The 288,358-nt window shown below is 43.5% G+C and overlaps 7 protein-coding genes and 2 long non-coding RNA genes across 21 annotated transcripts; 4 read left to right on the forward strand and 5 right to left on the reverse strand.

The window, feature by feature from the left end:
• The first annotated feature begins 7,548 nt into the window (after nt 1-7,548).
• LOC310767172 (transmembrane protein 14C-like) lies at nt 7,549-14,700 on the forward strand. The gene is made up of 6 exons (XM_083624133.1): nt 7,549-7,658; nt 10,040-10,153; nt 10,889-10,965; nt 11,972-12,073; nt 13,770-13,857; nt 14,057-14,700. Exons 3-6 carry the CDS (start codon nt 10,890-10,892, stop codon nt 14,112-14,114), a joined length of 324 nt encoding a protein of 107 aa, XP_083480259.1. The 5' UTR covers nt 7,549-7,658; nt 10,040-10,153; nt 10,889; the 3' UTR covers nt 14,115-14,700.
• Nucleotides 14,701-16,295: 1,595 nt separating this feature from the next.
• Nucleotides 16,296-45,739, reverse strand: MAK (male germ cell associated kinase). 10 transcript variants are annotated; one of them, XM_083623870.1, is made up of 16 exons: nt 45,239-45,504; nt 40,087-40,395; nt 39,063-39,117; nt 38,855-38,976; nt 37,139-37,218; nt 35,316-35,448; nt 34,970-35,141; nt 34,186-34,353; nt 32,942-33,274; nt 32,316-32,506; nt 31,031-31,158; nt 30,633-30,761; nt 28,185-28,259; nt 23,494-23,616; nt 22,057-22,149; nt 16,296-18,808 (listed from the first exon to the last, which is right to left on the reverse strand). In XM_083623870.1, exons 2-15 carry the CDS (start codon nt 40,185-40,187, stop codon nt 22,058-22,060), a joined length of 1,902 nt encoding a protein of 633 aa, XP_083479996.1. In that variant the 5' UTR covers nt 40,188-40,395; nt 45,239-45,504; the 3' UTR covers nt 16,296-18,808; nt 22,057. The 10 variants fall into 10 exon arrangements, with proteins under 10 accessions (XP_083479996.1, XP_083480002.1, XP_083479998.1 ...); XM_083623876.1 differs by lacking the exon at nt 22,057-22,149 and adding an exon at nt 37,734-37,898 and having other exon boundaries at nt 45,239-45,500; XM_083623872.1 differs by lacking the exon at nt 28,185-28,259 and having other exon boundaries at nt 45,239-45,714.
• Nucleotides 45,740-53,514: 7,775 nt separating this feature from the next.
• On the reverse strand, nt 53,515-59,570 carry GCM2 (glial cells missing transcription factor 2; the record flags this gene model as incomplete). The annotated part of the gene is made up of 5 exons (XM_083624218.1): nt 53,515-54,396; nt 55,073-55,198; nt 56,370-56,482; nt 58,331-58,583; nt 59,484-59,570. The coding sequence occupies 5 exons, from the start codon at nt 59,568-59,570 to the stop codon at nt 53,515-53,517; spliced, it is 1,461 nt and encodes a 486-aa protein (XP_083480344.1).
• A 6,035-nt stretch (nt 59,571-65,605) lies between these two features.
• SYCP2L (synaptonemal complex protein 2 like) lies at nt 65,606-95,811 on the forward strand (the record flags this gene model as incomplete). Its single annotated transcript, XM_083624219.1, has 36 exons — nt 65,606-65,635; nt 66,021-66,155; nt 66,343-66,466; nt 66,954-67,111; nt 68,693-68,717; nt 69,938-70,023; nt 70,130-70,218; nt 70,965-70,999; nt 72,045-72,187; nt 72,556-72,608; nt 75,129-75,174; nt 76,002-76,094; nt 76,193-76,253; nt 76,726-76,878; nt 77,209-77,265; nt 79,392-79,575; nt 80,273-80,291; nt 81,459-81,534; nt 81,799-81,907; nt 82,593-82,698; nt 83,118-83,185; nt 84,770-84,821; nt 85,201-85,250; nt 86,615-86,663; nt 87,258-87,417; nt 87,914-87,963; nt 88,555-88,669; nt 90,328-90,401; nt 91,154-91,223; nt 91,847-91,981; nt 92,561-92,685; nt 92,822-92,916; nt 93,428-93,527; nt 93,605-93,675; nt 94,891-94,960; nt 95,574-95,811. 36 exons carry the CDS (start codon nt 65,606-65,608, stop codon nt 95,631-95,633), a joined length of 3,126 nt encoding a protein of 1,041 aa, XP_083480345.1. The 3' UTR covers nt 95,634-95,811.
• Nucleotides 95,812-97,877: 2,066 nt separating this feature from the next.
• On the reverse strand, nt 97,878-147,791 carry ELOVL2 (ELOVL fatty acid elongase 2). Its single transcript, XM_083624066.1, has 8 exons — nt 147,522-147,791; nt 124,967-125,030; nt 120,708-120,895; nt 112,038-112,115; nt 107,841-108,012; nt 105,911-106,035; nt 104,295-104,429; nt 97,878-101,097 (listed from the first exon to the last, which is right to left on the reverse strand). The coding sequence occupies exons 1-8, from the start codon at nt 147,522-147,524 to the stop codon at nt 100,972-100,974; spliced, it is 891 nt and encodes a 296-aa protein (XP_083480192.1). The 5' UTR covers nt 147,525-147,791; the 3' UTR covers nt 97,878-100,971.
• A 12,567-nt stretch (nt 147,792-160,358) lies between these two features.
• SMIM13 (small integral membrane protein 13) lies at nt 160,359-171,512 on the forward strand. The gene is made up of 2 exons (XM_083624137.1): nt 160,359-161,038; nt 166,615-171,512. Exons 1-2 carry the CDS (start codon nt 160,963-160,965, stop codon nt 166,797-166,799), a joined length of 261 nt encoding a protein of 86 aa, XP_083480263.1. The 5' UTR covers nt 160,359-160,962; the 3' UTR covers nt 166,800-171,512.
• Nucleotides 171,513-189,127: 17,615 nt separating this feature from the next.
• Nucleotides 189,128-258,804, reverse strand: NEDD9 (neural precursor cell expressed, developmentally down-regulated 9). Of its 3 annotated transcripts, none has more exons than XM_083623772.1 (7): nt 258,627-258,804; nt 224,579-225,025; nt 198,733-198,834; nt 194,841-194,942; nt 192,237-193,451; nt 190,529-190,618; nt 189,128-190,105 (listed from the first exon to the last, which is right to left on the reverse strand). In XM_083623772.1, exons 2-7 carry the CDS (start codon nt 225,017-225,019, stop codon nt 189,596-189,598), a joined length of 2,460 nt encoding a protein of 819 aa, XP_083479898.1. In that variant the 5' UTR covers nt 225,020-225,025; nt 258,627-258,804; the 3' UTR covers nt 189,128-189,595. The 3 variants fall into 3 exon arrangements, with proteins under 3 accessions (XP_083479898.1, XP_083479897.1, XP_083479899.1); XM_083623771.1 differs by lacking the exon at nt 258,627-258,804 and adding an exon at nt 248,256-248,481; XM_083623773.1 differs by lacking the exon at nt 258,627-258,804 and adding an exon at nt 247,651-248,451.
• Nucleotides 258,805-259,404: 600 nt separating this feature from the next.
• Nucleotides 259,405-269,375, forward strand: LOC310767186. Of its 2 annotated transcripts, none has more exons than XR_014550679.1 (3): nt 259,405-259,858; nt 259,944-260,196; nt 269,190-269,375. It is a non-coding gene; the product is annotated as an uncharacterized lncRNA (long non-coding RNA). The 2 variants fall into 2 exon arrangements; XR_014550680.1 differs by having other exon boundaries at nt 259,408-259,858; nt 259,944-260,164.
• Nucleotides 269,376-277,177: 7,802 nt separating this feature from the next.
• On the reverse strand, nt 277,178-280,890 carry LOC310767273. Its single transcript, XR_014550827.1, has 3 exons — nt 280,540-280,890; nt 279,195-279,359; nt 277,178-277,351 (listed from the first exon to the last, which is right to left on the reverse strand). It is a non-coding gene; the product is annotated as an uncharacterized lncRNA (long non-coding RNA).
• Between the last annotated feature and the right edge of the window lie 7,468 nt (nt 280,891-288,358).

The raw sequence follows: 288,358 nt of genomic DNA on the forward strand, positions 1-288,358 counted from the left end.
TGGGTGATTGAGTTGTGTCTGCTGACTTACGAAGAATTAACCCATTAACTGCATTACAAGGGACGCTAAGCAGTGTGCTAAGCTATAGAATGAAGGCTGAAATGCACATCATACAAATGAGATACTCCCAGGTGTTCCTGTCATCCTTTTAAATAAATAAAATGTACAGAGAAACATATGAACTAGAACTGACCTTTGACCAACCCCGCCCCCATTCTTGAGGATGTGCGCATTGCAGCTACTTTTGACCTTTCTCAAGGTCAGAAATGTAGAGGCGAATCTTTTCATAGCATGCTTAAAATAAAATTAAAAGTAGTGGAAACAGATTCTGCTGCCTAATTTGTGTGCATCAAGCTGTTGTTAAAAGGCACAGCAGACCCATTAAAAATCAAAGCTGCAACTGGAAGTCAAGCAGTTGTTCACCATAAAAAAAAAAAGGATTATCAACTGCGTATTTTCCACACTGGCTTGTTTACTCCTATAAGTTCTGTCTAGGCAAAAACGATATCTGATAACAAGGAAGTGTAAAATAGAGACACCGATATTGTTTTGCATCATTTGCCTTTTGAAGAGCGAAAAGTTCATGAGTTTCCATCAACAGTTTCAAAACTGAGGGCCTGTCTTATCATTGGCCTTTCTAAGCTGCTCTATGAGCCTTTTGGGTGAGCGAGCAGGAAATTAAATGAAAAAATAACAATGCACGGCTAAATCATAAAACCTGTTTAGTTAGAATTACAAACCCTCTCAGTTCAGCAAAGCTTTCTTCCTAGTGAGCAAGGTTAGGATTGCAGCTTGAATCTGTGCAGGTTACTCAAGAGCCAGCCACACTTTGCTCAATGGAAATTACTTCAAAGTTGGTGTGTTCAGGATTGCAGCTTTGGAGTCCCGTTGACTTCTGCAAGGCTGATCTTCTATCTGCAAAGGCTACAGGTGCCTTTCCTTAGGATCACAACCTAAACAGGCAATGAGAATTCATGGGGTGGGGGAATTACATGGTCAGTTCAGAACTGTTAAAACGACCTCTTTCCTCACACATATCGCTATAATCGGTACAAATACATACAGGCAGAGTGGGTAGGCATCATTCTCCAACCAATCTTTCCCCTGTTTTGTATACTTCATTCTAGGGACCTGTGTGTGTGTGTGTGTGCGCAATGGAAATTAATAAAACAAGTTATTCAGATGCATTCCATGATAACGGATTACTAGAAGAAACATGAACTTCCTTCCCCGCACTCTTTTAAATCCATTAATTACATGTTTGTTCAGTTGCATTTATTGTATTTTAATGTTCTGCTGGAAGCCGCCCAGAGTGGTTGAGGAAACCAAGCCAGATGGGCGGGATATAAATAATAAATTATTGTTGTTGTCATTTATGTTTATAGAGTTGCATTTATATAGTTATATATTTCCCTGACCTTTTCCTGACACAGTTCTGATCTTTGTGAAGAGTTCATATGTAATAATAATATTAACAACAGCTTCATACAACACCATCCCTTTAAAATAATACACTGATCAAATCAGCTCCGTACATTTAAAATACAAGGCTATCTAGAAAGAATCCAGGGACCTGTAGTTTACCCCTCACAGAGCTACCATCCCTAGCACCCTTAACAAACTACATTTCCCAGGATTCTTTGGGGAAAACATTGTGTTTTCAATGCATGGTCTAGATGTGACCAGGGTTAATTTCATGCCACCACTTAAGTAGCTGTTGGAAAGCCACTTCAGATTATTGTGTGCCCTGTTGTCCCAGAGTGTGCTGGTGAGTAAAATCACACCATTCAATGTTGGACTAAACTCTTTATTAACAAAAACATGATCTCCACAGACTTGGCTGAAGGTAAGGTATAATGAGCACAGCAGTTCATTCCCTGTGGATCTTACTCCATGAAATCAGTTGCTGAGACTAAGGTCCCTGCCTCCCCACAGCTGTCTATGTTACCTCCTCTCCAGGGTGTTTTCCAAACAAACGGAGACTGTGCCTGCGTGCCGCCAATCTCTTCATCCTTTTCATGCCTCTCCTGATTCTGGGAGATGGGCAGGAGGAGCTTGTCACAGCAGGAGTCAGGAAGCGGAGACACCTGTGACTCTCCACCAGCCTGACTCATCTCTGTCTCTTGACCTTCCTCATCCCAGTTGCCAGCTTCAGCTTCTGATTCTTGACTTTCTGCCACAGAGTCTCCCAGCTCACCAAGCCCTTCTGCTTCCGACACCTACTCTTTCCAGTCTTCTCCCTCTGACCACTCATCGTTGTCTCACCCCACTCCCCAAACTCTAAGCCTTCTTCCCTTGGTTGGTTTCCCAACCTGGTTCCTCCCACCATGCCTTTGCATCCAACCAGCCCGTGACAGTTGTCCACACGTAGTATACACAACACACATTTTCACACATATGTGATTAGGGCGTGCCACAGTGTGGTTCACAGTAGGGCTGCTACTAATTCTACCTCAGTAGCTGTGCCTAACTAGCTCCATCTGGTACGCAGGCTGAGACCCTATCTGCCCGCGGACTGTCTCGCCAGAGTGGTGCATGCTCTGGTTATCTCCCGCTTGGACTACTGCAATGCACTCTACGTGGGGCTACCTTTGAAGGTGACCTGGAAACTACAACTAATCCAAAATGCAGCACCTAGACTGGTGACTGGGAGCGGCTGCCGAGACCACATAACATCGATCTTCAAAGACCTACATTGGCTCCCAGTACGTTTCCAAGCACAATTCAAAGTGCTGACCTTTAAAGCCCTAAACAACCTTGGTCCAGTAGACCTGAAGGAGCGTCTCCACCCCCATTGTTCTGCCCGGACACTGAGGTCCGAGGGCCTTCTGGCGGTTCCCTCGCTGCGAGAAGCCAAGTTACAGGGAACCAGGCAGAGGGCCTTCTCGGTAGTGGCACCCGCCTTGTGGAACGCCCTCCCACCAGTTGTCAAAGAGAACAACAACTACCAGACTTTTAGAAGACATCTGAAGGCAGCCCTCTTTAGGGAAGCTTTTAAGGTCTAACAGACCACTGTATTTTTTTTATTTATTTTTTTAGACCACTGCATTTTAATACTTTGTTGGAAGCCGCCCAGAGTGGCTGGGGAAACCCAGCCAGATGGGTGGGGTATAAATAATAAATTCTATTCTAACAACAGCTTGAGCTACAGAAATAAGCAAAGGAGGCATTTCATCTCTCATGACAATGTGGTAGTGAAAGGATTGGTTGGGGAGATCCCCACTGAGCCACAAACTGGACTGACTCAAGACATTTTGCTGACTGAGACAGAGCAAGACAGGGTACTCTCTCCGCCCCCCCATGCTATGGTCCACAGTACTTAAGACTAGTCAAGTTACTTTGGAACTTGAAGGCAGAAAATCACACAAATGCCTCTTTCCAGCAGCAAAAGTAGTCATAAATCAAAACTATCCATTTGCTGCCTTTCTACTCTTTCTCCTGCCTCACTCTGCCTAGTGGTAGGTCTATCCCTATCCACAAAGGCTTACTGGACAACCTCGAGGCAGTCACTGTTCCTCAACCTAATCCACCTCACAGTGTTGTTGTGAATATAAAGGTGATGTATCCCTTTACAGCAGCCTGGAGTCTTGGAGGAAGTATGGGGACACAGAGCTGACAGGCGGGGTATGACATTTATCTTGTGAAATCTGATAAGTGCTGCAAAACAACCCACTGTGACGAAAGCCAGTTGAAAAGGTGCTGAGCATCGTAACCTCCACCGACCTTAATGGTATTTCATGCAGCTTGCACCCAATTTTTTCTGCAAAGAGGCACAACAAGTAAAGTAGATGCTGACTGCAAGCAAAACGCCCGTGCACTATTACAAGCTGCAGGTCGTATGGCTACGATACTTTGCTTGAAAAGCTAGGGTTGCCCTTTTTCAAAAAGCAAAAACCTTTGTGAAACTTTCCTGTGAGCAAAGTTTCAAACTATGCTGGCAGAGCTGCCGTATCTTTTCAACACCTGCAGAATACGTTGCCCCTTTGTTTATTCTCCATCTAACACTATGAAGCCCCAAAGGATTCCTCAGAGCACAAAAGATCCACTTTGCTTTGGAGTCCTGGGTGTGTTTCTGTGATAGCTGCCACCGATAATGCCTTCTGCCAGGTTGCTGCCACCAGCACCCTGAGCCTCTGAGGATGGAGGAACTACCAAGAGGGCCTCCTCTGCCTGTCTCAGCATCCTAGAGGGATGCTGTAGAGAAGGAGGCAGTCTTCCATATATTTGAGGCCCGATTCATTTAGGGCTTTAAACACCAACTTAAGCACCTTGAACTGGGCCCAGGAACAAACCAACAACCGATGCAGCTGCTTTAAAACAGTGGTGATATGAGATCTAAATGGAACCCTAGCTGTTAATTTGGCTGCTGCATTTCTGAACCAACTGATGTCTCCAAGTCGTCTTCAAGGGCAGTCCCCTTTACAGCGTGTTGTAGTAATAATCCAACCTGGAAGTAACTGGAGCATGGAGTACAGTGGCCAGATCATCTCCGTCCAAAAGGGATCTGCATCTAATCCATCACTGCCTCCATGCATGGATCTAACACCTCAACCACCTCTCCTGATTCAGATGGAACAGAGAAAGAGCAGGGTGCCATCAGCTCCTGGAGGCTTTGTATAGATCAGTGGTTCCCAGTTAGGGGTCCACAGCCCCAGCCCTTGCCTCCCCCCCATTTTTTTGTCATTTTTGCATGGCAATATCAAAATTTTATGGTCTTTTTGTTCGTTTTCAGCATACTTAAAATCCTTTGCTTATTAGGGGCTACCCCACATTTTGTTTAAAAAATTGCTTTGTAGAGGTAATTGCCATAGAGTTATCAAAATTTTCAAAAGTAAGGGGTCCGTGGTTTGGCTTTTGAAAAATAGGGGGTCCTCAGTAATTAGCTAATTGGGAACCACTGATATAGATGAGAAATGGCACAGGGGGATAAGATTGAACCCTGTGAGACACCCCAAGACAACTCCCATGTTGCCTTCCATGATGACTACATTCCGGAATTGAGATACTTTCCCAAGCAAGTATGTGTGCACATTGAACTGTTTTTTTCCCTTTGACTTGTAAGTGTCATAGCTACAAGTTTTAGGCATTGTTTCTGTAACCGTGGGTGTGCCTTTATTTTGATTGTGTTGTAGAACACACATGAGTAATAAGTGCCCTGTATAATATTTCACAAGATAATAAATAACTCATGCTCAAGCTACACCCACCTGAAGGCAAATATGTCAGTTAAGGTTCCATGGAATGTCTTTAGACATTGTACACTTAGGTAAAAAGGTAAAAGGAAAAGAACCCCTGGATGGTTAAGTCCAGTCAAAGGTGACTATAGGGTTGCAGGACTCATCTCACTTTCAGGTTGAGGAAGCGGGCATTTGTCCACATACAGCTTTCTGGGTCATGTGGCCAGCATGACTAAACTGCTTCTGGCGCAACGGAACACCATGATGGACACCAGAGTGCACGGAAACGCTGTTTACCTTCCCGCCGCAGCGGTACCTATTTATCTACTTGCACTGATGTGCTTTCGAACTGCTAGGTTGGCAGGAGCTGAGACAAAGCAACGGTAGCTCACCCCGTCACAGGGATTCGAACCACCAACCTTCCAATTGGCAAGCCCAAGAGGCTTGGTGGTTTAGACCACAGCACCACCTGTGTCCCTGGGATTGTACATTCAATGATGTGCCATAACTTCAATCCCTCGTTGACATCTGCTTCCACCTACATCGATTTTGCAGAAAGCAACAAAACCAGAGTTTTTTTTCTTTTTAAAATCTGTCCCCCGCCCCCCAGGCCTTCAGATCTTTAAGCTAAACCATGGCTTACTACTGCATAGCAGGGCAACAGAAGGATCTCTGGAGGAGTGCTGTGATCTCTCTGGGAGTGCACACATTTGCTGGTTCATGCCAACTCATGGTTTGGCTAAGTGTTATGTGCCAACCAGGTCTTAGGTGGCAATTCTATACAGTTACTTAGGCCCAAGTCCCATGGAACACATTGGGGGCTTACTTCTAAAAAGGTAAGTTTAGGACTGTGCTCTCAAAAACCCCAAATATTTTAGCTCGCTCTACTCAAATAATTATTTGATATTAAGGAGTTAAAGGCAGAGGAGCTTATTCTGGCACTGAAAAGCAATTTCCTCTTATCCTTTTATAATCTGCAAACAAAGGATTGTTTTTTCATGGCTCCGAGTTTATGAGGAGAGTTTGAGATTCCCACGCATGCATATCTAGTTGCATTTAGTTAAAGGTCCTCAGTTTGCAGTTGTAATTTGTTTTGTGGAAACAAGATAAGTGGGGCGAGGCTGAAATTGCTTTTGAATTGAGAAGCTTCATCCCTTGGCCTTCCAATGCCAGTAAAACCCAATAAGAATAACGCCAGTTCATTAGAGGTGGCTGTGGTGAAAAGCGTGCTCTCTGCATATGCTCTGAAACATTCTTAACATTCCACTGAAATTTATAGAGAACTGAACCCTGGTATTCAAAGCAGTCTCTGCAGATGGTGTGTGCAAAGGTAAAGAAAGTATGAAACCCAGCTTCAAAAGCCCTTCCTATTGGCCGATGAGTTGCAAATGACTGTGCGCGGTGGGGGTGTTCGCTAAAATGTTTTCAAACTTCACCATAAAGTATCCTGGACCTGCAATCCCAGTTCTCTCTCCATCTCAGAGAATTAGACAAACACATTTTGATGGCCTGAACAAACCCCCAAACAACTGCTGTCATATATTATTAGTGGTTGTTTCACAAGATCAGCCCTCAGATATAACATTTCCCCTGGTAATAGGAATTGTAATTGATTGCATGTTTGCTTCCTATATTCTAAATTATATATATATATATATATATATATATATATATATATATATATATGAGAACCACCACCTCCCATCCGCAAGCACATCTGCTTGGACATAGTTGAATAGGACTAGGTATAGGGCTGCATAACTGTGATTTGGCCATCGCAAACAGTGTCTGGGCAGAAATCACTTTAAAAACAAACAAACAAACAAACAAACAAACAGAAAAGTCTGGGGAAATCTGGAAGCATTGCAAACCATGTCGGAAGTGTAGATTTTGCAGAATTTATTTAAGAATAGCTTAAAAACTTCAATTTTATTTTATTTTTGGAGATTTTGCAAAACAAAAAAACACCCAAAAAGTTCAATAACTTTGGGCAAAACTAAAAAAAAAATCTCAATAACTTTGCCACCCCCCCCAAAAAAAATACCTGGAGAGCCATTGCCGCTCAGTGTAGACAATACTGAACTAGGTGGCCTGATTCATAGAACTGTAGAGCTGGAAGGGAGCCCGAGGGTCATCTAGTCCAACCCCCTGCAATGCAGGAATCAAATCTGAACCAGGATTCAGTATAAAACAGCTTCTTATGCTCATGGGGTTACGCACGTGCATCTCCAAACAACAACAACAAGGGACGGCGGCTAAGCAAGAGAATCACCGCACTGACAGCGCTTGGCTCGTGAACTCCGGGCAAAGTGCCGCTCGTCCCTCGCTCTCGAGCACGGAAACTTCGGGCGTGCTGCTGGTTGTCCACGCTTGCGCGCTCCCGCAGCGGAGGGAACTCTGGGAGACCGAGTAGCTCGGCGTCAGTGGGGGAGGGGGAGCGTCCCGGGCAATCCTCACGCTGTGCGCCCTTGGAGGAAGAAGGTCAGTCTGGGGCGCTGCGCTGGGCGCTCCGTTGCAGCAGGGGGGAATCTTTTGCCTTTGCTGCATCTTCCCAATGAGTTACAATTTGGCGTTGGAGGAGTAGGAACTATGGATTCCGCCCACATTCCGCCCCATTGCAATGGTCTATGGCTGCCTGGTTGGTGCAAATGTGGGGCGATCAAGCCAAAGTGGTGGATTTGCTTCCTATATGGGGGAAAGAGATACCCTACTTTTCAGGTGCATCGGGGCACCTTGCTGCATTGGGCACGCTGCCCTCGCTTGCAGGAAGCACCCGATCATCGCGGAGGTTGTCCCGCCGGCTAGACTCAGCCGGTCTCCGCCCATTGCCCGGCCTGTTTATTATTAGCCCATCTAAAGGCCGCGAGTTACAGTTCTGCCGCCGCCGCCGCGATACAGTTGCTCTCTGTTTCCTTACTGGGTGCTACATTGTTTTAGACTCCAGATCAGGCATAGGCAAACTCGGCCCTCCAGATGTTTTGAGACTACAATTCCCATCATCTCTGACCACTGGTCCCGTTAGCTAGGGATGATGGGAGTTTTAGTCCTAAAACATCTGGAGGGCCGAGTTTGCCTATGCCTGTTCTAGATGCTGGTGGAGGCTCAGAGCCCCTGAACAGCAGCACGGCAGGTGGATGGTCAACAGGCGCAGCAGGGTGTGGAAGGGGTTAGCTTCCCCCCTGCCACACAACTTGTTTCAAGGCGCTTTCTGGTGGTTCACCTAATGCCAGCTGTTTTGCTGAGGTCCTTGCACCTGTTTGCTGGTTCTGACCCAGAAAAGTGCTTAGAATCATAGAATTGTAGCGTTGGAAGGGACCCCAAGGGTCATCTAGTCCAACCCCCGGCAATGCAGGATTCTCAGCTAAAGCATCCATGACAAGATGACCAACAAACCTCTGCTTTAAAACCTCCAAGGAAGGAGAGTTCACAACCTCCCGAGGGTGTCCCTTCCACTGTCAAACAGCTCTTGTTATCAGAAAGTTTTTCCTGATGTTTAGTCGGAATCTCCTTTCTTGTAAACTTGAAGCCACTGGTTCTTTTTGCATCCTGAAGCAAGAGTGCCTTTTTCTGGATTACTTAACACAGAATAGTCATGCTTGTCACCTTCGTATATTTTAAATGTGACTGCAGGGATTCTAGACTGCAACAGGAAGAATGGTCAACCCACCCAGAATGAATTAAGGAGATAGCTCAGTCTGTAGAGCATGAAATCTCAAGGATCGTGGGTTTGAGTCCCACATTGGGCAAAAGGTTCATGTATTGCAGGGGGTTAGATTAGATGACCCTCGGGGTCTCTTCCAACTCTGATTATTAGCTCCTCTCTCGCTGTGTGGTGGTCCCCTCTGGTGCCTTTCCCCTGACATAAAATTTTAATTTAAAATACAGTGGTACCTCGGGTTAAGTACTTAATTCGTTCCGGAGGTCTGTTCTTAACCTGAAACTGTTCTTAACCTGAAGCACCACTTTAGCTAATGGGGACTCCCGCTGCTGCTGCACTGCTGGAGCACGATTTCTGTTCTCATCCGGAAGCAAAGTTCTTAACCTGAAGCACTATTTCTGGGTTAGCGGAGTCTGTAACCTGAAGCGTATGTAACCTGAAGCGTATGTAACCCAAGGTACCACTGTAGATGGATGTGTGCTTTTTTAGACTCAGATTTCCCCTGCAGATTTATGAACTGTAGTCAGGGGTAGATAAGCTACTGTTGTTTCATGACCTTCACTTCCCCTGTGGTGGGACTCATTCATTGGTACCGTTTCATTCCCACCCACTTTCTTCCAAGGACATCGAAGCAGAGCTCTCGCCTCAACAAATCTGCGTTCTGCTGTGTCAAAGTGTTGTGTTGGGAAGGTCACTTTCCCTAACATGGTAAGATCTGTCTTACAATGGAACTGACTGCAAAGAGGTAATGGTGGAGTCTCCCTTCCTGGAGGTCTTGAAGCAGAGGCTAGGAAGCCCTCTGAATTGAACTAAGCAGGCCACCAGGCACCCTCCAATTCTCTGATTTAGGCATCATCACCAGTAGGGGATGGCATGGTAGGGATGCTACCATGGTAGGACACTCACCTGACCTCTCTCTGGCTGCATCACGGCTGCATACCTGGACAGAAAGGGGGAGAGGAGAGGAGCAGCGATGGTGGCGAGATCAGTGCAGTGCAAATGCACCGGTGGAGCCAAGCCAATACTCCTGCTGCCATGTTTGCACTGCACTGGCCTTGTTGACATGCCTTGTTGACATGTCATGGTGATACTTGGTAGTTCTTAAATTTGCAAGTGAAATCCAAGTGTAAAACAGGTATATGCAAACATTTCAGGGCATGGAATGTGTACCTTTTTATCCTGTTGCCCTTGCCTCCCCCTTCAGCCTCCTCTGCACATCACCTCCAATAGAGGAGAAGCATTAAGATAAGGACGTATTGCTGTAAAAGAACCACGAGACCTTGGGAAGTGGAACTGCGTGCCCCTAGTAAACAAACAGGTGAGATGAAAGCCAGAGGAAGGAGAGAGGTAATTTTTGTTCTGAGTTACCTTCTGCTGCCCCTTGCAAGAAGACGGGTCTGTAGCCCCTAAGCTTGCCTCTTGTGCGACTGTGCATATAATACCCCAATGCATGCTAAATAAGGGTATGTTTACAGTGCATTTAGACCTGGGAAATCTTGCGTTGGTTTTCCTGATTATAAGGCTAGCACTTCTGTCCCATTTGCTAATATATCATTAATGGTACCTGTCGCATTCTGGAACTGTGGCTTTTGGATCAACATACTGGCAGGTCACATTAAATTTCATTCGCAAATAGGCGTGGCATGACACAACAACAAACGTCATTGGACAGCGTAATTACTCCCCCACTCTTTCCGCACATACATGTTTCTGTTCTGCTATGGTTCCCCCATGAAAACAGTGGGGGAGAAATGCATGCTGGTATTCTGCCCCACATTTCATCACTTTATGCCTGAGATTTTCTGGGCTAATGGGGGTTGCAAACATCTTTTTTTCCTGGAAGCAATTAACACAGAAATGGGTGCTAACATTCCATTATGTTCCACTCCAAAAGCGTTTTTTTACTTTGTGCGAAAGCTCAGATATAATGTCTTTAATAAGTTTTGATGAATGAATTAGGCATTGCAGCCTCCATTTTTAATAGCCATGAAATCCTTCACCATCAACTCAGCTGAAAATATTTGAACATTGCATTTTCATCTTTATGTTCCAGAATGAGTACGGACTGGCTTGGCTACGGTTACGCAGCACTGGTTGCTTCAGGAGGAGTAATTGGCTATGCAAAAGCAGGTATAGTATTAAGAAGTCAGACCCTTTTTCTGTTTTCTCCATCCTTCATTCAGTATTATGACATGGATATTTGTGCTTCGTAGCCTTTGCTGGTACAATAATTTTTAGTACGCACTTAGTATATGGCAATAAAGGCATGTGGTCCTCATTGTGCCAAACATTCAGGGATAGCTATCAGCAATATAGCAATGCCTGCATTTTGGAATATAACATGCTGCAGTTTGCTTTCTTCCATGATTCGTAGTCCACATTGATTTGTTGCGGGAGCAAATAAATAAATCACAAAACTCAGAACTCACTTCATCCCCATTATCACCAAATGTTGAGAGATTCAGGGCAGACAAAATCATTTATTCACACAGCACATTAAAATCATTATTTCAATTATTATTTTAAAAGCAGCATGAGCATGTCATGTGTTTTTTAATTGTACTTTAAAAAATTAAGCATGTGTTTTCTTCCCTGGGACCATCTGGTTAACGGTTCGTTAGAGTTTTTCCAAATAAGGTTAACTATGGACTCGGCACCCACAAGATGTAATGTCCTTTCATTGTCTTTTCTCAAAAAGAAATACTGGTTTGTAGATTTAATAATGGAACTCGCTTCCCAGAGGACCTCATTAGGCCGCCTCTGTTCTTCCTTGTCGACAAATTATTTTTCTGTTCCAGGAGCCTTTCAGGGGCTAGATGAGTTTTAATTGCTGTTGGCTAGCTTGTCTGGAAAAGGGGCCTGTTGCTACTTGAGCCACTTTAAATTAATTTATTATGTGCTGTTTTTATTCTCTTTTAGGATTCCAGTTTTAACAGTACTATTATTTTGTCTGTTGTGACATGCAGTGAAGTAAAAAATTCAAACAGAAACTGAAGGGCCAGCCCCTGTTCATTTGCATTTGTGTCCTCCCTCACTTTAGCAAGCCTTTCAATGCTAAAGAAATGCAAGGGAGTTTTGCTGCTAAGGCCGATACTACTCATTGGCCTTCCACAACCCTCTTGTACTTTTACTCTAGGTAGCGTTCCTTCTCTCGCTGCTGGTCTCTTGTTTGGTGGTTTAGCAGGCGTGGGTGCTTACCAGCAGTCTCAGGATCCAAAGAATGTTTGGCTTTCTCTGAGTAAGTATTTTATTTAGATTTATTTGACCAAAACAATAACCAAAGCCCACCCAATGTGATTCCTTCTTCTGCAATCTCTTCCTTCCCAAATCACAAACTCACGGTCAGCCATTGTTGCTTGCCAAGTTCCCATTTGCTGCAAAGGAAATGGGATATGGCATGGCCAGCCAGCCTCCCCCCGTACCACTGCTGCTTGATGTCCTTTTCCCATTTTTATAATAGTGGCAGCCTACATTCAAATTCTAAGGGACACGGGTGGCGCTGTGGGTTAAACCTAGGACTTGCCAATCAGGTGGTCAGTGGTTCGAATCCCCGCCACAGGGTGAGCTCCCGTTGCTCGGTCCCTGCTCCTGCCAACCTAGCAGTTCGAAAGCACGAAGTGCAAGTAGATAAATAGGTACCGCTCTGGCGGGAAGGTAAACGGCATTTCCGTGTGCTGCTCTGGTTTGCCAGAAGTGGCTTAGTCATGCTGGCCACATGACCCAGAAGCTGTACACTGGCTCCCTCGGCCATAAAGCGAGATGAGCGCCGCAACCCCAGTGTCGGCCACAACTGGACCTAATGGTCAGGGGTCCCTTTACCTTTACATTCAAATTCTAGCAATGAAACACAACGTGGCACCAGAAATTGCAGAATTTGGGGGTTTGATGTAAGGAATTATGCAGGCTCGGGCTGTGGTCTAAACGTGACCTCATGTCTTATGGTATGGGTAGGCAAACTAAGGCCCAGCGGCCAAATCCGGTCCAATCGCCTTCTAAATCCGGCCTGCGGACGGTCCGGTAATCAGAGTGTTTTTACATGAGTAGAATGTGTGCTTTTATTTTAAATGCATCTTTAGGTTATTTGTGGGACATAGGAATTCGTTCTTTAAAAAAAAAATAGTTCAGCACTCCACAAGGTCTGAGGGACAGTGGACTGGCCCCCTGCTGAAAAAGTTTGCTGACCCATCTTATGGTATCAGGTGATTCCTAAGTTGGCAGTCCCAACCTCTTTTAAAGTGTCCTGCAGAGGACTGGATACCGCTGGATCCAGGCAGAAGTCCAAGGGGTGGACAGTGGAAAGGGGATTTGTCAGGTTCTGTGTCACCCATGAAGCAGAGTTGGGAGAAGAGGAGGAGTCCAGGTGGTCAGAGAGAGAAGGAAAGCAGGCAGAGAAAGAGTTGTGCTATCTCCAAGGACAAGGAGGGGCTTAAAGTGGCAACAGCAGCTGGAGCTGCCGTGCAGAAGTCACCAGTTGCTTATGTGCACTACATCAGATGAGGGGGATTAACTAAGCTGGAAGGGGCGTCGTTGTGCTGTTGCTCCAACGGTCCAGGTTGCAGCACAAGTCTGAAGGGGGAGGTGCCCAGCTAGCTATTTAGCAGGAGCAGTGCATATAATTACTGCACTTTAGGAGCTGATGTAATAGTTGCCAATAAAGAACTAAACTTCCCAACGCTTGTCTTCACTGGAGCTGGGTGTGCTCAGAGGACACCCCTTGTCTTAAGGCACAGGACGTAACAATTTGGCAGAGGCTAGAAAGGTCTAGGTCTGCATGGGGGAAGCACCTGGGAACCTTATGCATCCAACCTTCAGCTCTACTGAACAAAATGCAGGATGTAAATGTAACACTCGAATGAAGCTTTGGCTTGCATTAAGCTTTACATGTAATGTGGACTAATGTACCCTCCTCAATTCTTGTGATTTCCCCCCATTAGTTGCTTCTGGAACCTTAACCGGTGTGATGGGAATGAGGTTCTATAACTCCAGGAAATTCATGCCTGCAGGGTTAATTGCTGGTGCCAGGTACAAAATTCCATTTTCCTTCTCTATCTTTCCTGCCATGAACTATTATTTCATTTATTTAATGGAATGTGGGTACCTGTAAGATATAGTTACCACAGTCATAACATGGACTCGTCATTATCGTAAACTACAGTGAAACATTTAGATTATGGTACTGTGCTGTTTACTGAAATGTTGGTTTGTGTTTGAATTTAAACAGTCTGTTGATGGTGGGAAAACTTGGACTACAGCTGATGGAAAAACCCCTCCAGCCATAAGCGTGCAACAGATAAAAAGCAAATAAAGTACCTGAAGACAGCTTTCAAGCCACATAAAAACAGCTGAAGTTTTTGACTTTTAAAAATATTGCTAGCATCTGGAGAAGATACTTAACTACAGAAGCAGACCAGCATATTATCTCTATTGGCTCCTTTTGCACAATTCTAAAGTGTCATAGCTACAAAATTACAGCTTCCACATCACACTTTTTTAATTAAAAAATGTACACATTTCTTCCCATAGCTCTGTGCACTTGAAGATTGTGAATGGGGGGAAAAGTGGCAGTGATAACCACTGCTGCTGCTGTGTTATCTATCATAAATATTTCCTTAACTTGTATCATATTTCACTTCTCTGTCTTGAAAAACTGAAATTTTCGATGCTGCATAGAGGGACTTCTTAGTATAAATTTGTATCTGTACTTACAGGGCTACTATCAAGGTGACTAATTTTGTTTAAGTGTCTACAAATAATATATATATTAAAAATCAGGTGAAAGTTTGCTAAATCTGTTGTTTTGTTTTTTTTAAAGATAGTAGTAAATAAACCATTTATCCAATAATAAAAAACAATTAGTTCCAAGTACCTTTCAGGCTGGAAGGCAGATTTTGTTTTTTGCGTCTCTGTGTGTATGGGTGTGTTTTACTTGCTGGCTGCCCTTGGTCAGCAGTACCTGAAAATATACTATTCAGGTAAAGATACTAAATGCTTACACAGATATTTGTTGATGGTTAATTGCCTTTAAAGAGATTCTGGTACTGATCCAGTGATTACCGTATTTTTCGTCCCATAGGATGCTCCGTTCCATAGGACGCACCTAGTTTTTTGGGGGGGAAATAAAGGGAAAAAAATTTCCCTTTATTTCCCCCCCAAAACCAGGTCAGGGAACAGCGGTATGGCGGCGCTCTGCCTCCCTGCTGTCTCTCGAGCTTGTGGGGCTGGCCGATGTCTGCCCGGCGCGCTGGGCACTCTGCTTCAGGGCGTCCTGCGCACCGGGCGGCAGGCTACTATCCGCAGCGTGGGAAGCCCTGCGGGAACTCGCGCAGAGCTCCCCACGCTGCGGATGTCTGCCCGGCGCAAGGGGCGCTCTGCTTCAGGGCGCCCCGCGCACCGGGCGGCAAGCTGCTATCCGCAGCGTGGGGAGCCCTGCGGGAGTTCCTGCGGGCTCCCCAGGCTTGCGGATAGCTTCCTGAAGCCTGGAGAGCGAGAGGGGTTGGTGCGCACCGACCCCTCTCGCTCTCCAAGCTTCAGCGAAAGCCTGTATTCGCCCCATAGGACGCACACAGATTCATTTTCCCCTTCATTTTTGGAGGGGAAAAAGTGCGTCCTATAGGGCGAAAAAAAACCCGGTATGTGGGTGCTGTGATATATCCATAGCAGTTGAATGGAATGAATACATTCCCCCAATATTGCATGAGGATAGCACTGCATTGCAGCCACTGAAGCAGAGCCGGGCAGGGCATTGTTTTTATAATGGTCCAGAAAGACACTAAAAGCAGATAAAGTACAGTCCTAAATGGCTTCATGAATACATAACCCCTTGCTGCTGAAGTAGCAAGAGAGCTGCTTCTTCCTTTGTCTGATTCAGGCAATTTTAATCACACCATAAACACAAGCAGTCCAGACATTACGTTATCACAATGACACTTTCTAGGTTTTCAAAATTTCCTGCCACAACGAACATCTCAACTTTGAAGTCATGCACCCCTGTTAGCATAGGAGCAAACTCCTAGGGGCTGTGGGGGCTTTGGCCCCCAGAAAAAAATATTTGAGGGGGACATTCCCCAAAGCTGATGGGCTTTGCCATTCACATGGTGTGTGTGCATTGTGTCATGTGATCAATTATGTGGGGCTTACCTGGGCCCCCACAATATTTTATTCAAGTTGACACCCCTGCTGTACCATTTCCCAGAAACTAAGCATGAAATCACACGTTCTAAAGGACACTGCCACAATGCCCCCTCTCTCCATAACATCATTTACACTGTGGGTTGAGGTCAATTTCATGTTTCCATCCTAGCCCTACCTAGGGGGAAAACATACATAAGAATTATGTCTAGGTACAAAACAGAACAGTTCATTACAGGGATGGAACAGGTTCTCTGTAAATGTATAGCTTAGGCCTAAAGTTAAGACTCTCGTGTGTGTGTGTTCTAATGGAAGACTATTATAGTCTTGTGTATCTGAGAAGTTAACTTTATTATAAAAGAAAATGATTTTCATCTGAAAACACCCCAGTCAGAAAGGCAAGTTCCTTGCTTTTTACTAACATACAAACCTGTAGATGGATACCTACAATATAGCATTTCAGTGAAACTGCGTAAACCTGGAGAGACTGAAACCCCACTTAACACGAGGGAACTAGTACAGTATTAGTCTGATGTTCCTGCAACTCTGCATAGGAACATAATATTGCCTGCATAGCAGCAGCTTAGGTAAACTACTGAATTAATATAATCACTTGCCCCTTTTTGCTACTAGTTAATTCAAGGTTTTCATGTTAAAACACACTTAACACATCAGTAAACTATTCAAATTATGAAAATGTGTTCAAGTGAGTTATAGCTTAAATCCTAATTCAAGCCTCAAATCAACCAATAAATACTCTACAACAGAACTGTACATTAAAAAACACATAAAAATACATGTAAGCCTGCAAATAACTCTTAACATTTTACAAGTTAAAAATATACAATACAATACATGCTACTTTTTAAACTTTGGATTGTCAGGTTTAATACAACATTACATGTCATAACATTTAGCAGTTAAAGCAGCAGACCTTATATATCTCTCCACGGTTTGGATCTCTGTTGTCTAGTATATTAGCAAATCTACTAAAAACAGAAATATACTGAAATAGCACATAGGTTTGGGGCCACTGTGTACTTTATGGCATCCAAAGGGGGAAAAGGAGGTCATAAATGTGTCCCTGGCCAGATAATGCAGCTAACTCTATGCTATAAGTATGAGAGTTCAACAATAAATACACTTCAGGAACCGGTAGGAAATTCTATAGTTGTTCAGCTTTGGTTACCAGGCGAAGGCACTACAGTAAGTAGGACTAACTAAAATTTCTGATTCAACAAAATTAGTGAAGAGTAAAAAAAAAAAACCCCACAAAAACCCACAGTGGCCTAGACTTCCTGCAGACATTTTGTGACAAAATACCAGAACTCTCGTCCATAAAGGTGGGGATAAAAGTTGCTTGCAGAGCACAAAGATTAAAGGTCTTCAGTCAGTAATTACAATTAAAATACCCATCTATCTCCTGGCTTGGCAATTATGCTAAACCTACTGGGTAGGAAGCCAGGCTTCCTCAACACCATTCACAGGGTGTATTTCTCAATCACAGGATTAAACCTGCAAATGATCTCCAAGAAAAATGTTCACCTCAATCCAGGGGCTCCTTAGGGTTCCAGTGCTCCTGTTCACACATCCTTTGTGCAATGAAAGGCTTCTTTCATTGCAGTGTAATGCAAAGGTAACAACCACCACATACTTGTATCCAGTACACATTTGCACATAACTGTCTGGGGCTTAGGGCAAAAATGCTGTACAGATGAATCTCTTCCCTACTCACTTGTAAGTCAGACCCAGAGACAAGCTGTATACATTGGTCACTAGTTAAATAGTTTAGAAGGTTTACAGCCTTCACAATACTTCTGCAGGATCCACATGCAAGGAGGGGTCCCATGCCTGCGTAATACAACATGAAATGGGCTCTTGGGGATGTGTCACCTTTGTAAAACACTTATTTTAGTGGGCTCGCTGACTACGGATGGCCGAGGTGGGAAATCTGTGGCCCTCTAGATGTTGTTGGCCAGGATGATGGAAGTTGCAAGTCCAGCAACATCTCAAAGGCTGCAGCTTCCTCACCCCTGACGTATGGATTCACTCTCTGCAAACAAAAAGGTAGTTAAGGACATAGAGCAACCCAAAACAAAGTCAAATGGTTCTGGACCCTTTGATGCTAGCTAGACAATGCAATAGAAGATTCTTCTCCAGCAACCATTATGACTTTCATTGTTCAAATCTGATTTTATCTGTAAAAGTTCTGGAAGCAACATCTGTTTGAAAGTCACCCTTTACCCTACATTTTGCCCATCTGCTGTTCTCCACATAGAAATGACTCACAGTTGCTCAATAGCAAGCATGTGCATTTGCTATTTTATGTCATTTAAAAACATTTTTAAAAGGAAACATCAAAGGGATCCAATAAAAACTTACCTAGAAAGAGTTGAAATACTCATTAGTTTTGGCAATATACTTTATAGAATACTTTGTAATGTAAACAAAATTAAACAACAACAACAACCCTACCTTAGAGACACTATTTTGAAGAACGCTTTCTAAGTAAAATGTATTTATTATTATTTTTCCCCCCTAGAGGTAATAAAATACAGGCTCTCGGTTCTTTCCAGAATTGATATTCTATTAGTAGAAACGTGCTTTAAAGCGTCCCGGAAGTAAATGAAGGGAAGTGTATAACAGTCACAGTAAAGCATACATAGTGGGAGCAAGCCCTCCTATCGATGCCCGCCATATTTGGCCACCCAGTCGGTCCTTCCATGGATGGGTTGCACTGGAGGTGGGCGAGTTAAAATGTTCATGCCTTTCGCTGCTGGGTTGTATGTCGGCCCTGGTAACTGAGAACGAGCAGCTTTCGTTTTCCAAGCATATTCTGCATATTCTGAATAAAAAAACACAAAAGTCAATATAAGCCAGAATCTAGTGGGTAAAACTTTACTTCTCTCTCTGTTAAACAGAGTAATTGGTTTTTTATTTTAATAAGTTTATAGTACACGATACTGAATATTACTATTCACACAAAAGGGGGGAAATATACTCTAGCTGTAATAGCACACATTGGTAACGAGCAGAGAAGGGAAAGAAAGGTGTTTATTTTCACTTTTTGCTGATGTAATGGCATATATGTCGCTACCAAAGCCACACAACTAATCACCTATGCCAAAACCACAAAGTTCTACAGCAGTACAAGGACAGACAACAAAGCAGCCTCAAGGTAAGCTATTTCATCCTTGGATAGTTTGGCTGTCTGTATCAGTGTTAGAAACTCAGATATATATAAGCTAGGTGCCAAATGGCTCCTTAAACCAGGGTTACAGTTGCCAAAACAGAATGCCTAGTTGCCCTTTTGGAGGCAGACAGCTTGAAAGTCACATTTTTCAATACAACTTTTTGGTTCCTGAAATTCATTTTGATTGTGCAGATAAAATATAATGGATAGAATTCTATAGGATGTGTTGCTAGTGTGTGAAAACAGTCAAGATCCAAGGATCCCCAGGCATGTACCTCCAGATGGCGGAGACATAAGGCACCATCCTGGTGCCCAGGCATCTTCACTTGGTTGCAAGTGGCCAATAGCCAGGTGCAAAATGCACCTGGCACCTGGCAAATTTCAAACACTGGCCTGTATCGTAACTGCTACCAATGGGAATGTCTCTGGACCTTGTCATCCAGCAATACCTTAAATTATAGAACATATTTACTTTTTGCTATCACTCACAAGCGCCTAAATACCTATGAACCTACAAAACACATCTCTATAAAGAGCATGAATAAACATACACAACTCATTCAAATGCTATGGAAAGAAATCTTTAATAGCATCAACTTACTAAATATTGCCATATACAAGTTTTTAAACTGTCATATTACCCCACCCGCCTTATTAAACGAGCATATACCTGTCCACACAACCAAAACATATAAATGCAGATATAGGATTCATTTCTAAGCTAACTTTAAATCATGCTTCAAACATACCAACTGGACTAACAAAAGCACTTCTCAAAATCTTAATGAGTGTTTTCTTCACTGTGGCTATTAAACTTGTTTTCCTTAGCTTCTCCATTCTTTACTCTTTCCAAGAAGTTTGATCTATTCAAGTCCAACTGCATTCAATTGAGATTACTTCCCAGTAAGTGTGTATGGGAATGATGCCTAACCTTTCCCGCCTAAAGAAGTTCAGCACTGCATGAAATAAAATAAAAACTAGATGCACAGCCCTAGGCAACCCTCATTTATATCAGGCAGGAGAGGTGATATTGCTGAGAATGGCACCCAACCATGGACCAAGGTAAACAATCTCTGGACCTCCCTAAACCAAAGCCTCCCAGAAGATAGAGAACTCCAGATGAATTCACTTGCACTGCAGAGAACTGCCACCCTGTTTTCTGAATATCACCCACACAGACCAGCATAATAATGATAATAATAATTTATTATTTATACCCCGCCCATCTGGCTGGGTTTCCCCAGCTACTCTGGGCAGCTTCCAACAAAATATTAAAATACAATGGTCCTTAGATATTAAAAGCTTCTCTAAACAGGGCTGCCTTCAGATGTCTTTCAGCTTGAGGTAGGTAAGCATTGCTTTGTTTGCTTATTCATTAAGAAGTGCAAACATTGGCACTCAACTCCAAAAGATTAGAAAAGTCTCAGTTTCTCATTCTCTGACATTTCCAGTCCATCATCCCACATACTATTGGCAGGGACTCCAGGGATAGGAGAGAAAAGCGATGTTGCCAGATTCAGCAAGTGCATTTGAGGTTTTATTATAATCAGTGCTTCCCCCCCAGGGGGGAACTCGCAGTACCGGCACCTCTTTTTGTTGTTGTTAAAAAGTGTGGCACTTACTGTAACAACTTCATGGTGCGGACCGACACCTATCTTTCTAGAAAAAAGCACTGATTATAATCAAGTGGTATACAAATCTTGTGAAAGAATAAAGTAAGTTCTGTGGCAATTTGCACTCATCACTTGTGGCACTGAAAGACAACTGCACATAGGAGCCATGAGGGGATGTCCCTTTGCCCCCCCTAAAATATTTGCGGGGCCAGGCCCCCCCAAGTTGATGGGCATTGCCATTCAAATGGTGTGTGTTGAATCTTTTGTCTTTTGTCAATTATGCAGGGAGGGGCTTACCCAGGCCCTTCAATATCATTTTCAAGTTGGCACCCGTGCAACTGCATATAATGAAGGTGATCCACTCTGCACATTTCAGCCAGCATTTGCCTAGATGTGCTTTCCATGAGCCAGGAGATTCAAACCCATAAACTTTTATCAATAGGGTATGCTGGATACACTGCTTTATTCATGCTCCTCATTACATCACCATCAGTTCAAAACAATTTATTTATCACACAGCTTCCTAATTTTACCTTTCTTTGTGTCACAGATAGTAGGAAGCTCTGACAGGCAAAATAAATGAAGTGAGAAAAAGGTGAGAACATGACAAGAAAAATAAACATGTTTGCTGTACAAAGTGGGAGGAGAAAGCTAGAATACAATAGAATAGTTAAGTCTTTCCCTCTGGGTGTTACAGAAAAAGATCTCCAGCTTTTTCCTGACAGAGTTTCTGTTCAATTAATAGCTGCACGATGGGCAGAAATTCAGGGCGCCATGTTTTCCATACCATGATGATTTAATGGGGAAACTGTAGCTGTTGGTATTTCTGAACACCAGGGAGCCATTATAGAACTGATCTCTCTTTCAGGAAAAAAAAAGCTGGTGGGCAGGAGGGAAACCAGCAACCCTAGTTATGGGGCAAGGATTCCCACTGGTAACTGCATTCCTAAAGGTTGCGGAGTCAAGGAATAGTTTTCTTCAACAAGCAACCAACAACTTCTAGTCCATGTATGTAAATGACTAGAGACAAATCCATTATGTGGAGACAGTTAAAAGGTGACTAGATATGGCACTAGCCAGACAGCACGTTTTGTGGAATAAGGGCTACAGAAATCGATGTGCCTCACACACTAGATCTGTAGTGAGTTGGGATACCCATCTCTCACTCTACCTTTGATGTTTGTGGTTTTAAATGGTATTTTTTTTCCTTGTTGCAACTATCAAGGCCCAAACAGAATAAGGAAGTGGGACCTTTTCACCCACTATGGCAGTACCTAAGTTTCCTACCTCAAGACTGCTCTGCCCACACCCTGGGTCCGCTCTCTCTCTCTAAAAAGCCACTTCCACAGCCCTTATATCCAGGTGGAGATAACGAGCCACCTGCAAATAGCGAGTCAGTAAAACACACACAGTTCTAGATCACCTTCCGAAACATGGGAGCGCCAAGTATTCCCAGCTTACTCCTTTGTAAACTTAAGCCCTTGTCAAAATAAAAATACACCGGCATCATGAATGTAATTCTGAAGAGTATAACATAAAATGTGTGTCCGGTATCTATAGAATATTCATTACTTTAAAAAGGTATAGTGGCCAAGCGGTCCAGGAAGGTGAAGTAACAGGTTGCCAACTGTTCAATTCACCTCTATAAGTTGTGATTTGATCAACGGCAATTGGCAAAGGATGCATTTTATCTCCACACCATGAAAAGTTTCACCTGCCAATTCCCTGCATTTCACCCTGCTTTTAAAAATCAACAGCTACAGGGTCCGGCTGAAGACTTGGCAACCCCAGGGTGAAGTTTCATTTAGTCTTAAAGTGCTATAGTCTGCACATCTATTACTGGGCACTTAATCAAGGAACTTCGTGAACTTCTGATTCTTGCTTTTATGGTGCTTTAAAAAAATACTCTCCAATTAATCAATGGTTCTTTGGCAAAGGGGTTTCAGGTGTGTATGACTTACCACAGACCATAAAGTAATACATTATTAGCCACATTTTAATATGGAGCCAAATCTTTAACTGCTGTACAAAAAAAAAACACCCTATAACATTTTTAAACAGAAAGCCAATGTTAATGCTCAGTGGCAGTTGCGGAATTTACTGTTAACAAGATAAATTTGTGGTGCAATACCTTATAACCTTGTAATAACAACTAGAAAGCTTTTTTTTGCCAGCTCCTACATAATGAGATAGATGTGAACTTTAAATAATTGCCAATAGGAATCAAAATTAAATATGCCAAGCTGAAGTGAAGTTTTAATATGAAAATGGGCAAACGTACGCTTGAGAACAGTTTTATCTCTGTAGTTCAGTTCAGTTAGTTATGGGTGGTGTTTACGCTACTCAGTAACAAAGTTATATTTGTGTCTTACAACAAAGAAAACAATTTAGATACAAAATAAGATATAAAATTATAAAATCAAGACAACTAAAAAACAAAAACACACCACATCACACACTCAAAATTAAAACCTTTGCAAGACCAGTCTCATGTTTCAGACATGATACATTATGGGTGGTATTTAATTGTTACTCAGAATAGACCTACTGAAATTAATGGAGCATAGTCATGTTCATTAATTTCAGTGGGTCTAGTCTTGAGAAAAACCTTAAGCATAGCCATAGTGATCTGGCCCAGATCCTTACAGACAGCCCAAGAGATAGAGACTTCAGAAACACGTGATGGTTTGTTTCACTATAGATAAGACAATAATGCAATCTTACCAGTCGCTGATGGACCAAGAGGTGCTAGTTGTATCCTTTGACCAGCTGAACCAACCTCCTTTTTGTGAAAGGAAGGAATATATCCAGTGGTATTGTAAGCAGCTCCTACAAAGCCAGGATTTCCTGTGGAAGGAACAAAGATCTGAAGGATCATTTTAGGACTGTACTAGTCATTTAGAGGTATTCAAAGATGTGTTCACTGTTCGTAATTTTATACAAGTTAGTATATTCTTCTTGCCTAGAAACTTGGATGCAAGGGATAAGGTTCCTGTGTGTCATAAGCATCCCCAGATAGACTGGTACATACAAAACTGGTACAAAGAATTATCAGCGGAATTAGATGCAAGCATTACGTCTTACATAAAGTGCAGGCAAACCACAAGACAGTAGAAATGCTGTGACAGAAAGTTGTTCAACACAAAAACCCCAATGATCAGTGAGTGCACCAAGTCCAGCTTTCTTCTCTCCAGGTCTTACTGGTTCATTCTTCAGTGTCAGTGTGCGTACAACTAAAAATGCAATCATACTGACAAGAAATAGTAATATCTATAGTTTTGAGGCAAGCGGCACTGCATCGGACGATCAGCTTCCGAAAAACGTTCCAAAACTGGAACACTTATGGTACTTCCGGGTTTTTGGCATTTGGGAGCCGATTTGTTCGTGAACTAAGCCGTTTGAGAACTAAGGTTCCACTGTACAGTCTTGGCTCTAAGAAATTCAGTCTCCAATGAAGCCCACTGGATTCCTAATGCCAGCATCACACTTCTAGTGGTGCATCTTGCCCAAACACTGTACTCTTGATCAGAGACGTTTTCAGGGAGATTAATGCACACGGTTGGTTTTACTGTCATTCTCTAGCCCCATGTATGCATCCAAGACCTCTCTGAAACAATAGTATCTGCACCAGAGGAACCGACTTATCTATGCTGTCTCAGAATGAATTATCATTAACCCTCCACTGATAGAAAAGTTGAATTTTCCAATCCAGTATTAGGGGTCAAATGTACCTGAAGAAAGCCAGAGAAATAAAATACTGGGTGGAAGTCGTTAAGCACAACACTATTGGCTAATATCATGGAAATGTAGCTTGTCCTAGGTAGGACTTTAGTTATCTTAAATAAACAGGCAAGAACAATGATAACCAGCAAGGCGTCCATTTATTTATTTAATTCTGCTACAGCAGGTCTTTACCCCAGGTCAAAACCCAAAGGCACAGCCCAAACAAAGAAATTGTCAAGCATTTTATACATTTAAAAAAAAAATCCAAATGATTTTTATTGGTTTTCATGTAAATACAAGAACCACATATAAATACAGTAACTTATACAGAGGCACATTCTTATTCAGTTTCATATGCAGTACACAGCGCACAAGCAATACGTTTACTTGGGCACTGTCAATTCAAGTATCCTCTCCACAGAGATTCTTGTCTTGTGGGTGGAATAAAAGTATATTTTGTCTCATTTATAAAGGAAAAGAATGGAAGCCAAGTCTCACCAAAAGCGTCTATCTTTGAAGTGCCTTTAATTACCCTTCTATGGCGAGTAAGGTGTCCCGTTAGAGCTACGTTCCAAATATTATTTACCCAGATTTCTATGGGTTGTTTCCAGTATTGGGCATTTTTTTGTAACTAGAAAATGATGCACAAATATTGCCAAAATGTATCAAAACAATGAAAATATGGGTGTTCATCGGCTTTATCTAAATTTGTATCAATATTCTTTATTGCTGCTTATATCTGTCAGATGGCCAACCAACCACTGCTTAAAAACCTCAAAGGAAGGAGAGTCCACCACCTTGTGGGGGTCTGTTCCACTGTCAAACAGCTCTGTCTGAAAGTTCTTCCTGATGTTTAGTTGGAATCTCCTTTCTTGTAACTTGAAGCCACTGGTTCAGGTCCTCCCCTCCAGAGCAGAAGAAAACAAGCTCTGCTCTGTGTATTCCTGGCTGAGTTGGGGTGAGGGAGTTATAGTCAAAGGCATAAGTTTTCAACAGAACATTGAATGCATGCAGATTTGCATTCTTAAACATATGCGCTTCATTAGGTATAATTGAAAGTGGGGACATGTGGACAGCCTGCAGGGTTACCCTGCAGATCTAAGTGTTGGGAAGGGGGGAAAGAGAAGAGGATGGCTAATTAACCAAAACCCAAGAAAAATTGTTTTACCAGTTTTATTTAGGAAACTTTTTTTTTAAGGTAACCTCAATTGTGTTCCCCATCACAATTGGCTCCTTTGAATCCTTACTGCAGAAGGCAAAGCAGAGAGTTCAAAAGAAAGCAGCTGAACCTTTTGCAAGCCATGCATGAAACATGGAATACCTCCATCTCTGGAATCTAGTTAGAAATACAAAAGAGAAAAAGACTGTCAGTGAAGGTAAGAGGAAAAGCTGCAACAAGAAGAAGAAAATTAGAAAATATTAAATCCAAGCCTACAAATACGAAAAGATTAGGAAAGGGGAATCCTTACCTCTTCCAAGCACTGTCATTCACAGGTGGCTGTGTTCATCCTCATGCTTATATGGCCTCCTAGGCCTACAGATGGTTTGGAAGTGGATACAGAGGGAACTGTGTACTCTCTGCAATGGTATCATCCAGAGTGGGATGCAAGCCGTACTACTGTAAATTACGCAATATTCTGAGAATCATAGAATTGTAGAGTTGGAAGGAACCTTGTCATGCTGGCCACATGACCTGGAAGCTGTATGCCGGCTCCCTCGGCCAATAAAGCGAGATGAGCGCCGCAACCCCAGAGTCGGCCATGACTGGACCTAATGGTCAGGGGTCCCTTTACATTTAAGGGACCCTGAGGGTCATCTCAGCCAAAGCATCCATTACAGATGGCCATCCAGCCTCTGCTTAAAATCCTCCCTCATGCAAAAAAGAGCAATCATCATTTGAAGCAGCAGTTGGAACCATTCAGATGTTTGAAAAGATACACAGAATGCCAGAGAAACCCACCAGCTGATTACACACTAAAGTGATGGAACTGGAAACCTGATGGGAACCAGAATCGGGTATGCTACACTTTGTAATTATTACGTTTGTATGCACATACAAATCTCTCTACTCAAAGTAAGTGCTTCAGTACCTCAGCCCCAACCTGCCACTGTAAGCATGATTCAGGCAGCTCTGCCACATTACAGTGGCACCTTAGGTTACAGATGCTTCAGGTTACATATGCTTCAGGTTACAGACTCCGCTAACCCAGAAATAGTATCTCGGGTTAAGAACTTTGCTTCAGGATGAGAACAGAAATCGTGCTCCGTTGGCGTGAGGTCCCATTAGCTAAAGTGGTACCCCAGGTTAAGAACAGTTTCAGGTTAAGAACAGACCTCCAAAATGAATTAAGTTTTTAACCCGAGGTACCACTGTATTAAAATGAATGGCATAAAGTTACGCACCCATTTGTGCCTAGCAAATTTAAACAAACCAACAGGAAATTAGAGGACTCCTTAGAGCCTCTCATACTTAAGTGAGTCTGTTTACACAATCAGGAAACATTTGCATATTTCCCATGCATTTGTAATGGATTGCGCCCTTTGCAAATTCAACAGAAGAATCACCATCTCAGTCACAAATATTCACTGGAGTGCAGCCCTAGTCAAAGGAAATTATTGGCATTTTCTTTTGCATATTTTCATCTTGTTTATACAACAAAACACAATAGGATACAGAAAGAAACACAATAAAAAGAGACATAAACAATATCAACATCATTATTCCTAGTTTTCAAAACACCAAGTCCATTGTAAATAACAAACAAACAAGGAGAAAGCAAGTAGAAGTAAATTAAAACTTTTTCAAATAACTCCAGAGACCCTTGCTCAAATGTGTTGGAGAGTCACACAGGATATGTACGGTTTCTTAGGTCTTTAAAAACCTAATCCCAACAGTTATAGTTTGTACTTGATCTATAACGCTTGATGCAAAGTAAAAGGGGACAAAGTTCACTTTGGAACATATTGTTTATGCTCCATGACTACCATCTCTAATTCTATACACATTTACCAGGGGTAAGCTACATTTACTTCTAAATATACATGTATATGATTTCACTGCAAGGCAGCAATTCTGTGTGTATGTACCTGAGTGTATGCCCTATTGCTCCGTAAATATTTTTCTAAGTATAACTCCCTTTTCAGCTGAGGGAAAAGACACACCCTTCATGACAGTGAACAAATCCTAATTCTACTCAGTGCTCAAAAGGTCCTACTTCTGTCTTCCATATCCTTGGAATAATCTAAATATGTGCAAGTACCTCCTATTGCTGCCCAACAAGTCTGGCTTAGATTGCTTCCCTGAATTATCTGGACCTAGTTAGCCTTGAAGCATCTTCTCTGTGCCTGGTCCACACAGTGATCCAGAGACTGGATGGATTGATGGCGGTTGATTCATTTTTTGGCAAACATGTTTGACCAGATGGCCCTGTGGAATCTTCCAAATCCAAGAGCCTCTTACGATCTCTTTGATCATAAAAGTGAACAAGGAAGCTTCTGCACACACAAGATTCTCTGTGCACATTGGAGATGCTGAGATAAAGCCATAACATATGTCAAACTAAAATACTACGGCTCAAATGATACAATTAATGCCTTTTCAAAAGCAAATAAATAAATGTGATTTGAATATGAAAAAAAACCCAAAACCTGCAAAAGATTAAGCACTGCCAAACGTAATTGCCAGGAATTACCTTTTGGGTCCTCTAATTTTTCATTCACTCTTTCTTTGCATGACAGTTTTTCAATTGGTTTAATTAAGTTTTCTTCTTCAGAGGAGGCAGTAAAACAGATGGAGGAAAAGAAAAGGATGAAAATAAATACCTTAGGCAAACAGAATGAATGGATGAAACTAATGGAAGACACACAAAAAAATAAATAAAAAAGCAATCTGGAATACAGCATGTGTGAGTGAGCCTCTAGGATGCTGTATCAGTTCTGTAAATGTTGAAAGATTCATCTCTAAAACAGGAGCTAGACCAGTGAGTACTTATTACCAAGAATCAAACAAGCAAAGCAAAAGGTAATTGAGAGTGGTTATGATCACAAGCATAATGAAGGAATAGGATACTGAAATACCAAATTACCTTTATTAGTCCTAGAAAGAGAATATTACAGAATTTGTATTTAAATGCATAGTGTATTTTTCTTGTACGAAAAGGTTACAGGACAATCCTATGCATGTCTCCTCAGAATTAAGCCCCGTAGACCAATTCTCACATAAGTGTGCATAGGACTGCAGCCTTCGTATGTGTAGTCAGCTAACAATCATCAAATTAATTATTATTATTTGCTAACGGAAGAGTACTTCAAATAGGTTAAAGAAGACACTGAGTAAAGCTGATTTACCTGCCTCTAAAGCCCAGACAGGATATTTATAATATTTTCATATATATTTTTGTCTGCCCTGTATGATCATGCAAAGGTTTAATACAAACCCAGAAAAATAAAGCAAATCTAGCCCCACGTAGGGTCATAGCAACACGACCTTTATTCCATGTGCTGCAAACGGATAAAGTGAGTGGTCTGAAGAACAGAACAGAACATTACTTACCAGAAAACCCGGACCCTCCAATTTCACAATATGCACAATGTCATTGTAACACAAAAGAAGCAGTCTTATTTATTTGAGATTTCTGATTATCTTGATATTTAGGGTATTATGCAAGGGTTTGAAATAAACTGCCATGGAACTGTAATCATAGCTGTTAAAAAAAAAAGCTCAACCTGAAAAACGTTGTCTACATAGAAATAGACTAGAACTTAGGTTATGCTGCTTTCAATAACTTAAAATGTTTTGAGATTAGTCAGATCTACAGTTTTAATTTTGAAGTAATTTGCTTTCTTTTGATAAGCTCTTTAATATTGTTTGAAACCAACAGAGGAATGATGGAGGTCATTTTACTTGTAAATTAACACAGGATAAATATGAAAACTTCCCAGGCTGTGTTTCAGCATTATACTTAGCATATACTTGCCCCATACATGTCCCAATTCCCTTCCTCGACTGAGAACCCCTCATACACAGACATGCATCTGGACGCTTATGAATACCACAAAACACATTCCGACAAGAGGCATTTGACACAGCCATGTTCAACACTATGTAGTGCAACGCTGATACAAATGGACAATGACCGTCTCAGGCTGCATACTTGCTGCTCTGCACATTGATAGCAGAATTACAAATAGAACACTGAAAACACACGCTGCTTGAAAACCATCACAAAAATAACATAGTAAATAAATTTTACAAAATCTATCAAATATATGAGACAGGGGGGTACACAGATGTCAGAGCTACCCTAGGTCCCAGCTCACAAAGGACCAACGCTGCTTCGTTGTTAAGTACAAAAGTCTTTATTGAAGTTCAGTTTCACTTCCAGAGCCGCAGCGCGCAGCTCTACGTCTCAACTGTCAGACCGCTGATGCTCCGTCTGAGTCTCCTCCCCCTTGACACCAATTTAAGATTCTAGCCTTGCTCCACCTTTTCCGCTGCTCTTTCCTCCTCTGGGTCCACCTGCCCGCCGGGGTCTCGCCCCTTCTAGCCTCCTCTGAGGCTGATTCCCCTGAGCTGTCTCCCTCCCTCCGGCGGGCTTTAGGAGCTGGTTCCCCATCCGGGTCTCCTGCTGTCCCGCGCGCCTGCACATTTGAACTTGGCGCGCGCGCCCAGCCAGCAGCTTTCCTCCTGACCGTTTCACTGCTGCTGTCACTGCTTCCCCCTTCGGGGGGGCTAGCTGCAACTGACCTCCCTTCCGTTCCTCCACTCTCCGATGGAGGCGTGGTCAGCCCTGACTCCCTCTCTGGAGGAGACGCTGGCCCTGACACATGTGACTCTTCCCCCCCACTACGCTCTGGTGGGGAAACTGGTCCCGATCCTCCACTGCAGTTTTGGGGTTCCCCTCTGGCTCCTTGTTTCTGGTGCGTCCCCCCTGGGACCCCCCTTGCCCTGACCATCGGCGCCCCCTTCTGGGAATCTTCTGATTCGCTGGAGAAGCTCATGGAATCTCTCGGGCCACTGTCATACTCCCCTACGCTGCCCTCGGATTCTTCCCCTTCGCTCTCCCATTCCTCTCTCCCCAGTGCTCCTGCTCCTGATTCCCTGACAACAGAGATTTTTAACTATCCATTACATTAATTACCTGCACTGACTCTGCTGAAAGACAGTCCTCCAATTGGTGCCATCGGTTTTGAAAACAAGGAATTATTCCAGTTACCGTGGGATCCTTCTTTACCGGCTGCTCCTGAGGAGACATTCTTAGGGTTTACACCTTAGAAAAATAATAATGATAACAGTTAATATATGGTTGCCAATTCAGGGCATAGCCTATCAAGAGCGCTGAAGTCACAATGTGCTTTGCAACACCTTTCACTGAAAACTGTGCCTCTTGAAATAAAGTTTGTTCTAGCTCCTGGATTCCCCCCTCTTTTTGCCCACTTATTCCTCTGACCTATGTATACTAACAGAAGAAAAGGCACAAAACCCCCCCCCCACCACCCAACCAATGTAATCAAAAGCATTAAAGAACTGCCTCCTTACCAGGTAGGTATCTTGACTGTTTTAAGTAGTACTGTTTTGCTGAAGTCGTTGATATTCCAGAGTCATTTCTCTTCAGAACTTTGTTTTCTCCTGATTGGCCAGATCTGGGGGACATACACCCAGGAACACTGAAAGTGAAGATAACCCATGACACAAATTAACTCTTGATCCAAAACAACAGTGTTTTCCAGCATCTTAGGGATGCTGCATTTTCACATTCAGTGCAGAGTTGAAGCAGACCTAGAATGCAGATTCCATGCAGAGCCTATACAGTGGTACCTCAGGTTACATATACTTCAGGTTACAGACTCCACTAACCCAGAAATAGTACCTCGGGTTAAGAACTTTGCTTCAGGATGAGAACAGAAATTGTGCCGCAGTGGTGCGGCAGCAGCAGGAGGCCCCATTAGCGAAAGTGGTGTTTCAGGTTAAGAACAGTTTCAGGTTAAGAACAGACCTCCGGAACGAATTAAGTACGTAACCAGAGGTACCACTGCACTGAAAAAGTTTAGGCAAGAATGTCAGGAAGCTGTGTGGGAACAGTTAAAAAATGAAGCACTTCTGGGGGAAAACAACCCTCATTGTGATGCAAAGAGATACACTGACCATAATTCCACACTAACCCCACAGGCAATGATTGCAATGTGTGTGGATAGGTCCAGCCTGCCTTTGTGTATTTTGCTGCTTTTGTATAGGAGACTCTCCAGACTTGGGTAAAGCTCTGGGGGGTGGGGGGTGGTCTCAAGTTAGCCCAATGGGACATATTCCCCAAGCTACAACCACCTGTCCACCAGCTGGGTGACGTCAGCTAAGGGGTAGAGGGTTCAAGCATGCTGGGTGCTGCCTCACCCACCCTGTGGGTCAACATTGAAAAGTGGATGGGACTGCCCACCTATGAGTTACCTGATGTCAACATGACATCAGATGATTAACAAGTTAAGTGGCCCTGCCCATCTGTCAATGTTCGCCTGTGGGGGTGGGTGGGGAATAAGTATCAGGCCCACTGGGCCAAAAGCTCTAGAGGAGCGGTTCTAAACCTGTGGGTCCCCAGATGTTGTTGGACTACAACTCCCATCATTCCTGAGCTCTGGCCTTGCTAGCTAGGGGTGATGGGAGTTGTAGTTCAAGAACATCTGGGGACCCACAGGTTGAGAAAGGCTGCTCTAGAGAAACAACTCATCCTGTTTTTGGTCTTCAGACGGCAAGTATTGCAGATTGCTTCCCTGCTCCCACACATACCAATTATAAACTAGGAGGGAAAACAGGACAAAATATAATGCCTTACCTAAAAAGAGATTCCTTTGTTTTCTTTTCACTTAACATGGTGATGCTAGGCTTCTTAGAATACGAAATCCCAAATTCAGAGTCATCCAAATTGTCCCAGCTATCCATCGCCTGTAACATAGTCTGCCCCCATCGGCGCCGACAGTTTTTTAGGCCTACTGCGCCATTTGACGGTCCTATGGCTATCTGCTTCTGTTTCAATTACACAAACACAAAAGGCTATATTATTTCTGAAACATCTTGCTACCTGTACATTACTATCCTAAACTGGAAAGTGGTATTTCTTGGTTTGTAGGAGTTCTGACTGCAAAACTAGAATAAATCTGGTGTGCAGAGAGTGTACGTGTTACAGGGTAAGGAAAGAAGTAAGCACCACGGAGAGAAAAACAAGAGATATCAGAGAAATCTATAGTAGTTTGCTTGAGGGAAAGGAGTGGCATGCGTACAAGTGGAAAGTGGCTTTGTAAAGAATGGATTTCAGAATAAAGCACCAAGGCAAAATTTACACATAATGCTGCAGATTATGTAACCCTATTGAATTAATACGAATGTAAAACAGGACTTCAGAGTAATTACTTAGTACTTTTGACTTGTTCATAGGTAAATAGCCACTTGACAGCAACTTACTGGTGTTGAATTTTTATTGATGGCTGGAAGGAATGATTGCTGCTGCTGCTTTGATGGTTGATGATTGGCTGCATTCTGTGGCAACTGAATTGCCTGGAGGGGCTGCTGGCTATTCTTTGATACACACTGCAGCTGAAACTTATCAAGGGCATCTGGTGAAGACTGAGATTCTGGCTTAGATACTGGTTCTAATTTTGATACAGGGTCCAGCTTGGATAGAGACGGCTTTGGATCTGCTGCTGGAATTGATTTGGGATGAGACTGTTTCTGATCCAAATATTGTGGAGGTGGTCCTAAAACTTGGCCCACTTGAAAATAAGGATACTTCAATGCCTGAAGAAAGAGAGAATGCTGATAACTAGAATGCAGATAAAATGCCTACAATCATTCTAGCGTACGGCTGATAAAACAGTTCTCCTTAACCAAAATCTTATAGAAGCAAGTTTTGTGGCATGGACAATATCATGCACAGGACAGAACAGCCAAGGAGGAATTTTAACTGCATGTAAAACGGAGAAACTGGTGTAGCAGTCAGAGGTCCAAGGCAGGACATTCCCAATTCAAATGTCATATTAACCTTAAGTTCAACAGGCCCTGGGAAAGGAACAATTTCTCAATTCCTTTACAACATGTGAATAGCATTACTGGTATACTTCACAGGGGTGGTATTATTAAGGTAACATATGAGATGTGTTTTGTACGCTTGAAAGAACCTTTTATGGATTTTATCAACTTTGCTTTATTCCCACCCTTTACTGTTCACAATGCCATAAAAATAGGAAGCAAAACCAACCCAATACTGAATAAAACACCAAAGCCAGGTATAGCACTGAGCAACCACCTGAGGTCAATTGCTCCCCCTCTTTCCTTTTGATCTACAGGTTAAATCTTACATGGGCACTTGAAGGGCAGCAAGGAAGGATATGAAGATGCCTCTTGGAGGGCATCAGTCCAGAAAGATGGAGCCACCACTAAAAATGACCTGCTCCTTACTGGTGACTATCTGATTTCCATAGAAGGAAAGAGTTTGTAACATGACTTTCAAAAATGAATTTAGAAGCCCCAAACTTTCTGTTGGAGTGCTACTTTCTTTAAACTTTAAACTGCGATAGGGAATTAGATGTTGCTGACTTTATTTCCCACAGTCCCTAACTACTGGCCATGCCAGCTGGTGCTGATAGGAGCAGTGGTCCAATTACTCATGATAATTAAAAAAAAAAACACCTATTTTGCAAATGACATACCTGACTTGCTGTAGGTCGTTTCTTTGGATCCCAGTTCAGCATATCACACATAAGCTGTATTGCCTCATTACTGGCATTTGGAATGAGAGTCTTTAAGTTTAGGGAGACACATTGAGGGAAGCGAAAATTCATTGCAGTGGCAAGTTGGTATCCTTCTGGCCAATCATTCTGAGAAAAAGGCATACAACAGCAGTCATGAAACATCAGATAAGAAGAGGCTTCATTTTTAAAAAAAGCTGGGGGGGGGAATGAACTCTTCTAGACCAGGAGTGGGCAGATTTCAGGCTTGCGGAATCTACTTTCTTTTTTATTAGAAATCTGAGATCCACCAATGGGAGCCTAGTGTAAAAGACATACAGGCAACTCCCCATTTATGCAGGGTGGGTGTTCCGAGGCACAGTTTGTGTCCCCTTGTGGTGCCAAAAACAGCACATATGTCAGTGGTCACATGCGTGCTGATCACACACAAATGGGGAGTTGCCTGCACATTTAAAATTAGAGAATTATGAACCCAGAAATTTGTTTTCAGTACAAAATTAAATGGAGTTCACATTCCATCTACACAAAAACACTCCTGGTTACCCGGCTTTCTGCCTTTCAGCAGTGTACCACTGTTAAACCATAGGAATAATAAATCATCGCCCCTATTTCACATTGCTCAGGAGCCTCCTCATAACCCACTGCAGAGGTGTGGGGGCAGAGAAGAGATGACAAACTTTCCATTTGTGAACTTGCTTAATTTAACTTAGCATCCAAGCCATTACATATTCTCAAAGTAGGTTACCTTCTTTGGAGTGCCTAACACCTGGCAAATTTTGAAGATTTCATCAACTTCACTTGTTCCTGGAAAAAGTGGTCTTAGTGTGTATAGTTCAGCCATTATGCTGCCAACAGCCCATATGTCAATAGGAGAACTATAAACAGAGGATCGCAGTAAAACCTCAGGTGCACGGTACCTGTGATGGTGAAGAGAAATAATTGAATACATTCATGCAGAGATGCAAAAGGTAAGTGAAGGTCATGCTGAATAACAACACAGTCCTAAGCATGTCTATTCAGAAGCAAGTTATGCTGAATTCAGTGGGGTTTACTCCCAGATAAAGTGGGGTTACAAATGCAGCCATACTTACCATCTGGTAGAAACATAATCAGTATATGGAGGCTGAGATCTAAGTTCTCTAGCCAGTCCAAAGTCAGCTATTTTAACAAGTTCAGGACCCATACAGAGAAGGTTTTCAGGTTTCATATCCCGGTGGAAAAATCCTGTAAATGTGAATACGGACAAAGAAATAATAAACAAACAAACAAACAAACCGCAGTATCAACAACTACCTGAAATATGGAACTTAGGCATGGAATTCAAGTGGAAAATAAAAGTAACCTCTCTTGAATTAATTCTAAACTAGTTTACCTTTAAAAAAAAAATCTGTTCATCAAATTAAATACAGAGAACATTCTGACCTGTAGCAGCTGGCATTCAGTAATTATGGCAACTAATTAAAGAATTTTAATTAAAGAATGATGAACCATCTGCTTTTAAACTAGGGCAAAATCCTGCCGTCCCAAAAATGGTGGTGGTGGGGTGTTAAAAGGTCTGCCTCTGGCACCTGCATTTTAACTGCCAGAGCAAATCTATCTGTGATACTTGCACTTTAGTGCTTCCTACTATTTTAAGGTACTGAATCATATTTTTACCTACTCATATGTACTACTTAGTGTTAACACTGTCCTGGATCATACATTGGTATAAAGTTTTTAATGGTTCGGATTGCTTCAACGCAGGGATGGGAAACCTGTTGCCTGTCAGATGTTGCTAGACTACAACACCCATCATCCCTGACCAATGTCCATGGGTAGCTGAAGCTGATAGAGTTCAGCAGCATCCTAAGGACCACAGATTTCCCAGCCCTGCTTTTTATATACATGCACTTTGCTACTGGGTCAAGCTTATCCAAAGACCATGCAGAACCCAAATATAAAGTCAACTTGAATTATGTGCTTAGGAGAATGTGCTTTGGGGGCATGGTCAGAGCACCTCAATAACCAGGGTCATCGTTTGGAGCATGGTCAGGCCAGCTGAGAAGTGGCTGCATCTGGACCATCTCTCAACCATCACAGTTTGAATGACTATGCCAATTTACCTCCCACTGCTCCCCAAGTGGTGCTGCCAATGAACACATCAGCCCATAATAAAATTACCACTATCCATGATTTCATTTTGGATGAAGGGGTTAACTTGCAATGTATTAAGAAAACCTGGGTGGATCTACCTTGAACCAGCTCTGTCCACCTGGGCGTTTTGTACAGAACCAGCACAGGCTGGTGGGTTGGAAGGGGGCATCAGCCAAAAAAATTGCAATCTTTCTTTCAGGGAAGCCAGTGCACCTGGGCACCTGATTTGATACTTTCTTCCCTGTGACAGAACAGGGATCTTATTAGTGTACCATCGATCCCACTACTAAACAGCTTCAGTGTGGCCATGAAGTCCTGGGGCTGGCTTGGAGCTTCATAGTCACCATGCCAACCATGTGTCCGTCTCAGTACATCACTGGCCTAACACATGGAGCAAGCCTAGATATTTATTTTTATTGCTACAGGGCCTTCTGCTTGAGGTCCAATGGTTGGATGGATTCAACTTGAGGTAAAATTAATATTGCCTTGAAAACTGAAGATAGAGCAAAGGATTTAAACATAACACTCTTTGGGTGGGTGGGTGGGGAATTGCCAGCTATTGTGTAGTGACAAATACACAGCTGTAGCTTTGTTTCAGAGGACCGGCTGAATTATGTATCAATCACAAGGTTCCTTCTCCATTTGATCCACTGACACTGCATAACAGTAATAATATACACCAATCTTTAACAAATCATGAAGCATTTCCCCCCAAGTTACAAATGCTTATCACTGTACATTTACTTTACTCAGAAAAAGCACGAATAGTGAAGTGTCTTACCGTGTTTATGGATGAAAGCTAACCCTTGTAATATCTGGTACATAATGTTCCTGATGACAGACTCAGGGAACAACTTATTTCTGAAAGGAAACAAATTGACAATGTCAGCAGATTTTTGCAACATTAAAGTTTTTTGTGTTTATGAAGCAGAAAATCTCATTTTAAAATGTGGCAGTCTTATATAAATGCAGTAAATCAACCCATACAGCCTTGATTTAACCATCCAGAATGGTATTTAGTTTTCATTTACTTCTTCCAGTGAATTCACACCGCAACTTTTCTAAGGATGCCCAACAATATAAATATAAAATCACAATGATTGATGTTCACAATTATTCTAAACTTTTCTGCAACTCTTCCTACATGTAAACAATTCTGAACTCTAGCAATCTTCTCACTGATCTTCTCTAGGGGCGATATGAGAGCAAGCTTACATCCCCCCCTCCCAGGTATGTTCAGGTATACCAGTTCTGCCAGACATCCACAAATATGCACTAACATCTGAATAGAGCATATGTGCATAAAAAGCAGTAGGTGTAGGCTTGAACAGTGCAGTCAATATCCATGAACAATTTGGAAATCATGCAATTTGTACCTATGCGCACTGTGTTTTATGCACTCTTCAAACACATGGATGGATGTCTGGCAGTATTGGAGACTGGCAGATGGGTCTGATGAGCAGGGCAGAAAGCTGCAACCTTGCCGCTCTGCTGGTCCTCCCAAGTGATCCTATGGCTTTGATGACCACTTCATTTGAAAGCTGCTGGGTTAAAAATTCAATTTCATTTAATTTAATATTGACTACAGAGCACAACTGAATACAAATAAATAAATATTAAATAGTATAACAGAATCTATATTACACCAGCTAAAGCAATAAAAAAAGCGAAATGATTAATCTGTACTTCTTGATGGCAATTATGACATGCAACTCAACAAAAGCAACACAAGGTTTAGATAATCCCCAACATGTTGCTGACTAACAACAGGATACAATTAAATATGTGCACTAGTGCATGGATTAGTGCTATGGGACTTCCCCCCTCCCCATGCATACCCCCCTCTGTTCCAAAATCTTCTCTGGAGGGTTCAGGAACTCCCAGAACAGATTTAGGGGGCGCACAAGAGGAGGAGAGGGGCAGAACATTCCATTGTTCAAGGAGAAATCCTTGGGCTGAAAAAATGTTCTCTTACTGCAATGTTGAGTACAACTCTTAAATAACAGTCTGACACTTTCTGGCTAACAAAGTAAATCTTCTGAAGAGTTCATTAGTTTTCTTTGTCCATCAGAAATTGCAAGAGAAACTTGTTTCAGACTGACATACAGATAGGATGCCAAGGATGTCAAAAAAGTGATATACAAGGTTCTCAGTTTCAGTTGTGCCACATAAACAAGGCTCCCTTCCAAGACAAATCAAAAAGCATCCAATTAAAATTGAGTAACAAAAACGCTCTTCTCAGAGGAAAATAATTGGCCTGCTTAAGATACCTGAGCTTGCAATAATATTCACATGTTCAATAGATCTGCTGTAAACCAACTAGGTCAGGTTCTTAGATATGTGAAACATGAACATTTTCCCTTTGATATTGTAATAATCACCTTTCTGTGCTGTACTGAGAATTGTGAACAGAGTTCTAGGGAAAAAAGCAAACAGGATGTTGTACCCACTGACCAGTGGGTACCAGATCTAAGCAAAGTTTTAAAAGTGAACATACCTGTCTTTCATTAGCTGATAGAGATTTTCCTTCATATATTCAAACACGAAATAAAGATGGTCATTTTCTCGAATAACTTCTTTCAGCTTTATCACATTGGCATGATTAAGTTTTTTCAGAGACTGCAATACATCAGAGAGATTAATTATGATCATGTCATTGGTTCCAACACAGGCCTAAACAGTTATTTAGTAAATATGAGCATTACCTTGACTTCTCTAAGATTCATACACTCATCCCAAGAGTAGAACTTTCTTTTCATTCTGAAACAAAAGTCACAAGGAACCCATGCTCATTAGGTAAAAAGTGAAACACGCAAAGAAGATAGAAAGTAGATTATACAGAGGACTGAAATATTATTTCCTGATTCAGAAGTTACAACCTGCTCTACTTAATATCAGAACAAATTAAAAAGTCTTGGAAGCAATTTCAATGCAAGCTACTGAACAGAATTTGAAAAAGGTAAGAAATGAATGGGCAGGGTACATTCCATTAACGGCTTATTCCAATCAGCATAACTTAAAATAAAGCAGCGCAGAAAGGGTCCCAATGCTGCAGTTCAGCTAGCCAGAAGCAGCAGCCCAGCAAAAGGTAAAAGGCCATCTCAGAAGGCAAAATGGGAGAAAAATGAGGTGGCTCACAGAGCACAAGCCAACGGGGGGTGGGGGTGGGATTACATGTGATTTCTACTACTGCTTAAAGAGCATCCGGAATGAGGATTCAATCATTTACATATTTGTTGTTATTTATATTTTCTTAAGGGACGCGGGTGGCGCTGTGGGTTAAACCACAGAGCCTAGGACTTGCCGATCTGAAGGTCGGCGGTTCAAATCCCCGTGATGGGGTGAGCTCCCATTGCTCGGTCCCTGCTCCTGCCAATCTAGCATAAATAGGTACCGCTCTGGCGGGAAGGTAAACAGCATTTCCGTGCACTGCTCTGGTTTGCCAGAAGCGGCTTAGTCATGCTGGCCACATGACCTGGAAGCTGTACGCCGGCTCCCTCAGCCAGTAAAGCGAGATGAGCACCGCAACCCCAGAGTCGGCCACAACCGGACCTAATGGTCAGGGGTCCCTTTACCTTATATTTTGTTAATGTTTCACTAACAGCAACCAACATCATATGCCGACTCCTTCCTACTTGTAACTAATTCCCACTGACCTCAATGGGGCCTACTTCTGAGTAGACATGTGTAACATTGCACTGTCATGCATGAAGATTTAATGGCACGTACCTTTTGATGGCCACAAGCTCCCCTGATTCATTGCTCTTCCCCATCAGTACACTGCCGTATGTTCCATCCCCAAGTTGCTTCATGGTTGTGTAGCGATTCATTTTGTAAAAACAGGTTAGCCAAATCCTTTAAAATGCTAAAGCTGCTTCTTTTTCAAGCAGGGACTTTTGAGAATGTTGCTGTTACATGGGCGAGTAATCTGTCATAGTACTTGCTTAAGTCATCAGTCTTCTTTTCCAGTATTATAACCACACTATCCGGAAATAATGTCGTAGTGAAGGGAATAATGCTGCCATTCTTACAAGAGTCCTTAATAGAAACAGATATTTTGTTTAAGTATTCTGTGGAAAAAGCATGTTACTATCATGCAACAAGCAAACTAAAACATTTTATATTTAAAAAGTAAACATGCAAAGTAGATTTGAGCTAAATCCAAGCAGAATGCCAAACTAGCTTTCCTGCAAAGTGGGAAAATTCCCTCTAGGATAAAAAAAGAGAGCAAGAAAGGCTAATAGTACAGTAGAATCAAGTGAAATGACACTGCAGGTTCTGACTATTAATAATCATGATGGCTAATTAATTATACAACATATTATTTCAAGCCAACATATAGGTTGAGATATTAGAAGTGTAATCCTATTCATGTTTACTCACAACTAAGTCCTCTAAGTCCTACTGAGTTTAATGGAACTTACTCCCAGGTAAATGTGTAGAGGATTGCTGCTTTAGACCATACCTAAACCCACTTACGGTACTAGAAAGTAAACACTACTTAATTTTGTGGGACTTACTATCATCATTTACTTAATTAGTGGGACTTAATTATGCCATAGGATTGTGCAGGATATCACCAAAGTGATCAAAGTTTTCATTTCTAGACTGCCACAACACCAGCTACAATTCTAATACTCTACAGTTTAATTATTAAATACAGGTTTCTAGCTCTCATGGAGGTAAAGAAAGCTCCATAACATGATTCTATTAGGCATGTCAGAGTAGTTCCCAAACTGAGATGCTATAGCAGCACATATGCTACAGTGAATGCTTTTACAGGACATGCTCCAAACAATGCAGTGAAGAAAAATTCCTAAATCATACAAGAGGATCTTCAGTGACCAGGCTACTGCTTGTATGAAAAGAGAGTCTCTGGTGCTGCTGAAACAGATGAAGCAAATATAGAACCCCCCAAAAGGATACTTTATGTGTTGTCTGATAATAATAATATAGTGAAAAACCGGAAGCCTGTGAAGCTGTCATCTAGCTATATTTGAAGGCTACAAATGAGACAATTATGTCAAAATGGAATTAAAATGGAATTAACTGGGTAGCCAAGTTTTAGAGGATGGAACTGAAGGACAAAAATATGTATGAAGTAAATTAAATGGTTTTGCAGCATTTCACAGCTGTTGATATGATTTAATTGCATAACAGCTTTCAGAGGAAGTATGTAAGGAGAGAATAGGATGGTGGTGCAGGAATAAGCAAATGAAGTCCTTCTGTTTATTGCACATTCCACCCACCTCTTAATATGACTTTTAAAATAATTATTCTTAAGGACAATTCGAACAGGCACACAGAGCATTATATGCAGGCCCCACAGCGTACTTCTGACTCTTACGCAGAACTTGGAGACAAGTGTATATCACATTCCCCTGGGAGTTTCCCAAGGGAGATGAAGAAAAAATGCTATTGTAAACAACAGATTGTTCCTCATTGTTCAAGACATGCTGCCAATAATCTCCTCAAGGAGGATCAAGGGAGGATTAAAGCAGAGGACAGATAAAGGTCAAGTTGCCATAATGCAAATGCACCTAGCAGGATCAGAAAAATTGCAGAGAGCGATAGCTAGCCATGTATGAATCAAAGTAACACTGAACTGAATAATTGCCATCCTTTCAAGACAAATTTCAGTAAAAAGATAATTACCAGAAATATCATCTTTATGTTAAGGCATAACCTTATAGAGAAAGCATCACAACTGAAAGAGAGCCTGCAGAAACTCTGATGCACATACTTTTGTTTCCTAGAGATGGATAACTATAAACTTTTCAAAAACAGAAGCCATACTTAGTGGGCAAAAAGCACATCAAAGTTGATGACACTGCCTGTAAAAATGCTATTCTAAAAATAAAATAGTACAACTGGCAGAACTAAAGCCTAAGTAATCAGTGTTGACTAACCACAGTCACTGCCAGTAAAACACACACATTCTAAAAAACCATCTGTGGAAATGTGCCATCCTTCAGGTAATTAAAGTCATTAGCAGCAACAACAGAAGATGCCTATATCACCTTTCCAGTTACTTGCTGAAGTGATTATTCTGAACCAAGAGAACTACTATGGGACATTGGTTTGTCAGTCTGCTACTGCAATCCTATACTTGTCTACGTAAGAAATAAACCCCACTAAGTTCAATGCGGCTCACCCTCAGGTCAGGGAATATAGGACTATGTAACATACTAGCTCACAACAAAATGCCATTATTTTCAATAACATTCACTGTTTAAAATCAGGGCACGACAGCCAGATCCAAAAGCCCATTGTCATTTTAGGGCTTTGTGAAGACATCATATATAGGAAAGCTTAGAAAAGAACAGAAGCATTGGCAAAATGGGAGAATGAGAGAGGATGTGAATTTTGCCCAAATATTTGGAACTTCAGGATCTTTAGACTTCATTTGCTTGACTGAGCAAATGAAGAGGCACTAATTGGGACAATAACAGCGTACTCTCCATCAACACTTGCAGAGGGCATGAACTGGTTCCTTGCAGAAGGCCCATGAAATTAGGTTGAGGGTCACAAGTTGCCTACCCCAGGAGCCAAGCATGGCAAAGCCATTCAACTCTACCATACTTTTAATGAAAACCACAGGTGTGCTACTGTGCGGGATTACACAAACAACCTTAGATCTTGTGCTGTGGGAAGGAAAATCCCTTCTGTGCTCAAAGCAAGCATGTTGCACTGAACAGCAGCGTCACAAAGGGGCTAGGGGAAAGCAGAAGCATAGTAGTGATGATAGCTAACAGTTGCACCATTGGGTCCCTGCACTGGAAATAAAGAAACAAGAAAATATCAGTTGATATTGATGTCTTGTTCAGAATATGCTTGGCATTTTTTTATCGAAAAGCAGGTCACACTGATCACCTTCCAGAAAATTTCTCACAGATAAAGATAAAAGATAAACCTCATGAATGCTAAGCAATAAAAGCCCAGATCAGCCTCACCTTGCAAACAATTTTGTCACTGGCTTCATGAGAACTAGCAATGACTGTACAGTTCATTATTATTTTGTTTAAAAATGCAATAACAAAAATTGACAGAAAATTCTGAAAACGTTCAGAAAGGTAGCTACTACAGGCAAAACTCTTGCTCCTTTGGCAATAGGAAACAGATGGTGTTTAAATGCATGGCAGGGGGAATTAATGCATACTCATATATTTGAAGAGGTTTCATTTTGCTTTAGTTTCCTTTCCGTGTTTACTTTTACAGGACAAACTGCTGCTGTTGCTAAACAGTGACAAGTGGTAGTCAAGGTAGTAAACAAGGTAGTTTCACATATTTTTATTCAAGTGGAAACTGCACCCTTCATTCTGTGAATAAAGAACACTATTTGAACTCTTCTTGGCATTTGTACATCTGTCATCATCCCCATAGTTAAGAGAAGATGCTGTCCCTACCCTTCTACATTTCGTTCAGCACACCTAGAAAAAATATGCATTCAATAATTTCACCCACTTTATTATAATCTGCTCTTAATTGTATTTACTTGAAAATGTTTATAAGTGATTTCAGTGGAGGGAACATTAAAAAATACAGTACTATCAAGTGCAGCATTAAGCCTACCTATTGGAATCAATGTAGAATTTCTCTGCTTCAGATTGAGATCAACATATATTTAGGGTTGCAGCCATTGTTCTAAATTATCTTAGGCTAACTGAAAATTTTAGATTTCTGAATCTCCAGCTCATAGTAATTTTAAAATATTTCTTTTCCCATATGAAAAAGCTTATAAATGATGTTTGGCAGATTGTGGTTTATCTTTGTTTTGATCAGCTTCTTGAAGGCAAAACCAGTCCTCCCGCCATGGAATCTGTCAATTTCAGCCCATAGCCTCCCACCAATAGTTCTATCTAACTCTGCAACAATCCTGTTATCACAAGTGAACAGAAAATATCTCATTTTGTATGAGGAAGGTGACAGCTGTGATTGGTCAAGCAAAACCTACACAGGTGCTCCTTTTTTTTGGAGGGGGGGATTTGATGACATACTGTAGATCAGTGTTTCCCTACCATGGTCCCCTTGTGGCCCTCCAGTCTTACCAGTAGATAGGGTAGCCAGATATTTTAAAGAAATACATAGTTGAGTTGGGATAGCTCAGTCAGTAGAGCATGAGACTCTTAATTTCAGGGCTGTGGGTTCAAGCCCCATGTTGAGTGAAAGATTCCTGCATTGCAGGGGGTTGCTCATGCTCTCTTCCAACTCTACAATACAATTCTACATCTTACAACTCCCCATTACATCCATCAGATCTCCTTCTGGGTAGTACACGTTTCCGACTGTCATTCTTGGAAATATCAACCCACGTCTCATTAAGTACCCAAATTAAGTACTGTTAAGAGCCACTGTAACACAGTGGAAGAAAGTAATATTAGATCCTGGAAGGAGGCCCAGATTCATACCCGCATACAGCTATGAAACTCAGTGGGTTGCCCACCTCCTTTCAGGCTTACCCACCCCTCCCTGCGTGGATAAAATAAGTGACGCGAGCCCCTCGGAGGAAAAAGTGAGATACATAAACGAAAAGAGCAATGTCGCTCCTATGCTTGAGATCCCATTTGAAGCTGCTTCCCACTGAAATCGTCGCGATTCTAAAGGCCCTTATAGCTTTGGCTAGATCGCGCCTGAACTCTGAAGTCCCGCCCAAAGTTAACGGGAGCCTGAGAAGTAAAATCCCAAGTCACAAGAATCATGGAATCGTAGAGTTGGAAGGGGGTCCCCGGGGTCATCTAGACCAACCCCCCTGTAATGCTTCAAACGGGGCTGCTCCAGAATAAGAGCGTGGGGGGTGTTTAAGGCTTTTTTATTTGCCTGCCCGCCTCGTCACTCTCCTTAATCCGCCCTCCCTGCCGCCACCGCCTTTCGCCTCACTCACCGCTGAGCTGCTGGCCGCCTGCGGAGGCTCCGGGGCCGCCCCCTCCGGGTCCTCCTCCTTCCTCCCTTGGCCGCCTCATCCCAACCTCCGAACCACCAGCAGCTCCCTCGACTCTAAACCCGGCCAGGGGTCTAGAGTCGACGGCGGCAGCGTCAAGCAGCAAGCGGCGGCGACCCGTTTCCTAGGCAACACGAATCGCCGGCGCCAGCTCTCGAGGCACGCAGGCGGAGCGGGCGGGCCTAAGAGCAGTTGAGGAGGAGGAGGGCCGTAGGAACGGTAGGCGGGTGGCGGGGTGGCGCTCGAGCCTCGCGTCGTTGATCCTGATTGGCTGGGCGCTGACATGAGTGACGGTTCGAGAACGGCCGGCCCAGCAACTCGGGAGGGCGGGGCGGGGCGGACGCAAGCTGCGCGCGCGCGTGGCGATGGCGGCGGCGGCGGTGACGTTTCCCTCTTAAGCCTCCGAGCCGTAGAAAGGCTAGAAGAAGGTCGCGCGCGCGTTCGGAGCGTGCGATTTGTTGATTATGCGCGCACGCGCCGGCGATTTTTTTTTTTTAAAGTGGCCTCTTCCAGAAGCGAGAAAGTGCGCGCGCACCTTTTTTGTAGAATCGAGGCGGCGGTCCTTTGCGCGCTTGCTTAGGAGCGTCGTGTTGAATATTTCAGCTTTGAAACTCCAAAAAATGAGGGGTGTTAAAAAGTTGTAATATGAACTTGGGAATTCAGAATACGTTTGGACTAAGTTAATACGATCTAGTTTTGCTTGCTAAGTAAAATGTGTGTAACATTGCATAGAAATGATTGCCAAGTACTTGTAGTTTTATTATATATTGATTTTATTGTTATTTTTTATTATTAGTTAGCATTACCTGACATTTTCAGAAAATGAAATTAAAATTCTTTGGTTTTCCAAGAGCAGTTTATGTGCTTTTTTAAAAAAATCTAACGTAGATTTACCAAGCAAAATGTTGTCCCGTTGCTAAAGTAATATCGTAGCAGATTTGAATTCCTCACACCCAGAAACCCCTCGCTCAAGAAACGTGCAAAAAATAAGTTTCACCCCTAAAATGACACCCCCTACGCCCTACACTGTTCAGTGTCCCCCTCCGATAGCCACGGTGGCTGTTCTCTGGACCCTCACCCTGGGAGGCAGCAATGCTTCTGAATGCCAGTTGTTGGAAAAGCATACCCTCCAACATTTTTCTGATGAAAATAGGGACATCCTATTCCATAATACAGTCAAACCTCGGTTCCCAAACGCCTCCATTTTGGCATGTTTTAGCTCCTGAATGCTGAAAACATGGAAGTAACTGCTCGGGTTTTCAAACGATTTTGGGAAGCCGAACGTGCTATGCAGCTTCTGTATTGAGGCTTCCGCTTTCAGTTTTCGGTTGTCGAACGTTTTGGAAGTCAGTCTTCCAGAACAGATTACGTTCGACAACCAAGGTTTGACTGTAATAATAAGAATAATAATACCCCGTCCATTTGACTAGATTGCCCCTGCCACTCTGGATAGCTTCCAACATATATAAAAACATAAAACAAAAAACTTTTTTTTAAAAAAGACTTCCTTATACAGTACAGAGCTGCCTTCAGATGGCTTGAGGGGTCGGTTAACTCATTTCTCCAGTGAAAATAAGGATGTCCTACCATGACCTGCAACAATTCTCCGATGAAAATAGGGACATCTTAAGGAAAAGCAGGACATTCTGAGATCAAATCAGAAACCTGGGCAGCTTCTGTGAAATATGCTCAGAGTCGCAAAGTGATTTCATGCTCTTTATTCAGCTCATAGTGGTGAGGAGGAATGAATGGAAGTCCCCTCAAAGTATCTGCTTTATATACATTATTTACACAATGGGCTGCACATGATTGGCTAATTCCGGAATTCTACTGTAAGCCAATCAGGTTGTGGATTCACTTCTATCTGGAGCATGATTGGGTGGTTCCTGCCAACCAATCATACTGCTGCATTGTTCTAGGACCAATCAGACTGCTGCATTCTGAATCCTATTGTTCTAGGACCAATCAGACTGCTGCCTTTTGGATCCTATTGTTCTAGGACCAATCAGACTCCTGCAGATTGGATCCTATTCAACTCAGTACATAACATTCTGTAAATCCGGGTCTGCCCCTGGAAAATAGGGACACTTGGAGGGTCTGGAAACCACAGGTGGGGAGGACGCTCTTACAGTGCACATGTGCTGTTTGTGGTTTCCCCACAGGGATCTGGTTGGTCACTGAAGACAGGATGATGGATTAGGTTGGCTGTTGGCCTGATCCGGCAGGACTCAACTTTCATTCCAAAAGGATGTGTCTACTACCACTCTGTGTATTTATATGGATGACGTGTGAGGCTGTGTACACATTACCCTTTTGCTTTGGCTCACGTGTACTCCAGCTCTTGGGTAAAAAGATAAAGGGTAAAGGGACCCCTGACCATTAGGTCCAGTTGTGGCCAACTCTGGGATTGCAGCACTCATCTCGCTTTATTGGCCGAGGGAGCCGGCGTACAGCTTCCGGGTCATGTGGCTAGCATGACTAAGCCGCTTCTGGCAAACCAGAGCAGCACACAGAAAAGCCGTTTGCCTTCCTTCTGGAGCTGTACCTATTTATCTACTTGCATTTTGATGTGCTTTCAAACTGCTAGGTTGGCAGGAGCAGGGACCGAGCAACGGGAGCTCACCCCGTCACGGGGATTTGAACCGCCGACCTTCTGATCGGCAAGTCCTAGGCTCTGTGGTTTAACCCACAGTGCCACCCACAGCTTTTGGGTACCTGAAGCCAAGTGCACACAGCACTCGCCACAAACCATAGCATCCTTCTGTTTATTGGTGCATTTCCCCTCAAACTAGCTTCCATCTGATTTAAAAACGCAAGCTGTTGGTTGTGCTTATGCAGATGGCAGCTTTCCTGTACAGTTTAGGAGGTCTGGGGGGCTGCAGGAATGGGAAAACAAAGCAGGTAACATGTATTGGCTGAAGCGAAGCCACCCCTGCGTCCTCTCTGTACAGCAGATTAGAAGTGAAAAATCACTTGACTTACTTTTATTTTTGCACCCAACTGTAAACCTGATCGGCTTCTTTGCTGCAGATATAGGCTTATGTTGACAGACAAATTGATTCTACAGCAAGTCAACTGGAAAGTCAGGGTTACAGAGTCAGTTTTCTGGAATCCAGAGGATAAACTATTGAAAACAATAGATCTTGTCGTTGAAAAGATGTTCAAAAGAAGTCTTAAAACTAGTGCCATAAACCAAATTAGGCATGGAGCCCTACTGCTATTGTTTACATAAAATGTGGTAACACTTAATTCCTGGTTTAATGAGCAATTTAAGCAAGGAGGAAAAGTTAAAAACATTAGCTATTTGGAGTTCAAATGCCTAAAAACACATTGCCGGTTAAATAGTACTAACAAAATACAGTATCTTCCATACACGGAGATTTCAATCAGAAATCAGACTGCTTTTATATCTCTGGATAAAAACAGCAAGCTTTACTGCTCTGTACATCAACAAGATAAGAATTCCTAGGAAACAAGCATTTTCGAAGTCTTATGCTGCAGCCACTGATTATTAGATAGGCTCAGTCATTTGATACCAAGAGCGGGCTCAGTATTTATGCTTCAATACCTTCTCAAGGTAACTGTATTGTGCTACAGATTCAGTACTGCTAGTGTTGTTTCACCTTATATTTTGCTTTATTACATTTATAACTATGCATTATTGCATTTATGCCTCACCTTTGCAGGAAGAAGAAAAGGCTAAGGAATAAACAAATCCTGAGTAGAGTCCCTAAGACAGTTGGATGTCACCTTGTACGCCTCCTTCCAGTAACTGCCATGGCCAAACTGGTGCCAAAAGTATTGCTCTGCTTTCCTTTGGACGATATATCAGTGAGGCCAAAAGAAGGGGAGTCTTGTCGTCTGGGCAGCCTGGGACCTTCATACACACTGCCCAGGCTTGTGCCCCATGGAGGTCACTAACACAGCAATTTGACATCACCCCTGGAGGTGCACTCCATTGCCTCTTGAGCTCAAGGTGGCATCCATATTTTTCCACCCTTCCCCATTTTATTACCACAACAACCCCATGAGGTAGGTTAGGCTGTGAGTGTGTGACTGACCCAAGGTCACCTTGTGAGCTTCATGGCTGAGTAGGGATTTGAATCTGGGTTTCCTTGGATTAAAGTGTATGCAGAATGTAGATGCATATCCTGTCCTGATAGAAGAAATTATATTTGTTTTGTTAATCCAAATATGAATGGATATGGAATGGAATCCCTGTCTATTGAAATTGGGATTTCCCATAAAGTAACCTTTTTATGGCACAATCCTAATATATGGCTACTCAAGACAAGAACCATTATTTTCAATGGGTGTAGAATTTCAGCTTTAAAGGTCTTTCCTTTCCTTCCACCACCATCCTCTCTCTCTCCCCGCCCCCCCCCCACACATACCACATTTTAACTAATACCTCTTTTTTGTCAGAGCTTTACTAACATCTCTATAGGCAGTCTCATTGTAGATTAAAATTAAATTCATATTTCTCATGTTTCTATTGCATTCTTTTCCTTTTTTTTGCATTTTGTTGTGCCACATCACATGTCACATTTTTCATATTTGAAAGCATTTCTGAATAGGAAAAACTGAAACGTAGGACATCTGATGATACAGGGAAGCACTGGCCAGTCACAGCTTGCAAGTGACAACAGTGAAATAATTATAAATAATTATAATTACAGCAGTAATTATAAATACATTTCTATCAACCATGTGCCTTAGTTTCAAAGATACTAAATGCGCTTAACGATATCATGTATTCCACCATCATATCTATAGTAGTCAGTCTCTGACAAGAAGAATTACTATTGATGCTTAATCTTTAAGTAGCAAAGGCATTGGGCAGTAGTTCTTTAGCAAGCTTAGCATTGAGAATAAACAAACATGATGTTGGTGTATTTGAGCTTGTGTGATCATGTTTACTGCACATGCCTGTGTTGCTCTTCATGGGTTATCTATCACACAGTTGCTTTTTGATGTTGTTCTTTGATAGCAGTTCTTAGGTTTCATAGATAATAGGTCAGTTTGACCTTAGAAGAACAACCTGCCAGTGTTTCCCAAAGCAATGGGATGAACAACATGTGCCGATCAGTTAGCACGTCATTTTGCCCCACAGACATAACAGCAGCAGCGTGCCTTGCTCTTGCTGTGAACCAGGAAATGAAATGAAAGATAATAGGCAAGAGCTAAAAGATCCATGAAGGGCAACACAGTTTGCATTTTTACAAAAGAAGCTGGAAACGACAATGTACAAACGCACCTGCTCCCTGACTCATTTTACACTTCACCATGTTCACATTATGGGGCACCCAAGTTGGGTCCTATTTTAACCGAATAAAACTTTTTGAAATGAACTTCAGGCATATTCCCCAACCAAGTTAATAAATAAAATACGTTGTTTAGTTTGAATTTATTCCATATCCTACATTTCCTCTAAGGATCTCCAGAGCTGTGTGTGGTTCTGCCCCCTTCCCTTCAGCCTCATGACAAATTGGCTAGACTGTGTGACTAGCCCAAGGTCGCCTAGTGAACTTTGATGTCCGAGGGAGAATTTGAACCTGGGTGTCTCCTAGTCTAGCACTCTTATCTCAAGGGTAAGGGAAGGGGCCTTCTTTAGGCTGAGGGCCACATCCCCTTCGGGGTAACCTTCTGAGGGCCACATGCAAGTGGTGGGGAGGACTAGCAATGTCATGGTCAGTACAGGCCAAGTTCTTTACTGTCTTCACGATTGCTTCTAGCTGAGAAATAACGGTTGCAATAGCAGTGCAGATTCCACAAAGCAAGGAACATTAGGCCACATTCCATAGCACTAAACTGTGTCCTTTAAAAACGGTTTCAAACTGATTTGGGCTACCACATAAAAATGAGACACAATTGAAGATGTTTAATTTTATTTTAGGAGCCTCTTAACTACATAGCAGCTGCTACTGAATAATTCTGATAACGCAATTAGCTGTATTGATTAGAAGGGGAAATAAACAGCAAAGAAAACAAGCTCTCAGTGAATACATGAAGGACAAAGGCTGCTCTGAGAATCTGTCTGTTGTGAATGTGGTGTGGATGAGATCAATATACTGTATTATTTTTCTCAATTTCTATTCCAACCTTTCCTGCAATGACCTCAGGGTGGCACATGCATGAGTGCAATCCCATGTTATCCTTACAATTACCCCTGTGATATAGGCTCAGGGATGGTGTAATAGGCCCAATGAGCTTTATGGCAAGTGGGGATTTGAGCCCCAGTCTCTCCAGTCCAAGTCTGACTTACTGCCGAGATGCTAACCACTCTGGATCAGTAGATCTTGTAAAAGGTATTTGTTGTAGGGAAATGACAACCCATAGAGGATGAACAGGTAAATATTTTCAAGCGCTCTGCAAAGAAAGACTCTGTCTGTGCCATACTTCATGATGCATGAAAATGAGCCCAAATTCATTTTACTGTTTTGATCTCACCTGCTAAACTGGCTTCCCATTCATGAGTACTGTATGGATCAAGAAGAATGGTTTTCCTGCAGCCAAGCTTCCTTATGAGAAATAGGGTCATGCGAGCTAACCTTACACAACCTGGAGATCTAGATGGTACTTGTATATTTGTTAAAATACTTCCACTATCACTGTTTCTGTTTTATTGATTCATGAAAAGGCGATTTTAAAAAGTGCTGGGGAACCTATGACTCTCTGCATGTTGTTGGACTATAACTCCTGTAATCCCAGATCACTGGCCATATTGGCTGGGGCTGACGGGAGAGTACAGCAACATCTGGAGGACCACAGGCTATTGAAATGGATATTACAAGCCTTGCAAGCTTCCTTTCTCCATTCTGCTTAATTATCTAATCATAGAATTGTAAAGTTTGAAGGGACCCTGAGTCCATCCCTGTGCAATGCAGGAACACGCAGCTGTCCTATAAGGGATTAAACCTGCAACCATGGCATTATAAGCGCCACACTACCCAACTGAGCTTTCCGGCCCGTGCAGTGAATGAGGGCTGTTCTTTATGTCTGTTCTTTATGTTAGTTTCATTTCGCAGCTTTCATTGATGAAACTGATTGGAATATTTGTTATTGCAGTGAAATATAGTTCTCCAGCATTGTTGTTGCTGCAGTGAAATTTAGCCCTCCAGGAACACAAATTCTGTTCCATGAAAATTATAGTGATGTGCGCTTAGAATCAGAGAATTGTAGGGTTGGAAGTGATAAAAAAACCTTAAATGAAACTGATTCAAGTTCATAAAATATCATCATGTATTGGGATGAAGGGCTGTATAAAAATGCAATAACTAAATAAAATAAATAAAATTGTTTGATTTCCACCTTATGTCTTCAAATTAATGTTTGACGTAATAGCTTCATAAATTGATTTTTGAAGGTGATTTTGTTTATTACTTGTTGGTTGATGGTTTTTCAGCCTTTAAAGAGTCACATTTTGATAGCATTTTATGCTGCCATAAAGACTGAATAGGTGCTTTCAACAGGGATGTGGAGCATGTGGTCCTCCAGATTTTGTTGGACTTTGTCTCCCATAAAGACAGACCATTGTCCCTGCTGGTTGGGGATGATGGAATTTAAAGTCCAGCAACATCTGAAGAGGTTCCCCATCCTTACTATAGGTTCCCCATCCTTACTTCAAAACCTAACCATAGCCACACAAGGAGCTAATGTAAAATAATATCACTACAAAGGGCACGCACATACTGATAATTTATCATGTGCATGACAGATTAAAAAGAATAGCGGTTCACTGTTCGCTCATGCAGTATCCATGTGTTTCCATTGAGCATGCACAGCTGATGTTCTCAGTGATCTGCACTCACAATACTTAAAGCTGGAGTGATTTTGAGTAAAATACCAAAGTTTACAACAGCATTTTGAGCCTATATAATTCTGGTACTGTATGTATTGTATACGCCAACAGCTTAAATTCTTGCAAATCTTTAGATGATATCCAATGAAGTCATGGTATGACTGACATTGCATCACCCTTTAACCTAGCCATGACTTAACTGCTGTGTGGTTTCTACATTGTGACTTTAATGTTATGTTTAGAATGAATAACATGAGCCACAGTGTTGATCAAATCTCCCAAAGCCAACAGATTTCCCACAAAATATTTTATAATCTATTGGTTAAAAAAAAACAACCCCTTATCTTCTCTCTCTCTCTCTCTCTCTCTCTCTGTGTGTGTGTGTGTGTGTGTACACAAATCTTGCCACACCTGAGGCTTAGTATTCAGTATTCTCAAATTGGAATGTTTGTCCTTCATATCCAGTATAAACTTTTCCTGCATCAGTACTATCCTGGCATGTATTCACTGATGCTATATGCTCCTCCTTATCAATTGTCAGAATATGCTCACCAATCTCATTTGGTTTGCGCATTCCCCAGTGGTCTTGAAGGCTTATCTCTTGACAGACATTCCCTGAAATGCTTTCTGCCAAGGAACAACTCATAAGATCTTTTGGGTCATATAAGCTGTCATCATACTTCACAGGAGGCTTGTAGGCTTCAAGGGACATCTTGGTAGTTGTGGTTATAACAGTTTGCAAAGGCGGGCCTTCCAAAGAGGAATGACTGCTATATCTGCAAGCATATTCTTCACAGTAATGGGGATGATTAACATTGACTTGACTCAATCCATCGCCAATCCTTTCTCCGTAGTTAGTTTCAGCTAAGGCCTGTTTTAGCCCATGATGTTTATGCGTGCCATCAAAGTTCTTTTCATGGACATTTAGTGAATTTACATGGTACTGAAGTCCATTCAACACAACATGGTCAGCATCCCCTGGAATATCCATTGGATCTTTGTGAAATGCATACAGACTGGAACTGATGTAACCAGGAAGTGAGCATTCATAGCCACAAGTTGGTTTAGATGTATAGATTTTGGGGCTTGGACGCTTCTGAAGTGGTGATAACACATCCTCTTGAAAGCTGGTTGCATCGTAGGTAATGTTGTAAGGTTCTGTATTTTGAAATAAATGGTGAGGCTGAGCTAGGAGTGGCAAGCCGGTATCTGTAATTATGTTGATATTTTCTGATCCTTCTTCACATCCCAGATGATGAATATAATGAAAGTGACTGCTGTTCTCAAAACACATTCCTGTCTGATGAGAAGATAAATAAAAAGACTTCAGGAGAAATGGCTGCATGCACCAATGAAATATGGCGAATGGCTATTTCAGTTGTTGCCAGTTGTGGTTCAAATTAATTTTGCTCAGGTTTTTCAAATGAAGCATCAGAGATGCTATTTGACATCAGAAACACCTGGATCTAGTGCTGATGTTCTGTACACATCTTGGAATCACCATAAACATTTGTTGGATAATTTTAATTTTATGGGTTTATTTATTGGTTTATTTCAAGCCTAGGGCATTTCCAGATAGGTCTTTTGCTGTGGGTGTATGCAGCAGCAACCCACTGATGGGATTAAAGTGAAATTGTACTGATTTTGAAGTGGGCTATCTGCACCTCCTACTTCATAAATTATTATGTGATGTTCCAGCATCACTGCCTCCACACTAGCGTTGCTCCTCACCCCCCGCAAATTAGACAACTCTCCAGGCCCTACAACAGATATTGCTGCTCTTGCTAGCACTGGACACACACACACACCACTTCCCTGCTTTGCCAAAGGTGAGGAGTGAAGCAGATGGACATAGTGGCTAGGTAGCTGCCTGTCTATCCCCACGCACTGCAACTCACAAACGCTTATACCTGGATAAATTTGTTAGTCTTTAAGGTGCCACAAAGCTCTCTGTGGTTCTGCAACCTTATAGATACCTGAAAATCCAGAAGCCTTTTTTTCTGAGATGAATGAGAAGGTGGTGTTTGCTTTTTAAGGGCACTTCTTCTGATCTCTGTTTCTGATTTACTCTCTGGTCTAGGGTGGTCATGTATTCCCTTGGCCTGGAGAAATACGGACACGTGAACAATTTTCTTAGTTACAGGAAACATACGAGCATAGAGACATTTCAACCCATCCATAAACCAGTTAATTTGGAGTGATCTTATAACCAGTTTAATATGGTATGAAGGTCATTTTCTTCTGTCGAAAGCCATGGTCAGGAACATTTATAAGTCTGACCTTGTAACAAGAAATTGCTTTTTTAATCTATCTGGAGTTTTGTTAACGTCTGTGGGTTGAAGTTTGCATCATTTATAAAAAATGAAGACAACTATTGTTGTGCAAGCCTCATTGAAATGAACCAGAGAAACTGATGAAAGTGAGTGTTGGTAGTCTCCCCTGGCTCAGATGGACAGCTTATTTTCACCAGGACTTGTGCTTTCAGGCCTGACTCTGTAGTTCCAAGCTGAGATCAGACACCCCCCAGTTGAGCCGCAGGCACTTGAGGAAGACCCTTGCATGCCAGAAGGCATTTTAGGTAAATTGTATCAGGCTGATGTGGCTTCTATTAATTTAAACACCATATTGTTTGATTAGTGCATTGTTCTATTGATTGATTTGTAAACTGCTTTGAGACCATTCATGGTAAAAAGTGGTCTATAAATATTGAGAATGAATAAATAAATGAAATAAGTAGTGAATGCTGGATCAAACATAGGAAAGGATCCAGAGAGCTGCTTTGGACATGCCAAAGGGTTGAGGCATACCCATCGTGCCATATGATGACAAACTCCTTGAAATGTCCTTCCATTTCAAAAAAGTTTGCCATGAAACCTTGGGGCGACAATTTAGCTTCAAAGTCCTTGGGGCATAAATTGTTCATATAATTAATTGGATTCCAGCCACCATGTTTTTGGACCTTGAAATCCATGGCTTGGAATTATGTCAATATTCAATATATCAAAGAACCAAAAGTTACATGGCCTGCCATCTTATCAATGCCAGACTATTGCTGCAGACCCTCAGTGAGTGCAACATAATTAATTTCATTCAAAAGCACTAAAAAAATGAAAAGGGTGAGTACAGGTGATTATCACAAGCAATTCCAATACAAATTCTTTCTATGTGGTGCAGAAATACAATCATCGATTATCCATCCACAAATTCCAAATCACTGAAGAGTAAAAAAAAACACAAGCTGCTCAAAATCCAAAAGCACTATTTATATTTTACCTGGAAAAATATTGCCTTGCCTTCATGTCTCCAGAAGTTAGTTACTGGGTAGCCGCTGTGCCCCCGGCAAGGAATTAATTCAAGAGCTGAATTGCAGTTTGGACAAAGTTTTTCTGTGAGACAGAGGGATAATAGGTTAAAGTGATGAACAGGAGGGAAGTCAGATTCAGTCATTCTGTAGTAAAATCTCCAGGCAGAATTATTTTTGAAGTAGATTTGATAAATGGTGGAATTATTAACTTAGAACCTCTAAAGTACAAACCTCTTCAGAACTGATGTTGCTTGTAACTTAAAATGATTTATGAATCTGATAGCCTTCCACATTTTATGTACTCTCCAAAACTGAACCCACCACCAACTCCTTCCCTCTGTAGCATTCCAGGAGCTTTCCATTGGTTTGTGTGTCAACACTTGCCACTCCAGCAATTTTGCCTACTTTCCCCCAACAACCCAGAAGGGGAAGTCCTACAGGCAGGGTGGAATGACAAGATCGTAAATTTACTTTGCACAGAAATATATTAGTAGGATGGTGTATAATAACAACGGGGACTTTGGTTTAAAGATGTTTGAAACCCTATTAATTGCAAGTGCTCACAGTTGCCAGAATGAAAGGTAGGACTCCTAGAGCTGGCTCAGATATCTTTGGCATTTGCAGGATGTTTACAACATGATTTTTTTTTTGAATGAATTTTTATTAAGTTTTCCAATTTTATATAAACACAAAAAGAAAAAGAAAAAAAATATTAAAAAACAATTCAGTTTCAATAACAGTTTTTCAGTCACATATTTCTTTGACTTCCTCATACCTCCCCTTCTTGTTCTCTAGTTCAGTTTGTTAATTCAGCAAATCCTAATCTCTTAACATTCCTTTTAAAATATCACCTTATTTTCCACTCAACTTTTTTTTTAAATTTAATAACAAAAACAATTATAATCCCCATTATCTTTATCATAACAGCTAGAGACCACCAAAGTTCAAATCAACATCTTTTCAAAGTTTTTTTGACATCCATGAGACAAAAGTGATCCTATAAGTACAATGCAGAAAGAAAAGTTACACCTGGAACAGTTATGCCTGCAGTTTTTCTAGGGATGGTATTGAAAGCAGATATTTGATTCCTGTTGGTTGTTACTCACAGATTCAAGATTACTGTTGGGTCTTCCTTGGATTCCTCAGATACATTCCTTGGAAAGTGATGGAAATTCCAGGGTAATTTTTAAATAGAAAAATGGTTTGCAGTTACAGGATCACTTCAAAACATCATCCAATGAGTGCCAAAAAAATATTCTCTAAGAGGACTCTACAGTTGTATCTTGGATCTCCAATGGCTTAGTTGCCAAATGTTTTGGCTCTGGAATGATCGAAAACCAGAAGTGAATGTTCTGGTTTTTGAACTTTTTTGGGAAGCTGGACATCTGATGGGGCTTCCGATTGGTTGCAGGAGCTTCCTGCAGCCAATCAGAAGCCGTGCTTTGGCTTCTGAATGTTTTGGAAGTAGAACGGACTTCCAGAATGGATTCCGTTTGACTCCCAAGGTATGACTGTACTTTTAAAAACACTGAGAAAATATTTAACGGAGCTGTATTGAGGCTTGAAATCTCCTGGACAGATTTTCCTTGACTTTTTACATAAACCACCTTTCATCCCAAAACAGATTCCAAAGCGATACACAAAGAAATTTAAAATGGCAGAAATGTTATAACAAAAACCAGCACAATAAAATTAAGAGGAATGAAGCCATCCAACCAGCTAAAAATGCCACCATCTAAAATGCCTCTGCAAATAAGAAGACTTCAACCTGGCATCGATAATGTTATAGCATGGATGCCAGGCATACCTCCCTGAGGATGCCATTCGACTGAACTCTCTGCTGTAAACTCCACAAAGGTCCCCTATGGCTCCCAAATCAGAGCAAGATGCAACAGCCGTTGGGTGGATTCCCCCATCACAATTCTCTCACTTTGCTGCTTCTGGCGAGCCTTGTCGCATATGGCAGGTCGGAGCTGCAGCTTGGCCCCATCCAATAAGGTGCAGTCCCCGGCACATGCCACCACACCGAGGCAGGACTTCTTGAGGATCTGGCAGTTGTGGTTGTTGGTGTTGCGCATGGCCCACCCGCTGAGGTGGCGCTGTGCGTTTTTATCCTCGTTGGAGTAGATGAGCCGCAAATAGCCGTCAGGCCACTCCTGGAAGGAATCAAAGTGCTTGGGCTCCTGCATCAGCGGCAAAGGGATAAGAGAAAGAGGAATGGATGGAGGCTATATTAGCAAAGCATCTCATTAAGGTGAAAACCAGTCTGGGCCTTTATCATTTTTACACACACACACACACACACACACACACCACGCACACACAATGCATTAACAAAATAATGCAAGCAGCGGCTCAAATGCACATGTGAAGATCCACCATGACAGCAACTTCCCAAAACCGTGTCCAGTTCAGCTCCACACGTAGATCCCAGATTAATGCTGCAAGTCTGCACATTCCATTGAAATCAGATTTATAATTGTGGGCTTGTAATTGTGCAAATGTCACAGGCTCAAGCAGCTAATGCAGTTTCCTTGTGACTTTATTGGTGATGAACAATGCAATTCTCCTCTATGGGCTTTATTATTCAAGCTATGTATTTTTTTCCAAAAAAAAAGAGCTTCGGTGGAGAATATTTTTAAATAGAAATGAGCAGTTAATATAACTCCACTGGCACAAGCACACACATATACAATATCATTTTGTAGTCCTCTCCTTTTTTTAATTTTCAGTGGTGCTTTGCTCCCATTCTCTTCTTCTGGAGCACATATCCAGCTGGATCTACAAAGTAAGAGGGAGAACAAGAATAGAAACACCTCTGCACCACTCCTAGCAATTGCCTATAGATCAGTCATCATACCATTATTGCTTGTTTCCTGTTACAGGAGCATCCTACAAAGATACAGTGTAGTTTGGGGTGTGCTTTGTTGGGGTGTACAGGGCCATCCTATACACACCAACTCAAGAAAAAGCCCCAATGAGCTCAGTAAGGCTGACTTTCAAGTGTGTTTTACAGCCTTAGAAAACTAGCCCACAAATTCATTTGAGTAGGTTTCTTCCAAACTCCCCTCCTTGAACTGTACCTGTGGTAACTTGGGATCATTGATATCCCAGATTAACTTCATCCCATAGGAGCAGGTGTAGTCTGAGTCCTTTGACATGTTAACCATGGATCTAGGTAAATAATGTAACAAAAAAGATACAGAAAAAGGTAAAGATTAATCTGGAGATAAAGGTTAACCTTAAGCTGTAAATAAGGCCAGAATTACCTTATATTTACTTTATTTTTTATTTACCAGAATTTATATATTTCTTAATCATCAAAACCTCTAAGCTGTTTACCTAACATATAAAATGTGCATTAAAGGCAGATGTTAAAATTAGCCTTCTTTTTTCAAAATAAAATCAGCAGTTTAAAAAACCACTACAAACTAAAACATCCTATTAAAATACACATCATATTTAGACATCTGGGTAGGCTTGCTTAAATGAAGAAGTATTTAGCAGTGGTAGAGAAGGTGCTTGTCTAATGATAATGGGCAAGGGGGTGCAAGTGAGGAATGAACGTTATGCAGCACTTGAAAAATGTCCCACATATCCAAGTGGTTGAACAGGCATCTATGGAGTAAGGTGATCCTCATTACCCCAGCTAAGAGGGGAGGGGAATATAAGAGAATCATGCAATTCCTAAGGCCAGACAGCAAGTTCATGGTTGATGCAGGAGTTGATATAGATGATTTCTGCTCCCAGTTCACCATTTTCACCCATGGCCCAACAGTCCTCAGCAGCTGCTGTGGAGTGGCGGTTAAAGGGCTGCAGTCTCCAAATCCCTACTCAGCCACAAAGCTACTTAAATGCCCCTGGGCCAGTTTCTATTTATCAGACTGGCCTACCTCACAGGACTGCTATTTGCAGCGGGTGGGAGAAATCATGTGAGCAGCCCTGGGCTCCTTGGAGGAGAGGCAGACATAAATAAATACCCCAGCACTTCCCTTTGTAAGGTGCCCATGTCTCTATGCAGCGGTTCTCAACCTGTGGGTCCCCAGATGTTGTTGGACTACAACTTCCATGATCCCTGAGCTCTGACCTTGCTAGCTAGGGGTGATGGGAGTTGTAGTCCAACAACATATGGGGACCCACAGGTTGAGAAAGGCTGCTCTACAGTGATGGCAAAAGAGAACAAACTGAAAGGGATGAAGGTGAGGATGAGAGACAGGACAGGACAGGAGAGGGAATCAAAGGTGTTGCACAACCTGCCTTAAACAGCGGCGTCCTCGCCTTTCCTTTGCGTTTGGCCGCTGTCCGTCTCTTGTGGTGCTGAAATGGAACCCGCTGTTGCCCTTACCCTCTCTGGCTCCGCTTCTGATCTGCTGCTCACTCCGCGAAGGGGATCTTTTTTGTCCCCGACCTTCACCCTCCCACACAGCTGTCCTCCGAGGTGTTAAAAGCACGTGGGGGGAGGGAGGGCGACTCCTCCTCCTCCTTCAGCCCCGGAGCTGAAGGCGCAGGAATCCAGTATTCTCCGCCCCTTCACACACAAAAATTAATTAAACAAAAAAAACAACAACAAAAACCCAAGCCCCTCAATAGGGTGCCGATCCCCAAGCCAGCAAAGGTGTCATCTGAATGGGAGGCTGCAATGCGAAATCCGCTTACTCAGAAGTCCGTTCGCCTGACTGCAGTTCAGTAACCACTACTACAATAACTTATAATTTTTTATTATTATCATTATGCATTTCGGCAGTTTAGCACTCTCTTCGGCCAAAAACAGCTTCCAAATTGCGCCCCACAAAACCGCGTTGGGCTTCAGCGTCGGCTCAGAACTTCTGAATGGATTTCCAGCGCTGAGTGGATGTTAACCCAGCTGCGCGCTCAACTCGAAGAGGGTGTATAGTTATCTAAGTAGTGCTTAGGCTTGCCAACCTGGCGCCCTCCAGATGTTTTGGACTAGAACGCCAGATGTTTTGGATGCTGATAGGAGTTGCGGTCCAAAACATCTGAAGGGCACCAGGTTGAGCAAAAGCTGAACTACAGGAAATATTAATTGGAGGCTTTTAAACCGAGGTTGGCTGTCTGGGATTCTTTAGCTGAGATTCCTGCATTGCAGATGAGGTCGCTTCCAACTCTACAATTCTATTATTCACTGTCCCTGAAATGATTAGATACAAAGGAGCTTAACAACTACAACGAAGGCAGCTGGAGTTGCAAGTGACCAAGTATAATCCGAACCATGTCTGCGTAGAAGTAAGTCCTACTGAATTCAATGGGACTTACTCCCAGTCAGGTAAGTGGAGAAAGGACTGCAGCCTGAATTAGACCATACACCATGTTGGTTCTCTCATATCGAGTGGTGCAAAACCAGAAGGCTTTGCAAAGTTGTTGTTTGATATCCTTTGCAACGACTCGAGGCAAGCTCTCTTTAATCTTTCTAATGTTAATTCTGCAATGTGACAAAATTCCATCACACCGATGGCGGCAGGCAGGGAGAGAGAGAGGGGGGAGCCATTTCCGCACGCTGACAACGAAAAGTATTGTTTCGTAACGATTTTGCATTTTTCCTATGATGTTAGTTAGTTCACAGTTTTTAAACCGATAGGCAGGCCATCTTTGAGTTAATTAAACAAATCTCTGCTCTGTTCTAAGATACCAAAGACTAGACTCCTGAACACACTGAATACTTTCCTGCCTTCTCTTTTTTTACTTTCGATTTTGGGTTTTATTCGCCGATACCATCCTGAAGACATTTAAGCCAGCTCTCTGGCACGTAAAACGACGATCCAATACACAATTACCTGGGAGTAAATCTCATAGAACTCAGTGGTTCTTACCTTTGAGGAGACACGTTAAATAAAGTCAGCGTTTGGTGCTCAGCATTGTGCAGGGCACTGGCTGCGATCGTATCCGATGCACACTTACGTGGCAGGTAACGTAGGCGTTATTAATTTCAGCCCTCCAGATTTGCTAAAATACCCTAAAAACTTTACAAGCTTCTGGGGTATTTTAGCAAACCTGCAGGGCTGAAATTAATAACGCATTTATTCCGCAGCAGTCTCGATCCCTAAACACACTTGCTAGGGAGTGAGTCCCAATGAAGAAAATGGGATCTACTTCCGAGGGGGGGAAACGCGCGCAGTATTCCGCTACCGCGCATTCTCAAAAGCAGACGACGCGGCTGCGTACAATCAGCGGACTTGGTTCTGCCTAGCACAAACCTCTTGGAAAAGGATCACTCTGTTAATAAAATATATCACGGGGTATATTCTGCCACACACACACACACACACGTGTGTGTGTGTGTGTATTTGATTTTTGTCCCCGAAACAAGCATTCTAAATAAACTCAGCGTAATAGTTGCGACAGTTTGTTCTAAAATTATGCACTGCTAGGATCTATTTTGTTGTGGCCGATAATAAAAGAAATCGCCTCCCCTCGACCGTTTGTCAAATACAGGACGCGAAACTTTATAGATTTTTGTTCTCCAATAAAAAATAATAAAATGCCAGTTATTTTATTTGCGGATTACTGGAACGAGAATCATATTGACAATGTTCTTCCTTTGTCTTTACTTCCCTCGCTTTGCGTTACATTCTTTCAATTTTTTGTGACTAGGATTTATCATAATGCTAGATCCGATTTATGAATGTATGTTTTTATTTTATTGTTTTTATTTCATTGGCCGCTTTTCCATCTGTCTGTCTGTCTGTTTAAAGCATGAATAAAATAAAGGCGGGGCCTCCCTCCAATGACCCTGGAAGCGTGTTTTCTGAAATATGTTCCTAAATATCTTTTAAGGCATAGATTCTTGTTTGTTTAATGTTAACCTTCATAGTTATTGTGAAGCAAAACTAAGTAAGTGGCACCTGTTGAACTGGTCATGACGCACCCACAACACCGTTTTACATGCGCCGGTTGGTATTCAACTAAGTTTTACTCAAGAGTAAGAGTAGACTCGTTAATGAATATGCATAAAACTTAGTTGAATACCATCCATTATAGCTACCCTGTAAAAGAGCAGTCCTATACTTCAGTGTAGTTTGCTCCAAGGTAAACGGGTATAGGATTGCTAAACCTAAAGCTCACAAGATGGCTATAATGGGCGAAAAATCCGGTTGCGGGAGGCTTATTTTTTGGCAGGATCCTAAGGTCTCCAACACAATGGAACTTCCTTTTGAGCAGACAAGTCTAGACTTGCCCTATAAACTGCGTTCTTGGTAGTGGTGCCCTCAAGGGAGCATGAAATTCCAATTTTCCTTTGTGATTGGAGATTTTAATCTGCCTTGGATACAGAAAATATTAACCTTTGGGCTTCAATCAGGTATAGGCACGCCTTCACTTAGGAGCGTCATTAAATCCAGTAGGTCCGCGTAACCGTACTGCAAAATCTCTTCTGCGTTTGCAACACCTCCACCGAAGTGACCCTTTAAATCCACTCGATAGTCAAGCTCTGTAGGCTCGTCTTCCAGGCAGAATGAAAAGCGCACAACTCTTTCGGGACTCAGCGATCCCGCTTCCTTCCTCTCCCTTTTAAGTCGGGGACAGAAGTAAGACTTCCTACTCGGCAAGGTTTATAAGGCACACCGGATTGCAACCGTGGCGCGGAACTCCATCTCTTCTCGTTCAGCCTACTTACAAAATACTGTCCCTATCCTAAACGCATAATTGATAAACCAATCCTAGGGACATATGCGCAGCAGCAGGGAATAAAACCCCCCTGCACCCCCGGATTCAATGCCTACTAGGAAGGGATGCATAGCTTTCCTTTCAGGAAATCGCCTCTTAAAGTAACCCCTCCGACGCAGTGGGGGGGGGGGGGAGAGTGGATCGGGCTCCGAGCGCTCCCAGCCACCATCAATTCACGCCCTTGGGCGCAGGTGGCAGCATCAGCTGCGCGTGGAACGCGCGTCAGACGCTGCCCGAACGCTTATTAAGGCCGCGCTTGGCGCGCGCGCCACTCTTTCCTGGAGGATTTGGAGCCGGCCATGCAGGATCAGGTCGGTGGGCCGCTTGCAGGCCCGCGGGAGGGGCTCTGTTGACTGGTGTAAAGACTGGGTCTCCAGCATAGTGCTCATGACCGTTGGGGTGGCAAGCCTGTTGTGGGCTTTTTTTGGAGAGCCCTCCCCGTGGGGGATCCTTCTCAAGAACACATGCGTCTGATTAGGCGTGACCTGAGATTAACCCCTTGGAGATGCATAGGGTCACCTTGCAAAACGCTCAAGGTGGGGGTTACTCAATGAGCCTCAAAGGTCTTTTTTCTGGGATTTTGGCTGACTTTTTCTTGGCTGCAAATGGGTGGTGATATATATTTTTTTGCTGGGGACACATTGAAAATCTATGCCCCATCTTTTAATCAAATACTACCAGGAGTGGCTTATAGCAGGTGAAATATCCTGCAGGAGGAGGAGCTGCTTCTGAACACCTGCTGCTGGAAATCACAGGAGGGAAGAGAGCTCCTGTGCTCTGCTCCTGTTTCTGGGCTTTCTTTTCTTAGGTAAAGGGACCCCTGACCATTAGGTCCAGTCGTGGCCGACTCTGGGGTTGCAGCGCTCATCTTGCTTTATTAGCCGAGGGAGCCGGCATACAGCTTCCGGGTCACATGGCCAGCATGACTAAGCCACTTCTGGCAAACCAGAGCAGCGCACGGAAACGCCGTTTACCTTCCCGCCGGAGCGGTACCTATTTATCTACTTGCACTTTGACGTGCTTTTGAACTGCTAGGTTGGCAGGAGCTGGGACTGAACAATGGGAGCTCACCCCGTTGTGGGGATTCGAACCGGCGACCTTTTAATCAGCAAGCCCTAGGCTCTGTGGTTTAACCCACAGCTCCACCCGTGTCCCAATCTTTCTTTTCTTATATTCACTTTAAAACAATTCTGGCGCAAGTTCACTAATGCTCTTTGAGAACATCTCCATTCTTTTTTGCAGTGATCGACATAAGTACTGGAATTACCGAGGTGGGTGGGAAGGCACTGCGGAGAGGGCCATCGCCTCTACCTTTCCTAATGGTCTTGGGGTGGGGGCCTAGTGGGCAAAATTGGTGAGTATGAGCAGCAGGGCAAGTGAGTTTCCATTAAGGGCCCCCCTGCCATTTCTGCCCACAATTTGAGCTCTGGGTAGATATTTCTAATCAAAATGTGTATGTTTGAAATGATTGTGTGTGTGTCCCCCTCACGTATAGGAAGAAGAGAGTAGAGAAAATGATGGTGACATGCCGGACAGATCTGAATACTATGTAAATATCACCATGTGCACAACATTATTCAGTCAGCTTAAAATCAGATGTCTTTGTTTTAGAGACACTCATCTTTTCAGCATACTGAGGGCCAAATGAGCCCCACTAGCAGAAGCTCACACAAGACTTCCATGATTGTCCTCCCCTCACACTCTTCCAAATTGGCTTGTGTGTGTTTCAGGAGAAGAGTGTGGGGAGAGAAGAGTGGGGAGCAAGCTAAAATGCTTGTGCTGATGGAGCCATTTCCATAGCGCTATGCTGAATTTCTCACTCTGTTTTCAAAGTTGGTATGGACCAGGAAGTGGCTAGACCAGTGGTGGGAAAGCTAATCTGTCCATAACTGAGAGGCTACAAATTTTTCAAAAAGTTGTTTCTGCATGTTTTATTCTAGCTAGAGTCATTACTGAGTGATGCCTTCAAGGGAAAAGGATTTCAGAAAATAAAAGAAATAATCCAAGGGAATGAGATTTATCCTCAGAAGTACAGCAAGCAACTATTAAACCAACTGGACAAAGTTCTAAAAAAGGCAAGTAGGAAAAAGCTCCATTGTTTCAGTTGCAATTCTGTAGCTTCTTTCTGAAGAGTAGGCCCCACTGAACTCAACGAGGCTCACTTCCGAGTAGACATTTATAGGACTGCACTGTTAATCTCTTAAAATTCAGTCCATTGAATTGCTTGTTTATGCAGTAATGCGGGATTTCCCTCCATCCTAGGAACTGGACAAAAATGAGTTCACAAATGTATCCCTTTTGTTGAAGTGCATTCAGCAGTATTGTAGAAGTGATCCTCGAGATGGTGTAAATTTGCTTCTTCAGGAGGGATTGATAGCAAAGATAAGTAACCCTATGCGTGAATGGCTGTTTAAGTGCTCTGCTGTGTATAAACCATACTAATGCTCCATGAAACAGAAATTTCCTTGTTCTGAGAACTGGTGTTCCTAGCCAAAAGCTGACCAAACCACACTTCTAAATGGCCCTCCTTTCCATTGCGGATTGATTATCTCTCCCCCCCCCCCGGCAAAAAAACCCCAAACTATTTAATTTTTTTGCAGTCAGTCTGTTTGACCTCATTTTGTTACTTGTGGACAAGGATGACAATCTTCCTTTTTTGTTTTATGCAGCTAGGCATGGTTCTGTGAAGATTTGTGTTATTTCATTGAAATAAGAAATTGGCTTCATAAATTGGGAATAACCTCCATAAGATGGGCAGGCAATATCCATGGGCAGCTTTTATCTTGCTCTTCATCCCTCCCTGTATAATAAAAACACTTGTGGGTCCCCATACCCGTGTAATTGTCTTCTTTCTCCTAGCTGCATTTCTGTAGGTGGAAAACTAGCTTTGAGACATTCCTTTGACTTTGCATCTTGTTTGTTTTACATGGTCATTTGGTTTGAAAGAACCAGAGAATTTCTGAGCCTGATAGAACCAAGTGAAAGTACATTCTTGGTCCACCTTGTTGAAGACTTCTTCGACACTGCCTTGGTAAGTGCACAGAGACAAATGTGCTGTGTTACAGCCTTTTGGCAACCATATTTGTGCGCCATGAAGCGGCTGGTTATGAACCCCACGAATCTCCCTTTTCCCTGTAGACATGCCTATTTGTGACCTTTATTTTGAAAAAGTGCTTTTTGGACTTGACCTTTTCCCACGTGGACGTAGGGATGGGGGAGCCTGTGGCCTGCCGGAATTTGTCGGACTCCAACTCCCATGAGTCCCAAACAGCATGGCCAAAGGTCAGGGATGGTGGGAGCTGTAGTCCAACAACATCTGGAGGAACAAGTTCCCCAGCTAGTGGTAAGCTAATGCTTTCCTTGTATGTTTATAATGGACTGTATGGATGCAGCTTTGTGCAATACTAGGACATCATAGTAATGTGGAAAGCTATCCTGTGAGCCTGTTAATATGCAAAGATGCATGTGGATGTTGTGCAGACCCTCCAAGTGTTACTGTTTTCTAGGGACAGTCCTGGATTTACAGAAGCCGTAGCAGTTTCTGATTTAGTCCCAGATTGTCCCACTTTTCCTTAAGATGTCCTTATTTTAATCGGAGAAATGTTGGAGGGTATGGAGTTTTGTCACACACACCCCGAGCCAAAGAGATAACTATACAACCTTTAGAAGGCATCTGTATGTATAGGGACTTTATAAAAAATGTTTAATTATGTTTCTATATACGTTGGAAGTTGCCCAGAGTGGCTGGGGTAACCCCGTCGGATGTGTGGGGTATAAATATTATTATTATTATTATTGAATACAATTTATTGGAGAAATGTTGGAGGGTGTGGTTGTGCAAGCTAAGGCTGATTTTGATAAATGCTCCCAGTGACAAACTGGACATTGGAAGTTGCTTCTGGGCTTCCATGTGCTTGCAGGAACATTATGTTCACTTCCCATATGGTTCATCTGCATTGTAGCAAGTACCCATGCCAGTGCCACAGGGTGGCAATGCTAGTGAGGCCAGCATCCATGACATCTGTGGGATCCATGACATCTGTGGGACAGATGTGGGATGCTGCTTCAGATTTTCCTGTGAAGACCCAACCATGCAATTTTTGCTGGAAGCTATGTTGTTCACCTGGCGTGAAGACAGGAGTGCCTGGCGTGCTCTGGTCCATGGGGTCACGAAGAGTCGGACACGACTAAACAACTAAACAACAACAACAACATGTTGTTCAAAGTACATAGCAGTTGGCCCTAACTTGTCATCGTACTATGTAGTATTTTTACAAAACCTGCATGGAAAAATGGGAAAGTAGAAAATGCATGTGAAAATCTGTACATGGTTGAAATGCACTGCATGAATGACAATGATAATAATTCAGGACGAGTCTAAATTTGAAATAAAACTCAGTGTTGAGGAGCGGAAACTTGTTCTGTTTGAACCTGGCCGGTATTATGGTTAAGCACACTTTACAATGCTGTGATATATTAGTGCTGGTGTGTAAGTTTTATAAACTGGGCAGTATTTTGAATGTGCTACATTTTGATGCATGCCAATAAGGTATTAACTCTGAGTTATATCCATTCTGTTTCTCTTCCTATCCCCACAACATCTTGCTTTCAGATTATCGGCAAAAGCAACGCTGAAGGTCAGTCGCTAAATACCTTTACGTTTCTGATGATGATTTATTATCAGAGCAGTCCCCAAGGCAACATGACAAAAGACAAATACAAAAATTACATTTTTAAAAAAGAAATGGCGGTTTGAAGTAGAGAGAATTTATGGCTTTTAAATGCATATGATTTGTGACTACAATACTATGCATACCTCTCCAGGAGTAAATCCAGTGGAACACATTGAGATTTACTACTGTATAAATGTGCAATGTTTTTGTTGAGCTTTCTTTCTAAATTGTTTTGAGTCCTTGTGGAGAATAGGAATAAACAAAAGAAGTGAGGCTGCCAGGTTTATTTAGACTGAAATAGACAACCAATTAATACTTTGGATCAGTGGTTCCCAATTAGCTAAGTACTGAGGAGCCCCTGTTTTTCAAAAGCCATGAACCCCTAATTTGGAAAATTTTGATATCTCTGTGGTAGTTTTTGTTATGTGAATGGTGCCACAGACCCCCAGTGCCTGCGGACCCCCAATTGGGAACCACTGTTTAGCTCATTCTAGTGGGTCCCCTCTAGTTAATCAGACTGAGAGATTAGGATACTGTTGTCTGTTTCTGATGTTTTGTTTCTGATGCTTTGCTGTAGTAAGGAATTGGAATGGGGGACACACTATAAATGGATTTTCCTTCTGTTGTCTTCCATATTGCGAAAGTCACACACACTTCAGTAATGTACAAATATATTTAATTGACTAAAAAGCAAATTATTGATCAGCTAAAAATGATCTAATCTGTGTTCAGCTCTAGTAAAAATGCAGTAGGTATTTAAACTTCTACAATGAGGGAGCGAAAAGCAAACCTCTTGTACAGTGGTACTTCGGGTTAAGTACTTAATTTGTTCCGGAGGTCCGTTCTTAACCTGAAACTGTTCTTAACCTGAAGCACCACTTTAGCTAATGGGGCCTTCCGCTGCTGCCGCGCCGTCAGAGCACGATTTCTGTTCTCATCCTGAAGCAAAGTTCTTAACCCAAGGTACTATTTCTGGGTTAGCAGAGTCTGTAACCTGAAGCGTATGTAACCTGAAATGTATGCAACCCGAGGTACCACTGTACAATATTACAAAAAGCAGGTGACACTGATTTGGGAAGATTGCTATTCCAATAAGAGAGACTGTGGCACTGCTTTGAAACTTAGAGGTCTTGCTGCCTAACTGGTAACAAATGTGTGTTTCTCTCCCAACTTTTCTGTTATAGGGAAAAAGCAGTTGCTGGAGTCTTTCACACCATATTTAGGACATCTAGCTGCTGATTCTCATGTGAGCTGTTTCCTTCGACAGGAGGTCAGTTTCAAACAAGGAATATGTGAAATGATTTCTAGGAAGTAAATCAAAGTCATTAGTTACTTAATCTTGTCTTCCTACATTTCTTACACTTCCTGCATCAAAGGCTTTGAGAACCTTAAACACTCTGCTAGATAACACTGGAAAAGAGGAGAAAAAGAAGTTTGCCGGGTCTGAAGAGATCTGTCTGCTTATGTAAGCATCTTTGTCACATGTGGACTTGATCCTTGTGTGTCTTCTGTGCTCTGTTAGGTGCTAGGAAGGAATCTTTCCCCTCATTTCTTATTATATCTACTTAACAGAAAGTTTGAATTTTTGCTGAAGTAAATGAGACATTTGCATCCAATAATGTCTTGCATTTGTGCAGTGCGGCTAGCCTATGTGGTCCTGCAGCTGTTTTTGGACTACAACTCCCATTATCCCTGACTCAACTAGACCAAACGCACCACTGGCTACCTAAGAACATAAGACTAGTCTGTTGGACAAGGCCTATGGCCCATCTAGTCCAGTTTTCACAGTGGCCAACCAGATGCCTGTGTCGGAAAAGCAGAATATGAGCACAGGAGCACTCCATAAATAGCCCTGCTTCAGTTACAGCTGGGAAACATATGGAAACAGTTTTAAATTTTTGTATACCACAGCACTGTGCCTGTAGCTGAAGATCCATATGTCTGCTCAAGTGAAGAACTTCCTTTTATGAATGGTGCATTTGAATATTAGGGAGAAAGGCATTTGGTTGCTGTGGCCCTAAACTGCTACGTTGCTGCAAAAAGATTAAATTGGACAGTCTTGGCAAAAGTTCCCTTTAAGTCCACTCCTGTTATGCATGTTTTGTTTCTCGGTTTTGACTTTTCATACCTTATGTCTAAATATTTAATCCCCAATTGTTTCTCTCTCGCTCTCTAAGGCTTAAAGCTCATTAATGGGTTATGTCGTTTCAGGAAAGAACTTGCAAAAGCAATTCTGGATGTTGGTGGTAAGAAAAACTTAGCATCTTGGTTGGGGCTGGGAAAAGGCCAGGTACCTGTTTTGACCAGGCCTTAGACACCTGATGCTAAAATCCAAGAATACGGAAACTCCTGTGTAGAGTGGTGCTTTTCAACTGATGTTAGCTGTAAAACTAAGCGGCTGCCTAAGAATTGAGTGGGACATGTGCCCTGATGTCCCAGTGAAATGTCCTTACCAGTTTTTGCCCACTCAGATGATCAGGACTTACAAAGCCCTTTTACCTGCCTCACATCTAATGGCGTAGATGATGCCAGGTGAGCAAAAACAGGTGGGCAAAAACAGCGCATGGGCCAAATGCAAAGATTAGTCCTTGGCCTGATTAGTCCCAGGGAATGCTTGGGTGAGATTTTTGTAGCTTCCCTGCCATCACTAGTTGCTCTAATATCTGATACACCCCATTCTTCTTCTTATTCCTGCATTGTGTTAAAATGTTAAGGGAATACTGACTAGGCATGGGTTAAACTGCTGTCTCTAAAGAACAAGAATTAATTTGAAGCAACTCTTCTTCAGAAATGCTACGTGCAAACAAATATTTTGATATTAATAACATTTTAAGCAATAGGTTCTTTGGAAAGGTGAGATCTCTTCCCTAGCAGTAGAATTAAATTAGGTGCATTAGTGGCGCTAGTTCTAATTCCCATGGTTTTTTATGGGACAAAAGTGGCAAACCTTTGTTGAGTCATAGCCAGTGAACCTGTAATGGTTGCACATGACTATTCTCGGAAATGCAAAAGTCATAAGACTGTAGTAATAAATCACATTTTCCTTTAGCAAGATAAATAGTGTAGCAATAGCATCAAACTTCCCGGGAGGGAAGGAGGGAGGGATAGCATGCTGCTTTTTAAAATATTGGAATAATGGACTTGGGCAAAGGCTGAATATAAAGCGGAATAGTTCTTGATCTAAACTTGTAGTGCAAGGAAGGATGGAAGGAAGTTTTTCATCACTTGGTAAGATACTTTGCATATGGGATGCTGAATATATTGTTTTCAAGAACTCTTTTCTTTGTGCAGACTATGATATCCAGATTGCTATTGTGGAAGCCCTGTTCAGGATAATGTTGAAAAAGCTGAGAGACGATCTTGTTCACAACTGGTTTGAAGATCAATACCTTGCTAAGGCTTTTAGAGAAATCAAAGAAAGAGATTTTGAGACAGTAAGGGGTTTTGTTTTTTCGGCTTCTTGTTTTTGCTAATCTTCAAATGTATAGCAACAGCGCAATTTTTTTTGAAAGGGTATAGCAAACTGGTTTCTCTCCCTTTTCACTGAATTAATGGATGTAATCTGCTAACGGTGCATTCTCATGAAGAAAATCAAGCATCGCTGGTTGTCTTTAAAACAACTCTGAAGCTGATTGATTTGTGATACTCAGGCCTTCTGAACTCATTTTGCATTTGTACGGTGGCTTATGTGCAACTGGGAAGAGCATGCAATGTTTATTTTTTTAAAAAAATGGAATTGGCATTGGAACAATTTTTGAAAATAATTGTCACATTCTGCTTTGCTTTTTCCCCCCTCTTGAAGGATTCCAGGTTATTTCTTAACAAGTTGAATGAAAGACTTGGAGATAAAAGAAGGTAAGGACTTGCCACAAACATGCTCACCTGAGAGAGTTTGAGCACCCATTTATCACAGGCTTTTGCAGGTTTTGTTTACCGGCTCTATGTCTGGGCTTATCCACAGAAGTAACTGGGCGCCCCAGACTCTTTCCTCCCCACCCAATGTAGGCATGTCCCTTCTGAGGTGCTGCTGAGGCAAGCTTACTAGGAGCCCAAGTTCTCCCGTTCAGGCCAGTAATGCATAAACTCCAGTGTCTAGGCATGTGAAGTTATGTTGCAGAACTACACCAGTCTTGAGCACTGAAAGCATGGAGGTAGAAAGATGTAGCGCTACAGATCATGTCAGAATGGATGGCAGTTTGCTGAGTTGGTCTTAAAAGCTTCAAAAGTTACAAAGTTAAGAATCAGCATACTGTCACCTTGATACTTAAATGCGAGACAATCTGGATGGTGAGTTTTTCGGTTGTTCTCGCTCATGCACACATGGAGGAGACATTGGGATGGAATTTTCCTGTGGAAGGCTTATCCAGTTGAGCCCAAAAGTACAGGGCTTAGTCATGTACAAATATTGGGTCAGCTTAGTGGGGGAAGTCATCTTTGAAGCTGGCCCAGCCAATAATGGGGTTTAGCTAATTATGTAGAAATATTATTTCATGGTTTCAGTATTGGGCATTTTGGATAGTAAGGTCTTAATACTTAGAATCATAGAACTGCAGAGATGGAAGGGAGCCTGAGGATCATCTAGTCCAGCGGTTCTCAACCTGTGGGTCCCCAGATGTTGTTGGACTACAACTCCCATCATCCCTGAGTTCTGGCCTCGCTAGCTAGGGGTGATGGGAGTTGTAGTTCAACAACATCTGGGGACCCACAGGTTGAGAAAGGCTGATCTAGTCCAACTCCCTGCAATGCTGGAATATGCATCCCTCCCATACAGGGATCAAACCTACAACCTTGGCATTATCAGCACCACACTCTAAGCAACTGCTGTCCTGTTAACTTAAAGGGATCTGTTTTTTAAAAAACAACAATGAATATTCAGGCTATTGGATGGCATTTTCACATTAAGTAGCGCATTTGACATGCTTGGAATGATTTCTGAAATTTGACGGTAGGCTAAGGCAATAGATGTGAAATAAATTTACTTATGAGTTCTGTCTGCTTCCCAACATACAAGTCTCCCTTTGATCAAGCTTCTAAACATCTTGAAAGGGCAAACTTACTTTCAGAGGAAATGGGAGATGGTTTATTCATTTGTTTTTCAATATTTTTTTACCCTGATTCCATTGTTGTCGAAATCTGGGTGTTTCCCCAGCGGCATGGAAAGGGCTATGTGGCCACGTCAGAAGCTGGAAGTCATGTGTGCATGTCTGCTTCCCATTCTAGTGTTGTCCCCCAGTGCAACGCTGGCTCAGGAAGTATCCATATTGGCAAACTCTTTCACTTGATACACTGATATGATTGCCTTGGTAGTAGTGTGGAAAGGAAAGGACCTTACTTAATGAAGTGTGAATTGCTGATGGGGCATAGGAAGAGATGCGGGCCCACCTTGTTTGCCATGGCAGATGGTGTTGATGTGAGCTGGTGCTGACCTGCCTTAAAGTTCTCCAAACAGATGGGCTAGCTTAGGCTCAATCACCACCTCTCATGTTCAGTCTTGCTGTAGGTCATTGCTAGCTTGGAGGCCTGCCACTGCAATTGTACATTAAGCGGCTTCTGATGCTGTGAGAGAACAGCATGGGCACGTAGATCACAGGGAGTCAACGGGTCACCCTCCATACAGTGGTACCTCGGGTTACAAACATTTCAGGTTACAGACTCCACTAACCCAGAAGTAGTACCTCGGGTTAAGAACTTTACCTCAGGATGAGAACAGAAATGGCACGGCGGCAGCGGGAGGCCCCATTAGCTAAAGTGGTACCTCAGGTTAAGAACAGTTTCAGATTAAGAACAGACCTCTGGAACGAATTAAGTTCTTAACCAGAGGTACCACTGTATATTGTTAGATTTCAGGTCCCATCAGCCCCAGCCAGCATGCCCTGTGGTCAGGGGTGGCAGCAATCTTAATCCAGTAGCATTTTTGTAGGACACCAAATTGACTACCCCCTGGCATGCATACTGTTACACATCTGGGGCATGTTTGTACTCGTCCGTTTCCATGCTCAGGCTTGCCAGCGCTGCTTGTGGGGCATTTCCTACCTGCTTGGGCTGTACTTAGCATTGTCTGCTTTAAATAAAAAACGTTGCGAAAGGCATTTATTATTATTATTATTATTGAAAGATTTTTCATAGGTAACAAAAGTACATATGGTGTCTGTTTTAAGCATCCTTCATACAAACCAATGACAGTCATTTTGAGACATTTTTTGTTGTAGATAATGTGGGGTGGGGGCGAGGTGGGGAGGGAGAGGGGAGAAAGTAGAGAAAGAGGAAGTTTTGAGGGAGACGAGCTATTTCCATAGCTATGAGATGGGGGAAGCAGGGGTCGGAGCAGATTGTATTTGAGACCGATAGCCTAGTGGCGAATTTGTTCTTTTGCAGGGTTTACTCAGTTCCATGCAAAGCTGCTGTTGCTGATACGAACATGGTAATGCTTAAAAATCGCTGTGATATTGCATGAAGCTCGATAATGCTGAATAGGGCTCCTATGGCCTTCTTCAGGTGTTTTGCATCTGAGCACTGTAAATACATGAGAGGGAGGTGGTGCGGAGCAGCATGCCACCTCCACTGTTGTCTTGGTTGCTGTCTACAAGTGGGAGGGCAGACTTCTGAAACTAGAAGCTCCCTGTCCTCTTAGAGGCTCCCCGAGTGTTTTTAGACGTCTCATTTTTCCAGGGACCTAAAATCTACAGGAGGCTCTCCCTTCTATCTCACAAAAGACCACAAGAAAAGAGTCCTTGATCCTGCTTGAAATCAGAAAAAAAACTATTTGCTGAATTGTCAGTGCCTTTTTTATTCTAAGCAGCTAACTCTTTAACTATATTAAAGCTGGCTAACTTGGGAAAACCTTCATTTTACACTGCAGCTGTCCATGTGCAGCAAAGGCTAAGTGGCCTCGTTTCTCTTGCAAGCCACCTTTGGGGGAGATGTTTTGGGAGAGATGGAGAAAGGAAGGCTTTAGCCACTACCCCTCCCAGTTGGTGTTGGGATCCCCATGGTGGTCAAAGCAGTACTCATGCAAGGGAGAGGGGGACAGTCATGGCTTTGTAACGTGTGTGGCTTGTTTCTTGTGTTCCCTAAACCATTAAGCAAGCTATTTACAATTTGTAGAGGGGTATCCATGTTAGTTGCAGCAAAAGCATCAGTGTCTTACGACAAATGTGGCTTAAGCTTTCATGTACTGAAGTCCACAGGTTATCGAGTTTTTCCTTTCTTTCTGAAAACAAGCAGAAAAGTTTCCCATTTCTTTCCAAGTTACAGAAACCAGCTGATGACAAACTAAAGGAGTTTTGGATTGACTTCAATTTTGGAAGTGAGAGCATTACTTTCTACGTGGACAGCCTTGAGGTAAAAAGAAAAGAAAAAGATACTGAGCCCCTTTGACCTTGGCTGCTCTTAGCTGTACTAAAATAACGGACACAATTTTACTTCAAATATCCTTTCAGGGTGGTCTCTGGGAGTCGGTGAGGTTGGCAAAGGAAGCAGTTAGTAGCTATCGTCTGACAGGTGAGACTCTTCATACACTCAAAGGAAACATGTGTGTGTAAACTGAGCTTGTGCGAATGGAGAGAAATCTTAGTTACTGCTGACAGGAAATAGACTTGCTGTATGAATCCAGATGTGAAGCAGGAAGAGTGTTTTAGATTCTTAAAGTGTTTTGTGGGGAAACATGAGTGGCTTCAGATTCAAGAGAGCCTTTTCCTGGAATTTTCTTGCTTTGCTCTCCCTAGTTATCCCACTCTGTGTAGATGACAGGAGCGGCCATATTGCCATAGGCAAATAATGGTAACTTTTGACATGTAGGGAGAAGATAGCAGATACGAAAACACCATGAGGTTCTCTTGGGTTTGGAGAAAGGTTAAACCATTATTGCAGCTGCAATTGTTTTTGTGCTCTGCCTTTGTGGTGCCTTATTTATGCTGTTTGAACAAAGTGTTGGCATCTTCTAGAAAACATGCATTTTTCTTTTTTTCTAAAGAGGAAGGGGGAGAAAAGATTCTTAAAATGGTCTTGAAGGATCCCACGGCCATCAACAAAAAAGAAGTAAAAAAGATACAAATTCACTTTGATAGCCAGTTTGATGTGTTGACACAGCTCTTCAATGTAATGGGAACGGATAAAGTGATGGCAAGTATTTCTCCCCCTCCCTTCATTTGACCTTTGTTCAGAACCCTTCTGTGGTCTTGAATTTTGTGTGTCATGTTGGTTCTCTTTATGGACGTTAATATAATAGCCAAGTGCTCAGGTCATTTGTTAAATAAGCACAACTAATACCTGCTCCATTTGCCTCATGTTATAAAGCATTGGCTGGTTGCTTAATAATAAAAACAAAATTCAAGATTGGAAAGCTGCAGATTCTGAACTTGGCAGGCATTTTTTCATTTCCTACAACTTTTATCCATGAGCGAGTGCTTTTCCTGGATTAAACTCTGCTTTTCCAATAACTTAATTGGACAGATAGTGCTTGACCAAGATGACGATAACTGCAGTGGAGATCAGCCACAGCAAAGTACAATAGGTGAGTGTCTTTTGAATGCACCAATATTAGTATCCAAGTCAGATGTGATGCTTAATTGTAGTCTTCCTGGGTCCTCTGGCCATTTGATTCTAGATATCTGGTACCCAAGGAGAGGGTGCTCTTCCTTGTGGCATCTTGTGGTTGTAATTCCAGGTGCATCCCAGTGAAGATTGCCTGGTGCCAACTGTGATTACTTTTTTGGTGCTGTGCAAAGTTGTCTTTATTTGCTCAGGCGATCAGCATGTTTTATAATAGCCGGTCAATTATGCACGTCTTACAGATTTACTGATTTTAACTGTGGTTTTGGCTGTTGCTTCTGTGATTTGTACTGAATGCTTTTTTTGTTGTTGCTCATCACCCTGAGAGGTTTTGTACTGGAGGGCAGCCTGTAAATTTACTGATAGTCTATTAACTGGTCTCAGCCATGTATGTAATATCCTCAATCTTACCTTTTGCCATATTCTGTATATAAAGATCCCCATCTGTACAAGAGCAGCAATTTTAGCAAAAAAAAGAGGACTCTTTCTAGCCTTTCCCCCTTTTGTGTTGGTTTAATTTCACAACTGTTGTGTGCTTCTTCCTTGCACTCTCTTGGCTATTGCTTCAGGAGACTTGAGTGTGGAAGCATCGTTATTCTTTTTAATATTACACACACACACACACACACACACACACACACACACACTTATTGATATAAACACATACAGAATACAGCTGTTGTTTTTATTCAGCCCTTGTTTTTGTCCACGACCGGAGTTCACTGAGATTGAGAAGACAGGGTTGCATTGCTGCCCCTTCGCCTTTCCACAGCTGGCATTCCAGAAGCATTCCTTTTTAGAGTTATGCCTCCCTATCTTCACAGGGAGAATTAAACAAAGGGTAAATTGAGATTTGGGTTGGGCTTTCCCTTGGTCGTGGCACCACGCTTCATTTGCAGTAAGAGCCATCTCTCTTCCAGGGTATTAGGGTCAAGGGTGTTTTTTTAAACACATGGCTTGTGCAAATGTTTCTGATGAGAGAAATAGTTTGTGCATCTGAAGCATCCCAACTGAACATGCCCGACTGAGCCGGTTTTCTCAGTAAAGAAGTCATTGACAAGTCAAGATGGACCGTGGCAAAGAGGGGCCAGAAGTGAGGGGTCTATGTGTGTGGTTGGAGACTTCATGTCTCTTCTGTTTACATCCTGAGTATGTTTACATCAGGGGCTATATGGGTGGCACCAGAACTAATCATGGAGGAAAAAAGTCTTAATCTGGAACAAATGCCTCCTTGCTTTAGTTTTCACCAGGCATAGGCACACTCCGGCCCTCCAGATGTTTGGGACTACAATTCCCATCATCCCTACCTAACAGGACCCATGGTCAGGGATGATGGGAATTGTAGTCCCAAACATCTGGAGGGCCAGAGTTTGCCTATGCCTGGTTTTCACCATAGCTGCCTTTTTAGAGCCTCGTTCAAGTCTATTCTGAGTTTGGTGGGGTTCATGTCAAGTATTTTTCTTCTTTACTACAACTAACTAATACAGCTACAGTACTGGAAAGCAAGTGAAATTAATCATTTGTGACCAGGACTTTTTTCCTATCCAGAATGGAAGGCCCCCCCCCCTCAGCTGAACAGCCTCAACAAGCCTCTGGCTGGCGAGGAGACACCCAGAGCCCGAAGATTATCCTTTTTGAGCTCTGGGGTGGGTCTGCTGGGGAAAGTGCATTCTGGCACCATTTTTCTTGGGCGGAAAAGCACTGTTTGAGACTATAGTGTGACACAGAGTATAGAATACACACACATATATGCATTACACTTCATATAAATGGTAGACAGCTGGGGTTGAGGCTTTTTCCCAACCAAAACATACAATTATGACAATGTTTATATTCTTTTAGATTAAATGTGGCTTCTTCTGATAGTTCTGAAACTGCATAGAAAGAGGGAAACACTTTTAAAAGCTGGGGGAAAGAAAGAGGAATTTTAAAATGGGAACTCTGGAAGGATGGTAAAATGGGGCAGCTTCTGGAGGTATTGGGGGGTGTGGAATAAAATGCATTTGCACCCTTAGGCAACAGCATGCCCATGTTTGGCCTAGAAAATTTGTCTATACTGCTGATTTTTTTATTATCATTTTTTTACAGTGGTAAGCAGACATGTGGAGAGTGGAAAAGATCTTGTGGGTTCAGATTCCTTACTGAACGTTTCAACATTACTGTCGGTTGCAGCTACATCCGTGAGCATATTTGGGGACAACATTTGCCAGATGGGGTTTTCGCAGTTGCTGGGTGCCCAGCTTTCTGTTCTTTCCTTTGCTGCTGAATACAAGTGAATACAAAATTACATAGAGCCATGTGACATCATAGCTCAGTCAGTAGAGCATGAGACTCTTAACCTCAGGGTCGTGGGTTTGAGCTCCTTGTTGGGCAGAAAGATTCCTGCATTGCAGAAGGTTGGACTTGGATGACCCTCATGGTCTCTTCCAACTCTACAATTCTGTTATTCCATTCTATGAAGTACCCATCAAAATCCAGTATCCCCAACCCTCATAATGTCCTCAACTGACAGCTGCTGTAAAATTGTCAACTCAGCAGCCATGTATGAACGAGAGAGGTAAAATGGTAGGAACTGAGAAAATAAAGAAGGTGTTGGGAAAGTTGCTGTGTGTCAGAAGAAGCACTGCAGTAGCTGAAGCAAGGTGACCCAAATGGGGTTGGAGTGTTACTGTTTGAAGAGTTACTTTAAAAGTTCCCAAAAGAGTACATTGCTGCAAAGAGGGTGGCAAATAAAAACCCCAACAGGATATGTTGGGACAGATGGGGGAGGAGGATCTTGATAATTAATTCACTATATATTTCGGAAAGTTGTTTGTTTGATATGCATTTGTATGCCTCAATTTTGCATGATGGTTCCTGAGATCAAGGAACAGGTTTTCATCTATGTTTGGATACAGTGGGAGCCATTTTGAAACAAGTCTATGGCCCGAACCTTTCAAAACAGTGCTGATTTTTTGGGGTTTTCTTAGAATTCCTGAGCAAAGCCAGGTATGAACCTGCTAGCAGTATAATATTTGTTTATCCTGGATAGCTTTCCCAGTAAGTCTATACAAATGCTACCGCACATCATTGTTTGGCCCTGTATATATGAAGGAATGTCTCTACCCCAATCGTCCAGTTCTGAGGGCCTTCTGACAGTTCCTTCACTGTGAGAAGGGAAGTTATAGGGAACCAGGCAGAGGGCCTTCTTGGTAGTGGCTCCCGCTCTGGGGAACGCTCTCCTGTCAGATATCAAGGAGATAAACAATGACACAGTTTTCCTAAGAGATCTGAAAGCAGCCCTGTGACAGGAAGTTTTTAATGTTTGATTATGTTTTTAAATCTGTTGGAAGCCACCCAGAGTAGCCGGAGCAACCCAGTCAGATGGGCGAGGTACAAATAGTAGTAGTAGTACAGCCATACCTTGGGTTACAGATGCTTCAGGTTGCGGTTTTTTTTTTGTTTACGGACCACCAGAACCCGGAAGTACCGGAACGGGTTACTTCTTGGTTTTGGCGGTCGAGCATGTGCAGAAGCACCGAATCGCAACCCGCGTGTGTGCAGATGCGCCGCTGCGGGTTGCGAATGTGCATCCACTGTAATAATTAAAGGTAAAGGGTAAAGGGACCCCTGACCATTAGGTCCAGTCGTGACTGACTCTGGGGTTGCAGCGCTCATCTCACTTTATTGGCCAAGGGAGCCGGCGTACAGCTTCCGGGTCATGTGGCCAGCATGACTAAGCTGTGAACCAGAGGAGCGCACGGAAACGCCGTTTACCTTCCCGCTGGAGTGGTACCTATTTATATACTTGCACTTTGACGTGCTTTTGAACTGCTAGGTTGGCAGGAGCAGGGACCGAGCAACGGGAGCTCACCCCGTCGCAGGGATTCGAACCACAGACCTTCCGATAGGCAAGTCCTAGGCTCTATGGTTTAACCCACAGCACCACCCACATCCCTTGTATTAGTTATTCATCACCTGAAAGAAGAAGAAAATCTTGTTATGTAGGTCTTCCCTGATTTTGCCCAAAGGCAAGTCTGCTTAAAAGCCTGTTTCCATCTCTAGCCTGGAAAAATACATTTCTAACTGGTGTAAATATCTATTTTCTTACATCTCCCAAACAGACGTTTATAAATGTACTCTGTTGATGCTCATCCACTACCTTTTTCTTTCTAGCAGAAAGCCATTGCTCCTGCAGATGCCACTGCAACTAGAGAGAGTCAACTGACAGGAAAACAAAATGACAGTCAAGGTTAGAATGATTCTTGCTGTTTCCTGTTCCAAGGTTGCAATCCTAACCATGTCTACTCAGAAGTAAGTCCCGCTTAGTTCAATGGGGCTTGCTCCCAGATAAATGAGGTTAAGATTGCAGCCTGTGTATGATTACTTATTATTTAAACCAGTAGGACCTGTTCAGAAAGTAAATGAATTTAGGGTTGGGTTTCTAGCCCTGCATGGCATTTTAATGTTTATAAACTCTGCTGATTTAGTTTTCTCTCCCTTTTTCAATTGAAAGCTTCTGGTGATGTAGGTGCAGTTTCTGGAACAAATGCTTTGAAAACTCCTCCGCCATTGAACACAAGTGCATCAAAAGCCTCTCCGCTGAGTCAAAAGGATAGGGCTGTGTAAGTGCAGCCGTAGATATCTCTATTAAAATACAGTTTTATTGTGGAATGTTCAGTTGTCTGACGGTCCATCTGACTGCTTTGCAGCTTTGTCAGTTTATACAGAAAGTGTCTCTGTGTGGGGAGCAAATTTTTAGACCTGGGTTTGAACTTGTGCTTTGTACAGGAAAAATTACGAGCCATCTTAGCATGGTCACTCTCTCTCAGCTAACCTCCGTCACGGGGATTGTAATAAAAAAGAATGTACGTTTGTGTGTTGCCCTATTTGGAAGTCAATAACAATGGACCTAAGTACCGTATTTTTTGCTCTATAAGACTCACTTTTTCCCTCCTAAAAAGTAAGGGGAAATGTGTGTGCGCCAGAACAGCAAGAGGGATCGCTGCTTTCGCTGCGCAGCGATCCCTCTTGCTGTTCTGGCTTCTGGGATTCAGAATATTTTTTTTCTTGTTTTCCTTCTCCAAAAACTAGATGCGTCTTATGGTCTGGTGCGTCTTATAGAGCAAAAATACGGTATCTTTACTTCAGAGAAAAATCCCACTGAAACTGACTGGCTTCCTTCCCAGCAAACTTGTGTTAGGATTGACATGTAAGCAATCTTTCCACAGATGCCATTTGGTTCTGTTGGCTTTGGGATGACAGCTCTGGCATATAATTCTTGCCTGTCATTCTTTCTGCTGCTTTTAGTGAGCCAAGCATGGAAGGCGAATCCCATGTGCAAGGTATACAAGCATTTCCCGTAGACGTGGATTTAACGCTTTCACCCGGTTGCAACAGTACGGATTTAGTGAAGGTAACTTGCATTTTTAAACTTGGTTTTCTTAGCAGGTTCCAAAGGTTTCAATTCTTTGCTTGTGTTCTGTTTCACTTGATTAGCTCATTGATTTTTTTACTTATTTAAGGGACTTGCACCTCACCTTTTGACAGGTTTGCTGGGGGCGGGGCTTAGCACTGTATGTAAATGTGCAGTGGGCTGGAATGGAAGAAATTGTATATAATTGATTTCCGACAGTTAAAACACTGTTATTCCCTTTGATAACTGGCCCTACTTTTGCTCGGTAGTATTCTTTTTTCTAAAAAGTAACTCAAGAGGCTTACCTTTACCGGTGTGAGGTAATTGCTTGTTGTTTCATTATACCCACTTTTAATTAAAACAAAGGAGACTAGGTTCCCATTCTTGAATCTGTGATTATCTGACTCTCCATGTTTCTTTCCCGGGATGCTCTGCTGGAGAAGACAAATGCCGTCAGAAGTTCAGCCACACAGATCACAGAGGCAAAGTAAGGAAGTTTTGTTTGATATGTTTTAAAGCAGGGGTTGACGGTCTAAGGCCCATGGACCACAAGCAACCCATGGGGGTCATTTAACCGGCCCATGGACCCCCCACCGCCCGCTCGGTTGGCTCCCATGCACCGCGCTAAACCAGTGCGGAGCAGAGCAGGGACCGCCTTCCGTGATGCTGACCGGCTTCCCATTGGCTTCAGGAAGCTCCTGCAGCCAATGGGAAGCTGCACACGCCGCCTCCATGCCAGAAGGAGTGAGGGAAATAGTGTTTGTGTGCGTGTGCGCACACACACTCCGGCCCACCGCGGTGTCTGTGGGACCATGAACCAGCCCAAGCCACAAAAATTTTGCCGACCCCTGTTTTAAACAGACGGGGCAAATATTTTAAGTTAACATCTTATCCATTGATTAAGGGCAAGTAATTCTGTTTCAAACATCCACAATACTCTGTTCATGGCAGAAGTATAATAATTTTAAAGTAGCTCCTAAGGATCAGAAGTTACCTTAACTTTTTTAATATGTTTCATGAGATGATTTTTCATGTTCATTTCTCATGGTGACAAACTATCCATATTCGTTCTCTGTGAAGTGAGAAGAAGTATTTTGCACATCAGAGAAACCCACAGGAATCTGCCATGGCCTGGTATGAATGATACCAAGAAGCACTAAATTGGTATAAATCCCTATGTGACTGGGGTGGACTTTGGTCATCTTTGCTAATATGGTGCCCTAAGGGAGGCCAAAATCTGGCACAAACAAATGGATCTTCTCAGTTATGGATTGTCTCAATTTTGTGCCCTCTCAGCTCAGCATCCTATGTGGGCAGTCCGCCCACACCACCCTAAATCTGGTGTTGACCATGTAAAAATGTAGCCCAAGAAATGTCAGTCCATCGAGAATCATAAGGGCAGGAAGTGGGAGAGCCCATGCCTTGCAAGCAGACAATTCCAGGTTGAACCCTTGACGCTTCCAGTTAAAACGAACTAGACAGCAGATGCTTTGGAAATCTTCCACCAGAAATCCAGGAGAACCGCTTCTGGTCAATCAAAATCAAGCCTGGACTAATAGTCTGTCCAATATGCAGCTTCTTGTTGTCCTAAGATGCCATCATGCTGAAGGTGGTGTAGGGGGTAGCTGAGTTCAGCCATTGATTTGGAAAGCTATGGCTGCAGCTCCGTTGAGCTGCCCATCTTTTTTTTTTAAAAAAAAAGATATTTATTGAAATTTTCAAAAAATAAAGAAAAAACAAAAATAAACAAAAATAAAAAAACACACATATAATTACATTCCTTTCTTTCAATAACATATTTCCTTGACTTCCCCACACCTCCCCTTCTTGTATTCCAATTCAATTTTTAGTTCAGCAAGTTCTTATCCCCAAATTTTACCTTATTATATTTAAATCCTTTTGGTTAACCAATTTTAACATAAACCTCAGTCTTTATGCATCAGTACTTATTCTTAATATCTTTTTCTGCCCATCTTTGAATTTTCATAGCAACTTTGAAAATGCATCCTGCTTTTAGGTTATTTTCACAGGAGTAAAAAGTTCTGTTTATCTGGAAATGTTCACTTTGCAGGAAGGATGCGTACGAATTTGAATACACGTCTGATCCTGCCACACATGAGATGGTGAGACACTTAAGTTGGAGAAATATTTTGAATAGAGTTTTTGGTGAACAAATTATATCGTGAATAGTTAATATAAATTGTGCCCTTCTCTTCCACCTTCCCCACACACCTAGTAGTTAGTGGTGTTTCTCAGACATCCTGAGTTTGGTTGTGGTTTTTTTTAAAGAGAAAGATTTTGTGCCCTAGGTACACTTGCCAGCAGTAGTAAATTAGAAATGAATTCATAGCTGAGACTTCAAACGCAGCCTTGGAGGAAATTTGGTGAGATCACCACAGGGCCTAGTAGAATTAATGTGCTGGGGTTGGGAGTGTTTTTCATTTTTAAAAAACAAAACCCCCAAAAAACCTTGAACGTATTTTCAGTTCACTTTGTTTTCAGGTCTCTGAAATGAAGCAAAAGGTATTTGTCCAGAAGGCTGCTTTACCCAGGTATAGTTGGAATCTTGCACTGAAATTCTCTTGGGGCTGTTGTACAGATTTAATTATGAAAGTATATCCAGATGAGATGCTGGAAATGAGAAGCAAAATCAGAGAGATGCTGCCTGAGAAATGGAACGAGTGGGGAAATGAAACACTTGAAAGTATTTTAGTTGTGATCCAGTTTGAGCAGTGTGGAATCTTCCAGTGAGTAGTAAGCCTTTGCTTACTTGAGGAGCTCTTGGTCATTGAAATTATGGGAAAGGGTTCTGGGGTGAGAGCCAACGCTGTGTTGTCATGACTGAATTAAATTTTGCTTGTGTTGTGACTTTACGGCCTGCCAGCCAAGAGTGTGGCTCCACCCCTTACAACCCACCACTGCTGCCGCTTAATGAATTCTGCTTGTTTGGGTCAACCCTGGGAGGTAATAGTAACAACAACAACAGCAACATAATATCCGATTAAAGTAGGGGTATCCTATTATTATATTATTATATTATATTATACCCCGCCCATCTGGCTCGGTTTCTTCAGCCACTCTGGGTGGCTTCAAGCCCATATAAAATCATAAGTTTATAAAAAGATTAGATTATGCAGATCAAGTGGCTGGCCCAAGGTCTTCCAGTGAGCTTCATGGCTAACCCAAGGATGTGAATCTGGGAATCCCAGTCTGATGCTCTAACCTAGTGTTTCCCAAACTTGGGTCTCCAGCTGCTTTCGGACTACAGCCTCCATCATCCCTGGCCATTGGTCTTCTTAACTAGGGTTGATGGGAGTTGTAGTCCAAAACCAGCTGGATACCCAAGTTTGGGAAGCACTGCTCTAACCTGAGGGCCACTTTTCCCCTTGGCCATCACTGGCAGCCCAAAGTGGGTGTCGCAACCTCACACATACACGTGCATACCTCCTCATACATAAAGATCCTGCAGCTCACCTTTTCCACTTACGAGTGTGCCAATCAGCTGAGGTGGGGATGCTTGTTTTGATGATGGGAGAGGACAGACCTCTCCCCCCACTCAGCACTGGACTGCCTTCTTGGTTTTCTCTTTATTTTTGCTTGGCACTGCCACAGTCAAAGGTGTCTTGTAGGCATACAGGGGTCAGGAAAAAAAATTGCTTGGGAGCACAGGATCATATCTAAGGCTGTGGCATTGCCCACCCCTTCCCCCTTTCTGGCTCTCAACCAGGATATTTTAACGCTTGAAGGTAAAGTTGCTGTAATTAGCAGGGAAGTGTGGGCAGGAGCTGAGCTTGGGAGACTTCTAGGACTTCAATATCTAAGCATGTGTAACTCAGGACTCTGTAGAGTCGTCCTAAATCCTTTGGAAGCCTCTTCTGCCATCTCTTTAATATCCTGATTTTTGTGTTGTGCGCAGGAGTTCCAGCAAAGGAGACCTTGAACGGAGCAAGTCTAAGAGAAGACTGGTAACAAGGCCCATTCTTAAGTCTTAATGGGAATAGGGATCTCAGAAATGGATGGGGAATAGTTGTCAGGCATCCAGAAAGAAATAGTAGTTCTTGAAATGTGTGATCAGCCGTAGGGCTTTTTGAGCACTTATTGGCTTCTGAGTTGGAATAATTTATCATCATCATCATCATCATCATCATCATCTGGCTGGGCCTTCCCAGCCACTCTGGGTGGCTCCCAACAATATATTAAGAACAGAATAAGACTTCAAACATTATAAACGTCCCTAAACAGGGCTGCCTTCAGATGTCTTCTAAAAGTCAGATAGTTGTTTATTTCCTTGACATCTGGTGGGAGGGCGTTCCACAGGACGGGTGCCACCACTGAGAAGGCCCTTTGCTTGGAAAGGTCCCCCCTCCACTCTGTATTGTGAAATACTGTGTCTGAAACTAGAGTCGCTGGCATAACTTTTTTTTAAAGCTAGTTCTGGGTTTAATGTTGATTTTGAGATGATTTATGCATTTAAATTGTTTTGTTGTGACATCCCCATTCTTTCTTGCAAAAGATTGGTAGATTGAACTAACTTCTATCTTCACCTCTTTTTTTACAAGTCTGCCAGCTACAGGAATAATCTCCCTTCAGAGAGCAACCAAGAAACTCCAAGCAACAGTGAGAATGAGAAAAGCTGGGTCCTTGACTCTCAGAAAAAGCTGGTGTCAAAATCCGCAGACTATACTCGGAAAAAGAAGAGAGTCAGGAGCAAGTTAAAAGGTGAAAATGGGGTATACAGCACAATTTTGAATTAGCCACCTGATGCAGACTAAATGAGAGATGTAGCCAGATTCTGTTTTGGTTTGGAAATGAGCCCTGAAAACCTTAGCAGCACTTGCACCCAAGTAAATGTGGATGGGGCCAGAGCCTGTAACGACAGATACTTGTGGCTCTCTAGGCTTCATATTATTCCCTGTTTGGGTGTGGCTAAAATAACTGTATTATTAAGAAAAGCAGGAAGAATGCAAAGTGTGACTTGAGAGTGTGTATAAATGTGACAGTTTGTGGATTGGTAGTTCGCGTTCCAGTTAGTGTTAGGGGGTTGGAGTGGGGAGACTGGTCTATTTCCTCTTTTTTGGTTATGAAGCCTTACTCAATCGCCAAGAGCCATTCATAAGTATTATTTCTAGTTTGTTAACTTTAGCAGATTAGAAAAGCTACCTTGTATTTCCGCTGTTCTTAATGAATACCTTTTGTCTTCCCCTCCCTCCCTTAGTATTGCCACTGTCTTCTCCAAGTAGTGGCAGCGATCACCATGGAAAGAAGGTAAGCAAATGCTCAATTCTAATATTCATATTTTTTTTATTGAGACCAGGCTCTTGCAGTGTCAGAAAGCCTAACATTCATGAATCATCTAGATCTGCTTACATAAGAAAATCTTCATGTGCCGTTTCCGATTCTTAGAAATCATATGGCTGAATTTTAATCAAACTTAAAGTGATAGCAAAGAGTCTCAGACACATGTCTATATCTCATCCATGTATGTCAGTGACGATATGAAACGAGGGGATTGCAAAACGCTTTCTCACAGTGAGATTTGACTTGATTTCTTTCTTACTACTGCAGAAGCTTTATTCTATGGGTCTGCCTCACTCAGTATTGTTTAAGCAGATTATCTCCCTAGAGAGTTTGAAACGGGAATCAATCCCAGCCCTGTAGATGATGGTGAATCTAGAACCTTTTGCATAAAAAGTATCTGCTCCACTAGTGAGCTCTGCGACCTTCCCAGTAGAGTATGTTTCATGAGCTACACGGGTAGATAACTTTTGTTTCTTAAGAGCCTGGGTTGCACATTCAATACTCTGCTGCTAGACCTTTCTCCCATAATAGACTTGTTGCCTTTGCCTTCTCTTCCAGGTGGGGAGTTCACCAAGGGGGGAGCAAAGGATGGAGCCAAGCACAGAGCTGTATGACTTTGCTGCAATGCAGCCACCAATGGTTTCCTCAACCCCTATATCACATGTTAGAGACAGTAGGTGGTTCCCCCTAATATACCATATATCTCTGCGATTCTCGGGCTTTTGTTTTGAGAGGAAAAGATAAGCCAGTGGATCTCTGGAAAGCATAAGCTTTGCTCTATATCCTCTCTTAGTAGTTCTTGCCTTGACTGAGAGCTGAGTCCTCAGTAGGCATTGCAGTGTCATCGCAACTTATGGGGGGGGTCACGTTCTGGGGGTTCGTGCATTACAGCAAAATTACATTAAGTCAGGACAGCTTCCAGGACTGCCCCCGTGCAACCATCCCTACCTGACTGAAGCCAGCATGCTGAGCGGGCCTTTGCCCCCAGACCAAAACAGTGAGTTTTTAAGCCCTCCATCTTGCTTACTGGGCTCTGGTGAAGTCGCATATGAGCTCTGCAAGGTCTTGGGAGGCTCCCACAAGATCTCGCAGGGCTGTCTGAGATCCCACGATATCTCTGTGGAGTTCCCCAGAGCCCGGAAAGCGAGGCAAAGGCAGAAAACCCCAGTGCAGAAAGAGCTTTTTAAACCCCCCACCTTGATTTACTGGGCTCTGGAGACTCCTGCAGAATCTTGAATGGCCCTTTCCAACATCCCTGCCCCACTTTCCCACCCCCTTTTCATTCATTTATTTTTCAGCCAAGTGCGTAAACGTGTGATTGTGTAAGTAAAATCAGCGTAAATTGTGATCGCACTGTACTAAGTTCTGAATGTGGACAGAGATGTAGCTAGGCTCCCTTGTGTCCTTGGCAAGGAGTTATATTGGTACCCACTCTGTCCCTTGGCAACCACCAGCTCTCTTTGACTTTCTTCTTGCACCCCTCCCCCCCCAGGCTTGGGCCCTTGGCAGGGGCCAACCTGGCTAGTCGCTAGGAATGCTGCTGAGTGCTGAGTGTGGAGTGGTAACGACTGAAGGGGGCCTGTATTCACTTGAATGCACTTGGAAGTCTCTCAACAATGGGGAAAGCCCATGCCATGGCAACCCCCAGTCGCTAAGAATTGTACCTTCTCCATCTGCATAGCAGAATCCTAAAGTCTGTTCCTAAGGCCTGTTTATCAGAACAGATGAGCTGGCAAGCCTATGTCTGGACTGTACCACTTGGGGCTTTACACAGTGGAACAACAACAATAACAACATTTGCATGCCACCCATTTGACTGGGCTGCCCCACTCTAAATAACATGTCAAGGAGAAGAGTTGTAGTCTAGCCTACTTGGCATATTAGTTTCCATATTTGTGGGGAAAACAACATTCCATCCTACAGGTCCCCCCTTGCTTGATTGGACCCCGACTCTCAATCTCTGGTTTGTGGGTTTGAGCCCCACACTGAGCAAAAAGATTCCTGCATTGCAGAGGGGGTTGGACTAGATAAGCCTTGTGATACCATCTAACTCTATGATTCTGTGATTCTTCTCCCCGCCTCAGTAGTGCAAAGTTCTGCGTGGTTAAAGGTTTGTCATCTCATCCGCGGTTTGGGAGGCTGTGGTCACAGCAAAATGTGACAGAATGTGGGGGGACCTTTGGGTAGTGGCTTGGCTGTCCAGATATACAGACTTCTAGGTAGATGGAGCAGCACTTCTCATTGACGCTTTCATGCTATTGTGTTTTGGCGAGATTCTGTGGACATCAAGGACCTGCAGATGCGTCTCACAGATTGATTGCTTCTTTTTAGATGACTTGGAAATGGCGGATGACACTTTGCCGAGTCACTTTTTGCCCAATAGCTCAGAAGCTGGAGCAAGCAAGGTACAGTTCCGGGATGTGTGGGTGACGTATTTGTGATACTTCACCTGTTCACACATGAAATATAGATAAAAGTGTGTGTGTGTGGAAACAGAAACACTGCACTTGTTATTTGCAAACTGACAAACAGGGAGCCACAGAAACCAGAAAGAATGCAAAAAGGAAGAAACTTGATCTCAGAAGTGCTCACCAGACAGATTTATTGTGGCTCAGCATGTTTCGGAACCCAGCTTTCTTCTTTGGGAATGATCTTAAACTTCATTCAATTCTGTAGGGTAGTTGGAACAACATGAATGGCTGCTGCTGTCTTCCTGGCATCATGGTAGCACTATTTGCCAGATAAGCAATATGCGGGCAAGCTGCAGAATTTGAAGAAAGATTTGATTGCTCCTGAAGAAGACACCCATGTCCCCAAATGGGTTGAGCTGTAGTAAATGAAAATAAGTTTCTCCCTGCTTTGCACTATCTCTTACTTTGTCCTTCCCAGTTGTAATACAGTCGTACCTTGGTTTTCAAACAGCTTAGTTCTCAAATGTTTTGGCTCCCAAATGCCGCAAACCCAGAAGTGAATGTCCTGGTTTGCAAAATATTTTTGGAAGCTGAATGTCCGACGGAGCTTCTGCGGCTTCCTATTGGCTGCAGGAGCTTTGGAAGTCAAACGTTCGACGTGCAAGGTACGACTGTATGGGGATATCATATGCCTTTTTTTATTACATACTGCAGTTGCCGCATTGTCTTGCTTTTACTCTTCCTAGAAACATGAAGCTGCTTCTAGTACTCTGCCCATGGAGGACGAAGTCTCCAAATCCAAGCGGAAGTTTTCAGGTAAAGAGGAAGGGTCTCAACCCCCACTCGGCATTTACAGTACAGTATCCTAAGCCCAGGGATATGAGCAGCCACCACTATTGAAAGGCAAATAATGTTGTTGTTGTTGATGATGATGATAATTTATTTATACCCCACCCAATCTGGCTGGGTTTCTCCAGCTACTCTGGGCAGCTCCCAACAGAAGACTAAAAACAGAATAAAACTACAAACATTAAAAACTTCCCTAAACAGGGCTGCCTTCAGATGTCTTCTAAAAGTCTGGTAGTTATTCTTCTCTTTGACATCTGGTGGGAGGGCGTTCCACAGGGTGGGTGCCACTACTGAAAAGGCCCTCTGCCTGGTTCCCTGTAACTTGGCTTCTTGCAGTGAGGGAACCGCCAGAAGACCCTCGGAGCTGGACCTCAGCTGGACAATGGGGGGGGTGGAGACGCTTCCTGATGGTGAAAGTTTGGAATCTCATCGTGGTATGGACCCAAGTTTGCTTTAACAGAGAAGTTTCACTGAAGTCCCTTGGGACTTAATTCAAGGAGAGTGCATGCTAGCATTTGGCTGTCAGCAAGCAAAGCCTTATAAGAACCTCCAGCAACAAAGAAATGGGTTTGGGATTCTGTCTTTGCTAGATTTGTCAGCTGGTACCAGTGGAAAGCGCTCAAAGCTCACCAGGAGGCAGCCCAGGGATGAGTGCTCCCCTACCATTCCTTTTATACCAAGAAAACTCTTCAACTCCCCGGAGATGAAAGAGGAGACTCGGGAAGGTGACTACTTTGAAACAGAAACCAGCAAGCCTTTGCTGCAGCTGGACTGAATTGAATTCCTTTCACATTTCCTAATTCCCCTACTTCCTGTGTTTCGTTGACAGTGAAGATCTACCTGTGTTTTCCAGAACATTCCACTGCAGAGGTTTCTCCTTTGTTTTTATAGTAACTCTGGATTCTAGCAGTCGTTGATTCTGATGCTTTTTTAATGTACTCTGTGATTGGCTTTTATTATCAGTTGCTCTCTGGAAAGGTGGCCAAGCTAGATTTGATGTGCCATGTGGTTTTGCTGAGTGTGTGAGTGTGTGTGTGTGTGTGTGTGAGAGAGAGAGAGAGAGAGAGAGAGAGAGAGAGGGAGGGAGTTAATTAAATAAATTTATATCTTGCCCTTCCTCCTAGAGAAGCCCAGGACAGCAAAACACATTGTAATGCTTCCAGAGTATTCCTTTAAAAAATGCTGCAGTTTAGTAGTGATTTCCCCAAGATACTGAGCATACACAAAGTTCTTATATAGTGTGTGTGTGTGTGTGTGTGTGTGTGTGTGTGTGTGTGTGTGTGTGTGGTGTGTCTTTTTTGCAGGCCATAATTTAGAAGAGTTAGAGGAAGATGTATTTTTCTCCAAAATACTTGAGGAAGGAGCTGGCGATTCAGAGGTCATTGCTGCGTTTGAAAGCTTCACACACGTATTGAAGAAAACGTTTTGGGTAACTAATAATTTGCAACATCATGCTTATTTTAAGTGCACTGCGAGCTGCTTACAGACTGGCATGAATATTTCAACATGTATCTTCACCTGCTCCAAATATTTCCCCCATTCTAATTTGCTGGCATTGTGACTAGTCTAGGTACAAGAGGATGGCGATTTATACCCAAAACGTTCTGAGGACGTCTGAACGGCATATTTTGGCATTATGGAATCAGATTCATCAGAGCCGGTACGTGGCATCCATCAAATAACTGTGTGGCATCTCTTCTGCAGTAATTGCTGACAAAGGCCTCAAGTCTTATCATGCATGTGAATTGTTATTAGTACAATTGCAGGAGGTTTGCAAGAAGAGACTGCTGTACAGTGTTGTTCACTGAAGCGAAGATGTCTGTTCTTTTGGTACAGAGGTTTTCCTAGGGCTAATGAAGCAGGCTTGGGAGCATTGTTATCTAAGCTGCTTCCTCCCTTATCTCAATCAATGACAACTGTTTTCCAGCTTGTGTCTTGCATTTTATTAGGCTTGCTTTACTAATCCAGCCCAAGAGGTGTCCATCAGGGAGTCACAATGTCGAAGGACCTAGCTGCAAGCCAGGTGCCTGGTGTAGTAGATGGTTCTCTTTATTCTGTTTCCATGTTGTGTTTGCATCTTTCCCCCCAGCTCTGTCAATTCGCATTAGTGAGATGAGTGTCAAATGCTGCTTTCCTGAAGCGGTAAAATGACTTATGTTTGTCCGCAACAGGCTGAATGAACTGGAACACTTCCACAAGACAGTTACCCAGGAACTTGCCAATCTCGAGAAGAGAACTCGGTTTCTTTCTAACCTTGAGAAGGATACTTTGGTATGTGTATTTCTTTTCCATTTTATTTGTTGTCTGTGGATTGATTTAACGACTCACCCTGAGAACGTTTGTTTCAGGAATTTTGGACTAAGCAATCCAACAAACTCAACAGCAAAATGAGCAATTTTTGTATTCGTCAAATGCAGAGGTATTTATCATCTTGCTGTCTGTCCAATGTACACCGCTTAAAAAATTGTGCACTGTTCTCCTCCGTCTGTTGGGCTTGCTATCTTCTGGGTACTTTAGCACGTGTATCTCCACATCACTGACGGTGTCTCCAAATGGCACAACTGGAAGAAGCAAGCCCAGTTGACTGGGTGTTCCTTCTACTGTACTTTGCTTTTCACACAGCCACCCTGGAGTGAGTGGGTGGGTGTATATCTGCTCATGCTTTTCCAGATTATTTTATTTGAACAAAGATGTGCTTCTGCTGCCAGGGACATTGGATTCCCCCCAGCAATTCTCAAAGCCGCCATAAATTGTAAGTGTGGAGAAACTGAATGCCCCTCTTGCAACAAGCCTGCAGCACAACTTGTGTGTAAAATGTAAATGTCAATTTCCTTATCTGTCACCACAATTTCAAAAGCCATTTATGAAAAATGGCATTAAAAAAATAATAATAATCAGCCCGTGCAGAACCAGTAATCCACAGAACATTTGCCGAATCTCGGCTTCCTGGCTCCTGTTTTTATTTTTTAAAAAAATTAAAAAGAGGAATAATAATGGTGATACTAAGGGCCAAGTTGCGTCTTACATGAAATGCATCTTTAGTTTTGCTTGTGCATGTGGTTTGGGGTGTTGTTTTCTTTCTTTTTAAAAATAACAGCCATGGTGCACCCCCCAGTTTGGATTGAGGCTTGTGTAGGGGTTAGTTCTGTAGTTCCGTCCCTATCCCTGTTTCTTTCATGGTTAGGATTTTGTGGCAGGAGGAGAAGGTTAAACCCTCCCTGGTCTCCAAAATCCATGTGGCCACTGTATTCTCAGTTGAGGATCTCATCCTTGCATTCATGGACAAACTGTTGGGAAAGGAGACTCCACCAGAGAAGAAAATTTAGGGTCAATCAGGCTGAAATGTTTGGGCCACTTTATGTAGTGGGTCCAATGTTCAACAGCCCATCACTGTCTTAGATGTCAGGGTTGCCCATCCCAGGCTACAGCTGTCGTCATACAAAGAACTGCTTTAATACTATTGGCAACCAACATCATCAGGCAGCATCATGAGCTGTGGAAGAGCTGTGTTCCCCCCCCTCTCTTTCTCTTCCTTCCTTCCTTCACCCTGGGTTTTGACTGCAGCTTGGGGGAGCATGAGCAGTAATTTTAGTTGCACCAAATTCAACTATACCCATTTTGATTTCTTTCATAGGATACAGTCCATGGATTCAGAGCTGGCGGGAGCAGCAAAGAATCTGGAGGACGCAGCCCCAAATGGAAAGGTAACAGCTATCGCTGGGCAGATTGCCACACATTGCATACTGAACAGCGGGTGTGAGTCTTAGGAACTATAAGGAGAAGCAAAGGCTCTTATTGCAAGATGGCAGTTCTTTATCTAACTATTTATTTAACACTTTCATTTATAGTAAGTACATCTCTGAGCCAAACCATGCCTTGGGACAAATCCACAGGCTCCCTGAGAGGAGGTGGCAGCTGCTTTGGTATAAACTGTGGCTTGCTTTAACATGCCATCTGAAGCTTGGCTTCAGACTGATCGCAGCCTGTAACCAAGGTTTAGTCCTGGTGTAGTTAATGGGTTGGGTGTAAGTTTGAGAGTACTACTATTTCCTTATCTCTTTCCATAAAGGGTTTGCCGCGGTCATTTTTTGTAGAACGAGGCTTCCCGCAGTCATAATGGCTTTTTCTGTTCCTGTGATGTGTTGGTCCCAAATGTATGAAAATACTTAGGGTGGTATTCAGTAAACCTATTGAAGTTAACAAGCCATAGGTTCATTTATTTCAGTTGGTCTCCTCTGAGTAGTACTCAGTGAATATAGGTAAGGACTGTGCTGTAAAGCACTAATAGATTCTGCATGCTTTTTTTCTCCCCCCCAGTTTGAGGAAGCAGAAGATCATGAGGAGAGAAGCAAGACTTCTGTCATTGCCTCCGACTGATTAAAATTAATTTAAGCTGACCCAAAGAGCTCTGATCAGATGCTGACATGTCTGAATCATTTCTTAAAATATGCTGGACAAATGCCTTCAGTCCATAACTATAAGCAATTGTCTGTTAACATGTACTCGATGCTTAAATAAGTTTTACTCTATCTCTTTCCCACAAGGGGGTGGTGTTGAGGGGTTTCTGGTGCCAACAATTTGTGAAATGCATAGCGTAGCTGATATTTCAGTTGCTATCATTCCTTCCCATCCTTATCTGTCATTTATATTTTATATGCAGCCAATTGTGTTAGAAATGTTGTAAACACAAATTAAAGATAACCTCCTCCTAACAAGAAGCAATTGTTTGAGTGTCCCCCGCTCCCCAATTTCTTATTGGATAAAAATGCTTTTTATTATGATTTACCTCTTGCTTGACTTGTCTAAGGGACTAACAGATTAAAAAATGTATTTGAAGAGTGTGGTCTCTTGGACACAAGTGATTCCATCTAGCAGTGTTTGGTGTGGCCCAAATCGCAGCTCAGTTTTGCCTGCCTCAAGTGCCCATGAAAGGCATTCGTGTAGCACAGAAGGTAGGGCAGCACAGTTCTTAAAAGCCGTAACTGCCAGGTTTTAATAATGCTGGCAACATGGGTAGAAAACAACTAAGGGGGGGGGGCTCATGACTTCACATTTAATCAGCACCTCAAAAGGAAATGGGTAAGAGTTGTCTTGCACTTCTACCTGACAGAGTGCAGTTTCCAAATTACTTATTTTATTTTAATTATTAGATTTATATACAACCCTTCATCGCAAGACCTCAGGACGGTTCACAAGATAAAAATACGACGTAAAAGGACAAATAAATAGTTAAAACAGAAACATCAAAATAATAACCCCCAGACCCACAAACCATAGCTGTCAACCTTCCCTTATTTGGTGGGAAACTCCCTTATTCCAGCACCATTTTCCACTGCTATCCCGGATTGTTGATATCCCGTAAATTTTCCGGATTTCAAAGGAAGCAGCTCCTCTCCCTCCCTGCCCGCCAGGGAGGCTCCTCAACTGCGTTGCTCGGCTGCCCAATAAGAAGTCTGAGAACGGGGGTGGAGCTTGCATGCCTTGTGCCGATCAAATCAGCCACATTGCCTGTGGACTCACCTTTGCTCAGCACTTCCCAGCAGAGAGGTGACGGTGTGGTTTTCCTTGCTGCTGTATCCCTTTGCCAGGTTGCTGCGCTGTGGGAAGCACCGCTTGAGGCTTCGTTTGGCTGCTGGCTGGGTTTTCTGCCTTTGGCTCGGAGGGGCTCTACTGTGTGTGTGTGTGTGTGTGTGTGTGTGTGTACGTGAGAGAGCGTGAATGTGTCACTTAAGCTGATAGTAGGAATGCTGTAGCTTCACACACTTACTTTCACACAATGTGCAATTAACTTGGGGAATTTTTTTACCGCGGGATGTGGTGAGGTCAGTACTTTAGATTTACAAGGAGATCTGAGAGATGAATGGGAGATACGATTTGTCAGTATTAATTAATTAATTAATTACAGTAATTAATTAATTAATTAATTACAGCTAAATAGAAACTTAACCCCAAAAGTTAGGACCAAGATTCAAATCCTGACTGGGTAACTTTGCTCACTAGTAACATTGAACCATGAGGACAAGATGATTGGACAGTGTTCTCGAAGCTAGAGCATGAGTTTGACCAAACTGTGGGAGGCAGTGGAAGACAGGAGTGCCTGGGACAGGTGAGGCTGCTGATCCCTTATTTTGGCTGCTGATCCCTTATTTCCGAGGCTGCTGATCCCTTATTTTCAAATCTGAAAGTTGACAGCTATGCCACAAACACATTTAAAAGGCTGTAGAATGTTAATCAACCAAAGGCGTGGTTGAAGAGGAATGTTTTCGCCTGTCACCTAAAGATATTTAATGAAGGTGCCAGACAAACCTCCTCCACAAATGGGGAGCCACTGCAGAAAAGGCCCATTCTCGTATTAGCACACTCCAGACCTCTTGGGGAGGGGACACATGAAGAAGGGCCTCAGATGATGAACACAAGAGTTTGAGTCAGTTTATATGGAGAGAGGCAGGATATAATAGGGCATGTAATGGGTGATAGAATGTGGCTCCTCCCCCAAAAAACCTAGTGCTGGAAAAAATAATTAACACCCTTCCCCCACCCCCGTTATGCCAAATCTTGGGTATTTTCATATTCCAAGCTATTGCACTGTCACATAGGAAGAACAGAAGACCGCAAAATGCATTGACTGTAAAACGTGTTTTATTTTCAACAGCAAACACTGATACAGGAAAATAATTTCAGAAGTTGTTATCCTGATGTTGTTCAGAATAGCAGCATGTTACTAGTTTTTGCGTATTCAGACATGTACCTGATTACGATTTTATCAAGTGGTTTTAAATCTACAGTGTATTTTTCAGCCCTTTGAAAGATTGAGTAAGGCAATGTTCCTCCCCTTCCCTGCCCCCCCAACTCATCCTTAAAAAATGAAACAAAAACCCTTTAAACCCAGGGGTGAGGTGTGCAGTTGCTAACGCTCCAAACAGCCTCCAGTGCCTGCCAGCCTGGCCAAGTTGGATGGGCGTTGGGGCTTCAGCAACACCAGCAATGGTCAGCCACCCCTGCTGAATGTTCGCTGCACAGTAAACTCTCATACCTGAACTAACAAATACCAGGAGATCTGAGAGCTCCTTGGAATGGCTTGTCATTTTTTGATGAATTTCACATCCCCGATGCAAAGGTTTTCAGGCTGTGTTTGGATTAAAAGTGTGTCTGTCTCAGGTTAAAATTCAAACACCTGTTTGTTCCAAGGGTTGTTTTCAGCAGTCATCAAGTGTTGGAAGTCAAGTGGAAACATGTCTCCCGGAGACGAAGGAATAAAGCACCCATCACGGCTTCAGCAGGTTACATATCTGTAGGTTGCTCCTCACACAGATGGGGATTGCTTCAGGCATTATGGAATGCTGGTGAAATTTCTATGCCAGAACTCTAAATTCAAGTGGATTTTATTTGAGTAAAATAGAGGCAAGGAATTAGTCACTTCAAGGATCTTTCTGGCAACACTCAAGTGGTCATTTGGTTTCATGTAGTTCTGTGTGTACTACCCTCTAGAGGGGAAAATTGTCATTGCTTCCTGGCTTCCACTTGAATTCCTAAAGGTTGATGGTTTCTAAGAATCAAATGCTTAGGGTGCTTTGATGAATCTTATTTTCTTACACCCAATGTGATACTGTTTTTACCCATCAGTGGCAACAGTTCACCTTCATAAAGGCATGATGCATATATTTGCTGCGCCCGCCCCCCCCCCCCCCGGTCTTCTAGCAAAGCTTTTTTTCTCCCCAGAGTAAGTCCTACTGATTTAAGTGAGAATCATTTGCAAGTAAACATGCTCAGGGTCACAGTCCTTGTGCTAATGCTGAGCTTTTAGGATTCTGTTGTGTCCTGCACCTGGACTCCAGACACAACTATTTTTTCCTTTCCCCAACACTTCTGCCTCCAGGTTTTAATGTGTGCCGATTACATTTGGAGCCATCAGTCGTACAAAGTTAGGGTGCCAAATTGTCTAAGGTGGCCAGTCTTGCTTGCACCAACTGGGAGAGGGGTGGCCAACATGGGAATGAAATAATGGATGTGTGGAATGGTAAGTGTTTTCCTTATGCCAACTGCAGGCAGCAAGGCTGAGCTGTCTTAGCTGCAGTGCTGCAGTGCTGCTTCCTCCTGCTGATGTTTTGTCATAGTACAGAATCAAGCAGCTGCTTGGTCGGCTGAATTTCTTAGGTTCATACTGGGAATAAAAGCTGCATTAAACCAAGCTCTGTCACTACCAATGTCCATCAGCAGCAAATGTTAAGTGTCCCACAAGATAAAACTGTTTGAAAGGGGACTGTATGCTTTGATGACACTTATGTGTGGCAGAATCTAGCTTCTTACCACTGTAACGGTAGGCCATAGCATCCGAGTGGCGAACAGGCTTAATCTGCTGGTAACAGACCACACCTAAAACAGGTATGGTGGCTGCTAGAATAGAGTAGAGAGAGAAGCACTTAAATGTCAGAGAAGGTAGTTCAAGCATGTGGGCTTTGTGGACCCACAGCAAGAAATTAAGAAGGTGAAAAGCTCATGAAGTAGGGGTTCAGCTTTCAGAACAGGGGTTGCTGGTGGTGCAAATGATCCGACTTGTCATATTTTAATGCTAAAACTCTGAGGCTGCAATCCCTCACGCAGGACACTAAGTCCCATTGAAATGGGTAGGATTTATTTCTCAGCAAACCTGTATAGGGTTGCCTTAAAAGTCTTATCAGCTGTGCACTTTTGTGCTGCAGTAATGATGATGCCTGCCTGTAAACAAGCCCCTCTTCCTGCTTTCCACCTTATTGCTTCATAGGAAGCATATTATGGTGCATCTAGTGAACTTGTATTCTGCAGTCACACAGATTTAAAACTGGGGGGGTTGGATATAAACCATACCTTTCTTGGTTAGCCAAGGAAGCATTATGAAGGGTAAAAAGACAATAGCAAGGTTGCAGTCGGCTCTGTCAGGTGACCGATCGCTGCTTATCATAATGGGTTATGCCCCAAAATATTTTCTGCAAGGTGATCTGCAGCTGGTATACCTGTTGCAGCACATTTTTAAAGGGTAGCAACAGGTACACCAGCATTTGGATGGTTTCAGGGTGGAGAATGCAGTTCAGGTGTTCTTAGTTGGCACGTGAATTTGGAGGGAATTCTGGAGCACCTTACGCTGCCTCTTGCTAGAACTTGGAATAGGAGTAATCCTCCTACCTCTCTTTATCCCCATGAAGATAATAAAGTTTTTTAGTATACAAGTCACTTTTTTCCTGGAATCCAAGGGGGGAACAAATTTAGTGTCACCATGCAAACATACTAAAAGACACACTTCTTCCTAAGATAGAGATGATATACTCTATGTCTGCACAACTAATACCTGTGAACCTGCCGCTGGTTTCAGTAGGTAGGATTTTGTTCAAAGCAGCACCACCCCGTACCTTCATTATCCCAAGGAACAACTCTTGTCAGGCATTCTGCCCACGATTAAAATTTACAAAATGTGGCTTTGTTTTGGCTGGGTGAAAGAGACAGCATGTCCTCACCGTTTCGATGGAGGTATTTATCAAAACACTTGAAACTACATTGTTAAAAACAAGTCATCAATCGTGAGTTAAACAAGGGAGTAAAAATTGCTAAACGTTAAGGAAACAGAGTCAAATCTCATACTAAAGCTGTGCACAACTGCCTGGTCAACTCGTGTTTTGGGGGGGCTTTAGCAAAAAAAAAAGAGGAAGGATTTTGTACACTACAGTATAATAAAATATATTTCTTATTGTGCTTTTTTGTTCAGAGCACCATTAGCTGCCATTATGTAGTCTTTATGGAACCCGTTTTTGACTTCTGTTACTAGAGAGGCCTCTTTTGTATTGGTTCTTGAAGGTCTTTTCCGATATGTCTGGAAGGAAAAACAGAAGTAATCAAAATTAAGGCCTTCCTCTTCTAAGTAGATTGGCTATGGCTAAAAACATTCAAAAGTTCTTTTTCCTGCATACAACAGGAAAAAGCATGCAAAAAAGCATACAACAGCATGACTTCTGTTTTAACAGTTTCCACTATTGATAGTGCCTCCTTATCCAGTATTTTTTCCAAAGGCTTTTGTCTAATGTACTATCATCTCTCCTCACAAAATAAACATACTTGGGGCTGTATCCAACTAAGGTTCACATCAAGTAGACCTGTTGAAATCAATGGACCTGAGCCATTAATGAGTCTACCCTGAACAGGACTAACAACTGATGCAACCCCAATTGAATACTAGTCTTCATCAAGCTGGTGTTATGGCAACTGCTATAACATACTGGTGCTGGCTGTAGAATATCATACTCAACAAAATGGAGTAGATTTGTTTTTTCTCTGTTTGCGCTTAAAATGTCACACCTAGGGAGAAAATGCATTCATTATCCACAGAGAAATCTTTTCCGGAAGCCCAGAAAACGGATTGACAGTTGAGAAGAACAGAAATGTGCTCCTGGACTTACACAGAGAAACTCATGGCAGATGCATTTGTTTGAAATACATGGTATCATGCTGGAGAAATTCTGTTTTTGTATGCATTTGCTTTTGCCACTACTTAACAACTCTCTTAACAAAACCTCTTCCTTATAAGTTACCTAAACAAACTCAATAGACATCCTTTATAGAGGGCTAAAAAGCAATGGATCAGCAAAACCACTAGAGGTCAGCAAGGCAGCAGCAGTTGCCCGACTGCCCACCACTGACCTTATCATCAGCCCTGCTGTGGCTTACTGGGAGGAAGAGGTGGAGGGGTGGTGGTGCAGTGCAAACCCATCAGAGGCCACATTGCATTGGCTCAGCCAGTGTGTTTGCAGCAGCCTCACCCCCCTCAGCAAGCTATAGAGATGCTGCTGACCACCCTGCCAACTGCTATGGAGAAGAACACCTACAACAATCTTAGATGTAGATCTATTGCATCTAGAAGTGATTTTATCTACACCTGACTGCAAGAAGAACTGCTGAGCTGTGCTATACAATAAATTTAGAGCTGTTTTGTAGTGTTTCCCCACCCCCACTCCAGGCTGTTGCTCCAGTTTCTTTTCCCATTTAAGCATTGCTGTGCAAGATTTCACAGGAAAGTCCTTTCATTTGATCCTTTCCCACACTGAGATCCAGTGCCGAGGGCCTTCTGACAGTTCCCTCATTGCGAGAAGTGAGGTTACAGGGAACCAGACAGAGGGCCTTCTCGGTAGTGGCGCCCGCCCTGTGGAACGCCCTCCCTTCAGATGTGAAGGAAATAAGTAGCTATCTTATCTTTAAAAGACATCTGAAGGCAGCCTGTTTAGGGAAGTTTTTAATATTTAATGCTGTATCGTTTTTAACACTCGATTGGAAGCTGCCCAGAGTGGCTGAGGAAACTCAGCCAGATGGGCAGGGTATAAATAATAAATTATTATTATTATTATTATTATTTATTATTATTATTACAGGGGTTGAATAGAGTATGTCCCAGTAGTTGCATTCTGTCATTGGTGTGCTATTTCTCTGTGACACAACAGCATAAAATTCCAACCCTGTATGTATAGGATAAAAGGGGTTAGCCATGCTGCTGTTCTTTTTTTAAAAAAAATAATAAATAGGCACATAGATACGTAATTGGGAGACCTCTGTATAATGTTCGTGAAATTACTGTAGGCAGGGGAGGGATGTGCTTTGCCACCTTTTTTTGAAAATGCAGGGTAAGCATTTGAGCGCTAGATTTGCTGAAATGTGAACAGCGCTGCTCTTACAAGCAGCACTGAATGTGCTACCATCTCAAATAATTTAGATAATAAAACAAGTAAAGATAATAATATAGTGTAGCATTGAGTACAAGAAGAACGCTGCAACTCTTAGCAGAAGAACAGCCTTGAAAAAGAAAAAAGTAAGTGGAGCATGTGAAACAAGTTAATAGCAAATCAAATTTATTGCACAGAAAAGTGATGTGGAAAAGGTGCTTGTGCTCTCTCGCTTAAGAATCTGTCGCTGGAACTAATGTTGCCCTTGATTCTGGCCCATTCTGCACCCGGAGAAGGGATAAGAGCCACTGTAGTGTAGTGGCTAGAGCAGGCATCCCCAAACTTGGCCCTCCAGATATTTTGGGACTACGACTCCCATCATCCCTAGCTAACAGGACCAGTGGTCAGGAATGATGGGAGCTGTAGTCCCAAAACATCTGGAGGGCCGAGTTTGGGGATGCCTAGGCTAGAGTGCTGGACCAGGATGTGGGAGACCAGGGTTCAAATCCCCTCTGAGTCCATGATGCTCACTTTGTGTCCTTCGAGCGGGGGGGGGGGGAAGAGTCACTGTCCCCTAGCACAACCTGGGAGGGGGGAAATTGGAAGGAGAACCCATGTTACCTTCAGCTCTTGGAGGGAAGGTGGGAGGTAAATCTAATAATAAAGCTAATACTGGATTAAATATTTCAGCCCTGCTTCACCAAGAAAGGTCTGCCCACAGAAACAGCTTCTACATATGCAGCAGATGAACCTGCATTGCAAAGCCCAGTTGGGGCTGGGTGAAGCGGCCAGATTATTTTCTTTTGATGTGGATGACAAATGCACATTCCTAACTCGGCCTGCCCATCATTTTCCATTAGGACTCCATTGTAGCCATTGAAGCATAATTTTTGCCTGTATTTTCTGCCTGCTTGCTGAAGCTTTGTAGTACAGAGTTTGCTGGATTCTGCTGAATTGGTGGACACACTAGTGGACTTAATCTATCTTTTCATTATAAGTGAAGGTTCGGTTTGATTTTGCTGTCACGTTGCCTTTCCCCCACGTTTCTCGGGAACTGAATACCGGCAAGGAGCCTTGCAACAAAGGCTCTTAACATTGCAGAATTGGACACGCCAATAAGAAACATTATATCACACTGCAGTGGATGTTGCATAATTGCTGACGGCATGACTGTGCTTCCTTCACCTCAGTGCCCCCTTCAAGTTCAACTCAATGAGCAATTTGAGGAAGATCCTTAAAGTTTGTTTTAAAAACCAGCATGGGGCGGAAACCAAGCTTGACTCCGTTAAAGCTAGGAATGCCAAGTTTCAAGACACTCTTCATTAAGCATATGCAGCTATCCATTTCCTGTTCAACTTACCTGAACATAGAAGTTAACAAACAGAATGACCAGTGTGGCCATGTATGAAGACTGGAAGATGAGGCAACCAAATGGAAATCCACATGGCTTCACAACTGCACTGAGCGTGTGTGTAATGGTGAGCAAAAACTGGATCTGTTGAAGAAAGAAACATCAGTGCCCATCATTTTCAGGATTAGGCCTTCCCCAGGTGAAATTCATACCCCTTTCTCATGGCTGATAGTTGTGTTGTCAATCTACAAGTTCCTCTCTACCACCGTTCACCTACATTTAATACCCAGGTTGTTAATGAATGTATAAAAAATGGCAGTTTCCCTTTGGAATGGCTGTTTTGCTGGAGAGAGAAGCCAGGGCGACTCCACATCAATTCTGTTCAGAAAGTTACAGGTCGCACCTTGACACCATAGCGGCAGTGTTGACTACTCATACCTGTTGACGCTTGTGGCAACATCAACAAAAATAAGGCCATTAATGTTTTAGGGGTTCTTCATATTCTGTTCACCTGGCCTTAATATCTTGAATAGTTTGCCACAAGGATCCTGCTTAGTGCAGGAGAGCTGTGATGTCTGATAGCACCAGCTTGGAAACTCTTCGGGTGATGAAGTGTCACTTAATGCATGAGTTTTCTGCAAGTCAAGACAGGAGCATGGAGCAGCCGTGCTCCAAATTGCAACAGTGTCAATGTGACGGACATAACACTATTCCTCAAGAGCACATCAAAGAACATGCCCATATATCGTCTCAGCACAGAGCAGCTCTGGCTATTACAGTGTTGCATAGGGGGCAGGATGCACAAGTGCAACGGCCAGTTATATCTGGAATGTGACTTGCATCTGCGCCACACAGGTTGTCCTTCGAATTTGAACCTAGGCAAGGCTCACACTAAAACATGGGGCAGTGTCAATGAGTAGAGGGATCAACTACAATTACACTAGGGCTACTTCTATTCCTGCCCGCACTTGGTGTTGCTCCAGTATAGCATATTCCCCCACCCCACCCACAAAAAAACCCAGTTCTTATAAGATCCTTGTGGCTTTTCAAATTGATTTACTTCCATCACACTTCTCCCAAATACTGGCCTTGAGCAACTCATTGCCTGGCTGTGTGTTCATTGCTCCCTTCTTCCAAAACATAAGGTCTCTTCATGGTTCTCCTGGTGGAGCAGTTACACTGAGATGGCCCCAAGCCGATGCAGAATTAGGCATATACACATCCTAGAAGATTTGTGTTGCAGACAAACTGCGGGATCAAACCTGGGCTGATTCACACATTGCTTTGGAGGCCCATGCATTACATGACTTGCCACGTGCAAAAATTCCACCTGCTACATCACACTGATTCCCACATGCAGCGTGAATGTGTAATGCATGATGCAGATGTGCATATACATGTTTGGAAGCTGGGATGGGGCTGTGGCTCCTTGCCATTGTGCAAGTGTCCCTGGACAGTGGAAAAAGAAGGAACATAATCTTCCTTGAACAACTAAAGCTTCCCCACCCTCAACTTTGTCCTCCATTGCAAACTGGCTCATTGCTAGCTTGACCTTGCTACATAGGATTTATATATTTATTTTCAGAACTATGGTCAGTACAAATGACAAAATGTTGTAAGCGTACCAGTTGTGCCTGAGTGAGGTATTTCTTCCACCACAGATACTTGCGCATGGATGGAATGACGGACAGTCCATAGTAGGAGTACATGAGGACGTGGATAAAACTGTTCAAGGTGGGTCCAAAGAAACCTGTGATTGAATTGAACACATTGTTAAGACTTTGCTTCTGAGAATCAATACTATGGTTCACTGGCAATGTAAAGAACTGGCAGGGTTTCCTTTGGCAGCCGAGCTCAGAGCCTCTATTACCATGGCATAGGAGTGTTACATAATGATGGTTCCATGAGTTTATGCTGTTTGCCTTCTTGTAGCCTATATGGGTTTCTTTCTAACCTTGTTCAAGTGGTGTTGGTTCTGGTGGTGAGTTGGCTCACAACTGCTGCTGGGGTGGCTAAAGCTGCTTTAAGGGACAGATAATCCAGGCAGTTGATTTGGGGCGCTGGACTGGGGAGGCAACAGTGAAGCCATATCTCTATGGCGTCAGGTGTAGGATGAGCCTAACCCTACACCTGCGGCCATAGAGATGTGGCTCCAACAAAAGGGGATTTGCAAGCACCACTAAGCAAGTGGTGCCTGCAAAGTTCTGTGCATAGTTCTCTACAAGCATTGGCAATTAGTCGGGCTTCATAGGCTGTGCATTTGCTAGCATGGTTCGATTCCAAACTGCAGGCAAAAACATGCAATCTGATGTCATTTGGATGTCAAATGATTGACAGATAGACTGCCCCACCTGTCAGACTCGATCTGTGGGGGATGGGGAAGATAGCACCTTGCTCTAGCCTTTGAAAAGTTTCTCACCCCAATATAATTATATGCAAGGAGAATAAGGGGGGGATGGAAATCGGGGGGCAGGGGGAAGTTAATGAAAATTTGGATTAGATATGTATATATAAAAAGAAAAAAATGTTATTTTCAAAAATGAAAAATATTTTTCTTTTTAAAAAAGAAAAGTTTCTCACCCTTGCTCTATCCTTTTAAAACTGCAGCCGGTTCCTGGGTTAATAGGTAAAGTTAAAGGGACCCCTGACCATTAGGTCCAGTCATGACCGACTCTGGGGTTGTGGCACTCATCTCGCTTTATTGGCCGAGGGAGCCAGCGTACAGCTTCCAGGTCATGTGGCCAGCATGACTAAGCCGCTTCTGGCAAACCAAAGCAGCACACGGAAACGCCGTTTACCTTCCCACCGGAGTGGCACCTATTTATCTACTTGCGCTTTGACGTGCTTTCGAATTGCTAGGTTGGCAGGAGCAGGGACCGAGCAATGGGAGCTCACCCCGTCACAGGGATTCGAACCGCCGACCTTCTGATCGGCAAGTCCTAGGCTCTATGGTTTAACCCACAGCACCACCCGCGGCTAATTAGCTCAGAGTCATTTCCTTTACTTCACCTCACTACAAGGGGAAAATAGATCTATGAGTCCCCTCCAACCTTTGCTCTGCCGGAGGACTACAGAAAATTCTTGCATCCTCAGTCTTTCTCTTTGCACAAAAGAGACTCAAAAAGGAAGAAGCAGGGGCTTCTGCACAATGCTCACAAACCAAGATCAGGATGGTATGCATGTGAGTTTTGAACTAGTGATCTCAAGGAATGTGCTGCAGTATTCTAGCTGTTCTGTGCACTTTAATCCATCACGTCATCTGCAGGATACAGGAGGTGTCTGAGGTAGATTCTACAATATACTAAATGCAGCAGAACATTTCAACAGAGCAAAATGGCAACTGAGTTGCTGCTGTTGCTGTTGTGTGTTTACTTCAGATGAAGAGTGAGCCTAACAGCTTACTCAACATTTTGCTCATGTTTACTAAGTGAGATTCACCTCTACTTTCCCCCAAATGGCAGGACTGCATAGATCTGCTGTTAGATCTATCACATATGAAGGTACTCTAGGTATGTTGCCTGGTTACATTTTAAGTCTGCATCTCCGAATACTAACTTTGTCCGCAAGGTATCCAGTTCATGACGCACCACCAGATGTTAAACATAGTGGCGTGATGATAAACGTGAAGGAAAGTAATCTGACTGTTTTTCTTCCGCAGAACAAAGAACATCGTGTCAGCAAATTCAATGACTTTGGAGAAGTAATACCACCACAACACCTTGGCCACCTGCAGGAACAAGACAGATGAATTAATATCTCTCTTCTTGGAGGAACATGTTCTGCTATCCTTGAATAATCCTTTAGTCAGGCAAAACTCAGATTTAAGATATTTTCCTATGGCTTAAAACAGGGGCGATGAACCTGCCCTTCTCAAACTGTTGTTGGGCTTCCACTTCCACCATCCCTGGCCATTGGCTGAGAGGAGTTGTAGTCCATCGACATCTGGACTGCCTCAGATTTCCCATATCTGGCTTACAGTAATAAAAAATTGGGTACTGCCTGGTCCTATGCAGATGCAAGCCCCCCCCCCCCGTATTGCATGGGGCTTACTCTTTACAGGCACAGGTCTGCACTTAAAAGCTCTGTGTCCTAGCTTTGCTTTTTGCCTTGGCGTTTTCTCCATGAAAATTCACATTTTAGTGCTCAGTCACAGCAAACATCAATTCAGGTTTTCTGCGGGTTGCTGTTCGCTCCAATTGAGCTTCAAAGAGGGGGTTTTAAAGAGCAAACAAAAGGGTTCCCAGACACAGAGCTTTTAAGCATGGACCATGTCTGGAAAGAGCAGTGTGCACAAGCCCAGAGAGTGCAACAGATTCAGACTTCGTTCCTAGAGGTAGTCTTAAACACAAGCCATTGGAAGTAATCCTCGTAGATTCCAGTGGGATTTAATTCTGAGCAACTACAATTCCTGTCTTAGAAAAGGAACCTACTTAGTATGCAATGCTGAGTCCCTGAGCAGCTGTTGTTTATTAATGCCCTCTCTCCTTTGCATTTTCTCAGCAAGGCTTCCAAATTACTCCTCAGAATCACGATCTAGCAGCAGAACTATGCAATTCATGGTGGGCTTTACAACAGGGTATCAGGCTCTAATAATGGATAATGAATTGAGCAGAACAAGTAAATTGTGCGAGGCATTTACATATGGCCCTGCATGCCGTTGACTATGGAGAAATTCTTACACACGGTGGGAGTAAATACAATGTTCTCAGCTTACAAAGAACATGCTTGCTATATTCAGAGGCTCCCTTATGTTGGGGCAAATCGTTTGTGCAGTATTTACTTACTCTCTCCCTGTTCTGCCAGACTAAGTTTCTGTGGTACAAGAGTGCCGTGTACCATATTTTGACAGGTGGCATATCTCCTTGAATCCCAGCTTGGGAGAAAGGAGAGTTATAAGTACATTAAATCTCTACTATGGCATTTAATTGATTTTATATTCCACCTTTCCTCTGAGGAGCTCAAGGTTCTCCCCTTCCCCATTTTATCCTCTCAACAGTCTCATGAGGTAGCTAAGGCCATAGGTGCCAACTCTATGGGGCTGAGGATACCTGAGCCTCCCTGAAATATGTGGGGATGGGGCTGAGCCCTCCCCCCCCCCAATATTGAGGGTCTTGGCTGCTGCAGGCCTTGTCAGGCCTCCCTGCAGTGGCAGAGGGCCTCACTAGGCCTCCATGTAGTGATGTTGGGCCTCTCTATGGTGATGGAGGCCCTGTCAGCCCCGAGGCCTCCTCCCGACACTTGTGATGTCACACGTGTGTGCTGCACTTGTGACATCACACGCACGTGACAAAGCCCCCCAACGTCAAGCATAACTTGGCACGTATGGTTAAGGCTGAGAGTCATTGACTAGCCCAAGGTTACCCATGGCTGAGTGGGTATTTGAACTTCTGTCTCCCAAGTTCTAGCCCAACACTGTCCACTGTTAAGATTTCATTGGAGATAATAGGGACCGTCCTTTGTATTAACTCATTTGAATGCTGGGGGGGGGGCAGGGACAACAACCCTGCATGTATTTGCACAATAAGCATCCATCTAGAAGCACCATCACTTCTTGCAGGTACCAAATTCCAGAGTTTAGCTGTGCCCTGAGTGCATAATTCAGTTAAGCCAACTGCTTGGGGACCAAGATAAGAGCACAGGCAGGCCAGCAAACATCAGAGAGGGTTGTTTGTTTGTTTTTTGTTTTAAGGCAGAGCCCTTGCTATGCCAAACACTGCCTTTCATCTGGGTCACCTTAACTTCAACTGAGCTAGTTGCTCAACTTTTGGAGGGGAAACAGCACAGGTCACAGAAACTTCCCTGAAACGCAGTGGGCAGAAGATCAGCAGAGATGGCTCCTCGATGCTTGCACCACCCAGACCAGCAGTCTGAGCCTATAGCCGCAGCCCCACCACAATACAGTCATAGCATTGCCACCAGCAACACCAGGGGAAGGTACAGCAATACCACCAGCCTCATCACCACCAGTTGCACTCCTGCCCTCTGCCCTCAATGAAGCTGATTTGGGGGAGAGTGGGGAGGGAAGCAGCAGGGAGGGTGATCATTTGCCACCGGAAACAAGCACTTCACCTAACGGTAGGACCAGCCGCGATGCCACTTGTTGCCAGAAAATCCATAGGAAGCTACCGTTACTGAACCAGACTAGTGGGTTCCTCTAGCTCAGGTTTTCCCAAATTTGGGTCTCCCATTGTTTCTGGACTACAATTCCCATCATCCCTGACCACTGGTTTTTGCTAGCTGGGGACAATGGGAGTTGTAGTCCAAAAACAGCTGGAGATCCAAGTTTGGGAGCCCTGCTCTAGCTCAATGTTAGTTATGCTAACTGGCAGTGGCTCTCGAGGGTCTCAGGCTGAAGTCTCCAGGCACTGCCTGAGGATGCTGGGGACTGAAGCAGTGTTCTTCTGCATGCATAGCAGATGCGCTACCCACCGACCTGTGGCTCTGTTCCTGTCTATGCAACAGTCTATGCCTAGCTCCCCCCGCCTCATTTTCCCTCCAACTAATCTTCATAAAAATGCTTTCCCACCCCAACAACTGTACTCCCTTTCTTCTTATAAATTAATTCCCTACCCCTTTCCTACAACTTTGTTTGCGTCAAGACTCACACGGGCTCAACCCAGGAGCGTTGTCTTCAGTGCCAATTCTTGAGTCTGGAAATATGCAGGATTGGAGGTTAAAAACCTTGGAGGTTTTTAAGCAGAGGTTGGACAACCATCTCTCACGTGTGATCTAGCGGAGATTCCTGCATTGCTAAGGAGGGGCTGGACTAGATTACCCTTGGGGGTCCTTTCCAACTCTACAATTCTATGCAAGTGAATAGTGCCTTTGAATCTGGAGGAGCAGAAACAGCAAGCCAAGAGTAAAAGCATCTAATGTGAATTCAGCACCAAGGCTTTTGGGAGGAAAGTTCAGAGGGAAGTGAAATCAGCAATTGCAGTTAGAAGAATACCTTTCGTGCCAGTTCTTTTTCTTGTCTCACTTAGAACTCTAAGATTAAAGATATAAAGAGTATACAAAGAGAGATATACACAGACCCACATACACATACAAGTTTGATAGGCAGTTTCTTTATGGCTACTCTCCGATTCCAGCTTTTGCTACCAGGCAAGTAAATAGTGCAAAAAGGAAAAGAGAAGGAAAACATAGCTTCTTTTCTAGAATTGGGTCCTGGCTGAATCCAGACAGCTGCTGAAGAAGGCGCAGCATGAGAAGAGATACGTGGAGAGGAAGGAAGTACTTTCTTAATTTTGAGGGGGGGGGACGAAATGGCCTCTCTTAGCTGCAGAAGGTTGTAAGCTTTTTCCTTTTGAAAAACTATTTTTAGGAAATGCTTGCTTGAATTTTCCCATTAAAAAGCACCAGCATAAGCTGTACACCAAAGAGATCGTCATGTGAAAAACAGCCTGAAACAAACAAACAAACCCACCCCAATGGACAAAATTTAAAAGGCAGAGTTAAAGATTAGCCATAGAATGATAAATGCATTTTAAAAAAAATTCTACCAAGGTATAGAAATGTGGCAATGGTGCGATCCTCTATATACCTATCCAGAAGGAAGCCCAATTGAGTTCAATGGGACTTGCCCCTAAGCTAAGTGTGTATACATGAATACAGCCTAAGAAAGAACTGTGAGACATTAAGGTGTGGCTAGCCTAGCCTTTGCCAACCTGGTGCCTTCCAGATATTTTGGAATACGACTCCTGCCAGCCTCACAGCCAACTTTCAGTTCTTGGGTTGCTTTTTGTTTCTTACCCGGATGTCGGCTTCTCCTGCACTGGTCAGGTTTTGACATTGTAAGTTATAACCTCCTTCCCAAGTGGCAAGAATTAGCTGGAGAAGAAGAAAACAGATTCTGTTACTCCGAATAGAATTTCCCATTGTTAATAATTATTAATCACTGCAATCATGTGGGGTTTTGAAGGCTGGATAGCTTTCTGCTCTATGCATGGTAACAAATTTAAATCCCTGTTCTCATAAAAAAAGATGTCCAAAATTATAAGTATGGGAGGGCAATTTAAAATCACAAAAGAACAACAAAAATCACTAGGAACAAAATGGCAGGTATCTTCAAAAATTTCAAACGTAGTCTCACTACCAACACCCTAAATACTGTAAATATCTACTTTGTGTCTGATCCAGACTAAGTCAGTCTTAGAACCCAAGGAAATCGATGAGATGACTTCTTCATGACTGAAGTCCCATTGGTTAATTAAAGGTAACTAAGTCTGAATTCTCAGTTTCAGGGGGGGAAATCACTACTATGAGTTCTGCTCAGATCTAATCCAACCTTCGACCTACAAGCAATGTTTCAAACTATTAGTGTTAAGCATTCTACCCATCACTCAAAATAATGGTGCTGATCTAGAAATTCCTGCATATAACAGTAGGCTGAATGTGACTACCTGCATTCAGAGATCATTCCAGTCTCCAGGGGCGGCCTTTGGTACTACAGTGCCCTGAGCTAGGCTAAAATTTGGTGCCCCTTTCCAGGCCTTCTGCTGTTTGGACTTTGGGAAGGAGGTGTGAGGGCTCGGGCAGGGTCCTAGAGCCCTCCCTGCTCCTTCCCAAAGCTGGAAAAGCACTAAGTAGGTTTTGGGGAGGAGGAAGGACTATAGTACCCTGTCAGAGCTATCATGTCAGGGCCCAGTGTGGAAGAACTGGTCACGCTGCCCTAAAACTGCCTCTGCACTCTTGATTCCCCCCCTTACATGAAGAACTACTTTGCATGTGTGAACCTGATCCCTAAGGAAGTATATTTCCATGTGCAGTATGCAGGATTAGAGCAAGCAATATTGCTTTGTAAGTTCAGTTACCTCAGAAGAAAATGGGCATTCCTCTAAAAGACAAGCAATAATTATTAAAGGAGCCGAAGAAGGTATGAAAGACAGGCATGAACCCCTTTCCCCTTGGTGGAATCGTAGTAGTTCTTTACAAACATGTTGCATGGTGGCTGTTTTTTTTAAGGCAGCTTGCATAACCATTGACTCTCCCTATATTTCTGTGACAGAGCCATTGTTGCCCCCAGCGTTCCCACTCATTTCCTTTGCCTGCCCAGAAAAACTGGGAAAAAACATGCTTACAATCCAAGAGCGGGACTAGATTGGAGCAGAAGTGGTGGAAATGTTGAATGCACATTTAATGCAAAAAAAAACACAAACCCTGCAAATCAGTTTGAATAGGAATGAAGCACAAAATGTGAATGTCTGCAGTGTAAGAAACTCTCAGTCACATCACATTTAACTGTCTGGAAGAAAGAAAAAGGGAAATATGTTTCTCCAGCCACAACTTCTGAAACTTCTTCATTGGCATTTCATAACATTACAGATGAAATTCTAAATACTGGCCTCTAAAGCAGGGGGTGAGGAACCTTCTTCCAGACTGAGGGGACTCAGCTATACAGCTGCAAATAAATGTTTTAAGTGTGTTGTAAAGTGCATTATACAAAATGTGACATAAGCTGCTGATGGTGAGCTATGGCAAATTCAATATATTTTTCAAAACGGTTTTTAAAAAAAAACATTTTCACAGTTTTTTTTATATGTGTCTAGATTCCACTTGGGTCACATTCCTTTCTGGGCAAACTTCGGGGATGGTGGGGGGGAGGGGTGCCAACTTGAATAAAATAGGGGGGGAGGTAAGCCCCGACCCACATAATTGATCACAAGATGCAGCGCACACACACCAATTGAATGGCAATTTCCATCAACTTTGGCAGGGTCTGGCCCTCTCAAATATTTTACTGGGGGCAGGGAAAGGACCTCGGCCCCTAGGAGTTATCACCCGGGGCGGGGCATATGCCAGTGGATGGTGGAGCCAAAGTGAAAAGAGAGCAACAGATGAAATTTTACCTTGGCATAGCAGGACCACCTATGCACAAGCTGAGACGCCCCTCTCTAGCTTCCATTCAGGCAAGGAGGAAGCATTAGCTAGATAGACTCAAATGACTGCATTCAGTCCCACCAGGGGCTGAGGTTTCCTCATCCCTTTTCTAAAGATTGGCTTTATTTTGCTGCTGCAGTGCCCGCCCCTGCCGCCATTACTGCTAAGAAAGCCAACAGAGCCCTTTTAACCATAGCATCCTTCTTTTAAGTCTATACGTATGCATGTATGTGGAGATGCCTTACTGGCAGCAATCCTGCACATACTTACCTGGGAGTAAGCTCCATTGAAAAGAATGGGACTTCCCACGTATAGGTGTGCATGTATAGGCGTGCACTGCCAAACCATGCTTTCCTAAAGCAAGGTACTGTATTCCTTTTTTTTTAGGCCTGCAGGGCTCCTGAAAGCCAGGTTCTTGATGCTAATTGCAAAGCTCAATGCCAGTTACTAATTGCCAAGGGCTTGCAGCTCATTTCCAACTCTCATCACTTTCCACAACAGTGCAATTGGTGAACTCCAGTTGGTAATAGCATGACAAACATAACTGAGCACTGCACTTACTCTGCTGCCAGAGCTGAAACTGATATTGCCCATTAGTAATTCCTTACGCTGGCTATTTGCCTGAGCAGCTTTTCACTTGTCCTCTCTTTGGAAGCAGAAGACAGATATCCTTACTCAAAAGCACACTCTGTGCTAACACATTTCAGAAACTTTCACTTAATAAAACGAAACGGCGACCTTCATCAACCCTATCTCTTTTGCCCTTCATCGTCACCTTGTATTGCTGTAGGCATTATTTTATTTTATTGTTTTAAATCAAACATTTAGTTTATTCTAAATACTGCCTGCTCAGAGCATAGTGGGAGGTTGAATAGGTTGGTTCCCCCCCCCCCAGTGTCTCGGAAAACCCCAAGAATTCTGTTTCAAGAGTTGAAAGGCAAACAACCCTGTTTCCTTTACAAAAGTAACTCACTGATGTTCCAACTTAGAAGATGACAAGTCAAAAGGATCCACTCAGCACTGCAGATGTGGAAACACCATTCATTTCAACAGAGGTTTGCTGAAGTTGAGCTGAGGGTAGACTGGACTGCAGCAATTTTTAAAGGAATTATACCTTTGCTCTGCCAATCCAGGGAGTTAATGAAATGGGTCATTATCAAACACAGTCCCTTTAACTCTGAAATGTCACATGTCTGCAGTCAGAATAATCCGGAGAGCAGTGGCTTGCACCCAGCTGAGTGCAGGAGAGGCAGATGGGAAGAGTAACGTGACCACTGCATACTGACAAATATATTTGATGGAAACTGAAGGAGCATAGATTTCTTATTCATTAGAGCAGCCTGCATATCATTTCACTCGCTTGCAGGGTGGTGTGAGGTCACAAAGGCAGGCAAGGAGGCTGGGGATTCTGTCTTCAAAACAGAGCTAGGAGGTCCCATTTAAGGGCCTGATAAAGCTACAATCCTACTAATTCTACAAAGAAACACCTGCTCTCTCCCCATTTGTTACATTCCACCAGTTTCCTCCATGCTAGGGATGCGTCTTCTGTGGCTGTAAGGCAGCCTTTGCCAACTTGATGGCTGATACTCTCCAGAGGTTATGGAGTGGGGGTTGAAAGAAGTGTAGTCCAAAACACCTGGTCGGTGCCCAGCTGGCAAAGGCTGCAGTGTGGAATGTACTGCATCAGAATTTATTTGGGAGGGTTAAATAGACAAGCAAGTCTTCACTTCTGAATTGTCTGAGTGTTACCCCTTTTTATTTGGGCAAATTGCTTTTGCACCCCACAAAGAGGTGCAAGCTACTTATTCCCCACCAAAACCAGAGAAAGCACCTCCACGCACTAACGAAGTGGGGCAGGCCACCTGCAAAATTCACCATAGGAACCATTGCAAAAATAACCACAGCCCTAGAACGCTGCAAAAGTTATGTCTTTTGCAATCGGTTGGAGAGAGTGTGACTCAGTGAGTCAGTAATATTTATTTCCCATCATCTAATGCAAGGCTGCATACCTGCGCTGATTCAGCATGCAGTTTATTAAGAATCTGCCAAACTTCAAGCCATGCTGGTTGGCTAATTCAGAGAGTGAAAGGAAACTAAGCTCCCTGTTCCCCCAGAAGTGCATCAAACTTGCCACTGTGCATTCCTAAGCTGGAGGAGGATATAAATGCTTACAGGTTAGAGGCTACCTTCTGCCCTTGCCTGTGTGGCTGGTTCTCTTGCCTCATTCTCTACTTGCCTTCCCATCAGTCTTTCTTTCCACTCTTTCCCTGCATCCTAATTTCAACCATCCCAGTCCAAGTTTCTTAGCTGTGACCGTGTGGGTGATCTTGTCTCTATATTCCCTTTCCAGCACTGTATCCATCTATTGTCTTATTTCCACCTAGACACTCCTGTAAGCCCTTTACTTCGTGTGATCCTGCCAGGTGCCCAGAATACCTATAGCCCAGTGCTGCAGGAGCAAGTGATATCTGAATGACAGCTTTAGACCTTAGTTTTTAAATCATCAGAAAAGTACACTCAGAGCTGCATCTTAAGTGTCCAGTCCTAAACATTTGTCTGTTTCTAAAAAGCTATCTTAACACCCCTTCAATGGTAGAACAGTGTTTTGTTTTGTGACAACATCCCTTCATAAGTTGTAGCACACAATCCATAATAAATGATTATTATTTCCTGAACGCAGCTCTGTATATGGAAGCTTTTTAAATGTTTAATGTTTTATTACATTTTTATGTATGTTGGAAGCCACCCAGAGTGGCTGTGGAAACCCAGTCAGATGGGCAAGGTACAAATTATTATTATTATTATTATTATTATTATTATTATTATTATTACTATTATTATTATCATTATTATCTCAGCTATCATGATGTATAGTTATGTTTTGTCATTAGTTCCTGAATAATGAAATACTACAAAATTCTGTACAACAGCAAAACTTCCTGATATTTAATTTTAGGGGGCAAATTACCTCCACTCGCATAACCTAATGAACAAATCTCCATTGTAACATGAGTAAATGGCCTCTGTTTGACAATTCAAGTATAAATAGACTCTGCTCGCAATGGCAGCTTTGTTCTAAGCATAATTATCCTGCCTGTTTGAATATATGTGGGAATATGGGAAAGAAAATACCCTTAATTTGAAGTCACTTCCGAATATTGACATGGGGAAGTGAAAACTATGCTGAAGATGGTTTTACTGGCTGGCTTGAAAGAAGACCTGGCAAAGTTATCTGAAGGAGAAGTTCAAGCAAAGTGAACAGGCCCAAAATAGCCACTGCAACCCAGCAAGAACTCCATGACAACCGTCCAAGCATACAACTCAAGTACCGCATATGAATGCAAACACCCTCATGTGCAACTGCTTCACAGCTCTCTGAATTTGATGGGAGTGTGTCTGCATATGTAAATGAAGCTCCACATTGGAGGCCATTGAAATAAAAAAAAATTAAGGTCTTATATAATAAATGTTCATAAATGTACCAAGCAAACACGTACATAAATATATAAACCACATGTCTGAAGCTGCACAGGAAAACAGCCCTGAAACCATTTTGACTCCCAAACTGACCAAATGATTTCTCTGCAAGGTTGAAATCCTGTCTTAAGGGTCTTAAGGGTATGTCTGTGTATGAATAGAGTGAGCCTGTGACCTGGCTCAGGAACTAAGTATTTGTCATTACAAAAGACTGGCCAGGTTCCCCAGGGTATCCAATCAAGTGACCATTAACAGGTCTGCCAGACAGGAGATAAACAATACACTCAGATTTCTGTTGTAGACCACCCTTTCTGTGATGTAGTTATGATGTATCTGGGGGGTGGTCTTGAGCTACACCCCTTCTGTGATGTATGTATGATGTTTCTGGGGAGTGGTCTTGGACTCCAGGACGGGCAATTTAAAATGTCTATATAAGGGCAGGCACACCTTTGTTCGGGGTCCTCCTCCTTTCCTGCATGTGAAGGGAGCACCCTGTTGCAACAGTTCAATAAAGATCAGGCTTACGAGCTGCTTTGCTTCTCAATATTCTCTGGTTGGCCTCTGGAGAACGTACAAAGGACTCTAAGGGTTCTTGTGTTACCCATAAGGGAATAAGGGCAGATGTTTGTTTATTACACCATGCACAACAGGTGTAATATGAGCTGGCTGAGGACCCAAGAAAGGTTTGGTATAGGCTATTGGGGTTTCCCTGTCAGCTCTATTCCTGTTATGTACTAAGCTTGGATCCTTGTAGGAATTGCCTTAGAACCTGAGGATGAGGCAAGACTCTTCTGTTTGGAAACTGTTTGGGATAAGCAAAGGGTTTATTGAAACCAAAGCCTTGGGTTTTGGCAAAGAGGTGAAGTCTGCTTCTTTTCAGATGGATTAGGAGGGATCCATGGAAAGAATCAATGGGACGCGGGTGGCGCTGTGGGTTAAACCACAGAGCCTTGGGCTTGCCGATCAGAAGGTCAGCGGTTCGAATCCCCGCGACGGGGTGAGCTCCCGTTGCTCGGTCCCTGCTCCTGCCCACCTAGCAGTTCAAAAGCACGTCAAAGTGCAAGTAAATAGGTAAACGGTGTTTCCGTACGCTGCTGTGGTTCACCAGAAGTGGCTTAGTCATGCTGGCCACATGACCCGGAAGCTGTACGCCGGCTTCCTCGGCCAATAAAGCAAGATGAGCGCCGCAACCCCAGAGTCTGCCACGACTGGACCTAATGGTCAGGGGTCCCTTTACCTTTACCTTATGGAAAGAACCAGAACAGATCCTGCAAGCAAAAGCTGGAGGTGGAGGGCAGGGAGAGAGACAAGGCCCTGCATTTCTATTTGTTCAGGAAGTTAGAGAAAACCCAGCACTCCAGAGTTCCTGCTTCACTGAAGCCCTGCTTTCTATGTAGGTTGCCTATTTTTAGATGATCTTTGAAGAGCCACTGTTTAATCCGTGGTTTTAGATGGACTGCTGAGATATAATGCAGCCCGTACTTAAAGACTGCAGCTAGCGTGCCCCAGAGACCTCAAATACTTGAACACAGCGGAAGTTACTGTATATGCTACAGTAAATATCCAAAATAGGGTTGATGCTCCAATACTGACAATGTGGTGACTGTTAAACACGGGCAAACAGCCCCACGCCAAGAAGTGAGGAGGTTGCCTGAAAAAACCAAATGGAGCTACACAAGTAAATGTGGACAATAAACATTATGTGGTTGCTCACATTCACTGGCCTGACCTTTATATGTTCAGAAGCTGCCTGAAGGATTTGCAACATCTCAGCATCCAGTGCCACCCCTGAGTCAGAGGTATTTGTCTCTGGCAACCTGAATAATGGAATTTATGGAAAGGAGACTCCTGGTCCTCCTCATGCGGTCATGGGTTTTCGTATGAGAACTTCCACTTCCCACATGTTCTGAAGACAGCCATCACAGTTTAACTGGACTAGTGGTTGACCTTTTAAAAACACCACCACCAACACAGATGTACAGCACAGTCCTAACCCTGCCTACTCAAATGTAAGCCTTATTGAATTCAATGGGTCTTACTCCACCAGTAAATGGGGTTCATACTGCAGCCTTAGCTAAACAGGAAGATATTATTACTCTGGCCATGTGTTACCTAATATACAGTAGTTCCAGTTACAGATAGGTAGCCGTGTTGGTCTGCCATAGTCAAAACAAAAAAAATTTTTTTCTTTCCAGTAGCACCTTAAAGACCAACTAAGTTAGTTCTTGGTATGAGCTTTCGTGTGCATGCACACTTCGTCAGATATCTGACGAAGTGTGCATGCACACGAAAGCTCATACCAAGAACTAACTTAGTTGGTCTTTAAGGTGCTACTGGAAAGAAAAAAATTTTTTTTGTTTTGACTAATATACAGTAATTACTCTCAGGTTGGGGAGAGGTGCTAGATTCCAGCCCCCACCCCGCCAGCCGGGAGTCAAATTTAAATGCTTGGAATGCAGGGAGGAAGAAGGCATTGCGTGGGTTTGTTTTTGCTTTTGTTTTGCAGTGTGGAGAAAAAAGCGAGTTATGCATGGCCCCTCTGCTGAAAATGAGCTTCTCCCAATGCAGAAAAGTGTCCACTGGGGCTGTTTTGTACATAATTTGTGTATCATGTGTGCCCTTTGGTGACAGTGCTTCAGATCCTCCCCTTTTTCCTCCCTTTTGTAAAACAAATGGCTGTAAGGCATCTCTTATGTTTATGCTTCAAAATATAGTTCATTACAGACTCATTTCTAGAAGTCACCAGAAGGTCACCCAGTCCAGTCTTTGCACATATGATTCAGTAAAGCTCCTATAAGATCACTGAGATCACAGAAGATCAACTATGGAAGCAGGAACAATAGATGTACCCTGAATGTAGAGCAAGGAATAATTCAAACTGTGCATGTCTGGATGGCTCAGGCAGGTGAGCCATGTGATACTGGTGAAAATAAAGAGCAAAATATAGAAAGTAAAACACTAGGATTCCCAGAAAATATGACCTGTGAAAAGCAATTTTGCCAAACTGCCCAGTCTATTAAACTTGGAGAACAACAACAAAACTGGGCCAAAACTGAAAAGACTCACCTCTATAAGCATGTAAAACGAAAGCATGGTGACTCCAAGGTTATATACAATGAGAAGACCCCTGAGTGACAGAGCAGGCCTGGTCTTCATAAATGTGGTACCCAGCCATATGAAGAGAAGATACGCAACAGTGAGAGAAAAAGTGGGCAAGTAAGAATCCAGCATGAGCCATCCTCTGACCCTGGGATCTGAAGAAACAAAGCAAAAAGCCTCATGAAATCAGCACATATAAATATTTCTTGTTCAATACAGTCATTCAATGGGCGACCAACGCCTTTTCAGTCTCCCAGTAATACCCAGCCTCCGGTCTTTACAACCTCCTCCTAGGATGCTCTTATAATGTGGGGTTTTTAGTTTGTTCTTGCTCTTGTTTTTATTATGTCCTTCCCCCCAGTACTTTTATGTTGTGAACCGTCCTGACATCTATGGATGAAGAGTGGTACATACAATACTTAATAAATAACAACAGCTGATTATTCAATTAAATTTATTTTTTTAAAAATAATTTTTATTAACTGGCCAATCACATCAAATTAAATCACATCACATAAATTCCAAATTACAAAGCCAAATTTTTAAATTTTGTTGGGGGAACCCATACTTCAAGATCCAAAGGGGGATTCAGATCATCTTCTTATTACTGCGTTAATGTCCAAATCAGTCCCAATCAGTCCAGACAAAATTCATAATTCTATCCAGTCTTATCTTGGTGTTTCCACATCATATCTTGTTCATATAATTTCTATTTTTCCTTTACGATCTCTTCTGTTAGTCTCCTTAAGCCGATAAGCAAAATAATAATCCTGTGTGGATTTCCCGTGCCTCCACTAAGTCCAGATGGTTTCCATATATCTCCTTCGTAGATAGCATCGCTCTTTCCATCATAAATTTGGCATTTGTCGCTCTTAAGTCCCACCGAGAAGTTGATCCACGATATGTAAACAACTCTATTTCTCTCTTTCTCCTCCCAGACCCAAGAGCTCCAACAATGCCTCCCAAAATGGCGACGGCATTTTTAACTGCGTCCTTCCAAACCTCTTAGCTTTCCAGCTTCATCTTGAAACATTGCTTTGGTTCGAAAGTTTATCTCCACACAGCCTTAAATCCACAGCTAAAGTCCTTAGTTTCTGACTCATTAGGGGAGGGGATTCTTGTTAAATCACATAAGAAAAAGGAAGGCAGGTTTTTTCCCCCCTCCCCCCTCAGTCATTTGTAGTACCGTATCTTGACGTATCTTCTCATATTTTATTCTTGTCTTGTTATCAGAGATCTCTTCTGTCAGCAGTCTTTACTCCCCTTTTTCCTTGAAGCATGTACAATTTATCTCGTCCAAATTATTTCTTTTGAAGATGCTTGCAACTAGCGGCGCGAATCAGGGACGGTGTCCAGGAGTGCCGGAATCCCACAGGAGGGCTTTGTGCCTAGTGCCCCCACCCCCACAAATTCGGGGGTGGTATAGGGCACAGCAGGCAAGGGCCCTCCCCCCCACAATCCTGGGGGGGGGGGTTAAGGAGGCTAATTACCCCCATCATAGCCATCTTCCGATGCGCCACCTAGTGGCCCCCGATTATTCAATTAAATTTAATGGGTGAGAACCGAAATAGCACAAGCAAGTGTCTTCTTGTGCAACAGGGCTTCTCTTGCTTCTCAACCCCCTACAGAACCCACGTGCCCCCAAAATCTGCTCCAGAGGGCTGAAGGACTATCCAGAGAAGAGTTTGGGGGCACAAAAGGGAGCTGGAGGAGAGAAAAGAGAGAATGCACAAGCAGATTTCTGCTGTGGAAGTGGGCAGACATTACTGGATGTCATCCAATATATTTGCACATTACCGAAACCCCAATAAATGATCATATATAAGCCTTTGATTATTATTTTTTATCATTACTACCATTTGTTAGAAGAAGAAGTCGCCATCTACAATGTCTTTTTTCACACAGCAGTACACTGTCCAGAACCAGAATAACTTAAAAACCATAAGAGGAATTCATCATTCCTGGATGCAAACATAAGTATGTCCTAAATGGGCAGTTGTGCCCTCCAGTAGGCAGGTTAAGGCCTAATGAAGTGCTGTCAATTTCAGTCAAAGTATTCCCAGGTGAATGGCAAGACCCACCTTATTTTTATGCCTGTAAGTAGTTTTACATTGTTTTTAATGTTGTCTTTTAATGCTGTGACCCACCCTTGGAACTTAGGGTGAAGGGAGGGAAATAAATAAAAATAATTGAAAGGTTATTGGTACAACAAAAGATAACAAACCAATAAGCTTCACAAATCAAAGCAAGAGTTAACATCTGTGTGTGGTGATTCAGTTAGAACAGGCACTGCCAAACTTGGCCCTCCAGATGTTTTGGGACTACAATTCCCACCACCCCTGACCACTAGTCCTGTTAGCTAGGGATGATGGGAGTTGTAGTCCCAAAACATCTGGAGGGCCAAGTTTGGCCATGCCTGAGTTAGAAGTTACTCTAAGAGAACAAGAAGGAAGCTTAGAATCAGAAAAATAAGATCATACCTTATTTGACCATAGCAAGTGGGGCTCTGCATAATAATTATTATTACAGAGTCACCTGGCCAGTATCTGATCCCCATTATTTATTGTCCCCAAACCACACATATTGTCGACTGCATACACCCTGGGTAGCTGTGGCAAAGCATCAGTTCATTTCTATTCTAAGCTTGGACTTTCACACCTGAATCTTTATGCGCTTCCTTGTAAAGCTATAAGTCCTTACATTATAAACTAAATGCCTTTGGCGCTTTCTTAAGGTAGCTGACCTGAAGCTTTTGCACAAGTGAAGCTTTCAATGACTAGGGATTTTTTTTTTTTAAGGTGACTCATCCCTTCCTGCTATCCATGCTGCATTTTCCTTTTCTTTATCGGGCCCTGATGAATGCCAGGCATAACTACCTCAAAGTCTCCCAAAATGGGTGACTATTTGTGCAAAGTCAACTAACTATACCAGCAATCAACTTGGATAATGCCTTCATTGCTGTAGCTGTGACTTAATGACTGCAATGCTGCAACGATCATTCCTTGCACTTCTGAACCTGCTAGGTAACAGCTCCAGGTAAAAGCACCCTTAAGGAAGCACCCTTTTAAAACAAACAACAACAAAACATCCGCTATGATTTTTTTACACATTTGACACTAGCCTATTTAAAAGTAAGAGGAGGAAACAGAGGCAAGTGTGTTGCAAACCAAGACCCTGTACTTTAAGAAAGTGTAGCAAATCAGAACCCTGTGATCTGCAGAGGTATCCCTCTCTGCACCAGAAGATAAGGACAAAAAAGGGCAAAGGGCTGTTGCTTCCAAGCCCCGCTTCTCAGGGGCATCTGAATTGCCACTATTTAAAACACAATGCTGCAGTTGAAATAAACTTTTATCCTCACCCAACAAAGCATTTTGCCTATTCACGTTTCTAGCTTCACACCATATTCTGTTTAAGCTCTTTAAGTTGCCTAAAAAGCAGCAAGAACACGAATTATCTCAAAATTCAACACAGCACAATGCTCCCTCTATGCTTACCTAGTCAATAGCTGGACTAGTCAATGGCTGGATATGAAATACGTAGTTTCCTCTTCCCACAATGAAATCCTGATGGTTCTACTAAATCCTGGCAGTTTCCCTTTTTGTTGTAGCCAACAAAGCAAATGTTTTCACAATTGTATCCTCCTATGACCAGGTAAAAGTCATTCACATCAACTTGCTTTCACTGGAAACACTGGTTTCTTCCTGTCAAGCAAGCTTCCCCTTTCATCAAATGAACAAATTGGCACAGGTAGAATTCATTAGACTTAAGTACCTTTAAGTCCCTTGGGAGCTATAACAAGTGATTTTTATTAGCCACAATGAACAATTGCTCCAGCTGCATTTCTGAACAGAAAGATTTTTTTTTAAGCACTGGCAATTTGGAGAGCAAAAAGTGTCACTATCTTTTTTAAACTAAGGGCTACCTTCCAAATCTTTAACTAAAATATTACATGAGGAAATAAGAGGGTGATATATATATATATATTTAAAAGCTTATAAGAGTGTGAAGTGTCATGTAAAATAATTCCCTGGGAGTAAATAAATGAGATATGCTGCCTGTTATACATTCCACTAGGAGTTATCAGAACCAGCTATATATTCTTTTTGAACTAAATGCATTTATCTCCCAGTTTTCTTTAATCACCATGGTACACATATTATAATGACCCTCCAGCAGAGCTGGTGCAGGTGAGGAGAGCCTGGTAGCACCATGAAAGGAACACCTACCTCTAGCTCCAAACATATAGTCCACAAACTCATTTACTTCATGGTCAAATGCCTTCAGATGTTCCTAAAAAGAAAGCAGAAGGAAACAAGGGTCAGGTTTGTTATGTCCTCATTTACAGAGATGTACAGTCTCTTGGGCTTGCCAATCAGAAGGTTGGCAGTTCAAATCCCCGCGAGAGGGTGAGCTCCCGTTGCTCTGTCCCAGCTCCTGCCAACCTAGCAGTTCAAAAGCACAGCAGTGCAAGTAGATAAATAGGTACCGCTCTGGCAGGAAGGTAAATGGCGTTTCCATGCGCTGCTCTGGTTTCGGTGTTCTGTTGCACCAGAAGCTGCTTAGTCATGTTGGCCACATGACCCAGAAAAACTGTCTGCAGACAAACACCGGCTCCCTCGGCCAGTAAAGCAAGATGAGTGCTGCAACACCAGAGTCATTTGCGACTGGACCTACGGTCAGGGGTCCTTTACCTTTACCTTTTTACAGCCACAACAGCTAAATTGACCTCCACGTGGAGTACCAACATACATCTGGGTATCTAATACTAGCAGCAAACAACAGGGAGAGGTTGCCTTTCTGCATTTCTTCATCTGGGTGGTCATTTTTGGAAAAATAATGTTGGACAAGATGGATCCTTAGGCTGATCCAAAAGGGATCTTCTTCATAGGATCTTAATGCAAACGTAAGATTGGCGGTAAACAACAAAGAGACTTGAAGCACTTTAAAGACTAACAGATTTATTATGGCACAAACCAATCTAGAAACTTCTCCATTTTATGCATGAAGTGCTAACCTCAGTTTACAGGCATATATGGATCCACTAGTACAGAGGGGAGGAATTGTAAACAGTGAGGTTGTGGCAGTGAAATGCAAAAGGTACTATTTGTGAGAATTAAAGCTCCAAGGAAGACTCAGAGTAGAGCCACTGAGATTAATAGACGTAACTTAGTCATGTTAGTGGGTCTACTCTGAATAAGCTTAATTGATTACTGCTCCCCAATGAGCAATAATCCCAATGACCACAAAAGCAGTATCTGGTGATTCCACAATAACCTTATCATTCCTAAGTAAAAGCAGGAAGCAATTGTCTCTATTCAAGTCCAAATGAATAGAATCAAACTGTTATAATTCAGCTATTTCACACTTTCAGAGTCTCCCTCTGAAATTCCTTTATGGGAGAATGGCAACTTTTAGGCGAGCAGCAAAATATCCTGAGAGATTGAAATGTTCTTTTGCTAGTTGCTAGGAGTTGCCTTTTCTGAGGTCAGATGAGACTGGCAGAGATTCTTTTCTGCAAAAGAGCCTCAAAAGTATCTGCCAACACAGGCTGACACTATGGAGGGTTTGAATGGGCAAGTCACCATGTAAGCTCAAATGCATGATCTGCTGTGGCTGGCAACTGAAAATTACAAGTTAGGAGGGGGTGGGGGGCAAATCAATAAAAGCAAACAAGTGGTTCATAACAGGAGTTGACCCAGGACATTGCACCAATGTCATGTTGATACTACAAACCAAGATAAGCCAACGAGGTGCTGCAGCTATTTGCAAAATGATTATGCAACAGCACAAAAATGAACACAGAATAGACAGAGCACGAGAGGATGGGAGCAAAGCTTGAGATGATCTCCTAATACATTATCCTACTGGCCTTTCGGCTTCTACTGAAACCACCTGTATGGAGGACACAACCCTATGCACTTAATGTACTGCAGTAACATGTTATAAGTGGCAGGCTTGTTCCACAAGGGTTGTCAGCATAGTAAGCTTCTGTGCAAATTCTGCCAGCTACAGATATCAATAGGATCAATGCATTCTTCAAACACTCTTTAGGGAAGACCATATTCTGCAGAGGATCTACATACACAGTTTGCATTGTTTAGTGAAATCTGCATGCACAAAAGCAAAGACAGGATAGATGTTCCAAAGATGCTGTTGAAGATATGTTCAACTGAAATATGGGAAAGCATTAAAGTACCTTTGAAAGGTATAGTGATTGCGGCAAGGTTTGTTGCATTTTGAGATCAATGTATGTTTTCTAGTTTTCTTATTTAATTGTACTGCCATTCAGCTCATGGTTTGGCTGTTAATCATCATTACAAAGTATACATGCCATTGGTCCCAGGGCCTCCTGTATATCAGAATGCTCTGTTTATATTCTAAGTAGTTAATTTGAGACTCCTTTTTAATACCATTATCTGGTTGGAAATACCAGCCTGATTCTACAAAAGTGCTACTGATTTAACAGAAAAAGAGAAATTGTTTCAATCAAAACTATATTTTCACTTGCTCTATTAAGATGATTTGGGATGCGAGTGGCACCACTGAAGCCTCTTGGGCTTGCCGATAAGAAGGTTGGTGGTTCAAATCAGCACAATGGGGTGAGCTCCTGTTCCTCTGTCCCAGCTCCTGCCTACCTAGCAGTTCGAAAGCATGTCAAAGTGCAAGTAGATAAATAGGTACCACTGTGGCAGGAAGGTAAACAGCGTTTCCGTGCGCTCTGGTTTCCATCATGGTGTTCCGTTGTGCCAGAAGCAGTTTAGTCATGCTGGCCACATGACCTGGAAACAGTGGCGTAGCGTGGGGGGTGCAGGGGGGGCGGGCCGCACCGGGCGCAACATCTGGGGTTAGGGCAAATCCATGGGTTAGGGGGCGCAAATCCACGGGTTAGGGGGCGCAAATTACTTGCCTTGCCCCGGGTGCTGACAACCCACGCTACACCACTGCCTGGAAAGCTGTCTGTGGACAAACGCCAGCTCCCTTGGCCTGAAAGTGAGATGAGTGCTGCAACCCCATAGTCACCTTTGACTGGACTTAACCATCCAGGGGTCCTTTACCTTTAACCTTTTACCTTAAGATGATATAATCTATATCCATAAGAATATATCTTCAAATAGTTTGAGTTGAAACATTTGCCTGCAGCTGCCCTACATTATTATTAAAACATTTTAAATGTACACCCAGAAATGTAAGGTGCAAATGTGATAAATACAAATTTCCAAATATGTCTATCATACTAAAACTTATCAGGGAACTGTGTTCACAAGGCTAGCTGGTTTCAACAAAAAATAGTTTCAGATGAGGAGCTGAGTCAGGAAACGTGGAGTGTGAGAAAACAGAGAACCTCAACTTTAGCCTTCTCTTACTGCTTCTGTTTCACAGAGATCCCATTGTCCAAAGTTTTAACATGACATTTTAAAAATGTAACAATATTTTGTTCATCTCTATGTGGCTTATAACAAATGGAAAATCAAAGCACAAAAGCTTGAATTTATTATTAGTTGGCATAAGTGGTATTTACACAAAATAGGAACAATATCACTATTAACATGAATTCTAGTGCCAGTGGACAAATCTCTGCCCAAGGCTGAAATTTAATACATATGAGGGACATGTTGGTTTATTGGTACTGGTGGATGAAGGTTGGGAAATGCAAAAGGGGAATTTGTTGGGAAGAAAAGCTTCTGCATCTAAGAGGCTTTCCTGTAAAATCGCTATTTTCATTTGCTGTGCACATTAACCACATGAAATTATTTCCATCAAGCTTTTTCTTTTGGTGTGAACGAAATCTATACAACTGCTGCTTTTCCTTCAGTCCTTGTTAATGAGTGAACTTGTTGAATTTAGTGTAATTGCTGTGACTGCAATACTAAGCTACTTGGCATTGCACAGCAGCGAAGAGACTGAGATGCAAAGCAGGAAGCCCCAGCTGAATTCTCACCTTTCCATGAACTCATTAGGTGCCATTAGACAAGCTGCTCTCTCTGTCTCAGCCTTTCTACAATATGGGGAATACTAACAATTTTGATTCATTTTGTGACGTTGCTGTAAGAATTGCAGCTATCTTTATGAATTATTACTTTATTTCCCGTTATTTGATTACTCAACAGCACTTGATGCAGCTGGTGCTGATTGTGTGATCCAACTCCATCTGAAAATATTGCATTTAAAGTGACACAGGATCACAATAATGTTCTATATGTGGTATGGCTTCAGATCCGTGATGGTCTATTCACACACACATGCAAGTTATCACTTGATGGCACAGTCATCAAATGACAGGTGTGCATGTGTGAACCAGCGTTTTATGATCTGGCAGTATTCCACCATAGCAAAATCTCTCACTGAAAAGTTCCCTCCTCCATCTATACCAGCTCTCAGAGAACTGAACACATTAATCTTAGTATAAGTAAGGTGCAGGGAGATGTGTCCTCCATTCTGGAATACTCAGGTCATTTCCTCAATCTCAGAGATGAAGACTTACTATATAGAGTTTTTATTTTATACACATTGGAAGGAAGAGTTATGTAACAGCAGAACTATTTCCCACATCACTGAGCATATAATATCTCCTGAGATGAGGGGAGAAAAAAGAGACAGGATCACGTAAGAAGGATGTGGGGTTTTTTTAAAGTTTGCTTTTCTAACTCAAAATGTGTCACATGCAATTAAGATCAAGCTATTCAGTGCTTCTCAATTTGTTTGTACTCTAAAAGCTTTTCTTAAACATTTTTTTTTAAAAGCTAACCACTTTCTGTCTAGGTTTTTACACAGCGCAGATGCTTCTGTTTCTCAACTCTCCCTGAACTCAAAAGGGAACCATATTCAGTCATGCTATTTAAGCTGAATACAACAAAGTAGAGTTATGATGTTCCACATTAGTGATTAATCAGAGCTCAAAAAAGTAGGACGTGTGTCTTTTCTCTTGAAAAACTCCCCAACTCTGCTGTCTGACTCCTTTTGGCCATCTGCTGTGCATGATGGCAAATCTACATGTTACATACAAATGGGTGTAATTAAACCCTAATGGCCATACCACTAATAGAACAGCAATGTTGGGAGATAGGACCAGCCCAAGAAATTTAGTTGCCCGAGCTGAGGAACAATATAGTGGCACCACCCCATTCCACAGAAAAATGCTGACCAGACTGGCAGCTGAATCTGACTTCATCTATCACCCAGGGGGCAGGGAGCAGGTTAACTTAGGGAGGGCAGGCTGTTCACAAGGAGATCTATCCTTCAATTCCTCACTGCTGTAACCTCATTGTTTCACCTGATGCCTGCTTGCTGCCCAGGTCTAATTTTACTTTGGAGGATTATGGAGTTTTCTAATATTTGTGTTTAATTACAAATATGCAGGTTGAGCCCCAGCTTAAGCAGTCAAACACAGGGCCAAATCCATTTCCCCAGACACAGATGGCACCCTAAATGCTGTTAGCTTACCGAGCCCCCAAACACAGCTTTTTCTAGGGTTACACTGAACACAACCTGTTTCTACACATTTACAAGAGTGTAACACTTCTTGATTTGTACAGTGGTACCTCTGGTTAAGACTTCATTCGATCCAGAAGTCTGTTCTTAACCTGGGGTACCACTTTAGCTAGTGGGGCCTCCTGCTGCTGCCGCTGCGCGATTTCTGTTCTCATCCTGAGGTAAAGTTCTTAACCCAAGGTACTACTTCCAGGTTAGCGGAGTCTGTAACCTGAAGCGTTTGTAAACCGAGGTACCACTGTACTCCTGGACTAGTGTGAATGGAGGCACACAGACTGCACAGTTGTTGAATGTAACCTGTGAAGGCTCCTCCTGTAACTTCTACACTCCAAAACTGTGGTCTGTGTTTTCCTCTATACAGACATAGATGACATAATCTTTACCTAGCAGTTGGGGGAGAAAGTCAGGCCCTGTTTCAGGTATCTCCTAGCCCAGTAGTGGCGAACATATGGCATGTGTGCCAGAGAGGCACTCAGAGGCTTCTCTGTGGGCATGCGTGCAGGGCCATAGCTTCTGTGCTGGAGGGGAGAGGAGAGGAGGACTTGCGTGCAAGCAGGAAGGGAGGCGGGGATCTCTCAGAAGTGGAGTGGAGGCTTCATGCTGAGAGATCCCTGCCTCCACTCCTGCTTGCACGCAAGTAGGAGTGGGATTGGGCTGCTCAGTTGAGGAGCACCTAGCTGCCTTCAGGTGGTGCGGAGGCTCTCAGATGCAGCTTCCAGGCTGCCTCCACCTTCCCCAACTCCAGCAACTATTCAGCCTGGCTGCTTTCACAGGGTTTCAGGGGATCTGATGCAGAGGTGGGGGCTCCTTTAAACTTCTCCCTTGAGGGGAGTGCAGCCATGAACCCCTCAATGGAAAGTGTGACGGAGCCTGCATCTCCCCAGCTGAGCAGCCCCAATCCAGCTCCTGTTCCCATGCAAGCAGCAATGCTGCATAGCAGAGCAGCCTGATCCCACTCCTACTTGCTTGCATGCAGGACCAGGCTGGGGAAGGGGTGGCAGCGACATCCCTTGCCTGTTCGTGTAACGGAAGTGTGGCACTCAAAACGGAAGTTATACTCAGAAGAGAGCACATTCAGCTTCCGAAAAAAGTTCCAAAACTGGAACACTCATTTCCGGGTTTGAAGTGTTCAGGTTCCAAGCAGTTCAAGAACTAAGCTGTTCGAAAACGAGGTACCACTGTATTTATTTTTCCCAATTTGAAATTTATTTATTTTCCCCGATTTGAACTGTATTTATTTTTTCCCCAGTGGTGATTTTCTTGAGTCAAAATGAGAGTACCCTTAAACATTTTTTTTAGAAAAAAATTATAACTTTTAGAAAAAAGTTATATATCAATGGAAAGATAATTTAATGAAGAACGTAATGCAACAACTTTTATGAAGGATTATTTATTACAACAGCAGTCCAGTCATAAAGAAGAAACGTGAAACACACAGAAAAAATGAGATATACAGGTTAAATTGCCGTGTTGGCACTTTGCGATAAATAAGTGCGTTTTGGGTTGCAGTTTGGGCACTTGATCTCTTAAAGGTTCACCATCACTGTCCTAACCATTCAGAAGACTCAAGAAGATCTTGCTATTGTGAGCAATCTGCCAATCTCTCTAACAAAGGAGGTACTTGTTAACTTTGACAGATTACTTCTGGCTCCATTAACCCTTTCTTGTATAACCCATTTCCAAACTTCCAACTGTGTTTTTGCAAAATACAGTGGTTTTTAAAGAGAACTGATCTGAGTAAAGAGGAATAAATTAAAATCCACACTGAATAGTGTTCTTCTAACCAAAATGGGGCAAGGTCCACTAGATTAATAGCCTCATATGCCTATTACTATTACAATAATATTGCTTCAGAGGAAGGAAGAGCAGCTAACATTCTGTGCATTGCAATTTTGTAAATTGGGAATTTGTGGCCAGCCTTCTTGCTGAGTGTGAAAGGGTAGGCTTCTATGGATACTGACCATCCCTGGACCTGTTTGGGAGAAAGGGACCCAAAAGCAAGTGAGTCTATAAGCCTATTTCCTCTGTATGCCTCCTATTAAGAGTGCATATTTGCATCCTGATTCTATTCTGCTTCCAAATCCGGAATTTAATTGCAAGACTCTAATTTAAGTTTGAGCAAAAGAAAAAGAAAAATGCTCATTCGTTCTTTTCCCTTAGTGCATATTTGCTTAGTTTTGCTGACTCTTGTTCCTGCTCAGATGGTGAAACTTATGAATCAACTAGTAGAATATCCTAATCCAGTGTTTTATTAATGGTGGGAATGCACCTGAGAACCTTGAGGGGAAGGTGGCACTGAAGGGATATCCACAGATACCAGGTATTTCACAAAAAGCATTCCATACATCATCTGTACCTGGAAAGACTAAAATGAAGTGACATTGATCAAAATCTTTTAGCAAAGAAGAAAAAGCATACACATTGGTATCTTTGAGCCTAGAGTCCCAGCACTAAAGCTTTTCCTTCAAAATAAATAAAAACACAAAAACAGGATTTGTGTGTACCCTTTATACTAAGTAAGTCATCTCTGTGGTCAGTGTGTCTGTGTGCAGAATTCCTGCATGGCAAAGGGTTGGACTGGATGACTCTGGGAATCCCTGCCAACTCTACAATTCTATGATCCTAGTATTTATTAGACAATTGTCTAGCAGACATTCCACAATTATTTTACTGTCTTTTTTAAAAAAGAAAACAACCCTGTTATAATGAAGTGTTGCAAACATACGTATCACACACAAAATCTGGCCAAATTAAGAAAATATGATGTTTACAGCTCTGGAATCTCCCTGCTCTTAACGCTGCAAAATGAGCCTGGCCCGGAAAGGAGATTAGTGCAATCCATTTAAAAGTAATCCTATTCTATTCTACCTACTTCATAGTGGAACATCAGCTTAATTTGTAATTAAGGAAGATTTATCTGGGGAGAGTATCTGAAGAAGCCTTCTTCCCCAATCTGGTGCCCTCCAGATGTTTTGGGCTGTAATTTTCATCAGCTGCAGACATGCGGGCTGAGGCTGATGGGAGTCTTAACCACTGGCGGAGGAATGAGGGGCGGGGGGAGCGCACCAACCCCAACACCATCGGGGAGGGGACTACCATTGCGCCCGCCCCCCGGGCATGCTTGGTGGATTTCCCCCCATAGCCAAGCCCCCACAAGCAGTGTGTCATGCCCCCAGGACACATGCCATGCCCCCGTGGGTGGCACATCACACCCCCGGGATGCATGCCACACCCCCACGGGCAGCATGCCACACACCCCAGGACGCATGCCATGCCCCCGCAGGTGACGTGCCATGCCCCCCGGGACGGGCGCCAACCACGCCCCTGCCTGCTCTCCACCCCGGTGCCAGAGCATGCAGCTTCACCACTGGTCTTAACGCCTGAAAGGCATCGGACTGGGGGAGGTTGGTTTTAGCTCACCTCACCTCAAAATGGATATTGCAGAGTTGGAAAGGATTCAGAAACAGGCAACCAAAATGATCAAGGAGATGGAGTGACTTTGCTGTGAGGAAAGGTTCCATAATTTTTGACTTTTTCCATTGAGAGAAAGGGTGACATGACAGAAGTTTGCAACTGATGCATGGCCTGGGGAAAGTGGATAGAGAAAAGTGTTTCTCCCTCTCTCAAAACACGTGAAATTGTGGGCATCCCATGAAACGGAATGTTGGAAGGTTCCAGATAAATAAAAGGAATTATGGTACTTCTTCACACAGTGCATAGTTAAAATTACATGTATTGTTTTCTCACTGAATTATATTTTACATATTGAACAAATATTGTTTCATGAGATTTTATGTTGTTCACTGCTGAATATTATCTTATTAAGCAAGCTAGAAATTTGTATAATAAGTAAATGTGTATAGTAAATAAATAAATCACTTCTATTGTTTATTCTTAGAATTTAAAATGTTGGCTTTCTACTTGAGTGCAACATCAAAGAAATCTACCAACAAGTTTGAGGCTTACGCTAGCTACAAAAAACAAGTTAGATGGCTGCTACCATGAAATAATGGGTTTTAAAATAGAATACATTATTTTAACAAACTTTCACCCTGCCCTTTCTGCAAGGAGCTTAGCCCAGCATGCATAGTTGCCGTTCATCTTCACAAATTGCCCTCTTCTTAGGCAGGGAATGTGTGTGACACGCTCAGCACTGTTAGTTATTTGTAGTGTATTTGTAGCGTAAATGTATTTCACACCAAAAAAAACAACAACACAGTATTGGGGAAAAGAGGTGGCAGTTGGCAGTTTATTTTGTTAGTTCTATCTTCAACTGTGAAAGTGAGAATTGTGGGGATGCTGTCTGGAGGACACTGTGAGGACAGGCAAGTTAATGGGTGAATAACTTATGCATTGCTATGAAGGAGCTTTGAAAGCAAAAAAGGACTAAACCCTCTCTTGAGCTCAAGGGAGAGAAATGCATTCCATTCATGAATGCATATGTAAATAATACTTGTTGTTCAACTGGGGCCAGCATGACAAGTAAAGATTTATCTCCAGCTATTTGTAAGGCATATATTTCTATCTTCTTCTTCTCCTTTGGCGATCACTCGTAGCCATTGTCTTCCATAAACACGGTTTTATATAGAGTCACCTAATGAGCTTCATGGTTTAGGGAGAAATTTGGAACTGGGTCTTCCTCATCCTAGCCCCATGATCTACACCTGGAGTGTAGACCTAGGTGCCAAAAAGCAGTCCTCTCTGATCCTCAAGATTCTCTCCAGGCCATATACCACTCACTGGCCCTGCTCAACAACCTCCCTGAGTGCTCTTGCATGGCTGGAAGACATTGCTTAATTGTAATAATGTGCTTCTTGCTTGCCTGGCTGGAGGAATGTGCATATAGAAACCTCTGGCTTTGGTGTGACTGCAGTGCAGCCTACTTTACAAGGAAAGGTTGCATTAATTGCTCTGGCTACTTTTCCTTTTGGCCCTGCCCACCGGTCTCAAGAAAGAAGCCCATGAAAAATTGCCTACAACCAGGGCCAGCCCACCAATGAGGCAAGTTGAGGTGATTGCCTCAGGTGGCAGAATTCACAAGGGCAGCAGGTTCCATTGTAAATCTTTATCGCCCCTTGTTCCTGATGAACATCTTCCCTCACCCCTTCATCCCTGGTGGGAAGGGGGCCACTGTTTTGTGGTTTGCCTCAGGTGACGAAATGTTTGGGCGAGCCCTGCCTACGAGGGAGCAAAGCCCTTAGGCTGAAAATAATTCCCTGGCTCTGTTCCATCCACTAGGCAATGACCTTTGCCCCCAAAGACTGCTTGTGATCTTGTTTGGTGATTCCTACAGTTATAGCAGCGGGCCAGTGTGGGAGAAGTCTTGCTGTGCTGCTAGGTTTATCCCCAAGTGCTGCAGGCTACGAGACATGTTGCCCTTACTGACAAATGGAACCATAATTAAGTAAAAATTAATTGACCCACATCTACACAGCATCATTCTTAGAATATTTTACAATTACCTGACGATCAGAAAAACTGAGCAGTCAATTGATTGCTACTTGCTTTTCAGATGGTTTTATGGATTTTGATATCGTATCAGTTTTGCAAGGAAATCATGTGTGCATACATCTGTGCAGCTAGCATAACAAAATATTAAAAGAGTAGGCTGATGCATGTTATGTTGCTGACACAGACAAAGGCACATTAGTGAATATGTTTAGGCACTGGATGTTTAGGAAATTATGGCACCTTTGCCGTATCTCCTAGCTAATAGTGCAACTGAATGTAAAATCTCTGGCACAAAGAACAAAAGCTATTATGCTACAGCCAGACACATTCACACAACCAGCAGGCATCTGGGAACTTCAGCACATACACCTGGCATGCATGCTTGTGACGACTGCCAGCCTGTAGTGAGGTATTACCACACACAGTATTCAGCTTTCAGCATGTTTGGGGAAGCATCGGTGGGTTTGGGTTAGAGGTAAGCGTCCCAATGTGTGCTGTAATATAAATCCAATGCTTGGTCATAGATTTACACTGCACTGGGCTTCCGCATACTGGATTCCACATACTGTGGCTATCTTGTGGTTAGATGGTTGCCTGAGTAGCTTCAATAGACCCGGCAATCATTACAGATGGAAAATAGTTTGCTAACTTTTACTGCTCAGGTTCAGTTCCATGCATTCAAATTTAATAGCAGATCAGGTATGCTTATCTAAATTAGTATCAATTTCTGCACTTTCCATTGCAGTCTATATTTACTCATACAAGTGTAACCAAGTATTTCTAAGCAGCCGGGCTGAATGACAACACTGAATTGGCTAATGGTAAAAGCAATGCTTTAAAATGTTTCCATTTTATGAAAACTGAAAAGGAGCGTGGGGGGGGGGGAGTATGAGAAAAATAATCCAGTCAATGTGATGCAGGGTAATTATCCATTTAGGAGCGGTAAACATCCCTAATCAGATTAGCTGGATTTGGACCTTAGGAAAGTCTGCTCTTTAACCATGCAAGCCTATGTGTGTCTACTTGGAAGTAAGCCCTGTGGAGTTCAGTGGGACTTACTTTCAAGAACTGCAGCCTAATGGCCACATCTATTATTTATTATTTTATTTTATTTATAAGGTTCATATCCTGCCTCTCATTACATGCAATATCGAGAGGGACACAACCATTTGCAACGAAATATAAAACACTTTAATCATGCACTCATACTTCATTCATTAAATATATCACTCAAGATATTGATGCAACTCAGCAAACTTTAGTAAAAGTGAATACTTTGTTTACAAATGCTGTAGGAACAAAGGCAGCAATGGTCCTCTAAACGTGAAATCAAAACAGCAATACAGTGGTACCTCGGGTTACATACGTTTCAGGTTACATACGCTTCAGGTTACAGACTCCGCTAACCCAGAAATAGTGCTTCAGGTTAAGAACTTTGCTTCAGGATGAGAACAGAAATCGTGCTCCGGCAGCGCGGTGGCAGCAGGAGGCCCCATTAGCTAAAGTGGTGCTTCAGGTTAAGAACAGTTTCAGGTTAAGAACGGACCTTCGGAACGAAGTAAGTTCTTAACCCAAGGTACCACTGTATAGAAAAAGCTTTGAACGAGTATGTCAGAGTCATACTGTCCATACATTTCTGTTAATTCCAAATGATGATGGTACCAATTTTGACAGCTTTCTGTTGAACGGAGGCATAAGAATGAGTTAGTGTTATAAACTATCTAAAATAGAATGAGATTATCTTGCTATTTGAAACACATTTTGGATTACTGCAGGAGAATGGAAACGGGGTGGGAGTAATTTTATCCCACTGAGGATCTTTTTCACATCTTTCATTTTAACACATTTCAGACACTGGGCGCACAGCTTGTGCACAGGATATCTATGCTAGTTCAGCAATTGAACTTTTTAGAGAGAGGGAGAGAATGCCTTCAGTTTTACAACAGCTCCCTGTCTAGCCTTGAGACAAAGGCGGCTCTATGTTTAAGAAGGAGGTTTCTTGGTTGCTGTCCCAGCTGCCTGCAATGTAACACTGTGTCCCCAAGACCAGGATTAATGTACCAGGGGCTCCTCCTCCTTTTGCTGCCAGGCAGGGTCAGAAAGGATTTTCTACCACACATCCCCTTTACTGTACCGTGCAGTATTGCCACCTTAAAGAGCTTGCTCTAGATGGAAATGCAATTATCCCCCTGCTTACTCATTTAAACATTTGGCTAAGATGTCATATTTCAAATAAGCCAAATGCTTCAGAAACCAGAAGGCCATGCATTAAGCACATTAGCTTCCACATCCCCAATTCCAACAGTAACCTTCCACACTGCTTGGGAGGCATGCTTCCTGAAAACTTAACATAATCTCCTTAATTGGTCCCTTACCTTTCCCGCCCCGACCTGGCCACAGTGATCCATGCAACAGTCACCTCCAGGCTTGACTACTGTAATTCGCTTTATGCAGGGCTGCCCTTGAAGCTGTCCCAGAAACTCCAGCGGGTGCAGAATGCTGCAGTGAGGCTCCTCACGGGGTCTCTGCCATGGGAGCATATTCACCCAGTGCTTTTCCAGCTGCACTGGCTCCCGGTGGAGTACAGGGTCAGATTTAAGGTGCTGGTTTTGACCTTTAAAGCCCTTCATGGCCTAGGACCCTCGTACCTACGGGACCGCCTCTCCCGGTATGCCCCACGGAGGACCTTAAGGTCCATAAATAGCAACACCCTAGAGGTCCCGAGCCCTAAGGAAGTTAGATTAGCCTCAACCAGAGCCAGGGCCTTCTCAACATTGGCTCCGGCCTGGTGGAACGCTCTGTCTCATGAGACCAGGGCCCTGCAGGATCTGATTTCTTTCCACAGCACCTGTAAGACAGAGTTGTTCCACCTGGACTTTGGCTTGGAGTCAATTTTGATTCCCTCCCCCTCTTTCTTTTTTCCTTTCTCCTCCTGTGATGAGGCTGCATTTTAACGTTTCAATGTTTTAATGTTATATTTTAATCTTGTTTTTAAGTTGTATTCATTCAACTTGTTTTTATTATTGCTTGTTAGCTGCCCTGAGCCCGGCCTTGGCTGGGGAGGTCGGGGTATAAATAAAATTTATTTATTTATTTATTTATTTATTTATTTATTTATTTATTTAAATTATGTTATGCTCCTTCATCTGTTCCACCTCCATTTCTACCTTTCAGGGTGTTTGTATCTTATATGGTTTGGTATCAGATCTTAAAGCAATGTCCACAGGATCTTCTTTAAGTAGACCATTGTCCACAAACATATCTCCACCCCCACCCCCCGCTGTTTTCAGTAGTCTCATACTTAGAGCTTCTCCATGACTGAGATTATCCAAGTTATGACTATTGCATACTCAGTGAACAAAATCTGCTTCTCTTTGTAACTTGTTTGTGTTGTAAAGCATAAAAAAGTGACACCTTTGTGTAAAATGGTTTCTGCTTTATGTAAATATGGGGTGGGGTGCTCTGGAATCTTCTGTAGGTCATCCCTCTTAAATTGCTGTGGCATCAGCTCATAAATCACTTTTGGAATGATGATTGTCCCAAATATATTCTTCAGGAAGGGTTACTCTCTTTACAAAATATGGAACCTAAGAAAAATAAGACATCCATTACTGCGGTCACTTTTGAACACAGCAAAATAGCATATTTTGGAGCACATCCTGAAATGTACTCTCCCATCACTGGGGCAAACTCCTCTGTGAATTCTTCCACAACTCGTGCATGCTGTTTGAAAGGGTATCTTTGTGTTGCAGAATGCTTTTAAAATGGCAGGATTGCTTTTTCTTGGACTTCCAGTATGAATCTACTCTTTTCCAAACTGACCACCAAGTCTTCTTCTAATGTTTTGTGGATTAAAGGTTACCTTCTCCAAGTTGCTCCAAAGTTATCTTTTCTAACCTGCTCTGGGTTTTTTATGTACTCTGATTCCCTTGCTTATCTCCATGGCTTGGTGAAGGACTGAGTCTTCTATTAGCTACATTCTTTCAGGAACCCTTTCTGCAGAAAAGCCTTCCCCAGCCTAGTGCTTTCCAGATGTTTGGGTCTGCAGTGCAGTGGAGACTGGTGCATTGGAGTGAACAGGGCAGTGCCCCACCAACCTCACTCTGCCTTCAGCCAGCCCCCACCTTCTCACAACCAGCCCAAGGGGGTGGCACTGGCTGTCCACTTGCCCTTCCTCAGTCTTGATGTTGCTCTTGTGGAACTCAACAGGGAGGAGGATAGAGACAAAACTAGCATTAGTTGGTTTTGCTTGCAATTGGCTCTGATTCTACCTACAGTTGGCATCCCTGCCTTCTCCCCTACCATTCCCAATGGGTAATACCACTTCTACAGTACCCACCAGCCCCATCAAGCATGGCCCATAGGAATGGTGGGAACTGTGGTTCATAACTGATGTAGGGCAAATGATTAGAGAGACCTTTTCTAGAATTACAGTCACCAATCTATCCCTACCAGCGGTCTTCTGTTTTTTAACAGCAAATTCAGTCTTGTTCAGACAAAGCCCTAACAAATGACTCAGGGATTTGACTAGTCTTCGACAGCAGACTTCTCATAAGCTACAATCCTCTTGGGAGTGAAATAGGTATCTAATCAGGCTACGGTTGTGCTTGTTGCCCTCTTCAGCAAAGAAAAAGGAATTGCAAACATTGGGCGGTATCCAGTGTTAGCCATACTCAACACTATACCCACTGAAATCAACCAGTTGAATCTAATTGGTTTACTCTGAGATAAGTTTACATGAATAGCAGCCATTGTTGGCTTCTTTCCCCATAACATAGTGATGAGCTTTATGTGCACTATTCCTCTGATGCCAGGCAAAAGCAAGCAAATATTTTCTTCTATTTCTTCCAGGGTGCAGGATTATTAGAGCTGAAGACTTCTGGTGCAGGGAACAGTGTCATTTTCCTTGTCTGGTTGGGAATCTGTAAATTTACAGCATGACTTCTGACACCATGCTATGGTCTTCCATTGATGTGTCATGCATTAAGACGCACATCTATCAAGACTCCTTTTATGTGTCTGAGGAGGAGCTCTGTCAACTTTAATGGAATCACTCTGAAATAATTAGTTACGAGAGTGAATGTTAAAAATTTAAATGTCAGTAAGCATTAGAGGTCCAAAGTTTCACATAGATGTCCCATTGACTTTAATTCATGAATTGTGAGCTACTGCCCAAGGTTACAATTCTTGCTGCGATCTAGTAAAATCAGTGGGGTTGTAGTGGAGTAAATGCGGTCAGAATTATACCTGGCTGTCTTTTCCTACCTCTAAATACCACCCCTGGCTCAGAACAGAGCTAAATAAAATGTCCCTTTGTACCAGCAAATGCTTATTAAAGACACTGTCGCAATATAATTTATTCGACTTCCTACACAACTAACCAAAGCAAGCCATTACATAACAAGTAACTGGAAAGCAAATGTGGTGTGGATGCCATTATTTGGAACTTGTACTCTGATGAAAAGAATGCCAATTCCTTGAAACAGTATTTTCCCCACCCCCTTTTGGAGGTTTGTGCCAGTCATTCACTCGCTGCCAGTATGATGCTTTTTGGAAGGACTCTGTTTAGAGTTTGCAGCAGAGATTGCTGGGGATTCTTTTTTCTTAATACTGGCTGGGAAGAATGCATGTGTGAGGAAGGCAGTGGAAGCTGCAGAATCAGATACCCAGTGCCACCTGAGTGGATGAAATGAATACTGGAAAATAACCCTCTCTTAAATTAAAACTAAGTGGGCCCCAGTTAGGTTACTTAAGCCCAGATTTGCAAGTACAATTACATAGGCTATTGTATAAATTAAAAGACTAGCCCAGTGAAGACTGTTGAAAGGGGTGGGTAAGGGAAGGAACAGGTAACTGAGAATGCAAGATTGCTTTTTCCCCCTTTTATAAATGTAATCACCGATGTTGCACAAAGCTTTCCATGCTTCATCACGCTAGCAACTATCCCCATCCAATGGAATTCTGTTATTCCCATTTTGGTGATGGGGAAGTTGAAGCCAACAAATTTTATCTCAAGTCAACCAGCTGAGGAGGAAGTGGAACTTGGACCCAAATTTCCTAGATCAAAGGCCAATAACCCACTGGATCGTGCTGGCTGCAAATCAATGCAGAGACATTCTTTTTACAGGGAAAAATGTCAGTGAAAAAGAACTTAACTTGGGTTAAGAACTTAATTCATTCTGGAGGTCTGTTCTTAACCTGAAACTGTTCTTAACCTGAGGTACCACTTTAGCTAAAGGGGCCTGCTGCTGCCGCCGCACAATTTCTGTTCTCATCCTGAAGCAAAGTTCTTAACCTGAGGTACTATTTCTGGATTAGCAGAGTCTGTAACCTGAAGCGTCTGTAACCTGAAGAGTCTGTAACCTGAGGTACCACTGTACCACTAAATAAGCTTTGCACTTTCCAATATCATATATCTCCAAGACCAGGGATGGTCCTCTTGAGATGCACAAGAATTCTTTGCAATCAAAATGGCTGGGTGTTGGGTTGTTTGTTTGTTTGGTGCAACATTATTTAATGCATGACAACACCAGATGATATACCCACATCTCCAGGAGGTTGTCCTTTTTTATGCACCTCAGTGTCGCATCCAGTTCAATGCCTAATTTTGGCACATTACACTGTCAAGGGCTCTAGGCTCTCATCTTGCCAATGTATCTGCAAAATAAAAAGGAGCTGGGAGCGTGCCCCCACAAACTAAGCTTTAGGCCTCCACAAATCATTTATCCACACCTCCAGGTATTATGCCAGACCAAAAGAAAAGAGAAAAAAAGTTGTTATATGGTTGCAAAGAGGTTATTGGCTTATGACACTTGCTGAAGGAACCGAACTCCATGAAGATTCCAGATAACATGAAGCTCTAGCTGTAGGGCAGTATGTTCATAAGGGAAGGACTGTAGCTCAGTGGTAGAGCATTTGCTTTGCATGCAAAAGGTCCCAGGTTCGATCCCTGGCATCTCCAGATAAGGCTGGGAAAAATGCCTACCTGAAACCCTACAGACTCGCTGCTAGTTAGTGTTGATAATACTGAGCTAAATGGTTGAATGGCTTGACTTCGTATAAGGTAAGGTTCCTATGTTGGGGTGGGGAGCATTTTTCAGTGTGGGCTTCTCCACCCTCTCTCTATCCAGGCAAGCAAGAGGCATTGTCACAGTTCAAGGTCACATTCAAGCAAGGCAGAGGCACTCAGGGAGGGCATGAAACAGAGCCCATCAGGTGTCTGGCTTGGTGTGTCCTGGGGACAATCCTGAAAGCCAGACAGGGACCCCTGGAGAGCCACATCTGGACACCCCATCCTATGTAGCTGTGAAGAATCTCTGCGCAGTGGGGGTGAGGAAACTTGTGGTGTGAATTGGTCCTTTGTCACTAGACAAACCGATAGTTATTATCAGTCACTTTTGCCAGAGACAGGCAACGCTCATGGCATGTCTGGGGTGTTCCACAGTTTGCAATTGCTGCAGAAAACATTGGTGGTTCCTGAAGTCTAGCATATGGGGTGACATCCCATGGTGTCAGCCTGTCTGCACAACAAAAATTCAATTTGCATAAATGGAGATTCTCCTGCCTATTCTCTCCCCTCCCCGCTGCAGCTCCCCAGTAATTCCAAAATCTGCTCCATTGCCTCTACTGGTCCATCTGGCTCAGCAGGGTCTCTTCTTACTGGTAGCGGCTTTCCAATGTATTTCCATGCATGTCCTGTCAACCTAGCAGTTTGAAAGCACGTCAAAGTGCAAGTAGATAAATAGGTACCACTCCGGCAGGAAGGTAAACGGCATTTCCGTGCGCTGCTCTGCTTTACCAGAAGCAGCTTAGTCATGCTGGCCACATGACCCGGAAGCCAATAAAGCAAGATGAGCGCCGCAACCCCAGAGTCAGCCACGACTGGACCTAATGGTCAGGGATCCCTTTACCTTTACCTACTTGAGATGATCCAGTTTTAACTGGAGATCCTGGGGAAAATCAGGCTCATGGCTCGGAATAAGCATACAACTGAGGCTGAGAACACTGGTTAATATGGGAGGTCTATTCCATAAACAGCAAAACAAAACAAACAAACAAACACCCTGATGTCTTCAAAATGATTCTCATGCTTGAGTGGGGTGAAACATTGTATCCCGATTCTCACAAATACTTTGCATGGCTATATCAAAAGATACAGTGTAATAATACATGTTTACTACAGAAACTGTATACAACTTTCAAACTAACGATTTCCCAAATAAAACACAGATACTGGCACCTTGATCTTGGGCATCACTGCCATTTCAATGAATTGTACTTGCTTCCAAATGATGAGTTTATGATCAGCATGTAAGATGGCCAAGAGAATTTGTTTTCATATGTGTTTCCAGGTTTGTAGAACTTTGCAACCTGGGAAGATGCTTTCCATCACATAACTGTGATCACCAAGAGTCTCCTTTGTCATTGCATTGTAGTTCAACTACACATGTCTCTGTGTTAAAAGTGTGTCCATCTCATTCCCTGCATTGATTTTCTCCAATAAGTTACTGACTTAAAAAACCAACTGCAAACAAAAAGCCATGCTGCCATTTCTGAATATGCTTTGGATGGAGCGAGTTCCCCCCATGCGCAGGAGATTGGCACATATTTCCTTCCAACTCTATGATTCTATAAAGCACATAAAACACTGTCAGGATAAATCACAAGTATGGAATATATTTATGTTGTCCAAAATCAAATTTCCCAAAAACTACTTGGGTGTATGGAGAGTTCAGAGTAACTGGTGCAAGCCAAAAGTTTCAGGTTTGGTGTTAGAATAAAAACTCAGTAGCACCTATATGTGACCTGATTCCCAGGTGTTCATTATATCATACATCATTAACTTCATCTTATCATTAGTGCAGTCCTTGTGATCCTCTGGGACACAGGCTCAATGGTGTAACTACAAACACACACGAACACATTACTGATAATTGGGTTAGCTACTGAACCACCTTGAACCCTCGTTTTCTCATCTGTATATTCATTGAGAAGACTGATAGGCCCAGCTAACAGGACTAACATGAGGCTTACAATCCCCTTTGTGGATCACCCTGACATTTCATGCTCTTACATTTCAAATGCTCTTACATTTCAAAAGGTGTAAGCTTGGCAGGGTTTTTTAAATAAAAAATTACACACACAAAAGTCACCCAGTAAGATTGCATTTTTCATTCATCTGTTAGTCCTCCACTTGTAAAATCTGCCTTAGTTAAGAAAGATTTGAACCCAGGAGAGTACCTGTTTAAAGCTATCAACAGCACAGAACTGGGTTTGTTTCTTGGAATTGAAACAGCCAGAAATGTATACAATAACCTTTAAGGGGTTTCCAAAGCTTATCTGATTCTTGTTTCATGTCATTCTATGAAAGGCATGAAATCTATTAGGGATAAAGCTATATACAACTGGAATTTTATTACAAACACACCCTTTCTCCTTCCATTGTTACTGCAGTTTTTCTGTGATGTGACTGTAAACTGTTACAACATTCATTAACATAATAGGTATCGCAGGTCTTGGAATACTTATTATTTCTCATTATGTACAGCTTAGTGTTCTTTTAGATAGATGGGGGGGGGGGGGAGAGAAACAAATCCCATTTTAGCTTTGTTACTGTCAGAGGTGCATGGCTACATACCTGTCATCTGGCTACAATGGTCCTTTGGTCTTAGTTACTGACCTTCCAGATAGTAACTAAGGGCTTTTCACACAGTAAGACCCAAATTTTGACCAAAAATATATATGTCATTGTCCTCGTTTTGTCTTACAGGCTGAAAACATTCCCTGAGCTGTTATCCTAACATGAGTTTTTAATATTGCCGCAACAGAATACATATACAATCTGAACACTCACATAAAAGATCTAATCCAAATATGGTCATGAAGAACCCGACTGAATAAGGGTAATGGTGGTGAAGCTGGAATGCTAATTCTCTAACATGCATTTGTTACATTCAGATGGATTTGTTCCCAAAGCTAGTAGCTAGATCCGAATTTCCTAGGATTTTCTAAATAACTTGGATCTGCAGCAGGAAGGAAGAAGCAGAGTGCTGCTTTTTAAAGTGCAAAATCTGTTGGGCAATACTTTTATTGGGACCAACGAATACATCACAAAAGTGTGGAGCTGTTGTGATATTTTGATTGATTCCAATAAAAATATGGCCCCACTATGTATGGTGGGGGAGGTTTTAGGAACCTACATGTCTACTTTGGTTTTTTATGTCCCTTTAAACTGGCCTTTCATCTTTAATTTGCATACTACTAGGGTAGGTGGGGAAGGAGTAATTTGGAAGTACTATTGGCAGCCAAGGATTCCTCCTAGAATTCTTCAAGACCTGCCTAAGCTGATGTTAGGGCCAGTTTGTGACAATGGAGTGGTATAAACTAACTGCTTCACCCATTTCTACAACAGTTAGGAAGTTTCTTCTTCTTTTAACCCTTACTATAGTGGCACCATGAATGTTTTCTGTTCAAGTGTGCACAAAGACAGGAGATCTGCAAGGGCAGCTGATTAAGCCTGCAATCCTATAGACCCCTTTATCAGAGAGTAAGCCCTATTGAACTTAATGGCACTTACTTCCAAGTAGACTTGTATAAGATTGCACCATATAGGAAGCAAGTGTGTGCATGAGTGGAGGAGCTCTTCATCTACAGAGAGCAACACAAAACTGCACCCTGATTCTTCATAGGGTGCATTTTGAAAAAATAAGCTGTGGGGCAGAAAAGGAGGGGAAGGAGGGAGCTCAGTGTCTTCTGTTGGTGAAACCAGTATGTAAAATATGGCTTCCATGAGGTCCTCAGTGTGCTTTTGTTAATGGGTCTGAGGGCAACAAATGAACAACTGTGAATCTGTATGTGTTGAGAAACAAACACCTGTATGCAGATAAGAACATGTGTCTTTCTGTGTGTGAGGAAACATTAGTTGGGGAGGTCAGGTGTGGGTGGGGAAGAGAGGATAAAGTAATGTGGGCACAGCATTTGTTGCCTATAGACACACACACACAGAGAGAGAGAGAGAGAGAGAGAGCTATATATATGAGATACAGTGAGAGAAATGGATGGTGTTTGCCTGTGCGAGGCTGTGTGGGTGTGCTAACAAGAACAGTGTGCATATCGAGAAAATGTGGTGCGTATGTTGCGTGAGGTACATTGTCTTGCAGAGAACAAGCATTTGTGTGCAAGGAAAAGGCTCAAGGTGTAAAAAAAAATGATAGCTCTGTGCTAGATGTGAGACAAAGGATAAAGTGGGCACAAGAGAGAGAGAAATGGGGTGTAGGAGCGTGAGGCAGCATGTCATATACAGGTGTGAGGAAAAGTGCCTGCGGGTAAGGATGTGGGAGAAAATAAGGGGATGAGGCAGAGGAATAAGAAGGAGGGGGTGTGTGTTTGAGGGCAGGGAAGCATGTGTGAACGAGAATGAAGGGAATATGTGCACCTGCGTGTGTGTACGTGGGCAGAGAGAGAGGGGTGCTGTGTGTGTATCCTTGGCTTGCTAAGCGTCTACGAGGAAAGCATGAATGGCGCGCGCGAGGGCGCCCAGAGAAGCGACGGCTGTGGCAGGTGTTGGGGTGGGAAAGGCGACGCTGTGTGTGGGCGCCTGTGAGGAGAGAGCCCGGCTCCTGTCCGTGGGGTCTCCTGGCTTCTTTCTCAGCCCTCATGGCTGAAGAGGGAGAGGGAGAACGCGCGCGAGAGAGAGAGAGAGAGAGAGAGCGCTCTCCTCCTCCTCCTCCTCCTCCTCCTCCTCGGAGGGATTTAGCGTCTCCCGGCGGGAGAAACGCGGCTGTCCGCTCCGGGCGCGCCAGAAATAGGCTGGTCCCTTCACTCCCTCACTCCTTCACTCACCATGTTGCCGCCGCCGAAGGGGGTCTCTGGGCGGGAAGGCGGCGGGGCGCGCTCGGCAAGGCGAGGAGGCGGCGGCGCGGCGAGGCGCTGTCCAGGGTATCCCGGCTCTCCGTCAGCTCGGCGAGCGCTCCAGCGAGTAGCGGCTCCTTCCCCGGCCGGGCGTGCTGGGCTTCCCGCTCTCTCCGCCTCCGCCTCTCGCTCTGCAGCTTAAGGCCAGCTCCGGCCTCCCCATGCTCCGCGCGCCCGCCCCGCCCCCCCGGCCTCGCGCGAAAGGCGAGGGGCTGCTGGGGTGACTTCAGAGAGGGGGCGGGGCCAAGGGCGGCCCCCGGGGGGGGGAGGCGCGGAGGCTCCTCCTCTTCGCCCAGCGCGAGCCGAGAGCTCAGCCTGCGCGCGCCAGCCAGTGGGTTTGCAAGGGAAAGGGAGCTGGCGGCGCCTGCTTTTCGCGGGGACGTTTGATCTTTGCAACCCCTCCGCGGGGCTCCTTTGGCCCACTTGGCTCCGGGGCTGCTGCAAGGCTGCCAGCCCGTTTGTCTTGCAGGGGCGGCGAGTTTAGCGACCTCCAGTTGCAGATCTGGAACGTTGCAATAGATTCCCTGACTGTGGAGCCGTGCTTAGAGAGCAGGGTTAGGCACCTGCGAGACCAGGGTTTGAATCCCTTCTCTGTCATGAAGCTCACTTGGGCTGTCTTCTCTTAGCCTAAACGACCCCGCCGTGTTGTAGTAAAGGAGGAGAGGGAACCGTGCACCTGGAGCAACTTGGAGAAAAAAGTGGGGTACAAACTGCGATCGATCGATCAATAGATAGACAATTCTGTGTTAAAGAGAAAGTTGCAACAGCAAGCAAGCAAGCTGCGGCAGCTTCGGGCCCCTTCAGACGTGCTTTCCATTGCGTGTTCACGGTGGTTTGTGCACGTGGTGGTATAATCGCAGGAGTTACGCGCGGTTCTCGCTTTCCACACCCGTTTGCACCAGCAAACTTGGGGGGAGGGAGAGAGGATGTGCTGCCATGAAGCTCACCTAGGGTCCATTAGCATCCTAACCTGCCTCACAGGGTTGTTGTTAGGATAAAATAGTGGAGGGAGAACTGTGTGAACCACCATGACCGCCTTGAAATTGGGATATTAATGTAATTTTTAAAAATAAAGAAATGTTGCAGAACTGCAAAAAGGCACCAGTATGGAGGTGTCTGCAATGGGGCTTATTTCTACCTTCAGACAGTTACCTAAGATTATTACTTCAGTAGGAATATTTGGCCTTTTCAAAGTAATGCAACTTGTACTGTGTAAAGGCAACTTTTGGTACTGTACCACTGAGGCACAGAAGCAGAACTGGTATGAGACTCTTTTGCACCCCAGGCAAGGCTAACTTCTTGCACAAATACATCCTAAATTACTCACTTCAATTTTCAAAAACAGACGTCTTGCAGAAAAAATGAAAAGCACCAAACTTGAATCTGCTAAATTTATTTTAAATTGCAATAAATAATACAACAATCTTTGATTAGCTTCTCAAATACAAAAGAAAATGTTTTAGCATACAAATCATTTTGAATAATCTTGTCAATTGTGGTGTTAAAATTTAAGTTTCAATTTCAGGCACACCAAAATCTCGCTTAGCATATGCTTTTTCCTTTGCAAATGTTGCCACTGGTTCCTTCAAGTCGCGTGCTGATGCTTGGGCATTTTTCATGGATATAGTTGCCAAGCCAACCGGTTTCTTTTGCAACATTGTTGAGCATATGTAAGTTTGTAAAAGTTTGAGTTTTGAGAAACTGTGTTCACCGCTTGCCACTGACACTGAAAGTGTGGGAAGGATGCTTAGATCAACAGAAAAGTTAGGCACGTTATCCAGGAGTTTTTGTTGTAGTACAAAGAGAAGTATTCCTTTTGGCAGCAAAGACTTTGGAAGTCTTCAAGCTAGTGCTGTAAGTTCACAGCACAGATCTTCATCATCAATATATTTGTTTCCATAGTGCATCAATTATTTTTCCAAATTCTTGCAGGCCTTAAGTGCATCTTCAGTAGATTTGTTGTTGATACTGTATATATTGTTGTAGCTGTTGGAATCTCTCTTTAGCAGATTGTATGGCCATGTCTAAGTAGAAACCTTCCTTAGTACCTTCAAGGGAGCTTTGTTACTGACAGTGGTCATTTTAGGAATTTCTGCTGTGTTTCTCTGAACATGAAGGGTAAGGTTTTATCTCATTTCTGATAAAACTGAGCACACCTCAGCAAAGCAAGGTCCAAGGCTGCTGTCCACATGGTCTGTATGGCTGGATTATAGAAAAGCAAAATACCAGACCCAATGTGTATGATCTTTGCTGCCTCACCTTGTTGACTATCAATTGCTGTATGTGACTGGAACCTAGCCAGAGACCTAGCACTGGATAATGTAGCTGGGTGATCATAATAGAATCTTGAGAATATCAGGTCAAATCCAGTAAATCTAGTAGACTACCTGGGGTGCTGGATTTATCACAGGCTACCTATCTAAGGGGTAAGCAACTTGGTGTTCGTGGATGATGGAAGTTGCAGTCCAAACATCTGAAGGTGCCAGCATGGCTGTCTCTGATCTACCTCCACAGTTAGCCACTCAAAAGCTTCAACATATGGTACAAATTTCACTTTAGGCAAAATGATGGTGGCAACTCGGAAAAACAGAGTTCCTCGTCTGCAGCTCCAAGCCTCTATATTGCATCTGGTGTTGGACAGCTCCATGTATGCAGTGACCATGGTCAAACCACTGAGCCCTCTTGGGCTTGCTGATCAGAAGGCCGGCGGTTCAAATCCTGGCAACGGAGTGAGCTCCCATAGCTCTGTCCCAGCTCCTGCCAACCCAGCAGTTCAAAAGCATGCCAGTGCAAGTAGATAAACAGGTACTGCTGTGGCAGGAAGGTAAACAATGTTTCCATGTGCTCTGGTTTCTGTCACGGTGTTCCGTAGCGCCAGAAGCGGTTAAGTCATGCTGGCCACATGACCTGGAAAGCTGTCTGTGGACAAACGCTAGCTCCCTCGGCCTAAAAGTTCCACACCCCATAGTTGCCTTTGACGGGACTTAACCTTCCAGGGGTCCTTTACCTTTACCCTTACCTTGCATCAATACCAGTTGGAAGCATCTATTTGCCTTTCATGTGGACTTTCCTCCCACTGCCTTTATCTCCTTTTTTCATGACAGCAAAGGGCCTGCTTACATCACCAAAGATTAAAGTACAAAGATAATTATGAAGCTCCCAATTATTTGGAGCCAGCACTTTTTAAAGAAATGCACCAAATCTGCAATGCCCGAAGCTGGGATATGCAAAACCTATGTATTTCATTTCTTAGGTTAATAACTTGACCAGACATCATCTCTGCAAACCAGCTCCAGTAATAAGGAGCAGTTTAGAAAGATTAAAATAAATCCCAAAGACTTTAACTTGTAAACTTCTGTCACTTAAGATTGCTAGGAAGGAGCCATAAACGGGCTCATTTTTTGAGACACTTTTCTGAATAGCTCTCCAGAAACAAAGTGAGCAATGGTACCCTTAAGGCAAGCTTCATATTCCCAATTTTTAACCAAGGCCTCGTGTGATGTCCACCAGGCGTTGTTCTTCACACTGAGGTTTGTTCATGGGAATTTGTGCCCCGTGAAATCATAGATTTGTACAGTTGGAAGAGACCCCAATGTAAAGTGGCTTCTAACCAGTGCAAGAGGCCAGGTGAAACTATGCAGTGGATGTTAGGAAGGGATTTCCAAGGAAGATATTTGCCTATTAAAGGCAACCTGTTCCAGACATTGGAACAAGCTGGCAGAAGGTGTGGAGGTTGGAGTGTGAGAAACAAACAAAACTGGTGATAAATGGAACACAGCATGCAGAGCAGGACATAGAAGAAGAGATCTTAAATCTACAGTTACATATTGTGGGATTGTCATGTAATTTAGAAATTTGATAATAACAACAACAAGAAGAAGAACAACTCCTAATAATCAATCAGATTTGTGGTACGTATTGCACCCCCTCCAGTCCTGGCTGGTATTGCTGCTCTAAGTAGTGCAATCACTGTATTTCTTTCTCCAAATAATTCCATACCTTCAAGCCACCTTGGGAGAGAAGCATTCCCACCCAGATGAATTTTTTTTCTGCTGCAAGGAAGCACGTCTTAGAAAACTGGCCAGTTTTCTCTTCGTTTTTGTTTACTAAAACCTCTTTGGTAGATTTCTGGAATGGAAAAGTGTTGAAACAGATGTCTAATGTTTTCCATGCATCTGTGTGAACACTCAACATGGGGCTGTGCAGGCTTCGAACATTTTGCATGATGGCCTGTACTGTGTTTTTGTTTTTTGTTTAATAAAAGTGTAACTCGGCGTAATAACTATTATCTGTCTGTGTGTCAGGGAAAAAATTATCTGTGTCTACAGAAAAACCTCTGCTCCCCAAGCACACAATAACCTATGAACTCTCTATCTCACTTTCACCTCTCCACTTCCCAATAGATTTTCTGTTCATCTCAATATTAGTTAAATGTTGTTTCCTTGAGGTATGCATGCATTATTGGGATGGATCTGATGCCATGAAATGGTTGGTTAATGTTCTGGTTTGCATGTGATTGTGGGGGATAATTATTGCTCCGAATACCATGCAGCTTTTCATGACAGAGCAATTGGGGGGGGGTGTTGGGAGTTTAAAGTGCAGCTTTCCTGTTAAGAGTTAGTGTGAATGTTGCTTGATCAGAGAAGTGCTTATCTACCACCGCTTGCCAGGCAGAGGATAAGGCAATCTTCCCTTCAGTTTTCTGGGCATGACTTTTAAACTGTGTGCTTGTATCAGATTGACACAGATGGGTTTCCATCAGAGCCCTATCAGGGTAGTCATTTGATTTTTGTTGTACTCCACCTCTGCCTTTCGATTGCTGCCAGCTTTTATTTGGTCTTGCTTTTAAATGCAGTGCTAACACGGGACTCACTTCCTTGCTTGCTAAGGAAACTTTCCTTTCGGATATTGGGCAGTTTGGTAGTTTTTGTCTGATCAGTTTCCTTTCCCCCAAAGATTTTTCTTCTACAAAATCACTACAGTGGTACCTCGGGTTAAAAACTTAATTCGTTCTGGAGGTCTGTTCTTAACCTGGAACTGTTCTTAACCTGAGGTACCACTTTAGCTAATGGGGCCTCCCGCTGCCACTGCGCCACCGCTGCGCGATTTCTGTTCTCATCCTGAAGTAAAGTTCTTAAACTGAGGTACTATTTCTGGGTTAGCAGAGTCTGTAAACTGAAGCGTCTGTAACCTGAAACGTCTGTAACCTGAGGTACCATTGTACTGGGGGGGAAAGGACCAAGATCTCATCCATACCATCAAAATCCATCTTTCAACTAACTGGCAGTAATGCAGAATTTTTTCCAGAACTGATCACAGTGGTACCTCGGGTTAAGAACTTAATTTGTTCTGGAGGTCTGTTCTTAACCTGAAACTGTTTTTAACCCGAGGTACCACTTTAGCTAATGGGGCCTCCCGCCACGCTGCCGCCGCCGCTGCACGATTTCTGTTCTCATCCTGAAGCAAAGTTCTTAACCTGAAGTACTATTTCTGGGTTAGTGGAGTCTGTAACCTGAAGCGTCTGTAACCTGAAGCATCTGTAACCCCAGGTACCACTGTACATGGTAATTTGCCTGGCAGCATGCACCTGCCATATCAAAGTTCTTCAGTTATCTCTGTTTTGCCCTTCTCAAAATTCCACCTATTTCGCATTATTCATACCTTCATCACAAGGCCTCACCCCTCTGCCCCTCATTTGCCTTTTTGGTTTCACTGCTGTTCATTTCTGGTGGAGCCTTTCTCTAATTCCATCTTCCAGTTCATTATTTATTTATTTTTATCAGGTTTGGTGCTTAAATGCATAATTGAACTAATACATATACAGTGGTACCTCGGGTTAAGTACTTATTTCGTTCCGGAGGTCCGTTCTTAACCTGAAACTGTTCTTAACCTGAAGCACCACTTTAGCTAATGGGGCCTCCTGAGGTCGCCGCGCCACCGGAACCCAATTTCTGTTCTTATCCTGAAGCAAAGTTCTTAACCTGAAGCACTATTTCTGGATTAGCGGAGTCTGTAACCTGAAGTGTATGTAACCTGAAGCGTATGTAACCCGAGGTACCACTGTACATTCAGCTTATAATCACCCATTTTAATTCATTTTATTGCGAAAGAAAGGTACCCATTCCTGGTGCTCTAGGAATGCAGCCTACTTTCTCTGTCTACTGTATATTTCCTGTGCCTCTTTAGCATTCTGCTTTTTTTTTTTAATCTTCTGCTGGTTGGTGCTGGACTCTGGAGTAGGTCCAGGGCCACTGAACACAGTCTCTGGACACAGTCTCTGACATAGAAGCTCCCTTATGTAAGCAGTCACCTTATTATGGAGAGCTGGTCCTCTGCCAAACATGCTGGTCCCTGGGGCACATGGGTGTGATAGAATTAACTACCACCACTGGAGTGCTCAGAAATACACACTGGTCCTCATGCATGTGTTTCCAAGGGACCTGAGGGCATCTGCTGTGGCACTATGTGTAGGTGTGGTGGTTGGCTTGTGGAACTGTGCAAAGTGCAAACAGGCAACAACTTGTGCTGCAGCAACAACGTAGTACTTACAGCCCTCCATTTTGACTGAACACTTGCGGATAGTGGTTTGGAAGGTGCCTTGTCATTTTTACAGACTTCTGCATTGATATACCCATAAGGTGCCTATGCAAAACTGGTGTCCAACCATCCTTGTTTCCCCATGTGCACCTATGGAAGGGAGGCACCCCAACCTTAACATCAGCCATCACTAGAAATGGGGAAAGCTAATAATAATAATAATAATAATATTTATTATTTGTACCCCACCCATCTGGCTGGGTTTCCCCAGCCACTCTGGGCAGCTTCCACAGAGACCAAAAATACACTAAGAGACACTAAAAATACACAGAGACCAAAAATACACAAAAATACATAAGGAGTCAGGGTGGTGCCACTGAAAAATAAAATAATAACCTGCAAGCTGTTGTTCCCAGGCTGATTTGCATGGACAAGTTCTAGAGACAATGCACAATCTCAGGACAGATTTAGAGATATGGTTTTTGGCGCTCGCTCACATGATTTTCATGCCAGCATGAACACATGACATAAATTACGCGGGTTGCTATACTGTTGAAAATAAGCAGCTTTCCATTGAGCCTACTTTAATTGCTTATTTATCAAACCTTTCATGTGTAACCTCTGTCCTAGTTTGACCTCTGTGCTTCATCCGATATTCAAGGTCCTCTGTGCAAGAACGTTGAGCACTTCTTTTGGGGAGAGGATACCCAAGGGCAAGACTGCACCTCACTAATGCAACATGTGCCTTTACGATAGCTCACTGTGAATGCATAGGAAAGCAAATAATGAGTAAATCAAAATCAAGACAAAAAAGAAGCAAAAAATAACAGGAAAAGCAAATGCAAGACACAGCCTCAAAAGAAGTAATCAGACCACCTTAGATGCTCTGCTTAAGCAAATTGTCCTAGACAAACCACGAAAGGGCCATAGCAGAGGCAACTTGATGAAACTGCAGTGTGTTGTTAATGAACCTGTATTTAGTTACGAGTAACATCCCACCTTGAGGGTACCCCAAGGTACCTCGGCAAGCTGCAAGCTCTGTTTAGCCACTTAGAACTTCTTGGTTGAATGTTGATGAGTCTATGCCGCCCCTTAGTGGGCTTTTGAATTATAACACTCTCCTCCTTGAGTCAATGTTGAGGTGAAAAGCTCTTTCCCTCCAGATGTTGTTGGGCACCAACTTCCACCAGCTCTCTCCAGCATGGCCAATGGTTAAGGATGATGGCCTTTGTAGTCCAGGAACATCTGGAGGGCCACAGCATCCCCGCCCCTGGCTGAGTGCCAGCAATTTGGATTCTTCCAACAAATGCCATGCATGTTTCAGGAACCCCACACAACTCCCATGCCAGGGGGAGAATTCAGCAAGAGAGTGGATTTGATTCTTGATAGCAATGCATTTCCCAGAAAGATCAAATATCATGTTAGGGAAATTAAAAGTTAGGGGAAAGTCATGAAAATGGAATAAAATGCTGGAAGCAGAATGGGGTACATACAGGGATATATTAAGGTTTACTGGAGATGGTTGTGAATGGGAAAAAACAAGAAGTGCAGGATTGGGTGACACGATGGCTTCAACGTCACCAAGTAAATGAATTATTTAAGAAATATAGGATATTTGGCTTTATAGAACAAAGATCTGAAATTGAATGAAGACTGTTAGAAGGTAAAGAAAAGCTGATTTTGAAAATGTATAAAATGTTGTTAGAATGGGAAATGAAAGACGAACTGGTTAAGTCAGCAATTATACATCAGGCTAAAGATTTGGGGCATAATATTGATATGGCTGCCTGGGGAAAGTTGTGGGAAGTAGATATGGAGTTCATTGCCTGTTATACATTCAAGGAAAATTATTTGAAAATGATATACAGGTGGTATTTAATACCTAATAAACTGACCAAAATGTATAAGACTTTTATCAAGTACAGTGGTACCTCGGGTTAAGTACTTAATTCATTCCAGAGGTCTGTTCTTAACCTGAAACTGTTCTTAACCTGAAGCACCACTTTAGCTAATGGGGCCTCCTGCTGCCGCCGCACCGCCAGAGCACGATTTCTGTTCTCATCCTGAAGCAAAGTTCTTAACCCAAGGTAATATTTCTGGGTTAGCGGCGTCTGTAACCTGAAGTGTATGTAACCCAAGGTACCACTGTAAATGCTGAAGGGTCCACATTTTTCATATGTGGTGGGCTTGTAAAAAAGCAACAGGCTTTGGGGAATTGAAGAAGATGTTTAAAATAGTTATTCACAAAAGGCCTGAAGCATTTCTTTTGGGAATAATAGGGGCAGAGGTCCCCCCCCCAAATCTGGTTAAATTGCTTATGTATAATGAGGGTGAAAGAGGAGAGCGCAAAATATGGTCTGAAGCTCAACATCAAAAAACTAAGATCATGGCCACTGGTCCCATCACCTCCTGGCAAATAGAAGGGGAAGAAATGGAGGCAGTGAGAGATTTTACTTTCTTGGGCTCCATGATCACTGCAGGTGGTGACAGCAGCCATGAAATTAAAAGACTCTTGGGAGAAAAGCAATGACAAACCTAGACAGCATCTTAAAAAGCAGAGACATCACCTTGCCAACAAAGGTCCGTATAGTAAAAGCTATGGTTTTCCCAGTAGTGATGTATGGAAGTGAGAGCTGGACCATAAAGAAGGCTGATCGCCAAAGAATTGATGCTTTTGAATTACGGTGCTGGAGGAGACTCTTGAGAGTCCCATGAACTGCAAGAAGATCCAACCTTAAGGTTGATCAATTCTTAAGGAAATCAGCCCTGAGTGCTCACTGGAAGGACAGATCCTGAAGCTGAGGCTCCAATACTTTGGCCACCACATGAGAAGAGAAGACTCCCTGGAAAAGACCCTGATGTTGGGAAAAATTGAGAAGTAGTTCCAACACAAGAGGAATGGACTTTAAAACTATTGGACTATGTGGAGGTGGCAAAACTGAGAGCAAAAATAAGAGACCAAAGAGACAAACTGCTTGTGGAAGAATGAAGACCCTTCTCAGACTATTTTAGAAAACACTATAATCAAAATGAAATCATAGGCAGGACTTGAAATACAGTGGTATCTCAGTTGTCGAACGTAATCTGTTCCGGAAAACCGTTCGACTTCCGAAACATTCAACAACCAAGACGCAATGGCCGGTTGGCAAATTCCATTGAGAAAATGGAGAAACGCACCTCGGAAGCCATTCAACTTCCGAGGCGCATTCAAAAATGGAAGCATTCACTTTCAGGTTTTTGTCGTTCGGGTTCTGAATCGTTCAGCTTCTGAGACGCTCGAAAAACAGGTTCCACTGTATAAGCTAAGGAATGAGAATGATAAAGGAATGTAATGTAAGGTAGGTATATGATTTTTTGGGGGGGGAAGTATTGCATTTAAGACAGTCCCTTTGTTAAGCTAATGGCCCTAGACAAGCCTGTTAAGACTCTTTTTTGCATAACAAAAAGAGTTGTTGAAGTGTGCTGACATAGAAACAACAAGCTTAGTGTCATTTCCAGAAAATGAGGCAGGCCTTAACTCCCTCACCTGGCTGTAGACCAAGGTATACGAGATGTAAGAGAACAATAGGCCAAGGACCAGTCTTGTCTGCTCTGGGAAGACGTAGAAGGGAAGACGTAAAGGCCTGACTTGCTCTCTGTACCAAAACAAAAGCCATGGCTTTTGCCTCTCCTCCTAGAAACCCAATCGGAGAGCAAGATTTGTTGGAATGTTAATGCTGTGAGACTTTCCAACTTACACTCAGCCTGGATGTATGTGTAAGTAAAAGCATGTGTTACAATCTCTGGTCCCCTTTATTCCAAGGAAACCAAATGCGAGGAATGTGCTGGCACCCCTGAATTTTCTCACTGCTCAGAGACTGGGGTGCGCACAGCAGCGAATATTATTTTAAGAGAGAGGGACCTAGCGCTTTGCTGCTGTGTCAGAAATGGACAGAAGCCAAATGGCAAATACCACATAACGTGAATTCTTGTTGCCTTCCTCAAGGCATAGGAATGAAAACGTCAGGTCACAAAGGGTTTGCTAGATCCTGCTGCCACATTATATACTAAACAAACACAAAGCACTGAGGTTAAGGACAACAACTGGTCCTTGGAAAATCATTAATCAGAAACAAGGTTGCTGCTGTCCTTAGCTACCCTGGCAATGAATCATTGGAGGCTGTTGACTGAACGTGACCCCGTCTATTCAGTGTGTTGGAGTGGATTAACAGCTGCCTTCTTATCCATTTTATATTATCATAATGATTATAGCCATATTTGCCTTCTGTTATGTATGCCTCCTGCTGTCTGTTGCATTTCACTGTCATGTGCAGTGTGTTCCTAAGCAGATATATCGGATTTGTTTTCCTTTCACTGGCAGACACTTATTTCTTGAGACAGTCATTTGGCCGCCAACTGGCTGTTGTGACTAGGTCTTCTGAGGGCGGATGTTGTACTTACTTTCTTATTCTTCATGTGCTTTTAAATAGTTTTAAGTTTTTTTTTCTAGTGCTCTCTTTAATATGGTTACTTATTTAATTGTGCTTTTCAAAATATTTCTATTGATTGTGTGTTTGTAGCTGGATTTGTTTTAATTCATGCTGTGAGCCACCTTGTGTCCTGTACTAGGAGAAAGGTGGGACACAGGGCTGGAAGGGACCATGAGGGTCACCTAGTCTAACCCCCTACACTGCAATAATTTTTTGCCCAACATGGGGCTCAAACCCACAACCCTGAGATTAAGAGTCTAATGCTCTACTGACTGAGCTCTTTCAGCAGCCAAATAAAATAAAATAAATGATACATACATATGTCTATATCTATGAAGTAAACCCCATTGTGTTCAGTGGGACTTACAGGTTGGTGAGCATAGCATTGGCAGTTTAAGTCCCGATAGTTTTTTTAAATGTTCACGTTTACTCATTTATATTACACATGCCTAATGAGGATAACACTTCATGTACTGAACAAAATGGGATCAAGTCAACGAAAGCTCAACAACTTTGCGGGTGTCAGGAATTTTACTTTTTGAAATATGGCAACCCAGGTGGTGCCTAGTTTGGGAATGATCTCCCCATGGAGATCAGGTGGGTCCCAATTATGGCTTGACAACTGAAAGCATACCTGTTTATTCAGGTATTTGCCTGACCTTTAATACCACTCCTACTATTTGATGCTTTTACTCAGGGGTAGGGAAACCCTGGTTCTTGGACCAATCTTGGCCTGCCAGAGGATCCAGTTTGGCCCATGAGGCCATTTTCCTCAAACCACGCTCACCTGCCCATCAGCTGATATCACTGGTGACATCAGCTGATCGGCAGAACTACGGATTTTAATCCTGCCTTGGCTATGTGCCTTGTTCTCAGGAGGGAACAGGTTTGCACAGCCAAGGCGGCAGGATTTAATCTCTCCTAATCTGCTTTAATTCATCAGTGTGTGTGACTAACCGCTTTAGGATAATGTAGTACATAAAATCTACCAAAACCAATAATTAAGATCCAAGAAAAGAACCATATCCAAAACCACTCAGTTTTAAGCATGGTTTTAGTAAGTTGGCAGCCCTAATAAGCAGGAGCACTCTGTCCAATTTTTGTATTTGGTAGTATACTATGCTTGTTAGTGGCATTTATGTTTGTGATATTCATTCTTACATACGATGCTTTTTAAAGTATTCCTCAACCCTCTCAAATTCCATGCTATCCTTTCACGATGAATAAAGCTGTGTTTGTAACCCAGTGAGTTTAATTTTTGCATGAAGATATACAACCTGGGTGGACATTGGGGTCTGTGGCCAACCAAGTTAACAGGGGACATTGTTTTCTGATTTTCCTCCCATCCGCCTCCCTTGCAAAGATACTGTGTACATTTAAACACCGGAGCCTCTTGCTCTTCTAGCCAGGTTGCAGACATGGAAGAAAGAATACGTGGTTTTAAATGTGTGTGTATGTGAAAGTTCAAATTTTTTATATCTAAAACGCTCTCCACAGCCATCCGAAGCGATTTGGAGAACCACTGCCCTGATTTAGAAAACCACTGCCCTGATTTGGATCTATGACAATTCTCTCCCCCTCCCCCGCCCCCGCGTCTTTCAATCAACTTGAGCCAAACGCGGGGAAGGCGGGCCTTCACCCGCAAGGCCCGATGGGAACCGAAGTCCCAGTCTCTCTCTTTCTTCCGTGCGCCGCCAGGGCTCTCACCTCTACGTTAAAACCACACTTCCCATGATGCCTTCGCTGAAGAGTCCGGAGAAAAGAGAGAGACAGCCATGTCCGGGTGATGGGAGGCTGAGCTCCCTCCCTCCTTCTCCCGGCTCTTTTTTTTTTTGCGGCTGCCGGGGGTGTTTTCAGGGAGGGGGAGAAACCACTCTGCGGCTGGTGGAGGGGGGCGACGGTGTTGGCGCCCTTCCTCCCCCCGCGGAAGGAGCGATGGAGCTGCCGCCTCTCAGCCTCCGGGCCGGGAGGAAATAGCGCTCTGCCCACTCTCAGCTGCACGTCTCCCTTTCGGGACCACCGGTGCCGCCGCTCCTCTTGCTTTCTTAACTTCCCAAAGCCCTGGGAGCCCCTTACTCTGACTAATTTTTAATCCTTGTAGTTTGGGCTTCATTTATTTCCCCTGTTCCACCCTTCGAGCTCCGGGTCTCCTGGAGCCCTCGTCCTGCGGAACTCCCTGCCTCTTGATTGCCAGCGCGAAGCCCTCGGGAAAGGGGGCAAGCGCGCTCCAGCCCATCCGTTTGCTTGTCGCGGTGGATTCTCCACTCCTGGCGGGCAGCGATGTTGCTGTCTCCTCTCTCCTCCTCGTCGTCTTTCCCGCAGTTAACCCAAGGGAACCGTGAAAAGCAAAGCTCTTAGTTGCGAAAATGTGGCAAAGCATTGGCCTGTCCTTGCTGGTCGTCGTGGCCGCCCTCGCTTGCTTTCTGCTGCTAGTGCTTTGCGGTGAGTACTTTCTATTGATCTATCTTCCAGTAACCAGAAGTGTCTTGCCTTTCTCCTCTATCTCCGTTCCCTTTCCTGTGGTGGAATAAAAGGAAAGAAGAGAAAGGTGCAATAGCATGAAACAATAATGATTTCCCCAGCCTTTCTTTGTCCACTTTGATTTTGGGAATGATGCTAAATTATCATCCTCATTGTGGTCCAGCTAGAAAGCCACAAGTGTTGCAATAAGCCTGGGGGATGTGGGTTCAAATTCCCACCCAGTCAGGAAGGTCACTGGGTGATCTTTGGGCCAGCCATTGTCCCTCATCCTTACCTACCTCACAGGGTGGTTGTTCTAATAATAAAACGGAAGAGGGGAACAGCATATTCTTCCTTGAACTCTTTAGAGAAAAGGCAGGATATAAATATAAGTGAAAGACATAAAAATAAACAAGCCACACACTTATTATGGGTGAATACTCAGACAAGAGGCCCTTAAACGGATTCACGTTAAACCTGTTGTTCTAATTGTGTGGGTGTGTTAGGACACACACACACCCTGGATTTGTGATGAGGCAGGTGAGTGGAGGAAAGAATATGGTCCCCTTTCCCTTTTTTACTCAAGAAAAGATGAAAACCTAAACACTTACTAAAAATATAATTCCAACTGAGATTGTAAGATGTCACCAGAGTTGATTATCTAGATTTCTTTTCAAAAGACCAAACTGATAAAAAGGACTTTGGTGGCGTGGAAGTTTGCTAGATGGAGTCTATCTTGGTGTCCAGGCAGTAGCTTATAGTCCCAAAACAGCAGCAATAAGGAATCATCGTCCAGCTTCCAAAAATAGCCAGGAATGAAGTTAAGAAGAGTCTGTGTTATCTGAATGATGGTGTGTAGTTATTTAACCCTTAAGAGCTTTGGGCTTGAATGGAAGCAGTTGGTGGTTTTTAAGACAGCCGCAGGTGCTATGATAGCTGGCATCCATTTATTTTTGGCCTGTTTTATCTCTAATCATACAGGTTTTGCAACTGGCCAAAGCACAGAAAGAAACTTGCCTGGCAGGGATGATAGTGGGATGAGCATGTGCACCACTGGCGGGGGGGGCACAGTTGCTGGCACCTCTGGTTAAAAGGATCAGGTAGCAGGTAATGCGGGAAGCTGCTGCCCTGCTGTGGTACATATTTAAAGCAATATTATACCACCTTAAGTGGCCATGACTTCTCCCAACGAATCCTGGGAGCTGTAGTTCCTTAAGGTTGCTAGAGGGTTGTTAGGGGACCCCTGTTCTCCTCACAGAAGGACAGTTCTCAGGGTGGTTTTAATAGGGGGCCGTTCTTCCCATGGAATTCTGGGAATTGTTGCACTTAGAGGCCTCCTAAGAATTCCCAGCACCCTTAATAAACTACACTTCCCAGGATTCTTTGGGAGAAGCAGTGGCTGTTTAAGGTGGTATGGTGCTGCTTTAAATGGATAGTGTGGATGGGGCCCTCGGGGTTAGACAGTCCTTGGCTAGATGGACAGCCTGATCTGGTATAAGGCAGCTCTTCATAAAAATGAAAGGAATGTTGAACCAAGTGCTGAACCAAGACTTACGAAGCTTAGAAGGGTGTCACATTCTGCAGTCTCTTAGGACTCAGCGAGCGTCGCGTAAGCTCGTCATGAGCCTATTGTCGGGGTTCAGTCCTGCCCAGCTGAAACCTGAGGTCTCCTAAAAGGAGGAGAAAGGGGAGCAGTGCCCCAGCAGATCGCCATGCTGCGAGCAAAGAGCCATTTGCTCTGGACATTCATTGCTGAACCAACAGCTTTCTCGCAGCTCCAAGCTTCTTGATCCAGAAATATGGATCCTTCACAACCCCTAGGCATCACTGCTCCCTTCCCACTGCCTTATTGCTGGTGATGGTATGTGACAATGACAGAAGTTAGTGAACCCTGCAGGGTTTTTACATTTGCAATGAAGCCACAACACCTGGTGCATTAAAATAAGACACTTGCAAGATTTTGGCCTGTATGACTAAATTGCCGTGAATGTTTTTCTTTCAATACCCATGTGGGTCAAATTGAAAGCACTTTTTCGTAGAACAAAATTTACAGCCGTAGATGTTACATATGCAGCGTTTTTTTTGAAATGGAGGCATGGTTTATAAAATTGGGGGGAAGGCAAATAAGTGGCTGAAAAAGCTGTGCATGTTTTGACTTCCAAGACACTTAAGGGGTGATATGATAGCAGTTGGAGCTGGACCCTTATCATTAGGCAGAATGACATGGCTGCCTCTGGTGCACTGAAGGATGCTATCCTGTAGCTATTGTTAAGTACCGTAAGTGTCCAGATGGCTTTATATGGAACACGGAAGGGGTTTCCTTCTTGACAGGAGATTACCCACCACATTCTGATACTCTCACATTTCATGGAGACACACAGCTTGTGTACAAACACCTGTTAAATACAGTAAGCATGCAACTTACATGCATTTATTTGTGCACATTCAGCTTTACATACATGGCGATATAGATAAATAATAAAGGGGGTGGGGTTCCAGGAAAAATGACTTTGGCAATCCCACCTACCATTGCAGCCGATGGGTTTTGACCATACACAATTTTGGCTTTAGGTGCGATCCCCAGAAAGTAACCCCCACGTAAGTTGCAAGATTCCTCTCCCAACAAGAGTTGGGTAGGAAATTGCCAAGTGCAGCTTTTGCAACAACAGTAATATACAAGTGACAGATGAAGCAGGACCTGGTGGAAATTTTCTCCTTTTAATGTAAATCCTAGACCTTTTAGAGTTACTTAAAAAAAACAAAACAATTTTGAACATGGCATCAAGTTTGGGGAAAAATCTATATTGCTAATACCTGAAACTAGAAATCTTTTCAAATTTTCACCTAGTATAGTATGTATTATGCATGGAATGTAATTTCCTGACCTTTTATGTATTCACTGAAGGCCTTCATTGATGGCAAACAAAAGCTTGTGGACATTGGGAAATTTCAATTTCAATTCATGTTGCTAAAGATTATGGGCAGGGAGCATAATGTCTTGGGCTGGAACTGGGAGTCGCCTTCAAATATCTGAAAGGCTGCCACACACAGAAGATGGTTTGCTCCCTGTTACTCCACAGGGCAGGGCTAGAATCAGTGGGTGGATGTTACAGGGTACCTGATCTCGGCCAAACATTAGGTGTAACTACCAAGTCAAGTCAAGTAACCTTTATTGGCATCACATAAGAACATTCAGAATACATTCAGAATAGATAGGCCAGTGCGATCTCATCGCCCACCCCCCCAACGGCACAGTCACCCGCCAAAGGGCAGAAGAGGTGAGCAACATCACTGTGGGTTTCCAGCACGGGCAGGATCCTGTAGCGTACTTCAGCGACAAAAAAAAATCAAATAGAGGAACTTAGCTACTGTGTTGTTGAGCTCCTGGTCTCTCCCCTGTAATAAGAAGCGCATAACCTCCGTCTCTGGTTTCCATGTTGGATACATAGATGGTCTAGAAATTGTTGGCGGAGATCATCATACATTTTTCATTTAAGGGCCATGTGAGCTAGAGTTTCCACCAGGTGGTAACAACCTAGTGGCAAGAGCTGTTTGCCAATGGAACGGCCTTCCTTGAGAGGTGGGGGGGGGCATCGCTCTTCCTGCAAGGTTCTTCCCAGATCTTTGATTCTAGGAATAGAACACAGACTTGTCACGGGAGTTGTGTTCTATGGTGCTTGCCCTCCTCTCCTTGTATTGCTCTGGTCCTGCTGTGACCGAGATGGATACAGCTGCTTATCCTCAGATGCCGAGATGAGGTGTTCCGGATTATTTCATTGCCAATAACTGAAAGCAGCTGCTTGTGCCCCTGTAGGAATTTGGCAGATGCTTTTAAAAGATGCTGGGTTTTGTTTACTTTTGCTTTGCTGCTTTTCCAGGTGACCTGCTCGAGCTTAACTCTTTCAGCATTTGGGTGTTGGGTAAAGGGGGCTTCTTTCGACCAAACCACCAAAGGCTTCGAACATTAGATGGTGTCTTGTGACAATATAGTATTTGCTTCCTGCGGAAAAGTGATCTGTGGCATAGACTTTGTTTTAAAAAAACATAGCAACCAGGAGGTGTAACTGGATAGGGAAAAACGAGGGATTGTAAAACCTCAAAAATTGATGTGAGTGTGTAGCCGGCAGGTGCAGGAGCACCTGAAAGCCTTTAACAACCAGCCTCCTGTATACCTGAAGGAGCATCTCCACCCCCATCGTTCAGCCTGGACACTGAGATCCAGTGCCGAGGGCCTTCTGGCAGTTCCCTCATTGTGAGATGTGAGGTTACAGGGAACCGGGCAGAGGGCCTTCTCGGTAGTGGCGCCCACCCTGTGGAACACCCTCCCTTCAGATGTGAAGGAAATAAGCAGCTATCCTATGTTTAAAAGACATCTGAAGGCAGCCCTGTTTAGGGAAGTTTTTAATATTTAATGCTGTACTGTTTTTAACATTTGATTGGGAGCCGCCCAGAGTGGCTGGGGAGACTCAGCCAGATGGGCGGGGTATAAATAATAAATTATTATTATTATTATTATTATTATTATTATTATTATTATTATTATTATTAAAGGTTGCTTGCTTTTACTGTCGCTATGTTTGCTTTTGCAGTACAGCTGTCCTTTTTGACAATCTGCCTTTCAGTTTCTTTCATCATTGACTTGAAATCTCTGGATTTTACAGTCTGGATTTATACAACTTTCTGGTCTGCCTGGCCCTAGTTTGACACTCTAACCACTATACCACGCTGATTCTCAGCAGTTAGATAGGTTGTCTTGCCTTTCCTCCAGGGAGCTGAAGGCAGCGCGCATGTTCCCATCTCTGCATTTTATCCTTACAACAGTCCTCTGAACAAGGCAACAGGGCTCCCCCCAGGGGAACTTACAGGAACTCAGTTCCGGCACCTCTCAGTTGGGTGCCATTGCCATTATAAGAGAACAAAGGACTTGTTCACAGTGATTTCCGGCACCTCCTTTTTTAGGAAAATAGCACTGCCTCTGAAGTTTTACCATTCTACTGGCACTTGGAGACATATCAGTATAGACAAGCATGCCCCCCCCCACGATCTCTGGACTCCAACCTCCTGCTTTAATTGTTATTCCATTTTAACAGGCTTGTTTTATTGTGCATTTAAAATGTTTATTAAAATATTGCATGTTTAAAATGTTTGATGTTTTGATGGAATTGTGTGTATTTATTGTGTGTTTTCAATTAACACGCATTAATATTTTGTAATTGTCTTTTATACTTGGAAACCGCTTAGAAGCCACTTTGCTGATTAAGCGGTATATAAAACAATAATGGTTGTGATGATGATGATGATGTGTGGAGTGGGGACTTGAACCTGAATCTTCACTGTCACAGCCCAGCAGTCCAGCAGCTACATCACACTGGCACTTAAGCTTTCTGTGTGTGCCAAAGGTAACATAAACATCTACACATACATCTATTTGTGTATGGGGCAATGTGTGTGTGTGTGTGTGTGTGTGTGTTTAGTTGCCCTGGCACAGCCTCTTCTTGTTTTTCTATGTAGATGTTCACAACATCAACTTTTTTTTCCTTTCCTGGCACCTTCTGTAGGTTGGTACGTTGTCTGGCACCTCTTCCTGTCGCAGTTCCGGTTCTTACGAGAGCTGATAGGAGACACAGGATCTCAACAAGGGGATAATGCTGTGGTTGAGCCCGAAGCAGAGCAGGATGTGCCAGCCGCTCCCCAGAGGAGATCTGCCCGGCAGCGAAGGGCACCTGCTGAAGAAGCAACTTAATTGGAGCTTCCTGGGCAATCCTCAAGAGATGGGCAGCCGGCGACTCTTCTGTGGCTTAGTAGTTTGGTGTTGCTGATACGCCAAACGAGGGTGGCCAAGGATTTGTGAATTCCTTTACTCCTGGAATTTAACAATGCACTGCTTCGGAAGAGGTTCCGGCGAGATTTTAATGGAGAGCAAGATGGGACCGAAGAGAAACAGGGAGAGCGGAGCCGAAATGGCTCCTCCCTGCTCGGGAGAAGAGTCGGCCGGGAGTGCCACTCCTGGGTCTGTTCCTCAGTGGTTAGGCCCAGCGTGAATCTGTGGATGAGCTTCCCAAAGCTGAAAATGGTTACTGACTGCTTTTGTGTAGGACTGCAACTCATCGCAGGTGGCATCTCTTGCGACCCTTCATTTCTACGTCTTGCAAAGAGGAAGCGTGTCTTTACTTGAGCCTTATCCACTTACACAAGGGTGTTCTGCTTTGGTCAGTGGCCTAAAAGCGTGCCTCTGTCCATGGGCTAAATTCGCTATTAGGCTCATGTGGAGGCGTTGACAACTGACTTAAACATAAGTGGGCAATGAAACACAGCATTTTAGTTTCAATGCACAGCAGTTCCTTGCTTTGCTTTGCTTTTAATCTTACGATCTCATGAGGCTTGTGCACGAGTGTGTATGTGTCGTCAAATCCTTTCTTATTTCCATAATAGAGAGAGGACAGGAGTATCTGTTACAAACCTTTCATGGAATGTCTTTTTTTTTATTTCACTAACTAATTGGTTTGAAGTAAGCTTCTTTTTTTTTTGCATCCTTTGCACCAAAAATCAGTTGAAACGAGTTACAGACAAACCTCTGGGGGGCAGCTTTTTAACCATGGTCTCTCCCTATTGCTAAATTGTATGACTGGGACCTTTGCATCTTTTGTTCCTCAAACAAATGATCAGTTTAGCAAATGCATCTGCTTTGCCTTCGGGCAAAGGGAGCCCCCACTTGATTGACACTGCTTTCAGTATTGCTAAATTCATAAAACTAGCACCTGTAACTGTAGTAGAAGATAACTGATACTGACTTTGAACCAGTGGTAGGTAAGAGATGATGATGCCCCCCCCAGGATGCTCATGGCTGACTTTTCCTTCAACTCCGGGATGTGTCTTGTTGAGTTGTGTTGACTTTCTTCTTGTTCAACTCCTTGCAGTTTTGCTCATCATTGACTACGGAAAAGTGTCTTAATGCTTGATAGCAGCTGAAATCAAGCCCTCCTGAAGACTTTTATCTATAGACTCCTCATCTTGAACAGCAACCTTGAGTGACCTCCTTTAACATTTGGGTCAAGAGCCTTGTTTGTTTGGGGTTTTTGTTTGTTCCTTGTCTAGTTACCTGTGTACACCCTTTGGAAAAGCAAAAAGCAATTTGAAGATGACAATATTCACAAACCCATCAATGGCTCCTATCTTCCCACCCTCTGAAGTGGTTGCCCTGCTCTTATTTTATTTTCTTGGAAACTCCTCTCTGTTCTGTTTTTAATTAATAGCTATTGGAGCATGTAATGAACATGGCAGTACAGGCCTGTTTCATGTACTGCGCGACAGCAAACCTGGGTCTGTGCACGTAAAAAAATGACACTCTTAAATCTGAAGACATTGCAAATGAAAACCCTGGCGTATCAAAAAAGATTTCTGCAACTGGCTTCTTTAAGGTGGATGTGGTGGGAGGAAATACTTGAAATTAAATAATGCCAGTTGTTTTCAGACTAATCTGCCTCATTTTCTCCCCCCTCCCAATCCGTCCCACAAATGGTTGCCTTATCAGATTTATATAACAACAGTCCACTGGATGATATCAGCTTTAAAAAAAAATGCAGCTCAAAACTTATTTGTCCATGAAAGCCAATGACCGATTGTTCCCTGCCTCCCATTAGACTTTGTGTTGCACCTGCTGATTTTCAGGGTTCACCAGACATTTTCAAATTTGTGAAACTCTCGTGAGCACCGCACTCCCGTGTAATGTAACCATGCCCCTACTGTAACCTATTCTATTGGCTCCTGTAAAATGCTTCCTTCAAGACTTCAGTGGAGGCAAGCAGAGCAGCTCCTGGAAAGGCCTGTGGGTGCCACGTTGGTGACCCCTGTTTGAAATTTTCATCCTGTTTCTGATGGCTCTTGTTTTTCTCTGTAATAGATACTCTGAAAAGGCTTCACTTAGGGAGGAAGCTAATCCTGGAAGCTCATTCCAGGATGTGGAAGGGCACCAGACACCCCTCCTGCAACTTGGTGAAATGTCCGTACCGTAGCTGCATGGCTGGAATGCTAGCGCTGGTTATCTGTTCCCTCTGAACCAAGGAATGGATCATCCACCGGGCAGTTTCAGGAGTGGGCAAAATTGTGGCTGTACAGGGCTGTAATGACCTCACCTTCAAAGGAAAGAAGCACAGTGACTTCGGAGTTGATGAGGGCTTATTGCTTGCCTAGATTTTCCTTCAATGTAGCATTCAGCAGTGTGACACAGAGGGCTCAGGGAAAGCTTGTTGACACGGTGCCCTTCTGGCTAGATTGGTATCCCTTGTCCAGCTCACTGCTTCTTGAACAGGACACCTGTAATCATTTCCTCCTGACATTTTGGCAAATGGAGAACGCTATCCCCTAAGCAATCCTGCTGCCCCAGTCTATTTCATACCAGTAGCACTGCACCTGCCGACAATGTAGCACTCTTCTAGCTATGTTTGCACATCACATGCTTGGTCCACACCAAGTAGCTTTCGCCTTTTGGATAATCCAATCAGTTACAGGCCGAGTACTCTTCCCGCCGAGCCCCCTCCTGCATCCCAGTCAAGCTTGGCTGTGGTGAAGAGTTTGGTTGAAACGCTACGCACGTTAGCTGTGTACTGAGTTCATGAGCATTTCCTGCGAAAACAGAGATGGAGAAGCTTCGGCCCTCCAGATGTTGGTGGGCTACCATCACCCTTGATCATTGGCTGTGCTGGGCTTGATGGGAGCTGGCATCCAATGATGTGTGGACGGCCCAAGGTTCCCCAGCCTGTGCTAAAAGGTTCTCGAATGAATTGTGATGTCAGTCAGAGCCCCCCAAAAGGCCAAGGGAAGATCCCTTGAAGTCTGGTTGGAGGAGGAGGGCTGCTCCCCTGAGCTGGAAGTATTCCTTAATGGAAGCATTGGTGGGGAGATGTGACGCCATGGACTCTCCATTGACTCATGCCGTAAAGAGCAGGTGGCAGTGACCTCTAGATTCTCCCAGGCCCACAAACAGCCCCAAAGCAGAGACTGAAGAGCTTTCAGTGACAGTGGATTGAGGTAGTTGAATAGGGGGAAGTCAAAATGCTTCTCTCAAGCAGATCCGATCTGTTTCTCCTTAATGCAAGCTTGCATTTAGTACAAACAACAACAACGTTATCGTTCACAAACCTGCACCAGGGTTTGGACTTGCCCAGAGACTAATGGAAAGGTTACCTAACTGCAGGTACTCTTTACACTGATCAGTGACTATGAGTTGACTCAGTCACATAAGAAGTGGAGGCAGGTTCTAGCCACAAAGGCTAGCTGGAGTGTATTGAAGTGGTGCAGTTGAGTTAAAATAAATTGCACCTTTAGCAGATAAATGGTTTTCTTCAGGACCTTAGAGCACGTTGCACCACCAAGGCTTGTGGAAGTCATGTGAGACCCAGTGAAATTCCATGCAGGTTTACTTTGAAATTTACCACCGTTCTCACTGCTGCTTACTCAATAACAACAACAAAGGGTTGCAGCTTTTGGCCTATGCAAGCATGGGCAATTGACTATGTGAAAGTGCTTCATAGGAGATAAGGGCATGTGCTCTCTATATAGCTTGCCACTTGCAAGAGTGGCGCTGTGTGTGTGTGTCACTTTGCACGTAGTGTCCAGTTGTGACATGTGTTTTGCAGTTGGGAATTTTGCCTTAACAAACAAACAAACCTGCTCTTTGTCCCCCGTTTCACCTAAAATTCAAGCTATTTTATCTGGACCCGTTTAAGAAAACCCATTTTAGCTGTTGCTCATCTTTTCTTCAAACATTATGGAATTTTAATACATGCAAGGGAGTTGAGAGTTTTATGTTTGTCGCTTCCTCTGTTAGTATTGCAACCATTTTAATGAATATGGCATTCAGTAGTTTGACCCGCTAGCTGCCGACATCCTTATGACTTCCACAGATAAGTTGGGTAAACACTCGGCATGCAGACATAAACAGAAATAATAGTAGATATTATTCCTCCCCCCCCCCCCAAAATGAAGATTGCATTTAAGATCCGTTTGCTTACAAAATGCTCCTTTGTCTCTACCGCGGTGCAACTAGTAGGTGTCACATTGTGGAAACACCAGGTAGCTTTGTAAATTAACACAGTCTGAATCGTTCATTTGCAGCGCTGCTGTTGCAGTCATCTCTGGGATATGCCGTTCACTGCAGCACAGCTGATAAGTAGTTTTGCTGCTTCTGGTGACATTCGCAGTGAATTAGTTTACACCTGCAGATGTTCCAACATCAGTCATGGACAGCGTTATACGGAGATGGCCGCAGTAACAACACATGCGGTTTCCTGTGCTCATTGGTTAAATATGTATACTGTACCAAATGTTTTTGTGTGTTCTGACTCCATCATGCTAACTATTTTCTCTTTTTTAATTATTATTTCTTAACTTAAAACTGACTCCACCAGTAACTTGACAAATAAAATGTAAACAACCCAGCTTGATATGGGTGCCCAAACTTTTTCTATCTGGATTTTTTTGTACACATGATTCATTTATAGCGTGCCCGCTTCCAAAGGTTTGGAGCCGGGGTAGGCAGAAGGTAGGTTGGGATTTACTGGTAGGTCTCTGGGTGGTCGACAAGTGGATCAGCAAGGCTTTCTGACAGCCAGGCAGTGGCAGTGAGGCTGGGAGCACGGCATTATTTCAACCAAAGGAATATCTTGGAGCTAAATGGCAGTCCCACAAGCAACACATTGCAGTAATCTAACCCTCATGTAACAGGAGCATGAATAACTCTGGCCGGGCAATCTCAGGCCAGGAGAGGCCACAACAATTGTTTTTCCTACAATGCTAAACAAGATGACATTCTAAATGCGTATTTTGTTATAAATGCTTTTTTAAAAAATAGATTCTTGCAACATATAACAATATCATACATAACATATCCCACTCTAACCCAGAAGATGGAGTTTAGGCAACACATCCAAAATAGCATAAGTTCCTACCCTGCAGCTCATGCTAACCTAAAAGTTTTAGAATGTGAGGGGAATCCTTTATTTTCATTTTTAGTCATAATAAACCTGCACCAGTCAGTTGCAAAAGAGCCTTTATGCTTCATACATTGTGCTAACTTTATTTTATTAGCCGTTTTCCCCCATAAGCATTATTCACCCTAATTTATTACACCGGTTTGTTCAAAGAAGCTCCACCCCCCCTTTTTCTTCCCATAGCTCATTATGAGCCAGGCTGCCACTAAGAGAAACCTTACTAGGGATTTGCACTAGGGGTGCAGATCCAGCTCTGGATATCTGAAAGTGTTTTGTCCAGTAACTGCTTTTATTTCAAGAAATAACTTCCCCCACATAGTTTCGTTGGTACATTTTTAAATCATTGCTGAAAAGATCTGGCAGAATGGCCTGCCAAACTGACACAGGTTGGAAATGGGCAGATCTGTCTGTTCCTACTGTATAATAGCCAAATCAGAAGAGGGCACCTCGAAAAATCAGAAGCCTGCAAGCTTGCAGTCAGCACCAGTAGCTCCCCACACGGCAATCCAAACACAGCTAGCCTGAAGCAATAAAGGGAAAATTATATAAATGACTTGATGACTGGCTGTAGACAGCTCTTTTCAACTTTGTGTTATTAATTTCATGCTTTCTCAAGCCTTATCTAAAAAAATCAAGGCAGCAATAAATACACTAATTATTTAATATTAGCAAGCCCTGACATTTACTAGGGGGATTACTTCGATGATGTACAGAGATACTGAAGCTTCTGCTTTAATAAAAAGGGGGAGGGAGAAGGCTGCTGGTTGATTATCTGTTAATTTATGTTCCAAAGTTTAGCTGGGAAAATACTATGAAATTCAGACCGCAACAAAATCATCTGTTGATAGAAGCCTTCTTAAAATTGGAACAAATTAGGTTTAAATTGAGTCTGGAATTATTTCAATTTCAAGGACTGGCTGGATTCAGAGAAGTGGTGTGAGGCGCCATCCCAAGGGAAGAAGGCTCAGAGCCAAGGGATTGGTGGACAACCACAAGTGGGGGGAGGAGGTGTTGGAAGTTGCAGAAATAACTGGGTTTAGTGAGTGGGCAGAATCTGTGATAGAGAGAAGCCAAGAAGCAGAGACAGAAGCAGAGGCTGGAGAGGAGGGAGGGACAGAGGCAGAGATGAGGCAGGCTGGTGAAGAGTCATAGGTGTCTTTCCCCTCCTGCTGCGACAAGCTCCTCTTTCCTCTGGTCTCCCAGAAGCAGAAGAGTTATGAAGAAGGAGGAACAAAGACAGGCGACAGTCTCAGATTGCTTGGGAAGGACCTGGAGGAGGAGGACACTTATGCAGCGGTGGGAAGGTGGAGATCTTCAGTCCCTACCAACTGCCTCATAGGGACAAGATCTATTGGGACAAGTTGCTATGCTCACTAGGCCTGGCCTTCTGGGCCAACCGTGTTTCCTTGAATAAAGAGTTAACTTCACTGATGCTGTGTGATTTGTTGCCAACCTGCTCCTGACTGCCATTCCTGACACTCAACAGATGGGGGTTCTGTATTTTAGGCTGCAGTCCTGTATTCAATAGGAGTTACCGTACTTCTAAGTAGATGGCATGGGATTATTCTGAGACATCAGTAAAGAAGGGATTAAGGAGTAACTGGCTTTTGTGTGAAGCAAAGTTTAAGGTAGCTTTAGAGCGTCCTGCTCAGCCAAATTTTTTCAGAAACCCCCTTGATAGATTCACATCATTTTCTAAGGGAAGAGGAATGTCTACACAACATGACTGAGGGGCTTCCTGCAACAGGATCCTGCTAGCAAAATCACTACAATTAAAAGACCATGGTTTCTGTGTTGGTTCACCACAAGATGGCACCTCTCAACCAATTTAGCAACACACTGGTGGCTGAAGCCAGTTCTGAAACGTGCCCGGTTTTTTAAAGCATGAAAATGAATAAACAGAACAAACAAGCCCTGTATTAATAATAGGCATGTCATATCTCAATTTGGCTGACAGGACAAATGATGATGTGAGCCTCGTGTTCTCTTCCTCACAAGGCCTTTGGTTACTTAGGATGCTGGGGAGGTGATTGTTTGGCTGCTGTGGTCAAAGAAGTGCATTTATTTGAGTCGGAACAGCAACTCTTTTCCAGCTGCTCTTGCAATAGAGAACATCCTCCCCAAGGACGTTGCAGGACTTAGAAAGTTCTACACCCTCATGCCATGCTGTTATTATTTTGGGAGCAGTAGGCTTCTGAAGACAGTAATTGCACTCAGAACATCACAGAAGAACTTGGTTAGCTGCTGGAAGAACAGTATCCTGGCCTGTTTCAGCAGGTTGTGTCAAGATCAAGGGAAACAATAGCACCACTCTATTCTGCCTTGGTCAGACCCCACCTGAAGTTGTGCGTTTCGTTCTGGGCACCACAGTTTAAGAAGGATATTGACAAGCTGGAATGTGTGCAGAGGAGGGCAACCAAGATGATCAAGGATCTGGAAACCAAGTTGTGTGAGGAACGGTTGAGGGAGCTGGGTATGTTTGGCCTGGTAAAGAGGAGACTGAAAGGAGATATGATAGTCATCTTCAAATATACATGGAAGACAGTTCAATCTTGTTTTCTCCTGCTCTGGAGGGTAGGACCTGAAGCAATGGCTTCAAGTTACGAGAAAGGAGATTCCAACTAAACATCAGAAATAATTTTCTGATTGTAAGAGCTGTTGAACAGTGGAACGGCCTCCCTTGGGAGGTGGTAGATTCTACTTCCTAGGAGGTTAGATGTCCATCTGCCATGGATGCTTTAGTTGAGATTCCTGCATTGCAGGAAGTTGGATTAGATGACCCTCAGGGTCCCTTTCAACACTACACTTCTATGATTCTGCTTTCCATCACTTTTAAAATTGAGTTTATGTTGACCACATGCAGCCTATCAAAACTAACAGGAAGAAGTGTCCCCTCCATAACAGCTGCCCCAAGTTAGCAAATAATAGTAGTCAAGAGGAGGCCACTGGGAGGAGTGAATTGCTCCAGAACAACATGTACTGTATTGCACTGTATTGACACCAAGATTATTGCTGCACTTCCCTTCACACCCACCATATACAGTGGTACCTCGGGTTACATACGCTTCAGGTTACATACGCTTCAGGTTACAGACTCCGCTAACCCAGAAATATTACCTCGGGTTAAGAACTTTGCTTCAGGATGAGAACAGAAATCATGCTCTGGCAGCACAGCAGCAGCGGGAGGCCCCATTAGCTAAAGTGGTGCTTCAGGTTAAGAACAGTTTCAGGTTAAGAACGGACCTCCGGAACAAATTAAGTATTTAACCCGAGGTACTACTGTTCAGAACAAACTCAGGTTGATATAAACACTCATTTCCAGAAGTGGTGCAGTCTTCCTGCAGCCCAGATGAGGTGTGCAGGTGTACAGCGGTGAACTGGATCAGGTTTAAAAAAAAGAAGGGGGAAGGAAGATGAAAATGTAGCTTAAGTCCCCAGTGCTTCAGTTTGGATTCAAGATGGCCGACTTTACAGATTTTCTCTCTTTATGCTGAAACCCTTTGGTACATCCCATGCTTTTCCACAGGGTCTCCCAGCCTTCGGAAGCAGCCTCCTATAGGATGCAAGGGGCTATGCCAGGAAGGGAGAAACAAGAAAGCCCCATTCCTGCTCACAGAGGTTAGCCAAGTCACTGTGTTCTTTGTCACAGTGATTAGACCAGGGCTGTCCTGGTTGGACTACAATTCTCATCACCAGCTAGGTCTGATGGGCCCCTTGCTCCCCAGCCAACATCTAGAGCAGGGTTTCCCAAACTTGGGTTTGCTGCTGATTTTGGACTACAGTTCCCATCATCCCATCATCCCAACCACTGGTTCTGCTAGCTATGGATGATGGGAGTTGTAGTCCAAAAACAGCTGGGGACCCAAGTTTGGGAAACCCTGGTCTAGGTTCCCCAGCCCCATATTATACCAAAAAAAGGAACTGAATTTAGAATGGAATGGTTTTATTCGTTTAATGAAAGCTCAAGTTGTTTCAGTCAAATATTTATTATTCACTGCCTTGAGGTTCTTAAATCAGGAGGAAAGACATAGCCCAAATAAAGTATCCAGCCTACAGGACTGCACCCAACCATGTTATCTGAACAGAGGAGACTCTGGTAAAACTGCCTCAGGAAAAGCCGTTTTAACTGTCATCACCCCAACTTAAAAATTCCATTCTCTACACCGCTCCCCTTAGACAGGACCTTGCATAAGCCTTACGTCAGGTCGCTTGCAATGCCGTATATTCCTTGTGTCTTGTGGCTGCATCGCTTCAGATCATGAGTGTGTTTATTTCTTATTTGAAAGTGCCCTGGTACAAAAACAATGCAACATGTGAATAGCTTATAGATCACAGAGAACTAGAAGATTCAGGAGGGTGTTTTATAACAAGTGCCCTTCTTTCATGTGATATCTGGGGTAGCACAATTGCCTGAGGCACATCAACCACAACCAATGTCCTCCTCAACTAAATAATCACTGCTTCGTGGGTCTCTGAGTTACGAACCATTGATGCACATTCTTCACACAAATATCCACTGTGCCTGGAAGCTATTTCTACTCTTCTCTCTCTCTCCCTAGTTTTTAAATGTGTGGCCTGCCTTCCATTCTCCTGTCTCTTTCCCTCAATCTCAGCATTCAAATCTCAGGAAGAGGGTGTTCCAGACCTCCAAGTGTCCCTATTTTCCAGGGACAGTCCTGGATTTACAGAAGCCGTCCCGGTTTCTGATTTGATCCCAGAATGTTTCCACTTTTCCTTAGGACATCCCTATTTTCGTTGGAGAAATGCTGAAAGGTACGGAGTTATGTCACCCCCAAGCCAAGGCGATAAGCAATTGTACAACCTTTAGAAGCCAACTGAAAGCAGCCCTGTACAGAGAAGGTTTCCCCCCCCCCATGTTTAATGTTTTATTAAGCTTTAACATATGTTGGAAGCCACTCAGATTGGCTGAGGCAACCCAGTCAGATGGGTGGGCTAATAATAATAATAATAATAATAATAATAATAATAATAATAGAATAAGACATCTCTATTTTCATTGGAGAAATGTTGGAGAGTATGGTGTTCTAGAACACACCTGCTGTTCCTTGTCCCTGTATGAGAGGTTTTCAAACTTTCTACCCTCAGGGCCCAATGGAGGTGGCTGAAAAGGAGTGAGGCCCACCAGTCACACAGTGGTGGTAAACAGAAGCAGGATTGGCGTAACCAATCAGAGCAAACAGTAATCTAGAGTTTCCATGGATTGCCATTTGCTCTGATTCAGCTTTAAAGAGTGGACTTCTGTGGGGAAAGCTCCAGAGCAAAAAGAAAAAGGAAAAAAGGAGGGGGGCACTTGGACACAGAGCTTTAAAACACAGAAAGCGTGGAGGAAAGCTAAGTTTGGATAATTCCACTCTCCAGGGAAGCCCGTGCTTCAAGGCAACGTGGCCAACAACTGGAAAAAGTTGAAGAAGGGCTTTGAAGTGTACATCGTTGCTTGTAGTGCAGATATAAAGGATGAGAGATTCCAGACTGTCCTGTTTCTGTACATGAGGACAGGGAGGTTTCTGATGCCTTTTAGTTCACTGATGAAGCTGATAACCAAAATATTTCAGTCTGCTGTTGTGCATTGTTAATAGAAAGTTACACAAGCAGATGCATGAGGGACCCACCTAAAAATACTGCACTCCCTCTTATCTCATTCCATTCTATTTCCTGGTTGTTTATAATTTTTTTAAAAAATGATAATTAATACCAGCTTTTCCTCACCTTTTAATTTCCTTCAACGTCTCCTTTGTCCCTTTCGGCTCAGAGGAGGGAGACCTTCCTCCAGTCTTCCTTCTTTGTCCAGTGATCGAAACACACATTGATCTAGGCGCATTTTGCGACAGGGAATTACATTAGCATGAGCAGTTTCTGAGCTCTGGGTGCAATACTGCACCTAAGATTTCAGATTAAAACTGCAGAGTGGAAGGAAAGGAGGACCATTTTCTGCCTTCCCACTCCCAGCTACTCTCTGAAGACTGGAGAAGAAACCCTATTAAGACTAGACCGTGTGAAAAATGAACATAATATTTTAGCTGCAAGTTCATTCATTTTCAGCTTTGTATTCTTCTCATAAAAAAGTGTGCCTAGACATTCTGCTGTTGCGCCCATAACCTAGGTTTAAAGTGCCATTTAGCTCCTAGCTTTCATATCTCAGTTTCTAACACTGTCTCTGTCTTCTGGCTTGTTGAGAGATACTGCTGTAGAGTGTACAGGATTGGCACAAATGTTTGCTGCTCTGCTGGTACCAGAGAATACAACCCATCTAACAGATAATACTTTTTTCTGTTGAGCCAACTTTTTTGTGGACATAGGCAAGCTTTTTGAGCAACTTAAGTATGACTGGTGAAGTGCCCTATCACCAACAGAAATCCACAGTACTCTATTCCTGATCACTTCACCATTCACCCACAAGTTTAAAACTTTTTTTTTTTAAGTATATAAGGCGACATTATACTGAACTGGGGAAAATGTGTTGCAAATGTTAGCCTAAGGAAATATTATTTTTAGCTTGAGCCGGACATCGAGCCATCCCACAGCTCTGAGCCATGTGAAGTGGTTTACATTGTAATAAAATCAGCATGCATCTAATGATTACTTCAGTGGAGAAACTTCTAGAAGGGATCATTTTAAACCCTCAAAATGACAGTAGGTCCTGCTGTTTTTCTTGGGATGGCCCACTAGCTCTCTCCAATAATGTTCTCCTTACCATAGCCCACATGTAGGTAACTTGAGTTTGCCTCTCAAAAATGCACAATGTAATTCAGGCATAGGGATGTTGGACGAATTTTATTTTCTGTGGATTCCGGTGCAAACTGACCTGATCTGTGCCCCTGGAGCAGCTTGGAATGTTATTATCCTTTGCATTTCATCCATCTTCATATTTTGCAACGTGGTTCTTGACTCCCCAAATGTACCACAACATTTTGAAGTGTGTATATTTTAGGGTTGCCATAAACCCCCGGAGGCACACTCAATTGTCTCTCGAGACAGATAGATGCCAATAATGGCAGTTAGATGCAAGGACTGAAACCCATGAGATCCATGTTCGAATTGCTGCTCAGCCACAAAGCTTACTGAACAATATTAGGACAGTCATTCTCACTTTCTCAGCCTAGCCTACTTTACAGGTTTGTTGTGAGGATAATATGACGTGGGGGGACAACAGGTGCTACCTTAGGCAGGTGAGATGGTAAATGTTATAAATAAAAACCTCCCTAACAAGCTCCTTGAAATGGAAATACAGTATAATAATAATAATATTTAATAATAATAATAATAATAATAATAATAATAATAATAATAATAATAATGTTGCAGCTGGCTTCCTGCTACAATGGCACCAACGCCATGCTTGAAAAAGGCTAAAAAGCTCTTCAACAGACAGCGTGTGGTTCTGAAAAGTGGAATGCCTAATGTAAGCTCCATTACAGCAAAGGACTTTGAGAATTCTGATCTGCAATGTAGTGCAAGCAGGCTATTTGTTTTCAGGAAGGTCGCCCTGTTTCCTTTAAAAGCCAGTACAGCACAAAGCACAAAGGTTATTTTTAATTCCTGTCTGAAGGCACATTAATTACAGCTATTGATAGCCTGCTCAAATCTGCCTGAAAGATAAAAGCATTTGTATGCAGACTGCCCTCAGGAATTTTATCATCTTTCAAAAAAAGAAGCAATGTCTCTTCAGATGAAAAGACGGTGAAAATCCACCTCTCTCTTTCATGTCCCCATCCACTCATCCTCCTGGGTTTTTCCATTTCCACATAGCTGGAGGCAGAGATTTTTAACTTTGACTCGGAAAAGAGCCCAGGATAGATTATCCAGAACCCACAAGCTGCAACAACATCATTCCTGACCCCCTTTTACAGAGCATCAAATGCAAGCTTTTCACAGGGATTGCTCTATGTTGCTTTTTTGGGGTGGGGGTGTGGACAAAAATGTTTTTAATGCTCTGCTGCTAAAACATTAAACAGAATGGCTGACTGGGAGCCTTCTGATGACTGCATTCATTCCCCAACACAGTAAACAATCTTGAGTTGAGTCCAGTTAATAAAATGATGTCTAAAGGGACCATACCCTCCAACATTTCCTCGATGAAAATAGGGACGTCCCATTCCATAATGATAATTTTACTGTTTATACGCCACACATCTTACTGGGTTGCCCCAACCACTCTGGGCAGCTTCCAACATATATAAAAACATAATAAAACATTAAACATTTTTTTAAAAAAAACTTCCCTATACAGGATTGCCTTCAGATGGTTTGGGAGTCGGATAACTCCATAGCCTCCAACATTTCTCCAATGAAAATAGGGACATCCTAAGGAACACGGGTGGCACTGTGGGTTAAACCACGGAGCCTAGGACTTGCCGATCAGAAGGTCGGCGGTTCGAATCCCCGCGACAGGGTGAGCTCCCGTTGCTCGGTCCCTGCTTCTGCCAACCTAGCAGTTCGAAAGCACGTCAAAGTGCAAGTAGATAAACAGGTACCGCTCCGGCGGGAAGGTAAACGGCATTTCCGTGCGCTGCTCTGGTTCACCAGAAGCGGCTTAGTCATGCTGGCCACATGACCCAGAAGCTGTACACCGGCTCCCTCGGCCAATAAAGCGACTGGACCTAATGACTGGACCTAATGGTCAGGGGTCCCTTTACCATTACCTTTTAAGGAAAAGTGAGACGTTCTGGGTTCAAATCAGAAACCAGGACGGCTTCCCTAAATTAGGGACATACCTAGGAAAATAGGGACACTTGGCAGTTCTGAAGGGACTGGGGGGGGGGAATGCAAAGCCCATCATAGCTGCCCACATGCTCACAATTGTTATTGTTCTGCCTAGGCATTTCTAAACTTTTGCAGGGTTTGGCACACCAGTGGCATCTAGCATCTGGTGTCAGTTTCCAAAAACCCGAAGCTGATGCCTGAAGCTTTGGCACTGACCTACATCTAAGAAATAAAACACAGTCCCTCCCAGACTGTGGAGCCAGGCCTTTGACTCATTTGGTTCCCTGTGGCCTTTCTATTTCACCGAGAAAAGTCATTTCAGGGCTCCTCCCTCCCTGAGTTATTATGCTCTGGGTCCAAGTAGATTGTGTGTTGGGGAGCTATATGGCTCGTACAGGGATCTCAGGTGCTTCAGTGTTTAAAGAAGGCCAGTTGCCTTTGAACTTATTCCCATCTCACTTCTGCGAGTAGTGAGAAGTTACAGGAGCACAGAACTGACCCGGACTTGGACCACATTTGCAGACCCTCCAAGTATCCCTATTTTCCAGGGACTGTCCCAGATTTACAGAAGCCATGCCAGTTTCTGATTCAGTCCCTATATGTCCCACTTTTCTTTAGGACGTCATTTTTATTGGAGAATGTTGGAGGGGATGGAGTTATCCGAACCCTCAAGCCATCTGAAGGCAGCCCTGCGTAGAGAAGTTTTTAAATGTTTAATATTTTATTATTATTTTATATATGTTGGAAGCCTCCAGAGTAAATAGGACAACCCAGTCAGATGGGTGGGGTATAAATAGTAAAATTATTATTATAGAATAGGACGTCCCTATTTTCACTGGAGAAATGTTGGAAGGTAAGAATTCACACCATGCACTGGAAGTTCTATGATACCACAGTCTTCCTGGGAGCTATAGCTTGTTAAGGGTGCTGGGAGGTGTTGATAAATTTCTTAGAGTGGTTTAATCATCAAACTCCCTTCACAGGGAACTCTCAAAACTGAATTCTGTCCTTTTGTTCATTTTTCACGTAGGCCTAGATTACATCATCCTTAACTGGGAAGAAAGTCAGACCCATTCTCCGATTGTGTCCCCCCCCCCTCCATTCAGAGAGTTCCAAAAATGATCCTCTACTAGGAAGCAATTAGCTAACTATATTGTCCCCATGGCAATGTATCAGCTGCCGTTTCCTAACAAAGGATGTGCCTGGCTTACGACACATTGCTAAAAATGACTGTGACATAGACAAATCTGCTTCAGACTGCAGGTTAAGTATAAATAAAGCTGACCATGTAGAAGAATATTTGCAAGGAAGCTTCGCTACAGAAGAACAATGGGGGAAAGTTACTGCCTAGGGAACTTTCTCAGCAAGTAAAAATGCTGCAGTCCAGATTCTGGACCTTTAAAAGCTCAGGAATGTTAAGGGTGGCAGAAGATAGGAGATTTGCTTCCTTGCAAAATTTGTTTCCAAGCTCCACAAGACTTCTGTGCAGCTTTTCGTATTACGCCAGGCTGTGAGTATGAAGAGTTGGAGTCAGAGTCCTGATTAAACTAAGCAAGTTTTCATCGATTTTGCATCATTTATATGGTGCAGGGTAAGGCGCAACTGCAGGTCACTTGAACCCGGAGCTTTGAAGCCCTGTCTGTAATTTCACCAGGCATGAGCCAAACATTCACGTCTGCCTCTGCAACCTTAAGTGCTTGAAGTTCTTTTTGTCTTTAACAAAGAGAGGAAAGCTCAGACTTTCAAAAGGATTACTTCTGCACCAAGTTCCATATTCTGTGCTTGCATGATGTGATCACAGAATAGTTGAATATGCTCAATCTTGGGAGACTCTGATGAATAGGAAACTTTCAGTACTAATAGGGTTGTCATATTTCAAAAAGTGAAAATACAGACACAAAAGTTGCTGAGCTTTTAACTTTTTTGGCCAAAGTTGTTGAGCTTTTCTCAGTTTTGCCCAAATTTGTTGGGCAACCCTAATTACTAACCATACGTTTCCGAGCACAATTCAGATGTCAAAGAGATAAACAACTACCTGACATTCAGAAGACATCTTAAGGCAGCCCTGTTCAGGGAAGTTTTTAATGTGTGATATCTTAGTGTATTTTTGGTCTTTGTGGAAGCCGCCCAGAGTGGCTGGGGAAACCCAGCCAGATGGGCGGGGTACAAATAATAAATTATTATTATTATTATTATTATTATTATTATTATTATTATTATTACTATTATTACTATTACTATTATGTAATTTCCCCATTTATCTATCCTCAGGAAACTGGATAATCATTGAAAGGCTCCCTGGAAATTCGTATAGCTAAACATACTTACATATCCCCCGTTACTACTTCCTCTAACTTCCCCCTCTCCCTTTGATGCCTCACACTCTATTGAAATTTGGGTTATTCTCATCTAGCGAAGGAGAGCCAAAAGCAGAAGTATGGAGTATTGAGCTAACTGGATGCACCTTTCAATGTAGAGGGATGTTAACCTCCACCTAGTGACCGATAGTTGTTGCACTACTGGAGCTAGGTGGCTGCTTAGCCGTGATGGTCATGCATGACATTCGGTGTCAGAGGCAACATGCCTCTGGGTATCACCCACTGGGAATCACAGATGGGAAGAGTAATGTGGTGCTTCTACCCTCCTTCAGGCTTCCCATAGGAATCTGGGGAGAAAAGGGTGCTAGACTAGATTTAGCAGGGCTTTTACATTTCTGTGCTCCTTGGACCAGGGATCTGCATTTTTCAACTAACATTATTTTAAAAGCACTGCATCTATTGATAATACCAGCTAAAGGAAAACAAAACACTACGTAGCTATTCTTTTGGACGACTGATTCCCATCTGGAGAAAACATATTGTACAAAATGGGAGACGACAATAAAACTGGTCAACACAAAAGTTTTGTTTTAAAAGCATTCTTTGTATATATGGTGATTTTTATTCTACACGGTAACAAATGCAAAAGGAAATTTATTTGCCTTATATAGGCATCGCTTGAGAAACCCAGCAGTGAGCAATGTGGGCCATGAAAGAGGGCTTTCCCACCGCAATTTATGGAGAGTGAAAGAGGCTCTGAACATTTCTGGTGCTCTGACTGGGAGCTTTGCACATGTGCAACTGCAGATCATGGCCAGAGACTACCTATACCTCCACATCTGCACAAGAGAGACCATGGCTGGTGGTGGTGCTCTGAAGCAAGTGTAGGCTGCAAGTCCAGAGGCCAATGTGAGAAGCTTCTCTGAACAAGGAAAATTTGACATGTACAAAGGGGAATATCCGTGCATATGGAAAGTTCTCCTCCGGACAGAAGACAATGGGAAGCAATGCACTCCCACAGGACTTGGGCTTCATATGTCCTTCAAATGAGACAATAAAGCACAACCTTGAACTTGATGAAACTGGCATGCAGCTGAATGCTTAAAACCCCATTAAAATTTCAAAGGCGCTTACTTTGCAGGTAGTGTTTGCTGGATCATGCCGTTCATATATTGCAATTTACAACATTGTTATGTAAGACATACACCATGCACAAAGAACAAATCATGAACCACAAAGTCCTGAAAGAAAAAAAGTCATGAAGAAAAAAAACCCAGAAGTGCCTCCAACTTGAATTTAGCTTTTTTTCTTTTTCTTTTTAAAATGTTTCTACTGGTAACAGGAGATGAGCCCATCTCCTTTAGCTGAGCAGTTCTAAATACTTATGCCAGATGCAATGTTAAGGCCTGGTGCTATTTCTGGGGATCTCAAGCTCTCTCAGCATTAATGCGCGAGATCAAGGTCCTAGGAAAGCAATATCTACGACCGCTCAAAATACATCATGTCCCTCCATGTTCAATTGCTTCCTGCTCTCCAAGATACTTCCAAAGAGGGCATGCTGTTCTATTAACATATTTGGTATTTAAAGCCCGTATCTCAAGGTCCCCCAAGTAATTTCGCCCCCGTTAAATTCAGGTAAAAACTATGCCACATAAAATGAACGGAGATTTGGTAAAAAGCAACCAATACCAGCTTGTCTGTCACCTGAAAACAGAGCTGGGACCTGTGTTAATCCTTTGCTCCTTTTGCATTATTTGCAGGGCATTCATTTACATGTCTACTCAGAAGAAAATTCCATTAACTTCAGCAGGATTTTCTTCCAGGTAGCTGGATATAGGATTACATCCTTATCATCAGCGGGGATTTTTCAGGGGGTATCCAAGGATATGCAGTACTGGCACCTCTTTTTGTTGTTAAAAAGTGTGGCATTTACTGTAACAACTTCATGGTGAGTACTGGCACCTATTTTTCTAGAAAGAAAGAACTGCTTATCATACTGTTCCTAGTCATTGGAGAAGGGCAAGTCCCGCCATCTGACTACTAGGAAAAAAACAGAAAAGGACTCTGTTGGGGCTTTGGAGATTTCATTAGCAATTGTACAAGTACTTTCAAGCCTGTGTTCCCTAACATAAGGGCTAGCAGCTTGCTTTTCCTGAAACAAAAGAGAGAGAGAGAGATCCTAGGATTGTCAGGCAGCATTTTCTGCCAGCCCTGTAATCTTCTGGGAAAGGAGAGAAGTTACAAAAGTGCAGAGCAGCAGCAAAAAAAATGCTTTCATGGCCCCCATCAGTCATTCTTAGTTCAAGGAAGGTAGTCAAATAAATGCTCTCTGTTGGTGTTAATTGTTGAAGCATGAGAAAGAAGAGCAGTCGTTTCTTGGGCATTTAAGAGAAGCATGTAAAAACACAGACTGTGATAATACCAAGCGTGCTGTCTGCAGGAAAGACCTTATTTTAAGTAGACTAGCTATCACTGGATTGTAAATAACGTTTAGCCAACGGCAACCTGCTGGCTAGGCAGGCGGTGCAAGAATATTGCAGACTTGCGGGATAGCTTAGCTGAAGTGATCATAGAGCAACAGACACAGAAAGCCAGGCAGCTTTCAATCATGATGGGCCATGGCCTGTACACCTGTCCTTTAATCCTCACTGCTACTGACTCCACAGTTATATGGCATCTGCGATTGCAAGAGGTGAGTTTGTGTGAAACAAGATAGTTACAGCAACCATCTCCCTCTCTCTCTCCCTTTTCATTAACAAGAGATCTCAGTCAGGACATGCTACACGATTGCCTTCTCAAAAAGTCTCACATGGTTCAAAAGAATTGGTCTTATATATGACCTTGGCAGCACAAAGAGTAACTGCAGCTCAACGGAAAACAGCCCAAAATATTACACTGGACGCTTGGTAGCACTCACTCTGGAAAATAGCTCTAATAGAGAAAATTATGCATAATTTGAGATTTTAACAAGGACTAGAACCTCCAGATACATTTTATGTGATTTGGCGTGACATACACGCAGGTGGCACTGTGGGTTAAACCACAGAAACTAGGACTTGCCGATCAGAAGGTCGGCGGTTTGAATCCCCATGATGGGGTGAGCTCCCTTTGCTTAGTCCCTGCTCCTGCCAACCTAGCAGTTCAAAAGCACATCAAAGTGCAAGTAGATAAATAGGTACCACTCCGGCGGGAAGGTAAACGGCATTTCCGTGTGCTGCTCTGATTCACCAGAAGCGGCTTAGTGATGCTGGCCACATGATCCAGAAGCTGTACGCCGGCTCCCGCGGCCAATAAAGCAAGATGAGCACCGCAACCCCAGAGTCCGTCACGACTGGACCTAATGGTCAGGGGTCCCTTTACCTTTACACAATGGAACCACCATTTTCAAGATGGGCTTTGTTATTTAAACTCATGCAACTACTCACTCTAAGTGTCCATTGTATGGTTTTTTTCCCATCTTTTAATTTTCTCTGTCGTTATAATTGTTCATTATAAATTGTACATTAGAAAATGAAATAGTTAAAAAAAGAACTTTACAAAAATGTCTGGTGTTCTCCTCCAGATATAAGAACTTGCCGTGTACCATATGACCAGTAGCCTTGCACTACGATGTAAGCAGTGGTCCAGAGTCTCAGACAAAATTCTAGCATCTCTATCTGATAACCTATAACAGTAGATACTGGGAACTGAATCCAGGTTCTCCTGTATGCAACATATTCTATACCACTGGGTTATGGCTGGTGTATGTTCGCATTGTATATAATGCCAGAGGCTACATATTACAGGCTGATCAGTTTCTGGCCTTGCTTGGTATTCCTTTAAGCACTGTGTGGCTCCTAGTTGTTTAACCCCGTCCCACAATGTGTGTCTTTGGATGTTAATGGAAACACTAGTACCAGTTGAATGATTTGTGCATGTGGCCAAACACACTTCTTTGCTACATCTAAGAAGAACACTTGCACTAGGGATGTGCACAAGACATTTCTATAGCTTTTTGGTGGCATTCCTGTAACATTCAAAGCTGTCATTTGATCACGCGGCTATAGCTGTTTACGCAGCACCAGAGCTGCATTTTTGTGAAAGAGTATTTTACCGGTAAATATGGAAGGTTGAGGTTCTTTATCTGAACTACATTGTGGTTCCAATCCAGAGGAATCTATGCACGTGCGGAGAGACATCTTGCAAGGGCAAGAATTGCCATGCATTTAGTTTTGTTTAGTCATCATTGCCCAGGGAACTGTATAGCACAGGTAAGCTTTGATGTGGTGAGACAGCTGCATTGCTGAACACCTTTGAACTGCTCTGCAATTTAGTGCAATGTTATACAGCTGAAAAAACCTATCTCCATGTATCAGAGGCATCCATTGGCATTCTGAACAAGTACCCCCGAGGCTACATAAGAACCACAGCAATTTAGCAACTATTATCAGTTTGCAAATGCAAGTGAATGACAGACACATAAAACTTGTCCAGTTTTGAGGAACTACAGATTTACCATTAAACAGAGGTACGACACAAGAGAGTCTTGTCTCTGAGGACGTGATATTTTCACCACCCACCCATCCTGTATTGCTAATTGGTTGTTTCTTATAAGAGAAACAATTCATACCACTCACAAGACAGCAATTAAGGCTGCTGTCCTGTTGTCCTGTTCATTTCAAAGAATGAGGCCAATGGCCCATCTAGTCCAGCATCCTTTAGTCAGGTCAACAAGATGCCTATGAGAAACCAGCAGACAGGGCTTGAGCACAACTGCACTCTCCCCTTCTGTGGTTTGCAGTACAGTGTTACCTCGGGTTACAAACACTTTGGGTTACAGACTCTGCTAACCTGGAAGCAGTATCTCGGGTTAAGAACTTTACCTTAGGATAAGAACAGAGATTGCGCAGCGGCGGCAGCGGGAGGCCCCATTAGCTAAAGTGGTCCCTAAGGTTAAGAACAGTTTCAGGTTAAGAACGGACCTCCAGGTACATGACACCAGTCAAGCTTGCAAAAATATATCATTTGCCCGATAATAAATGTTGGAAATGTAAAGAGAATGAAGGTACATTCTTTCACCTTTGGTGGACGTGCCCAAAGATTAAGGCTTTCTGGGAGATGATCTATAATGAAATGAAAAAGGTATTTAAATATACCTTCCTGAAGAAACCAGAGGCCTTTCTCCTGGGCATAGTCGGCCAATTGGTGCCAAAGAAGGATAGAACTTTTTTTATGTACGCAACAACAGCAGCAAGAATACTGATTGCGAAGTATTGGAAGACACAAGATTTACCCACCCTGGAAGAGTGGCAGATGAAGGTGATGGACTATATGGAATTGGCAGAAATGACTGGCAGAATCCGAGACCTGGGAGAAGAGTTGGTGGAAGAAGACTGGAAGAAATTTAAAGACTATCTGCAGAAACACTGTAAAATTAATGAATGTTAAAATGATGTTGGATTGAAAATAAGTGGCATTAGCAACAAAGTTAACAAGAGTATGCAAAATTGAATTGATAATGGATGAAAATATAGAGTTATAATATGTTAAGATACAGAGTTAAGATAAACGAAAGAGGGTAAGGATTTGCTGATTTGATTACTTAAATGGGAATACAAAAAGGGGAGGTGTGAGGAGGCCAAGGAAATAAGATAATGAGTTAGGTTTACAAAAAACGGATTTGTTTTTATTCTTCTTTTTTCTTTTTCATGTATTTTTCTATGTCTTTTTTGTATTTCTTTCTTTTTATATGACCTTTTTAAATTTATGTTTTTGTAAAACTTCAATAAATATCTTTAAAAAAAAAAACGGACCTCCGGAACGAATTAAGTTCTTAACCAGAGGTATCTTGTATTTAGAGGCACACTCCCTCTGACAGTGGAGCCACAATGTAGTCAGTCATGGATAGTAACCACAGAATGTCTTATCCTCCTTGAATTAGTCTAATAATCTTATTTTAATGCCATTCCAAGTTGTGGCCATCACTACCTCTGGTCAGAGTGAATTTCATAGCTTGGCAAAGAGAAATGAGTTTTGCTTCCAAAGAAATGTGCAGAACTTCAGTGTAAGAGGGCATCGTTTATTTAGTAGCAACCTATGCCAAGACATAATTAGGCTACAATAAAATACAATATACACTATAGCCCCCAAGAGGCAAAAACAGTATCCGGTTCATGGATATCCTGAAAAACCCAGGCCACATATACACCATAAAACTGACGGATGCTTTTGTTAAGGTGCTTACTTAATGAACTTTATGGAATGTTGCAACATATACATACATGCAGAGTATCACTTTATATTTATATATGTATACTGTATTTAAAATGATAAAAGAAACAGGCTGAGATTGCCGAAACCCTTTATAATTTCTAATCCATAAAATGAATTTAAAATATTTAGTATAAAACTTCTAGAAAAAAATAAAATTAAATGATCAAGTTTCATTTTTGTACATAATATAGAAAACATTTCCAGTTCTTTTATTTTTTTTAGGCATTATTCTGCATTGGATTCTGTCCATTTTGTGTGCCTCAGTAAGATGCCATATGTACCAAAGAGCGTTTGAATGACTGTGCATAATGGGAGAGTTCTGTCACGCGGTCCACCATGTCTTGCAAGGATGCTGTGCTGGGATAATTCAGGGCAGCCACCTTGGTGGACATGACGATGCATTTAAGCAATTCGCAAAGCTGGTTGCTGGAGTTCATTATACTGTTGCGTATTTCCTGAGTGGTCAGCTGCCTAGTGAGGGTGTCCCCAATGAACACCAGCTTGTGAGCACTTAAGATGACGAACTTGCTATGCGCAACAAAGATCCTCGGTGGCTGCGCAGCACTAATGCAGCTGAAGAATGCATCGATGGCGTTTAAAAGGGAGGTGAAGTGAGTCTCACACTGGTCCGCATAAAACAAAAGCAGCTGCCTTTCCTGAGAGGCCATTGGGCTGTTCACAGGGTGAAGGCCTTGAGGCGGCTTCCATTTCGAGATGTCGTTTTCCACGGGCTTCGTGATTTCTTGTTCCAGCCACTGGAACTGATTGAGCTGAAAAGCAAACAGCAAAGTCAATGCCACGTTATTTCAAAGTGCCATTCCTTCTAATAGCAAGCTCTTTAAGTGCCAACAGGATGGAGGACAAAATAGGGTAACAGGTAAACAAGAGTAGCAGCAAGCTTGGGCGAAACCGGAGGAGTGCAAAAAGCACATTTAAAAAAAACACGTTTTGTGCTTTGTCTATTAAGCCTGTGGGAAGAGATGCCATGCTTTTAATGTGCTTTCAGGGGCTTAGTACATTTTGCATGCTTAATAAAATAATAAAGAAATGTGTGTTCTAAAAAGAGGACAGCTTCTCCTGCCCCCTGCCAGCTGGCCACGTGGTTTAAAGAGACAGTCCCATAAATTCTCCATTCAGTGGCATTTTGTGACTTTTCCTCTTTTGCTGTTTTTGGCGCTTCCACAAACTCTTACCTGGTGATGCTCCAGCTGCATCTTGCTCTGCTTGATGATATTTTCCTTCTCTAGAAGCTCTTTCTGTTGCCTTTCAAACTCCTCCTTCCCCTGATTGGATAACATTTAAGAAAAAAAACAAAGAAAGCCATGTCATGCATGTGCATCTCTTGAGATGACAACCAGCCAGGAGCGTAGCTGTTGCACAGCAGGTATTTCATTATGTTCTCGCTCCAGTTGTTATCATTGAGGAGAAGGAAGGGATACAAGAACAGAGAGAGCTCACCATGTGAAATGATCCCAATAGGAGCGACAGCACTCTTCCCCCCACGCGATTCCTACCAACCGGCATTCAGAGGCAGAACACAGCCACTGTGACTAATAGCCATTGGTAGGAGATGGGGCAAACAGCCTGCTACTGAGACATCATACCCTGGGGTGAGCTGCTGTCCAGAAAATGGGTGCCAGTGTGAGGGATTTCCACTTTCCCCTGCAGCACTTGAAGCCAGAACCAGAAGAGGCCCAAAGAGGGAGGAGCAAAGACTAGCACAGCGATGGAGTCTCAGATTGCTTGGAAAGGACCCGGGGGGAGGAGGAGACTTAAACAACAGTGGAAAGGTGGGGGCCTTCAGGCCTTGTAGGGGCAAGATCTACCGCAGGGGTCGGCAACCTAAGGCTCATGGGCCACAAGCGGCCCACAGGGGTCGTTTAACCGGCCCACGAGCCGCCCGCTTGGCAAGTCCCCGCGCGCTGCCCTAAACTGTCCCAGCGTGGCACGGGGACTCGCTTCCACGGTGCCAGAAATCACACACACACGCGATCCAGCCCATGGAGAGATCTCTTGCCGACCCCTGATCTACCGGGACAAGCTGCTTTGCACATTAGGCCTGGCCTTCTGGGCCAACTGTGTTTCTTTGAATAAAGAGTTAACTTCACTGATGCCATGTGACTCATTGCTATCCTGCTCCTGACCTATGATGATGGCCACTAAACAGCCTCAGCCCAGTATACATGAAGGAGCATCTCCACCCCTATTGTTCAGCCCGGACACTGAAGTCCAGTGCTGAGGGCCTTCAGGCAGTTCCCTCACTGTGAGAAGTGAGGTTACAGGGAACCAGGCAGAGGGCCTTCTCGGTACTGGCACCCTCCCATCAGATGTCAAGGAAATAAACAACTATCTGACTTTTAGAAAACATCTGAAGGCAGCCCTGTTTAGGGAAGTTTTTAATGGTTGATGTTTTATCGTATTTTTAATATTCTGTTGAGAAACCCAGCCAGATGGACGGGGTATAAATAATAAATTATTATTATTATTGATGGCTTTAAAGGGAAATTTAAAAGGATTCATGGAAAATGGGCCAACAGATATCCATTATTGCTAATATTCATTCTAGTTCAAAGGAACATCCATGTTTCATGGCAGTATAGCTCTGAACAGCAGTTCCTGGGAGACAAAGCACAGAGGTGGGCTGTTGCCTTCCTGCCCTGCTTGTCAGCCGCTTCCCAAAAGCATTTGTCCCTACTGAAAGCAGGATGCTGAGCCCAGGAACCTGCTGTCAGACCACTGTATACTGACTGGCAGCAGCCCACCAGGATCTCAGGCAGGGGTCTCTCCTAACCCTACTAGGAGATACTGGAACCTGGGACCTTTGGCATGCAAAACAGGTTCTCTTCCTCTGAGCTACGGCCCTTCCCCAAACCTGGCTTAATCCAGCGAAGCAGTACTCACCTGCAAGTGCACGTAGTCGTAGTCATCCATCCAGCTCTTCTCCGAGCCATCGCTGCTGCTGCTGCACTGGCAATGCTGGTCTTTGGAAAGGAGGGGTGACAAAGAAGCACAATGGCCCTGGCTCTTGTCTCCAGGGTGCAGCGTCTGGGCCTGAGGGCTGTCATATACATAATCTGCAATCTCCGACGCGTTCTTCAAATAAGAGCCACTTTGCCCTTGCTTGAAGAGCACCTCGGCGTTGAGGCTGATGCTGGTGGTGAGCTGCTTAGCATCGTCTGGGATCGTCCTCGCCACCATCACAAAGCGGTCCAGATCGTCGCATTTGTTCTGGACCTTGTTGACAGCCAGGACGTTCAAGGACCAGCTGCAGCTGCTGAGGTCGTGGCTAGTCTGGGTTAAAATCTGGTGCGAATCTTCCAGCCTCTGCAGCTCCCTCCTCAGCTTGTTGTAGAGGCTGAGCTCAGAGAGGAAGGACGCGTTGGCCGCAGCTCCTTTGGCAAAATGAAGGTAGTCAACCAGGGACTGCTCCACCTTCTCGACGGCCGCGTGGATCTTGTTGATGTGCTTCTCCATGTACTCGTAAGACCGCCAGTCGGAGTTGACGAAGGCCATTAAGCTAGAGACAGTGGTCTCTACCGTGCTCTGATGCCTGTAGAGTCTTTCTATGGCTGCGTCAGGATCCAGCGCTAATCTCTTGTCCTTCTCTGGGGTGGCAGAAAAGGACGATTCTTTTGATGTTGTGGAAGATGTGGACATGTTGCTCCTGGTGCTCCCTGTACTAGAAAAGGACAGCCTGTTCATCCCATCCGTCACGTCCTGCAGCCTTTTAGTGTCCTGTGTCACCTGCGGAGGCACATCATACACACCCTCTTTGGTTTCACCATCCCCAAATCCCAAGAGCTGTCCGGGGAATGGGACTCCTCTGGGGGTGTCATAGACGTCCATCTGGGGAGCTATCTGCTGCCCAGCAAAGGGGGTTTGGTGGCTCACTGGGACATCGTACAGGCCTTGCTGGTGTGGAGGGAGGTCGGAAGGGGCAGGCGGGCTGCAAACGCATTTCTGCCCGGTTTCCTTTGCAGCTCCTTTGGCCATGGGAGGCGGGATGTCGTACACACCTTCTGGCCTCGCCTCATGCTTCACGCAAGTGGCTGAGTCGGGCGAGCGCTCCCTGGGATCTGCGGCATCTCTGCACCCCAAAGGTGGGACTGAGTAGATCTGGAACACGAAAGTGGGGAAAAGCCATGAGCTGCAAAAAGGCATCGCCTCCATACCGTGAGGCCTGTGATTAATTCGTGAAGACATCTAAGACACTGAGGCAGGTCAACATAAATGCTTGCACTGGCTTCCAGAGAAGGTGAATGCATGCTCAGCTATGGTGTTGCGATCTCTGGATCAGCATGGTCACAGCTCAGTAACACCAGGTTGGGCCAGACACATGATTTAATTGCTCCTCAGTACCCAGGGGAGATTGGTGCCGCCATGGAAAGTAACCCACCTTACCCAGATGGTTTATCGGTAGCTGTGTTAAGCACTATATTGTGTTTTTAGCTGACGTTTGCATTCCCCAAAGCTGCAGCACCAACAGGAAGGAAGTTCGGGAATGGCCAAGAGACCCACCGTGTCTCCAAAAAAAGGAACAATGTAGCTTGGGAGGACTCTCCTTCCTTGGAGGTTTTTAGGCAGGGTTTGGATGGCCATCTGTCAAGGATGCTTTAGCTGAGATGCCTGCATTGCAGGGGGTGGACTGGATGACCCTTGGGGTCCCTCCAACTCTACAATTCTGATTCCATGACCCAGTGTCAACACCCTCTCCATCCCCTGTTCACACCATACAGACATGGCACCTGCTTTACTTGGGATGGGAAAAGTCTCTCCCTTGAAACCCTGGAGAGCCACTGCCAGTCAATGCATTACTGAGGAAAGATGGACTCACGGTCTGACTCATAGAATTGTAGAGTTGGAAGGGACCACAGGGGTCATCTAGCCTTACCCCCTGTCATGCAGGAACCGTTTGCCCAGTGTGGGGCTCAAACCCACGATCCTGAGATTAAGAGTCTCACGCTCTACCGACAGAGCTATCTCAGCTTTCACAATGTAAGTCAGATTCCAGGACTCCTATGACTGTGGCGCTCTGTGGCAAAGCCTGTTATGTGGCGTCTTGCAGAAGGGAAGATCGCATAAGCAGGTTGCGCATGGATGTGTGCCCTGATGGGAAACTTCCATGGGGACGGGCGCACCAGGCAGTCAGAGCCCCAGAGAAACCAACGAAGCAACTGGGAAAACAATGAAGCAACACGGATGAACTCCTCTCAGGTGAAGCAGAAAGATCCAAATCAGCCCGCTGCACGAGTGTTGATTTTTCAAAACTCTAATTACAAGAATGCCTTACGTAAAGCTAGTAATTACACTCCGAAGTTTATCTTTATCACAATTTTAAATAAATAAGCGAGCTGCAAGCTTGAGGGGAATGTTGAAAGGGCTAGAGAGTTCAAAGCGCTCCCTGCTTCTTCTGTAAAATGCAAAATGTACTTTTTTTGTTCAAACATGCCTTCGACACGGCATGAAATTACACGTTTGCTTTCAATGGAGGAGGAATAGACTTACGCCTTTTGCAGGAGGCACATCGTAGACCCCTTGAGGTTCCATGTTCCCCATCTGGGCGGTGTGTGTGGGACCTTTAAATGATGCAGGGGGGACGTCGTAAATCTTAGGAGAGAAGAGTCGCGTTAACACAAACGGAGGAAAGCGCCATAGGGACCCACAGCCATTTCAAATCCATCCAACCCCACTCTACCCCTTTGCTTGGGAATTACTTCTGTAACAAACAGGGTGAGGTTTGGGGTTTTACTTGCTGTTGCTTGGGGTTTAAAGAACAACAAACAACAACGGCGACATGCAAAGACATCTCCAGACCGCTTTCATGCTTTCCTAAAGGACCGGTTTTCCAGTTTTGGAAAAGAACGATGTATTTTGGAAATATATTTCTGAAGGACTGAGGTCATATTTATTTATTCATGACATCTGTATCCCAACTTTTCTCCAGGAGCTCATGGTGGCTTATGTGGTCTCTTCACTGTTTACAACAACCTTGTGAGGTAGGATCAAGTTAATAAGTAACAAGTGGTCCAAGGTTACCCATTGAGTGGCTGGATTAACTCCCAAGTCAGACCATTGAGTCCAACTAACTTATCACGATCACTATCAAATGTGGTTTTAGTAGAATTTGGAATTGTTTTGACAGATTCCAGATCAGTAGAAGAGAAATGTGTATGAGAGAAATTTCAGAACATGATCATAAGATGAGCCCCCACTGATCAACCCTCACTGTCTAGGCTAGGATCCTGCTTTCAAAAGGATTTGGAAACTTGGGATTAGTTGCCCGAGGCCCCCCAAACAAGACATGATGACAATTCCCCTGGACTCGCTGCCCAACTACTGCTATTCAGTGGCATACAGCTCTGAACATGAAGTTCCATTTAGGCTGATATCCTGTGTCAACTTACACTGAACCAATGGGACTTACTTCTGAGTAGACATGTACAGGATTACATTGTTGGGTCTATCAATGGCCATTAAAACTACCCTCCATGAATTTCCCTACGCCCCTTGTAAAGCCATCAAAGGCTTACATAACGAGTCGTTAATTGTTCAGCTTCCCTTTGGATCCCCTCCCCCCTTTTTAATTGAGGTTACCTTGGCTACTTTCCAGTCCTTCAGGAAGGAGGCCCACTTTCATGACAAGCTGTGTATTTTGTTAGAAGGCCCGCAATTTAACATTTGAGCTCCAGTGGCTTGTTAAATTTTAATTTGTACATTAGCAGGGCTGGCCTTAACTGTTAGGCGGGTCGCCTTGGGCAGCTGATTTTGGGTGGTGATGAAAGGGCCATAAATGGTTAGCGATTTAATTTATTATTATATATTTTACTGCCAGGGAGAGACACTTGGGATATATATATTTTTCGCCCTATAGGACGCACCGACCCATAGGACGCACCTAGTTTTTTTTGGGGGGGGGAATAAAGGGGGGGAAATTATTCCCCCCGCCCAGCTGCAGATATCTGCCCGAAGCACGGGGCGCCCTGCTTCAGCGCGCCCCGCGCTCCGTGCAGCAGGCTGCTATCCGCAGCCTAGGGAGCCCTGCAGGAACTCCAGCAGGCTCCCCAGGCTTGCGGATAGCTTCCTGAAGCGTGGAGAACGAGAGGGGTCGGTGCGCACCGACCCCTCTCGCTCTCCACGCTTCAACGAAAGCCTGCATTCACCCCATAGGACGCACCCAGATTTCCCCTTCATTTTTGGAGGGGGAAAAGTGCGTCCTATAGGGCGAAAAATACGGTATATCTCCTTTTATCTTGCCCCCAAATAACTTGACCTACCTTGGTACTATGCAGCTTGATTTGGGTGGCTAAGAAGATGGAGTAGCCCCATGTAGGGAACATTCCAGCAGTCCAATTGCAGGTTATTAAGAGCATAAATCACTGCACCCGGCTTATCTAAGTCCAGAAACAGCTGTAGCTGGTAAATGAGGCATAGGTACCCTGCACTGCTGAGGCCACCTAGGATTCAGCTGACAACCTGGGATTGAGGAGCAGCCTCAGACTATATACCCGTACCCCGTGATATCTGCCCCCTCCTGGGAAACACCTTGTGTCCAAATTCCAACATCAGCTTCCATCCTCTGTAGCACAGCAGTGAAAATGTCTGACAATAACCTGGAAGACCAGGGTTCCAATCAACCAATCGTCTCTGAAGCTCGCTGGGAGACCTTGGGCCAGTCACTGCTTCTCAGCCTGGCCTACCTCACAGGGTCAAATGGGGAGTGGGGAGGAAACACATATGCCACCTTGATCACCTTGGAATAAAGATGGGGTATAAGTGTGATAATAATCATCAGGGCTTTTTTTCAGCTGGAACTTGCCGGAACTCAGTTCTGGCAGCTCTCAGGTGAGCGCTATTGCCATTCTAAGAGAACAAGGGAGGAGTTCATGGTGAGTTCCGGCACCTCTTTTTCTACAAAAATAGCACTGATAATAATAATAATAATTAATAATATTATTAATAATAATAATATTCTAACATTGTGCTTGTGTACTATTATTACTGTAGTCGGCTTAATTTTTGCTTTAAGCATATGTGCATTTGTGGAAAATGTGCTGTAGCAATAAATTGACTATGACCGTAGGAAAGAGATCTACAGGAAAAGGCTTCTGACATGGGGCTCGATCCTCCTGCAGCTTTGACACTTGTGATTTATCTCAGAGCGGCCGCCCTGCTCCTTCTCCACTGAAGTATGAACGCAGCTGCTGATGGTAATTGATGCCTAATCCCTAACAATTTTCATGAGGTGTGAATTAACTCTCCCGCCCCACTATCCCTCCCTGCTCTGTTCCACTGAGATCAGCACATATGTGTGCCATTTACAGTCCCCCTGGGCCTTAAGATGTGGAGCAGGAAGGGCTGAGTTGGGTATTTCCCCCTCTCTCTTGGGAGCTTGCTCTTTGCAAAGATTGCTCCACCAACGTCATGGGGAAGGCCCATGTCGCTGAACTCCTAGCCAGTGAGGAACTTTACATGCATGACAGAAATGAGAAATTCCTCGCCCACATATTTTGCACATGCGTGGGTCCCCCTAACACATGACAGCCATGCTTTCATTCTTCGCCAGTCCCAATATAACATGGCACGAAGCAAAGGAGATCAGCAAGACTTTCTGAAATGTCTAAGCAGGATACCAGCCAGACATGCAGTATAAAGGAAGGGCTCCATCATACAACAAGTAGGCTGCTGCCTGGAGCACAAATCAATTTCAAGGGGTACTTGTTACATTGGAAATTATACACAGGTCCCTGTGCGAAATGGGAGGGGACCCTGAGGATCATCTCGTCCAACCCCCTGCAATGCAGGAATATGCAGCTGTCCTGTGTGGGGATCAAACCTGCGACCTTCGTATCATCAGCACCACGTTCTAACCTACTGAGCTATTCAAAACCTGCTGAGATGCCCCAGGGCATGCTGGGAGACACAGTCTTTGTGCCAGGATAACCTCAGAGTAAAAACAAGCTGACAAACCCTGAACCTACACAGGCAAATATGCTCTATTTTCTTATAGTATGCAAGTCCAGCTAAGCTAGTTGTACTTGTATTCAAGGGACCAATATTTCTTATATGGAGGCGGGGGGCGACATTTGAACTGAGAAACAGCATTTGGAAAAACACACACAACAGACTGCTTTCTGCTTTCAGGTATTCTGTGTGACCACTTGAATAGATTATTCCCTTAGAAAACAGATGCATATTTTCTATTTTTGAGCCACATGCAGTGCATTCATTAAACTCTGTGGCCATCTAGAGAGTGGGAAAGGCAATCTGGTCAGAGATTATTTATTTTTTAAAAATCTGGAATGAGTAAACCTGATCCACACTTAGGAAATAGATAAGATGCCAAGACCTCAGATGCAGATTAATTTCAACAGCCATTGACAGCTTTATTGGTACTTACCCCTTGGAGAGGACGAATCGGTGGGATGTCATAGGTATCCTTCTGGTATTTGGTAGGGAACTCATAAACATAACCTTGTCCTGACCTGACTGGAGTTACTACCTATGGGTTCAAAGAGAAAGACAGGAAAACATAAATACTGAGGCACTTGGCCAGACACAGGTCAGCCATGTTAAGGGTCTCTATACAAACATTCATTTCACTGGTTGATGGCAGTTTTACCAGGGGGGAAACCCAAACCATCGTTATTTTGAGAGTAAAAAAAAAAAAGTATACCTAAGATAGCTCATAACAAGTTTAATCGTGTGTATCTATCTATCTATCTATCTATCTATCTAGCAGTGCTTTTTTTCTAAAAAATGTTTAGGGGTACTCTCATTTTCCTACTCATATTGAAATACTGCCCCTCAATGAGGCCAAACTTAGATTCACAAAATGTTTAGGGGTGTGCGTACCCCAGAAAAAAGCACTCTGTCTGTCTGTCTGTCTAGCTAGCTAGCTAGCAGCCTAATGTGTGAGATCTCTCTCTCTCTCTCTCTCTCTCTCTCTCTCTCTCTCTCTCTCTCTCTCTGTGTGTGTGTGTGTGTGTGTGTGAGAGAGAGAGAGAGAGAGAGAGAGAGAGAGAGAGAGAGAGAGATGCTTTATTTATCTGCTACTAGTCAATCTGGGAAGGAAGCCCATCTGGGAGAATGAAAACTCTTATTCTAAACCTCCACAGCCTTGTGGGATATCTTTGGGAGAATACAGGGCTAAGGAGTAAACCCTGCACAAATCCGAAGTGAAGTCCCTAAGATGGTTGGATGCCGCCTTGTATGCCTCCTTCTGGCACCTCCTGCAGCCGAGTTGGTGCCAAACACACAGCTCAGCTTTCCTTTGGACCACGTCAGTGAGGCCGATAGCAGAGTCTTGTCGCCTGGGAAGCCCAGGATGTCCACACACACTGCCCAGGCTTATGCCCCGGGGAAGTCACTTTGGTGCTGCTGACGCCATGATTTGACTTCACACAGCCTTGGAGGAGCACTCCGTTGTTTCTTGTGACAGGCGGGTGCCAGCAATATGGTCGATCTGTATGCCCACATGGAGATTAGCTGTGGATCAGATGTACCCAACCAGCATATCTGCCACATAGACCACATTCACCCATGGATTTTACTCTGCAATGATAGCTTGAAGTGACACTGATGAGACTGGGGACTGCATTTAAACTCAGAGTTAGTGTTTGGAGAGAGGGTGTCCAATGACTTTATACCTATGATTATGAGATGCTTCATGTATTACATATTTCAAGTACACACACAAAAAACAATGCATGAATGAGAAACACGGGCGATGGATTTCAGAGCGTGTCATCTAGGTACACTCAGCAGACAGCCATGGTTGGTTGTAGCTTCCTATGCAAGCTACAGTCTGTGGGAATCTGTGGTGCTTGTGACAGAAGCTTTCCTCAATCCAAGACAATATTTAGAATGTCCTGGGTCTATCACAGGCTAATCCATTTCAGGACTTGGGGAGTCAAGGGGAGCTCAAGAAGGAAGAGTTTTGTTGTATGGCTATATGCCAGCAAGGAACATGAACTAAACTCTACACCTGTTAAGCTTATTCTGACCCAGCTGCTGATCTTTAAGAATTCCAGGTGTTCTTAAATAGACTGATCCATCCTGAAGGGGGTAAGTTGGAGTTTTGTTTTTGCATTTCCCCTCTTTTTTTTTGGGTAATTGCTGTTGTATATTGGAAATCTATATTTATTTTTAAAATAATAATTCCGGGTGTTCTGATCACATCACTAATTTTTCTTCACCTGCTATAAAGGAGCTCCTCATCTGAATTTACAAACCAGCTTCAGATTAAACTGGGTTAACAAATAAATGCTTTACATCTGGAATGAACATCTGACTCTCCCCAGCAAATATGCAGTTAAGTGCAACTTTTAAAAACTAACATTAAAGCCATCAACAAACTTTATAGAGGAAACTGATACTGCCAAAATAATAAATGTTATTTAGCTGCACATTTTTTTTATTAACGCCCAGACACAGAACCAAAAAAGATGCCTGAGAATGTGTTGTTAGGAAGCAGTGCTGCTTAATTTAAAAGAAGGCAAATGGAGATGAAATTTACTTTTAATTTCCCTGGTAAAATGCCAGCAAACCCCAGTATGTAGCTACAGTTCTGGGCAAGACATTTATTTGCAAACAGCATTGTTTTAATGCATGGTCACATTACGTGGCAACTTTTCCAAATCTCTTCTTGTTGTCATGACTGAAATCTCATGGCTACCCTCACAAGAAATCTAATTCAATTATGCAGAATGGCTTCGCTGTATATTGATGTACTAAAGAAGGGTTTAACAAAGAAATATTTGGGACACAAGAAGATGCCTTATACTAGGCCAGGCTATTTGTCCAGCATCATCTGCACTGACTCTGGCTCTCCAGGATCTCAGGAAAACTTATTTCGTGTTATGTGATCCTTCTAGCTGGTGATGACAGGGATCAGACCTGGAACCTTGTGCATGCAAAACACATTATCCACCAATGAATTGTGTTTCATTTAAATCTGTTAAGCACCATCACCATTTTCTCTCTGGCCTTTTGCTAGGTGCAAAGGATGCCACAAGTAGTGTAGCTAACATGGCTGTAAGATTTATTTATTTAATAAATTCCTACACTGCCCTTCATACCAGATCAGAGCTACCTTCACTTGTCACTTATGCAGGCTCATCAGGTATGTCTATGGTCCAACTTCAGAAGTGAAAACAGCAAGGCAGACCTCCCCAAATCGGTATATCATGCATTTGTGTACCGTGTGTGTGTGTGTGGTTTCCCCCCGTTTTTAATCTGTTGGGAGCTGCCCAGATTGGTTGGGGAAACCCAGCCAGATGGGTGGGGTATAAATATAGTATTATTATTATCATCATTGTCATCAACATCATCACCATCACAGTCATACCTCGAGTTGAATGTGCTTCGGGTTGAGCGCATTCCAGTTGCGCTCCGCGGCAACCCGGAAGTAGCGGAGCGCGTTACTTCCGGGTTTTGCCACTCACGCATGCGCAGGCACTCAAAATGACGTCACGTGCATGCGCGGAAGTGGCAAAATGCGATCTGCGCACGCGCCGTCGTGTCTTGCGCTCCGTTCGGAATGCGAACACGGCTCCGGAACGGAGAATTGCCGGAGAATGTATTAGAATTGCCATCGCAATTGCAAATGTTCACACACACAGCCAAGGAGTGCCAAAAGCAGTTTCAGCCTTCTTTCCTCCCTTAAGCCCCCAAACAGCTTTAAAAGCAATGTTTTCCCTAGGATTGACAAATGTGCAAAATATCTACTCCAGATCTCTCAGTGACAAGTTTATTATTAGACTGCCTACTAATTCTGAATGCTAAGCATACTTGCAGCAGAAATGCTTTGCAACAAAATGATATTTTTCAAAGAAAATAAAAGGCGGGGGGGGCTCATTTTATGACTTGTCCTCCAGGGGCTCTTTAAATTGCAGAGATTCTGTTTAACATAAATAACAAGTCCCCGCGGTGTTGCAAACCTTTCCTTTAGGAGAACAGATACGGCAAATGAGAAACAAAAGTCTCTTCCCCAGGCAGCCTTAAATTTTAATCCTTTCTTTTAATGCAAAAACTTTGGCGTCAGGCTGCTTATACGAGCTATGGAGAAAATGCTCAAATTTAGCAATGCTGAAATGTGCTGCTCTTGGAACCTGGCCAAATGATCACATACATACATACGCAAGTAATCACATACATACACAGGGCTTCATGTTAAATTCCTGAAAATCTAGTTTTGGATTTTTCCCTCTGCAACTGATCGTTTGTGTACTGCAACATGGGAGGAGGAAGGCAACAATGCAGCCCCTATTTTACATGGGTGCCCTCTTCCCCCCCCCAACTGCCTGTGTGGACCCTTGTATTTACAGATGACTTCTGCAGCTAGTCTGTAAGGCTTGCCATTCACATGGGCCTGTCCACCTGGGGATAGTTCCATTTGCCCAAAGCTAGCTGCATAAAAATCTGCTAGCGGTGGCAACTTGCCAACTGGTTGACTGCATGCAGAGCTGTAGCCCTATGGAGAGTTTTGAGCCAGCGTGGTGTAGCAGTTAGAGAGTTGGACTAGAACCTGGTTGACCAGGATTCAAATCCTCACTCGACCATGAAATTCACTGGGTGACCATGGGCCAGTCACCGTCTCTCAGCCTCACCTACCCTGCAAGGGTGTTGTGAGGATAAAATGGCGAGGGGAAATCATGTACACCACCTTGAGTTCCGTAGAGGGAAAGGTGGGATAGAAATGCAATAAAATAAAATAAAAAAATTGAAACTTGTTCATATTGCCCCAACCCAACAAGGGAGCTACCTAAGTGGAAACTTGCTTCCTCATGCAATTTCCTTGCCAGATTAGATAGATGGTGCAGAGATGCTTTTGGACACAAGGAAATCCCCATTCACACTTCAGGGATGCAGTTAAATATATTGCACTTCTGATAGTAATATATGCATTGCTACCCAGGCTCCTGGGCCACTCAAGGACACAATTTTGCATCCCAGCCCAGGATGTTTTCCTTTACAGTGGGACCTCAGGTTACATACGCTTTAGGTTACATACACTTTAGGTTACAGACTCCGCTAACCCAGAAATATTACCTTGGGTTAAGAACTTTGCTTCAAGATGAGAACATAAATCGCGCAGCGGGAGGCCCCATTAGCTAAAGTGGTACCTCAGGTTAAGAACAGTTTCAGGTTAAAAACAGACCTCCAGAATGGATTACGTTCTTAACCCGAGGCACCACTGTACTGTATTTTTTTATTTTGAGAGGTGCAAGGAATTTTCTTGAAATCAACAGGAGTTGCGAGCACAGAGTATTGTTGTAAATCAAGAGTATGAAAGCCAAATTAAATTTGATAGTGGTTGCTTTCCATACCCACAATGCGGGATGCACAGACACTAGTACAATTTTCATCCCTCAAGGGCATGCAGTTTGTTTCTAATCCCTATGTTTGGGGAATTGGTTTGTTTTCCCACCACATTTTCTCATCTCATATTTCTGAAATTACTTCTAATGATGAAGAATCACTCTAATGACTCTTTGTCCTGCAACGTACGGATTAAGAAACAGACTGACTTTTGTCCGGGTGCCTCCAAAGCCACACTTTGCATGAGGGAGAAGAATCGTACACATCTAAAGAAATCTTACAGCCCTCGCCCTGTTAAAAACATTGGCACTTGTTTCTTAGGAAGAACTAACTTGTCGTCCTCCCTATGGACACATCCTCTCCTGAGCTAAAATGGACTACTAGTTTGACCCGGTATAAGGCAACTTACTATGTCCTAGTCCAAATTGACAGAGAATCTGGGGTGGTTTGAGCCATTAACTTCAGGATGCTAAGGCTGAGACTTAGCCTAGTCAACCTACCCTGGAAGGTGTGTACTGAGCTCTCTTTAGGGAACCAGGATGTGCACCATTAATACCTGGGATTGGCAGTCAGTGTGAAGTCTCTGGAGTGATGAACTTGGTACAGATGCTGGGAGCCTGCACTTGTGCCCTTTCCAGGACTACTGTTCTTCATGGAATTGGAAGGGACCCTGAGGTTCAGCAGATTCCAGCCTGTATGTCAGCTTCAGCCCCAACTCCAGATGTTTATTTCAGAGACCTGGAGCTAAAGCACACACCCTCCAGGGACTCAGCTACATTAGTAAAGGAACAGCAATTTGAATGTGCTATAAACAGGCAACACCAGATGGCGCCAGAGAGCAGGAAATTTTAAAATGTGGTTTTCCATAGAATTTTTTTCTTTTGTTATAACAATCTAATTTCTGACTTAATAATAGAGGGTTTTTCCTGTGTCTGGATCCACCCCAGGTCTAGATTTGGATACAGGCTTGACATTTATATGCATACAACTCTTACATATCTCCTAAAGCAAGGATGGAAAACCTGGGTGTGGCGTTTGCCTCCTAGGATGGGTCATAAGGAAAGGGTTAAAATGGGTGTGATGTGATTCGCCAGTGAGAATGCAAGGGGGGAATAAAAGTTAGAGTGGGAGATTTTGAAAGTCAGTTAGTTGAGGTTTGGGAATTGGAGAAGTAAGAGGGAGGAATAGGCAGTGGGTTGGTTGGTTGAGTTGTATTGTGAGAGAGTGAGAGGAATTGTTAGGTTGAGTCAGATAGATAGTTGGAATAATCAGTTTAGAGTTGTTAGGAACTAAGATTAAGAAACTGACAAGAGAAAATAAACTGAAACCATACGCTTGTTCCTGCATTTAAAAATAAACTTGATTATTTGTTTATGTTAACAACTGACTGGACTCCGTGTGTCCCCGTGAGATACGGGGTGGTGGCAGCGGAAAAAGCAATCGCAGTGGCGGCACAGGGTCAATAGACCGTCAAACATCCGGGGGCCCTGTGTGTGAACGCCACACTGGGTTTTTCATATCCGTATGTTGTTGGACTACAACTCCCATCATCATCCCTGACCAATGCTGGCAAGGGCTGATGGGTGTTGGGGTCCAATAGCATTTCGAGATGAGCAGGTTCAGCAGCCCTGCTTTAAGATAAAGATAAAGCACCTTAATGGTTGTACCATCCATGCAACTATTTCATACAATAAGATCACATTCAGGCAGCTTTTGGGGGGGTTATCTCAGCTAAAAAAGCCTGCTTGCTTTGTGGAGATTAACCATGTCAGATTCATGATTTACAGGTACTGGATCACAGTACTCCAGGAATAATACCGGTATATTTGTTTGTTTCTGTAAAAATCCTTATAACTGATTCCAGGGCAGTGCACAATATATTCTATTGAATAAAATGCTGCATCAAGAAGAAATCATGCAACGTAAGGCAAATGTAAATGCAGCAGCAGGACAACTTCATCCAAGTGGTTAAAAGAGTTGTTTTAAAAAGCCTTATAGGAAGAAGTTGTGTGGGTTGGGTAAGTGTCCTGGTTCCTTCCCATGCCAATGTTACTCCTCCCTGGGGCTTGGTGTGGGAAAGAGTCACAGTATTCACCCAACCCACACAATTCCTTCCTACCAGACATGGCCAGAACAGTGCGGCTTCCAGCCACGTGGAAGCAGCTCTGGTGAACATATGAAATTGACATGGTGTTAAAAGCTGAAGGTTCAGAAGCACTTCAAGTTCTCTTTGGATTTGTCTGGTGGCTGGGATAAGCTGAGCTGGATAGCCAATATGGGGTTTTCATATCTGTTCCGTTTTGGTCTAGTTTCAAGCAATTACCGTATTTTTTGCTCTATAAGACTCACTTTTTCCCTCCTAAAAAGTAAGGGGAAATGTGTGTGCGTCTTATGGAGCGAATGCAGGCTGCGCAGCTATCCCAGAAGCCAGAACAGCAAGAGGGATTGCTGCTTTCACTGCGCAGCGATCCCTCTTGCTGTTCTGGCTTCTGAGATTCAGAATTTTTTTTTCTTGTTTTCCTCCTCCAAAAACTAGGTGCGTCTTGTGGTCTGGTGCATCTTATAGAGGGGAAAATACGGTACTTTGCCCTCCCTACACCTTCAGAGCATCTATAAATTTAAATAAAACAAACCCCAAAAGCACATTTTCTTGCATTTGAGTATAATCAGCCTCCAAAGGAAGGGGACCGTAGGCGGGGGGGGGGGGAGATGCTTTCCCCCTTCACAGCCCCTTCTTTGCCCTCACTTCCTTCGAGTTTCTGGTATGCAGGAATGTGCTTCCTGAGAAATGTCAATGAACTGCAGGCTGTCATTTCCACACATACCCCATCCTTTCTCTCACTTAGAAGAATGCCTGTGGTCATCTGGTTCTTGAAAACCCTACATCTCAAATCAGAATTTTTTACTTGTTTACGCATTAACAGAACCAGATGGTGCACCCACAGTCTCTCCCTCCTTCCCTGACACACTTGCCGATAACTGCCAAACAATGTGACCATTTCAACTACGCAGAACAACTAAGCATGGGTAAGTGGTTTTAAAAAAGTAAAGAACGTACGTTAAACCTGCACTATGAAAGAGATGCATTTAATCATCAACATCATCATCATCATCAAAAGAACGAAGAAGAAAGTCTGTCAGAGTCCTTAGTCCTGCAATAGTGGTAACTTGGGTCTTTTCTGTGCCAGCTCTGTGTTCTTTTACCAAGAAAAACGCTGAGTGTGCATGTCCCCTGTCAAGCAGCCAGCTCTGCGGTTCATTAAATCCCTTTTCCTTACACAAAAGGGGCAGGGGGAGAGAGAGAAATCCTTCCTATTCATTACCTAACAGAGAGAGGGGAGGAAACAACAACCAGGAGAGCATTTAAGAACATATGAAGAACTGCCTTCCTGGATCAGACCAACAATACATCTAGTCTAGCAGTCTTTCAGCAGTAACTGACAAGCCGTTTTCATCGTTACTGTAGCTGGAAATGAAATCTGAAGAAACGTCTGGCCCCACTGTTACGTCAAGTATATTAGGTTGTACTCCTCTACCCACAATGGACTCCCAGTGAGGAATCATGGCTGTGGATCTCATACCACCACCACCAGCACACCAGACCAGAATCTGACACATCTGTGCACTGTCGGAAAGCGGCAGAACTGCCAAGGATCTCATAACATTTAACAAAGTGGGGAAGCATTGCTACTCGACATTATGCCGATATTCAGTGCGTACCTGTCATGTAGAGCATGACATAGAAACAGTCGACACAATTAAGAGAGCAGTTTGGAAGAGAGTCCTATGGCACAGTTGCGCCGGCTTACTCCTACTCTCCCGGAGCACAGATGTGCTACGCAAAGGACTTTTGGGGAGTGGGGGCAGGACAGAGCTGTGACTACCGACAGGGCCTTGTTCTCTGATCTTAGTCAAACCAACAATGCATGTTTGCTAGATAGGACATGATAGGAGCTGAAGCTCAGAGTTTTCCTGTTAAGTTTGCTAAAGAGAACTCAATGAGAGCCACTCCCACGCACTGTGCCCTGACAGGGGCAGGAAAGAGCCATATATAATCTTCTCACCTGGCTGAGCACTTCTCTGTTGCTCTTTTGCTTCTCTCTTCAATCTCATCACCAAGCCAGAAATGTGAGAGTATCGACGTGTTTGGTACCTTTTCCTACCAGGGTTTAGAGAAAGGGCACACTTACCTGGAGTAATCCTCAATGAACTCATTGGCGCTGAATTATGCGTAAAGATGCAAAAAGGGTTCACTGCATGTTCCTATTCTCATTGTCGTCCTCAGTTTGACACTATTATAAGTCGCTTGGGTTGAGTGATGGTGACATGCCAGTGAGCATCAGAGGCAACTAGGGGCATAGACCTGTCTCTCTTCAGTGCCCCAACACAACTTCATTTATCACATCACAGTGATTTCTGATCCTGGAGAGGTATTTTATTTATTTATGGTTACATTACAGACCTCCGGGGAGTTCAAGGCGGCATACATGCTGTTTCCCCTCCCTATTTTATCGTTACAACAACAACCCAGTGAGGCAGGTGAGGCTAGAGAGGCTGTGACAGTCCTAAGGTGAGCTTCATGGCTGAGTAGTGATTTGAACCCTGACCTCTCAGGTCCCTGTCCAAGACTCCAACCACTGCACCACACTGCCTTACCCTTTCCAAAATTGGTTCAACAGCTACTTGGACCCGTTTACTCCAGGAGTTTTTGTTAAACAACTTGATAAAGTGATTCTTTTGAAATATTGTGTTTCCCTACATTTCTCCTGACTTCCTTATGGCCATCTAAAGATCAAAGGTGTGTGGGTGTGTGATGACTTAACAAGAGGGGTCAGATCAGAGAACAAACAAGGGTGCCCTCGACCCCTGCCACCATATCCTTCGAGTCAGATCGGCAGAGGCAGGTGCATCGGATTAAAGACTTTGAGATGAGAGCTTTGCCTCTTATATTTCCAGCCATTACCAAAGTCTGCTCCTGTTGAGTAGCAGTTTCCGAAGAGAATAGACTCGCAAACGGAATCTAATTAAAACTGATTGTCCTTAACAAAAGAACCCACTGTTCTCTCCAGCTTTTCAGGAATGCCTCCACACGGAAACATGTTGCAAGTGAAGCTGCTTACGAAATCTCAGCAAGGAATCTACAGATGCTAAAAGTGCAGAAACCTAGGTTCTGTTTTGGTTTAGTAGCCTTTATTACATTTCCTTTGCTTTCTTGGTAGTTGGTGCTAGATAGGCCAACCTCTAAAGAACTATACACACTGTTCAGTGAATGTGCAATGCCAGTGCATACAAAAATCAAGCTTTTACATTTTCATATATAAGCATGCCTGTCAACACAGAAAAGTTATGAAGCATCCTTAGGTCACATCCACACCATTAAAGCACATGACTTCCCTCCAAGAGTCCTGGAAACTGTGGTTTAACCCTCACAGCACTACAACCCCCAGCACCCTTAAAAACTACAGTTCCCAGGATTCTCTGGGGGAAGCCATGTGCTATAAATGGATGGTGTAGATGTGACCTTATGCTGTATTGAATCAGACAATTGGTCTTGTACTGTCTAATCCAGTACTTGTGTCTCTAGCTTTTGTTGGACTACAACTCCCATCATCCCTAGCTAGCAGGACCAGTGGTCAGGGATGATGGGCTTTGTAGTCCAATAACAGCTGGAGACACAGGTTTGAGAAACACTGCTCTAAACTGACCGGCAGTTGCTCTCTAACGTTTCTGGCATTTTCTAGCGCTGCTTCCCAATATCCATTTTTGTACACGGGAGGCTAACCTACAGCCCTCCAGATGTTCCTGAACTACAATTCCTGCTTTCCCTGACCATTGGTCATGCTGGCCAGGGCTTATGGGAACTGTAGATCAGCAACAGTGGATTAGCCATTCATGTTTCAGCAGGGCATGTCACAGATTGTGCTTTCCTTGAAGAAGGTCCCGGGTTCAAAGTCCTCCATCGAGATGGGGCCTCAACCCAGCAATTTCATTGCACAGAACACCAAGGACTGTTTCACACATTACACAGAACAAACCAAAGAGGCTTGCTGCTACCTCAACAGGAAGTGGCAGCCAAGCCCACCACCCAACCAAGCCTCTATGTTTTCAAACAGCTGTGTAACTTTCTCACATATGACTCTTTTTTTAGATGTACGCCTAATTTAAAAAAGAGACATGGATAGCTAAAAGTGTGATGCAGTCCCTACTTTTGATTTGGAGAGCCCTCTATTATTTTATAACTAATCAGCACCACCTGGGCTTGTCTACTATATATTTCAGACAGAAAAATAGGAACACGTTTTAAGTAAAGGTGATAACATTGCAGAGAAACAATGCTGTAACTTGCATTAAAAGCCAGAAAAAATGTTGACAAAAGACAGCTGTAAGTCACTAGGCTAGATAAGACACAGTAATTATCTTTTTCAATCCATGATACTCTGCCTCTCACTTTGGTGTTAAAAAGGCAATTGCCTTAACCAGTCTCAACCAGCCTGTGGTGCTATATTTCAACATCAGACACAAACAAAGGTTGATTCACTGTGTATCTGTGAACAAACAATACCCCTGTTAGCTTTCCCCGACTCTATGCATTCTTTGAATCAACGCATTAGTAACATGCCTGAAGTTATATGCATTTCCCCTGCTCTGCATTTGCATCGTCGCTAATATGAAAATATGAAGCCCTTTATGACCGGCACTATAAAGTCAAGTGTTCTAAATGGGAATAAAAATATAAACTGGGTTGATAGTGAATCAAAGTATCCCCTCCCTGTGTTAGCTAGATACAGATATCAATGCTGTTCTTTGAGCAGAGTAACATGAGCACAGATGGGGAACCAGAATGACCTGCAAGTCGCTTGTTTTAATGAAGAATCCAAAGCTCAGAGAGAGAGAGAATACTGTATGTTGCTTCGGAGGTAGATGGTGCAATCCCCACCAAATCTCGAGTAAAAAAGATCTCTGAGTGGAGCATAGAAGGATCTCTGCCTTTCGAGACCTTGGGGAGCTGCTGTAGTTGCTGGCCTTTGTCTGTCTCAAGAAACAATGGAGTACAACTCCAGGGGTGAAATCGAACCGCTGCGTTAAAAGTGACTTCCCGGGGCACAAGCCTGGGCAGTGTGTATGGCAGTCCTGGGCTGCCCAGATGACAAGACCCCTCCCTCGGCCTCACTGATGTGGTCCAAGGGAAAGCAGAGACTTCCAGGCAGCCCTGTCCCGCCCCGCTTAAAACAAAATACAGTGGTACCTCGGGTTACAGACACTTCAGGTTACAGACTCCGCTAACCCAGAAATAGTATCTCGGGTTAATAACTTTGCTTCAGGATGAGAACAGAAATCGTGCGGCGGCAGCGGGAGGTCCCGTTAGCTAAAGTGGTGCTTCAGGTTAAGAACGGTTTCAGGTTAAGAATGGAACTCCAGAACGAATTAAGTAGTTAACACAAGGTACCACTGTAACTTAAACACTTAACTAACGTAAAAGGGTAAACTAAAAATACAAATACAAGTTATAACACTTTAAATCACCCCAAGTTTAAACCCCATCCCCATTAAATTAATAACTTGGCACAGGGGGGCTGGTCCATGCCCTCACCCCACCCCTGAAATGCCAACCCCCAAAGGGATGACTCCCTCTGGTGTGGCACCTCAGGGCAGTCCCTCTCCCAGGTGAGCTGGGGCAGCAGCTCTTCCCAATGCTGGCTGCCTGCCCGGGGCCCTGATCTTTGCAGGGCTCTCTGCAGTCCTCTTGAATGAGGAGAGCTGGATTAGAAACCTGCCTCTAAAGGCCCGTGCTCTTTGCAGTGAGTCATTCAGGGAAAGAGGTGTTGCGGGCGGGGGAAGCCCCTCTTACGTGGCTTGCTGAATTACCTCTTCCGATAAACGCTATCTCAGCTCATCCGACATATATTTCATTGTAAGTTGATACACTTTGAAAGCAAAATAAAAACTATTGTTTCCATAAATTATCACCTATGAACGTAATGAAGCCCCAAGCAAGACTAGGCGAGATAGAAACTCACCACAACTTGTTTTTCACACATCATGAAACTTGTCAAAAATTGGTCAAAACTATGGGTGGATGCAGATTACCGTGCTGTGGGGTTGTCGGTGAAATCCGGGGAGGGCAGAAGGGGGAGAGAGCTCACAGTGTGTAGCACCCTTCTCTAAGCTGGTGCCTTCCAGATGGACTACAACTCCCATCCGTCCCAGCCTGCATGACCAATGCCCAAGGATGATGGTCGCTGCAGTCCAGAGCACATGGATGCCACAAGGGTGAAGTCCAACCATGTGTCGAAGTACATTTCGGGATGACTTCCCAACCAACTAACCAACCTATTTCAAACTTGTTTTACAGTTGCAATATAGGCATCCCACCAATCGATTGTGTGCTATTTGCCCCTAGGTTAAAAAAAGAAAAAGAAATAGTACGGATTGCTTTTAAGTTAAGTATCTCCTTAATATGTATTTTGGAACTTTTCTTGTGGGGCCAGCACAGTAAACCGCGCGCCCCCCCCCCATTTTGATTGCTGATGTATAGTCATATTAACTCCTGAAATCCAAATGCTTTCCTTTGCCACAGAGAGTCTTTGCTGTTGTGGGAGGGAAGTATTTTTAACAGCGTCACCATTTAATTCTCCTTTAAAATGGATCCCTACTGCCATCGAGATCAAAAACCAATTAATGCTCAGCTGAGAGCTTGGGTGTAAAAATGAACGCATTCCACAGAGACATCTTATAAAAACTCTGGGATTTTCCTTAGAATAATCATCAGTCACACATCAGTGAATCATTTCTTACTACTGCATATTCAAGGTAGAAGGACTCTTCAATTAGTGGTTTTCTGAGAAAGCCTGAAAGCTGATGAATAACCACAGATATAAATGCAAATGGCTGAGATACATGACTGTTCTCAACCATTATGTGTGGTAAGTAACAGATGACGACTTTTCTGCTGCAATAGAACCAGGACTGCAAAAACAACGGTTCACTCCTCTTTCGCTTTCCGTCCAGGAGAAATCCTTTGGCCAGGTAATAAAATGGATAATTTAACACTCACACATACATTGTAGTTATCAAGTGATGACTTGGATGTGTGAATGAAACACCTCAAACACAACAAATAGAAACAAAACAAAACAAAATTCCTTCCAGTAGCACCTTAGAGACCAACTAAGTTTGTTATTGGTATGAGCTTTCGTGTGCATGCAAACTTCTTCAGATACACTGAAACAGTGTGCATGCACACGAAAGCTCATACCAATAACAAACTTAGTTGGTCTCTAAGGTGCTACTGGAAGAAATTTTTCATTATTATTTTGTTTCGACTACGGCAGACCAACACGGCTACCTACCTGTAACTACAACAAATAGAAGTTCAGGTAACTGTAGGGCAGCTGAGAGGGAGGCAGTGGGCAGACACAAGTCCCATGCTGCCGTTTTGGGCAACGCGGAGTGTGCAGCCGCCCAAGCCACTGTCTCACGCCCAGGAGAAATGCGTGGCTTGGGCGCACTGCAAGCCCCACAGTAAGTGTCACCCCCTAGGTGAGTGGTGCCCAGTGCACGCACACCCTGCCCCCTAGCTACGTCTCTGCATTCACTCACCTTCCAGGCCTCACATGGCCATTAAAGTCCAGAGGCTGCTTAGTGCCACTTTCAGTAGCAAAGTGAAACATTTACCCCCTCCATAGTAAAGACTAAGGCTAGCACCAGAGAGCAAGAAGAACACCAGCACTGGCAGCTGGAACCTCTGGGACACTGAGAAAAAGGCCTTACCTCTTGATTTTGTCCTAAATTGACACATCTATTTGTAATTATTTCTTTTACTTTCTTGTAGCTACTGCCTGCAGTCCTAAATGTAGAAAGCCCTAGCAAGCTCATTAGGACTTACTTCCAAGTAGATGTGGATAGGATTGAGCCAAATATAATTACGCTGATTTATATCCAGTGTTAAGTCACGCTCAGAATAGGCCCATGGAAATAGACTGGTCTTCTAATTTAAATGGGTCTATTTCGAGTAGAACTTCGTTGATTTGCTAATCTAGAAAATTTTGAAAATGTGGATATATGGACCAGGGTATTCTTTGATGCATCTGCACCCCTGAAGCATTAAAAAAGCAAACACATAAAATAAGAGAATATCCCACAGCTGAGGGTGTATTCACCTTCTGTTAAAAGAGGTAAGAGAAATTTCGAATGTGAAGACTGAACCAGAGTACCCTCCACACTAGAGACACAGCCAGTTTTGCATCCTCTGTATAGTTAAAATGAAACTGCAAGTTGTTCTTCAGAGGCCTGCTTTTCTAAAATAAACTTTGGTTTGAAAAGCATGCTGCAAGAAACTGGGGCATTATGCGACCAAGGGTGAAATGAGGGCGCTTTAAAAAAAAAAAAGTGGTGTTCAAATGGGGGGGGGAATATGGTTCACAACCAAACTTCAAATAGTGCAGATGTTTTTCTCCCTTTGATGTTAACATGCCTTGTGCATATAGAACAAGCTTTCACCATAACCAAAGCCTTTGACTTTTTCAGCAGCATGTGAACCACAGCATAAAAACAATAATGAGCCAGAGGGAGAATATTTCTGGAATACATCTTGCTTGCTGTTATTGTTTTCCTTCTCAATGGAGCCTGGGACTGCAGCTTAATTGGAAGGAAGGACATGTGAACATGAACGACCTGGTGAATAGACTCATTACTGTGAGAGTTATTTGCCAACTCTGGATGAAGAAGGGGAGGGGGGTTGTTTCTGCTTACCAAAGGCTGAAAGGCATGGACTATGATGGAGGTTTTGTGTAAACTGTTAATTGCTTGCCTGAATTTTTCCCATGTTTTCTGTGTTTATGTGATCTGAGCATTTTATGGCACCATGGTTCAGTTTGCTTTTCAGATTGCTGGACTACGCTTTGAGTACTTGGTAGGGCAGCATTTTGCAAAAACACCTTTCAAATAATAAAATAAGAAGTGTTGGATTTAGGAAACTGCACAATCGATTTGTACTAGGTTTGACCAGGACTTAACTATCAGCCACGGCTTAATGAGCCCACAAAAGTTACTAAGCTTGCAATATTGTAAGTTAAACAAAAGTCCCTCCATGTGAAATTAAAAACAACACCACTAATGTGCTAGTAAGGGAGGGACAGAGAACGCCACATTCCACTGGCACCTACTTGGTTTCTATGCTGGGTACAGAGAAGGGATGGAGTGCCCCGTTTCCCTTCCACCACCCCATTAACTCACTGGCATGGATTTCAGTGCACGGGTCTGAATGCAATTCATTACCATTGGTGACAAGGTGAATGCTTAAATACAGTGGTACCTCGGGTTGCATACGCTTCAGGTTACAGACTCCGCTAACCCAGAAATAGTGCTTCAGGTTAAGAACTTTGCTTCAGGATAAGAACAGAAATCGTGCTCTGGTGGCGCGGCGGCAGCAGGAGGCCCCATTAGCTAAAGTGGTCTTCAAGTTAAGAACAGTTTCAGGTTAAGTACGGACCTCCGGAACAAATTAAGTACTTAACCTGAGGTACCACTGTACAAGGTTGGCTTAAGTCTCAGAATCTGTTTTCGGTGTCACGTCTTGGCCCTAAAATGTGCATCATCATCTGCATCATCATCATCATCATCATCATCATCAAGAAGACAGTGCCTCTGGGGAGAATTTACTTCCTCCACTGAATTATGTCAGCTAAATCCACCCATTGACTTGGGATAGCAGGAATTCTAAGTTAGTACCCTTTTAAAAATGTGTGTGCATGCACGTACATGCCTGTAAACTTGCTATTTCATCCTACAGAGCCTAGGAACAAAGAACTATCCTAACAGCTGTTTGTCTAGAAACAGCTGTTAGGATAATCTTTTGTTTCTAGCAGTTAGCATCAAAGGTATATGAAGCAATAGTGGAAGACTACAGGGGCCGCTCATCCAGGGGGATGGAGCCACAGCAACAGCCTCCAGGCAGCAGTGCCACTTACCAGGAAGGGCACGTAGCAGAGTGGTTAGGGCTGTGCAGGGTGGGTGTGGTGCCACTCACCACAGGAGCACTGGCGGCAGGAGGCTATTGGCGTGGCTCTGTGCTGATTTGCAGAAGTGCTTTTTCTGCCCCGGGTGATATTATTTATTCTATAATTTATAGATCATGACTGAACGTTTTTAAACATTCATGGTTTCTCCCAAAGAATCTTGGGTACTGTAGTCTGTTAAGGGTGCTGAGAGACCCCCTATTCCCCTCAAAGGACTTCAATTCAGAGAGCAGTTTAACTGTCAATCCCTCTTCCCAAGGAATTGTAGTTCTGTGAGGTGAATAAGGGTCTCCCAACAATTCCCAGCACCCTTCAAAAACTACAGTTGCTTTGAATGTCTAGAGCAGATTAGATCTATGAAAAACTGACTGTTTGAATCAGCCCCTTAGGTAATTTTTGCACTGCGAACAACCCTGACTGAAAACCTCGTTTCTAATGAGAGATTCGGTCAAAGGATCATTTCCAGCGAGGGATTCAAACAAAGGCTTATTCAAGCCATCCATTATTTTTTGTCAGTCAATTTGAGACCATTTCTTTTCAGAGTGGTGTTTCAGTTCCTGAAGAGAAGTGGATACAGCAATGGCCTTAGCATTCCCCAGTCATGACATCACTCTAATCACCTGCCTTGAGACGTCTCTTTGACCTGCCTTACCATGTCTGCCAGCAGTAACTGCTGTGTTAGCATGGGGTTTATGGTGCTCGGTGCTTATTTAATGGAAACTGCGCGGCAGCAAAACACACCGTATTTGCACAGAGGGAATTAGCTGCTTGCAAACAGCTTGATGAGCGCTCACTTTGTAGGCACCTCTTTCAAAAGCTTCTTGAAACCACAAACCCCCACATAGATATCTGCTGCTTTGGGGAGAAGGCACAAACTGATTTTGTGAAACAACTCCCATGTTCCTCTCTCTGCAGATTAAGCGACATACCGGTAGTTGGAAGTCAGCTAAACTGGAGAGAGGGTTGTAGAAGTCACTTAGCAAATGAGAACATTTTAGAATCAAGTTCAAAACAGTGAACAAGTAATCAGGTTCCCTCCTGCCTTCGGAAAAATAGGAGATGATTTGTCAACTGGAAATGTCCTGGCAGGAACTGGGATGCAAGAGAGGAGGGAAAGAGAGGGAAGTGTGCATGAAAGAGAAGATTTTCAACAGTCCAAGGCCCTTGTATTGCAGAGCTGTACTTCTTTCCCCCAACCAAAATGTAACCAGAATGACGTCATCGTGATCTTGAAGTGGACTGTATTATTTCTGACTACTGGAAGGGTCACCAGTCTGAATGCCACCCCACATATAAAATTATTCCCTTCTAGTTCAAAAAACAAAAAACCACATAGCTGAAAGAAAGGTTCTAGTCTGGTTCTGACACCCTGTAGTGCTAATTGTGTCCTTCCGCCAACTTTTTAAGAATTATGAACCCCACCCGCATCCTGAACTGGTACAATCCATTCTACCACCTCAGAATTCTACTGTTTCATTTGTACATCAGTACTCACACCTATGCATCCTTTTTTTAACCTTGCCCTCCTCCTCTCGTTGCCTCCCACTGTTTCCTTCCCCATCAAAACTTAAGAGTACCAGCTCTTCATGGCAATTGCTTGTCTTTTTTTGTTACTTTTATTAAAAAGCACTACGTACATCGATGGCCTGTATACAGGACCCTTAATAACAGAGTTATAAATTGTGTTTCAGTTGAATGAAGAATTTGTTAACAGCTAAATTAACATTTCTTTAAAGTTGTGCTTTTATTTCATTTGCTTTGTGGGCAATCCAGAAAAGAGATGACCACCGATTTGGGTGGTTCTAAAAGAGGGTTAGAGACAAATTCATGGAGGGGGAAGTCCATTGATGGCTACTAGTGATTATGGTTGTGTTCTACCTGAGCCAAAGGCAGCATATGCCTCTGTATACCAGTTGCAGGAATAACAAGCAGGGAATGTAAGAGGAGCCTGCTGGATCAGCCCAATGGCCCAACTAGTCCAGCATCCTGTTCTCACAGCGGCCCAACAAGATGCCTGTGGGAAGCCTATAAGCAGGATTGAAGTGCAACAGCACTCTGCCCTCCTGCAGTTTCCAGCAACAGGCTTTCAGAAGCACCTGGCCTCCAGGGAAAGTGGTGTTGTGCTAAGGTACAGCTTATGGACGACGACTTCTTTGGCGATCACTCATAGCCGAGTAAGATTGTCTTCCGTAAGCACGGTTTTAACAATGAGTCCGTAAGTGACTGTGGAGGCCAGTTCTGGACCCACACGTCCTTCCACAGTGGGGACATTGGTTCCCGGGCAGGAGCTGATCGCGGTGTGGATTTGCCAAGCGTGCCTTCCTCCTACCACGTTTCCTATGGACATCTGGCTGGCCCCTGTGAGAACAGAATGCTAGAGTAGATGTACCTGATCTAGCAGAGTCCTTATGTTCCTAAATCCTAAGAGAGGCTATATCACCACCACCCTGGAACAGTGATAGAAACTCAGATATATAAGCTAGGCAGCAAAGGACTCCTTAAACCAAGGTTACAGTCACCAAAATGGAATGTCTAGTTGCCATTTTGGGGAAAGACAACTCTAAAGTCTTATTTTTCAAACAACGTACTGACTGGGATTGATTCTCAGTTAAACGTCTGGCTAGTTCAAATGACAACCTTGAGCTAGCTTGAGAACTTGGAGAAGAAAAGTCACTTGATCCAGTCTATCTATTGGCCTCTTCCAACCTCTCCTTCTTAAGGTTGACTGCTCCTGTTCAGGCTGCACAGAAAAAGCATTTTGGTTCCTGAAATTCATTCCAATTGTGCAGATAAAATATAACTGATGGAATTCTACAGGATGTGGTATTAGTGTGTGAAAGCAGTCCAGATCCAATGATCCCCAGGCATGCACCTCCAGATGGTGGAGATGTCAGGCGCCCAGGCATCTTTGCTTGGTCAAAAGTGGTGCAAAGCGCACCTGGCGCCTGGCTAATTTCGAACACTGTCCTGGAGGGGCCTGTGACATTTAGGCATCTACATTTCCACATGGCAGTGCTACATAGGACAAGGACTGTGCTTTCTTATGTACAAATTATAACACACCCAGTGCTGGGGAAATGAGACAAGCGCCACACTCTTGAAGAAAACTATCTGTAGTGCGTGCAACAGATAAATAAACAAGCACTCACTTTTGCTACGAGCTGATTGTATGGAAAAATCCTGCAAGAAGGCTGGACTTGCCCATTTGCAGGGCAGCCACAAGCCTTGTAGATATTTTGACCCTCTGCTATTAATACGGGTCTTTGAGATCATGCTAGATGGAATATTTTTAACTCCCAAGCCTTGCCAAGACACACAGAACACTTGTAAGCATGGGCTGTATTAGGGAGAGAAGGCACAGCGGTTCACTTAATCTGCTGGGGACAGGTGCCGCCAGTTGAAGGAAAGATATTCATCACATTAGACGTCAAGGAAACCTAGAGCTCAACTGTTCACTAGGCCAAGCTCCCTTAAATACTTAAAAGATTGTTTTACTGATCTCCTGAGGATGAGGATCTAAGATGAGAGGCTGCCTTGTTTAGATGAGGAGGGAAGGCACAACAGATTTTTTGAAAATCCTTTTTTAATTAGGTATTTTTTTAAGAAAAACGTGAAAGCATTGAAGATTATCCTTTTAAAAAACTGCCCAACATAATTGGTTTGAAGATGGTTTCCCTTCCTTTCTTGTTTTCAGAGCTTTTCCTAACTACTCTAGGGTTACAACAAACTTTTCCCTTAAGTGTAATCATATTGGCCTTGCTAACAGCCTGTTAAAAGAATCTTCAAGGTTTGGCATTGTTCCATGACTGCTGTAGACTCTACCTCTATGAGGCCTGGGCAAGAAAACAACAACAACAACAAGCCCTTTGGTTTCCTTTGTACCTGGAATCCCCTCCTAACATATCTACGTGATGAAAACTGTACATTTAAAGCCATGTCATACCGTGTTAAACAGTCATGGGTTACCCCAAAGAATCCTGGGAACTGTAGTTGGTTAAAAGTGTTCGAGAGCTGCTGGGAGACCCCCTGTTCCCACAGAGCTGCAAGCCCTAGCATTCCCTGTGATTGATTGTTTAAACCACTCAATGCTAGTTTCCCTACAGCACCTCCTATGCTGTTGCAGAGAATTATTCAACCCAGGCTTTCAATGTTTGCTAAAGACCCATATGTTCACTCAGGCATTTGAGGGCTGTTAATACAGAGCTGAGCTAGTCTACTGTGGACCATGATGTATTTTGATGTGTTTATTTTATCAGCATTGTAACGTATTGTTGCGAACTGCCCAGGTATTACCGCTGAAGGTACATAAATACATTAAAATAAACAAACGCAACAGCAATAAGCTTTTGTGATTGCTTATGAAGCAAAGACAAAGATACACAATTCCAAAGCATGAGGTCGAAGGATGTTGCTACTGAGCTATCCAAGTTTGCCTCAATGCCAAAAGCCCTAGAGTGGGTATTCCAGTTCTCCAGGCATGGAAAATGGTGGTATAGGCAACAGAACAACACCCAAGATAACCACTGTGTTAAAGATCCTAATTTATCTACACCATTTCTAATCAAGCAATCTGCAACTCACTAAACTGGACACATTTCAGCAGCCACATATAGCAGTGCACAAAGGACTTCATAAGCCACCTGGCTTTGAACCATTCACAGTGTGTGAGATCAGTGCGTGGATTCATCTTGCCTACGTCCTCCAGGCGTTGTTAGACCACAGCTCCCACCACCAATGACCATTGGCCATGTGGACTTGGACTGGTGGAAGTTGGAGTCCAGCAACATCTGGAAGGTCACAGGCTCTTCATTTCAGCCTACAAGGATCCAGCATTGCTCTCGCATGGCAGCCATCATTGCATATCAAACAGTATCCCTTCATTCATGGGATCTTGCTCCACAAAGTCTGCAACAGTTGTCTCTTGATCCATCTCTTGGCCTTCATTGAGTCCATCTCTGCTTTTGAGTCCCATCAAGGAAGCAAGCAAGCTCCAAATTCACTGTTGGGTACCTGCTGTGAGATGGAAGAAGAGACATCTGGAGGCACTAGTCTTCTCTGTGCAGACTATCTATTTCTCTCCCTTTGACCTATCTGGGCAATCTGTGCCACTTTCCCTGGCTGGGCAACAGCAACCATGCTCTGCTGCTCCTCTGGCCCCTTCATATGAAGCTTGCTGGATCAAATCCCACTTCGGGTCAGCCCATAACTTGGTGCCGACTGTGGCATACAAGTGCTACAGGCCGCAGCTGAGTTAAGAGAGCTGAATGGCAGAGTGAAATTGTTGGCATCTGTCTGCCTTGGGAGATGATGGAGCAGTGCACCTTTGGAAGTGAAAAACTGCTGGAAGGTTACAGCGCCTGCTGTGGCTGTAGAGACCAATATGCGAGAGACATGTTTTGTTGCAGTTGGGGCAGATGAAGGCATCTGGTTGTGGAGTGGCGTCCAGAGTGGAGTGAGACATGACTATGACATTTGCTTCAGGATCCGATCAAGAACCTGACAGAGAGCTTACACATTGTGCAGGTCTGATGGAACTAATCTCAGTAGCACGTTCAGTGGTATCTCATCTGCTTGCATAATCCCACCCATCCAAAACTACTTTTCTTTCAAGGAGGATTCAAACCAGTAACAAAGCACATCCCTTTAGACTAAGCTTGTAAACAGTCACGTATCTAGTCTCCAACTAACTGGGCAGGGAAGCTTTCCAAAAGCTAATGCTATATATAAGACAGTTACAAATCTTGGTGGGCAGCTGGACTAATAGCTTTTGCAATTCTGCTTTCAAGTAATATGTGAATGAATTCATTTAGTACTCCTTCTCTGCCATTAGAAAACCTGATCTTTATGAAGGGATGGGGACCACACCAAAACTAGTAATCAGTATACCAGGAAAATGTTCCTAAAGAGTCGCAATGGAAAATAAGAGTCCACACAAGCTCCTGCTAGTTAGAGCAACCTAAAAGTGAGGATGCTGAACAATTTTGTTTGGCTTTTTAAAAAAGTCAACTGACCTGATTCACACTTCCCAAACTAATGCATCGATCAGAAAGCAGTTAGCGTTCAGTTTTTACACTGCTCTGAATTTGCAGTCTTGGGTTTTTTTAAAAAAAGCACCAAAATGCATATATAGAAATGTGTGTTTTAATGCATAAAGCAGGTTAAAATGCATATACAAATACATATTTTTGGAGAAAACATATATGAAAATATGTCTTTTGTGGAAAATGCATTCAAAGATAATGCAGATCCCCATGCTTTTTAAAAGAAAATTGTAGATGGATGCAAAAATAAGAGAGCAGTCTTATGAATGAACTCATGTAAAACTGACACAGGCTGGAAATAGACTTATCTGCCTGTCATTACCTTAAAGTGAATGGGGCGTGAATCGAGGACAAGCTAGAAGGATCGCAGCTTTAGTTTTAAAAGGAAAGAGCCAGAATTCCTGCCAACATCAACTGCAATGAAAGATTAAACCATGGCACCTTCCAGACATGCACTTCCTGCTCGAGTATCCCTGTCTGCTGTACATCACCGAGACACATTTATAAGGGCTCAGCAACGAGCTCTAAATATTACAGAGGATTTACTGATAGCCCTGTCTTCCAGCTGTTCCATATCAGATGAAATGCAAAGGATTTTTTTTATAGAGCAGGCCTTCCACTAACTTTCAAGAAGCAATTGCCTTGACTCATGCAATGGGCACGCAACCCTGCAGAGAGATGTCAAGTGTCACTTTTATTTGCTCTAGGTTTAATATTTGAGTCACCCTTTCAAATCAAAGATTACCTAGATTTCCTGTTTCTCCTTGTCGGGCACTGTTGTCACATCTGGTGCCATTTCTTAAAATACATCCTGTAAACTCATTAAACAAAAAGCTGCCTTTACATAATGTTGGCACTTGCATGGTTTTAATAATAGACAAAGCTGCCTAACAGAACAGAGGTCTATTGGTGACCGCATGAGAAATACTGAGTACAGTGGTACCTCAGGTTAAGTACTTAATTTGTTCCGGAGGTCCGTTCTTAACCTGAAACTGTTCTTAACCTGAAGCACCTCTTTAGCTAATGGGGCCTCCTGCTGCCGCTGCACCGATTTCTGTTTTCATCCTGAAGCAAAGTTCTTAACCCGAGGTAATATTTCTGGGTTAGCGGAGTCTGTAACCTGAAGCCTATGTAACCCGAGGTACCACTGTATCACATTTTGTAGCCCCCGTGCACAAGAATTTAGGTTGCTTAAAGCTTTTACACTTTCACCAGAGACCAGCAATTAATGAACTCTAACTTTAGTTGATTAGCCAAATAAATAAGCCAAATAAAGCCTGCAAGCTTACTAGCAACCAATCAGGGATTCTTCATTTACCATTTTCTCAGAATCCATCAGTGCTGGATTCTTCTTGTGTCACAGTATGGAAGAGAAGGAACTTCTCCTAGTATGTGGTGTCAGGGACTATATGGGACCACTTCAATGAGGGACAAATATCCAAGCTGACCAAAAGTTGGCTCAGCTACTGGTCCTAAGCAAGACAGAAGATTGAGTCCTACAGACTCAACTCGTTCTATTATCTGTTATCTACAGGGGATAATAGAACGAGTTGAGTCTGTAGGACTCAATCTTCTGTCTTGCTTAGGACCAGTAGCTGACAATCTATACAGAATTTAAAAAGATGTTTAGGTTTATATTTCCAAAAAAAAGAGAACTTTTTATTAGGTATAACAAAGGGTGAAATCTCCAAGAAGGTACTCTGCCTATTTCTATGCGACCACAGTGGCTAGAATAATCTATGCACAACAATGGAAGGACAAAGAAATCTCAACAAAAGAACAGTGGCAAGATCAGATAATAGAGTATGTGGGGTTAGTTACTATGACAGCAAACATAAGAAATTGAGATGAGACACTGATAAGGGAGGAGTGGGAACATTTTGGAGGGTATCTAAAGAGGTACAATAGTCAAATAAACCTCCAAGTAGGGTTTGATTTGTGAACAGCAGTTAATAACAACTAGGAATAGTATAGAATGAAACTGGATGGAATAAAAGGATATGTAGCACAACTAGCAGGATCAAATAAGATGCCATGGAGGGGTGGACTGGGAAGTCTTGAGATATGAGTTGATCAAAGGCAATTGTAAGATGTACATATATAATGTTGGAAAATGTGTAAATAAAAAATAGATAATCTCATCATCACTGGTGGTAGAAAAAAAGGAGATTTCACCCCTCCCATTCCAAGAATCTGCTGGTGTTCTCTGCTGATTCTCCAGAGAGGAGGGGGGTGGTTTCTGCTCACTACTTATTCCGCTCCAGCCTCACATCAAAGAGAGAGACTGAGAGTTGAGAGAGAGAGAGTGTGTTATCTCTGTATAGATAAGGTTGCTGCTAAGAGCAGCTGCAGACACTCAGTGCAGTTCAGCTTCTCCATTTAGCTCTGTATATAGTTTGTATGATAGTTGTAGATAGAATAAAAGTAGTTATTCTACAGAGCTGTTCTCCGAGTGGTTTATGCTCTGCTATACTCTGCTGTGCAACGACTGTCTTCGGGAGTGAATCTGGTGCTCACAACTCTGAGTTGTGAATCCACAGCACTTTGACCTGTTCCTGTGCAGAAGGTGGTCTCTGGAAGTGCTACCCCAGGTCGCCTGGCCCAGTCGGGGCTGAAATGGATGAGTCCAGTTGGTGGCAATGGCTCAAGGGCGATGCTGACATATATATAATGTTGGGAAATGTATAAATAAAAAATAGATAATCTCATTATCACTGGTGGTAGGGGAAAAAAACCAGACTAACTGAGGCTTTATCTATTTTTTGAGGGTCAAAGTCCACCACGTTCAGGTACCTTCCCTATCCCAAAACTAAACAGCCAAAGGAAACAGTTTTGAAACAGATGCCTCAAGGTATTTTTGACCCACCTTGTTGCTTATAGGGGAGGTATCCATTCCGCCAAAACTCCTTTGCCCAGATGGAGGCACTTGGTAGACATCTTGGCCCTGAAAACCATGGCCGGTGGGTACCTGGTAGATCCCCTGGCTGTGGTAAGAAGGAGGCACTTGGTAGACCGGATCCCGAGGAGAAGCATGAGCACTAGGCACTTGGTAGATCTTTGGCTGGTTAAAGGGTTGGTGTACAGATCCCGAATTGGCCATGTCTTGGTTAGAGGGACTCTCCTGCACAGGGCCGATGAGAAGTTTCACACGGTTGCCCGGGACAATGCCTTGCCGCCCGTGTAAGGAGCAAAGCCACCATCCTTCCAGCCCTTCCGTGTTCTGTTCTATCACGGTCAAAATGTCTCCTTTGCGGAAAGCCAGCTCCTCTGCACATTCTGGAACATTATCGTAGAGAGCTCTTGCCATAAGATTCTGCGGAGAAAACAGAGGAGAGAACTTCAGCACAATATATTCCATCTCAGACACACTCAGGTTCTTTAAAGAAGTAAGAATGCTCGGTGCGAGTAAAGGGGAATCATTGCACAAATGTGGCATTAAAAACACAATGACAGCAGCCACGGACATTGTCACACCAGAAGCCAAAAGTCAAAATGGCAGCCTTCACTCCCCCATCACTTTCAATTGCCTCATATCCTTAAAAAACAGAGAGAAAGAGGTTGGGGTACAATAAGAGCATCGGCTTCTTTATGGCAGGGCTGGGGAACCTTTGGGCTTCCAGACCTCATTAGACTACAACTCCTATCATTCCTGATTATGATGGCTGGGGCTGATGGGAATTGGAGTCCAGCAATATCTGGAGAGACATGGATTTAGGGTGTAAGATCGCTGCTTTATGGTCAGAGTCAATTTGTCTAAATATACATTCATAATCTTTTATATCCTCTGTGGGGGGCGTGATGGGGCCCTGGAGGTTAGGAGTTAGGATTCCGGTCCTGAAATACCAGTTAAAATCCATGCCAAAAAATCTCTGTTCTACATTTATAACCAAGGATCTCATCATGTGTATAGGTAAAGGTAAAGGCACCCCCGACCGTTAGGTCCAGTCGCAGGCGACTCTGGGGTTGCAGCGCTCATCCTGCTTTACTGGCAGAGGGAGCCGGCGTACAGCTTCCGGGTCATGGGGCCAGCATGACTAAGCCACTTCTGGCAAACCAGAGCAGTACATGGAAACACCGTTTACCTTCCCGCCGAAGCAGTGCCTATTTCATCCTGAAGCAGTTCTTAACCCGAGGTACTATTTCTGGATTAACAGAGTCTGTAACCTGAAGCGTCTGTAACCCGAGGTACCACTGTATCTCAAAAGACAATGGAGTGTGCCTCCAGGGATGAAGTCAAACCACTGCATTAGCAGCACCAAAGTGACTTCCCTAGGGCACAAGCCTGCACAGGGTGCATGGAGGTCCTGGTCTGCCTCCATGATGCCCTCCTGGCCTTGATGATGTGGTTCAAAGTAAAGCAGAGCAATACGTCTGGCACAGATTGGCTGCAGAGTTGCTGAAAAGGGGCATACAAGATTTGTATTCCTGAGCCTTTTCTTCTTCCAAAGATGACCCGCAAGGCTGTGGAGGTTTAGGATCAGAGCTTTCCTTCTCCTAGATGGGCTACCTTCCCAGGTTGAAAGGCCCCCAGCAAGATTATCTTGACAGCCCTGCAGCCCCATTGCTTCCTGAGCCACAATGGGATTAAGAGAAACCCCTAGATCCTACAGAAAGGGCCGCAATGTGGCTTGTCCATGCCAGCCTCATGTTTCAGGAGCATGGGTTAACCCTGCCATGGGGAGCAGCTTTGGACCAGGTTCTCCCTGCATGATCTCGGGCTTCTCAGGAAGGAGCTGTGCACCACTGAAGGTTCCCATCCCACCAGAGTAAGTGAGCACTGGGCCTAACTCTGCATCCACCATTACAGAGAAGCACCCCGGCTCTGCATATGGCTCTGCAACTTCATAACATGAGCCAACCCATACCTCTTTTTAAAAATATGCCGTTTCCATTCACAGACAAAACATGCTTTTCCTGTCTCTCGCTCTCTTTCTTTCTGTATACATGGCTGTCTGGCACATTCGGTACTGAAGCTGTCAGCCAAACTAGGCAGTCAGTGGGAAGCAGACAAGCTGTATAGGCTGTCATTCTTGGACGCCTTCACAAAGGCCCAGAACGCTGTACTTCTTGGCTCACGTGGTCCTAAGCAAAGCACACTGGCAGCCATTAGACTGCCCAGTCCTCTGTACTCCAGAGGAGCCAGATAGCTGTAGATGAATTGCAAGAGTTCTCTTCTCTCAGAGGAAAATGTATATGTAGGGCAAAAAACACATAGACATAGCAATGAATGGTTACACCCCATCCTAAACAAGCTGGTGGTTGGTGGCTTCTGGAAAGTCCTTTTAACAGCAGACAGTTTGTACAAAGGAGAAAGCAGTTTTACTTTTCGAAAAAAGCCAAACTTTGACAGCAGAGGATGAAGCTCCAGTCTCTCCCTGCCTCAAACACAAATCAGTACTAGTTTCTAACAGTACTAGAAGGATTTATTATTTACTCATTCAAACAAGGGCAGGGAGTGGATTTGCGAAGTAATTTTTTTAAAGTTCAATGTATCTTAAAATAAGGTACTACATGGTTGATTACCATGCTGAAAATGAATAAAGTCAAGTCAATCTGGAATGACTGTATGAGCCTCAAACATAGATTTATTTATTTATTTTTAAAAAACCAACAACCTGCATTCCTGTTGCCTTTAATTATTAAGTATTCTTATTTGAAGGTGAAATTATGCTGATTTGATGAGCCAGGGGAGAGAAAGCTTGAGAGAGCACCACAAATAACAAAATACGTTCTAAGTAGGGCTGTCAGCTAATCAAGAGATTTTAATCAGACTTTTCACTGATAACATAGCTACATTTAAATAAATTTGCATATTACCAAAATATCAACACAGGTGTCTTCTTGAGAAGGGTAAGAGGCTATGTTCAAGATTAAATGCTTTATTCACTATTGCAAGAACCAGAACCAAAGATAGTATAGAACAACTAAGTTGGTTTATCTTTACACTCATACTACTACTGATTAAAATATGTTCTCTCAACAAATGAAAACTGGACCCCTTGGACTACTCAACAAAAGCTCAACTAATATGGTCAATTGAAGCTTGCCAGCCAAAAAGTCCCAATTCTTTGTTATTAGGTTTATCAGCAGGATACAAGGCAAAATGAATACAGAAGAATGAATCAACACAAATTACCGTAACAAAGATCATAACCAGCTTTGAGACAAACACATATCACCAAATAAAGATGCTATCATGTGAGTTAAACAGGACTGTATAAGCAGATAAAAATGTATTTAGCCAAATCTGTCTTTCCAAAAAGACTGGCGGACTAGGAAGAGATGAGCCACGATTAATATGTGATAAAGGAACACCCAATTGCATAGAAGGCAACAGGTGAGAGCAGAGCCTGGGAAATCTGTTTCTCTAGGAGGGCTAGATATCACAGATGAGTGACCCCTGACAATCTGCCATGCTGGCTAGAACAGATGGGAATTTCAGTCCAACATCATTTGGAAGGCAACTGCTTCCCCACCTCTGTGCTAGGGGTATCTATTTACTCCTGTGTAGCAACCAAATTCACACCCGAAGCATAGATCTGCTCTATGATAACTGTCACTTGAAAACTTACCCAACTGTTGAAATCTTTCTCTTTTTCAAAGTTTTACCCTCGGCCAGATGTATATATAGCACACCACTTTCTCCTGTCTGCATTTTATGGGGAGGTGCTACAGCCAGTTAAAGCACCAAGCCTAACTACCTTTGGCTTATCCAAAACCTAACATGCCAGGTCTCTGATTTACAGCTGGGTGAACAGGAAGCAAACGTTTAGTTTGAGTAGTCAAGCAGAACCATTCAGGTTTCCAGCTTTTAATTAGAACAAATGCACCGAAGACAGAAGGGGGGGGGGGGGAATAAGACAAAATGTCAGTAATAATTTTGGGTGCCAGGAAAAAAGAACCATGAATGCCAATAAACAGGAATCAATAAGAGTCTTCCCTCTTTTCCTTTGACCAGGACTTGGCCAGTGAGCTAAAATGGCCTCACTTTGCTGGACTGGTTTACCAGGCATCACAAGCTGGGAGCCACTGTTCCCATGAAATGTTAAAAATGCTCAAAATTAATGCAAACATATATACTGGAACCTGAGCTTACCTTTTCCTCCTCCCTCCCCACTGCTTTTTCCTTGCCTGTCATACATTTTAGATTATAAACCTGAGGGGCAGGGACTGTCTGTACTTGTACACAGCTCCAGGAGCCTTTTATCCTGCTAAAGAACGGGGTAAATAAAGAAAGTTACAACAGTGTTTTAAAGTAAGCCCACAAGTTGCTGGGCTGCAAATGTTATTAGCTTGCTAGGAGGCGAGTCGTCTGTGCTGTACAGTTCTGTGTTGGGCATGGAGTGTGTAGGGGAGAGCCCCCTCCTCTGCAGCCAGAATGGAAATGCAGGATTGCTAGTCCTTTTAATAGGCTACAAAGTGGACCGATGGAGATGGGAAGGGGTAGGGGTGCTCCCTCCCTGCCACCTTGCTGCAGCTTCTCACTAGCTATGAATAAAGAAAGACTTTACTGTATCTGCAGCTTGCATAGAAACTAAGACAACTAGTGAGGGATGGGGGATCCTGCCCGCTCACTCACCTGCATGGAATTCCTGGGTACCTGTGGCAAACAAGTGAGTTAAATACAAGAGTGACAGTTATTGGGGGAAAACCACTTTCCCTCCATTTCCTCAGAACTGTTAGCACTGATTAGTCACATGGCCAGTTATTTTGCATCATTCTGTGTGGGGCTCCCATCCTTTGAAGCCTCTGTTTCTTTTGATGTTTAGGTTGCTACAATATACAATATACCGTATAGGAAGATGCCTTATACAGTGGTACCTCGGGTTAAGAACTTAATTCGTTCCGGAGGTCCGTTCTTAACCTGAAACTGTTCTTAACGTGAAGCACCACTTTAGCTAATGGGGCCTCCTGCTGCCGCCGCCACACGATTTCTGTTCTCATCCTGAAGCAAAGTTCTTAATCTGAGGTACTATTTCTGGGTTAGCAGAGTCTGTAACCTGAAGTGTCTGTAACCTGAAGCATCTGTAACCCGAGGTACCAGTGTACTGAGTCAGGGCACTGTTCAAGCTAGATCAGTGCTGTTGACACTGGCCAGCAGCAGGTCCTCCCAGCCTTACCTGGTGAGGCCAAGGATTGAATCGGGGACCACAAAGCAGATGCTCTAACCACTGAGCCGCAGCTCTCTTCCAGCATACTCCTCCATGAAACGACACCATGATGTGGGTTGTTAGGCCACAAAAGTAGCTATATAAAAACAGGAGCCTGCTATTTTTTTTAATTACTCATTAAAATAAAAATCAGGGCAAGGAGATGAAAGAAACATTCAAGAAGGATATGAAGTGACAGCTTTAAAATGCCAAAGGGAAAGAGGCCAGGCAGAGGCAGGGGTGGGAACGCAGGGAGTATTCCATCTGGCCTCATAAAGTAAACAGGGCGAATGACGTCCATTGCAAGACAGTGGTAGGTGGGTGGGTGCGCAGCCATGGAGCAAACAGAGAGATGATAACTAATGCAGCACCATGAGATTGTGCACAATGGCTTCTTTAAAGGCTAACAAAACTGGCCACAAAAAACCCAAAAAAACCTAGCACCCTTCGTCTGCCTCTCCCCCAGACAACAATTATTCATCAGAAAACAACTTAAGCATCCATTCTTTCACCAGAATCTTTTTGTCATAGCAGGAGGCGGGGGGGGGGGGGAATGCTCCCAGGCACGTACACTTGTGTACATTGAGCTATCATATACCAGAATGATTAACTTTTCTTTCTCTGTCCCCGCCTCCCCAACTACTGCCACCTACGTATACAGAGAGTTTATTATTATAGCTACCAAGGAAACTATCACCTCTGAGTAAAGGAGAAATGCCTGCTCGTTTCTATTAGGAGCCGTTTCTAAACTACCCTAAACAGGTCATCCAATTATCTCACTCATGTTTAGACAGTAACAGGAAAAAGGAGGGAGGAGCAGTAAGAGCTCAAACAAAAAAAGGATGATGTAAGCCTCTTAAGCAGAAGCTTAAGCAAGTGACTAATTTCCCAAGATTATTATTAATAATAAAAATTTAAAGGCAGAAGGAATGGTCTGTCTCTAATACCGTTTGCCTCCCTTTCTCCATATGCATGGCTTTAAGTCCAAAGGAATTGGCAGTCTGAGGGCCGCAGTCCTTTCATGAGTAACCTGCTAGGGGCCAGTGACGATAGCAGCAGATACGGCTCTTTGGTTTGTAAAATGGTGACATTCCAGCCACACAAAACCCAGCTGTTTTTTTCTAAACACACACACACTGCCCAAGTTCCTCAGAGTGGTGTACAGTGGTACCTCTGGTCACATATGCTTCAGGTTACAGACGCTTCAGGTTACAGACTCCGCTAACCCAGAAATAGTGCTTCAGGTTAAGAACTTTGCTTCAGGATGAGAACAGAAATCGTGCTCCGGCGGCCTGGCGGCAGCAGGAGGCCCCATTAGCTAAAGTGGTGCTTCAGGTTAAGAACAGTTTCAGATTAAGAACGGACCTCCAGAACGAATTAAGTTCTTAACCCGAGGTACCACTGTATGTAGTTTTCTCTCCTCATTTCATCCTCACAACCAACTGTGAGGTAGGCTAGGCATAGAGAGAACGAGTGGCATAGTATCCCCTAATGAAGTTGAAGAACTGAGGTCTGATTCTCAACATAGCAAATAAGAACAACCTCTTGGTGAGCCAGCAAGGAAGCTTTAATAAGTTAAGAGAGTTCCTCCCACCAGTGCACCACCAACCCATTAAACCTTGTGAGCTATTAACTTGCGTGGACTTGACACAGACAGGAGGAGGCGAAAATGCCCCGAGTCATAAAGCAGGGCCAGGGTATCAACAGAGAGAAGCACATGCTGTGTTGTGGAGGCTGACAATGGACATCTCTAGTCGGGAATCTGGCAGACAGTTCTGTGTCGGTTCTTTTTTATCTTCCGCTTCCCTCATCCCCCATCCCTGGAATAAAGTGCCTATTGTATTGTACTGTCAAGGAGGAAAACTACTGAAGCATTGTGTGTCACAAATCTGGGGAAAGCAGGAGATTCTGTGAGAACCAGAGCTGTGCAGATCCCGCCACAGATAGAAACATTATGGCTTTAGATTCTTTTGATTTGTTGTTTGTTTGCTTAAAGGATGCAGATGATTGTTCTGTTCTGGTGCTCTCTGAAAGCTTTAAAAACTCATGCAAGAATCATGGTAGCAGCTTAAGAGCACTGGACTGGGAGATCAGGGTTCAAATCCCTGCTGAACCACAAAGCTCACTGGGTGATCTTAGGCCAGTCACCGTCTCTTAACCTAACCTACCTCCCCTTCTGTCGACAGAGAGGAAGTCCACAGGATCCTATGACCCCCTTCAGCTGCCATTTGTCACAGAAATATTAAATAGGGTGGTTATTATACAAGAGGGTTATGGGATGGGCTTCCAACCTGATCTTTTTATATGTATATTTAAAGAAAATGAAACAGCTTCAAGAAAGTGGTTTGCCACAACAGTATTGAGATTAAGCTCACTTCCCCATCAGAGTTTACTGTGAATTTAGTGCTACTCAAACATGAAAGTTTTTCACATTGTTCGCACAATATCGCACACATCAAAATGTCCCTCGATTTCCCGCCCCCTCCCTTTAAGCCAGATTTCCCAGTTCCACATTTTTAATTTTATTTAAGTGGATTTTCCATGGGATGGCATTTTGATGAAGACAGTATTTATGGACAGCGCAAAACAAACACCTTGTTTGAGCAGTGCCCTAAATCTCAATGTTGTTGCAGGATGGCATTTTGATCATGCAAATGCTGAGCTAAAATTGACAGCAGGAGCTGCACCAAGATCATCAATAAACGGCTTTGCTGATGTGTCTTTACTTAGAGCTATGAGACACTTGCAAAGTACAAACCTAAGAAGCTAGTGTGTTCGTCATTACTCTTGTAACCCTCAGGCAAAACACAACCATTATCACAGAAGGCCAAACTTTCATATCAAGTACAAACCGTTCTCAAAGAGTTTCGTGAGGGGAGATCGGAGGGATCTCTTTGCAGAACACTTTGGCCAACAATAATTCCACCCGTGTGCTTTATTTGGCAGTCAGATATTCCACCCCCCACCCAAAAACTGGATGATGTGTTTTTAGTGCAAATAAAGAGTGATGGCTTCCCATCCTTGGCAGGAGCCATGAGAAGGTGCTGAGTTCTGAATGCCCGGCCACTTCATTCCTGTGCATCTCCAGGGCAGAGGCTGCCAGTCACTGAGCCCACTAGCCCTGCCAAGTTGTCTGGAAGCAGCAGAGTGTGGAAAAATGTTGGCCTGGGCAGGAGAAAAGCAAGTCTCTCAATTCACTCTTCCAGCGAGCTGCCTGCCTTTGTTTCACTCTACATTACAAAGGGGGAGGATCTGAATATGCAGTGGTGAAGTTTATCAGCCTCAAACAATAGAAGTTTTTAAAAATGCACTCTCAACCATAATGCTTCCCCCCTTTTTTTAAAAAAAAAAAGATTATTAAGGTCTTTTGCTTTAGGCGGGAAAATCATGCCAGTTGCATTTTCTCTTTTGGCACGACAACTCAGATTCACTTCCAAGATGAACCAGGCAATGCCAGTCTAATTTTAAAGGTGTGGCAGGCATATAGCCAATAGGTTTATTAGGTTCCAGATGTTTCACTCACTCTTCAAGACTGTGATGCAGTCCAGGGATGGCTGAGGGTTCATGAATGATCCTGCGAAAGCACGCCAAGCCTTTTCTCTTACTCTAATTTATACTCTCTTTGCAGCAAAAAGATGGGAATCAGTTAGGAAACAAACAGGTATTCTGGTTTCAGATATTCTGTATCTTTACTGCAGAAGGAACTGTGACAAGACCCTGCTGCTGAAGATCCTGTAAGACTCCAGACTTAATATTCTTACAGAATCACAGAATTTTAGACTTGGAAGGTACCATGGCGGTCATCTAGCCCAACCCCCTGCAATGCAGGAATCTTTTGCCGAATGCAGGGCTCGAACGCATGACCCTGATATTAAGAGATTCATTTACATTAGATGTCATTACTTCACTTGCTTCAAAATGTGGCAATCCCCGTAACAGCACATTTATTCCATCACATGAAGAAACCATGCAAGACTGCCTTGGCCTCTTTCAAATATGGAGCTTACCACACTTGGAAATGCAATTTCATGGATGCACCTGTGGAATAGCCCTCCTTCTCTGCTCCCCCAAAGAGAGGCCACACTGGGAATGTTGACCGTGCCACAGCAGCACAAGTGTAGCACTGCATAGAAGAAGCTTGTCACATGGAGCCCACACAAAGAAGTGCCACCACCCTGCAAGAATCAGGGCCCTGCCACCACCCTGCAAGAATCGTGTGCAAACACTCAGGGCCAGATTTAACTAAGCCAGCATGTTGGTGGATGTCAACACAAGGGGTTCTACTAGTGCAATGGAGCTTCCCCTCCTCTCCTCCCCCTGTTTGCCCCCTTGTGCCAACTCACTCAGATTGCCTCTGAAGGGCGAGGAGAACCCCCAGAACAGCACATGGCAAGAGGAGAGGGGCTTCATTCCACCTAGCAAGCAGAAATGTTTGCCCTGATGGGAAGAGCGGAAGAGTACATTGTTGAATTCCTCCCTTGGAATTTTATGGCTGTCCCTTCCAGCAGACCATATGAACGCTCACCAAGGATCTTCGTTCTGAACAATGTCCATTAATTAACAACACATGCTAAGTGGTGCTAGTCTGGGTGAAGGTTGGGCTCTTGGCTTGTTTGTGTGCCTACAGGATTGTTATTCATTTAAAAGGCCTGTGAACAAGCTTTACAAAACCCAAAACAGATTTCAGGGTGGAGTTGGATTTCATTTTTGTTGCTTGCGTTCTCACGCTGCTCTCTCTCTCTCTCTCTCTCTCTCTCTCTCTCTCTCACACACACACACACACACCAGCACATTCTACCCTGATCCTCACGCACATCTGAATGTACACATACTCAGAAATCCTGCGTCTCTATCAGAATATGCCCAAAGGTTGTGGCACAAGAGAAACAGTGTGGTAATATCTAAAACACTATGCTTTTACCTGGGGCTACCAAGTGCTGATAGGAGATGTCTGCTCCGTTGCTTTGCTTTTGGCACACTATCCTCTGCCTTAGGTAGGTTAGTGTGCCAGAGGGCCGATGATCCTGCTGCAGACTTGAGGAATTTATGAGATCACCAGCCGACTGATTCTATGCAGCCTTGCTGTGAAGGAGGTGTCAGCTCATAAAGGCACATGACGGACAGCGGCCAGGGAGCAACACACATTAGTACAACTCCAGATGAAGCAGTTATCGCAAGCAGGAGAGAGGCAACCAAGCTACCATATCACATTTCCAGAACTCCATGGGGCGCTCATTTCTTTTCCAGTGGAACATTAGCAGTGACGTGCCCTTACATATCCTTTGAAAGAGACAGACCCACCCTCTGTCTCCCAGCTCAGACTAGCCAAGTGTTTGGAAACTCTACAAAGTCAGAGGATTTTGGTCATATATATATTTAACCCCCCTCCCTCACCCTTTTCCTATAGAGCTATCTATTTTAAAATAATTCTTAAACTGGAAGGGGGCTTCCTTTTAAAGACCACACCATCATTTCTGTGCATGAAGGAAAACTACAAAGCCAAAGGGATGGTAGCAGAAGGCAGAGAACCAAGCAAAGCAAGGATTATCTCACTAGGATTTAAATACTACCATGCCAAAAACCCAGAGGTGTGTGGTGGAAAAGCTAACTTCATTCCCTTGGGCAAACCAGGAAATTCCTTGTGAAAGGAGACTGGCTGTTGGGTGCTAGGAGGCAAAAAGCTGAGTGGGGGGGAGGGGAATGTGGGCATGAGAGAAACAAAAGAGGTAAGAACCCACTGAAATCTGCTGTGGTTGAAACTGCCCACACTCTGTATATTTCCCATGTAAGCAATCTAGAATAAAATTCCCATAACATATTGGGGGTGCGAGAACCAATAGCTACTCCATAACAGTACTCAATAGCTTGACTCAGGTTGCTAGGGTCAAGGTTTTTGTATTAATTCCAACTTGGGTCCATGATATCTCAGGGGCTGCTTGATCTCTTATATCCCTGCCTGATCAATGAAATCTTCAGGAGAGCTACTGTTAGTGGTTACCTGGCTCAGATGTATGATTTCTATGTACCAGGAGTCATAGCCATTAATTTCAATGGATCTACTCCAAGTATGAGGGACGTGGGTGGCGCTGTGGGTAAAACCTCAGTGCCTAGGACTTGCCGATCGTATGGTCAGCGGTTCGAATCCCTGCGGCGGGGTGAGCTCCCGTCTTTCGGTCCCAGCTCCTGCCCACCTAGCAGTTCGAAAGCACCCTTAAGTGCAAGTAGATAAATAGGTACCGCTTTATAGCGGGAAGGTAAACGGCGTTTCCGTGTGCTGTGCTGGTGCTGGCTCGCCAGAGCAGCTTCGTCACGCTGGCCACGTGACCCGGAAGTGTCTCCGGACAGCGCTGGCCCCCGGCCTCTTAAGTGAGATGGGCGCACAACCCTAGAGTCGGACACGACTGGCCCGTACGGGCAGGGGTACCTTTACCTTTACTCCAAGTATGACTAATTATGGATCCAACACATTGCTTTAAAACAGTGGTGTCCAAACTTTTTTCAAAGAGGCCAGATTTGATGAAGTGAAGGGCCATGTGGGCTGACCAGAGTTATTGACCCTTTTTAAGGGTTGAAGTTGTTGGAGTTTTTTTAGGATTTTACCCCAGGAAATAAACTGCCACAGGGGCCAGATTAAACCAACCGGTGGACTGGATTAGGCTCCCCCAAACGGATTTTGGACAGTGCAAGAGAGATGGGAGGCATAATTTGGACCTGAACTTTTAACATGTAAATATGTTATCCGGCATCGTAGTACTCAATGCTATAAAAACCTCTGATCAGACCAAAGCCGAACAAACCAAAGGGAAGCCCATTCTCATCCCCATTATGCCTGTGAAACGTAATTACTTAAGATCGGACTACTTTAAATGTAAGGAGCTTCCACACAACTTTTAAACTAGAATGGAAAACCTCCACCTACTAGAGCTGGGTTGAAAGTAGGATCCCTTCAGTATAGTCTTGTTAAGAGGAGCAATATGTGAAAACTCCACATCAGCTGATTTCCAGAGTCATTTTAACTCTATAAAGAATTAGCTGGTGAAAAGAATGAAGGCACAAACCCAGACTCTACTATTACAAATGACAATGCCAAAGACTTTTCTACGTACACAGTTTGTTTGAACCTGTAGATTAAACATCAATTCTCCATGGTTCTTAAAAAAATAATAATGAAGTGAGCTAGATGGCATTCAGTGGGAAACAAGACTTTATTCCCACGATTTTTAAGCATTCCTCAAAGGCTATTGTCTCTGTACATGTCACAGGGTTTCCCGCTGAAATTTCAACTTCCTAGTCAATGGGGCACATCTTAAGAAGGGCCTCTTAATATGCCAACTACATTCATGCAGACTGAATCCATTCTTAGTTCTCCCCTTCTTTTGGAGCATACTAATCCAGCCTGGTTGTATGAATGAATGGATGAATGAATGGGTGTAAAAACACAAACTTCAAACAGCAGGAGTTGGCCTTGTCCCCTTTGAGACTAAAAAGTTGGGTCATTTTCACCAACCGTACAGAAACTATGTTTCTCAACTGAAATGTTTCTTCTCATTTTTAATTATTTTCTTTAGAGCAAAGAATAAACACTTAAAAATGGACAAGAATTTCCACTATTATTCAGAATAAAGAAGCGGAAAGAAAATAGTCGTTTTAAAAGAACAGTATGACCTGTCAGAGACAAACTGGCCCAAAGTAAATGACATCACATTTTGGCTTAGAGGATGCATAAATCTAGATTTTTGTAACTGGCAGAAATTGTTCTGTATGATACACATAATGTTCTCACCGCTGATTGGTAGATTACCTGTGCTGTAACATAAGCCTCTCCTTATTACCAGAACAATTCATTGATGCATTTACCGGTAAATACTTTACTTTGTAAGTCTGATCTTCTTTATGCTGTGGGGCTTACCAAAACTTTAATATCTATATCCTCCCATTCCTGCTGTCTTGCTCTGATCCAACTAAGGAGATCCACATGCATCTTGCTGAAAGCAATGCAAAACACATATGTGTCCCCTGAACATGGATGCGTATATGAATGAGCATCTGCACAACTGAACCAGCAAGTGATGCAAACACATATTTTTGAACAGTGGTCTCCTTACTTGGGTCAGGGAACCTGGCCTGCATGGAGTCAGCTCCACCGACAGCCATTGAAGCCTCCCTCTTCGAGCCATGAAATATCTTGTTTGAATCCTGTAAAAGAATTGGGCTCAGAGGTGCAAATACCTAACCATCTCTCCCTTTATGAGGAAACCCAAGTGACTATGTAGGGTTCTCTCCTGCCAACATTCAGCGACAGCAGCAATTCTGCACACAAGTACAGCTCTTGGTCCTTACCAGTTTTTCAAGAACTTGGGGTATTTTCCTCCCCAAGAAGCCAAGATTTTCTTGCATATCTCAGGGGTCTCCTAGGTATGCAGAAGCTCACTCCAATTCTTTCACTGAGCGTGTTTAGCTGTGCATGGGACATCTAGTGGACTAACAGAAGGAGCAATACATATTTCTGAATTCTAGCTAATCTGTGATTCAGCAGCAGATTCCCACTCTCACTTAGATGAATTCAACAATGACTCAGAACAAAGAATTATGAGACTCTGGTTCTGCTTAGTTCTTAAAAGTTCCCACACATACAGTGCATACAGTGTCTCCAGTTTCATGGACAGATAAACATGGTCACTGGGCAGCTTAGTTAGCATCACTGTCTTAAGATGGCAACCAACACAATTCTCTGCAAAACACCACTGGCTCTGTTGCCACCAACACTGTCCTTCTGGGTAGCAAATTCTACCCAGTTCTAGGTCAGTTTATATGTCCTTTCTTAGCACAATTCTGAAAATGTAACAGCCAACACTTATTACAAGATTACACAAGGTGGTGTGGGTTTGCAAAGCCTGAATCATGCAGAAAGTCATGCTAGATAAGGGGAGGAGAACCTGTGTGGACCTCCAGACTCCAACCCCCATCAGCCCCAGCCAGATGGTCAATGGTCAGGGATGGTGAGAATTCTAGCCAAGAAACATCTCAAGGGCTATATAGATGGTGCCAACTGTTGCCTTCTGCCTGAAACACTCATTAACGCACATACCTTTAGAGTGTCCAGCTTGGGTGTGAGAGAACGAAGTTCAGATCTTTGCTCTGAAATAAGGCTCTCAGAAGACAAGGCAAATCCCTATCACTTTCTTACCCAATTTGCCTCATGTGATTGCTTTATTGAGAGGCTAAAGTACAGCTGCTCTCTGAGATCCTTGGGACTGAAATGAATCAAACAGATTTGTTTAAATAGCAAAACTCTCACTAGAAAAGGCAGTTTCCACTATAATGCCGGCTGACAATCCAAAAGGAAGGAAGCAACAAACATTTTCAAAACGTGCAGCCAAAATCCACAGAACTATAGTTGCTATGGAGTGGTAATTTCTGGTTCAGGCAGTACACTTCTAGACATGCCTACGCAGAAGGAAGTCCTACTGAGTTCAGTGAGACTTACTCCTAAGTAAGTATGTACACGACTGCAGCCTTAATGTAAAATAAGAAATGAATGTCTCAAACAAAAACAATTCATTAATAGTGTAGTTGAAAGTGCAGACAGTTCCTCATGTAACCTTCATGAAAATAATAGCTCCTTTTTTTAGACAAAGCTCCTTTCATTGTTCTCCAGGGCATCCAGATAAATGAGGATGTCCTGAAATTCTAATTTAAAATGTCCCACAGAATCTCTTTCGTTTGCGTTTGTTCTCTTCACTCATGCTAAAATAGACTTCCCATAACATGCAGTGCATTCATCTTGCATCCACTTCATCAGGATGCAAGACTGTAACAGGAGACGGATAGCGTGCTGTATTTACAACAGACTACAAACAGTGACCAAGAGTGTCATTAATTATCTTTCCTCTCTTTGAGTCAATGCTGATGCAAAATAATATGCAGAGCCTTTAAAGTATCGGGTGACTATAGCTGCCTAAAGGCTGCTAGTTACCCATGCCTTGTGAAATCAGAGGAATCTCTTTTATTAGTATTAAGATTTTACTGATCTCATTTACCACACTTTGTGCCGTGACATTCAGAGGGAAATGTCAGGAATAAACACAACCGCGGGGTTTGGGTCAGCAAAGTACATGCCACCACCCCTTTTTTACATAGCTTAATGCTCCAGGTCTTTCATTGCCTTGGTTACAGACAGCAAGCACTTGTGGTTAGAAATACAGCAATCCTTCCCAGAGATACTGTTGTGTTTGCCTTGGCATGCCGACGTTGTATTTACGACTCTGCTGCAGCCCAAATCGAAGGAGACCAATTTGCTCAGCTTTCTCCCTTTCCTACCAAGTACCTAAAAATAGATGATCAATAACTCAAGCTTTCTGCAGCAGCAACACATGCCCAACTCCTGCCTTGCATATTGTGAACTACCCGCCATTTCCCTAGGTTTGCTTCGGATGATCAGATAGCTAGCAAACCCCAGTGAACTCTAGGTAGGCGAGCCAAGTTCACTTGTACAGGGCTATAATAGGGTATGCAGGATCGTCAGTGGATCCATGCACATTTCATCTTCCATATGTTCCTGTCCATGTAAAAACTGGAGGATAGAGTGACGCTAAGCTACGTCTGCCCTGCAACTGGTGAATTAAGAAGAGATAGCTCAAGTGACGTTGTTGTTGTTGTTGTTAGGAGGACAGCTGAAAATTGAGGGTCTTTAGTTTGAAAGGTTGGAGTATTGCAACAGAGCTTGTACCACACACACAGAAAGTATAGATCCCCAGGTCCACTCCTTGACACCTCCAGCTAAGCAGAGATGGGAGAGCTAGGAAAAGGCTTCTTAAAGAGTAGGCTGGTTTCTACACGCATTCACACACCCCTCTCTGTCCTCCATTCAAGCCAACAGGAGGTGTTAACAGAATCCAGGGATACTGAAGAAGAATACAAATTAGGGCTGGTAGAGTTTTGAAGACCAGCAGAGAGGCCTGGATGGTAGCATTTGGCCCCCAGGCAATCAGCTCCTCACTCTTGGTCTACACTGACCAGCACTGACTCTCCAGGGCTTCACAGAGCAGGATTTCCTAGCGATGCCAGCGACTGCGTAAAAAAATTGCCCCTTTCTCTCTTGGAAGATGCTGCAGGTCCACAGTTTGTCCTTTGGCTGCCCATCATGGTCAAGCAGGAAGCACCTTCAGCACTATCCTGAGTTTGGATGGCATGCTAAGCCAAACCGTGGATTAGCCGTTGGCCCTACAAGAACCTAAAAAGCTCCAGCAGGGAACAGTGAGTGCCACGTCCTCCTTGGGAGAACCATGTTTGCAAGATCACTGTGGACCACACCCTGGCTCAGCATAACACATGGACCAGACCTTAGAGAGGCTTGGTAGGGCACAGTTTCAGAACTCCTCCTTGAAACGAATACCCTGCACTTCCTAAAAATCACAGTGGTCAGGTCCTTGGTTGAAAAGGCTTCATTCTATAAAGTCCTCTTCTGCTTTGACCTTAAGGTCTGTTCACAGTACACTGGCAATGAACAGGGGTGAGGAGAGGGCTTATAACAGGCAGGTGTTAAATACAACAACAGAGCTATTTAAAACACTGATGATTTGAAGTCTTTTCAAAATCCCAATTTGTTATCTACAAATCACCTTTTAAACAAATGCTAATCCCTCCCCCTTCTCTAATGGGGCATTTTAAAAAAGAGACTAATTCACCTATTTCTTAACTGAAAGATGAAAAACCTGCAATTATTCGCTGCTATTAGTCATTTCTTTCTAATTTCATGCCTACAGCTTGGTTGACTGAAATCTGTTTCAATACGATCATGGAATTTTAGAGTTGGAAAGAACCTTACAGGCCATCTAGCCCAGTCCCCCTGCTCCGTACAAGAATCTGCAACCACAACCAGGGAGAAGAAATCATTTCCAGTCCAACGTCCTCATTCTGTTCCAGGCAACCAGTTGAACCATGTGCTAGTGGTGGGTGGAGCCAGAGGCAAAGGCAGGTGGAGCAACACATGTAAATTTTACCTTTGAACAGTAGGCTAGTCTCTAAGAGACATTATAAGAGTTCAAGGATGTGTTCCATGTAGACAAAAAAACCTTGGGGTTTGAAGCAATGCCAGTGAGGGGAGTAGCCTGGGGAGAGGGGGATGCTCTAGAGAACATTCCAAGGGCCAGAAAGAGATGTCTCAGGGGCCACATTTGCCTCCCTGGCATGAGGCTCCCCACCCCTGAATTAGAGCATCCCTGAGAGACAGCCATCCTCTAGTGAAGGAGAGCTCACCAGCTCGAAAGGCCATTTGTCCCACTTCTGAGTAACTCTTACTGTCGGTTTCTCCTAATATTTAGCTGAAATCCAATTCCTTGCCATCGCACACCAGCTGGATTCAGTCCTGCCCTCTGCCACAAGGGAAAGCAAGCCTGCTTCATCTTCTGCAGGATAGCCCTTCAGATATTAGATGTCCATCATGTTTCTCCTTAACCTTCTCTTCTCCAGATTACAATCTACGCAGCTTCTCCAACTCTTCCTCACAAGATGGACCACATCCCTCCAGCCTCTCTGGATGCAAGATTATATGTGCTCTCTGATTACTTTGCCATAGGCTATGCCATGGGTGTGGCCAAGGGGGGGGAGAAGGTCAGCTGTCCCCCCAAGTCAATAAAAATACATGGCTAACTGAGGTTCTCCCCCCCCCCCAAACAAAAATCCTGGCTACACCCATGGGTTACGCGCCACTGCCAGTAGAGATGTGCCAACATCTCTAAGGCCACAGAAGAGTTGTTCTATTGTGGCATCCTTCTAAAATGGCATATAGACACCCGTGGGAAATTTGTCGTTCAGGCCATTTTGTTTAAGCTGAGAAGCAGCTGTGGTCAGGGATGTGGGGGGCCACACCCATAAACTGGCCCTCTGAGGCATTTCTCCTCAGCCAGTTTGCCATTTAAAGGAATTTGTGTGCAGGCCATTGAAGCTCAGGCTCTGCTGCCTTTCATTTGTTTCCTCCTCTGGCCAGACACTTTCTGGCAACTGCCTGTCCTGGTGGCTGCCTCTGTTTCTCGGAATGCAGAGCTCAGAGCCGCTTCCCAAGTTACAATTTTCTGCCTTGGGCCTCCGCCCACAAGTTACTCCCATCAGAAAAAATTATAGGGCAGGGAGGACTTATTTGCCAAGGTCTATGCACATCAGACTTTGGCACACAAAGGGGCATGGGGAAAAGGCTTGGAGAAATGCACAGATATATTTCCAATGCTTCGGACAACTTGGGCCTTAACCAATGTGATGGCCTCTGAGGTGTTACAGCAAAGACCCTTTGTTGCCGCGACAGAAGGAAGACAGCTAGGGATGGAATGCTCTTGGGAATGAAGCTCAAATGTGGCAGGTGGTTCTCAACAGTGCAAACCTGGAAGTTAATTCTCCAATGGTGCAACTAGGAAAATTGCTCCTGGGAAAGCTCAGCTGTGGTACCCAACTCTTATTATGCCTTACAGCAGGCACATCCAACATGTAGATCGTGATCTATTGGTAGATCACTGGACGTCTGTGGTAGATCACTGGCTCCCCCCCAAGAAGCCAAACAACTTTGGCCCCCAACAACTTTGACCTGAACCCCCAAAAATGGGGTAGATCACTGCCAGCTTTTAACTGAGTAGATCGCAGTCTCTTGGGAGTTGGCCACCCCTGCCTTACAGGATGGGTGGAGACTCTCAGGCCTGAAGATAAACTGCATCCTTCCAGGCCTCTCTACCTGGCCCTAGAATACTGTACTCTCCAAATTTGGTTGGATTGTGTCCTAGAACTCTGATCATGCCTCCTTGTCTGGATGGAGAATACAGAGGTGTGGGTACACACTGGGCTCCTTTGGGAAGAAGGGCAGGATGTAAAATTGATTGATTGATTGAAACTACCCTACTACACAGAGGTAAAATTTATGCTTGCTCTTCCATCCACTTTTGCCTCTGGCAACACCCAACATTGGCATGAGGCCCCTGGAAAGTTGTCCAGAAGAGAATGTGGCCCTTTGGCTGAAAAGGGTTCCCTACCCCCACATTACAAGTATTCAAACGTCTACTAGATTATACACAAAGTGCAATGTATGGGAGTGGGGAGATTAATACTGCTGTGTATCAATGATGTTTCAAGATTTTGTTGGAAAGCATAATATACTCGGCTTATTGCCCAGCAGGTGAATCTTTGTAACATGCTCAGGCCAACTATCCATCTTACCAAGTGTCTATTTTTAAGTAGCGGCCAAATCAAAGCTTTGCTATTAGGAAAACAACAGTTGTTTATTAAAATAGTAGGCATTTATGACACACAACAGTGGAAACTCTAGAATTACAACTCCAGGACATCAAAAAAGATGTAGGGGAATTGTTGGAACATGTGTATTTTTGCAAGCTGTAAAATGTATGCTTCAGAGACGAGTCCAGATTTTGCCATTCAGAATGAATTTGAGAAAAGTGATTGGTAGCATGACTGATGACCAGCGATTTGATCCAGACCAACCTAATGAGCTCTATACCTGAGCAAGACTTTGAAGTCTTGCAGCCAAACCAATTCTCTATCCACTAAACCACAAGGGGTATTCATTTTGTTATGCAAACAAAAGGAAAAATAATAATAATAAATGACAGGACATAAAATAAGCAATATATTAGATGCTGGCTGTTTGTCTTGCTTTTAAGAAAGGCAATAGAAGTAGTTTTTCAAGTTACATCAGCTTTGATCAACGGTTTTAAGTTTGTAGTAGTATTAGTGAAATCTATAGAATTACTCCAGAGTGAATGATTTGTGGACTTCGGCTTAAGAATGTTAGCCTTGGGTAAACTGTTTAAATAAATACTTCAGACTCCCTAAGAAATGTAAACAAACTAGTTTACCAGGAAGGTTTTATAGAGGCAAAAATCTTCTGATTTTATGGTTTGCCTGCTCGCTGGCACAAAAGAAGTCTGCCCTGCTCCATCTAAGAGCATTACATAGTATTCAGTCAGTCAGTCAGCATTCAGTCATCTGAATTAAATTACTCATTTCACATGCACTCAGTGTTTTGAAGGAGACTGCATCTATATATGAAACAGGATCGTCGCTTTTGGCAGTGCGGGAAGGATAAAAAAGGGATAACCAGAAATGTCAAGGTGATTTTATAATCCCAAAGGGATTACGGTGCAATTAAGGCAGAGTATCCCATACCCAGTTGAAGGCCACAGCAAAATGTTCCTTGATCTCAGTAGCTGGGCAGGTACATGGGCCTCACATTTCCTTTCAAAACACTGCTTATAAGTGGGTGTATTTCTGAACTGAGGCTGGTTGAGATCTTGACAGCTTTCAAAGAGTAGCACTAAGTCAGAGATCCTTCCTCCTTGCTCCCTGTATCTTCCATCCGTGCAATGGGAACTGAGGAAATGGCAGGATTGTTGGCAGCCACGAAGAATAGCCAATATATTTCTTCCAAAATTACTTGGAAGCCAATATTTGTAAGCCCCTTCCTTTTCTCCCAGAGTTGGTACTATCTACTACCTGCCCAGGTTCACACCTCAACAGAGGTTCTACTGCTGACCACCAGAACCTGCTACCTACTCATTTGCCCTCTCCAAGAATCCAAGTTCACAATTCCACCTGCTCACTTGCCTGGGTGTTGATCCAGGCCTGATCTAGGTTTCAGGGGCCTCTGGCAGACCCACTCCTCCATTTGTGAACCTTGGAAAGCTTTCCTAGCAGTGCCAGGCAGCGCTTAAAGCAGAGCTAGGCCTAAACACCCTTTAAATTTATCATCCTAGGTCAGGGGCATTGTGGGAAATGAAAATGGTGGCCAGATTCAACCATGTGACACTGCTCAGAGTGGTGGGCCATTTTAAAAAAATAATAATAGTGTAGGGAGCCAAGATAGATGCTCTGCCCACCTATGCCAGGTGCTGCGACCAGCCATGGATCTGGTTGCAAAGAAAGAGAATGAGCAAATCCTGGGGCTAGCACTGTGAGACATCTCTCAGGAAAAGAACTGTCAGCACAGCCCTAAATTCAAGAAAGCTTTTAGTTGCCTTTCAAGATCTTCTGTCACAGCCTATCACTGTTTAACCCGAATCTTCTATAGCAATCCTAAGCTTGGGCCCATCATTCATGAGATCTGGTTCTTTATTCCCCTGCGGCATGCGGGAAATTCTGAGGTTCATGTATACTATTACAGTTAAGAATTAGTGTACCTCCAGGCATGAATTATCATTATGACTATTTGCTACTCTATTTATTTTTGCATTCTAGAGGCTATAATCATAGGCTGGGACTAGCATGGAGCTATGCATTGTACAGCCATATAGTAAGACCACCACTTGTGGCCAAATTAACTCACAACATTATAAATAGTTACAAACTTCGACTTGGAAGGTAAAGAACTTCCTTCACTCTTTCGGTTTCATGTTGACCTTGACAGGTTTCCTTTTTCTTGGCAGAGGAACAAGCTTCCCTTCCCTCCCCCTCCCCTCTGAGTCCAACAAAACAAGATTGCAGTAGATGCTATTTGCTGATCTGATGCCCCGGGGTATTCTTGTACCAAGCACACATATTTTTAATCAGTATAGAGCTGTGACTGACTGCAAGGAGCCAATCACGAAAGCTCTGAAACAGAATTCCTTTAGAAAGAGCTCTGCAAAGTTCAATCTCTTTCCTAGTTTAACTTGAAAGAGTTTTCCTAGACCCCTGGGAGACGAAGGAATACAGGGGTCACTGCTACCAAATACTTGTCCAGATTGTTGCTCAGAGCTACCTAAAGAATTGTGTACAATGCACACATTCCCAAGTAAAGTCCTATTGATTTCAGTTGTCTTTACTCCCTTGCAAGCATGCACACAGGATCACAGCCCGAATGTGGGTTTTTAAGACAACTAGAATGAACTCTAGAAACTAAGCAAACTGGAAAGAGGGGAAAATGCAAGACAACAATGCATTCCAAGTGACTGAAATGTGCAGGATTCTGGCTACACTTTTTTGTATTAATGGGTAACATCTCTGCAGCAGGAATCACATTAAATCAACATGTGAGCCCTCTTGCTAAAAGTACAGGTCTAGAATTTTATATTTCATCAAACTCTGTTTGCCCCATTTTGTAAAGCACTCATCCTTCAAAGTGTCCAAGCTGGTGAACAACATGGGGACGGTCCCTTCTTATCCTCACAACTAGGCAGACATAACAGGGACTGGCCCACAGGCAGCCAGTGTGGTGATTGGTTGAGTAGCAGGAACTTGAACCCAGATCTCATTGGTCCACTGCACTAAGTTTTTAAAACTGGTTCTTTAACAGGAACTGAGATGTTTTATACTTTATCAAAGCAATTCCATTACGTGATGGAAGGAAATCTTTTCAGATCTTCTGCATAGATTTGCATGCAAAATGGGGAGAAATCCAAGCCCAAATCAACAGCTAAGCCTTATGCTGACATCTAAATATTTTCTATGCAGCCAACATAATCCCGATCTCATCCTGATTTCTGAAGGAAAGAAGAACAGGCTATCTTGATTTGGTTACTCAGAGAAACTCTCTGATACACCTTTTCTGCAAATTATTTTTATCACCGACTAAACGACACCCTCTTCTCAGTTATCTATTATTCAATGATATCTCTGCTAGCAAAGGTTTAAATTGCTCCACAACAGTTTTCTTTTAACCCATTGTTTCACACACACACCCCAAAAAAGGTACCCACACATATTTTTATCCCAAAAAGGATTCGAAGAGCTTCAAAACGAGGTAATAAAATCTCAAGTGTCTCATTTACTTTGAAATATTACGGTAACTTTGAGGCTGCAGTCCTATACTCACCTGGGAGAAGGCCCACTGAACTCAATGGGTCTTACTTCCGAGTAGACATATGTATAGGGCTGCGCTGCTGTTTCGGTCTTTCTCCCTGAAAGGGCAGCCTTACTCTGGAGTAAGCGAGCGAGGCTGCTCTACAAGTAAGGAGCTAGAGGAAGAGACAGCGTTAACTGTCTTGCAGATCAACAGCGGATGAGAAAATATCGAGCTTGTCAGAGGCATAGTTGAGGCTGGTTAGAAGTTTTCAAACCGCAACAAAACTCTCCCCTCCAAAATACAAAATAAAAACTGGCTGCTAGCAAGGACTAAACGCAGTCACTCACTCGACTCGACTTTTTGTTTTTGCTTTTAAATTCAAGAGACCTACTGAACACAACTGAGACACCGCTGGAGAAGTTTGGAAAAGTTTCCCGACAGATCCTTAACTTTGGCTCGACCCTGAATCCAGGCACCGAGGCGGGTCAGGCTCGCGCCATTCTCCTCTCTGCCAATACATCTTCCGGAGCAGGAAAAGTACATGCACAACTTTTGCCCGTCCCACGCGCGTTTCCTGCCCCACGCACGAAAAACAGGGGGCGAGCAAAGTTTTTCAAAGCAACCAATCTTCTTACCTTGTACTTCATTCTCGCAGGCCTGGGGCAGGGAGTGGAAGAAGCGCTCCCTTTTGGACAAGTCAGTCCCACCACCTCGAGCCCGAGCGGGTTTTATACTCCATTGACCGCCGCTTGCAATCGAAAACGAAAACAGCCGCCTGCAAGCTCCGGCCGCGGCGATGCTGCTGCTGAGCTGCGTTTCGCCAGCGACTCTGAGCTCGCTGCTTTGCTCGCTCGCAGGCTAACCGCGGCGCTCATTTGCATAGTGTCCCGCTATTGGCTAGAGAGCCAGACGCGCTGCGGAGGAGGGCAACGCCCCCTACGCGCCGCCTTCTGAATGAAATCTTCAATTAACACGCGTTGCTCCTGCCTGGAGTAAAACGTGGGGAAGGCGCTGAACGTTCTTCTTGTAAACTAGTCTCGCATCCTGGGCGTAGCTAAGGGGGGGGGGGAGCAGCTGCGGCAGCTGTTCCCTCCCCCCTTAATCAAGTGAAACAATACACATACTTAACTGACCAATCACGTCGGTTCTGCCCCCCAAAAGTCCTGTCCCCCCCAAAGTCCTGGCTACACCCATGTCTCAAATATAAGAGATTGGAGCCCAAGTGAGGTCCGACACCGGATTCACTAAAAAACTTCTCACGACCCCCCATAGGCCCTGCGTGAAATCGGCATTTAGGACGAAAAGGGGTTCTTCTGTTATTTGCTGCTTCTGTTGTTCCCTATGAGATTTTGTCTCTTTATTTGCAACTTTTGTGGTGTTTCTCTGAATGTAGCTAAAGGTAAAGGGACCCCTGACCATTAGGTCCAGTCGTGACCGACTCTGGGGTTGCGGCGCTCATCTCACTTTATTGGCCGAGGGAGCCAGCGTACAGCTTCCGGGTCATGTGGCCAGCATGACTAAGCCACTTCTGGCGAACCAGAGCAGCGCACGGAAACGCCGTTTACCTTCCCACCGGAACAGTACCTATTTATCTACTTGCACTTTGACGTGCTTTCGAACTGCTAGGTTGGCAGGAGCAGGGACCGAGCAACGGGAGCTCACCCCCTCACGGGTATTCGAACCGCCGACCTTCTGATCGGCAAGTCCAAGGCTCTGTGGTTTAACCCACAGCGCCACCCGCGTCCCTTATTCCTGTATCTACAATCCAGTAAAACATGTAAATTGAAGAATCATAGCTGTCTTGTTGGACTACAATTCCCATCATCCCTGGCTGTGGGTGATGGGAGTTGAAGTCCAGCAACATATGGATTCTTCAAGTCACACTCACTCTCTTACACACTTTCTCTGCTTTGGTGGAGTCCACCACCACAAACTGGGATAAGTAGTCTGGTCTGCCAACCAGGGTTGATGAAAAGGCAGTGCTCCCACCAAACCTCTGAAATTTAAAATACAAGATAGCTTTGACCTTCTTCTGAGAAGCCCATCCAATGTTCCCTGTGTAAATCACTCTCCTGACCCTGCATCCTTTTTTTATTTCTTCATTATGTAATAATTTTTATTAAATTTTCTGTTTTACAATTTCAAATAAACATTTTACAAACCTTAAAATAACCAATGACTTCCCTTCTCCTCTTACCATGGTTCATTTTACATATCATGTGCATCCCTGCATATTTTACTATAACCATTCAAATCCATTTTCCACTTTTACATCCATCAAAAATTATTTACTCTGCTGCATTTATCTTAATACTGCCAGCGTTTTCAACTGTATACAGTTATTTTCCAGATATTCAATAAATGCTTTCCAATCTTCTTGCTCTCTTATTCTATATGTTAAATCTGCAAGTTGTGCATATTCTGTCAACTTAATTTGCCAATCCTCTTTAGTTGGGACCTCCCTCACTTTCCATTTTGGGGTTAACAAAACATGGGCCGCAGTTGTTGCATACATAAATAACCTTTTCTGACACCTGGGAATTTTAGTCTGGGTTATCCCCAACAAAAGAACTCTGGGGGGGGGGGTTTGGGGGGTGTAATATTAAACATTTTTTTCCATTTATTATAAATCATTTCCCAATACCCTTTTACCTTTTTACATGCCCTCCTGACCCTGCATCCTGATTGGAAGAAAGAAAAAGGCCAGCCTCTTGCAGGAGTGACAGAGCTCAGCTCTGCGGTCACTAAGACAGGTCCCATGGCATGAAAGACTATCCTCTTTGCCCACATAAAAATTCCAGCCTGACCAGGAAGTCTTCTTTATCTGTTTATTAAAAAAATAAAAATACCCTGCTCTTCAGATGTGAAGCTTCCAGGGCAGCTTTCAATTAGAAATACATTATCATACAATGGTCTCTGCCCTCAAGCTTACAATCTAAAAGTTATGACACAAAAGGAACTGGGATTGGGAAGAAGAGGGGGCGGCGGAAGGAAACCTGGGCACTAGTTCTTTGCTACTAAGTGTCAGCAGTAAACCAGCCAGTGGTAAATCCCTTAGTGGTTCCCCAGCTGGTGCCTCCCACCATTCCTCTGCATCTAACCAGTCCATGACACCAAGTTATTTTAATATAATAATAATAATTTATTATATATACTAACAAAATATCAAAACACAGTAACACATCAAACATTAACAGCTTCCCTAAACAGGGCTGCCTTCAGATGTCTTCTAAAAGTCTGGTAGTTGTTGTTCTCTTTGACATCTGGTGGGAGGGCTTTCCACAGGGCGGGTGCCACTACCGAGAAGGCCCTCTGCCTGGTTCCCTCTGCCCAGTTTCCTATTTCTGCTTCTACTATGGTCAGTAGAAGGGGGTGGCTTGCTCTGCCTTTGCCACACAATTCTTCCTTGAAGGCAGGGCGTGTGACCTCCATCTCACCCTTGGGTCCCTGGGTGATGCATGTTGCCCTTCATATCTGCAGACCAGGCCTGGGTTGGTGGAGTCATTCTAATAGGCAGGACATCGTCTTCTCTGGAACCTGTGGCCCTCCAGATGGTTGCTGTAGATGACAGCTCCCATCATCCCTGATCATTGGCCTTGGTGGCTGAGGCTGGTGGGAACTGGGCTTCAGCAACTTTGGGATGGGGGCACTGTGTTGAATACCTCTATGTTTCTGGCTCAGGAATTATCATTTGTGTAAACAGCAGAACTGCCTCTCCCAGTGGAGGGCTGATCAGAAGACTGCAAGGCCAGACGGTAAATCACTCAGCGGGCAGCACCTCTACAGATGGGATGTGCTGGACTCACAGGGGCCCAGAGCTGCCATACATCTTTTTAATGAATTCACTTCTCACTGCAGACTAGCAGGTCTCTTGCGGCATTAGTGTCCTTCAGCACATGACTGTTGCAAGGATCGTGGAGATAATGGACGTGAAGGGCTTTGAGCATTCAGAAAGTGTTGCCATCCATGAGGATAGCCAAGGGGGGCAGGGGGGCAGTTGCCCCCCCCCCCGATCCACAAAAATGATAGAAAAGCATTGGAAATACTCATTTATATGAGGTTCTGTCATTCACCCCCAGCAGAAGCCTGCCCCCTACAATATCCCATTTACAGGATATTTTTATCCATTATTTCCCAAGAAAACCTCAGCAACTTTGGCTGCCTCCCCCGCCCCCCCCCCCCCCAATAACCAAAATCCTGGCTACGCCCATGCTTGTACCTGCAAGGGAGACTTTTTCTTTTTAATACTGCTCTTTTGTACGAATTCATTTCTATGTGAAACAGATGTTTTAATCGTAAAAATAAAAATACCATGAATGTGCCTTCAGCAGCTGGTGGTGGGAAAAGGCAGAACTACAACCTTTCCTTTGGTCTGGCAGAAACAAAATGGAACGAGGGATCATGGAGGGAGGCATCACCCAGCAAAACAAGGCCACAAGCAGGGCTTTCCGCCCCCCCCCCCCCCAAAACTCAGTTCCGGCACATCTCAGGTGGGCACCATTGCCATACTAAGAGAACAAGGGAGGTGTTTGTGGTGATTTCCGGCACATCTTTTCCCCAGTAAGCTTTAACCTTATTGCAAGGTGCTAAAAGGCACCTTCTTTCTCTTTACATTTCCAACATTTAATTGATTTTGGTTTATACATTTTTGCCAATCTGCTGGTATTAGGCACCATCTATACAACATTTTCATATAATTTTCTCTTCTTTCATAGCATGCTGTAAATCTTACATCCAAATTCCACAATTGTCCCAATGCCTCCATTTCTATATTGTGACCAATATCCATTGCCCAACATATCATAGAAGATTTCACTTGTTCGTCTTTTGTCGGCCAGGGCGGCTTTCCTTCTGAGATTGATGAGGCATGCGACCCCCACCTGTCTTGAGTCTACTCCAGCTGAGAAATCAGACAACTCCTCCCCAAGCTAGTGAGCCCCACCTGGGCTGTAGGTCCTTGCCTGCCTTTCATCAGAACTGACAGGTTTAAGTTCTCGGATCATGAGGTCAGCGGTGGTACGTCTCATTTCACCACTTGAGGCAAAACAGGAAGTGCCACCGTGCTCAGCCACACTACCATACCACCACCACCCATGGGACACTCACTTACAAATGTTAACTTAAAGATCTTTTTCAGTTCATTATATATCATTTTCCAGTCAGCTGTAACCTTATTACAAGGCCACCACATATGGAAAAAGGTGTCTTCTTTCTTTTTACATTTCCTTTTTTAAAAAATAATATTTATTAACAGTTTAAAGACTATAAAAGAAAAAAAGAATTCAACAAAACAATACAATACAAAAACAAAAACACTACGTAACACTGACACTAAAACATTGAATTAACAGAACAAAACAAACACAATTTAAAACACATCCAATAATTTCAATATCTTATCTTTCATTCACTTGTTTCCACGACCTCCTCACACCTCCCTTTTTATATTCCACTTCAATTAACTGTTTCAGCAATTCCTTTCCATCTTCCTCTGTTTTCTGTCCTGTAATTTATCTTAACTTATTCTAACCTTATTTTTTCCCTTTAATACATTAAAAATCTATTTGTACTTAATTCCTTATAACATTTCTGCTAAAGCCATATAACTTCATTCCAACATTTTTCTAACATTCATTAATTTTACAGTATTTCTGTAAATAATCTTTAAATTTTTCCCAATCTTCTTCCACCGACTCTTCTCCCTGGTCTCGGATTCTGCCAGTCATTTCCGCCAGTTCCATATAGTCCATCAACTTCATCTGCCATTCTTCCCGGGTGGGTAAATCTTGTGTCTCTTTCTTTTTACATTTCCAACACATATTTTTGATTTATGTATACATTTCTGACAATCTACTAGGTGTTAGGGAAGTTGCCACTGTGCTCTGCCACACTGCCCCCCCCCACCCATGCTGTACCATACCCTCCAACATTTCTCCGATTAAAATGGGGACATCCCATTCCATATAATTTTGCTTTTTATGTACTTAGTATGTAGAGTTGAAAGGGTCCACAAAGGGTCATCAAGTCCAACCCCCTGCAATGCAGAAATATTTTGCCCAATATGGGGCTTGAACCCATGAGCCTGAGATTAAAAGTCTCATGCTATTCCAGGATCCAGTGGCAGATGATGTGAAAGACCCTTTCCCTGAAGTGCTGATTCCACTCAGAGTAGACAAGGCTGGGCTCGTTGGACAAATAGGCTAACCCCGTATGAAGTAGCCTTCTGTGTTCCCCCCCAAAAGCTTTTTTTAAAGCAGTAAATGTGTATTTTGCACCAACATGGTGCTACTATATGGTGTATAGCATGCACATTCTCTTCATGGAAGGCTTTCAGCTATGGGTGTATCCTATTAACGTTAAAGACAATATATCTAAAGTGTTTCACTGAGACAGCAAAAGCAGAGGGCGCTGCAGAGATATAGGAATATTCATTAGAACCCTGTACCATTTAAATACCCTGAAAGTGTTGCCCATTACATTGTGTTGGCTAGTGAGAGCCTGAAATAAAGGTGGAGTATTTATTTTAAAAATCAAACAAACTTTGACTAAAAGGGGGGGTGGGCTTTATAATTTTGAGGGACGGAAGTGCATCTTGCGAGTCTTTCTGTTCAGTAGCGAGATCTCTTCTCCCATTAACACCTTAATTGTTCCCCTTTTTTCCTTATAAGATGTTCTCATAACACCCACTCATTGTCTCCTCAGTCCAAAAATAAAAAGGCCAAAGGTTTGTTTTGCGTGGGGAAAACGTCTTATTTACATGCTGCTTAGGTGTTGGAAGGCAAACTGGCTTAAAGTTACCCCAATGCCTGGTGGTATAAAACCATGGCCAAATCGGAAAAGCCCGCTGGGTTCACGTGGGGGCAGGAGGGAGATGAGTCAAAAGTGAAACGCTGTTGCCGTTCTTTTTAACTGGGCCTCTTTATTAGGTTTAGATGATTCCTGGCCAGACATTCACTATCTTGACTGGAGGAACTCCAGCCAGACAAAATGATTTGGACTGAAAAGCCTCCAGTCTGAGTCTCAAAGCATTCCTCTGGTGAGAGAGCTCCACGTTTATTTCTTTTATTCTGACCAACTTGGACCTGCACCAATATTTCTAAGTGCTGCAGATGGACTGGGATTGCTTCCAGTGATATAAAAACGAACAGTAAGCTGTATTGTGTTACCCGATTACTATGCACAAGGGATGGGGGACCAGTGGCCCTTCAGTGGCTATTCAGCCAGCATGGACACAGTTTCCCCATCCCTGCTGTACAAGTATTTCAGCAGACATGGCTGGGCCTTCAGAGCAGGCTTTGCTAACCTCGTGACCGCCAAATGCTTTGCACCACAGCTGGGTGCTGAGGCTGAAAGGAATTGTAGTCCAAAACTTTGGGAGGGCATCAGGTTGGCAAAGGCTGCTCCAGAGGCCCTAGAGAAGACCAGCTATTTATCTTGATCTAGGCGTGCTCTGTCCTTTTCCATGCCCTCCAACATTTCTCCGATGAAAATAGGGATGACCTAAGGAAAAGCAGGGCATTCTAGGATCAAATCAGAAACCAGGACGGCTTATGTAAATCTGGGACTGTCACTGGAAAATAGGGAAACTTGGAGGGTCTGTTTTCCTTTGGACACCATATTACAGGCTTGTTTGGCCAAGCATTTTATGTGGAGATATCAGATAAATAGGTACCATATCAATGTATTCACAAACCAGAATTAAACCATTCTGCACTTTGGACACTACACTCTGATTCCTTCTTCCTTCCAGAGCTTTTCTTCAAGGGAGAATTACCATTCATGTTAAAATCTCCTTCTCATATACTTCTCTTAGTCTAGGACAAATTTGGAATAGACAGCCTTTCCAAGTTACAGAAAGTAGACTGTGTGATGTGGTTGTGTGGATACTGTCCTTATATGGTTCAGTGGCTAGTTGGCAATGGACTTAGGCTATTATGGGAGTTTCCTATGACTGCTCTCATACCCTCCAACATTTCTCAGATGAAAATAGGAACATTCTATTCTGCATCAGGAAAATACTCCCATGCTTGATCTTGCTGCACACCTTCCACAGATAAATGGAATGAAATAAAATTTTAGCTGTAAGTGTCTCTGTCTCTGTCAAGGAAAAAGGCAGGAAACAACAACAACAGAAACTGTGAGAATGATCAGGAACATATCTGATAATAAATACTATTGAATTCAGTGGGATTTAGTTCTGAGTGAAAAACATGCTGAGGATTGCAGTGTAAGACTGCACAGTCCTTACCCAGTCACCTGGGAGTAAGCTCCAATGAATGCAGTGGGGCTTACTTATGAGTAGACAGTGTAAGGCTCCATTTACAATAAAGGAATCAACACTCTAGGCATTTCCTTTTTAAAAAAGGCTGGCTGCTGAAGCATTGCAATGAAAGAATTTAAAGTGGATTGGTTACATTTTCCTTCAAAATTTTAGGAAGGGCTTCGTATGCCAGCTTCAGTTTCCTTCATTTGGTGCAGATACTTTATATTCAGTATAAACAGGAATCCGTTTTTGCACCTTCACACACACAGATAGAGCAAACACTTGTTTCAAAAATAAGGAGGGGAGGAAAAGGAAAACCAGGATATTTCAGGATCAAATCAGAAAGCAGGATGGTTTCTGTAATTCCAGGACTGTCCCAGGAAAATTGGGACACTTGGAGGGTATACTGCTCTGCCCTTGTTTAAGGAAGAGAGCAAAATTCTCACTTACAGAGACCAGCAGAGCTGGGCAAGACTGGGCAGGGGGACATATTTATTCCATCCAAGCCCCCTCCAGCACAGTAGATCAGGGGGTTTGGAATGCTCTGCCATTTATGTATTTGGATTCATATCCTATATTATTCCAAGCTTTTCTAAGGCTGTCACAGCAGACCTGCAGCTATGCATTTAGCAACAAAACACATAAGTAATTTGAATAATAAGTAGAGTGTTTAAAATGTGGGACTTCACAGTATTTAAAGCTTAACATACAACAATGTCAAATACAACAATGCTGAAAATATCAAATTGCTCTCGGGGGTTGCTTTGGAATTATTTTTGTTTTCCTCTGGGCTAAAGGACTCCAGCTTAACACAGTCATTTTGATCTACAGTGTTTCCTGAGTCTTTAAAAATGTCAGAAACTGGATACAGTTTGAAAGGGACATTAGAGAATGTGAAACTGCTATCCTTGCACATTAATGACAAAATAAAACAAACCTCTATAAAGGGCATATTTGTGGCTAATACAACTACTTAGGTTTTCTTAACAACCTTGTAGATGTTAATGGGTTTACAGCCCAATATTATGTTACAGGTCCCTTTTGGAAAATTTAGACTCTCTGATTTAGTAAAACTATATATAGAAAAGGATATATGGAAGGGGAAAGTACTGAAAAGTGTGTAGCTAGCAGGCCTGGTTTGTGTTGGGGTTTTTTTAAGGGGGAGAGCTTAAGCATACTGATTACAGTTTTCAGAGGTCAGGTCAATGAAGTGAAATGCCCACTAATCTCTGCTTTAACAAATAGTGAGATCTGAGATTTTTCCAGTCCTTTATTTATTTATTCAGAGTTCTTACATGCTGACTTCTATCCCAAGGTGACTTACAAAATATAATTAAAGCCACAGAGATATCTTTAAAAAACAAATATAGCAGAAACAATTAGGTAAGAAACAAATAGAACAATTACAGAAACATAAAAGCAGCAATTTAAAACCCAGCTCACCATATTCTTCATAGAATGTAGATGGCAATAAACATGATTTTAAGGTTGATCTTTAACCAAGATGGGGGCCATATTGGCTTTCTTCTGAAGTGGTAAAAGTGTATTGACACTGCAATCCTAAAGTCATTTACTAGGGAATAAGCCTCATTAAACACCATAGGGTTTAAAGATCCAGAAAACATACCTTTTGAATATGACAGTTCATGGTGGAATCTACACACATATAAAAAAACGCTGCAAAAATACTTTTTAAAAAACTGTTTTGAAAAATACATTGAATTTTGCATAGCTCACTTTACCATCTAGAGTCATATTTGTATATTGCACTTTACAACACATTTAAAACACTTTATTTGCAGCTGTGTAGCTGAGTCCCAGGACGCGGGTGGCGCTGTTGGTTAAACCACAGAGCCTAGGACTTGCCGATCAGAAGGCCGGCGGTTCGAATCCCCGCAACGGGGTGAGCTCCTGTAGCTTGGTCCCTGCTCCTGCCAACCTAGCAGTTCAAAAGCACGTCAAAGGAAATAGGTACCGCTCTGGCGGGAAGGTACAGTGGTGCCTCGCAAGACGAAATTAATCCGTTCCACGAGTCTCTTCGTCTTGCGGTTTTTTCCTCTTGCGAAGCACGGCTATTAGCGGCTTAGCGGCTATTAACAACTTAGCGGCTTAGCGGCTTTAAGAAAAAGGAAACAAACTCGCAAGAACTCGCAAGACGTTTCATCTTGCGAAGCAAGCCCATAGGGAAAATCGTCTTGCGAAGCGACGTAAAAACCGAAAAACCCTTTCGTCTTGCGCGTTTTTCGTTTTGCGAGGCATTCGTCTTGCGGGGCACCACTGTATACGGCGTTTCCGTGCGCTGCTCTGGTTCGCCAAAGGGCTTAGTCATGCTGGCCACATGACCCGAAAGCTGTACGCCGGCTCCCTCGGCCAATAAAGCGAGATGAGCGCCGCAACCCCAGAGTCGGTCACGACTGGACCGAATGGTCAGGGGTCCCTTTACCTTTAGCTGAGTCCCATATCTGTTTTAATGCTATGATCATACACACTTCCCCCCCCATTGACTCTGTGCCAAGAGAAAGTGGCAGTGGGAGAGAGAAGCAGAGGAGAGAGTGTGACCCTCCCCACTCAGAACAATTTAAATAGATGTCCCAAATGACCATCAGCTCTAGTGGAAGAAACCCAATTTCCTATTTTGTGCTGTTGTGTGACACATAGTTCCCTGCTCTAATTCTAGATGGATAAATAAGCAAATTCCTAACATCCAACAACAAGAAGAAAGATGGGTGATCATGTTACATACAGTGGTTTCCAGTCAACATTGTGGAAGGTACATTCTCTCCTGCACCTCTTTTTTCCAGATCATTGTATGAGTTGAACAGTCAGAACCAAGAAGATAGACGTCTCCTAAACTGCGGGTCCAGTGTCTCTGCTGGGCCCACTCGGGCACAAGCCATTGTTGTTGGGAGTCAAGGAGGAATCTGAGCTATGTGGGGAAGAGAGCAGGAGGAATGGAATGGGAGGATGTGGTGTGCTGGAGCTTATTGCTTCTAATGACACTTTAAAAGATTCTTTCATTTCTGAAACAAAGCCAACTTGCCGTCGACTTCTGTGCTGAATGCTTCTTCCTTGTAGATGTGCTCCAGCAGTCAAACTGAGAATGCCAAACCTCCCACTTGTGCCAGAGGAAAAGAAAGAGTGATATTTGTGCCCATAACAGAAGCGGAGCAATAGTCTCAAAAACATGTGGCATTTTTTAGTGTCTCTTTAGTCGCATGTACCTTTGATGCAGCCCCCAATGTATTATTTTTCTTGCCCCTTCCCCAGGCTTCACTCTCTCCCCCTTGTCCACCCTGGGGAGAGCGTCCTAATTTCCTCCATCACCATCCAAATCATTGGGAAATCTGACTTCTAAAAGGGCAGAACAATGGGGCTACTGTGATACAGTCCTTGTGGAACAATGCATGAAAAGACTCAATTCATGCTCTGTTTGACTACTTTTGGGTGGAGGCGTTTTTTTGAAACACCCACGGTTAAAAAAGAAGAAGCAGAAATGGTGAACGCCCACAACCAGGAATGAATTAGAATGGGAATAGAAGACCTGCCTTGTGGGAGACAGTCAAAGTCCACATTCAAGCTTCCAATATCTGCCAGCCAGGTCCCTCTGGAAGTTTATGGGGAGAGGATAACGGTGATGGCCATCCCTGTGGTTGCCTCCAGCACCTGGTACTCAGAGGTGCTCTACCTGGGAACAAGGAAGTCTCATGGCTAATACCATTTGATAGAATTGTCCTTCAATGCTCACCGTAGCTCACCGGGAAGGACAATAGCTCAGTAGCAGAGGACAAGGCCTTGCGTGCCAAAGGTCCTAGTTTCAGTTCCTGATATCTCTAGATAGAACTGTGGGAAGGATTCCAGAAGAGAGAGGCAGTTGGTGTCAGAGACTAGTTGGAATGTTGGGAGGAACATCAGGAACAAGGGAGGAATAAAGATCTAGATTGGGATCTGCTGCCCTTGTGGATTCTGCTGCCTGAGGTTGGTCACCTCACCTTGCTTCATAGGTGGGCTCTGGTGTGTTGGAAAGGAAATGGATGATTGTTTTGTTTCTTCCGGGAACCAGTTAGGTCTGCACTTTCTGCTGCTGCTTCCAGGAAAATGGAGGTGAAAGGGAGACAGCAGTGTCACTCCACAGAGTCAAGTTCAAAAGCTTCAGATTCAAACTTCCAGATGGACTGTACTTCAGTAGCAGAGATCCCTCTCCCACTGTTGAAAACCACAGAACACCAGTCAATTTTTCGACAGGAACTTTGTTTTGTTTTCTTCGAGAAAAAGATGGGCAATGTGTGCATAATTTGCTTATAAAACGATTTAACGTAAGTTTGAACAATTTGATCTTTGTGTTGGTGCCCGTTAGCTGGTGGGCCAAAGAAATCCTAGAAGATTCTCCTTAATGATCAAATAGGATTCAGATAGTTTCCAAAATATTTTAGTGAAAGTAAAATTTGATTAATTCTATGCACACACATTCTCTCTCTCTCTCTCTCTCTCTCTCTCTCTCTCTCTCACACACACACACACACACACACACACAAATATATAAAAATGTATCTTGGTGAAAAGTTATGTAAGTTTCTATTTTAAACTCATCTGGTCCTAATTTTCTAAATTTACTGCCTCAGAGCTAATGCCAAAGTGCTACATTTGATTTATGGAAACACTTGAGCACATTTTTCCATAGTGATATTGTAGAAATGCATTTGCAGCTCTTTTTGTTATTGTTAGGAAATATTACAGACTAAAACAAAAATATTTTAAAGAATACTTTATTATAAAATACCATAAGACATACGGTTAACGAGGAATCTAGTAAACAATGCAATGTATTTTAAGAGCATTCCACACAGTTTACTAACTTTTTCTGTTGCATTGAACAAGTTGATCCATCTGGTAAATGAATATTGAGAAATGTCTGCTTGGTGCCAAACCACTTTTTCAAGCACAGGCCACATTTTTGCAGGCAAATATTTAAGGGGCAGCCTTGCTATTATGTATCACTGATTGTAACACAGAGAAACACACACACACACACACACTGAAAATCCGACATCACAAAGGGGAAGAAGCACAGAAACAATTCCATTAAAAGTCGCTAAAATCAGAATCCCAAAGAGGTAGGTGTGTGTGTGTGTGTGTGTGTGTGTGTGTGTGTGTGTGTGTGTGTTTTAAATGGATCTGGAAACAAAGCATCTACTGGAGCCAGACTCTAGCTTTCCATCCCAGAAAGGATTTAAGCATTTTGTAAAATGACAGCATGAAAAAGTGGAGGAGTTCAGACTTTGGGGAAAAGGCACAAAAGAAACCCCAAAGAGTTTCTAAAACCCAAAATAGAATCAGAAACTGGAAAAAAAAGTTTTCTGAGAAACATTTGTATGTGTGATGACTGTGGATTAATTGGAATATGCCTTTCTGAGAAGATTGTGGGTTGTTTCCATCTGCTGTTTTTTGGGTTTTTTTAATGCCTCAGGTCAAAGTTGCAGCTTCAGTATCACTGAAACATTTCCAACCATCTAGATTCACTGGAGATGGTGCATAAAAAGGCCCCCCCTTCCTGCATTGGCAACAGCAGAAACGTAGCTTACTCTTAAAGATGTCACCATCTGTCTCTCACTCATTCACATCTCGCTTTCTAAAAGTCACAGACAATTTTTTTTTAATTCCATGCTTTCCCCATGCTGGGGGCCCTCCAAGCAGTGGCGTAGCGTGGGGGGTGCAGGGGGGGCGGGCCGCACCGGGCGCAACATCTGGGGTTAGGGCAAATCCATGGGTTAGGGGGCGCAAATCCACGGGTTAGGGGGCGCAAATCCACGGGTTAGGGGGCGCAAATTACTTGCCTTGCCCCGGGTGCTGACAACCCACACTACACCACTGCCTCCAAGTGTTGTTGGACTCCAACTCCCATCTGCCCCTGCTACCATGGCCAATGGCTGATGGGAGCTAATTGTCCTTGGAGCTCTGTCTTCTTTCTGCATATTTCCTTTAGCATAAAATCACTGAAAACAGGTTCACTTTGGCCACAGGGAGCCCTGGGAACTGTAGTTCTTCAAGAGGGGCTAGGGAACTCTTCTTGGAGGGTGGTCCATTAGAGCAAACAGGGCACTGCCCCACCAACCTTGGTCTGCCCTCAGCCAGCCCCCACCTGCCCACTATCTTTCTTACAACCAGACAAGGGGCAACACCGTCTGCTAGTGTCCTCTTCCTTAGTCTTGATGTTGCCCTTGTAGAACTCAGCAGGCAGGAGGATGGTGACAAAACCAGAATTAGTTGGTTCTGCCTGTTATTGGCTCTGGTTATATCTACTGTTTCAGCTCCCTGCATTCCACCCTACCAGTCTCATTGGATTCCAGCCACCACTGGGCCAGTTCAAGACATTTTGTTGCCTGAGGCAAAGGACAAGGTGGCACTTTTTCACATTCCACACACAAATGCTGACCAGACTAGCAACTGAGTCTTATTTCAATACTGACAATGGAGTTGTGTCCTCCACCGCACCTGAGGGCAGCAGGCTAGCTTAGGGAGTGCAGAGACGGGCTGGTCATATAGCACACAGAGCCTTGTCCACTCCACATCCCTCAGTATCTGCTACTTGAAGTGGTCATCTCTCTGGAAGGCCTGGCTCTGGTTTGAATAGAGAACCCTCAGGTCCAAACTACATGTTACATTAATCACACTTTTAAAAGAGTGGTAACTATCACTATCACTATTATTTTGAAGAAAAAGCAGCCACAAGGCCCTGATCTAGCACTGTTCTCCTGATCCAGATTAGGTTATTACGCCTAATGTAAGCCTTACACTGTAAGGAGATTGACTGAGAAAATATCCGCTGCAAATATTCACTGTACAGTAATCCCTCATCTTAAGCACATTTGATTTGCATGATTCCAACCACATGCAGTTTAAGGTGAGCTGGCTGAAATTGCTCAAGTCAAATCCCAAGCAAGGTGGAGAGGAGAGCTGAAAAGCTCTTTTTGTGCAGAGTCCTCTTGGGGTTACTCAGTGTGAAAAGAACTTTCAAGATCTCCCACTTGCTTGCCGGGCAAGCACCAGCTCTGGAAGGCTCTGGGATACTCTTGTGAGATCTCATAATGGAACAATCCAAGTTCCTGTGCAATCCTGTGCAATCACCCCTAGCCTTCCAGAGCTGATGCAGTGAGCAAGCCTTGCCCAGAAGGCAAGCCAAGTGGACCCAGCATGAAAAGAGCTTTTAAGCCAGGCATGGTCAAACCTGGCCCTCCAGATGTTATGGGACTACAACTCCCATCATCCCTAGCTAACAAGCCCAGTGGTCAAGGATGATGGGAATTGTAGTCTCAAAACATCTGGAGGGCCGAGTTTGCCTATACCCGTTTTAAGCTTTTGGCACTAACCTGCTACCTGTGGGACAGCTCCAAGGGTCTGACTATACACAATTTTCATGTATATGCATCATAACCCTTGGAGCTACCACCCCTGGTAAAATGAGGGATTACTATACCTGAAAATATCACTTGCAACCTGTACCCCAAATTTCTTCAACCAAGAATACATGCAAGCTGCTGAAGATTTAGTAAATAAGCAGAGAGAAAAGGAAAGATGTCACAAAGGTTGAAAAAGTGCAGTTAACTCTGATATGAGTATTTGATTGCTACTTGTGCCTTTGGGTCAGAATCACAGATATGTTATAAACCTTTATTTTTGTTAGAATCATAGAATTGTAGAGTTGCAGGAGTATTTTGCCCAATGTGGGGCTTGAACCCACAACCTTGAGATTAAGAGTCTCATGTACTACCAACTGAGCGATCTATCCCTGTTTCTTTGAGTCTGCCCTGGAAGGCAGATAAAGGTGTGCCATATGTGAAGGTTCAAGAGTTGCAAATTTAACTTGGACCAGCCCTGAGCAAATCTTTGCTTTACTCTCCATTTGGTAGAGAAGAGATACTTATAAGCACTTTTGTTTTGTGTTTGTCTGTGTTTAATGACTTTGGAGTTACAATGGTGTCTGACTTTTTTCTCCTCTGGTGACCATGCTTTTCTGTGTGTATGGCTGCTTCAGGGTCTGACAGAAAGGTCAAGCTTGTCTTTTTCTCTCTGCTTCCCATTCATATGGTTAGTGATGATCACTCATCCTCCAAAAGATCCCTGTTGCTGCTTCATTGGCTGACCTCATTTAGCTTTCTTGTTTGACAATGATACCATTGCAGGCTTTTCATTCTCATTCTCTAATGGCAGAGCCCCTTGGGAACTGCCCCAATGGAAGGCAATCATGGAATCTAATGGCACTATTTATCAGAGCAGTTTCGCTGAAGTGTTTCAGTAAATCAGAAGTTTTCAACTTTTTTGAGTCCATGGCTCCCTTGACCAACTACAGTGGTACCTCGGGTTAAGTTCTTAATTCGTTCCGGAGGTCCGTTCCTAACCTGAAACTGTTCTTAACCTGAAGCACCACTTTAGCTATTGGGGCCTCCTGCTGCCGCCGCACCACCAGAGCATGATTTTTGATCTCATCCTGAAGCAAAGTTCTTAACCTGAAGCACTATTTCTGGGTTAGTGGAGTCTGTAACCTGAAGTGTATGTAACCTGAAGCGTATGTAACCTGAAGCATATGTAACCTGAGGTACCACTGTACATTCTTTCTGCAGCACCCCTGTGGGGCTCAGGAGCCCAGTTATGTCACCCCTTGCCTGCAGAGCTGGCAGCCTCTCACCCTTTTTCGAACACCCTGGTCTCTGAGCTGCGCACCCCCCTTTCCCCAAAGAGAGGTGCCTCCTCACATTGCCCCACAGGGACCTGGCAAGCACCCCCTATCCAGCCCCAGAGGCACAATTTGCCTGGGGAGCCTGTACCCAGGGCTGTTGCAACAAACAGCTGTGCAAGCCTTTGGGAGGCAGAGATGCAAGAGGGCATCAGAGGAGACAGGTAAGGAAGGAGGGACAGAGGCCAGTGTGGCCCCCCTGACCATCATTCAAGGCACCCCAGGGTGCTGGAGGAGACTCTTGAGAGTCCCATGGACTGCAAGAAGATCAAACCTCTCCGTTCTTAAGGAAATCAGCCCTGAGTGCTCACTGGAAGGACAGATCATGAAGCTGAGGCTCCAATACTTTGGCCACCTCATGAGAAGAGAAGACTCCCTGGAAAAGACCCTGATGTTGGGAAAGATGGAGGGCACAAGGAGAAGGGGACGACAGAAGATGAGATGGTTGGATGGTGTTCTTGAAGCTACCAGCATGAGTTTGATCAAACTGCGGGAGGCAGTGGAGGACAGAAGTGCCTGGCGTGCTCTGGTCCATGGTGTCACGAAGAGTCGGACACGACTAAACGACTAAACAACAACAGCAAGGGTGCCACGGCACACTGGTTGAAAACAACTGAGTAAATGAGAAGGGAATCAAAATGGCTGAACCTTGCAGCTCTTTTCATGGCACAAGAACACGGCTCACGGCATCGAGGCAATTATTTTCCTAGCAACTTTTGGACTTTAAAAAAATTCTTATTCTGCAATTTTTTGCATGAATTGTGTGTGTGTGTGTGTGTGTGTGGCGAGAGAGAGAGAGAGAGGGAGGGAGGGAGGGAGGGAGAGAAAGAATGTCATTATTACAATGAAATTCTCTTACTCCCATTTAAGTAAAAAAAAAGTTGATCAGTGTGAGATGAAAGTTATAAAAGGAGTAATAGTAGTGTTAGCTGCAGGTTGTTTAATTACATATTATTTTTATTACATTTATATCCCACCTTCTCTCTACTGTGTTACTATAATGGAGAAAAAAATACTATTATGGATCACCTCCCTCCCCCCAAATATATGGCAACTTTTGTTTGTTAAATAGGTTATCTTATACAGTATTCTCAAAAATGGCTCCAACATTAAGGTAGGGAGATAAAATTGTTGTGGTAACTATCCAGGCTGCCTTTCTATGATTTTTTTTATAATAATAATCATCATTTTTTCAAAATTACATTAGTAGGTAATGTGCAGAATGATAAAGTGCATACTTATGTTCAACAAAACATAATTGTGGAGTTATTAATATTTACATAACAGCATTTATTACCACACCAAATTCATCCATGATAAATCAACATCAATAAGAAAATATAAAGAACAATGTTATGAATATATAGTAAGCCATTATATAAAACAAAATATGTTGCTGACCAGCATCTTGCACTTCCAAATTCTTATATAAAAGCATACATAATAAAAGCACAGATCTTACTCTCTATGTGGTAGCACCTACTTTGTGGTACAGTCACCTCCTGGAAATCCAGTAGGCACTGATATGTCATCAATTTTTAAAAACGTACCTGCTTACTCAGGCCTTCCCTTTTTTAAAAAATCATCTTTATTGATTTTATTGGTTTAACAGATTTTACAAATCTCACCATCATAATACATAATACATACCTTATTCCTTTTAACCTTAATACTTTAACTCTAAACAAGTTTGTACTTCCCTCCCTCCTCCTTCTAGTTTCTCTATATTTTCTTTATATTTACGCATTTGTCATGTTTACATTCTATGTGTACTTAATACTATGGAATAATACTATTCAAAATTTCATTAAATATACATCCTTCAATTGTTGTAATATATTTGTTCAATGTTCTTAAATTCAAAATGAATGATTATGAGGTCTATTTAAGTCCCGTGAGTGTCTTTATTTGTGTACAGTTCTTTTCTATGTATGTTGTAAATTTCTACTCAGGCCTTCCTTAGCCTCATTAGATGTGGTAGGTGATAACTTTTTTAAAATGGTCCTTAGTGTGTTTTAGTGGATTGTTTTAAGTTCTAAATAAACAGTGCAATCCTATCCCTGTTCACTTCAAACGGTAGTCGCACAGAATGCAATGGAACTTGCTCCCCATTGAGTGTGTATAAAATTGCAGCTTCAGTCTAAACCTTCTGACCTTCCTAGCCTGCTTATAAATATTTCCTCAATACATTCTGTAATATTTAAGCTCCAGAAATCTCTACACCCTAAAATCTCTGTAACCTGCTCCATCCTATTCCCACTTTCTTATCTTCCATATAGACAGTTTCCTGTCTCTCCCTTCAGCAAAAGGCAGCGACATACGGCAAAAAGTGATTCAGTGCAAATAAGCATTTCAACCCCTGAAGTATCTGCTGACCTTTTCCCAGGGCTTCTGAAATGCACATTCATTTTATGAAGCAGACACATAGTTCAAAGTTAACAATGCAGGAAACAGATCCCTTCCTCTCTCTTTTTTTTAATTTATGGCTTTTCTACCTTGCTACTTTATGCTATATTCAAAAAGCACACAAAGAGAAAAAGAGGGAGGAAGAGGTGGGAATATACAACAGGATAATAAACATTTTCCTCCACATTCACAATCATATTGTACTGTGAAAGGAAGTGACCGATGCTATGAAAGCATGACCTTTCTGGTGCTCAAACACGGTCACACCATTCTGACTCTCTGCTGAGGCTTGGCTGCTTAGTTCTGATATTCTTGTTTCAAACACCATAGAAAAGACTATTGGTCTAGGATTCTGCAAAAGAATATAAGAAACCCACTAGGGATTTTAGAATGCCCCTCCTTATATTACAGAGCAGAAAAGTGAACCTATGCAGACCCTGAGATCATCCTCTGAAGCCCTTCCTCATGTGCCTCCTCCATGAGAGGTCTGGAGGGTGGCAACAAAGAATACCCTCCAAGCTTCCCTATTTTTCAGGGACATCCCTAATTTAGAGAAGCCGTCCCAGTTTCTGATTTGATTCCAGAATGTCCCGCATTTCCTTGTTGTTGTTGTTTAGTCGTTTAGTCATGTCCGACTCTTCATGACCCCATGGACCAGAGCACGCCAGGCACTCCTGTCTTCTACTGCCTCCCGCAGTTTGGTCAAACTCATGCTGGTAGCTTCAAGAACACCGTCCAACCTTCTCATCCTCTGTCATCCCCTTCTCCTTGTGCCCTCCATCTTTTCCAACATCAGGGTCTTTTCCAGGGAGTCTTCTCTTCTCATGAGGTGGCCAAAGTATTGGCGCCTCAGCTTCATGATCTGTCCTTCCAGTGAGCACTCAGGGCTGATTTCCTTAAGAATGGATAGGTTTGATCTTCTTGCAGTCCATGGGACTCTCAAGAGTCTCCTCCAGCACCATACTTCAAAAGCATCAATTTTTCGGCGATCAGCCTTCTTTATGGTCCATCTCTCACTTCCATACATCACTACTGGGAAAACCGTAGCTTTCACTATACGGACCTTTGTTGGCAAGGTGATGTCTCTGCTTTTTAAGATGCTGTCTTAAGATGCATTTCCTTAGAATGTCCCTATTTTCATTGGGGAAATGTTGGAGGGTATGGAGTTATCCAACCCCCGAGCAGTCTGAAGGCAAACCAGTTTTTTAAATGTTTAATGTTTTATTATGTTTTTATATACTTTGGAAGCTGCCCAAAATACTGGGGCAACCTAATAAGATGTGTGGGGTATAAATAGTAAAATTAACATTATGGAATGGGACGTCTCTATTTTCATCAGTGAAATGTTGGAGGGTATGAGAGCAGGCCTTTTCTGCAGTGGCCCCCCGTTTGTGGAATGCTTTCCCCAGGGAGGTTCACCTGGCACCTTTAGGTGCGAGAAAAAAATGTTCCTCTTCAGCTATATCTTCGCCTGATTATCATCTGATACCCTTTTAAATGTGTTGTGGGAGGGTGTTGTGGTTTGTTGTTCTTAATTGTACTATGCATTTTGTGGATTTTATATAGTAATTTTATGTTGTGAACCACCCTAAGGTCTGTGGATGAAGGGTGGTATACAAATTTAATAAATAATAGTAATAGTAATAGTAATAGTAAAGTTCTTTTTTCTCTTTGTAATGTTGATGATGCTTGTGGGGAAGTCTGAACTACAATCACCACCCACTCTATAGGGTTTATTTGTGGGAGAAACCACAGGGGCTCAGAAGAATTGCATAGGAGGGGGTGAGCAACAATCCCCCCCCCCCGGAGGGTCACATGAAGTGATGGAAGGGCAGGCAGGAGTCACATGCCAGTGGGCGTGGCTAGAGCTAGCAGTGGGTGGGGCATACATACATGCATACATGCACCCTCAATTCATTCCCCATCACAGTCTCCCATGCCATAGGAGATGCTTCCATTGCAGCCTTTCCAAGGCCATCATAGCAGTTGGAGCAAATATTTTCAGGGGATTAAAAGACTCCCTCTTGAATGTATTTGCTGTCACATAGGCCTGGAACGCTCTCCCATAATGGTGGATTCAAGTAAGGACGAAATCACATGGTTTTAATTCAAGAGTTCAATCTCTCTATATATTTGTCTTTCTCCCCGTCTTTCTCTCCATTTTATTCACAGGAAAGTCCTCCACATCCATCATTGTTTTCCCCTCATCGCTTGACAATAAAACCTACGGACGTGAGAAATAAGAGAAGTTGCTTTCCCCCACCTATTTATAGTAACACCCTCCACCCATTCTAGAATGGAAATACGGTAGTGGTGAATTATTTTATGGGTTCCCCACCCACAGACATAGGGGTTATTGCACCACACAGCTTCCTGGAATGATAGAGTTGAAAATAAATCAACAGAAAGGCAGGGAAAGCATGTGATATTGCAGTCATAAATTTAGTTCCTACAACCTTATTTTACGTACAGTGATTGTGCTATATGACTACACCCAGAAAAAGCTGGTCCTAAAACAGATGGGCGGGATATAGAAATAATAATAATAATAATAATAATAATAATAATAATAATAATAATAATTACTGTTGGCAACCCTATGCATCTCTAACACAGGGAAATGGCTCTTCTGGGGCAGAGGCCATGTGTTTCATGAACACTTGAACCAGGCACTGGAGAAGCATTGGAAATCTGCAACACATTCACATTCGTTAATAAATACTACAGCAGGTATGGGCAACCTTGGGACTTCCAGACACTGCTGAACTACAACTTCTGTCATCCCTAGCCATTGGTCATGCTGGCTGGGGCTGGTGGGAGTTGTAGTTCAGTAACACTTGATGGGCCAAAGCTTTCGCACACCTGTACTCCAGGGATGGGCCACTTCCTCCAGGACAGAGCTGAAATCACCTTTTGCAAAATGGTGGAATGTGAAATATACTGGCTCAGCATTGGGAATTCAGCTGCTACAAGTAGTTGGAAATTAGGAATTCAAACACTTTAGGTTTATTAGCATCTCTTGCATATCTAAATTTTGACAGGTGGTAATAAACAAAAAATTCACAGAGGCTGTCGACAGCCAAATATGAAATGCTATTTAGGGAAGCTTTTAATGTTTGATGTATCACAGTATTTTAATATTTTAATATTCTTTTGGAAGCCGCCCAGAGTGGCTGGGGAAACCCAGCCAGATGGGCGGGGTATAAATAAATTATTATTATTATTATTATTATTATTATTATTATTATTATTATTATTTCATGTCAGGAACGGAGGGGCGGGGGGAACGCACCACCCTTGGCACCATCGGAGAGGGGGGTACCATCACGGCAGCCCGTGGACACGCGCCACGCCCCCCACACTGTGCGCCACACCCCTGCGGGTGGCATGCCACACCTCTGGGGTGCACACCACGCCCCCGTGGGCGGTGTGCCATGCCCCTGGGATGCGCAGCAGCCCCGCCCCGCCTGCTCTCCGCCCCTGGTGCCGGAGCATGCAGCTTCACCACTGGATGCCAGCTGTAGCCGGATTATTCTTAGAATTTGGGCAAAGAGAGGAAGGGAGGGAGGGTTGAGGGAGGGAGGAAGGGAAAGAGAGAGAGATAAAGAAAGGAGTTTAATTGGCCTGGAAGCCAGAGATTTGTGGAAGTCCACACCATTGCTTCGGGGATCTGACTCAGGCTCAGTGTTTTTTGCTGCCTGCTGCAGAAGATCACTTTGTTCTGCTTATATGCTCATAAAACAGATATTTAAAAGATATGACATCTCCATTGCACTCCCAACCTAAGGAAGTGAAACACTGTAGCAATGCCCTTAGACATTTTATTTCTTGGGGAAGTGGAGAAAGCTGAGAAATATGATACCGGAAACACATGGAAACCACCTTTTAGGGGCTCCTGTAGCGTCTGGAGAAAGGAGACACATAGACTGGGTGAAATAAACACTAAAATTATTATTTGTATTGTTTTTAACGGTGCTTTATCATTGATCACACCCTGATATTTTATCAGATGGCAGCATATACTATTAAATAAGTAATAGGCAAAGGTAAAGGTAAAAGACCTCTGGATGGTTAAGTCCGGTCAAAGGTGACTATGGGGTACGGAACTCATCTCGCCTTTCAGGCTGAGGAAGCCAGTGTTTGTTCACAGATAGCTTTCCGGGTCATGTGGCCAGCATGACTAAATCACTTCTGGTGCAACGGAACACTGTGACGGAAGCCAGAGTGCACGGAAACGCCGTTTACCTTCCTGCCACAGTGGTATCTATTTATCTACTTGCACTGGTGTGCTTTCGAACGGCTAGGTTGGCAGAAGCTGGAACAGAGCAACGGGAGCTCACCCCGTCATGCAGATTCGAACCGCCAACCTTCCAATCAGGAAGCCCAAGAGGCTCAGTGGTTTAGACCACAGCACCACCCGCTACCTTAAATAAGTGATGGCATGCTTTGATCTCACTGTTGCCAAGCCTTAAGTGGAATGACATGTTTGGATTGAGCAGCATTCAAATCAGTTGCTAATTGACACCATTCATTCCTAAAGACATTACCAAACTGAACTGAGAGCCATCCAGCCATGCCAGGGCAGAAATTGGTGATGCATTATCCCAGTAACACACAACTTGTCCCAAAGAAGGATTTGAAGGAAGTGAGAAACATTACTAGAGGAAGAAGTTGAGAGGGAGAAAGGCTGGCTGAAAGCAGGTGGGAGGCTGTCCATTCGTATTGCATGCTTTCCTCTTTCTTTTTTAATGCTAGTAGGCAGATGGAGCAAAAGAACTTCCCTGTGCCAGGAGACAGCCCAACATTGTGGTGGTCTCTTTGGAGCTGTTTAGGCAATGTGCATGAAACAACTCAAAGTAGATGCTCCCTTGGGTCACAAAACAGCAAGCTGTCATTAGCAGCTTTTATGAGAAACCATAATTATTATCCGACACTAAGTATGAGAGCATATTTTGTCTGCGCTAGGGATTTAGATCTATTTTAACTTGGTCCCAATTAGAAAACATCATGATAATCTGTAGCCTCAGGCTTTTCCTACCCACCCATGAATGGATGCTTAACTTAGCCACTCAAAACAAACTTGAAGGGCTGAACAGAATCTGCACATTCCCATACAGAGGCTCAGCGCACAATTGTGCCCTTTGTATCCAGCCAACATCAGGGGAAGAAGGTATACACTTGTGTAGGCTGGTGCTGCTAACTATTCCAATATCTACAGTATGCCCAACTTCTGCACTGTTGCCCCAGTCTACAATGTAAGGACATAAGGAAAGCCTACATGGCCCATTGGGCAGACCCTCTCACCAGACTCACTGGAGTATGGGCTACTGAGGCCAGTCTATCCCATTCCAGGGGTGGTCATGGCTGGCAAAATAGCCTAAGCTGGGCATAAACACTTCTAGCCACAGAAGCCACTTGGGACTCCAGTGGCAGGGGTAGCACAACTTCTCCCAGAGCAGGTAACCCACCTACTTTCCAGATACAACACCAGCACTTACAGTGCCTCCTCCATCTTTTTGGTGTCAGTTTGTTGACTACTTCCATCCAGTCCAACATATTCATGGCCTCTCATGATTCAGATGGAATGGAGAGATAGAGTTGTGCGTCATCAATATACTGATGGCATTGTGCTCTACATGCCCAGATGACAGTTCCCAATAGTTTCATATAGAAGTTGAATAGCTTGGGAGACAGAACAGACCCCTTCAGGACTTCACAGCCCCAAAGCCATGGGGCTTAGCAACCGTTCCCTAGTGCTACTTTGTGGTAGCCATCCTGCAGGTAGAAGTGGAGCCACTGCAATACAGTTCCTCCAACTCTCAGTTGTTCCAGAAAGACGCCATGGTCAATGGTATCAAAAGCAGCTGAGACATTCAGGAGAACCAACAGCGTGACATTCCTCCTGTTTCTCTCCCAGTAAAGGTGACCAATCAGGGCGACCAAGGCTGTTCTAGGGTTAAAACTGTTCCAGGGCCTGAAACCAGAAACAGGATCTAGGTAATCTGCTTCCTCCAGGCACATCTGCAGTGGACTAGCCACTACTGCCTGAAAACCAAATATCACCTAAAGCCAAATCACGATTCCATGACTCTCTTAATCATATATAGAGAAAGGCATGCCTTGCTTCTGAGTGCCAGAATGGGATGCAAGCAGGAGGTTTCCATGTTCTGATTACTGATTGATTTGAAGTTGAGATATGTCAGGGAACTGCCATCAGAGCCAGAGGCGGAGGCAAGGCTCCAGAGCGATGCTGGAGAGGGGCCCAGCAGGGAGAGAGGCAGCCCATCTGCTGGGGAAGGAAATCAGCGTAACACCAGGGGTGAAGGGGGGCAGATGGGGGAATCGGAGAGGGAGCTCCAGGACTCCTCGCCGGAGACCAGCGGGGAGAGCACGGGTCTTCCGCTGCCCACACCCTCCCTGTGCAGAAGACTTCCGCGCAGGGAGAGTAGGCGGAGACTTGGCGTCAAAGAACTTCTTTGCTGGAAGAAGTTCAAGAAACGCCCACTGACGGATTCTGCTAGCGACTGAAACAGCCACGAAGTGAAGGGCTGTCCAGACAGAAAAGGTTTACCCAGGCAACCTAGCCAGGAGTGGCGGCAACTTATGCACAAGCAACCCCTATAACCATTACAAGGTATTTTGAAGAGAGAGAGTATGTGTGGTCCTGGTATTCTAATGGATGTTTTTAATGCAAAAAAGGTAGCCTTCTTTCCCCTACTTCATCCAAAAAAGACCTTGCACCATTCTGATTCATTAAGCAGGCGGGGTCATCCTATTCATGCTGATGCTATACAATGCAGACATCCTATTTTTAAAAACACATGAATAAGCAGCAAAGAAGCATATTTTCTCCTTTGAACTTTATTCTGTCTGTTTCTTGCATCAGAATGCTGTCAATTCCCAAAACCTATTAGGTGGCCTGATCTCAGCTGAGAAGTATCAGAGAGTGGAAAATCCATAAAACACACATACAAGAGAATGTTTCAGAGCACCAGAGCTTACATTCTTTTGAAGTACTACTGACAAGAAGAGAAAAGAGGGAGGGAGAAAAGAAAAATGAAGAGGCCTGTTGCTAACACTTATGTTTTATTTCAACTTATAAACTTGTTCCAACACTTTACAAAATAAAAACAATGCTCATGATATGAAACAGAGCAAACCAGCCCCATTCTTTCTGCACTGATAGCTGGGAAATTGTTAGGTGTTGGCTTATGGGTCCTGAGCCCTTGGTCTTCTGAAGCAGACCTCCATTTAATTCTTCTGGACTTTGCTTATTGGACAGATGGGCACGGTGAGACCTCAGCATCCGCCGACAAAATTTCCCAGAGTCATCGATACATAGATAATAGCATACAAATTGTGCCCTGTGACCTTTAAGAACCTAGCAATGTACCTGGTCAGTAGAAATCCCATTGAAATGAACAGGGTGAGGGTCACCAACCTTTTAAAGTTTGTGGGACCATTTGGATTTTTGAGCAGCTGCTTTGGATGCTGTACCTCTGGCCCAGATGCTACATACAGTAGTATTCCTCCACCCCACAGCCAGTGCTTCCTGATGGAGCCTGTTTCTCCCTTGCTCCCTCTGCAGCTGTACAAATTGCAAGAGGAAACAAACACCCAGCAAAGGCTGCCTGGTGAGTTTGCATCCCCGTTAGATCAAGCACCTGGGCCCCAGCCATTGTTTGTTCAAACAGTTCATTAAAAGGCTTCAGCGGTTCTTTTCTTCTACAGAGCATTTGTTTGGGGAGAAACAGGTTGCAAAAATGATAATTGCCATTGTGTTTTATTGCCTATTGGGTTTGTTTCCTGGCATTTAGGCCAAAGTGCAGAAGAAAGAGTTTGGGGGAGCTGCTAGCAACTACTCAGGGACCAGGCGAGCAAGGTGTGGTCCTGCTAAATGTTTGTATGATTTTATCAAGACTCACACAATTACATACAGAGCCATGTAAACAAAGAAGTGCTGAACAAAGGCGCACAAAAATAAAATTGTTTGGCTGACCCTCTCTTGTTTTCTTTAAATGCATTATTTTAAAGAACAGCTGAGATCACTACTGACTGGAGGCGGGCAAATGTTGTCCCCATCTTCAAAAAGGGGGGGGGGAGGAAGACTCAGGTAACTATCAACCGATGAACCTGACATCAACACCAGGGAAGGTCCTGGTATTCAACAGAAAAGGATGCTGTGATTACTAAGACCCAGCATGGGTTTCTCAAAAATAAGTCATGCCAGACCAATCTGATTTTTTTTTTAAATGGAATTGCAAACTTGGTGGATCAGGGAAATGCTGTGGACATAGTGTATCTTGATTTTAGTAAGGCTATAAAGGGTATAAGGTAAGTGGAATAAATAATAAAATTACCACCATCAGCATTAAACAGGATGTCCCTATTTTCATTGGAGAAATGCTGGAGGGTATGAGATCTGTGCAAAAGAGGTTCATATTGCAAACAATGAAACCAAAAGCTGGTGAAACTTTGCCTAAAGTTGGATTCAGATGGAATGCTTATTATTCAAGAGATTGTACAGTAATGGAGGGCAGTTGCTCTGAAAACCCTCTAGCCCTCAGCTGCTACTGAAACTAAACCTAAATATATACTGAACTGAGGACATCTTATTCCTGCCTTTTCCCTGTGCTAAGCCAAATCCCAGGAAACCATAGTTTGGTTTACTAAGTCATGCAAACCGGATCAGTGAGTATATCTGGAAACCAAGGGAGGGGAAAAAAAAATCTTCCAATAGTATTGTTACAGATCTAGAGTAACAGAGTTTACGGGTGCAAGGGAACCCATAACTGCTGGACATAGTGAATATTAGAAATTAATAAAGGGGTAGAATTTAGCTGGTATTTGGAGTATTGAAGGGAAGATGCTGGGCCAGGGCCTTACCTGGGATAGGTAAAGGTAAAGATAATGGACCCCTGGATGCTTAAGTCCAGTCAAAGGCGACCATGTGGTGCAGTGCTCATGTCGCTTTCAGGCTGAGGGAGCTGGCGTTTGTCCACAGACAGCTTTCCAGTTCATGTGGCCAGCATAACTAAACCACTTCTGGTGCAACAGCACACCATTTACCTTCCTGCTGCAGCGGTACTAAAAATGACAAAAGGTGCTGGAAGCAAGTCATTAGCACAGTGGTTCTCAGAGGGTGTGGCAGGAGAGGATGGCAAGTGTGCCAGGAAGATTCAAGGACAATCAATATTATATTTTGGGAATGACTCATGTTCCTATGTAGCTGCATTGTTTGATACTTTCTAGATGCCCCATGATTTTATTACAAAGTAGCTGTGTTATGTGTCATAAATCAAGTGCTGCTAGGAGCTGTTTCTTTTAGTTTTCTAACGTATTTCTTATCAATTAAAAATTAGGTGTGAGCCAATTTTTACTCTGAAACGTGTGCCCCGGAGAAAGTTTTTTGAGAACCACTGCATTAACACATCAGTGAAAACCATCATCAGGACAAAAGATTCTCTGCCAATGAGGGGGAGGATACAAGAGATGTCCTTCAGGAAAATTGGGCCTTTTTGAAAAATGTTCTGGATAAGGGGTGCCAGCAGACAGAGGTGGGAAAAGTTGTTTTCTGCAAAGGTTCTTGGGATGGAGAAGGGTGGAGCCAAGGCTCCATGCAGGGACTGAGGGTCAGAGGTCAGCCTGAGGTCAGCCTGGGACAGAGGTACAGAGATGTGTTGGAATCTGATGCTGCACAGCTGTGGAGACCAAGCCCCTCTTGAGATGTGAATGTAAATGCTGTAAACTCTGCACTCCCTCCATTGAAAACTTCCAGTGTAAATATGTGTTAATAAACGATATTTCTTAAAGACCCAGCAGCCTTTGCCACACCTTGATTCCCAATGGAAACAAGACCCTGAGTAAGTATCTGGAACCCCCTGGAAGTTTGCTACCACTCGGCAGAGATCGGGGGTGGCCTGCAACCTTTGTAACTGTATTTTTAAAAAAATATATCAAAGTTTCTCGGATTCTGGAAAGAAGACGCCAAGGGTTGTTAAACCCTCTCATATGTTTAGAGGTCATTTGCTGCATTACATCTCCTGTTTATTTTCTGTACATATTTGACAGTACTCCTCTTTGACAGTACAACACTCTGTGGTGTCGCTGAGCTAAAAACACCCACCCACCCAACATCCTTAATCAAACACAGAACACTTTATGCATTCATAAGCAAAATGCTGGTGCTATTTTCCTCATTTCAAACGAGAAGGTTAACTCTCAGTCTAGACAAACCTCCTGGTAGACCTTCTCTTGTGAACCTCAAAGGCCTGCAGGACGCATCATCTCTGAACATGTTTCTTATTTTCCAGACAAGCCCAGGGGATCTGCATCTTTCAATAAAATTCCTGGCTCCATTAAATTGCCTCTTGCTGCAATTTTTTTTTTGTTTTTGCTTTACATCAATAAAAGATATTTTCTTTTAAAAAAACACAAAAACCAATAACATCAGAATAGTAGATTTTCATCATGTAAATGACATGACTTAAGGCAAGCCGTGTTTGAGCTATACTTTATATTACATTTTTCAGCTTTTCAGATCAGGCTTTCAGGCTCTAAAAGTGTGCACAGAGGCCTCTCTTTTTTTCTTTGAAAAGAGACGACAAAATCTATTGGATAGTATCCAATACTATGGTCCCTTATCATGTAAGGTGATCCAGAAACCAGATCATTTCACTCACAAGGTAAGAGTTGGATTCTGTTGCTTTCTTCTAGATCCACTGCTTCTCCAGCAAGTAGTTCCAAATTGACTAGTTGAACCAAATATTGTATGAGGAATCTACAACTTTCTCATTTCCTAGAACTGCAGTGGAACCCTATCATGAGTCCATGTCCAGAAAACAATTTCTGATCCCTTTCAGCTCTACAATTCTGATTCTATGAATGTTATGAAGTATAACAAAGCCTTCTCTCTCCATTCCTGTTCCAGCATAATGAAGAGGTTGCCAATGGCCAAATCCAAGTGTTCAAGATTACAAATTAGTCAGATTAGTTAAATTATTTTTTGATTATTCAAATTATACTGAATGCAATTTATTTTGCTTTTGCTTTTATTTTTTTCAGGCAGACTCCCGTTTGGTTTTTAAAACTCTCCCTCTCATAACCATTGATTTTATCTTTATTGTGCTGTGTAATTTGTTATTATAAAATAATAATAACAGCAAAAAAGTTTAGCTGAGACATTCCCCAGTGATGTCCTAATTGGTAAAATGATCTCATTTGGGCAAATGTTATGCAATACTGATGATATATAATTATGAGGCTTAGAAATGCTCACGTACGCCAGTCGTATTCACACAAAATCCCACAGCTAAGTCAAAGGGGTTTGCGCTGGAGCCAGGAACGCAGCTCTGTCAATGTTTTTTGGTCAGTAACTATTTCCAAGCATTGAAACAGCAGCAATGCTTAAATAAGGATAAGGAGGCCTCAGGATAATTACTGGTAGAAACCCTTCTGTGGAGAAGGCCCAGGCAATTATAATAGCATTATTCTTTAGCCCACTTTCAAGCAACTTAACCAGTTAGCTATTGGGCTGGATTTTGAGAAAACGGAGATGAAAAAGGTGATCAGTCTTTAAAACAGACAATACTGTTTCTTTCGGGGTGTATGGGGTGTTAGGGGAGGGGTAGTACCTCGGGTGGGGGACACACATTGTGCTTCTTTTGGGGTAGTTTGTTCACCTTTGGTCCCCACCTTGCACCCAGCTCTTACCTGTGGCTCCTAGAAGCTGTCAGCATGTGACAGCGGTCATACTCCAGGAATGAATTTGACTGGCTGGCTAAACCAGGTAAGGGTAGCCGATGGGTCTCAAATGCTCAGTGAGTTTGGGACTTCCCCTGCATGTGAAGACAGGCTCCGGCAGATTGAGCAGATGAGACCAGTAGTGGGTCCAACCAGGGCTATTTTTCTAGAAAACGAGGGGTACAATACAAATCATGTGTTCCTGCAGTGGCCAAACTATGAGTAAGAAATGGCTCAGTATTGGTAGCCTTTGCCTGCTTCATTGCTATTTCACTACTTTATTCAGTACCATAAGCAGAATCCCTGATTAGGTTAACTGGCATTTCAACTTGTTCTGCATGTAATTTGGGGACAGAATATTTCCTTGATGGGATTAATTAAAATTAAACAAAATATAGTTTATCCAGCTCTCTGAAAGCGAGGTGTCCTACTTACAATTGGTCAATATGCAGTAAGCACTGCAGTTTTGTATCTTCTTGACAATTATCAGTCATGATAGTAAATCCAGTTTAGACTTCTTGGCAGATTTTTCTGCTCTTTCCTATGGTGACATTTAGTTTCCTATTCAGGATTTCCTTGTTCTGAATGTTCCTTTGGCCTCTGAAACAAAAGGTTCAGAGGAACACAGTTGTTAACTCAGAGAAGGAAAAGCTTCTTCTTGCCACATGGCCAATTAAGCATTCAAAACTCAGATTAAATTCTCTGAACATTCTTGCAGAGATGCAGGGAGGATCTTAAAAGAAGGGCTTCTCCCTTCAGCTAGTGTGGCTGCCAATTCAAGGGAATGTTACCCCTACATATTGTGACAGTGTGTGACTTACGCTGAGCCTAGAACCAAACCATTGTCGCACTCATTTTTTGTTTGCCATCCGTCAGTACAGGAATGAGAGTGTTGAAAAGAAGACAGCACTCTGCTCTATGAGCTCAAAGACTGAAATGGCAAACAACTTTGCTAGTTCTTGAAATCTTATAATTTATAAAAATTATGGACAACCTCTGGCTTATGGCCCTACTTGACCTGGCAGGGTCCTAATTTTGTCTGTGAGGCTCTGTCCGGTCTTCTGTGGGTGTAAAGCTGGAAAACGTTGCTGTTTCTTTCATTTCAAAACTAGCCCAAATCCTACCCACATGTTGAAATCTCCCTGAATCAAACAAAACACCTGTGTGAATGCACCTGAAGCCAGCCTTGGGGTTTTTTTTGGGGGGGGGACTTGATCTAAAGCTGTGTATCAGAGGTGCTGAGTTCTGCCTGAAATTGAGGGGGCTCATCATGCAATTCGGGAGGAGGCCGTGAGGCCTGCAGTGGGGTGGCCTGGTGAGACCTGGCCCCTCAATATTGGGGAGGCTCAGCCCCGTCCCCACAAACTTGGGGGCGCTGAGGTGTCCTCAGCCCCATGGAGTTGGTGCCTATGCTGTGTATTATTGTCAATTAGCCTAATTAAACTTTCTTTAAGATGGCAGGATTTGAGTAATGCTTGCAATATATGAAGAACTACGGTAAAATATTTTTTGTTTTTAAAAATAGAGAAAATAAGGGAGGCAGTTGAAAAAAAGATTGATAATGGTAACCGTGGAAGAGCGGAGGAGAGTCAAGGGATTCAGGGAATCCTGAATGGTGATGTTGATGTACAATGTTTGAATTCAAACTGGTAAAACTCAATAAAAATATTTTTTTTAAAACTTTCTTTAAGAAGAAGAAAGTAAAAGCACATAAATTTGTTTGCGGAGACCTGAAATCATTCAGTAGCTTTTGAAAGAGAGGCTTAAACTTTCCCAGTACCTAATATTTCTGGATACAGAATCCTCAGACAGCTGTCTCATTTCTGCATAGGATCATGCTAGCTCTTCTTGCTGGTCAGTCCAATATGATTTCCCATGGGTGGGTTCCTTGGCTCAGATATCACAGAAGCAGAATTCTTTATGTCTTTTCATCTTCTTGTAGCCCGAGACCTTGGGATGGCTGATGGACATCTTTTGCTCTGCCTTTGTTGCTCTGTTGCTCTTGCCACAGCCAACGGCCAACTTCACTGCTGAACTTCTCTGCCAGTTGCAAGTCATCTCAGTCACCAACTTGTGTTGAATCTATAGAGGGGGCTTGCTTATTCCCACCTTCAAATGATATCCTAGCTCAAACTTTGCTAACATCTTAAAGCCTGCCAAATTATGAGCCAAATAGCCATTTAATGTATCAATGGGGAAGCTGAGCAGCACATCGAGCAGTTTATAATGACCACAGAATAATCATGTTTATAAAGAATTATAGAGCTGGAAGGAAACTTCAGAGTCATCTAGTCTAACCCTGACAATGCAGGAAGCTCACCACTACAGCTCCCTGATAGGATGGAGAATTGAGCCCAAACTGGGGGGGGGGGTGGATTCAAAGTTGATAATGTCAAGTTCTGTATTTAGGTAGGAAGAATCAGGCCATAAAACAAACATAAACCAGCAGATTAAAAAGTCAATGCAGTTCTAATTTGCATCAACAGTAGTACAGTGCCCAGATTGCAAGAAGTAATATAGTTACATAAGTTTATTTATTATGTATGGAACTGGAGAAAAGCTCACCAGTGGTCACTACTGCTCATTATTAGTTTGTCCAGTAATTTCCATTTTTTCTCAATGGGAATGACTAATAGAAGAACACAGTAGATGTCTATAAAACAGCTTAGCTTTTAGAAGTTAGGTCTACCTTTCCCTTCCCCCGCCCCCCCAAATACTACTGTTATTCTTGGATATGAAAGTTTATAAAATTATGCATGGCATGGAGAATGTGGATAGAGAAAAGTTTTCTTCCCTCTTTCGTAACACAAGACCTCGTGGAGCTCCAATGAAGCTGAATGTTGGAAGATTCAGGGTAGATAAAAGAGAGCACTTCTTCATGCAGTGCAGAGTTAAACTATGGAACTCATTTCCACAGGAGGCAGTGATGGCCACCAGCCTAGATGACTTTAAAAGAGGATCCAACAAATTCATGAAGGAATTTGGCTATCAATGGCTACTAGCCATTATTGCCATGCTACGCTTTCACAGTTGGAGCCAGTAATTCTTTTGAATATCAGTTCCTGGAAAACACAGGAAGGGAGAGTGCTCCTGTGCTCGAATGTTGTTTGTGGGTTTCCCACAGACATCTGATTTGCCACTGATGAGACATTGGCCGGATCCAGCAGGCTCTTCTTATGTCCTTATGTTGATAGCCTGCAGAAGTCGTTCCCGCCCCCCATCAAAGGAAGATGTTGTTGGTTGCCTTTTGATTCAACACATAATTCTACCTACATAAAATGCTCAGTGCATTAATCTAACCAATTAATGAATTAAACATTGCAGACCTAACAATGATGAATTAAAACCCGAGACATAGAGAACATGAAAACAATTGTTCTAGGATTGCTACATTTGAAGCAAATGAAATTCAGGGTTGTTGTTTTTTGTCAGCCTACATATAAACATGAATCATTTCCAAGTTTGTCCATTTCTTTGCATCTATAGTTGATGCCGTTAAATGGCATTGGGACATTTGTAGATTCTTTTATAGATAGTAAAACTTGTACAGACACACACAAAAGTGTCTGATTTTCTTGTTCCCAGCAAATGAGGAAAACTGTTTGCTTGGCAAAGGTTTTGCCCATCTGTTTGGATGCAAAAGACTAAATCTGCACTTCCCATGAGAGATAAATGGACTGGTATTTTGAGGAAGGAGCCAACTACCTCCTTTCTTTTCATCTGACTTCCAAAAACTGAGGGGGGAAATGTAGCTGCTTGAACAAAATTTCCTATCTCCATTCCAGACTTAAATATTTACACATTTAAATGCCATTTACTACGACTACTACACACACACACATGCATCCACAAATTTGTAGATTACTGGGAATCACTGATTTTGAAACTTGGAAATTCTCCTACCGAAGGTAAAGGAACATCTGTCTGTTTTGGCTGAAACCTAGATTCTCCCCCCACCCCCACTCAAGAAACCATTCAAATCCACATAATGGCTCTCTCTGCAAGTGCAGGGATCAGTCTTTTCAAAGGCTGTTGCAGAATCACAGCTCATGGCACTGGATCTGGATTTAAGCCTGTTTGGGATGTCTGAACTAAACTCTGGTTTAAAGTGAATGCACACTTCCCATCTCCAATGGGAAAGGTGGAGCTGGAGCCAGTGAGAGATAGGGCCAACTAATGCTGGTTTTGTCCCCATCCTCCTCCCTTCTGAGTTAAACAGAGGCAATGCTGAGACTAAGGAAGATGAAGCTGACAAGCCACGCCCACCCCTGGACTGGTTGTTAGCAGGAAGATGTCAGGCATGGGTGTCAGGGGCAGGCCAGCAATAACTCAAATGACATCTATGAAATTAACTTGATTCAAACGAACAAGACAGGAGGCTAGGCCTAGAAAGCACTGCAACTTGTCCCAGTAGCTCTTGCCCCTATGAGGAAGTTGTGGGAACTGAAGGTCCCCACCATCCCACAGTTCCCTAAGTCTCTTCCTCCACTATCCGGGTCCTTCCCAAGCAATCTGAGACTCTGTTGCCTTATCTGTCTCTGTTCTGCCCTCTTCATACCTTTTCGGGTCCTGGGAGACCAGGGGGAAAGGGAGCTAGTCACAACAGAGGGGGGAGATACCCTGGTTTCTTTACTAGCTGGACTCATCTTTCCTCTTGGACCCCCTTCTCTCCAGCCTCCACTTCTGCCTCTGATTCTGGACTGCTATCTTCCACATACTCTTCCTGCTCACTAAACCCTGTTACCTCTTCAGCTTCTGTCACCTCCTCCTCCCAGTCTGCTCCCTCTTCTCCCTCTGACCATTCATCTTCGTTCTACCACCAATCCCCTGGCTCTGAGCCTTCTTCCCTTGGGGGGTTCCCCAGATGGTACCTCCCACCACATCTCTGCATCCAGCCAGTCCATGATATCATACAGGCAGGAGAAGGTTAGCTGAAGGAAGACTGAGGTTGGTGGGGCACTGCCCCATTTGCTCTAATGGATAAGCCTCCATTGTGTTTCCCCTGCAAATTAAAGGACACCTTCTGTTTGCAGGTGGCTAGTCAGGATCCAAGCCACTGATGTATAGTAGGCTGAGGTACAATCTTTCCCAGTAAACTTCATTGGAGAATGCAGATTCAATCAATCTAACCATTATACCACTCTGCCACGGCACCTATCTGACTTGGGAGGTCTTTTTCTGTCCTCTCTAAAATGTCCTGTCTCCACTGAAGGAACTGGATCAGGGGAGAAAACTCTGTGATCAATAAAAGTCTCTGCAACAGGAGGTGGTGAGCTGAGACAAAAGCTTTGTGTGCACCGTAGGCTAAGGTTAGCTGCAAGCAAGTTTGCTCAAATTCACTTGAAAGGAAGTTCAGAAAGATGAATGTGTTCGGAAATGGCAAAGTAGTGAAAACCGCTTGCTTGATTTCCTGAGCTACGTAAGCAGACTCATTCATGAACGTGTGCCCACAATACAAGGGAATGGATTAGCAATTTTCCCATTACGTCTATTGTAATGACAAGGGGAGAATAACTGGTGTCATGAATTTATACGGGGATCACTCATTCTCCCCTCTCTGTCCATCATACATGCAAGCAAGAGGCATCATCAGAGCTCAGTAATACATTCCAGTCAGGCAAAAATACTTAAATGGAGGTTTGAACCAAGCCAGTTGAGAATACAGTGGTGCCTCGCGAGACGAAATTAATCCGTTCCGCGAGTCTCTTCGTCTTGCGGTTTTTTTGTCTTGCGAAGCACGGCTATTAGCGGCTTAGCGGATTAGCGGCTATTAGCGGCTTAGCGGCTATTAACGGCTTAGCGGCTTTAAGAAAAAGGAAACAAACTCGCAAGAACTCGCAAGACGTTTTCGTCTTGCGAAGCAAGCCCATAGGGAAATTCGTCTTGCGGAACGACTCAAAAAACGGAAAACTCTTTCGTCTTGCGCGTTTTTCGTCTTGCGAGGCATTCGTCTTGCGAGGTACCACTGTATGGTGGTGGAGGGAGTGTGGCTTAGGGAGATAGTGAGACTTGGGGGAGAAAATGCATTTGGCTCCTGGATATTATGTTCCACACCCCTGCACTAAGGAATTCAAACAAACAAACCCATAGGATTTTCTTCATTTTATCTTCCTAGAAACCATGCAGGATATGTTAGAAAGAAAGCTAGCAACCTGCCAATGTTAGATGCCTCCTAACCAAATGAGACCACCTGATTTTATGTTCACAGTGATGCTATCACTACCACCACAAATCCTGACCTCCCATGATTCAAATGAGGAGCAAGGTCCTTGATGTTGGCCAGAGGTATTCAGAAGCCTAAAGCAGGGGTCAGCAAACTTTTTCAGGAGGGGGCCAGTCCACTGTCCCTCAGACCATGTGGGGGGCTGAACCCACCCTCTCCTGAAAGGACCCCCCCTGCCACCTTGTCTTCGGCAGCATCGTCATCACCCTCTGCCTCGGCCAGGGGTCCACAGGGCACAGAGCACATGCCGCTGGCCTGGGCGGCAGAGGCAGCCTCCCCCCTGCTGCCGCTTCCTCCCACTCGGCTCTTGGCCATACGTGGCCGCCTCAGCAGGAAGGAAGGGATGTCGCCCATAGGCAATCTGAAGCCGCACCAGCGCGGCCGGCCACCCAGCCTCCTTGTCCTTTTCTCTGTGGATAGTACAAACTGTATGATGGACCATCCTTGCTCTTTACATTTTCCTGACACTGCTCAGAGGTTCCCAGGACATTTTGTTTCCTGAGACAGAATGGTGAATGCCACACACATACAAACCCCAAATCAAGTTGCATAGCACCCAAGGCTGGCCAAGTTATTTTGGCACCCAAGCAGAAAAGCCCACATGCTTCTCTCCTCCTCACTGTCTGTTATTAATAAAATAACAGGACAGTCCAAACTGTGCAAATAAACAATATATAATCAAGACAGCACAGTTTCTGCTGTGTCTCATTTCCAAAGGTAAGACAAACCCTGGGTAAACGCCTGGTCCTCTGTAATCTCATACCACTAAGAGATTGGGGTGGTGTGTAAGAATAAAACCAATAACAACAATACTGTCACATATACTGGCATCTCCACCCAGTCCAAAGCCCCTTCAGCCTGGCACAAGGGGAGTTTGGATTGCAGCCTAAGTAAATCAGTCAAGTAACTAACTGTTTGCTATCCATTAATAACTCTCAAAATCAGCTGCTTGCGGCAGCCACCTAAGTCTACCTAACGGCAGGGCTGGTGCTCAAATAAACTGTATCTACATTTTTCCCCCAGGAAGTTATTCCTTAAACACTATACAGTACTGTCTGTTGGCCTTGTGCCAATTTAACTTAACAACAAAACCATATTAAGCACAGAGGCCTTCAGCATTTCCCATTAAATTAGTAGGCAGATTTTTTTTGGCTATCATTTCTTTGTGATCTGGTTTTAACTTAGTATGATTTAAACCTAATATGGGAGGGGCGCTAAATGCAGGTGCTCATAACACAGTATGAGAGTTATTTTTAACATCCTTTTGGTAAATCTTGGCTTGCTTGCGATCTCGTTTCACCTATCTCCTGAGAGTTTATTCTTTCTCTCCAAATGAGTTACCGGTATATCCAAAATGATGAATTGGATCCACTTTGGGCCAGACAAAAGGTTAGACAAAATACATTACATTCAGGATGCTTGAACGATGTATCAGTTACCTTCCCGTGGCACAGGAGCAATAATTCAGTTTCTTAAAATACTCCGTCTGGATTTAAAGGGGTCACTTGAGTTCATTTTGCTTCCATTTAGCAAGGAATTAGTCTAATACAGGCACTCGGTACAGAGAAGGGAAGCCATCAAATAAGTAGATTAAAGAGGGAATACCATAACTCGTTTGAGCATGATTTTCGCAGAACCAATTGGAGGATGCCATTGTTGAGTCACTGCCTTTCCGCCATTCTCAAAATAGAGGGTTTAAATGTACTGAAACGAGTGTTGCTCAACAAAGTAAAGCAAAAACCCTTGTACAAATCTGACTTTCTTGCCAAAAGAGCACTCAGCTTTCCCTCGCTATTGCCTTTCATGGCCACGTTTTCGTTCCAAATCTCCCCTTGGATGTTTCCCCAGTTAAATAATAGCAATGGCTACTGTGTGTAGAAATGAGTGTCTCCTCCCAAACCTGCCTTATGAAAGAGATGTGAGTCTAACTGGGAGAGTAGTTAAGGCAATTTAGGAGTATTTAGGGATTTAGAATATGATTCTCGGTGACCTTGGTTTGGCCATCCTCACATAGAGTGCATTTGTTCCTGTTGCAGAAGTCAGGGTGAAAACAGACATGAAGAAGACCTACAGTGGGTTCCTCTGGCTTCCTCCGTGGTGCAAAATTTGAATGGCAGGTTAGATACTACCAATGGATCATATGCTGGTTTAGCCACCTGTCTAGCCTTAACCTCCATATTTCAGACAGACTCCCTGCCTACCTTAAAACAACAAAAGCTTTATCAAGTACAGTGGTACCTTGGGTTACAGATGCTTTAGGTTACAGACTCTGCTAACCCAGAAATAGTACCTCGGGTTAAGAACTTTGCTTCAGGATGAGAACAGAAATAGCACATCGGCAGCAGGAGGCCCCACTAGCTAAAGTGGTACCTCAGGTTAAGAACAGTTTCAGGTTAAGAACGGACCTCTGGAACGAATTAAGTTCTTAACCTGAGGTACCATTGTACATTGATCAGCTTTCCCATTCAGGCATCAACTTGTGTTTCTCCTATGTAACTGCTGCTCTGATATAGCAAGTATACCAGTTGTGATTGTTAAGTTGTGGGTGAACATATCAGACGACACAACGATTCTCCAAACAGCTCTTGTTTATTCACGGGTCAGAACAGAACTGAACTGAAGGGTTCAGCCAGCCTGCTTATATAGAGCTCCAGTACAACGTAATTGTAACAACTTTCTGTAACTATCCAATCACTGAACGTCACTTTCGATCCCTTATTTGCATAAGTGGACCTGAACTATCTACAGTATCCCCCTGCTGGCCCAGGGTGAGAACTTCAGTACATAACAGTGATGAGTAGGAAGCAGAGGCTAGGAAATAAAAAAATCTACCAACAAGGTAGGAAATGGATCTGTGGTTGTCACATGCAGAAATAGACCACTTGTGGGCACCTCATATGGAAGCAGCCTGGGGTATATTTTAACAGAGCCTCTGGTTCATCATAGGAAATTAGCCTTTCTAAAAAATCTCTCAACATGTTTCCCTCCCCTTATATTCATAATGGCTTCTTCATTTTCCCAAGGAAGAATCTGCTGAGTGTATTCTCAGCAGATGCAATTTCCACAAAGACACACACACACAAATGTAGGCCTATATGATTAATGACTTGATATAAATATTAGCAGCATACATCAGCATTCTAAGTAAAATCGTCCTGTATTATTCTCTCAGAACTGCAGCTTACTGGCTTTCTCTCTGTCAACAATACACTGGTTCGAATGTGGTCACTCAGCCATGAGATCTGTTTAAGAAATAGGTACTTAAATTGTTATGTAACAGTTAGAAAGCCATATAACCACAGTAAGGCTGGCTCCTTCGGACTTTGCCTCAGAATGTCCTGCCAGCTGCTTGAATATATTGAAACTACGTACCCTC

The sequence above is a fragment of the Podarcis filfolensis genome (genome assembly GCF_964270895.1).
Source record: "Podarcis filfolensis genome assembly, chromosome: 7".
Lineage (NCBI taxonomy): Eukaryota > Metazoa > Chordata > Lepidosauria > Squamata > Lacertidae > Podarcis > Podarcis filfolensis.

Coding starts and splice junctions, on each gene's coding strand:
- ELOVL2 (XM_083624066.1), bottom strand. Junction 112,116..120,707: donor CGTTTTACATGCTTATAGAG/GTGAGTCTTTTC, acceptor CTTCTTCTCCAG/CTAATTCTTGCCACTTGGGA. Junction 104,430..105,910: donor ACCTCACTCAGGCACAACTG/GTACGCTTACAA, acceptor TTTCTTCAACAG/ATCCAGTTTTTGCTCACCAT.
- NEDD9 (XM_083623771.1), bottom strand. Junction 198,835..224,578: donor CCTCCCCTATAAGCAACAAG/GTGGGTCAAAAA, acceptor TTGAACCCATAG/GTAGTAACTCCAGTCAGGTC. Junction 194,943..198,732: donor CGATTCGTCCTCTCCAAGGG/GTAAGTACCAAT, acceptor TTCTCTCCTAAG/ATTTACGACGTCCCCCCTGC.
- MAK (XM_083623867.1), bottom strand. CDS start 40,187: ATGAATCGCTACACAACCATGAAGCAACTTGGGGATGGAACATACGGC. Junction 37,219..38,854: donor TATCAGCTAATGAAAGACAG/GTATGTTCACTT, acceptor GTTTCCTTTCAG/AAATAAGTTGTTCCCTGAGT. Junction 18,809..23,493: donor TCTTGGTCCATCAGCGACTG/GTAAGATTGCAT, acceptor TTTTTTATTCAG/AATATGCAGAATATGCTTGG.
- LOC310767172 (XM_083624133.1), top strand. CDS start 10,890: ATGAGTACGGACTGGCTTGGCTACGGTTACGCAGCACTGGTTGCTTCA. Junction 12,074..13,769: donor GAATGTTTGGCTTTCTCTGA/GTAAGTATTTTA, acceptor TCCCCCCATTAG/TTGCTTCTGGAACCTTAACC. Junction 13,858..14,056: donor GGGTTAATTGCTGGTGCCAG/GTACAAAATTCC, acceptor GAATTTAAACAG/TCTGTTGATGGTGGGAAAAC.
- SMIM13 (XM_083624137.1), top strand. CDS start 160,963: ATGTGGCAAAGCATTGGCCTGTCCTTGCTGGTCGTCGTGGCCGCCCTC. Junction 161,039..166,614: donor TCTGCTGCTAGTGCTTTGCG/GTGAGTACTTTC, acceptor CACCTTCTGTAG/GTTGGTACGTTGTCTGGCAC.